This window comes from Folsomia candida, unplaced genomic scaffold (assembly GCF_002217175.1).
Source record: "Folsomia candida strain VU population unplaced genomic scaffold, ASM221717v1 Fcan01_Sc001, whole genome shotgun sequence".
NCBI classification, from domain to species: Eukaryota; Metazoa; Arthropoda; class Collembola; order Entomobryomorpha; family Isotomidae; genus Folsomia; species Folsomia candida.
Genome location: NW_019091193.1, coordinates 11,992,559 through 12,271,632, shown reverse-complemented (window position 1 = coordinate 12,271,632; position 279,074 = coordinate 11,992,559). Strand labels below are relative to the sequence as shown.

General features: G+C 37.0%; 34 protein-coding genes and 3 long non-coding RNA genes across 56 annotated transcripts; 21 read left to right on the top strand and 16 right to left on the bottom strand.

Annotated features, from left to right (window-relative positions):
• Positions 1 to 14,624: 14,624 nt before the first annotated feature.
• Positions 14,625 to 18,503, bottom strand: LOC118437625 (centrosomal protein of 76 kDa-like). Its single transcript, XM_035856817.1, has 11 exons — positions 18,349 to 18,503; positions 17,787 to 18,063; positions 17,498 to 17,707; positions 16,793 to 16,969; positions 16,452 to 16,698; positions 16,186 to 16,354; positions 15,951 to 16,107; positions 15,721 to 15,863; positions 15,422 to 15,619; positions 15,122 to 15,339; positions 14,625 to 14,852 (listed from the first exon to the last, which is right to left on the bottom strand). The coding sequence occupies exons 1-11, from the start codon at positions 18,409 to 18,411 to the stop codon at positions 14,717 to 14,719; spliced, it is 1,995 nt and encodes a 664-aa protein (XP_035712710.1). The 5' UTR covers positions 18,412 to 18,503; the 3' UTR covers positions 14,625 to 14,716.
• A 476-nt stretch (positions 18,504 to 18,979) lies between these two features.
• Positions 18,980 to 21,373, bottom strand: LOC118437592. Its single transcript, XM_035856772.1, has 6 exons — positions 21,246 to 21,373; positions 20,103 to 21,166; positions 19,828 to 20,014; positions 19,527 to 19,696; positions 19,098 to 19,426; positions 18,980 to 19,039 (listed from the first exon to the last, which is right to left on the bottom strand). Exons 1-6 carry the CDS (start codon positions 21,371 to 21,373, stop codon positions 18,980 to 18,982), a joined length of 1,938 nt encoding a protein of 645 aa, XP_035712665.1.
• Positions 21,374 to 21,920: 547 nt separating this feature from the next.
• LOC110863512 (DNA-directed RNA polymerase II subunit RPB3) lies at positions 21,921 to 23,468 on the top strand. Its single transcript, XM_022112847.2, has 6 exons — positions 21,921 to 22,133; positions 22,225 to 22,264; positions 22,346 to 22,477; positions 22,559 to 22,739; positions 22,857 to 23,063; positions 23,152 to 23,468. The coding sequence occupies exons 1-6, from the start codon at positions 22,048 to 22,050 to the stop codon at positions 23,328 to 23,330; spliced, it is 825 nt and encodes a 274-aa protein (XP_021968539.1). The 5' UTR covers positions 21,921 to 22,047; the 3' UTR covers positions 23,331 to 23,468.
• Positions 23,340 to 25,309, bottom strand: LOC110863511. Its single transcript, XM_022112845.2, has 7 exons — positions 25,051 to 25,309; positions 24,813 to 24,968; positions 24,558 to 24,737; positions 24,088 to 24,485; positions 23,950 to 24,016; positions 23,742 to 23,870; positions 23,340 to 23,665 (listed from the first exon to the last, which is right to left on the bottom strand). Exons 1-7 carry the CDS (start codon positions 25,100 to 25,102, stop codon positions 23,499 to 23,501), a joined length of 1,149 nt encoding a protein of 382 aa, XP_021968537.1. The 5' UTR covers positions 25,103 to 25,309; the 3' UTR covers positions 23,340 to 23,498.
• An 11,478-nt stretch (positions 25,310 to 36,787) lies between these two features.
• LOC110841635 (dnaJ homolog subfamily A member 2) lies at positions 36,788 to 39,444 on the top strand. The gene is made up of 8 exons (XM_022087319.2): positions 36,788 to 37,381; positions 37,462 to 37,528; positions 37,633 to 37,873; positions 37,976 to 38,056; positions 38,127 to 38,406; positions 38,512 to 38,710; positions 38,827 to 38,954; positions 39,029 to 39,444. The coding sequence occupies exons 1-8, from the start codon at positions 37,295 to 37,297 to the stop codon at positions 39,194 to 39,196; spliced, it is 1,251 nt and encodes a 416-aa protein (XP_021943011.1). The 5' UTR covers positions 36,788 to 37,294; the 3' UTR covers positions 39,197 to 39,444.
• Positions 39,445 to 39,649: 205 nt separating this feature from the next.
• Positions 39,650 to 49,122, top strand: LOC110842443 (DNA polymerase subunit gamma-1). Of its 3 annotated transcripts, none has more exons than XM_035844812.1 (22): positions 39,650 to 40,330; positions 40,407 to 40,549; positions 40,631 to 40,728; positions 40,824 to 40,927; positions 41,008 to 41,075; positions 41,267 to 41,393; positions 41,643 to 41,809; positions 41,915 to 42,097; positions 42,172 to 42,322; positions 42,405 to 42,646; positions 42,723 to 42,887; positions 42,962 to 43,055; positions 43,186 to 43,298; positions 43,428 to 43,560; positions 43,639 to 43,875; positions 45,826 to 46,029; positions 46,118 to 46,255; positions 46,344 to 46,502; positions 46,573 to 46,707; positions 46,779 to 46,895; positions 46,975 to 47,207; positions 48,677 to 49,122. In XM_035844812.1, exons 1-21 carry the CDS (start codon positions 39,863 to 39,865, stop codon positions 47,149 to 47,151), a joined length of 3,423 nt encoding a protein of 1,140 aa, XP_035700705.1. In that variant the 5' UTR covers positions 39,650 to 39,862; the 3' UTR covers positions 47,152 to 47,207; positions 48,677 to 49,122. The 3 variants fall into 3 exon arrangements, with proteins under 3 accessions (XP_035700705.1, XP_021943880.2, XP_035700700.1); XM_022088188.2 differs by having other exon boundaries at positions 41,005 to 41,075; XM_035844807.1 differs by having other exon boundaries at positions 41,005 to 41,075; positions 48,674 to 49,122.
• On the bottom strand, positions 47,200 to 49,750 carry LOC110847080 (fructose-2,6-bisphosphatase TIGAR). The gene is made up of 6 exons (XM_022093932.2): positions 49,616 to 49,750; positions 48,275 to 48,358; positions 48,103 to 48,181; positions 47,874 to 48,032; positions 47,659 to 47,799; positions 47,200 to 47,557 (listed from the first exon to the last, which is right to left on the bottom strand). The coding sequence occupies exons 2-6, from the start codon at positions 48,316 to 48,318 to the stop codon at positions 47,264 to 47,266; spliced, it is 717 nt and encodes a 238-aa protein (XP_021949624.1). The 5' UTR covers positions 48,319 to 48,358; positions 49,616 to 49,750; the 3' UTR covers positions 47,200 to 47,263.
• LOC110847089 (mpv17-like protein) lies at positions 48,429 to 49,455 on the bottom strand. The gene is made up of 4 exons (XM_022093942.2): positions 49,162 to 49,455; positions 49,034 to 49,069; positions 48,864 to 48,959; positions 48,429 to 48,780 (listed from the first exon to the last, which is right to left on the bottom strand). Exons 1-4 carry the CDS (start codon positions 49,417 to 49,419, stop codon positions 48,637 to 48,639), a joined length of 534 nt encoding a protein of 177 aa, XP_021949634.1. The 5' UTR covers positions 49,420 to 49,455; the 3' UTR covers positions 48,429 to 48,636.
• A 145-nt stretch (positions 49,751 to 49,895) lies between the features above and the next one.
• LOC110847070 (EGF domain-specific O-linked N-acetylglucosamine transferase) lies at positions 49,896 to 52,518 on the top strand. Its single transcript, XM_022093919.2, has 7 exons — positions 49,896 to 50,199; positions 50,322 to 50,534; positions 50,620 to 50,932; positions 51,029 to 51,309; positions 51,390 to 51,593; positions 51,696 to 51,829; positions 51,913 to 52,518. Exons 1-7 carry the CDS (start codon positions 50,038 to 50,040, stop codon positions 52,160 to 52,162), a joined length of 1,557 nt encoding a protein of 518 aa, XP_021949611.1. The 5' UTR covers positions 49,896 to 50,037; the 3' UTR covers positions 52,163 to 52,518.
• Positions 52,519 to 52,657: 139 nt separating this feature from the next.
• LOC110850855 (transmembrane protein 11, mitochondrial) lies at positions 52,658 to 55,028 on the top strand. Its single transcript, XM_022098446.2, has 4 exons — positions 52,658 to 52,900; positions 53,131 to 53,392; positions 53,480 to 53,686; positions 53,763 to 55,028. The coding sequence occupies exons 2-4, from the start codon at positions 53,315 to 53,317 to the stop codon at positions 54,258 to 54,260; spliced, it is 783 nt and encodes a 260-aa protein (XP_021954138.1). The 5' UTR covers positions 52,658 to 52,900; positions 53,131 to 53,314; the 3' UTR covers positions 54,261 to 55,028.
• Positions 55,029 to 55,098: 70 nt separating this feature from the next.
• LOC110850892 (PRELI domain containing protein 3A) lies at positions 55,099 to 57,069 on the bottom strand. 3 transcript variants are annotated; one of them, XM_022098495.2, is made up of 6 exons: positions 56,743 to 57,069; positions 56,279 to 56,396; positions 56,025 to 56,202; positions 55,833 to 55,919; positions 55,570 to 55,743; positions 55,099 to 55,494 (listed from the first exon to the last, which is right to left on the bottom strand). In XM_022098495.2, the coding sequence occupies exons 2-6, from the start codon at positions 56,308 to 56,310 to the stop codon at positions 55,243 to 55,245; spliced, it is 723 nt and encodes a 240-aa protein (XP_021954187.1). In that variant the 5' UTR covers positions 56,311 to 56,396; positions 56,743 to 57,069; the 3' UTR covers positions 55,099 to 55,242. The 3 variants fall into 3 exon arrangements, with proteins under 3 accessions (XP_021954187.1, XP_021954203.1, XP_021954195.1); XM_022098511.2 differs by lacking the exon at positions 56,743 to 57,069 and adding an exon at positions 56,549 to 56,735; XM_022098503.2 differs by lacking the exon at positions 56,743 to 57,069 and adding an exon at positions 56,553 to 56,735.
• Positions 57,070 to 57,586: 517 nt separating this feature from the next.
• Positions 57,587 to 64,166, top strand: LOC110863067 (ATP-dependent DNA helicase Q4). 3 transcript variants are annotated; one of them, XM_022112297.2, is made up of 15 exons: positions 57,587 to 57,740; positions 57,850 to 58,106; positions 58,182 to 59,965; positions 60,093 to 60,307; positions 60,394 to 60,684; positions 60,775 to 61,010; positions 61,102 to 61,362; positions 61,557 to 61,850; positions 61,933 to 62,062; positions 62,173 to 62,351; positions 62,444 to 62,809; positions 62,888 to 63,065; positions 63,187 to 63,373; positions 63,462 to 63,591; positions 63,681 to 64,166. In XM_022112297.2, exons 2-15 carry the CDS (start codon positions 57,960 to 57,962, stop codon positions 63,915 to 63,917), a joined length of 4,635 nt encoding a protein of 1,544 aa, XP_021967989.1. In that variant the 5' UTR covers positions 57,587 to 57,740; positions 57,850 to 57,959; the 3' UTR covers positions 63,918 to 64,166. The 3 variants fall into 3 exon arrangements, with proteins under 3 accessions (XP_021967989.1, XP_021967988.1, XP_021967987.1); XM_022112296.2 differs by having other exon boundaries at positions 57,596 to 57,777; XM_022112295.2 differs by having other exon boundaries at positions 57,596 to 58,106.
• Positions 64,167 to 64,615: 449 nt separating this feature from the next.
• LOC110857275 (mitochondrial ornithine transporter 1) lies at positions 64,616 to 66,824 on the top strand. Its single transcript, XM_022105900.2, has 8 exons — positions 64,616 to 65,249; positions 65,323 to 65,375; positions 65,463 to 65,589; positions 65,650 to 65,714; positions 65,802 to 65,975; positions 66,116 to 66,317; positions 66,405 to 66,527; positions 66,655 to 66,824. The coding sequence occupies exons 1-8, from the start codon at positions 65,132 to 65,134 to the stop codon at positions 66,771 to 66,773; spliced, it is 981 nt and encodes a 326-aa protein (XP_021961592.1). The 5' UTR covers positions 64,616 to 65,131; the 3' UTR covers positions 66,774 to 66,824.
• Positions 66,825 to 66,946: 122 nt separating this feature from the next.
• Positions 66,947 to 69,420, top strand: LOC110863235 (selenocysteine lyase). Its single transcript, XM_022112491.2, has 6 exons — positions 66,947 to 67,485; positions 67,566 to 67,719; positions 67,810 to 68,102; positions 68,551 to 68,778; positions 68,848 to 69,019; positions 69,099 to 69,420. The coding sequence occupies exons 1-6, from the start codon at positions 67,258 to 67,260 to the stop codon at positions 69,230 to 69,232; spliced, it is 1,209 nt and encodes a 402-aa protein (XP_021968183.1). The 5' UTR covers positions 66,947 to 67,257; the 3' UTR covers positions 69,233 to 69,420.
• A 112-nt stretch (positions 69,421 to 69,532) lies between these two features.
• LOC110863533 (trafficking protein particle complex subunit 8) lies at positions 69,533 to 74,010 on the top strand. Its single transcript, XM_022112871.2, has 11 exons — positions 69,533 to 70,258; positions 70,327 to 70,843; positions 70,924 to 71,077; positions 71,169 to 71,450; positions 71,543 to 71,631; positions 71,725 to 71,994; positions 72,099 to 72,161; positions 72,249 to 72,391; positions 72,462 to 72,811; positions 72,913 to 73,358; positions 73,466 to 74,010. Exons 1-11 carry the CDS (start codon positions 70,051 to 70,053, stop codon positions 73,710 to 73,712), a joined length of 2,769 nt encoding a protein of 922 aa, XP_021968563.1. The 5' UTR covers positions 69,533 to 70,050; the 3' UTR covers positions 73,713 to 74,010.
• Positions 74,011 to 74,509: 499 nt separating this feature from the next.
• LOC110852149 (casein kinase II subunit alpha) lies at positions 74,510 to 78,505 on the top strand. Its single transcript, XM_022100141.2, has 12 exons — positions 74,510 to 75,075; positions 75,731 to 76,059; positions 76,154 to 76,218; positions 76,302 to 76,422; positions 76,502 to 76,640; positions 76,737 to 76,884; positions 76,965 to 77,011; positions 77,101 to 77,220; positions 77,307 to 77,389; positions 77,525 to 77,673; positions 77,750 to 77,844; positions 77,914 to 78,505. Exons 2-11 carry the CDS (start codon positions 75,965 to 75,967, stop codon positions 77,824 to 77,826), a joined length of 1,044 nt encoding a protein of 347 aa, XP_021955833.1. The 5' UTR covers positions 74,510 to 75,075; positions 75,731 to 75,964; the 3' UTR covers positions 77,827 to 77,844; positions 77,914 to 78,505.
• Positions 78,506 to 79,017: 512 nt separating this feature from the next.
• On the bottom strand, positions 79,018 to 81,411 carry LOC118437420. The gene is made up of 3 exons (XR_004836100.1): positions 79,643 to 81,411; positions 79,404 to 79,479; positions 79,018 to 79,336 (listed from the first exon to the last, which is right to left on the bottom strand). It is a non-coding gene; the product is annotated as an uncharacterized LOC118437420 (long non-coding RNA).
• A 761-nt stretch (positions 81,412 to 82,172) lies between these two features.
• LOC110850549 (transcription factor sem-2) lies at positions 82,173 to 90,546 on the top strand. Its single transcript, XM_022097985.2, has 7 exons — positions 82,173 to 82,829; positions 85,948 to 86,011; positions 86,111 to 86,202; positions 86,304 to 86,958; positions 87,060 to 87,338; positions 87,538 to 87,624; positions 87,776 to 90,546. Exons 1-7 carry the CDS (start codon positions 82,707 to 82,709, stop codon positions 87,808 to 87,810), a joined length of 1,335 nt encoding a protein of 444 aa, XP_021953677.1. The 5' UTR covers positions 82,173 to 82,706; the 3' UTR covers positions 87,811 to 90,546.
• Positions 90,547 to 91,883: 1,337 nt separating this feature from the next.
• LOC118434073 lies at positions 91,884 to 97,684 on the top strand. Of its 4 annotated transcripts, XM_035846821.1 has the most exons (4): positions 91,884 to 93,638; positions 93,755 to 94,005; positions 94,091 to 94,865; positions 96,682 to 97,684. In XM_035846821.1, the coding sequence occupies exons 1-3, from the start codon at positions 93,499 to 93,501 to the stop codon at positions 94,861 to 94,863; spliced, it is 1,164 nt and encodes a 387-aa protein (XP_035702714.1). In that variant the 5' UTR covers positions 91,884 to 93,498; the 3' UTR covers positions 94,864 to 94,865; positions 96,682 to 97,684. The 4 variants fall into 3 exon arrangements, with proteins under 4 accessions (XP_035702714.1, XP_035702712.1, XP_035702713.1 ...); XM_035846819.1 differs by having other exon boundaries at positions 94,091 to 97,684; XM_035846818.1 differs by having other exon boundaries at positions 93,755 to 97,684.
• A 195-nt stretch (positions 97,685 to 97,879) lies between these two features.
• Positions 97,880 to 107,063, top strand: LOC118435676. The gene is made up of 2 exons (XR_004834959.1): positions 97,880 to 104,262; positions 106,154 to 107,063. It is a non-coding gene; the product is annotated as an uncharacterized LOC118435676 (long non-coding RNA).
• Positions 107,064 to 110,764: 3,701 nt separating this feature from the next.
• On the top strand, positions 110,765 to 111,993 carry LOC110862377 (gamma-glutamylcyclotransferase). The gene is made up of 3 exons (XM_022111576.2): positions 110,765 to 111,101; positions 111,400 to 111,533; positions 111,627 to 111,993. Exons 1-3 carry the CDS (start codon positions 110,994 to 110,996, stop codon positions 111,910 to 111,912), a joined length of 528 nt encoding a protein of 175 aa, XP_021967268.1. The 5' UTR covers positions 110,765 to 110,993; the 3' UTR covers positions 111,913 to 111,993.
• On the bottom strand, positions 111,994 to 115,723 carry LOC110862366 (leucine--tRNA ligase). The gene is made up of 10 exons (XM_022111565.2): positions 115,347 to 115,723; positions 114,964 to 115,200; positions 114,644 to 114,886; positions 113,925 to 114,563; positions 113,462 to 113,834; positions 113,201 to 113,371; positions 112,941 to 113,126; positions 112,639 to 112,874; positions 112,413 to 112,568; positions 111,994 to 112,337 (listed from the first exon to the last, which is right to left on the bottom strand). The coding sequence occupies exons 1-10, from the start codon at positions 115,455 to 115,457 to the stop codon at positions 112,008 to 112,010; spliced, it is 2,682 nt and encodes an 893-aa protein (XP_021967257.1). The 5' UTR covers positions 115,458 to 115,723; the 3' UTR covers positions 111,994 to 112,007.
• A 137-nt stretch (positions 115,724 to 115,860) lies between these two features.
• LOC110863047 (39S ribosomal protein L13, mitochondrial) lies at positions 115,861 to 116,804 on the bottom strand. The gene is made up of 3 exons (XM_022112260.2): positions 116,637 to 116,804; positions 116,278 to 116,556; positions 115,861 to 116,204 (listed from the first exon to the last, which is right to left on the bottom strand). Exons 1-3 carry the CDS (start codon positions 116,658 to 116,660, stop codon positions 115,971 to 115,973), a joined length of 537 nt encoding a protein of 178 aa, XP_021967952.1. The 5' UTR covers positions 116,661 to 116,804; the 3' UTR covers positions 115,861 to 115,970.
• A 1,215-nt stretch (positions 116,805 to 118,019) lies between these two features.
• LOC110842431 (oxytocin receptor) lies at positions 118,020 to 122,691 on the top strand. The gene is made up of 10 exons (XM_035846473.1): positions 118,020 to 118,253; positions 118,710 to 118,980; positions 119,054 to 119,108; positions 119,177 to 119,199; positions 119,309 to 119,397; positions 119,479 to 119,636; positions 119,956 to 120,237; positions 121,056 to 121,197; positions 121,627 to 121,733; positions 121,812 to 122,691. Exons 2-10 carry the CDS (start codon positions 118,733 to 118,735, stop codon positions 122,013 to 122,015), a joined length of 1,308 nt encoding a protein of 435 aa, XP_035702366.1. The 5' UTR covers positions 118,020 to 118,253; positions 118,710 to 118,732; the 3' UTR covers positions 122,016 to 122,691.
• Positions 122,692 to 131,624: 8,933 nt separating this feature from the next.
• LOC110842421 lies at positions 131,625 to 135,369 on the bottom strand. Its single transcript, XM_022088169.1, has 4 exons — positions 132,519 to 135,369; positions 132,382 to 132,456; positions 131,848 to 132,206; positions 131,625 to 131,753 (listed from the first exon to the last, which is right to left on the bottom strand). The coding sequence occupies exons 1-4, from the start codon at positions 135,367 to 135,369 to the stop codon at positions 131,625 to 131,627; spliced, it is 3,414 nt and encodes a 1,137-aa protein (XP_021943861.1).
• An 8,759-nt stretch (positions 135,370 to 144,128) lies between these two features.
• LOC110859780 (sodium-independent sulfate anion transporter) lies at positions 144,129 to 162,576 on the top strand. 2 transcript variants are annotated; one of them, XM_022108771.2, is made up of 17 exons: positions 144,129 to 144,576; positions 144,663 to 144,799; positions 144,867 to 144,876; positions 144,942 to 145,014; positions 145,079 to 145,114; positions 145,652 to 145,738; positions 145,801 to 145,839; positions 145,898 to 146,079; positions 146,171 to 146,460; positions 146,530 to 146,557; positions 146,813 to 146,898; positions 161,122 to 161,192; positions 161,280 to 161,435; positions 161,513 to 161,658; positions 161,764 to 161,899; positions 162,040 to 162,255; positions 162,340 to 162,576. In XM_022108771.2, exons 1-17 carry the CDS (start codon positions 144,373 to 144,375, stop codon positions 162,471 to 162,473), a joined length of 2,031 nt encoding a protein of 676 aa, XP_021964463.1. In that variant the 5' UTR covers positions 144,129 to 144,372; the 3' UTR covers positions 162,474 to 162,576. The 2 variants fall into 2 exon arrangements, with proteins under 2 accessions (XP_021964463.1, XP_035715824.1); XM_035859931.1 differs by having other exon boundaries at positions 144,130 to 144,576; positions 162,315 to 162,481.
• A 1,391-nt stretch (positions 162,577 to 163,967) lies between these two features.
• On the top strand, positions 163,968 to 177,670 carry LOC110863513 (low-density lipoprotein receptor-related protein 2). Its single transcript, XM_022112848.2, has 11 exons — positions 163,968 to 164,939; positions 165,040 to 165,232; positions 168,343 to 168,474; positions 168,804 to 168,955; positions 169,739 to 169,757; positions 170,937 to 171,250; positions 175,362 to 175,383; positions 175,474 to 175,515; positions 175,578 to 175,742; positions 176,524 to 176,823; positions 176,916 to 177,670. Exons 1-11 carry the CDS (start codon positions 164,937 to 164,939, stop codon positions 176,936 to 176,938), a joined length of 1,365 nt encoding a protein of 454 aa, XP_021968540.2. The 5' UTR covers positions 163,968 to 164,936; the 3' UTR covers positions 176,939 to 177,670.
• A 1,196-nt stretch (positions 177,671 to 178,866) lies between these two features.
• Positions 178,867 to 192,811, top strand: LOC110850483 (5-hydroxytryptamine receptor 2B). 2 transcript variants are annotated; one of them, XM_022097926.2, is made up of 10 exons: positions 178,867 to 181,853; positions 181,996 to 182,066; positions 182,127 to 182,218; positions 182,283 to 182,493; positions 182,571 to 182,876; positions 184,627 to 185,253; positions 185,499 to 185,553; positions 189,972 to 190,016; positions 190,076 to 190,547; positions 190,614 to 192,811. In XM_022097926.2, the coding sequence occupies exons 1-9, from the start codon at positions 181,544 to 181,546 to the stop codon at positions 190,507 to 190,509; spliced, it is 2,151 nt and encodes a 716-aa protein (XP_021953618.1). In that variant the 5' UTR covers positions 178,867 to 181,543; the 3' UTR covers positions 190,510 to 190,547; positions 190,614 to 192,811. The 2 variants fall into 2 exon arrangements, with proteins under 2 accessions (XP_021953618.1, XP_021953613.1); XM_022097921.2 differs by having other exon boundaries at positions 178,868 to 181,853; positions 190,076 to 192,811.
• LOC110850504 lies at positions 182,961 to 184,477 on the bottom strand. Its single transcript, XM_022097944.2, has 6 exons — positions 184,289 to 184,477; positions 184,018 to 184,228; positions 183,734 to 183,937; positions 183,488 to 183,667; positions 183,264 to 183,422; positions 182,961 to 183,198 (listed from the first exon to the last, which is right to left on the bottom strand). Exons 1-6 carry the CDS (start codon positions 184,392 to 184,394, stop codon positions 183,111 to 183,113), a joined length of 948 nt encoding a protein of 315 aa, XP_021953636.1. The 5' UTR covers positions 184,395 to 184,477; the 3' UTR covers positions 182,961 to 183,110.
• Positions 188,307 to 189,202, bottom strand: LOC118434123. Its single transcript, XR_004833786.1, has 2 exons — positions 188,855 to 189,202; positions 188,307 to 188,788 (listed from the first exon to the last, which is right to left on the bottom strand). It is a non-coding gene; the product is annotated as an uncharacterized LOC118434123 (long non-coding RNA).
• Positions 192,812 to 196,951: 4,140 nt separating the features above from the next.
• LOC110842092 lies at positions 196,952 to 214,713 on the top strand. Of its 2 annotated transcripts, none has more exons than XM_022087806.2 (7): positions 196,952 to 198,263; positions 203,259 to 203,385; positions 204,409 to 204,542; positions 211,716 to 211,893; positions 212,239 to 212,371; positions 213,291 to 213,470; positions 213,705 to 214,713. In XM_022087806.2, exons 2-7 carry the CDS (start codon positions 203,304 to 203,306, stop codon positions 214,366 to 214,368), a joined length of 1,371 nt encoding a protein of 456 aa, XP_021943498.1. In that variant the 5' UTR covers positions 196,952 to 198,263; positions 203,259 to 203,303; the 3' UTR covers positions 214,369 to 214,713. The 2 variants fall into 2 exon arrangements, with proteins under 2 accessions (XP_021943498.1, XP_035711625.1); XM_035855732.1 differs by lacking the exon at positions 196,952 to 198,263 and adding an exon at positions 202,973 to 203,194.
• Positions 214,714 to 214,717: 4 nt separating this feature from the next.
• LOC110842413 (probable histone-lysine N-methyltransferase CG1716) lies at positions 214,718 to 221,521 on the bottom strand. The gene is made up of 16 exons (XM_022088157.2): positions 221,098 to 221,521; positions 220,445 to 221,012; positions 219,663 to 220,341; positions 219,435 to 219,563; positions 219,220 to 219,353; positions 219,050 to 219,117; positions 218,852 to 218,949; positions 218,522 to 218,768; positions 218,169 to 218,435; positions 217,553 to 218,082; positions 217,233 to 217,465; positions 216,467 to 216,553; positions 216,238 to 216,396; positions 215,880 to 216,166; positions 215,134 to 215,805; positions 214,718 to 215,063 (listed from the first exon to the last, which is right to left on the bottom strand). Exons 1-16 carry the CDS (start codon positions 221,245 to 221,247, stop codon positions 214,896 to 214,898), a joined length of 4,476 nt encoding a protein of 1,491 aa, XP_021943849.1. The 5' UTR covers positions 221,248 to 221,521; the 3' UTR covers positions 214,718 to 214,895.
• A 138-nt stretch (positions 221,522 to 221,659) lies between these two features.
• Positions 221,660 to 227,827, bottom strand: LOC110842091 (protein fem-1 homolog A). 3 transcript variants are annotated; one of them, XM_022087805.2, is made up of 20 exons: positions 227,631 to 227,827; positions 225,852 to 226,106; positions 225,674 to 225,759; positions 225,389 to 225,466; positions 225,165 to 225,325; positions 225,070 to 225,082; positions 224,910 to 224,987; positions 224,736 to 224,787; positions 224,579 to 224,656; positions 224,336 to 224,430; positions 224,034 to 224,267; positions 223,803 to 223,953; positions 223,637 to 223,730; positions 223,539 to 223,571; positions 223,285 to 223,463; positions 223,079 to 223,160; positions 222,921 to 222,990; positions 222,729 to 222,778; positions 222,522 to 222,650; positions 221,660 to 222,451 (listed from the first exon to the last, which is right to left on the bottom strand). In XM_022087805.2, the coding sequence occupies exons 2-20, from the start codon at positions 225,980 to 225,982 to the stop codon at positions 222,155 to 222,157; spliced, it is 2,091 nt and encodes a 696-aa protein (XP_021943497.1). In that variant the 5' UTR covers positions 225,983 to 226,106; positions 227,631 to 227,827; the 3' UTR covers positions 221,660 to 222,154. The 3 variants fall into 3 exon arrangements, with proteins under 3 accessions (XP_021943497.1, XP_021943494.1, XP_021943495.1); XM_022087802.2 differs by lacking the exon at positions 227,631 to 227,827 and adding an exon at positions 226,566 to 226,820; XM_022087803.2 differs by lacking the exon at positions 227,631 to 227,827 and adding an exon at positions 226,428 to 226,558.
• A 181-nt stretch (positions 227,828 to 228,008) lies between these two features.
• On the bottom strand, positions 228,009 to 231,272 carry LOC110861103 (SET domain-containing protein SmydA-8). 2 transcript variants are annotated; one of them, XM_022110226.2, is made up of 13 exons: positions 231,046 to 231,272; positions 230,856 to 230,977; positions 230,670 to 230,779; positions 230,462 to 230,596; positions 230,231 to 230,333; positions 229,939 to 229,975; positions 229,688 to 229,878; positions 229,530 to 229,601; positions 229,271 to 229,408; positions 228,991 to 229,184; positions 228,750 to 228,909; positions 228,529 to 228,655; positions 228,009 to 228,453 (listed from the first exon to the last, which is right to left on the bottom strand). In XM_022110226.2, exons 2-13 carry the CDS (start codon positions 230,880 to 230,882, stop codon positions 228,227 to 228,229), a joined length of 1,521 nt encoding a protein of 506 aa, XP_021965918.1. In that variant the 5' UTR covers positions 230,883 to 230,977; positions 231,046 to 231,272; the 3' UTR covers positions 228,009 to 228,226. The 2 variants fall into 2 exon arrangements, with proteins under 2 accessions (XP_021965918.1, XP_021965910.1); XM_022110218.2 differs by having other exon boundaries at positions 230,856 to 231,272.
• A 643-nt stretch (positions 231,273 to 231,915) lies between these two features.
• LOC110853381 (transcription elongation factor, mitochondrial) lies at positions 231,916 to 234,195 on the top strand. Of its 5 annotated transcripts, XM_035855746.1 has the most exons (6): positions 232,230 to 232,756; positions 232,838 to 232,931; positions 233,053 to 233,253; positions 233,324 to 233,540; positions 233,635 to 233,851; positions 233,962 to 234,195. In XM_035855746.1, the coding sequence occupies exons 3-6, from the start codon at positions 233,141 to 233,143 to the stop codon at positions 234,159 to 234,161; spliced, it is 747 nt and encodes a 248-aa protein (XP_035711639.1). In that variant the 5' UTR covers positions 232,230 to 232,756; positions 232,838 to 232,931; positions 233,053 to 233,140; the 3' UTR covers positions 234,162 to 234,195. The 5 variants fall into 5 exon arrangements, 3 of the variants coding, with proteins under 3 accessions (XP_035711639.1, XP_021957344.1, XP_021957338.1); XR_004835843.1 differs by having other exon boundaries at positions 231,916 to 232,756; positions 232,838 to 233,253; positions 233,324 to 233,545; positions 233,962 to 234,185; XR_004835842.1 differs by having other exon boundaries at positions 232,045 to 232,756; positions 232,838 to 233,253; positions 233,324 to 233,545; positions 233,638 to 233,851; positions 233,962 to 234,185.
• LOC110853370 (soluble calcium-activated nucleotidase 1) lies at positions 234,083 to 237,216 on the bottom strand. The gene is made up of 12 exons (XM_022101635.2): positions 236,484 to 237,216; positions 236,267 to 236,419; positions 236,139 to 236,179; positions 235,978 to 236,070; positions 235,685 to 235,873; positions 235,556 to 235,592; positions 235,370 to 235,450; positions 235,186 to 235,289; positions 235,080 to 235,098; positions 234,848 to 235,005; positions 234,731 to 234,774; positions 234,083 to 234,646 (listed from the first exon to the last, which is right to left on the bottom strand). Exons 1-12 carry the CDS (start codon positions 236,656 to 236,658, stop codon positions 234,478 to 234,480), a joined length of 1,263 nt encoding a protein of 420 aa, XP_021957327.1. The 5' UTR covers positions 236,659 to 237,216; the 3' UTR covers positions 234,083 to 234,477.
• Positions 237,217 to 251,786: 14,570 nt separating this feature from the next.
• LOC110854277 (sex-determining region Y protein) lies at positions 251,787 to 276,970 on the top strand. Its single transcript, XM_022102707.2, has 9 exons — positions 251,787 to 253,340; positions 253,463 to 253,482; positions 253,553 to 253,631; positions 273,732 to 273,768; positions 273,864 to 273,912; positions 274,092 to 274,299; positions 274,662 to 274,754; positions 274,818 to 274,870; positions 275,065 to 276,970. Exons 1-9 carry the CDS (start codon positions 252,998 to 253,000, stop codon positions 275,830 to 275,832), a joined length of 1,650 nt encoding a protein of 549 aa, XP_021958399.1. The 5' UTR covers positions 251,787 to 252,997; the 3' UTR covers positions 275,833 to 276,970.
• The last annotated feature ends 2,104 nt before the right edge of the window (positions 276,971 to 279,074 follow it).

Genomic DNA, 279,074 nt, shown 5'->3' with positions numbered 1-279,074 from the left:
ACATTTTTTTCATGCTAAAAACTATTACCAACAAAGAAAGGCTAATTGTAAACTTAAAACTAAATCCAATTTTATCATTTGCCGTGCCCTCCAACCAATATTCATTCTCCGCACTAATGTCGTGTCTCAAGTTACAATATCTGCGACGATGCAGATGAGAATGACAGTTTGAAAATGAAAAAGACTGTGTGTGTGTGCAGTACGTGTATAAAGGCTGCAGAATAAATTCCCTTCACTACCGAGGCTCAATTTTCCACTTTACTCTTGTAAAACAGCAATATCATTCTAAATTATTGAATAAGTGGGGAGCGTACACATAGAAAAAGAACGAAAGCAATTGTTACGAGATTCACAAATTTGAATAAAGTCGTGTATTAAATGTGTCTTGCACGATACCTGTTGTCAATTATGTGATGCTATGTTTCTTGCAAATGACTGGAAGCACTTAAGTGACGTGAAATTGTGTTGCTTGATTGGCGATTCACTTTCCACATATGAAAATTTGAGAATATTATTCAAAATTCAACAACAAAGTTGTCTCACACTAATCTCTTTCTCTACAAATAGAACAATGTTATTTATAAGTACTCGGGTTGTCAGACACTACAGGTTCCAAGGGTATAAATAAATTCTCATTACTAAAACAAACATCACTCGCATTAATTGTCGTAGAATGAATGCCGTTATGTGCAACTGAAAAGTAGTGGATTCATTGTCCATTTCTTGTGCATGCTTCTGGCAACCTTTTTAATGTCTTAAAAGAAAATTACTCGAAACAATAAACTGTTTGTAAATAACACGAAATAAACTGTGCGACATGTGGTCGATTGGTTATACCTCGAAAAACTAAAACAACCAACAGAGTGTGGTGAACTTTTGTTATTTTCTGCAAGCAAACTTGTCTCTATGCACTGGCAATATGTATATTCAAATATGCAATTGTCCATGCAAACCTTTCGCAGACTCGAATACAACAAACTATATTGTTTTAGCTTTCTTTTAGCCGTATGCAGTGTATGCTTGTTGGTACTCGTCTGAATTCAAAGAGTTGAACCTGCGGGTCCATGCCATGCCACAACATTGTCCATCCATCCACTCTCCAAGAAAAAAGAGATCACTATTATAAAGGTATAAAAGTGGTCAAGGAAAGGAGGAAGATGAGCTCACTTGAAGCATGCATGTACATATGCGTACATACAACAATCGGAGGGTAGTTAGTTGGAGGAGAGCATATGCACGTATGGACAGAGGGGAAGGTGCGGGGAATGGAATTGTTGAGCACAATTGTTCCACACTCTCTGCATGCATGCTTGTACACGTCCCCAACCAACCACCTTGCTTTCGAATTGGAGATGCGATGATGGAGCACACGGCCCAAAGAAGAAGATCTTCAACTTGGAGAAGATGAAGCAGCAAGGATTATTAAAAGACAATCGGCTCTTGTGCGTAATAGTGAACTGCTTCATCCACTCTCCGGTCTGGAAGGCGCCTTATTGCGCCTCTGGCATGAGAATGGAGGATCCTGACCCTTTGTTCCCCCCTCGCACACCCCCCTCACCTCACCTCCATCTGGGCTCGTGCCCTTCGGAACCTTTATTATTATTATTCCCTTTCTCACAGCCGTTTCATTCCCCAGGCACAGGTTCCATGGACTTACTGCTGGTGAGGACTGCAGCACAAGTCAACTTCTCAGTCCCTTCTTCTTGGTCGCAACAGGTTGCAGGGTCGGTTGGACGAATTATTGAGTTACCATCAGCCTTCAAATGTTTAAGGATCCGACGTGCATAGAGGAAAGGAAGAAAAAAAGGACGTGTGTTAATGTACTTACTGCACTATGTACCACCACAAAGGGAAGGGTTACATACGCGTATGTAGCAATAAATGTTCCTTCGCTTTATACATAATTTTTTTAGACCAGGAACGAGTTTTAGATTTCGACTCAATTTGACCACCCTAACTTTTCTTTAATTGTGCAATATTTTAGTTTTAAACACCACTTTATTCGCTAGGGACTAAAATGTAGGGAACCTGAAATTGATTGGACAAACTTGATCATTACATTCGGTACTGCTTTTTTTAGCTGAAACATGCTTAGCTTGTGCTAGTAGTAATTATGAAACAAAAAATGGAATGGCATCGCTGGTAATGGGATCAGTACAATAAATGCAGTACTCATTTGAAGGTTAATTAACAATTCACATATATGCCTTGGAAGCTTAGCATTTCAAAGTACTTACTACTTTGAGTCAGGTTTCACAACAGCATTGAAGAAGATAGAGATCAGTTCCTCATCATGCTTGTATTATTGAGCTAATGCATAAGAATCCTTTGAATGCAGTACATCGTCATGTGGCATGATGGAGGTCAAGTCAAGGGAGCCTCAATCATCTTAAAGTGAGCTACATACATACATTTGCTCGAATATGTTGTGGAAGATGTGGAAGCAAGAACAACGACAGCAGGTGCAAATAATGCACAACACATTAATTTCCACCGATAGACTGAAAAAATCCAGAGCAGGTGGGCCGATCACTAAAGTGTTGTTGGTCGACCAGCCATAGGCACGTTTTATTTATTTATTTGTATATGTACCTAGGTAAAGATCCCTGCGTGAAAAGTTCACAAAATCTTATGACTAAATATTATGTATGTATTTATTATGAATAGAGCCACGCAAAAATGAAACAGAATTTATAAAACGATAAGCATTATGTATTTTCGCAGAAAAGCAGAGTGGAGATATAATTAATAGAGGTCTGATTTCAGACACAAGGAAATAATAATGGTGACATATTTTACTTGTTCAGAAAGGTTTTGAGAATCTGATCCATGTGAAAAACAAACATTGCTGACGGAGTGGAAGGAGATTTTTGTAAGGAAGGACATATCTGATAATAACATTGGAATCAATTTTAGACATCCGTTTTTAATATATTGCTGTCATCTCAATCTCCGTTCGCCTATCGTTGAGGATCACTTAATATTCCATTCCCATTGAGCTATTATTGATTCATCTTTCCAATTCAGTTCATTTTGTCATATCCATTTTAAAATTCAGAGCAATCTACATATGCTTAGACTCTGCTGCTGCCTTGGAAAAGATGAAGAAGGTGGCTTTTTCTTTTCTCAAACCATGTTCATACATATGTGTGCACATGAGTGTTGTGTTTGGTTCATATGAAAATGTTTGGACGGGTGGGTGGTGACGAGAGGATGGGAAAAATGTATATAACAATTACAGTGGTTCTCACTACGACGTCATTTCGTGGTAAAATGCACCTAAAGCACAAACATCTTCTATCCATTCAATTTCCAAATCAATTCATTTCATTTCATAAAACTCCGGCGCCAGTCGACAGAACGAAGAAGAAGAGTACGACAGTTTCATCTGTGCATAAAAAGAAAACACTCAGAGAAGGAAGTTCTCTTGACAGCAGTGAAATATGCCTTCCATTAGAATGAGGCAATAAAAGCCAGGGTAGAAAGAAAATTTATGTTGATAAAATTCCATTTTTTATACTGATAAATTCATATTTCCCAGTGGCTGGGAAAGAAGTTTTTCTCCTACTTTGCTAACTATACAATCACACCAAGGAGAAAGAAAACTCGAGGTTCAATCAGAAACTTTGTCACGATTATTTCTTATTTCATTATTATTTATTTCATAACAGAACTCCAAACTAAATCATGTTTAACGTAACGGAGAATATTTGAATTTCGATATGTCGACGTTGTTTTCACCGGATTGGAATACTTTGCATGCCATTTTTTTAAACATAACATCTGCATATTTACACGCCTGTGATCTTAGTCAGTTAATATATGGCATATGTACATACGTATGTATACATCTCCCAGTTGTTGCTATCGTCATTCCCTTCGTATAAGTATTCTATGAATAAGTGTAATAAGTACATTATTATATTCGTTTGTATATTCTGTGAAACTTTGCCTGGTCTAAATTCAACATTGTATTCCAATTTCACCTCATTGCTTTTTTATATGGTCAGAGGAAAGCAAAGAATAATAACAAAAAAGTTACAAGTTGTCCTTTTGACAACCTCACTTTTCTACCTTTTCCCTTCTGCATACCTTCCCCAGCACAACTGACAAAGACTGAGACTTATCCAATCTAACTGAATCGAGGTCGGTTACATATATTGGCACCCGATATGAAGAGGAGATACATCAAAATAATTCAATAATTTATCATGGTAGAAACAAATTAAACTGTACAAAATAATGTGTCAATATTCGTACCGATGTACATACGTGCTTGATACGACAATGCTTACATTTTTTTAATGCATAAAGTTATTCCAGGGCTACGGGTCTGCTGCTGCTGCGAGGATAATAAAACAAAGGGACAAATGTACGGATTGCATAACTTGGGAGTAATGAGCAAAGTGGAATTCAATGAAAATCGGATTCGAGTGTGATGTAGGGCTTGTAAAAATACAGGAGAAGGAAGAGTAACAATAAGGGAGAGCATGAGTTGGAAAGGAGAGAAAAGTTTCCCAACTCGTACAAAGCCTTCATTATGCAATATAAATCACTTTCGACACAGAACTTAGTAATTCAATGCGATGCGATGCAAGTAGGATTTGTTATAAATTTTCGATTGTGGAAAATTTATGGGATTTTCTTTTTCTGTTCTGCACATAATTTCCATCCTTTAGTCCGCACATCTATAGGAAGAATAAGTTTGGAAGAAGGTATGTATGTGTGTGCCAGGGTACAATCAACCATATTTTACACATGTATTTGGTTCACCTTCTGCAACCTTCTTCAAGAAGAAGGGCCTTGTTGTGATGCTGCTGCTGCTCTTGTTTATTCCTCACAAGTCTCTGGATGTGGTTACAGACCGAGTATGCCAGACCAATTTTACTAACATCGTCCCAACGTTTTTAATGCATTAACAAAACACTTTCTGCATTGTCTTTGTTTTCCTCCGTATACATGCCTTCCTTTTGTCCTATCGTTGATCAATAATTCAAAAGAGAAAGGTGCTTTATTTATGTTCTCTCCTTTCCTCTCCATTCCTTCCAGAAGGAGAGGAAATTATTTGTATTTCTTTTTTATTTACACTTCCAATAACAAGACATTTTTTTATATTAATTATGATGGAGAGTTAAATTGAAATAACAAATAACGATATGACAAGGTGTATAGTTGCAATGCTGGTGTATATTTGTGTAAAACCATGCAATCCAGTCTGATGATAGATAGACGCAGTAACGACTGAATACAATAACATTTTCAACGAAGGACACAAATTCCAAAGTATGTGCACAAATAAGTTTTATAATTTAAACATTTTTGATACTTTGCTTCCCTATGTCCATGGTTGAGTTGATCACATAACGCTTCACTTGAATGAAGTAAGGCGGTCATACATACCTACATTTAACCTTCTCAGGTCGTCTCAATAAGCTAAAATTAATCTCAAGGTGGGGTAATGAGAGGGTCAGAGTTTCTCAAGTTAGCAAAAATACTAATCTTAAATTGAATAATGTTCCAAACAATGCGCCAAAATATGTCGGCAAATATTTAATAAAAATTCATTTTAATTAGAAAAAGTTTATTCGAGCAACACGAGATTTATGTGATATTACAAAGCGACACCTCAACTGAAATTTATTTGCCCTAGTTCGTGCTAAAACAGAAATCTATTAGCTGAGGCATAAAAAGTAAGCTTTCCATCAGTTTATATGTGTTTACCTTGAATTAATTCAGATCATAAGATAACCAAAATATAAACACAAGAATTCCTGTTATAAATCAGGACCCATGTAGATATGCATATTTTCAGCACATAATATTTTATACATGCATGTATTTAAAGATTAAGCAATTATCATGGATCAACAATTCAACACCACTTTCAATGTACGAATTGTTGTACTATCCCATTCTTAAATATATTATTGTAAATTCACTTTCACACTTGTTGATAGATAGATTTGAGAATTGCTGAATAGTAAAAAGTTCACTATTATTACTGCTCCGCTGTATCATTGTATCCATTTCGGAGGTGTTATTTCGAATAATGATTAATTGGGTTGAATGCAAAACAGTAACGACATTACCATCTTCTTAACTTAAATCAAAGTGCCAAAGCTTTTAATTTTGATGAGTAATACTTAGTAATGAAATCTGTTAATGCGAAATTTGCTGCGTATTCGTAGTATATTTAGAGTGTAGGTGGTAAATATTTAAAGATTTGTCAAGCACTTAATGATCGTCTTCCTGAATTTCGCGGATGAATGATTTGTGTTACAAATAATACAGTATGTTCTTTTAGTATTGAAATTAGTAGTGCAGTCAGTTTCCAACTTACTTACTTTCTGGGCTGATGGTTGTGTGGTTTTATCCATTTGAATTCGAGGTGGGAAGCGTTGCATAATAATGACAGAAACCGTTTCAAAGTTTGGCTTTTGCCCTTTACGCGATTATGAAATGGATTCACCCCAACCAACCAACTTTCCTTTTTCATGTGAATTATAGAGGCGTATAAACTGCTAAAAAATAGTGGTTACACCGCATTGATTTAAATTCAGGATATACTCATCGGTGTGCATGGCTCTGAAAAATTGATTAATTTTATGCACAACAGTAAATAGAGCTTGAAAGTACATACACTTTATATGCGTAAGTGTAATTACGATGCGATTTTGATGGTTTATGCTCGAAACACATTTTATAAGTTTGCTATTCAGATCGCTGAGATCGAAGCTGACAAAATAAAAAAGTACAGAACGTTGCATGTTATATGTGCAACGTGTCATTTCGTTCATTTCGTTAATCAAATATTGTAAAAATTGCGTAATAAAGATGCATTCACACTCCTGTCAACTCAAAGTGTGTATGTATAAGTAAATATATGTATATGCAAATGGCTCTATTGTAAATTTGGTGACAGATTTATTTACAATGTAATTTTGAGTGTGACTGCAAAGGCCAGTTCACCCTTCTGCCAGTGTAGATTATGCACATTGTATTGAGTGTCGAATTTTTGTCGGATATATGTATCAGTCCAAATATTAATAGACAGGCTCTTTAATAAAGGGTCTTTATTACAAACACGTTTTCTGCAGATGGTACCTTAAAGGCAATAGAAAGAAACCAAAGACGTTTACGGGCAAACCTATATATTGCACCTATGTACACACATAAAAAAGCATGAATATTAAATCAATGCAGGATATATAGATATGTGCATTCGTTAAAATAATCAGGTTTCCAAATGTGCACAAAATGGCAATTCAAGGTTAAAAATGTTAAACTTCTTGTATGAATTTATTTCGTCTCTGATTAATTAATACCAAATGTTAATGACAAGCATTTAAATATTCGGGATTCGAACCACAGTTGACAGTTTGACCCATCCTACAAACTTCAGATTCAGCAATTCAAAATGACTTCTAAAGAATCATTCAACTTTCCATATGTAATTTTAGTTTTCAAAATTGTTCGTACGACATTGGTCAATACAAAATAAATCGCCCACCCAAACTAGAAGAATAAGATTGTGTCTAGAGAATTTAATTTTTCAGGCCAAAAACCTCTGATTGGACATCCGCTTGCTTGTTTGACTGTACATGCAAATTGGCTCATGAGGATATGAAATCCTTCGTAAGCTATTTCCCAATGGACATTGGATTGGTGAGCAGTATACAGACTACATCTTCCTGGACTTAATCCGGTTTAAGGCCAAGAATTGTTTATTTACGAGTTGTTGGCCGAATTCTTACAAATGTTTTGCAATACGTGGCGTCTCACCTTCTATAATAAATAAATGCCTTGTTTCGTTTTCTTGTCTTAAACAAGCCCAAATACATTTTTTCGCAGGAATGGGCAGACAGGCTTTCAATTATTAGCGGGATTTGTAGAGTAATAAAATTGTCCAGAGATTTCAATTGTTGTGGCTTTGTGATGCTATTCCACTGGGGTAACATATTTATTCTACGTCTTTTCAGAAGCTATATACATAATACATCAAATCTGCTCCCTTCATGCACACATATGTAAAATTCTAAAGCATTGCAATTGAAAATATACAAGACGTAGTCAAAGACCGCGATTTTATTTTATTTTCCAACTAAACAATTCTTTTATCATCAATTCATTTTCATGAAACAGTTGAACGTGTATGCATGACATTATTTAACCGCATAATGTCACTGTGGTGCCACCAATAAGAATATGTCATTGCTAAGTCCACGCAAAGATAGAGTTTAGCTATTTTCAGCCTGAGCTAGTAAAAAAGTGATATGGCTTCACGTGAAACAAGATCTCATTCCATGGGATCTCGGAAACAGAAGAAGAAAGACAAGTCAACACGAACACCACGAGTTTCATTTTTGACTTTAGTCTTTGTATGGAAAAAAGTCTGTTGAGTGAATAAATGAAAAGCAACATGAGGAAAGAGAGAGAGAGAGAGAGAGTATCACAAAAATGTTTTAAAGTTACTGAGAAAAATCCATAAAATTTAATAATAAAACTGAAAGAGTTTCTTCAGTTTTATCTGCATATCTTATAAAAGTCCAGGAATATTTTTATTCCTCGATTCCATCCATGCATATCTTCTAAACCAATGCGCAGAGAGATACTTCCAAAATTCTTAACATTACTTTTTATTGTAATAAGTTTTTTTAAATAGCAAAAAGTTCCTTAATTATAATTGTCTCAAACTATGAGAGTATAAAGTGTAGTATCTTTGAGGAGAATAATATGCTAAGACTACTCCAGATACTTTTCTCGCTTGGATGAAAGTGGTTCCTTGCTTGCCCAAAGAGTTTGCTTACATATATTCTCAAACTAAACAGACCGGACCCAGGAGAAAAAAACCTCCCAAAGTCGAAAGGATAATACACACATAAAGAAAATACATTTTATACAGCTTTATAATTTCCTCCCAACATTAATGAATCCACAAAATACAAGATACAAAATAAAATGGCTTATTTTCCCGCACAAAACACCTTTTTCTCTCTCCCTAATCAATTTTGACTGGCTTCTTTTTTTATTTTATTCGGAGAGAAATGTGTCCAAGTGACTGGTGGTGGGACGGTTGACACAGAAAATGCGTATTAAAATTCAGCATTATGTTTCCATTTACTTCCGAATTCACTTTACTGAAAATACACTCAAAGTCTCAAGTCAACTCGACTCCTCTCTCTCTCTCTCTTTCCTTTGCTACCTACTTTATTTACCTTTTTACGACATAGTCCATTACTTGTTTTCTTGTTAATAAAATAAAATTTTCAGAGTGACAGTAATTCTGGTCGCATTGAGAAATACGGGAGTGGTTTCTGATAAAAATTTAATAATTTCATATACTCCACTAACAAGTCGTTCATATAGTGTTGGAATAATCGTTCAACTTGTTGGGAGGAAAGGATGAGAAAAATGAAATTTTATTCTGAAATTATGACGGCAAAACGACGCTCTGTCACACTCTTTTGCCAAGAGCTAATGTTAATGTAATCGTATATACCATCAAAACAGGCTCATTTTTTCTAGAGAGAAGAGACCACCAGCAGCATAGTCATTATATGAGGAGGACAATTTGGTTTAGTTGAGGTGCACTGTATCATGTTTATAGAGATGTTTAAAAGCAAAATGTCGAGCTTGTCCTCCTGCCGACTGGTACGTATTAGACTAAAGAAAAAAGAAGTGTGCTTACTTATAAAGACTTGTTCGCAGAGTATACTTTCTCCCCAACAACGAGCAAAGTAAACTACACCAACAGGGTTTACATTACAACACTCATCCTCGGAAGAGGAGGGTGTTTAAAGTCGGGGCAGCGTGTATCTATCTGTTCCTATTTTTTCAAGCAAGCAGACACAATTAGCGTAAAAGTAGCCACAATTCATGTCCTTTAGTCCATGGGGATTCATCCCCAGTTAGATGCTCTTGCATTGTAGGACAATTATTTTACATGGTTCTCCTCCTCCTCCTCTTCCTTCCACTCTATTTTTTCTCCTCTTTTTAAAAAAATATCATTTTCCATAAAATGAGACGCCTTTCTGTATCTCCACGAAAGGGAATATTTTATACCACAAAATGCCGCTTTTAATAGGCTTCCGTATACCATAATTTTTGTCCTTCTCTTTACATTAGCAAGAAAAACAATTTTTACTCAACTCTATTCATGTAAAACCGAGCATGGATGGATGGATGGATGGAACAAAAGATCCAAGAGAAAGAATCACTTGGGTGGCATCGTCGTGTAGTGTGCACGTTGAGGAAAAAAAGTTCAATCTACTCCTTTCTCATTCATTACGTAATGTGTATTCAAGAAGAATGAATATTGAAAACAAATTAGATTTCAGAGGGAAAGTTTATCAAATCAACTTTATCTCATTTATATAAAAAACAAGAGAGAGAGAGAGAGATAAATACAACTTCAACTACCATTATGAAATGAAGCTCATGCACTCTGTTGTTCTGAACTCATTACATGTTCCATTGGAATTGGACAGGTCTTTTATGACTTGAGCGAACTACGTATATATAAATACACACGTACTAAAAGGTAGCTGGGTTTCTGTCAAATTAAAAATATAGAGACACTAGAAATATCAATATTGTGTTGTGCTAAAGCCAACTCCTGTCTGACTTTTGTTTGATAGATGAGCCCTATTCGAACACCTACTCATGCATTTTCCATGACTCATTGGCAACTGTGTGTGTGTGTGTGTACGACTGGGGCAGTGTTTGTTGGTGGTATTTAAGAATTCAATTTATTTTCTATTCAATCTAATATTCCGTCGGAATTGTTGAGGTCTCACGACGAAATAATGTAGCATAACAACACGCCCTGACTTTTTCAAACACAACGGGAGGCATTTCATGGATAGATAGGTGGTGGTCAAACAGAGAGAGGTGCACAACAAGACGGCCGAATAACAACAGGCGGCTTCTGCTTACAACTTGGTAAAGTAGTAATAAGGATCGAGAGCTGTTTTCTCTCCGTATCAGATAAACATCACTGCTTGCTCCTGCTGCTGAGGTGGGTGGTGTATGAGTCGCCGTAAGTGAATGAATATGAGAGAAAGCGGAGAAAGATTCAGAATGAGACAAGCCAGACACATGCATAGCCAAGTAGCGGTGAGAGCTCAACTGCTAAATAATCAAAGTAGTCAAGTGAGGGGAGGACCTGCCTGCCTACATCCTTTGCTTCCTATATCACCAGCCTGGCCAGGGAGAGAGGAGAACACAAAGAAGTAAAAAAAAGTCTTAAGTCATGAGAAATGGAAAAACTAAACTAAACTAACTTACATACATATATTCTAAATCAAGGAATATTATATTGATGCGGAGGGAGAGAGAGAGAGAAAATAGGGAAATGAAAACAGGGCAAATTTTTTGTGTGGACTCCCATAAAACGTTTGAAGAATAATAAAAAAGAGTAACTCATTCGTACGAGAGGTCGGAGGAGAGAGGAAGAAGGGACATAAAGAGGAGAGAAGGAAAACAAAAGCAAACAGAAAGAAATATTTTGTGAAGCATAAGAAATGAGATGCGAGAATAAAGGTGAATTTTACGACAAAACTTACTAAAAGCAATTTCTGCTCGAAATCTCCATTGCATACATATTGCTCTCATCCGAGAGAGACCAAGCAGGCTGTAGGAGCAGAGTGAAACTAGTTAGTAAGTCACCACCAGCACAAAAACCACCCACCGACCTAAGTGGTGGTCGTCTTTTAGGTCTTTTACCATGGGGAGAAAGCGCTCTCTGATTTTTCACTATCAGTTATTTACCATTTCAATCCTTGGGATTTTTACCAGACCGCAACAATGTATTTACTGCCCATCGTATTACTCGTCTGGTTTTGGGGCTATGATATATAAGACAACCTGAAAAATGTAACAATCAAGGAAAAATAATAATTTCCATCGTTCGTTGAAAATATGTAAATAAACTATGTAATTAGCAGGCCATTCCAAGTAAATATGTGGCCAGCGGAAAAGTAGCCATTCATTTGCAAATATTATTCCTTTCCGTTATTGTAAACCAATATTTAGATAGCTTATATTGTGGATGGTTCCCATAAATTTTGGAATGCATGAAACGCTCCTATTATTATTTATTGTAAATTGGATGGAAATTGAATGCTGATTCTCAGATTATAATTTGCACCAATTGAAGTATTGCACATAAGAAGATTGAATTATTATTAATGTTCTGCTTGTTACAGTAATGAAATAAAACACATCTCATTATGTTCAGGTTGTATACTGTCCCATTATTCCCAAACAAAACTTTGTATTTACTTTATACACATTTTTACAATGGATAATCAATCAAATCAAACTGAACATTTAAATAATGGCTTCCTTGTGTAGATGAATTGGTAGCGTTGTACACATAATGAGTGATTGAATGGCTTCTAATCATATAATGGTAATGGTAGTGTACAGCAAACAGTAAAAAGAAGCCATCCATCCATGTTTGTTGGTATATCTATGTATGTATAAGTACACATAGCATATCTTTAATTTACTTTATGATGTAAGGATGCAACGGTAACAAAGGCGCAATTTAAGAAAAAAGTCTTATATAATTCCAACACTAACGAATTGATAGGCAAGCTGAAGAGAGATCCCCTCGGGTGTGAGGTGGCCTGGAGGAAGATGCATAAAAAAGTTCAAAACCAAAGTCATCAAGCCAATTACATTACATTTACTTAAATCTTCTCCTCCTCATTATAAATTCTTTATAGTTAACAATGCAATGAAATAAATTGCCTGAAGCAGCCTACTTTTGTACATCAAAATTATACCGAATTTCTTCAACTTAAGCCCCGGACAGAATAAAATATTTTGTTTCAACATTTAATAACATGCTCAGGGATTAAACTCTGACTATGCTACAAATGCATAATGCTGCGTTGCTTAAATGCAACAAGACCAAGTTCATAAATCTTCATTGTCGGAGTTCTATAGAGTTCTTCCACCTATGGATATAGCAGTTTAATATTAAATTACAAGTGTCAATCAATCCTCTGGTCATTAAACAGGAGGACAAAAGTGCAATGTGAGAGCTCAGATATTTTTGCATGGAGTCAAGCGAATGTCGTTTTTTTACCAATACATGCATACACGAAAACCAAGAACATTAATTCCGATAATTTATTATTCATGGTGTACATAAAATGCATGACCAGATCAGATCTCATATTTATGTGTGTATGTACATACCTAAAGATGTGTAGATTTGTTGGAATAAAAAAATCAAAAATCTCATATTAGTTTCAAAATTTTTATATTCTCAGCGAAGATGAAAACCACAATTTTAGCCTGATGTAGGGGCTCATGGAATTGTCACATCTGACCAGCCCTTACAATTAGATGATTTCAAAGATGAGCATGATTGGTTGACCGATGAGGGTAATTTATGTGAATGGGATAAACGGCACCTACTATAAATCTTTGTAAATGCATGAAATTTAGTATGAAGGTGCAAGTGCACATAAGCCAAGGGTACATATGAGCATGACGTTATAGCATATTTTTATGACTACTTATAAGTCTATGGTGATCCAAGATGTTTTTAAGTCGAATGGTTATAATTTTGTATGGCGAATATATGGGAAATTGCTCATTGCATTAAACATGTCACTTTGGAATTGCCAGAGATATCCACGCACTTTTAAATATTTTAAATAAGAGACGAAGAAATGGTTTATATCTGCTCTATCAATATAGGTTTTGGCATTGTACTGAATGTATAGTCCAGCAATCTGCACCATTCACCATTATACTTTTTTAGCAACGTGCGATGACATTCCTATAAATTTATGTTAATGTTAATATTTTATGCAAAGAAAGGATCTGTACAAAGCTGATTTTACGCGATAATAATAACCACACAAAGCTTTATTTTGGTCCCTTGATTTATAAAATTAATATTACAAATTGTTCTCACTTACCTAAAATATTTTTTAACAATTACTATTTTGTTGTTACAAATTAATCAGTTGTTTTGCGTAAATCCTTTGAGGCAGGCCATCTGCGAAACACACTTTGGAAGGCACTGTTTAAGGCAAATTGTTTACAACACTCTTAATTGTTTCCACTACTATTTAACATAATTTGAACATCATTGACTCACAAACAGCATATAAGTAAAATATAGTGTTTCCTGTTATTTCTTCACACTACTAGCGCAGTTATATTTTATTGCGATGGATAATTGTTACAAAATTCTATAAAATTACAAAGAGCGACATGAATAATTATAGACACATTCAAAAAGCCGTGGTTTTACAAAAACCGAAATGTTATTCAATGCAAAATAAGATGAGATGAAAAGTTGGGTTTTTGTGGCTGACTGACTCGCGCTGTTTCCCATCGTCTGCAATGTGTGAATTGTGAGTCACGGCCCCATGCTCAGTTTTTTTAAATATAAGAGAAAGTCACCTTTCTCCAACATTTTAATTTTACATGCTTTTTTAACCAGTTTTTTAGGACCAGTTCGTTTAAGCGAATTTAAGAAAGTATTAAATCATGCTAAACTCATAATACTTATAGAAAGAGAAGTTCATATATTTCATACAATAATTAAAATTATCGAATAGAAGAAGTACACACATAAATAGACGACCATTAACAATGTTTGGAAATGGAATGATAATTGTATTTGCAAAAATAATACTCCAAGCATAAAATATTTTTCATTTTATACTAATCCTGTTTTATCATAATTTTAAACTGCTAGAAATCTACAACCAATCATAATTCGTATTGAGACAACATTTTCTGGATATGGAAAAACTGACACTCTGATCATGTGTTGCACATCTTCCCCACGACAGTAGACTACTTCCTGACATTGCAGATCGCTGAAAAAGAAAGGAGCACAGGATTATTAGCAAGTGTGAATCGGAGACTAGCCTAATGTTACATGTATTCCATTCGTCTCACTAAACCCCTTTTTGAGATTTATTAGCTAAAGTTCCGTTATTACTGCAATAACGGAATGCAATTAGCTACTTTAGCTAATTATTTACGACAATATTGTCAAAATTGCAGATTTACCGACAATATTATTCTAAAACATAGGCTCTATTAAATTACGAAATAAATGTACATAATCAAAAATGTGTCTCACCCCATGCAACTATTAAACAGATTCTTGGCCGTGGTTGACCGAGAATGACAATGAAATCCTTTAAAGTTATAACCAGCAGGTAGAGATTTCATTATTACGTCTTCAAAGAAATTATTAAAGTTTGAACCACCAGTAGACCCTTGTAATTCATAGGTTGCCAATTGCTGCCCCATTAATTTAGACGTGATTGCATCCCACCGGGTAGATAGTTCTTGTTGCTAAAAAATTTGCAGGAGTAGAATTACGTGGACGATAGCCTATTATGTTGTGCAATAATGATATTAATTAAATTATACATACCATTCTGGCTTCCTGAATCAATTCTTGTATCCCTAACTCCAGACGTGCTGTTATCAGTTCGCAATCCACACGTGCGGGGAGCAAAACGAACCGGTGCTGAGATTGATATGGGAATTTTGCAATCCTTTTCGGGGACATTGATTTCCATTTGGCAGGATTTAAAATGTTCCAATCCACCAAGGACACCGAGTCAGCAGACTATAAATATGAGTTCGGTTTGATAAATTGTTGACAATTTGTGTTGTGAGTAAATATGTACAATCATTATCTTATGCTATACACATCGTAAGATATAGTACCTGAATGTTACAATGGAAAGATTCATTGTTTAACAAGCATCCAATATGACTGAATTTTTGCTGCATGCATGATTTTGAAACATTTAATTTAGTTTCATTATCATTTTCCGAATTGGTTAACGTTACGGGGGTGAAACGTTTGGCTATATGAATGTGCATAAGGGATATTATTTTGATTTGTTTATAATGAACAGAATTCTTTAAATATTTTAAAGTGCTTAACATCATACAGGTTTTTGGGTCCCAAAACAATGGGTTGAAGGAATTGTCAAGTGTCACTACCCAAGAGATTGGATTTGCATTCTTTTCCGACCCCAAAGCAACAAACGCGTTCAGTCCAAATCCTAATAACAGGCTGCAAAGTAGGATACTCAAGTCTTCAGAAGTCTAAAAATACCAATGACGCATATTATTTTCTGAATTAAAATAAACATGTTGCAACATTAAGATAGTATATTGGTGTACCCCACACTTCGAAGCGATTGTCAGTTCTAAGCTTTGCAGATTTCGGATTGAGTCATTGTTGCTTGAATTTTGCAAATTTGTAAGCAAGGACACAAACCAGGCTGCGTGGAATGGGGTGAGAAATACCCTATCGGCGTTGTAGGGAAATTGTAAGAATGTTGAGATAGGTCTGTAATAAATTATTTGGTTTATTACGACGAATTGGCGATAACTGACGATGACAACCCATCGTACATATCTATGTATGTATGTGCCACCAAACTCACCGTGATGCTAATCTCTCGTCAAATGCCGACAATTTGACATGACGAAAAATATGACCTGGCCGTATGCTGAGGAAATCATTCATCCACTGCTTTGAAAACGTTACAAAATTTCGAACCGACTCTTCATGAATCCCTCTCTCCAATTGTAACTGTGTCATCATTGTCTTTTCCAAAATTTGTTCCGATGGACATGGAAGTATGGTAATTCTCATATTCAGAAGGCCAACAGGTACATTATTTTCCGAACCTTTCATACAACAGTGGACATTGTCATGGTATGGAATACGTAGGAAGAGGCATATCAAATGCATTTATTTCTGTTATGCAGCATAATGACTCACCAACTCCAAACAACTCAAGACTGAAAGACTCAAAGCCGTTATCAGTGAGAAGAACTGAACGCCAATCATGCACATTGAAGGAAATGATGACACCTCCTGAGATGGGACGATTCTGGTCTTCACGAATAATCAGTATTCGTAAAGGTTCCTTAACTGTCAAGAGTTGGCCCACCCCGCCTGCAAAGCAATTTGATTAAAGCAATCGTCCATAAAAAATTGATCCAAATCTGCCCCCAGACCAAGACATATCTACATATTAAGTATATACATGTGTATGTAGCAAAATGTAATTTAGTTCTAATTATTATTTATTAATTAAGAATAATAATTTCTCAATAACAAAAACTCATTCCTATATCTTTCAAATTGGAAAGAAACGCTATCTTATTTTTGTCGCTTGTCAAATAGAGCCGTAAATCTGATTGCTCGTCAAAACAAACAAATTTGCATCTGTATATTCTATTGGGAAACGAGCGACCACCTAATCTTGTGAAGAACGAATGTGTGTACGTATGTATATTATTCATGTCTCGTGCTGGTGCACATGGCCACCTATTGTGCATCTCTAATTACAATTTATTTATTTCTCACGAATTTTGGAAATTGATATTTTGTATAACAGTATGATATTTTGTAGGAAATATGGCCTGAATATTATCACAATTACTTTAATAAGCATGCATCTTGACGAGAAAAGAAACTTACTTTCAAATTGACCAACATCGATGATAAATTCCTCTTGAAAACTTGGATTACTTCGACAGTCCACAGGCTTAGTTTTGAATCTTTGAGATTTGAAGAACAGGTGAAGAACAAATCTTTTAGATTTGCAGGTGGTTGAATTTTTCTCGTGAGATAAATGATCCAGAAAGGCTTTTCCTCCCAGTGTTTCAACTTTTAAATAATATCGCTTTCCTAAAACACATATTCAGGAACTCTTGACATAAAATGCGTGAAATCAAATAAATTTGACGCGTCTATTTCAAACACCTGCCTCTATCATCATCTGCATAATTATTTCCGAATTCATCATCATCAACTCTCCGATTTTCTAACGACTCATTTTCATCAATGGTGCCTAATTTGTCAAACTGACTTCTCGTTAATTCAGATTTTGCTGGTAGTTCATTATTGAAAGTTTCTAGCACTGAGCTCATCAATCCTCGACTGTAGACTTCTTGTAGGACTTCCCCCGGGTCGATATTCCTTGGGTCGTCTTTAGATGAACAAATGTTGTCAACCATTCTCTTGATCACTAGATTCATCCCACTCTGACACAAATAAAATAATATAGACAATACTTGGTTATGAGAAAAAAGTGAAATATTTGCATGAACAAGTGTGAGCAAGTCGCAAACAGCGAAGATCACAGATCACACTATGAGGAGAGGAATTCGTCTCAATTTTGTGTGGCAACAAGTGAGATCATGGTGAGCCCAACAACTTGTGCGTAAAAATCGTTTGAGATTTTTGGTTTTTGATACTTAATTCCACATTTTATAGAGTTCGGGAGAAATACCCCTCTATGAAAGAATATTACGTATATTTTACAGTACCTGTTTTAATTTGTCCTGAACTTTTTTGCGGAGTTCATCGGAAATTTCGTTGACAGCACTCATTTTATTGTATGAAATATGAAACAATGCACACTCTACCTCTACATATGCAGTTTTGGATATGAACTTGTGTGCAAGTTCTTAAATGGAATAAATTGAAAATTAAGGCACAGTACGAAGAGATCAGTTGCTGTTCGCAGTGAATGGGCAACAATGGATCGATGAATTATCGACCAGTGCTTGGAATGTTTTGTTGTGACAATCACTAAAAATATGAGTACTGAACCCACCGTATACTGAACTATGTACATCTCGCTGCTCCAGCAACCAAGTTGAAGCTGAGGGGATTTAATAAATTATGCAATAATGATCACTTAATTATTATTAATTATTACTACTAAATTATTTATTAAATTAAATTTTGTATAAATGCTCATTTGTATAAGGACTTCCACTTTAACGAGACTAGTTTAAATAATATTACTCGTTCTACTATATCAATGGATATCTACACTAACTCTATGATGCAATGCATGGTAGCCATATTTTATTTATTCGAGACTTTGTTTTGGTAGCTGGAAAGTAGTAGACTTTGCAGAGAAAGTTGAATCGTAATGGATGGTTCGTGTTGTTATCTTAGGAAAACCGGTAACTTGAGATCTGATTTTGTTCCAACGTCTCTTTTGTTTAACTACAATTTTGTGTCGTTTAAAAATTTCGATTAATAAAACTGCAGAGGACAGACATACTCCAAGACCAAGAATAAAGAAACCACCGTATAGATTTGCCAATTTCATGGGTTTGGGGCCAGTGTCATCGTTGTTCTGGTAGTTTGCATTGAGATTGAAAGTATCATCGGTTTCATTGGACGCTTGTGCAAAGGCTCGTGACACTTTTGCAAATGCCACTTGGTAATCGTAAAGATACTTGTCGGCCAAACCCATTTCGTGAATTCTATAACTCATTTCATCAAAATTCCGTTTCAGTGGGGAATGTTTTGCTACAGACCATGCCGATCCGACAGGAGGGGTCACAAAGTCAGAAACATGAAATTGTGTCTTAAGTTTCCAGTATCGCACTTTAATAAACAGGGAATTTTTACAATTTTGATTACTTTGCATACTGTTCATAATCTCTCTGACTATCAAGTCAATAATCCTTCTCCATTAAAAACTTACCTTCAATCATGAATTCTATGTACGCTTTGTATATGATGCAGGTAAACTTGGTGTGAAATGTTTTATCCAAACAAGAATATTTGTCGGTATAGATTTCCATCCTTTCTCCAATATTGCGTATGTACGCTAGAGGTGATTGTGTTATAAAGAGCAGAGCAATTCCTCCAAGCCTATCATTATTGATAGCAATAAGTAATGTGGTTATACAACTTGATTATAATTTGATTATCGCTAAATTCAAATTAAGCGACTAGAAATCAAGGCATATTATTTGTTTAAAATATCAATATTTCTCACTTACGATTTCATTCCCCAAGTATAATCGCTAATTGCAAGTTCTTGGAAAGAACTCGGTGGGGTTTCAATAGTTGGAGATATCAGAAAAGAAAACAGTTTTGAACGATAGGCGCAAGTAATAATTATGGCAAACATCATCCAAAAAGTTGCAATAAGTCTGGATGGCATTGTGTTATAGTCGATTGGAACGCCTGTAGAAGCAATTTAATGCGATTTGCTTTCACTTTAGGGATATCTTTAACTTGGGATTACTAGGCATAGGTTTGTTTGAGAGCTTACTTTGTTCCAAAAGTGATCCTACGGTCATATAGAATGCCAGAAATCCTGTCATAATTTCTGACTTAATTTGTTGCCACAAAAGTAATTTTGATTTCCATTTTTTTCGTGCAGGAACTTCCACAATCAGAGATCGGTTGTGCAGAAATTGATACACGCACAGTGTTAGCAATGTCGTTCCAATGAGTGCTAACCATGTGGATGTTTTAAAGGGGTAGAAAATTGATTGCCATTCCAAAAACGGAATAGGTTTTGTAGAGACCAGAACCAGAAATGCGTAAAAAACGGACACTGTGAAATCAGCAACATCTCGTCGCTCGTAAGCCACGGCCACAGTGAGACCAATATCGGCTCTACCATACAGAATTTCTCCCATGACGCCATTCCATGTCCCATTGGGTAGCCTGGACCCAGTTGATCCTCCCGGAACTGGGTACAAGTAGCAGGTGAAGTTGTATTTCCCCGCAATCCCGTAAAGGATGTGCTTCTGCTGACCCTGAATGTCGTTAATGTTTGGATTGGTTTTCGATGGGGTTATCAGAACTAGTGGCGGTGCTGGTGGAGCTGTGACCCTAAGGGTGTGACCTTGAAAGTTTTTGGTTACATCAGGGAAAATGTCACTTATTGCCACTATCTCGCTTGCCATTCTATACACTGCATTTTTCGTGGTGACAACGGCAGATTCCCCATTATTGCAGTAATAACAAAAGTGGTGAAAAGTCAATCCAATATTTTGTGATAAGTTTTCATCCAATTCAAAGAAATCCAGAGGGACAATATCCGGCCAGGCTCGATGTGGATAGCTTTTTAGTCTCGGGTCAAGCAGGAACTTTCTGACCTCTTCGAAACGGAGATACTCGTTGACAAAAATGTACGAGTCCTTTGCCCGTCTTTGTGACTCCGACGCCAAGAATATTTCGAGGATTCCACCATTGTTCTCGTCCCTTCCGTCCAGATGAACTTCATAAACTATGCATTGCTTGCCAAACTTGACGAGAGGGCTATGCTCGTGCGTGTATAATTGTTGAGTAGTGCTAGGGGACGCTAATTGCATGGCTGGTATTTGCCTAATTAATTAATTATGTATACATGTGTAATTGATAACTGCTAGTGAAATAAAACGACTCTAAAATCAACGTTTATTACCAGTTAAATGAAACATCCCTTGGAGTTTCTGGGTGAATCTGAATCCCATAACAATCAGAAAAGTGTAAATTGACAATCTTCTTAATAAATTCTGACAACTCGACATGCTTTCGAAGGTTTGTATTCATATTACATGCCGAATAGTCTCGAGAATTACAAATTGTAGCCGATATAATTTCTCCACAAAATAGTTTGAAAAAATACAGCACAAATACTTTACAATTATGTGTAAACTTCATTGTGGAATATCCTTTGTTACATTTCCGTAGACAACGGTATATGCGACAAAGAGATAAACGATAGGAATGAAGATTCACATTCAGGTGTCTATTTTATACCTTTCCAAATATGCAAGTATGTCGCGTGTACATAATTACTTGATTTTTAGATGAGGTGCATGTCAACGTCGCCGGGTATACATATCTATTTATAATAACTCGGTTATCAGTTACAATGTCCACCGAAAAATGCTGGAGACAATCAAATTCATAAAACATGAGTCTTGAGTGTCATGTCGCATGAATGTCGTTATTTGTATTACATCGGTGGTTAAATATAAGCATCTATTATCATTTTACCATGTTTTTTCTATTCTTTCTGGCGTTTCTTGGAAAATTGATTCATAGCCCAATACATACATAGGCGAGGCCTGTGCAGATGTCATAGAAAATCCAGCAGCGCGAGCTTGGCTTGTGCGGCGTAAAGGAGAATAAACGAATGTTGCATAAATTTTAATCGTAAAATTAAAAATTATTACAAGTTAAAATTTGACCCTCCAAAATAATTGGGCAGAACGTGAAATATGCCTTACGCTAATCAGCCGTCGGTCTTCATTCGGGAGTTAACCCAGGAAAATGTCAAATTCCACATTGAAGATACTGATCTCAGGTAAATTTCAAATTTAGCCAGGTAATTCGTAAGATAAAACCTGTGCACCTTTGAACATTGAAGGAGGTTAATATTATTTCATTGTTTTTAGTGTGGCGAACAGCATTCGCCGAGTTATGATTGCAGAAACGGTAAGGCACAAAAAAATTGACACGCTGGTTTACGTTCTGTTCTTAAAATATTTATGTATGGTTTGAACTTGTAATTTTTAGCCCACAATGGCAATTGATTGGGTTCAATTTGAGGCTAACTCTACAGTGTTGAGTGACGAATTTATTGCGCATCGAATTGGAATGATTCCATTGACCTCGGATGAAGTAATTGAAAATATGAGATATTCCAGGGTAAGTTATAATAAAGATAATTTCTAGAAATTATTTAATCAACTAATAATAGAATGACTAATAATCACGAGTGTATTACAGGAGTGTGACTGTGAAGATTTTTGTGTTCAGTGCAGCGTTGAGTTTGAATTGGATGTTAAATGTCAGGATGACCAGACACGTCACGTCACTTCCGCCGATTTAAAAACATCAGATCCACGAGTCGTTCCTATAACTTCAAAAGGGAGGGACGAGGAAGCTTCCGAATATGAGCAACAAGAAGGTATATTATTTTTATTGCAATATCTCGGGTTAATTCGTGTAACAAGTTTCATTTACACACCTAGGCCTTTAACAAGCTCCATTGACATGTACATGTATTTAAATGTGTAAATTACAGATATTCTGATTATAAAATTGCGGAAGGGACAAGAGCTTAAGTTGAAAGCTTATGCAAAGAAAGGGTTCGGCAAGGAACATGCCAAATGGAATCCTACAGCTGGAGTTTCATTTGAATACGACCCAGACAACGCACTCCGTCATACTTTGTATCCTAAGCCGGAAGAATGGCCCAAAAGTGAATACACGGAACTTGATGATGATAACCGTAAGCTAACTCTATAAAGTGCTTGTAATCCATAAAAGTTAAGAAATTCAAATAATATTTTTAATACTATTTTGTCAACTATGCTCAGATGAAGCTCCTTACAGTTGGGAGGCAAAGGCGAACAAATTCTTCTATAATGTCGAGGCTAGCGGAGCACTCAAGCCAGATAACATTGTTTTGATGGGGATTTCAGCTTTAAAAAAAAAGTTGTCGGATTTACAAACACAACTATCCACGGAAATGCACGGGGATATAATAGCCCACTAGTTTCTTATCTGTATCAAGTTTCTTTTAAATCTTTATTACAAAAATAACAAATTTGACGCTGGTTGGTATATATTTATGTCAGTTAAAGACAGAATAAATATTCTTAATTTTTATAGTTTAATAAAAACTTAAGTAAAAGTTAAATTTCATTCCAAATTATTATTCTTTTCATGATTCTTGATCCTTTTCATTATCTTGATGCTTTTGAGAAACAGGATTAAAATAGCGATTTCCAAACTTTTTACAGTCATTTTCCGTACAAACCCATACCCCGCGACGACATGAACAAATGTTGCAGTCCTTACTTTTGACGTCTTCCTCTGTCTGACATGACTCTGTATTTGGATGTTACAATATTATAATTTATGTTCGTAATACACGTTAGGAAATATCAATGTTTTTTGTCATTACCTTGGACAGTTTCAGGTTTTGGTGGAGCCGGAGTTGACGGACAAGTGAAATCTGAACAAGCCCAAGAATTCATGTGGCAAACGCATTGATTACATCCGATTGGTTTCGCTTCTCCTTCCATGCAATCCTCTATAAAGAAAATATCTTAATTCTGTTTTTTTTATCGTACATATATGTACCTCAAGTGAGAAAAGTTTAATTATCTAACCATCAATATTGGCATGTTCTTTAAGGGTCCCGACTGAGTTCAGAAATGTGTCCCCACTATAGCTTGCCTTTTTTTATAAAATAAAATACATGAGGGAAAATATTCACTTTATACATAGTTTCTTTAAATATGTTTTACTTTTTCTCGCAGTGTAAGTGCAATGCAGGACATTTTTGTGCATGCCCATTTTCCTATAGCACATACACATTGGTTGCAATCGACGGGTTTGGTTCTGCCGTCAATGCACTGGGAACTATCGACTTCGGAAATTATAAAAGTCGTAGTGGAATTTGCAGTTGATCCAGTTTCAAGATCCGTAGAATTTCCGACCTGTTGTACTTTTTGGGCAGCCGCAGCGGCATCCCCTTTAACAGAATGGTACTTGATAATGGCCCCCTTCCGCTTAGAGCTTCCCTTTTCAGTGGGTGGAAGTGGTCGCTCTGGTTCATTACATGCTCGTTTTGAGCAGAAATATTTTCCATCGCTGCAGACGCACGTGTTGCAAACCACTTTCATAACATCCCCCTCGGAACAGTCTGAATTGAAGATCCATTAAAGTTAAGTATTGGATATTCGGTGTACTTCGAAATAATTAGCTTTTACGTTACCATCAATGTCATCCATGTCGTCCCCGTACAAATCAGACTTTGGCATGGACTCTACATCAGGACTGCCCTTGATCCCAAAGGGCGAAATAGTTGTCCCATCGAGTTCATCGACATCAGGTTTCGGCTGCTCAAATGCAATGTGCGGAGCATTTTTTTGTTGTAACCGTTGCAAATCCTCATCTAGCATAGTCATGCATTATATGATTTGCAAGTTAAGTTAGCACAAATGTACTCAGTTAAGTGTTTCATAAGTACCCTTGACCACTGGAGTATCCAATCGAACTGGTTCTACTTCGTCAAATTCCAGAGATTCAGAATCAGTCACCCTTGGCTGGTCCTTGTAGAACTTCATCACCCCTTTCAGAGTTCGGGACGGGTCGTTGTGCAAGTTATCCTTTGATACGAATCGTCCTACCAATACATTGATGACAATCTTTTTATACCTTTATAATAAAGCATAATTTGTGGTTCAGAATTATTACAAATTATTTACCATATGCAAATGTTACGACGTTAACGATCAAAACTAATGCAATAAACTTCATATTGATTCGGAGCACTGTGAAACCCCACAAATAACAAATTAAAAAGGGCTGTTCCTTGTTACTCCCCCACTGTTGAGACGAAGCCTTCTAATCTGTTATGCAAAAGTATATATTGCAACAAGGCACTTGACCCTCGGTAGATGTAAACTACGAAATAGTGGTACATCCGCAGTTACCAGTTTTTCTGCATTCTAGGCGTCTCAGCACTGTTGTTGGATTCATTCAACTATTCGGTTATTTGATTCGACGACTTAAAGTTAAACCTGTTTCAAATGAACTACTTGAAAATCATCTTGATTGGACGAGGTATGATTTATTTACCATTATGCATCCTAAGATAAAAAATTGTGCCGTTGTTTTGTTAAATTGGCCTTCATGCTTAAAAATTACAACAAAATAGGTCTGAAATGCTTCTCGGACAAATCGGGCTATATTTGTCTCATTGTCCCATTTTGCCTCGTCAAGGAATCGTCTCACTTTGTTCTCTACTTTACATTTGCATCATTAATAATGTCACTTTCTGAGATGTGCTGCAAGTTAGCCGTGGCCGAGATGCAATTTAGCCGTAGCCGTGGCCGATGCAAGTTAGCCGTGGCCGTGGCCGAGATGCAAGACAGTCGTGGCCGAGCCGAACAATCTCACATCACCCCAAAAATTTGACTTTGCCCAAAAAATTTCATTTTACCCCAAAAATTTCACTTTACCCCAAAAATTTCATTTTACCCCAAAAATTTCATTTTACCCCAAAAATTTCACTTTACCCCAAAAATTTCACTTTACCCCAAAAATTTCATTTTACCCCAAAAATTTCACTTTACCCCAAAAATTTCATTTTACCCCAAAAATTTCATTTTACCCCAAAAATTTCATTTTACCCCAAAAATTTCATTTTACCCCCAAAATTACATTTTGACCCAAAAAATGAATTTACGTATGGCTGGATAATTAACAAGTTTGTTGTTACCAAGTAAAAACAAGTCATTGAAAACCAAGTTATACATTCAGGTTCATTTCCGATATGCCATCCCAACTAAATTACCAAATGATTTTTTTAATTGAATAAATTAAATGCGTATATAAACTTATTTTCAACAGGTTTATAAAAGTATTTAATGATATGATTTATGTAATAACCTAATTTATTAAAAAAAATATCTTCGGAAAACAACTGGAGGAAAGGATGCAAAGTGCATCAATAGTGCAGATTAGCAGAGATACAGAGCATTAAAATTTTTATAAAAAGTTTTCAAAATCATAGGGTTGCCATCCGATCGGATAGGATAGGATAGGATAAAAATTATTTTTATCCGATCGGATAAGTCCATTGTTCGGATAATCCGAGTCGGATAATTTCAGAAATATTATGTTAAAAACCTACTCCATGCAACTTTGCGGGGCCTTTTAAGATAGCATTAATACCACCTTGGTAGTTAATGGCAACACATTTGGATGGGAAAGACCCCCACCGGCCAACTACTTGGCCGATCATGTCCATCTCCGAACTCATCCTTACTTTTGACCCGAAGATGAAGTGTACAAAATTTTAAGTCGATAGCTTTTGTTTAAAGAGAGTTATCGTGCGCACAGACGGACGCACAGACGGACGGACAGACAGACATCTGGGTAAATCTATAAGGCCATCTTAAAAGGCCTAAAACATGTTTTTTAGAAATATTATATTATGTCGGATATCCTACGGATATCGGATAGGATAATCAAAGTAATTAGCAAAATAAATACAAAAATTTTAAATAATGCCAACAATTGTCGGGAATTCAATCTTTGCTCTCTTAAAATTATGGTGCACCGACCACTGAACTAATAAGGGAACTGTGGGAATTAGAAATGATACATATGTATGTATTTGACAGATGTCTTTCTGTAAGTCTCCACTTTTCTTTATTAGTTTGAATATGTATGATATGCAGTATGTAATCAGTTCAATTTATCACAATGTCAATATTCAAATTAAGTACTTTAAAGCATTCACAGAGCTAGATTGATTCTCTAAGCAATGGGAAAATAACCTTATATATTACCACAAAGGGAACCGTTTTGTGGCTGGCATGGTATAACCGAATAGCAAGAAATTTTTCTCGAAATTGTGGAAATAAATTTTTACCAGAGTTTGGAAACAATTATTATCGTTGCAGCAGAGCCAAATATAATTTGGGTATAATATGTTACCCTCCTTGCGAGTGTGAATTATCTATTCACTGCCGAATGCCTTAAAAATTTCGCATTAGTTATCTTTTAACCACAAATTCCATTCAAACATAATTTTTCAATAAGGCCGGCGACGACTTATCCACCTACCACGACCACAATGTCAATAACCTTCTATTTTCCACCTGATTCATTTTCATTGTTTTACTAAGAGAATGAAATTCTAATAATTTTACATCTACTAACTTTACTAAGATTTGCCTGGAATTACTTAAATATATTCAAGGATTTAAATGAAATACAATTGTAGGTGGAATACATATTTACTTTACTCTCGCACATACAACGTGTCCAAATTACACTTAACTCGTCATTTTTAAATTATCCGATATCCATCGGATATCCGACGGACAACATCGGATAATCCGAGTCGGATAATTTGAAAAAATTATCCTATCCGACGGATATCCGAATCGTATTGTTCCTTATCCTATCCGACAATATCTGATACTATCCGATCGGATAGGATAATCTCGGATAAAAACGGCAACCCTACAAAATCATGCAAAAAGGTTCCGCTCCAATTCAAAATTTTTGGAACTCAATTGCTTTCTCGGTTTAGAATTGAACGTGGACAACAAACAATTACTTCATACTTCTACATTTTCCTCTAAACTTCTTTCTGTTTTGACTCTATGAGTAAATTAGGAGTATTAAACTCTGAAATTTCATGCACAAATTGTTGTTCAATCGATTCTATTCAATGTCTACACTGAACTAAATTTCGTGTTTTACTCCAGTTAGCAGAATTTGGTGAATGAACTGAGATGCAAGAATACACTCGATATTTTAAAGTATTAAAAACGGTGGCAACTTGCAGGGAGAAACTTGTAAAACAGATCAAGAAAAGAACTAGAAGTGTTGCTGCTATGATAAAATGTGGGAAATGTTACAATTTGATTCAATTTTGATGATTTGGAAAATGTATTTCCAATTGTTAAGATCGCCAATCACAAAAATCTGCTACATTGTATTTTCTTCTTCAGATTTCGCATTAAATTCCACCAAAAGACTGCACCTACTTCCAAGCTGATTATTTTTATTATTATTATATTGAACGTTTCCGAAAGCTTAGATTATTTGGATTTAGTCAGCGCCAGAATTTCTCAATTGGTCGCAGTTGAGAAACATTTGATGGGTTTTCATTCTTTGGTACAAATTCAATTTTTTGTAGGTACTCCGTGACCTATTTGGCTAATGGGACGTTGCGAGGTCAGGTCAAAACAAAACTTTATCCTTTCATGATATTTGCTAACACAAAAAATACGAGGTGGTCGCTCTATTTCGTGCGTTGTTAAATTAACCAACGAATTCCAATCCCCCTTGAATGCATGATTTAAGATAAACATCTCGGTTGATAGTGCCTTCCAAAATGACTGGATCTGAAACATAACCAGTGCTAGAGATGCATTGCCAAATTAAATAGTTTTGGGGGAATTTGTCCTAGGAATATTTTTAACCAACAGAAGGTCTATATTAAATAATAAAGTAGATGGCTGGACAGGCACCAATGGTGTCACTGATTGGTTATTTTAAGTGTCCCATAACGTCTGACAGTGTACTATTCTTGGAAATAACTAGAAAATCGCTTTAAGTTCCTACCACTACTCTTTCGAGTGTGGGTGGTCATGTCCAAAAATGCAAATTGTGACGGATTTACACATTTTGTGAGAATATTTCGATTATGACTATAATCTTAATTTTCCTCATGTTTGGGGTGTGGTCCAGTGGGGCTCCATTCCGCTTTTCTGCCAAAAGTTCATGTACATTACAAGATATTTAAAATTTAATAAAATCCCATTTCTTCAGAACGTCGGACATGCCAGCGTATACATTACTACGTAATTGTTGTTTTCCAAATTATTTAAAATGGAATTATTTCGATTTGGCTCCACAGTTTTAAGCATGAAACGAAGTAATGTTAAATAAACCGTTACAACGAATGTAACCAAAGGGTAAAAGAAGTGTGTTATCCGTCATACAGAACACCGTACTTTGCATGCTCTCTCAAAATCTGTTAAAATTTGCATGTCTGATGTGTTTTCAACAATTCTGACAAATGTATCAAATTTAACTGTTGATGACCTTTCTGTTGCGTACAAAGTCACCTTTCTTGACCTATTAGGTCAAAATGGAGGTCACCATTGAATTCGTGGTTTTAGATCAAACTGATGTATGTGTCAAATCAAATTTAACAGTTTATGACCAAGGCATAGTTTCAAGGCATAGTTTTCTTGCTTTTTATCAAATATTATATCTCGATTGATAAGTCCAAAAATATCCAGGATATTTTATCCTTTCATAATTCCGTCATAACGACGAACGATGCTACTAATAATTGTCGCATAAACTGGATTGAACACCGTCTTCTCATACACCTTTTCGCACACCTCCAGGTTTTTGTCGATGGCCAATTCATCAAAATGAGTTCATTGAAATCGTCTTATTTGCGTCTGGAAGTCACATGAAAGACCCCAGGTTGTCTACATTTGCTTCGCCATCGATTCAACGGTTTCATAATTTACCTTTAATTCGATCAGCTCAGATCTGCATATATTTAAAACCTTTGGCGCAAAACGCAAAATTTTGATCTTTGGACGCCAATAACTTTGCACTGGAGCGTCTTACGTAGGAAAAATTTATACGATTTCGGATCAGCTCGTAAAGATCTATCGAATGCAATAGTTTTCAAAGCCGCACCCACTCATGTGGGGAAAACTTCTCCCTCAGGGGGTGTTGTCCCCCTGAGATGATACAGTGTGTATTATTAGTCCTCAATCTACCTAATAGGCATAAATACTTCAAAAAAATTCGTTAAAAAATTTATGCCAAATCCGACCATAAGGCCACCGCATTGTGAACTGCATGCACCACTTATTTAACAAGTCTATATAGAAGTATCTAATACACAGTCTGGTATTTTGTCTCCATTCGATGGAAGTGATATACATACATACATACATGTATGTATAAGCACAACTAGAGTCCCTACCCGCTCCGTTTGCCTCAGTTTCTTGCAGATTGACTCGTCGAACGGGTACAAATAGTACAATTAATTGGGTATATAGTATTGGTGTCTCTGTGACTCAATTGATTGTTTTTTTGTTTGCCGACCTGAAGGGCGTAGGTTCGAAACCTTATATAAAATATTTTTGCACCATAAATCCGTATTTATATTTCTAGTTGCAAGGTAAAATTACTAAAAAGTTATAATACTTGTAAATTTGTAGAATAATATTGCATCCAAATACGGATTTATGGTGCAAAAATATTTTATATAAGGTTTCGAACCTACGCCCTTCAGGTCGGCAAACAAAAAAACAATCAATTGAGCCACAGAGACACCAATACTATATACCCAATTAATTGTACTATTTGTACCCGTTCGACGAGTCAATCTGCAAGAAACTGAGGCAAACGGAGCTGGTAGGGACTCTACAAGCGAAATCGCTTGTTCTCTCCAATGGGGAGGATTTGCCATGTAAACATGAAATTTTCATAAATATGTGTGCAGGTGAGACCTCTGTTATGTGAAGTGGGGAAGTAGTAGCTCCTCTATCGCTCGAATCTCAAAATTCTCAAGTCCAAATGCTCACTTGCCATCACAATTAATTAATTGCTCATTAAAAAGTGATAAAAATAATCCCACACGTAAACTAAATTGTTCCGGGTCATCGTTGTAATTAAGTAAGTAAGTAGGTAATTTGTTAATTTGGCTATTTTCGTGATTTTATTGATTTTGTACATTTTAAATTGATTATTATGTTTATTATGAATGTGTGAGAGGAGAGGAAAGTCGGGGTGCATCCATCCACTGCGGTGTATTTTTATCGTTTCAAAATTTAGTTTAAAGTATCTTCCAATTAATAAATAAAAATTCGTTTGTTTGGTCCGTAGTGGATGGATGCACCTCGCAAAGCAAGTTGGACCCGGCCAGTTTGACAAAAGACAGGCCCCGTTCAAGGCAATGCGGCGCCCGAGGCAAAAAGATAATGGGGCCTCACGTGGTCGCAAATTCGTAATTTTGTCTTCTTATTAAATCGTAATCTTATTAAATCCTACATAAATTTGCCTTTTGCTCTAATTGAATTTCTAGAAATCCGAAATTTAGAAATGAATTTAATAATTTTTTTTAATATCTTAAAAAATTGAATACCTTTTCACCAATTTTTTATACGTTTGTTTTCATGATAAATTATAAAGCTCCACTAAGTTGTTTTAATCTAGTGTATACGGGGCCCACCCGCGCCCCCCAAAAATTAACTAGGGTAGGAATACGCACTGGTTAGACCAGCTAAGACAAATTTTAATCGATGCACTGGAACTTAAGTTAGTATAAATATTTCAGTTATTTTTACCTACAAATTCTTAAACCATTTAGTAAGCACTATAAATTTTTAAAATAACACAATTGTAACTAAAGTTTTAAATAGTTCGAACTATAGTTAGTATCTGACTTTACTCCGAAGTTGAGTAAATAAATTTAAGAAATTCAAAATGACATCCAAATTATTTCGAAGGTCTTGGATCATGGTCGACGTCAAAGACCGCCCTTGTGTTGTACCAAGTTGCAAGCCGATCGATAGGAAGGGGTTGATGTCATGGCATCAGTAAGCCTATTTCTAAAATTACACTTTAATTAAAAAATATAATCAGTAAGTAAGCATTGCTTCAATATTTTTAGCTTCTCCACAATGGCTATGCATAAGCAAATGCGTGATCAGTGGATCAGCATAGTTCGAAATCTACGAAATGATCAGACGTGGGAGCCTATTCGTAGTTCCGCGATTTGTAGCCGTCACTTCCGACAGGACGAATTTCGTTGGTGTAATAGAGGACGTATGCTCGTTGGACAAGCAATTCCAACTCTTCATGATGGTGCACTGAGTAAGTAACTCTGCTAGTACTTTATCATTGCTTTCGATCATCCTCTAATAATAATTTGTTTTACTAGCAGCTGATCCAAGTTCTCAAATGCAGTTGGAAGATATTCCAGAAGTTTCCGTGGAGGTCGCACCGTCCACACCATTGCACCGTTCTCAGCATATTGGTGATCTCACTTGCCCGTCATGTGCCGTCTCCATTTCTGTGATTCGAATCGATGGGGGTCTTCAAGGAAATTTTGGTACCGCTCAACTTCAACCTGCCGGAACTAGGACAACTACTGCTAGTAAGTCCAGAAAACGTCTTTTCTCGGAAAGAAATGATGTCGGCACGGACACAGCACATGCATCTTTCCACACCTCGTCTTCATATATACCTGTCACACCTACGTCAAGGCGGGCTGTTCGAAACGAACATAGTTATAGTGCATCTCCCAGACAGGCCGCAGATCAGTTAAAAACTGTAAAAAAAGAACTAGCAGAGCTTAAAATTAGATACCGTAATTTACAGCTTAAGCTTGAACGACGAGATCGCGCCCAGTCCACTTGTAAAGATACTTTAGAAAGTTTTAAAGTGCTAAACGCTAGACAGATTGATTCTTTGCATGATAGATTTCCTAAGCTGCTACAAAGTATCGTAGACAATGAAAAGCAGGCTTTAAGTATTAAGGGAAAAAACGGAATGAAGTATGAGGAGGAAATAAAAAAGTTTGCCGCCACTCTTCATTTCTATTCTCCTAAAGCTTATCGTTTCATGCGTGAATACATCACTTTGCCACACCCTTCTACAATTAATTCTTGGATGAAATCTTCTGACTGTAGCCCTGGCTTTAATTTAGATGTTATCTCTCGGTTAGGCGAAGCTAGAGTTGTTGATAGGAAAAACGTCATGACAGATGTTGTAATGATTATAGATGAAATGGCCATCAAAAAGGGATTATGTTGGGACCCAGTCCAGCATTGTTATGTCGGTTATGTTGATCACGGAACTTCTGACGTTGAAGCATCTGATGATATTCCAGTGGCTAGCAATGTTTTAGTATGTATGATTGCAGGGATATCAGGTGGTTGGAAGTGTCCGATTGGATACATTTATACAGACAAAGTTAGCGATGAGATTCAGAACGGGTTCCTCAATAAGGCTTTTGTTCTACTTGTGAAGGAAAATTTTAATGTGTGGGCACTAATTTCTGATGGTTGTTCTTCTAATGTTTCACTCTTTAAAAGTTATGGAATCACTGACAGAATGATACAACGGGCTTGTCTTAATTTGAGTTGCACTTTTCCGAATCCCGCCAATCCTACCAAAGTTGTTTATGCAATGTATGACGTTGTTCACATGATGAAACTTTGGCGAAATTTGCTATCCCATTCATATAAGAAAAGTGGTCACGTGTCACTGAAGGATGGCCGCTGCGTATCATGGGGCTTTGTTGAGGCGTTGTACGAGCGTCAAACTGATGAGAAAATTAGAGCTGCCAATAAACTTGGTCGTAGCCATGTAGATTTTGTAAACCACAAAATGAACGTTAAATTGGCTGTCCAGAGTCTTAGCAAGTCTGTAGCCGATGCTATTTCATTCTGTAGGAAGTTGGATTTACAAGCATTTAGAGGGTCTGAAGGTACTACATTTTTCATTGAATTGTTAGACAAGACTTTCGATGTTTTAAATTCTAGAAGTTGCGCTCAGAAAGGAGACAAGTCACCACTTAATTTGTCTACCATCGATCATATGACTTCCATTCTAAATGATTTCTGTAGAACTGTCGTAGAAATGACGTACATAGAAGTTAGAGAGTATAAAACTACAGGAAAACGTACCAAAGTCGAGAAGAGATTGATAGAGAGTGATCGAAAGCGGGCCGCTCTAGGAATGGTGCTATCCATAAAATCTGTCATTTCGATTAGCAAGGCTCTTCTTGTCAGAGATTTGGATCCTTTTAAATACGTCTTGACATATAGATTCTGCCAGGATCCATTGGAACTTTTTTTTAACACTGTGCGAGGAAGATTAGGTAGGAATAATAACCCTACTGTGGTTGAGTTTAAAAATATAATGAAATCCATCTGGCATCAGAATCTCTTGAAATCCACTAACACCGGAAATTGCATTGCGCAAATTACTGACGGCCAAGTTCCAGGAGGTCTTCTACCTCTTAGACGGGTGAGGAAATTGAAAGAATTGGATATGAAAGACATAGAAGAGCTCGATGTAATAGATTTCAGCGCACTTTCTGAGCCATTCTATTCTGATTTCTACAAAAATTGTTTAGCATATATTAGCGGTAATGTGGTTAGAGTAGTTGGCACGAAGCTAAAATGCGAGACTTGTACTCAATCCCTTCTGAATACTGATACTGATCTTCTTCCTGTCCACTTAGCGAAGCTGATTGAAACCAAAGATCGCGGGGGTTTGTTCACTCCTTGCTATTCAGTTTACCGTATTGTGGAAATGACAGATGCTTGTTTTCGGCAAGTGTGTAAAGCTACCGATGGGCTCATCAATATTTCGAATCTTGACAAAAGAATTTCTATGTTGGTAACTTCTCGGTGCTTAGGAACAACAATTTTTCCGCACATGACACATCATTCAGTTGATTTCGATCCACTAACTGAAGCTAGCCATCTGTCTGACTTGATTTCTCGAATCTCAATGCATTTTTTAAAGATACGCTTGTTCGACCATGGGAAACGGTATCAAAAGATGCGAGCCCTTACAACTTCAACACGTCATAAATGTACTAAAGTTACAATTTTCAAAGGGTTCTAGAAATATTAGCTATAATAATAACATGATTAGTTAACGCACTAGATTTGTTTAGTTTTAGAAATATTTAGTCGTAAATCCCCTAGTGTTGTATATCTGTTTCTACTTAATTATAGCTCTCTAAAATAGTTAACTAGATACTTTATTTATTTTAAATATGCATAATTTTGTAAAAGCTGTCAAAGTGTGAACGTTTGAGTTTTTTCAAAAATTCTAATAAATTGAGTAAATACACTACTAAGTGCTGACTGTGGAAGAAGTTGTGTAAAATTATTTGTACATGCAATTTTCTTTAGCATGGCGGTTCCAGTCTGGAAAATTAGAATAGCATGGGAGATGTACAACTTATTTGGCCCAAATCTCATCGATAATGTTGTTAGAATATACGAAAAATGTTATTAGCAAAATATCCATTTGAATAAATTCAAATATTCATTATTTTTATCCAGGTTTTAACTCCTTGGCAGAAACGGTACGTGTTGGATAGGGTGCCTATACACCATCCTTATGGGATCCGCGAACGATTTGGGCGGAGACCTGTAAATTTGATTTTCGCAGGTCTTTGCCAAAGGGACCTCTATCTCCGCATGGGGAAGATTAAAGCATTTTTAAGGTTGTATGGAATTGAAGCGGACTTTTTTCATAAAACAATAAATAAAGTTTGATATCTAATCACCTTTCTTAATGTTATTACTAAATTTATTATTATTTAATTATTTTTTATCATAATCACGTTTTACCCGAAAGCCTGCTTAATGAGTTTGTTCCCTGGTCGCCTTAATCAAGTTGTAAGTTGCAACTACTTAAATAGCCGCTAAGCTGGTCTTAACCAAAGTGAGTCTAACCCACATAGTGAATCCGGCCCCAGTTGACGTGGAATTCCTCCACCTTGCTTGCTTGACAAAGACGGCTAGTAGTTCATCTCTTATATACTAATCTAAGGTTCTCTCTGCAAGTCAAAAGTTCGCGTGATTCGAAATTTTTGGGTTAAGTGACGTTTTTAATGGGAAAACATGATTTTGGGGGTAAAATGAATTATTTTGTTGTAAAATGAAATTTTTTTGAGGAAAAAATTTTTGGGGTAAAATGAAATTTTCGGGGCAAAATGACATTTTGGGGGGAAAATAAAATTTTGGCGTAAAGTGAAATTTTTGGGGTAAAATGAAATTTTTGGGGTAAAGTGAATTTTTTGGGGTAAAATGAAATTTTTGGGGTAAAGTGAATTTTTTGGGGCAAAATGAAATTTTTGGGGTAAAGTGAATTTTTTGGGGCAAAATGAAATTTTTGGGGTAAAATGAAATTTTTGGGGCTAAGTTAAATTTTTGAGGTAAAATAACATTTTTGGGGTAAAATGAAATTTTGGGGGTAAAGTGAAATTTTTGGGGCAAAGTGAAATTTTTGGGGGTAAAATGAAATTTTTGGGGCTAAGTTAAATTTTTGAGGTAAAATAACATTTTTGGGGTAAAATGAAATTTTGGGGGTAAAATGAAATTTTTGGGGTAAAGTGAAATTTTTGGGGCAAAGTGAAATTTTTGGGGTAAAATGAAATTTTTGGGGTAAAATGAAATTTTTGGGGTGATGTGAGATTGTTCGGCTCGGCCACGGCCACGGGTCTTGCATCTCGGCCACGGCCACGGCTAACTTGCATCGGCCACGGCTACGGCTAAATTGCATCTCGGCCACGGCTAACTTGCAGCACATCTTTCTGAGCTGGCCTTGCTGCACCCTCTGTGGTGAGAAGGTCGCAATCGTTACTCTGGCTCAAATGAAATCGGCGCATTGGACTTGGTGGATTCCTCCTTTTCATGGATTGCCAATCGCTCCTTGCACTCTTCATCATCAGGCAAGCAAGTCATCCTCAGTTCTCCGTCAATTCACAATTAACTTCCTCACTCTCAAAATCAATTTGTGCATTATTCCCATTTAACCATCGTCGTTAAAGGTCAACGTCTGACATCCCACCAAATCAGAACGACGCCAAGCATGCTCTTCAAATAAGCACATTCAAAATTGTTTCAAGAACACACAAGTCACATCTTCTATCGCTATATCACATATTATGCCATTTTCATAATTATTAATTATTCAGGAGACGCTATTCTAATTTCAACTCAGCTCACGAATTATATTGTTATTTTTTGCTGTGATAAATCCGTTAGTCGGGGTCAGTCGAGTACTTGAAGATATTGATATTGTGTGTGATTTCGGTCGAACAAATCGTGTCGTTTGTCGAGAACAAAGAAACTTGAAGGTCACAACGATTGTGAACAGGAAAATCGACAAGCAAAGGACGAATTTTAACACTTGTTTGAAATAATGGCTGCCAGAGGAAGTGGCGTTGATTCGCAATTATACGAGACATTGGGAGTGTCTAGGACAGCTTCAGATTCAGAAATTAAAAGGGTAAATTCATTAGTAAATTATGGAACTTTTGTTTATGCAGATTTTGATAAATTAGTACTTACTCCTGTGTTCTTTTAAAGGCGTATCATCGGCTTGCCAAGGAGTTTCATCCTGACAAGAACCCCAGAGCAGGAGATAAGTTCAAAGGTAGGTAGGAATGATTAAGTTTGATTACGTACATATGAGGTTTTCCGAACGTATACAATGACAAATTGATATAGTGGTGTTGATAAGAAAATTTTACCTTGTAGAGATATCCTACGCGTATGATGTATTGTCTGATCCAAAAAAGAAAGAGGTCTATGATCGATATGGATTAAGGGGGTTGCAAGAAGGTGGAGGCCATGATGGAGACCACTTTGGTGGTGGCGGATTTCCCGGAGATTTCTTTTCAGACTTATTCGGCGGAGGCGGTGGGCCTAGCATGTTTTTTGGAGGAGGTGCCCACGGTCATCGTCAAAGGAAATCCGAAGATTCAATGAAACCTCTCAAGTCAGTTTACTAAACTATAAAATGACATATCTGCATCTCGATAATTCTTGTTGTAGGTAGTCAGTCTGTATTATTCGAGATTGTATATAATTTTGTCCATAGGGTGACATTGGAAGACCTATACCTTGGAAAATCACACACCATGAAACATGAACGGAAAGCTGTGTGTAAAGATTGCAGCGGGTAAGTGTAAATGTTAATAAATGTATATTGTTGATCGTGACTGACGAATAGACACTTTTTTAAAATACAGACTTGGAACTTTAAATGCGAAAAGTTCGAAACCTTGTGCGGATTGTCGAGGTAGTGGCATGAAAATGCAATATAGACAACTTGGGCCGGGACTAGTTCAACAAATTCATTCTACATGCAACAAGTGCGGCGGACAGGGTACAGTGATTCCAGACAAAGATCGTTGCAAAAAATGCGTTGGTACGAAAATCATGCAAGAAGTAAAGGACATTGAGGTTCATGTCGACAAAGGCATGTCTCACGGAACAAAGATAGTTGTCCGGGGTGAAGGTGATGAAGAAGTATGTCGTGTTGAACCCTTGTCTTGTTCTTATGAACATTGTACCTTAAGTTAATTACGGCCAAGTATTAATACCTTGAAATTGAAACTTTTTTTCACATTTCAGCCTGGTGTCACACCTGGTGATTTAATATATGTCCTACAACAAGAAGCACATGATTTGTTTGAACGAAATGGCGATAATTTGGTTATGACACGGAATATATCGCTGACAGAATCGCTTTGCGGTTTCCAGTTTTCTATTCGCCACCTAGATGGACGTGACTTAGTCATTTCGAGAACACCAGGACATGTTGTAGCTACAGGCAAGTTTTTTTGTCATTCTAAAGAATTAGATCACTATTATCGATTATAATTATTATTTAGCCCAAGTTATATACTTTGGCCCAACAGGTTTATAAATTACTATTTCTTCTTACAGAAACTATGCAAATTGTTCTTGGCGAGGGAATGCCTCATTATAAACGGCCATTCGACAAAGGAAATTTGTTGATAAAGTTCAAGGTTGATTTTCCATCATCCCACTTCACTGACGAAAAATCGCTAAAAGTACGCCATGATTTTGTATATTTATTTTCTGATCAAATTTGATAAATTAATGTTCGAATTTGTTGTATGAACAGGTTTTGGAGACAATCTTGCCTTCTCGCCCCCCGTTTATTAGGCCAGATGGGGACAATGTTGAAGATGTCGATCTTTGCGATTATGAACCTGGGACTGGAGGAGCGCAAGATAGTGATGACGATGAAGATGACCCACGAGGGCAGCGCATAGGTTGTGCTCATCAATAATATTAATATTTAATAGCCTCAATTCATTTTTACCCGTACTTTCGTTTCATACTTCTTTAACAATAATTGATGCTGCTATATACTGATAGTATTTTATGGATTTTGTACACTAAAGTTCATGGTGCACTTTGCACAAATACGAATCCAAATTATCCATATGTAAAAAGTAAGCCATTTATGCGACACTGTAATTTGTACTAATGTTTACGAAAATAAATGGAGAACCACTAATGTGAGAACGACATCCAAATTATTGAATTTTGATTGCAAACGGAATGTAGTACTATTAAAACTGACCAGGTTTTCAAACACCTGTTTTTACTTATCACGGATAACTTATCCGGAATAAGTTATAATCGCGTGAAAGCACAATTTCGGTGGCTGATTTAATTTTTCATCGAGTGACTTCAAATGCAGTATACACAAGCACCAGGTTAAAATCCAACCCGCGAATTAAATCCGCACATGTTCGGCTTCGACAATTTTATTTTAGTCACTTCTTTTCACTCTCCACCCGAAATTTTCGCATGGGTGAGATTAGTAAAAAAAATTAGTTTCATACGAATTACAAGTTAAGTTCTACATGGAACATAAAAAAATTATTACATTGTGTTTTTGTTACAAACAGTACTATAAGTGAGCACCACGACTTAATTAGCAATCAAAATGCTACGTTGTTGCGGCTGTCGGCGGTTGCAGAGATTATCAATGTATCCGGTTGGGCGAATAAATGCTTCAAAAGATTCACGTGAATTTTTCTCTACAACAATCAGCCCTGATTTGGAACAAATCAATGAAAAGAATCAGAATGGCAATGTGCACGTCAACCCATGCAAAATTCAAATGATTTCCGACCAGCTCTTTGACCAAGTATTTATTGATCGTTATCGTCAGAAGGTGTACTCGGAAGACTTGGTGGAGAAGTGCAGGCGACATTTGGAAGCACACAATCTCTGGGGGCAGAATGTAGATATTGCGGAACCAATCAAGTTTCACCTTCCAGAATTAGAGGGCAATGATATTAACCATCACTTTCAAAACATTGCAAGACAACAGACGTTCCGATATAAAAATTTGCTTGACAAACTTGTTAAAACTGAAATTCCAGCACTTCCAACTAAATGGGTGTTCGATGTATGTTGATATTCCTACTAAATTCATGAATCTGTCCATCTAATGTCCCGTAATAATAGCGGCTGGTTCATTTTAGGTTGGATGGACCAAGTATCACAAGGATGGGCGAACTGAAAGTGTTCCATTTCCTGTAGAAAATGCAATGGTTTTCGACGTAGAAGTCTGCATGTCACATGGACAAGTTCCAACATTGGCATGTGCGTTGACAACAGACGGCTGGCAAGTTATCAAAATATATTTTACAAGCATTTTCCCTCCTTTCACTGGCATTATTTATTTTATTTTGTTTTATGAATTAAGGTATTCCTGGTGCTCATCCTCGCTTTTTACGGGAATTAGCCGCAATCCCTCGTCGAGGCACAAACTTGATGAACTGATACCGCTGGAAACCCTAAATGGTACGTTTCATATTTTTAATTTGCTCCTTGACCGAAATTAACTAAGTTTTTCATATAATGCTATATAAATTTTCTTAATAATTATTGAATTAAAGGGGAAATGAAACCACCACAATCACGAGATTGGGTCGAGAAAATAGTCATTGGTCATAATGTCAGCTACGATAGAGCAAGGATTAAAGAACAATATTTTTTAGAGGTAAATAAGCTTGCACTGCATACATGCATGATTATGTCTTATGAAACCGGTAGATTTATCTTTTATTTTTATATCAGAAGACAAAACTAAGGTTTATGGACACAATGTCTCTGCATATTGCTGTCAGTGGGATTACGAGTTTTCAAAGGTAAAACTAAATATTTTTGTTCTATAATATCTTTGTAATTAACAGACAACATACAAAGTGAAGATTTGATATGGCCAACTTATTCGACCAACAGTGTTTGGTCTTCTTTGAATCTCTTTACTAATATTTTACAGAAGTTGCACCTTTCTTGAAGTTGTATCAATTTCAAAAAAACATGATTATAATTAAAGGGCCCTGAAAATGAGTATGAAAAGTCGAATGAAACGTGAGGGGACAAAATCGGCTCCTGGAATCGATACTTCTGCCTTAGATTGGGACGAACTTAGCTCATTAAATAATTTGTCGGATGTGCACAATGTAAGCATATAATGTTATTTACCAATTGAGAAAATTCATAAACATTATATTACGGTGCGCCACATGACATGGGAATGGGAGGCCATGGACCTATGGCCTCCCATGTCTTCCATACGGGAATTAAGCAAAACCACCGTAAAAATGTTGACTGAATGGTGACACGTTACGGTGACACGTTACCTTAATACTGAAGTCTGATATGGATGTTTATATTCTATATGTATTTCTGATATACTTCTTGGCAATTAGCTTTACTGCAAGGGCGAAGTTATAAACAAAGACGAGAGGAATATTTTTGTCAAAGGAACCCTGCAGGATGTCCGGGATAATTTCCAAAGTCTGGCCCTGTATTGCGCCAAAGATGTTCGAGCCACTCATGAAATATTGCAGCATCTTCTCCCCTCTTTTTATGAACGGTATTTACCAAAGAACATGCAAGCACACATTAATAATCCTTATTGATTTACGAATAAATGAATAAAATGTGAAATGCAATTGTATAATATATTCGTGATGTATAGGTTTCCACATCCCGTAACGTTATGCGGTATGTTGGAGATGGGAACAACATATTTACCAATCAATCAAAATTGGGTTTCATACATGAACAGTTCGGAGGAAGTGTTTAAACAGTCAGAAAATGAAGTCAAGTCAATTTTAGTGCAGAAAGCAAACGACGCTTTGAAGCTTTTAGAAAACGAAAGGTGATTTCAAACTTGTTTGTTTAGAAGAATTGGTATTGATAAGTTCTGTTTTGTCACTTCTTGTTCCCGTGTAGATATAAAACAGATCCATGGCTTTGGGACTTAGACTGGAAGATATCAAAAAAACGATCCAGTAAGAAAGCATCTGTGGAGACGGATAAAAATACCCAATCGTTGCAGGATACACACGAGTACCCAGCTTGGTATAAGAAATTATTGTACAAGGTTTGCTAATATAGTTCTTTGTAAATATTGTTCAAACTTTAGATATATTATTTAGCTTATTATTACATGTGTCCTTAAAAAGCCTGGAGATCCTGACTATCAACCCGGACCTTCTAAAATCAGCTCATCTATGCAAATAGTTCCAAAATTATTAAAACTAACTTGGTTTGGATTTCCATTACACCATTCAAAAACTGGGAAATGGGGATTTCTTGTAAAAAAGTCTAAAGAAGCGAGGCAAGATATACAGCAATCCTTGTCAGAATTTGATGAAGATGAAAACGATGACAATGAAAATGAGAATGCAACAAAATTTCCATTTAGGTAAAATTTGTAATTGCATGGATGCTTCGTTTTGTTGTATTGGAATTATTGTTACTAATTATATTGTTTGGAGCAGAAATTGGGAAGAGATTTATGACGCCAGCAAAGCAAAATTAGTGAACCGAATAGGAGGCAGTCCATCCACAGACTTGTCCATTGCAAAAGAAGAATTAAATCATAAATCTGAGGAACTAACTCAAGACTTGTCGGATTTCCTTAAAGGCTTAAAAACGGTTACTGGGTATGTATGCATGCTTTTAGTTATTAAGGATTTAAGGATTTTGTCCAAGAATTTTTTGACCTTATCTCTTGTAGTCGAACGTTTATGCAAAACTATCCAACGGATCCGAACCTTGGACAACGAAATTCGCCTCATCCCGATTGTGAATTTATACCACTTCCTCACAAGGTCGGTCACTTTTAACGTGTGTCTTTGTACTTGTATAGCTAGCAAAAGCACAGCACTTACAGCAACGTGATTCATGAAACTTATTATTCTGCTTCTCTGATTGAAAAAAGTATTGTATGGAATATAATAGAATGGGGTCAACTACAAGGTAGGAAACCCACTTGGCAAGGATTTTTTGAGCAAAATTGAAGAAGGAATTTTAAGTTGTCAAAATGGCCAAGATGTGGCTGACAAAGTTGTAAAGTGAGTGATATATCGTATTTATTCATTTGTAGATAGACATATGTAGATATGATTGTTGTTATCATACATTCACACAACATTTATAGCTGGGTTTATTTTTAAAATTATAATTTGCGATTATCTTATTAGAATCAGCAAACAATCGTCGTATTGGAGAAACAACAGAGATAGAATATTCGGACAAATGACAGTGTGGTACGATAATCAGGCGGAAGGTACTTCGAGTAACAAGCAATCTGAAATGGGAGCTATAGTTCCACAGGTGGGGTCTTAAAAATTGATATGAAATACTTGCTAGTTACTAGATTAACCAAAACTTAGCTTGAATGTGTGTTTCAAGGTTGTTGTTGCTGGAACGTTAACAAGGAGGGCTGTCGAACCGACATGGATGACAGCGTCTAACGCGTATGAAGATAGAATAGGATCAGAGCTTAAAAGTATGGTGCAGGCCCCACCCTCGTATAATTTTGTTGGTGCAGATGTTGACTCTCAAGAACTTTGGATTGCTTCCGTCATTGGAGATGCGCATTTTGCAACTATGCATGGTTGTACCGCTTTGGGCTGGATGACCTTACAAGTAAAAACCTACTCCAAGCAACTTCGCGGGGCCTTTTAAGACGGCATTATTACATAAAAGCCAGACTCTAATGAACGATTGGCATATAATTTTTAGCCCGAACTAGGGCTTATGTAATCGACCTGTCCGTCTGTCTGTCTTTCCATAACTCTCGAAGGAGTAGGCTGATTTTTACCAAATTTGATACAGACATGCATCTGGGCAACGACCGAGTTCGAAGATGGGTATTAGTGTTTCTCACGGGTCGGGTTCTTGCAAATCCGAAACCCGAACCCGATACTACTGATCCGAAACTTGAGGGCAACCCGAACCCGAAGAACCCGAAACCCGTTTGCAAGGATCCGAACCCGAACTGGCGGATCAAATCCGAAACCCGAACCCGAAAAACCGAATATATTTTAACTTTAAGGGGTGACTGGCTTTTTAGCCTAAAGGTTTCAAACAAACAATACTTCTGTAAATATGACCGAGGAATTATAATTAAGCACATTTCTGCATAAGTACATTTTAAAATGTGAATCTTAATTCCTCGACCATAATAATGCAATCTCAAAAAATCGACCATGGATAATGGCTTTCCGTGACATTCAGAAATTTTTAAATCAGTTGAAAACTGAAAATGATTTTCAGTTTCAAGTTTCCAATATTAAAGTAAGCTCAAGCTAACTATTTAGCAAATTTTTGATAAAAAAATATATTTTATTTCAATATTCAAACCATAACACTAATTGAAGACACTTGTGAAAAGAAGTTACGACAATTAAAAATTTGAATTATTTAATGAATTACTGCAGCATAACCGTCGTAGCAAGTGTGGTTAACACTTTATTTTCTTTTTTAATGTTTTCGTATTCGTTGTGGCAAAAAGTTCTTGTTGGTTCGGGTTTCGGGTTCTTAGTCGGAACCCGAACCCGACCCGAACCCGAAATTTTGGGCTCACATTTCTCGGACCCGAACCCGAACCCGAAAGTTTCGGGTTCTGAAATTTCGTATCCGAAGCAGGACCCAAACCCGATCCGAACCCGAAACCCGAAGTAAGAACCCGAACCCGTGAGAAACACTCGATCAAAAAACATTTAGACCAATGAGTGGTACCCTGGACACGACTATCACCTCGAAAGTATCCCTTGTTAGCTAACTTTTAATTTCAAGTTCTTTGATGAGAAGCCACTAATTGTAAGTATTACCGTGCCGGATTTCATGTTTTTAACGCAATTTCTAAAAATAGATATGGATCACCTCTCTCCCAAATTTCACTTCGATATGACGATTTTGAAAAATCAGTATGGGTCACCCCATAGGGTCCATCAAGATTAAAATTGTTCCAACCTAAATTCAGTTTTTTCTGTTACAATCCACTAGCAACCTTTGTTCCAAATTTCAACTACGTACTACAAATTTTAGAAATCCGTCGGGTCACCCTATCGGGTCTCCCAGGTTTAAAATTTCTGAAACTCCATTCCAATTTAAACGCTTTGAGGTCAGTCGCAATCTTCATACTAAAATTACTTATAATTATTACTATAGATATTTCTCAAGCTACAAATATTTTACTTACACTTAAATAATTTAACCTGCTCTAAAGGTTCTTGGTAGTTAAGGGCAACGCATTTGGATGGAAATGACCCCCACCGGCCAATTACTTGACCGATCATGCCCATCTCCGAACTCATCCTTACTTTTGACCCGAAGATGAAGTGTGCAAAATTTCAAGTCGATAGCTTTTGTTTAAAGAGAGTTATCGTGCGCACAGACGGACGCACAGACGGACGGACAGACAGACATCTTGGTAAATCTATAAGGCCATCTTAAAAGGCCTAAAACACATCAAAAAATAGCATTTCAATTCTTTATATGTACAGCGTTGTGATGGATGACTTTAAAAGTTATTCTACTCTAGAGTTTTTCCGTGTTCCAATATTGTAAAATATTCCTTTCTTGTTTTCCTAGGGCACAAAAAACTCTGGAACAGACATGCATTCAAAAACTGCATCCGTAAGCGGAATTAGTCGAGAACATGCCAAAGTCTTAAATTATGCAAGAATTTATGGTGCGGGAGTAAAATTTGCAGAGAGGCTGTTGCTACAGTTTAATAGGACCATGTCCCCAAACGACGCTAGGCAAAAAGCAAAACTGATGTTCAAAATGACAAAGGTTTTATTTCATTACTGGATTCCATAACTGGTACATTATAAATACAGATACATTGAGACTTACAGACTTTCGTTTTATTTTGTTCCAGGGTGACAGAAAATATCTGCTTAATCACGAGGGTCAGCAGCTTGCCAGCCAATCGGAAGAATTTGAGCACCGTTGCATGGATCCTATGACTAAGCCTGAGCTTGTACGAATTATGTCGTTTCACCACTTTCCGTACAGAGTAAGTTGCAGATAAATACTGATTAAACTACGCCACATTTACTTCCACTACTTTTCGCTGTAAATGTTTTAATATGATTATTATGCAGGAATACATGTCACTAGTCGATAAACTTGTTTGGGATAATGGTACAGAGTCATTCATGTTCAACAGACTGGAAGAGATAGCACAAGAGGAAAATCCTCAGACTCCAGTTCTTGGGGGCTTAATCAGTCGTTCACTGATTCCATCGGTGGTTCATGACGATGTAATTTGTTTAATAACAATTTGATTTTGCATTATTAGTTATTAGTAATACGATACTACGAAATTTATAGTATATGACTAGCCGAGTGAACTGGGTGGTACAAAGCTCTGCAGTGGATTACCTTCATCTCATGTTAACATGCATGGGATGGCTGATAAAAAAATTCAATTTGAATGCAAGATTTTCTATCAGTGTTCACGATGAGGTAAACGATTAATAATGACTTTCAAGCTTTAATTTAATAAATACATATATTATCAATATTTTTCTCTTTAGGTTCGGTATTTAGTACATTCAGACGACAAATATAAATTGGCACTGGCTCTTCAAATTACAAATCTGCTAACCCGATCATTCTGCTCACATCGTTTGGGAATATACGACCTCCCTCAGGTATAAGTCACGTTCGACAAAAACATTATTATTGAAGTGCTAACGATTGATATAAAAACATCATTGTCATTTGCTTCAGTCGGTGGCATTCTTTAGCTGTGTTGATATAGACACAGTTCTTCGGAAAGAGGTTACCCATGACTGCAAAACCCCTTCTAATCCACAAGGACTAGCAAAAATGTACAACATACCAGAAGGGGAAGCATTAGATATTCGGAAAACTCTAGAATTTACCAACGGAAGTTTGGTTCGATGAAAAATGATGATAATGTATGATAGACAACTACGCCGACAACGACAAGTCTTAAATTGGTAAGACATCTTATCTTTATTTCAGTTAACTGTTAGTTAATCGTTAGTTATTAGCATCATTCTGGTAAATGCTTGGTATCATTTACATCTCTGAACAAAATTTTATAACGTTTCGTTTCTTCTTGCTCATCATTAGTGTCAGTCGTTGTCACACGATTGACGGAAAATATTGATATCGCCGTATTCTTGTGAATTGTTATGGCTTTAGAAGGATCAAAGTTTTCCAAATTATACTTGGCTTCGTGTGTGTGAAGGTGTTTCAAAAAGTACTGAATCCATCCCCCGTGACTAACGACGAGAATTTGGGTCTCGTTTTCTGCTCCTGGCTCATCAGCAAGTTTGCAGATATCCTGAAAAAAAGTATTCAAAATATCATTTCATCACATAGCATTGTATGACGTAAATGCAATATGTTAGCGGAAATGATAACCAATACTGATGAGTGGCTTACGTCGAAAAAAGATGCTGCACGCTGAGCTACTTCTACTGATGTTTCAGCTCCTTCTGGAGTATAGTTATGAATCTGGACGTTGTGCTTTTTCGCTTCTTCAAGAAGATTTTTTGCAGGGGACCCTTCTGCTGATCCAAAGCACTGATTTTGAGAATGTTAAAATTCGTTATTAATTTCCAACAAACAAAATACCTATTTTGTAAATCTTTGCTTACCCGTTCCCGCAGACGGACATCTTTCTGAATTTCCGAATCCTCGTTTCCTGAATGCTTCAAAACGAGTTGGGCTGTGTGATGGGCCCTTGATAAGTCACTGCTGTATACCTTGGTGAATGTTTGATTCAAGGTTTTCATTCTCATTCCCAACAATTCCGCCTGAATGTGTTTAGAATTTTAAATTTTTGAAATTGCTTTTTCCTTTAATTGATTGTGCTTAAGATTTTACCTGTCGAACTCCAACAGAAGAAAGAGGAACGTCCGTTTGCCCTTGAAGCAATCTTTGTACATTGAGTGTTGTTTCACCACTGTGTCAAAAATATGCAGCATTCATATTTCATAGTCAATAGTAAACAAGTAAATCGTTAATTGACTGTAGTTAAATTTAAATAGTGTATTACTGTCGAACGAGTGTCACAATAAAAGATGGCATCCTGAAAACCATGAATCGATGCTCCGGAAATTGTCCTGACTCAGTCGGTTATCTAATTAGAATAAATTATTTTTTGATTTTTATGATCTTCAATATTAATCACAAATGATTTAGCCTAGTTATTGAAAACTAGCCATTTTGTCCTAGTTTTGGTTTTATTACTAAAATTTGGTCATTTTACAATTCTTTCTTAGCACAATTTCATAGTATTCTTATGCCTGCAATAGTGAGTCAAAAGTGAGGGCATCATGGCGATGGTATACGAATTGAATTTTAACGTACTACAAATGTTAAAGCTATATATCAATATCACGATGGTTGAATTTGCAACTAAACCGGCCCATTTTTATGTTTCATGTATGACAAGAAGATTGTCCAGAAGAAGCTCGCAACGCCCGTAACTGAAACTCGATTACGCTGAGGGACGTAGGCGAAGTTTATCGTTTGTACTGCCGGCCAGAATAAAAGTCCCGTCTACGTTAAAACAGGAAAATTATATTTGCGACCTGCTCCTTGAATTCCCCAAATTGTGTGTTTATTCCTTTTGATCGTGCTACCTTATATGTTTGGACAAATTTACTCTTCAACTCGTCCACAGCACCGTCCCAAGTCTTTCCTTCTAATAGACTCATCCCAATGTAAAACGAAGAGATCTATTTGCAAGAACCAACGAACAATGAATGACGTCCATAACTTTATTATTAGATAATTTTTGTAATATACTTACAGCAAATGGGCTGTACATGAATTGTTCACAAGCAACCTGTGTCAAGGAACCAAAAAAATGTGCTTAGTGCTTATCTAGATTTGTAACCATTTGTGTAAACGATAGGAACATTGCAAAAAAGTGTATACCTTCTTAACTGCGATTTTTAAAGATTGACCTGGGAACATATAAGACGATATCTTTACCCACAAGTACAACGTTGGTGCGACATAGAGGGTCCCAAACACACAAAATCGTGCAGACTCTGAAATGTTCGTCTCTTCACGACCTTGGATGAATTGTTGGCAAATATTTGACGACGGCCAGAGCACAGCGTACGTCATCATTCCTCTTAACACTGGATGTTTCTTTGAAAATGTTGAAATTCTACGTAACACCACAGCCATGATACCCTTAATCTATTGATAAATCTTAATTGATCCCCTAATTTTGAGACTAGTCAGAAACTAATGTGTTCGAGAGATGATATACTTGTCATTTCGTAAAACTATATTCTCGCCTACGTCGACGTCTTAAAGCAGTATTTACCTAAGCAACCTAATGGTTTGAGACTAGAGAAGGTTGACCTTTCGAAAATCTTACCCTTAGCTCTTTCCTACAGTGTGAATGATGTAATTTGTCGGAGTAGAAATATTGTTAAAATTGTTAAAATAGTTGTTTTTTTAGTTGGAGATGATGTGAATATGAATATGCCATGTGTGAATCACACAAATGTGATGGTGTGAGAATGTTACGAGAATCCCAAATTGAGATTCTCATCTCAACCCTCACCCTTCTTGAGAATGTAAATGTATGCAAAATGTTTTTTGGTTGTCCACTATGCACTACACGTGGGCGGCTAACTTTTGTTGACATTGACCCTGACTTAAAATTTTTAAGCGAACGTAGAAAAGTTTTTAATATTCATTTTATATTTAACATTTTGATTTTGACGTTATTTAATATTCCTAACTGCTGGATAAGCAATACATAGACCTAGAACGTGCATAATAAATTGCTGTGATATGATGAATTACGCAAATATTGGATTATTATTCATTATTATATTATGTGGACAATCAGTGGGAATTAATCTAGATTTACCAGGAGAGTTTCTCCCTTACTATTTCAATGCTTTTCCAGACGTTGCTAAAGAATGTAGTGAAGATCCACAGTGTCCTTATAAAGTAAGGATATAATTTCAATTTTCAACATCTATGCTTTTCTAATATTTTCTATAAATAATTCATCATCATTGTAACTATTATGTACGTCCACGATAAAATATATTAATCAAATTTTTTTGCAGATGCACCTTGAAAAAAATGTGTGTTGGGGTTATCAAGATAACTGCGATTCCAAAAAAATGCACAAATACTCGCATCCAATTTGCGATGGTCACCATAAAGGTTGGGTCAAAACTAAGGAGGAGCAAATTGAAACTTTCTTCCAGCAGGCTGATTTTGGTTATATTAGAAAGTTCAGAAATTCCATGCAGACGATTTGTGAGCCTGATTCCTTTGTATGTCTTTAAAAACTATTGTATCATATAAGGAAATTGTTCTTTGTATGTAATATTTAATTACTTGTTTTTTTTCTTTATCTAGGAGGACTCTTCCTTAGAATGCTCAGAATACTTGACATTCTGCAAAGCTAGAAATATTATGGTAGATTTCAGAAGACTGATCAATAGAACTCAACCCGTAATGTATGACATGGATGTTTTGACAACAGGAGAGATTGGGGGAAAATGTAAACTTGATAAGTCAATTTTAAACTCACAAATCGAAAATCTCAGTGCACTCCAAAATTGGGGACCCGAACTTCGACATTTTACAGAACTCGAAGCTCGTCCATTTGATGCTAAAATTTGTGATCACATTGTAAAGACCCCGACGTTTATAATGAAAATTGATGCAAGTATGTGTTTTAATTTAAATCCTTCTTATTTCAACTTTTAATTTGGGTTATATTGGAATGGTCTTACTAACGCTAGTGTTTTCTTTGTCATTTCAGCTGTGAATATGTACCACCATTTTTGTGACTTTTTTAATTTATACGCTTCGCTCTTTGTTAACCAGACAGAAAACAATCCTGAAATGTTTACAAAAAACGTGCAAATCTTAATATGGCGAACGTACAAGTACTCGTCTAGTTTTGAGGCTACGTTTCGAGCATTCACCTCACGTCCAATCTTTGATTTGAATGATTTTAAAGGAAAAAGAGTGTGCTTTGAGAATGCAGTATTTCCACTGCTGCCTAGAATGATATTTGGTCTATTTTATAATACTCCATTGGTACGTTGACGTTGATATTAGTTTAATTAAATGCATATATATGATAATTCATTTTTTTAAATATCAATACAATTCCTTAGATTTGGGGATGTCACAATAGCGGACTATTTCACTCTTTCTCAAAATTTATCCTTCACCGGTTACGAATTAATTTCAAACCCAAATTGGATCTCAAGAAAATAAAGGTTACATACATTAGCAGACTCACTCGTCATAGGAGAGTATTGAACGAGGATGAAATTCTTGATGAGTTGCGAAAAAATGACTCCCTCGTCATCAACAAAGTTTGTCTTTCTTGAACATATTAATAGTGTCACTTCAAGCACTGAAGTCATTTATATTAAGTTTGCATTTATTTTAATTCATCTCTGTTCCTATTGAATTAGGTAGAATTTACTTGGAAAACTAATTTTGTGGAGCAATTAAGCCTGATTCAAGACACGGATATATTAATTGGGATGCATGGGGCAGGGTTAACTCATATGATGTTTCTTCCTGACTGGGCAGCTATATTTGAAGTGTACGCTTTTAAATATTCACCAAAAAATTATCATATTTTGAGATTTTGATATTTTATTGTTGTATTTGTCCTTACATAAATAGGTATAATTGTGGGGATGAGCATTGCTATGCTGATTTGGCTCGTCTTCGTGGACTGAAATATATTACATGGAAAAACCTAGACTTACTTCAAGAGGAGACTGACACAACTTCAGACGTTGAATATGGACCAGGACATGAAAAACATAGGAACTATTTCTTTGATACTCAAGAATTTATCCGTTTAGTACATGATGCAGTGGACCATTTGAAACACTACTCACGAAGGGAATTCAACCACGACGAACTATAATTATTCCTCTATGTGCTTTTCAATGCTACAATATTGATGTGATCATTCAATACTACTTACCTACGCTACGCTTGTGGTCAAAGACGTCCAACGTACTTATTATATTATGAATACTCATAAGATGATTACACGCAACACACAATATATCATCTCATCTCAGATACATCTTGAAGTTTGGATTCGGGGCCTGCGATTTTGTTGCATGCGTTTGTCAACTGTTAGACATCCTCTCGTACTAATTATTTGACAAGTATAGCCCTAATAATTCTAGACTGGACTTTGAATATTAATATATTATTTACAAATTTGATAAGAAAATTACATAACGAAAATAAAAGAATAAAAATATTCATAAACTTTTGTGGTTAAACAAAGACTCAAGGGGTGGTAGCAAAAGTTGTGAGATTGCCCCGAACTATTTCTTTCTTACTTCAACCCTATAGAACTTTGTACTCTTGGATTTTTTGCAAGACCTGATCGTGTTGTCTTTCTTCTACAAAGTCCTTGCGGTTTCCTTTCTCCTCTCACTGGTCAAAATTAAATCAATTATTTATTTGCTCCTGTTTCAATACTTTTAACTTTCAAAATCGTTCACTGTTTTCTAATTACCAATTTCACAATTAGCATTTGTTATCACTGCCGTTACCGTTGTTACTTTTTAAAACAATCAGTTTTAATAAAGCTAGACATTCTAGCCTAGAAGCAACACCCATAAAACACCAGTCGCCAATTGCAAAGGTATCGGAACCTTAATCAATATAATTGGTCTTATTTAAGGAATATTCGATGAGGCCTATTTCTGTGTAATGTAGGTAATACTTATTCGATGGTTGATACTGATTTCTTTAATTGCCTCGGTTTCTAAAGAATTGCATTTTTTTATGTCTATTATTTACATGATTATAAGTTATTCAAAAACCTCAATACACAATGAGGGTATTCATATAATATAACTTACAATCCAACAGTTTTTAATTTCAGAGTTAAAATACAGCATCCACAAATTCGTCCACCAGAATCAAGGGGACGAATTGTTCGACTTATTGAATCTGCGGTTTCAAGACATCCGTCAAAATAGGGCATCCGGCCGAGAAACTAAATAGGCGACCAAAACCTAAAACATTCCAAAAGCTGAGTAAAAAGGCACCTCGAATGGCAAGCGTTGTGGAAGGTTTGGAAACTGGATCAAGTTCGGCTGGATCGGAGGACGCACCTGCTACTCCTGTTCAAGTAAGTTGGGCTCTGATAATGAGGATGAAAATATGGGCTATATGAATAAATGATAATGATTATTGACAACATTCTATAATTGGACAGGCACGAGAAATGGATGAAAAGAACCGACAACGACGTTCGGTGGTCATCATACGGGAAGTATACGATTCGGAGAATGCCAATGAAATTTTTGAGCAACAACTGGAACAAGCTTTGGTCAATTCAGTGGACACTATCATCATTGAACCATACAAGTTAGGCGACGAAACTTCTAGATGGATTGCAGTTGGAAATTGTCTTCATAAGTCTGTAAGTTTGTTGGTTTGTTCTATGAGCATAATACATCGTATGGGAACATATAAACAAATTAATTATTTTTGTACAGGCTGTGTTAGCTGGCTTCGGATCTATATTATCTGCTTTTGTGTGGCCGGACAAAGCGTTCGTGTTTGTCCCAGCGACAATACTTTCCTCCCTTTGCACTGGCTTGTATTCAATTAGTTGGCAGTTTGATCCCTGTTGCAAGTACCAAGTGGAGAATAGTGGAAATCACCTAGAGCAGCTCGCTTTAGGAGGTTTGAATTCAGCGTCCCCAGTCGTCTTGGTCCGAAGAGATGACACCCGAAGAAAAATTCTGCACACTGCCGTAACAGCCGCATGCATTAGTCAAACCATGCTTAGACTCTACTTTCCATACTTGAACACATGGTTTGGAAGAAATTCAAGTGGAATGGGATCCGGAAATCAAATTGCACCATCAATAGCTACAAATCGATTAGTTATTTCTGAATTACGTGAGTTTCAACAGCCGATAGCACATACACTTAATAATAGTGCTCAGTTTATGAGTAACCTCTTTGGAGGAGGCCTTAATCTTCTGTAATTTGTTAATTCTCGTATCTATAAAGAACGAATACTGATAATGTTGTACCTTGATTATTATTACAGAATTGAATATCTGAAATGTGAAATAAGGTGGCATACACAAATTGACAAGTTCACTTAATAATACGAGAATAGAAAGACTTGTTAGAAGTATATAGTAGACGCTGTATGAAAACCGAAAAATATATCCGATATATATATAACATTGTACTATTAATATTACGCATGTTAAGGCAAAGTCTAGTTTTCTGTTAGTAAAAAAATGTCGCAAATAATATGCGCCTTTTAACAAATTCTGAAGTGGATATAAACTATATCTGGTTGGAGGCATACCCTATCGTTCAAAATTCTTATCCCATTCTTTCGAAATATAACCAAATGAATCCACCTGATTCTGATTTATCTCAGCAGAATCAAAGACAGATTTTTAAATTTTGCTTTGTTTCTACTTGCTGTCTGCTGGGGTGTGATGTGTACTATCTTTTGTAGATTTTATGATTGAAAGTCTTTAATTCATCAAGTAATTAATGTGATGAGTTTGAGTGTCTGTTTGCTATATATATTGTTAGATGAATATATGGAAAACGTGATCTTTTGCATATAATGTTTTATTAAATGAAAATATAATGCCTTGTCAAAATAATAAAGCCCGTAAAAGACTATATATATGCAATCTGACACCGGACACGAAATGAATGAAACATTTGCCAGCAAATCTTTAACTATGCGACACTCAAACCCAAAAATAAACGACTGATCTAATTTAGCATTTAACTGTTTCATTTAATATCTGACTCGGATTTCATAATGCTATAAATAAAATAAAATAAAACATCTTTTGTGAAAAAATATTCACCGTTTCAAGCAAAATTTTTGATGTATTATTTTTTGTTTTAATTTTGGACAATATGATGTCTGATTCTGTTACAGATTATAGGTAGGTCAAGTTAATTGAATTGATACACTACGGGTGATACATGTTAAAACTTGGGCAGTGGCATTGATGGAGGAGTCTGAGGGGCTGAAGTTGGCAAAAAGTCATCAAGAGATTTCTTTGCAGCAGTAGACAAATCATCCATGGATTTTTTTGCTGTATGCGCAATGTCGTCAATTGATCTTTTAGTACTATTGATAAATTCATCTGTACTCTTTATAGCACTAACAGTCGAAGTAGACAAGTCTTTAATCTCATCGTTGATTTTTTGAATAACCCATTCTATTGCTAGTCTTCCCTAGAGTAATAAAAAAACAATTAATGTATGAACATTTGTCCTACTAGTAGAACATGCAATTTTTTCTTCACTTACCTTTGTTGCATTGGAACTAATTGTACTGGTTAGTAAAGACTCCATATAACTACTAAGAGGTACACCTTGAACTAGAACAACAGCTTCCTGTCGTAATAGTGTATGACTTGAATTTTCTGGATGCGGCGAGTACACCAATTGTTCATCTACTGCGATAAAGTTACCAAAGGTAATCTGAAAAGCAATTTATAAGATCATGTCTATTCATAAGTATTCGCGCATGATGATAAATGTTTCACTTCTGAACAATTATCTTTGCTTACATTTCTAGACTTCAGCACCATTGTCTGTTTTCTAGGGTCAACAGAACTATGTTCGTTTGCATACATAACATGAGGCGATCCCACGATCTACAAAATATGTTATTAATAATTTAACTCTTAATACCCTATTAAGTTTTATCTCAAAGGATTATTATAATTAAGTATTTAATTCGTTTCGAAACTCAAACGTACCGACTGAACCCATACAGGAATACCCCACCGATTGGTTCCGCTGCTAAGAAGTCTCTGCGTGTGCATAACCCCCTGATCGTCTATTCTACGGTCCAAAACATCAATTGCAGTTACAGATGGGTTCATAGGATTGGGGTACTTTCTCCAGGCTGCTTGAACGACTTTGTCCCATGGATGACTGCAAGATTAAACAATCAACATTTTTTGAATTGCCCCGTAAATTGACTAGTTCCAATCCGTAAATTGTTAATTACCTGAAGGTGTGTTCTGATGTCCAAAATTTCATTTTTGACTATGTAGTTCAGTAGTTCTTATATTTTCGAAATATACTGTCAAGTTTTGTATCAGCGTTGTCGAATTGGAATGTGAAATCTGAAATTTAAGGGAAAAATCAGGTAATACAAATTATATAAATCAATAAGTGTGGTGTAAATTTTTTTTACACTAATTTGGCAGCATTTGTAACTAATTTTAAGGATTATTAAAGCTGTTATTTCGAGGTCAAAACCTAATGAATCTGGTACCTGCCTTTACTAAATATAGCTACTACGGACCGCAATAATTACGATTAATAGTTAAGGTTCTCAAATTAGTTAATTCCAGAATGTCGGATCATGCCATGCCTCTTTCACTTTTTGGCTCTAATTCAATTAATTAACTCTAACTAAAGTCAGAAATAAGTTGGTTAGTGAGTTGAAGGTCGACCAAAGGATCTCACCTGCTCGTGTGCTAGTCGTGCAAATCTCGAGTGAACCAACTGGCTGAAGTGATGATGATGCAATGCAACTGAATCTCTTTACAACGATAATTTAGCTCCTGCCCTTTTACGCTTTCAACTTGAAAGTTTCAACGCCGCCACCACCGACTACCGCTTATCCACGGATAAGCTATTCATACACCGATCCCTGCTGACTTTTACTCGCACATGACATGCACTGGCACCGGAGAAAAGTCTAGGTGTACAATATGACTTGTTATCTATGGCAATAATGTACCACTTCTGACGTCACATAATAACCTCACTTTCATATCGTGTGCCAATTGCCAGCCATATATAAGCGATCTTGTATTTCTCTTCCATGTTTGCCAGCCAGCAGTGGAAAAAACCCCATTCCGCCTTAATACCATCCAGAAACTACGTCAAGGAAGATAAGACATTCTTCCATAATTGATGTTAATAAAGTTATCAAACGCAATAAAAGTATTCGCAAATGATAAATTCGTGATTTAATTAAATTGTCGCATTCTTGGGCATTGAAACATGACACTTTCACCACATTCGTTTTGTGCATCTCAAAAAACTGAACTTTGGACCTCACTCGCCCACCATCCCATCATCATGCCTGCGATCGAAATTAGTGCGCAGAGAGTGGTCGTCGTCGGGAGAATTGAACGTAACACGTTCGGGCGACGGTGCGCACAAATACTTTTTGAGCGTGGGGCGAAGGTGGCCTGCGATGAGGAGGACGGAGTGAGGTGAGATGGCCGAAGGATGGAGGGAAATGGACCCGCGAATCTCTTCTCCTTCAAACAAGCTGAATAACACAAACGAAAAACCATACAAATTGTAACAGTAACAGTAACTCGACAAAGTCAACACACACGATCAGTTGTTTTTACAAAATTAGTGATTTAAAGAACAATGATCAGTGGTGTCTGGAAGTTTAGATCATCTGTTCATCTCTGATCTTACTTCTGTCGGAAAAGTTTGCCAAAGTACAACTTAAAATGGTTACATTTTATTTTCCATTAAGTACGAAGTGCTTAATTAAAGGGAATAAATAATGATTAATGAATATTTAACTTATTTTTGCAATTTTTGTAGCAATGAATGGATTTCTTCCGTACAGTGTAGAGTGATTATTCATTTGTGATTACTGAATCATCAAAATTACAAACTGGGGTATTAATTTATCATCAAGAGCAATTAGCAACATGGAGAATGGCGCAGTGGTATCGTCGTCGATCAACAAAGCAAAACTCAAGCGTGAGAAACTTATGAAAAATGCCCAACATTATAAAAATGTTTTGAGAACTTGGGAGGCAGCAGTTTCGAAAGCGGAAGGGAGGATACCTGGAAAGGTTTGTACAATTAATGATAACAATATTACTACGTACTTGATAATCTTGTATAAAAGCTTGTACTTATTTCCCTAGAATGACTTGAAAACAGCACCAGAAAGCGTCCAGAAAGCGTACAAAGAATTTTACAAACTAAAAAGATATTTGGAAGGAAGTTCCTCTTCAACAAGTCGGAAATTTTTAGATAATAGCATCTCTGGTAGTAAAGGACCCAGTCCTAGCAAAATATTTTTCGGTCGAAATATTGGACGTGTTGGCAATTCTCCAATAAAATCTCCAACATCGAAACCAAGCAAATCCAAAAAATCAGGAATTTTAAAAACTCCAAGTTCCCACCCATCAAAAAATTCTGCAGGATGCAGTTTCAATGTTTTTAAGGAAAAAATGTCATTTGCTGTTAACTTCTTAGGAAAGAAATCCCCAGCAAAAATGGTACGAAAAGAAGTCTTTGATTCTGATGCTGGTGAATTGGTGGCTAGAAAAGTTCTTATTCCCAATCGCTTCAGTAACACTTTGAGAAGCAGTTCTAATTGTCAAGATGAGAGCAGTAATATTGGTCAGCAGAGCGGTATCCCTTCCGACATGGAACAAGACCACAACCACCATAGTATGATAAAAGAAAGTTCATTTTTAGATGAAGCGGACCACATTGCTCCCTCGGCAGCATTAGACGTCGTCTCAAAAAATCTTGCAAATGATAACGAGTGTAATGAATCTAGTCATACGATAGGAAAAAGAAATTCTGTCAGCGCAATCTGGCATTCGTTTAGTCCCAAATCGAAGAACCTCAATGCTACTAAACATGTGGATTCCCAATGGCTGAGACGATGTAGAAATGTTTCGCAAATGTCCGATGACGACCAACAAAACAGTAATAATGATTTTAGAGAAAATGAATCAAAGGAGTGCGAAAGTGATGATGACGATAAGCAGGATTCTGATAAATGTGAAATCTCTGATGCCGCCTCCTCTCAACAATTGTTTGCTCGAAGTTTCGAAGATTTCCTCATGTCTGCAGCGTCATCGCCTGAGGAAAAGGAAGCACCAATTTTACCACCTACCAACATAAATACTATTACTCCTGCCACTAATGATAATTGTTATAATAATAACCAAATTACTTTACAACCAGACGAAGAAATGTTTGATAGTGGACTAGGAATGTCGTCTAGCTTTCTCTTCAGTGCTCAAGAAATTATGGACGTCATTACTAATGAAGTATTACCTGAAACTACTACTCTTCCAACCGACAAGGACAATATTCACAATGAAAATGCATGTTCTCCTTCAGAAAATAATTTTCAGACGATTGATATGTCAGTAATTGGGAACTTTATTAGTGCCAACCCATTTGCAAGTGCAATTTCTCCATGTAGTCCCAGGGCTAGTGCAATTTCTGCAGATAAGACTGAAAGTGAGAATTTAAGAAAACGGAAAGCACTCTTTTCACCAAGCCCAAAAAAGTTATCCCCCAAAAAGAAGTTCTTCAAAAGTAGTAGAATCAAAGCAAAGTATGGAATTCAATCGTATAAACCTCCGACCCCTTCAAAGAAGAAAAATGCCACCAATGCTGCGGCTGCTCTTAAAAATAACAATATTACCAAGCATGCAGATAAGTATAAAGAAAGCACAATAACTTTGGGCCTTGTCGATATTACTAGCACCAAGACGTCATCTGCAAAGTCTAATCAAGTCGAGGACAGTGAAACTCCAACAACATCAGTGGAACCTACGTCATCAAAAAATTTAGACAAAGTAGAATACTTTGATGAGGCAGCTCAAGATGCATATGCATCTGGGCGACAAAATCGCAATACTAAAAGGAGAAAGTTATCTAGCGGAGTGCCAAGCCTTGCCACGTAAGCAAGTTTAAGTTACAATTTTAATTTTGTTGTATGTAGTCACTAATCACACCATATAGCCAATCATCTGTAGTATTTGAACTAATGTTGAATGTTAAACCAATCTTATTTATTAACTTTTCAGTCGTATTAGACGCTCGAAGCCGAATGAAAATTTTGTCAAGATTGACATTACCAAAAAAGTGTTTGTTAGAGGACACAAGAAAATATCAGGGTCGAAAGTTAAACGTAACGACTGGAAAATGAAAAAAGCTGCCTCGTCCAAGGAGGACAAACTCAAAAGCCTGGTATGTCGTAAATGTGGTGAATCTGGACATTTTAGAAAGTTTTGCATGAAAGGTGAGTTGACAAAGTTTGGTTTTTACATATAAACTGTTTTAAGTAATTACTACCATTGTTACATGCATATGCTCCTCAATTTGCAGATATTATCCCAGTTGAAGAACCTCAATATATTGACGACAGCCCGTTTCCGAGTTTACAAGAAGCAGCTTTGATGGTCAAAACCAATGGTGGAATTATTCCAGTAAACCATGTGAACATTTATAGCAATAGTAAGGTACAGGATACTTCGCAAGAGCTCGTTGAATTATCCCCGACAGTCCATGACATTTCACCAATAACACTTTCACTTGACGAAGATCAACCAATATCACATAGTTGTGCCAATAAACCGATTCTTCCGTATTTTGCTTCGGAGCATGACTTGACTCAAGGTTTAAAATTAATCCTTCCTTAAAGTTCCTTATAGTGAAATTATAATGCACATTAATCAGTTCAGCCATTTTTATTCTATTATGTATCAGACGTAGAGGACGAAATATTAAATGACACAATTCGCAAGTTCGGCTACGAGAATTTTCGTCCTAGGCAAAAGGAGGCCGTGTCAAGGATTCTCAAAGGACTCTCTACCTTGTGCGTCTTATCGACTGGATCTGGGAAGAGTCTTTGCTACCAATTACCAGCTTTTCTTTATGCGGAAAAAAATCCTGGTGCCCTTGCAATATGCGTTTCCCCTTTGGTTTCACTAATGGAAGATCAGGTACATTATTATATATATAGATGCATTAAAAATATTCATCTCAAGGGCAACATTTGAAAATAGTATGCATTTTTTTTACACATTTTCATAGGTCCAGGGAATTCCTCCCTTTCTCCATGCGGCGTTTTTACACAGTAATATGATATCTAGTCACAAGGAAAAAGTATTAGAAAAAATTCGTTCGAAAAAACTACACATATTGCTTGTATCTCCCGAAGCTGTGTGCGGTGGTCTTTTTGGAATTTTGAGAGGAAATGATTTGCCGCAAATAAGCTTTGCCTGTATCGACGAAGTTCATTGTGTTTCCCAGTGGTCACATAATTTTAGACCTTGCTACCTGCAACTCGCAAAGGTAATTCACATTGTCCCTTCATTTTTTTACGAATGATATTATACATACCATCATATAATATATATGTAAGGTTTTTGTATTGGGAGGGGATCTTAGTTTGGAAAGTGAAGTTACAATCCTCCTCCCCAAAATAAACCTTGTTCCTTAGTTATCAAACTAACAATAAGTTTATTAATTTCTACTTTGTTTAATAGATTTTACGGGAAAAACTACACGTTCGTACAATCCTAGGATTGACAGCAACTGCAACCGAACATACCGCAAACAGCATTTGCCAAACTTTACAAATTGATCCGTCTATGACAATTCGTGGAGAAATTATTCCTGTCAATTTGCATCTTAGTGCTTCTCGAGATTCATATCGGGACGAAGCCTTGCTTACATTGCTACAAGGGGAAAGATTTTCGACATGCGAGTCAATTATAATTTACTGCACGCGGAGAGATGAATGTCAGCGCATTTCAGCTCTTATTCGAACAAGCATTCAGGTACATTAAAAATATCGGAAACTTTCTTTAAATTATCAGTGCGATTAAATAATCAGCTTAAAATCAATCAAAAATTTCGCAGGACCCAAATAGTAAGAATGCTGGTGTATCCAAGATAAATTCCCGTCAACGTGTGTCAACTACATGCGAAGCATATCACGCTGGAATGAGCGCAGGAAAACGACGACTTGTTCAGCAGCAATTCATGTCAGGTGTGACAAAAATTTCCAATTGTCTCAATAAATAATCTCGGGCTCAATTAAATTACTTTTAAAAATGAACCCTAGGTTTATCGATTAAATATTTTTGTATATGGTTGCAGGAAATATTAGAATTGTAGTTGCAACGGTAGCATTTGGAATGGGTATCGACAAATCTAATATTCGAGCCGTTATTCACTATAACATGCCAAAAACATTCGAGTCGTACGTTCAGGAAATTGGTCGAGCTGGCAGAGACGGTGAACCAGCTCACTGCCACCTATTCTTGGATAATGTAAAGGTGAGATTATAGTGTAGCAAACAAACTTAACATAATATAATGGATCGATGTATGCCTTACCTTGCTGTTATTAATGCTGTCGGATTAATTAGGGTCGAGATCTCAACGAACTGAAGCGGCATGTGTACAGCAATTCTATTGACCGAGCAACACTGAGAAAACTGTTACGTAAAATATTCCAGTCTTGCAAGTGCGGCCGTATTGCTGATTTTTCACACAAGGGATCAACTTCGCATAAAAACACTCCAAAGGGACGGTGTCCTGGCCATGAAGTGTCGTTCAGCATAGAGGAAACTGTACATGAACTTGATTTACCTCAAGAAAATATTTCAACAATTTTGTGTTATCTGGAACTGGATTACTCGAGGAAATGGATTGAGATGCTTCCCCACACTTATCAAACTTGTAAAATTCACTCTTATGGGGGTGCATCTCTTCTAAAGTCTTCAGCTTTAAAAGTTAGTAAATTTCTATTAACAACAAATTAGAAGAATGAGAGATGGAGTTGATGTATGTTTTACCTTTCTTGTATTTAGTGTCCACCATTAGCTGCGGCTATTGCTTTGAAAAAAGAGAGCAAAAAATTCAAAGACGCTGATGTATATTTAGAATTTGATGTTATTGAAGTATCGGCAACGCTTGGATGGAATAGTGGCGCTGTCAAAAAAGAGTTGAAGAACCTAGAATGGACATCTACAAGTTGTGGGGCCGATGGTACACATACATACATAAAGTTATATACATGTCAATAGATTGTGGTATTAGGAGCGTATGTGCTCGTATTTAGTGTATATGCTGTCATTTTTAAAATAAGCACAATAACTGTTTCCCATAGGTAACACCAAGTTTAGGAAGTCTGGAATTCTTGTGGAATTCTGCAATTTGGCCTTTCATGTAAATGCTCCTGGAGACTTGACAGACGAGGAAGCTGATTCTGTGTTGGATTATCTGCACAATCACAACCAAGAACAAGAAAAAACACAGTTATATCAGCTGCATAAGGTTTATCAAGCACTAATGGGGTAAATAATTTATATTCCTGTGTTGACATGAATTAAATATTAATCACAATAGCTCGTCTTTTATTTTACTTTTAAAATGTTATTATAGAATTTCCAACAGCACTGTGGAAAATATTTGCGAAAAATCGGACGAAGAGAAGAGCAACTTGCTCAAAAAGTTCATTCACACCTACTTTTTGCAGAAAACACCGGGAGTACCACCGGAATGGAAGAATGAGGTATTGCAGTTGGAAATATCAATTATTTTTCAAAAAGGAATGACAGTTTTGTTTATTCGTGAATCATATGTTTATACTTGACTATGAAGGTAACCTATCCCGAACATCAAGAGCAGGAAGTACGAAGCAATATTATAAATCTACTGGCTAGTGTGAAAGATGCTCAATTTACGGGAAGGTCAGTGGCCAGAATATTTCAAGGAATTCCAAGTCCCTGTTTTCCAGTAGAAGATTGGGCGAGGAATAGATCATTTTGGAGAAAGCATATTGAGTATGACTTTCATTATTTATGTAAAATCGCAAGCCAGGAAATTCTTCGATTTTAATCTGTATTATTATTATTTTTTAATTCACATTTTGATTAGAGTTATTGCATAAGCGCATGTTGTGGATTGATTTTCATTATTTAAATGTTTGATCAAATTTTTAATATTCTCAAATTGGAACTTGTACGTTGAATGTAATTTATATATTTTTTAAGTGAGTTTTATTAAACGCATGTCGATAATACAGTTATATGTGTATACGTGGTTCAATAAAACCCATGTTGTTCTACTTATATTTAACCAACTAAACTTTATTTTGTCATCATTTTAATTGCATTCACCAGTTGCTTACGTCACGTCTTAAAGCTGAGGAGAATGAGACAGTTTCATGAAATTACTTAATCACTGACTGACAACAACTGTCAGAGAGAATGTAACAACTTTTCTCTTATCAATGCTTTACAAATCATGTGAATGAGTCAAAAAGTAAATGAAAGATAAAAACTTACAAATATTGGACTTTCATGTCGATGAATACATATTATATGTACTACGTACATGCATGTATGTATGTATTTACACACAACATATATAAATAGAAGCATTGCTACATAAATACATAATGCATACAAGCTACTACAAACTTCAGGCCTTCTTGTGGATACTGACTGACCCAATGCAAGATTTTAGTTTTCACGTTTCGTTAATGAATAAACGACATTATTTGCATAATCTCCGGCATACTAATTTACAAGTCAGTTAAAGTTGATGGTGAAGTTTTGTAGCAGTTCTTGCTCCGACATCTCCAAGGTTGGCTGAGAAGTTGGATTTTTGCAGCTTAGCTTATTAGAGTCGTTGCATTTGGCAAATAACACCACGTGCAGATTTGCTTTGCCTTCACAAAATAAGCAGGTGTTTAAATTCAACTAAAAGGAAACAAAGTCTAAAACCTTGTACCGTACTAAATTGAAATTTTGTGAATGAAACGAATAATCTATAAATTGTGAGCAAATAATAAGTAGTTACAAAATTTACGTGATAAACTAAAATAAGTATTTAGCAAGTTTAAATGTATAAATAGTTAATTGTGATAGGACATCCTATTCTGCAGAGAACTGAGAGGCAAGTTGAGATTGAAGTGTGAAACAAAGTAAAGCTTTATGTTGATTACAAAACGAGGTGATTATATATTCGTGTTGTGGAGACGATATATGTAATTTTCCAAGGATTTAGTAGTCCATTCTTAAGCCAAGTGGTCAAGATCATCCACGGTCATGGATGAACACAAACCGAGGAGCATAATTAGTAGGATGAGTTTTGTTTTGGCTTCAATGAATTCCAATTCAAATAGTGGAAAAGATGCTTTGATTGATTTAATTGGCGGAACTGCAGGTAGCCCTGATTTACATGACCTCATTGATTAATTGGTTATTTACATTTTTATTAATGTCAAATCTGGCTGCAGGGGGAACGGCGTGTGTTTATGTTGGTCAGCCGTTGGACACGGTGAAAGTCAAGGTTTGATATGCACAAAATACAAAGACCTGTATGACCTTGAACTAATTTAATTAGTACTTTGTCAAAAGTTTTCATGTAAACTTGCAGATGCAAACTTTCCCTACGATTTATTCCAAAGGAATGGTTTACTGTTTGATGGACACCTTTCGTAAAGATGGTATTCGCCGGGGACTTTATGCAGGAACCTTGCCGGCATTGGCAGCTAATATTTCCGGTACCTAATTCACAAAATATTTGTGGTTTTAAAGCATTCATAATGTAATGCATCCTGTAGAAAATGCTGTTCTATTTGCGGCATATGGAATATGTCAAAAATTGGTAGCTTTCGTAACTGGTCAGGTAGGTGTGCAATAAAATCTCACAAAATGATGATATTCATCCCAGAATAATCATGCCACGCACGTGTTGACTCTTGTTGATACGTAGAAAGTTTCCGAAATGGGGCCACTTCAAAACGCATGTTCAGGATTTTGTGCCGGATTCTTTTCGTCATTGACCTTGTGTCCTACAGAACTAGTTAAATGTCGTCTTCAAGCTATGAGGGAAATGTCCACAATTTCTGCTGGGGCTGGCAATGGAAGTGTTGGAGCTAAGGTGCATGTAAGTTAAATCTGCCAATCGAAAAATGCATATGAAATAAAGGATATATTCTTGCTTCGTATCTTGTACTGTACAAGTTTTACAGTAACTTAATAATTATATTAATTATATAATGAACGATTAGTCCATTGATTTTTTAGATAGGGCCGTGGGGATTATGCAGACAAATTTTCAGAGATGAAGGGTTTAAAGGGTTTTTTCATGGACTGACCTCAACATTTGCACGAGAAATGCCTGGTTACTTTTGTTTCTTTGGAGGATATGAAGTCAGCAGATATCTGCTGACTCCTGAAGGAAAAACCAAGGAGGAAATTGGACCATTGAGGACCGTTCTATGCGGAGGTATAAAGTCACATATAATTAATGACACAATATGCTTGTATGAAATTACTTTACTTTACCAATCCAATCTACACATCAATTATGTAGGTATTGGAGGTGTAATTCTTTGGACAGCTATTTTTCCAACTGACGTTGTGAAATCAAGAATTCAGATAAATAAACTTAATATAACACTTTTGGCCTGTATGAGAGATATTTACCAGAAAGAAGGTATGAACTATGAGATTTGTGGATCATAAAAATTCATATTTATATTTATGAAGCTGTACATTTATGATAATTTTAATTTTATACCCATTTAAACTATCGCTTTGTATAAACTAAATTGTGTAAACAGGGATCATGGCCCTTTACACTGGACTTGGACCCACAGTGATTCGGACTTTTCCAGCAACAGGAGCCCTATTTTTAGCCTACGAGTACACAAAGAAGGCACTTCATGAATTGTTTGATTAAATAATGTGATGTCCTTGTAAATAATACAATTCAATTCATTACTTTCCTAAATTCTCAAGTATGCGAAGACATCATTATTTTGCCATTCATCATTTGCATATCTCACATATAACTCATTTCTTGACATGTATCTTCAATTCATAAGACAGTGGATGGATGCGCGGGTGCAAAATCCTGCTGTTTTTTTTGCTGGATAAGTATGTTGTTGTAAAAAGTATATTTTTGCAATTCTTAATATTTCTTATCTTATTATACATACTTTGTTGAATCTTCAGTGATTCTACATAGCAGACCAGATTATATATTGCAATTACCATTCCCTACTTATTTACGATTGCACTAATATAATCAAGCAATCAATCTTAGCATTTATCCAAGTAGCATACACCACGCAAAGCCGATATCTGACTGAAGTCCTATATCTCCCATCCATCATCAATTTTCACTTCTCGTGTACAGATACAACTTACTACTTACTGAGACCATGGAGGGCATTGGGAAGGCTTATCTGGACTACAACGCCACCACCCCGCTAGACCCCTTGGTTATTGGGGTCATCACGGAGTCGCTAAAGTGCGAGTGGGGGAATCCCAGTTCCGCACACTCACTGGGGAAACTTGCATCCGACAGGATCGGGCGGAGCAGGGAGCAAGTTGCGGCCATGATCAACGCTCATGCAAATGACATCGTTTTCATGTCCGGAGGAACAGAGGTGATTTTTTGTAAAAGTTACTTATATTTTCAGAATTATTTCAGGGTCGCTTAAATTATTCTACGTGCATGAAATGTCAGGCAAACATTGTCGCATTACAATCTGGACTGAATTCCATAACTAAGCCAAATTCCAAGGAATGCAATATTGTCCTACCTCATGTCATCACTTCTAACGTGGAGCATGATTCAGTCAAAAATTATCTCTCTGTTCAGCAAGATTGTGGAAAAATCGGTAAGAGTGGCGATGGGGATGCTCCCATTTTTTACTAATTAATTGTGAATGTATTTATAAATTTTTCTTTTCCATATGCAATAAACTCAGATCTTTCATTCGCCCAAGTGGATAAAGCTTCCGGTCAACTTAGACCAGAATCCGTGTTGAGCCTGGTGAACAATCGGACGTGCTTGATATCAGTAATGCATGCGAATAATGAAACCGGCGTTTTGATGCCTATCATGGAAATTGGGCAGGCTTTGAAAGCGTTAAATGTTTCTCGGAGTCAAAATAATCTGCCTAAAATTTACTTTCATACGGATTCAGCACAGTCTCTGGGAAAAGTGAAAGTTGACGTTAAGCAATTAGAAGTCGACTATTTGACCATTGTTGGACACAAGGTATTAGGTGTATCAGAGCTCGGCGGATATCATGGATATTGGAGGTTTGGAGGTTGGAGGGTGAGAATTTTTCATGGATATTGGAGGGTGGAGGTTGGAGGACGAGAATTTGAGATGGATATTGGAGGGTGGAGGTTGGAGGGCGAGAATTTGGCCTGGATATTGGAGGTTGGAGGTTGGAGGGCGAGGTTTTGGCCCGGATATCGGACATTTGGAGGTTGGAGGGCAAGAATTTAACATGTTCAACCTCCATGGATATTGGAGGTTTGGAGGTTGGAGGGCGAGATTTTGGCCCGGATATGAATATATATCCGGATATTTGGAGGTTTTCGCCCGATATCCGCCGAGCTCTGAGGTGTATTATATAAATAAATATCTAGCAGAAAATGACTAACGATTAGTAAATATAATTTCGTGAGTTAATGCTAATGTTAATGGCTCTCATTAGTTTTATGGTCCACGCATCGGTGCTCTATTTGTAAAAGACCTACTCACCCAGACGCCTTTAGTTCCTCTACTGCAAGGCGGAGGGCAAGAACGTGGCTTTCGGTCCGGAACTGAAAATACTCCAATGATTGCAGGCCTGGGTCAAGCAGCCGAGTTGGTGGTTCAAAATCTTGACAAGTACATGGAACACATGACGAGATGTCGTAACGCCTTGATTTCAAACTTAAAGGTGTGCATGAAAACAAAGGCTTTGACATCCTGTGGTTCATATGACACGGTACCAATTTCCGAATTTCAGGACCAAATTCATGACATCCGAATAAATTTTGTGGTTGACCCCCGACTTCCAAATACTGTCAGCCTCCAGGTCCCTCAAAACGTGACTGCTCAGAAGGTCTTAGAAAATTGTAATGGTAAAATATTTGCCAGTTTGGGAGCTGCTTGTCATTCAAACAGCCAAAAACCATCGAGTAAGCATAAATTAAATATTCCCGTTAATACTAATCTACTATGCATAATACTTCATTTTGATCATTTATTCATTTGCAGGCATTTTGATGGCGTCAGGACTTTCACCAGAAGAGGCTGGTAGAACAATCAGAATAAGCATAGGCCGAACCACACCCGACAGCGAGATTGAATTTGCAGTTAAAGTCCTCACTGAAGCCTGCAAGAGAGCTTGAATTTAATCTCTGTTTTCAAAATTTGAAAATAATCTCAACCAAAATTCCAAAATCTCAATAATATGAATATGAATACAAGAATTCCAACTTTAGTACGTACATTATACCTACCGAAGAAATATGTGCATGCTACTGTATATAGTATATATTTTCTTGGCAATAAAATTATCAAAAATTGTTCAAAATGATGTGTGAGTAGTGTGAGTCTCATCATTTTAATCGTCATCATCTCATCATTAGAAGTGGAGAAAGTAGGAGATACTTTCTTCTTGGTGAGACTGACTGATTGCGCGTGTGGCTCAAATTTGACAATTCCAACCTGAAAAATAAAACGGAAAAGGAGAAACATAAACACTTTCTGGACTTTCCATCGTACAAATATATAAAATTATGTCACTTTCTCCTATTTCCTAAATTGTCTTCGTTTGTTAGTAGTACTAAATCGAGCTCATTCTACACGCCCTGTAGTAAGACAGACTAGTTCTTTACTTATAGGCATAGTTAAAGAGGAAGGAAGTGGAAACGGAACATCGTCAAATGAATGAAGTGATATTAATCTGATTAATAAATATTGACACGACACGATACACTTATTAATGTAGATTTAATGAGACGTACATAATTTAGTTTACATGTGAATCTTACTGTAGGAGCGAATTGGACAATTTTAAGTAATCTGAAGCGAGAAAAACAAGTTCTGTTTGGTAGTGATCAAATCGAGTGAAATGGGTTATGCGAGTGCAACTAAAGGTCAATAATCAATCAAGGAAATGTGATCATACTCACACGTCATAGGCACCCAGGGGATTTCTAATAAAATGCAAACAAAAATCGTGAGCAGTCCTCAGTCCCCCGTTGCAGGGGTTGGGAGTGGAAAGATTCCGGTGGGGGCGACAGAATTTGTCTTGTCGACGTATAATCCTCGAGTCGCCGTGTTCAGCACATCTGCCGCCTCTGCAATTGCTGCAAAAAATAATCTGACCGTACCACAATTGATCGCACCCTTTACTCGAGTTCAAACAGATGGTAAACCAACGTGAATTATTTTGTATGTATATTTCGTAGAATGTAATCAATCCCAATTTTTTAAACAGCTTCGTGGCATGAACCTTTAACGGGACAGCTTATTGTCCCAAGGGGACTCCGTTTTACTCCTGTTGACCTTGCGATCAAGAAACGACTTGATATGGACAGTCAACGTAATAAGAAATTTTTGCAAGATACTGTGGGACACTATCTACCGTCTTTGGTGGAAACAGAAGATACAAAATTTCACCCGAGAATTACAAAGAGTGGGAAGGGGAGTGCCGTGGGATATAATGTCGAGGCCCCACGAACTGTACCTTGGTTCAACGCCTGGAGAGAACAATTTCTGAAACTGCATTCCGAAACTCAGAGTTCGCAGTATGACTTTTTGCACCATTGCATGGCGTGTATTTTAGTAATGTCGTCAACTGATGGACAAACCGGAGAAGAGCTTACAGAAACGGTGGCCAAGTTGAGCAAAGCACAACAACAACATCAAACCACTTGGTCAAATAGCTGGGCGTTCCCATCGGTCTTAAAGTTTTACCTGATTTTACACGAGACATCCCAATGTGATCAAGACAGGTTCAAATTCTAATTAACAAATACTTGGTGCAAAATAAATTAAAGTTATTTAATTGGTTTTTTAAATAAATAATTTGCAGGGCAAACACAATGTACCAAAACCTTAGAACTACATATGGAGGAAACTTTAGCTTTATGGTGCAAATTTCGGGTGTTATTAGCGATTCTAATGCAAACGAGACCAATGACAATTCGGATATATGGAGTAGATACGTAGATCAGGAATCCGACAATGTATGTAGCACAAAATATTTTCTTGGTTTCTACATAATAAAATGTTGTATATTCACTAGGCTATTTTATGATATAATTTGTTTTTCTCTAGAATGTTAATGATGACTTTCATGGAGAGACCAGTCAAGATGATTTAGATGTCGTATTTCACTCAGATTTGATTCATCCACTAAGTCCGGACGCTGAAAAAATTGTTAGCACTAGTCTTGCAAATGGAAAGATTCTCCCCAATAACACTTCACCAATTCCTCTCGTGCGTGGTCAGCATCTGTCTCCAGAAGATATTGACAATATACAGAATGCTATGAACGAGTTTGTTGCCAAAGCCTTATTGCCATATATTGATCGACAAAGTAGACTTTTACACGAATCTGTAAGTTTGTGTATAATATAAAATTATTGAATCGCAGCAATTACCGATATAATTACTATTATTGCTTTACTGTATGTTTTGTCTTTGTAAAGATTGTCAATAGGAGAGGAATGAGCAAATCGTTTTTTAGTGCGACCAAAAGACTATTTGGAGGGTCAGCTAAAACTCCTTCTTCCATAGTGTAAGGAATTCAAAATCACTTTACATATTTTGTAGCTAGCCTATAGCTATGTGAAAACTCATTAAAAGTAATTAATACCATGCTATAAAATAGTTACACGAATGAATCGTTGGAAATGATGAGTCGGAAGCTTGCGGATGTCTATTTTTTGTTTGGCCATTACGCTGGAGCCTATCAGCTGTATCATCAATTAAAAAAAGATTTCTTGGGAGACTCGGCTTGGGTATATTATGCCTCATCTCTCGAAATGGCTGCGGTTTCCCATTTCATGATGTCACAAGCCGAACCGCCTTTAGCAATGGCAAGATCATTTCCTGTTCACTACATTACTGACGCCATTACGTACTACATTGACAATTGTCGGTAAGTAGTGTTAATCAGTGACGGGGTAAATAAATGATGATGATATAATCTCTGATTTAAATAGGCTCATATAATGCATAATAAAATTTTACCCAATGATCTAGAATGGCTGACTCGGCTATCAAGTGTGCCCTTATAAGCTGTGAGTGTCTTAAACATATGGATAGGTAATAAATGTTTACATGACATGTTTATCCACAAATAACAGTACGAGACATTAATTTCTTGACATTTTAAATATGTAAATATTATAGCCACTCTGAAGCTGCTGCGGTTTATATAAGAATGACATCTGAAGACTGTGACTTGAAGTCGGCCCTCATGCTAGAACAAGCTGCGCATGCCTTTTTAAATGTTAACTATATTAGGAAATATGCTCTTCATTGCGTTTTGGCAGGTACTTGAAGTTGGTGTATTTTCTCGGCTAATCTGTTCTGTACCAAAATTTAATTTAGCGTTTTGTACAGGTCATCGATATTTCAAAGCCGGCTTGAAAATGCATTCGCTAAAATGTTACTTTCAAGCTGACCAGATCTATACAGGAAGAGGGTGGCGATATGCTGAAAACCATGTTCATTTTACTATTGTTCGCCATCATAGTTCTCTGCATCTTACTTCAGACATTTCCAAGTACCAAAAACCTCTAGTAACCCCACCGTTGCAATCAACAATACAAACAACCAACAATCAAATTACCAACAATATAAAGGCCCTTCCTCCTCCTGTACTTCATTGTCTGAAATTGGAATATTCCACTTTAAAATTGCTCAATGGAACCGAATTTATCAGCCTTATAAGGGCCCAAAATCTCACTCCGGTAAGGAAACGAGTTGTTACGTACATATGCCATGAATTGCATATTATGCACTAAATTAATTCAGGGAACTTGAATAACAACCTTTTATTTTGCATTGACAGGATGGTCACGTTACAATTAACAAACTGGATTATCTTAATGAAAGCCTCAAAATTAAGCAAGTAAATTCCACACCGGTTACCAGCAACTCTACTGTGTTATCAAATGACAGTGTTATTAAGCTTGTTCCAATGGAATCGAGGAATATAGTCTTGAAAACCCAGATAGAGCAGCTTGATCATAGCATGAATAACATCTCCTTACAAATACACTGGGAATTTAGTAAACCAGGAGTCGCAATCGTTTATGGTCAAAGTAAACTAGCGGTGGAAGATCTTCCTAGGATATTAAGTTTACAAGAGAATGCATTTATATTTGAACTTAATCATGAAAGCAGATGTGAAAACGACTTTAATGTGAATCCTTGTTTTTTGTACGGGATTGAACTTTTTGTGCACGCCAGAGTTGGTGGTAAATTCTCGTTCAAGATGGAAACAAATTCGTCACAGTACGTATTTAATTTATAAATTATGATTTGTAATTTTATCACTTCGTGACTTGTAATTAATTTTGCAATGCACAAAAATATTCATGCGTAACAATATTGTGTTTCAGATCCAGCATTGGTCCAGGGGTGAAAGCTTCTGGGGACGAATTGTTTTTTGTTGGACAAACAAAATGGACATTAGATGTTGTACCATTGAAGACCTACACCTTGAAATATACTGTTGCGATAATGCAGCCTGGCGTTTTCAACATTGCTCCAGCTATCATAATTTCAAGTCCAACTGGTTTGGACGAAGCCCCTCCGCCCAAATACATTTTGCATAGTCCGTTAATTGTTACTCACCGCTCGTCTTAACTAGTAGTGGGCGCCGTTAGTGTATGTTTTATTGTGATCAAGATGAAAGACAGACTATTTCGAAAATTTTTAAAAACACATCGTTATTATCACATACATCAATGTTAATGGTATCTTGTAATATTCGTATTGTATTGTATGTAGCGTTCAATACTGGAATGAGTCACATACTATGTAACCTAAATATATCATGTACACTGCAATATAATGCGCCCTGACTTCAAATCAGACAATTTTAGTAAAAAGGTACGCATATGTGGAACGTATTTCGCTGAATAAAAAAGCATTATATATTAAACATCCTGCCCTGTAGCCCATCATATTCAGCTGAAAACCATCTTATCATGTCCTGATAGACTGAGGATGAGTGTAGTAGGGCATAATAAATAATAATGATTGATTTAATGATTTCAACATTCACCTGAAAATCAAACCAAACTCTGGAATAGATGAACAAACTGAACAAAGTGATGATGAGACACCCGGCATGTCATTGGTGCGTCCACATACTGTTCGTGTTGGTGGACTCATAGGCATGGTCAAGTAATAGATGAAATGTCCCCAAAAAATTCCACTTCTCCCTGACGAGTGGGGTTATCCGTGGGGGGTTTGTGTATGTTCCCAGGGTGGTGAAAGCAGAAGAGTGCAGCTCAAGTTGGGAAGAGGGCAGTTGTGCGGTAGGAAAGACGGTGGCTCCTGGGTGAGTGTCCATTTTTTCCATACCGCGTATGCATATATATAGCAAGCCGTGTGAAGCCACGCAAACCAACAACGGTGAACTAACTTGATCTATCCAATCCATAAGCAAAATTCTCTTTCGCCGACAAGGCGGACTCTTGCTCGCTGCTGCTGCTACACTGCAATTTATGATTCAGCGTTCATCATCATCTTCTTTTTCGTCACCTTACCACCAACAACGGCAGGACACGAGGCTTATCCATCCAGGTAGGAACACACCCCCCGCCCGCCCGCAGCCAGCCAACCACTTCCTTCTCCTCTACGGCGGCGGCGACGACGACGACAACCACAAGACGATCGTCTTTTGTTCTGCTAGTTGTTTGTTGGTTCTTCACTGATGGTAGTGTGTAGTAGTATAAGAGACAATTGTCATCATCAAGAACAACACCTTATTCAACAAGAATTCAAGGTTGGAAGCAAGACAAGTGCAGTAATATTGTGTAATTTGGGCGTTATCGTTAACCAAACAGGGACATTGGGATAAGGCCTGTGACCGGGGAATACTTGTAAAAACAGTTTGTCAATATTAGATGTGCTACGGATACTAATAATCGTTTTAAAAGTTCGTCTGCAAACAGCATTTTTTAAAAAGAAGGTCCCTCGTTTACTTTGTAATTAATTAAACGTGAGTTTATTTTCTTCTTTACGATTCCTTTGGGAAATGTGGAATGATGGGGTGGCCTAGGCATTTATTGTGTTTTGTATCGTACAACTTGTACGATTTGCGAACGTTACATAATTATCTAACAATAATCAAAGGACAGCAGTAACAGATCCCATATTCCGAGTACAATAACACACTTTCTGCGTCTTATTGACGTATTATAACCCCCTGTTGTAATACTTGTTTTGGGATACACGAATGTCTACGTCAAACTTCTCTTTAACTATTTTTAATATGTTGACGGTCTTTGGATCACGTTCCTGGTTTTCTAAAATAGATCGGAACGCTAAGTTTGTCCAGAACTGGATATTTCAGTCTCATTCACCGGTGGGTGAGACTGAAATATCCAGTATTTATTACTGCTCATGTGAACCGACTATGGTTCACTTTCTTTTTAGACCGAGTGATGTTACAAAGTAATGGTTGCTACAGCCATATAAAGATTTCTGAATACATTTTTGATAAAGAAAAATTTGAGGATCTAGGAAGGAAAAGTACGTAGCGACTTGCTTAGATTCGCTCCACTTTCTCTGAATCCAAATTATTGATTTCATAATAATAATAAATACAACTTGCACATACAGTTTAATTGAAACGTAACTTATCATAATTTCAGATTTTGGTGTCGTCGTGATTGTCATATAAATTAGCTAGAATCTAAGAGGGAATTAAGAGAAGACTGTTGTCCAAGTACAAAGTATCAGTCGTCCTCCTTGCTGCCGGAGTTTCGGGCTGTCGCTGGAGGTCAGGACATATCCTATTTCGCCACCACCGTCGTCCCCCGTCGCCGCTATTGCTGCAAAACGCAGATAATTTTTATCGTGGAGTATTTTTCCAACTCAATAATAAGATGCCTCTTCCAAGCCGTGCCCGTGTATATCCGGACGTAAATTCCCATAAACCTAGAGACTACTGGGACTATGAGTCCTATGATGTAAAATGGGGGTATGATATAAATAAGTCATGTTAATATATGTTTTCCCACTACCAATGCATTGAGTTGATTATTCAATTGGAGTATAATTTCTCCTCTTTACAGACAACAAGACGACTATCAATTAGTTAGAAAACTAGGGCGCGGTAAATACAGCGAAGTTTTTGAAGGTAAGCAAAAACAAATTATAAAGCGAGCGAGATTACTCAAAGTATGATAACGTAAATACATATAACTTTCGTATATTTTGAAGCTGTCAACATTACTAACAACGACAAGTGTGTTGTAAAAATTCTGAAACCAGTTAAAAAAAAGAAAATTAAAAGAGAAATCAAAATTTTGGAAAACCTTCGCGGTGGAACCAACATCATCACGTTAGCTTTATTTTATTTATTTTTATTAAAATGAGTTTAAATAAAATGTTAAATGAAAATGCTTTAAATGTTTAATTAGACTAGAAGCTGTTGTGAAAGACCCTGTCTCCCGAACGCCTGCCCTGATATTCGAACATGTTAACAATACTGACTTCAAGCAGCTTTATCAAACTCTTACTGATATGGACATCAGATATTATTTGTACGAGTTGTTGAGGGTGCGTGCGACACACACCAGCTAACTAGACGGATATTGCATATATGTTATATTTTTTCATGATGGTTAAAATTGAATTCCATGTGTAATTAATTAGGCATTGGACTATTGTCACAGTATGGGAATTATGCATCGTGACGTGAAGCCACATAATGTCATGATTGACCATGAAAATCGGAAACTTCGACTAATTGACTGGGGACTAGCCGAGTTTTATCATCCAGGACAGGAATACAATGTTAGAGGTAATTGAAATGAGTAAATTATTCAACTCTACTAATACGTAAATAAAGATGTTCCAATATTGTTATATTTTCTGTTTTAGTTGCATCGCGGTATTTTAAGGGTCCGGAGCTTCTCGTAGACTACCAGGTACACAAATTATTTAAGACTTAAGCTAGGATACTATAACTTATCGTTGGAAAGAAGGAGGAATAATTATTATTTGCTTTTTATTCTAGATGTATGACTACTCGCTGGATATGTGGTCTCTGGGATGTATGCTTGCCAGTATGATTTTCCGGAAGGAACCTTTTTTCCACGGTCATGATAACTACGATCAACTTGTGCGTATTGCCAAGGTCAGTGTAGTACCCTTATGAATTGTTTGTCGAGGCAAACTGTATGAATCATTGTTGAATTTCTTGCTCATTTTCTCTTCCTTCAGGTTCTAGGAACAGAAGAATTGTATGAATACTTAGACAAGTATCAAATTGATTTAGATCCTCGTTTTAACGACATACTAGGAAGGTAAATGCAATTTCGTATCTATTTGACTTGATAATAATATTAAACCGGCAGTGTGCCACCTTCCTGTCTTCTCCAGTGCTCTATCTAACTAATTTATATTATTATTTTACTAATAAGAAGTAATACTTCTTGCAGACATTCCCGTAAACGTTGGGAGAGATTTGTTCACAGTGAAAATCAACATTTGGTCACCCAAGAAGCACTGGATTTCCTTGACAAACTTTTACGTTATGATCATAAAGAACGACTAACGGCTCGCGAAGCAATGGATCATCCTTATTTCTGTAAACAGAGTTAACGAAACAATCGTTGAATGATTATACTTATGTAAATGACTCAAATGTAATTTGTCAAATACAGATCCGATTGTAAAGGAGCAAGGTTCCAATTTACCTCAAGCATCTCACAATCAAAACTTTGTGATTGGTGACCACTAAGTCATGCTTTACCGCAAGGTACTCAATCAATATATACATATAATAGCATAGCTTGTGCAAAGATTGAATGCATGTGTTTTTTTGTAGCCGACTTCTTCACTGAAGTTTTGGAATTAAACATTAAACCACCAGCTAAACCTAAAGTGACACCTTCGGAGACGAACTAAAAATTTAATACCTATTTGTTGTATTGCAGTTGTACAGAGTGAAAATGAAACGATGAAAGAATGCTATTATAAACAGCTCAGAATTCGAATGTATGCTAAGCAATACAAAATACGGAAAATATTTCAGAAAGCTATTAAGGGGGAGCATTTTGAGTTTAATTTTCATATTTTGCAATTCAGTTCAGAGGATCTAAAAAAAGTTCTTCTAGTTGAACAGGAGCGATTGTGATTTTACAGATAAAAGTTATTATAGAGACGCGAAGAACGTACATTTGTTATTTAAACATACATTATAAGCGAGCGAACGATAACATCCTTCTTGAATTAATACAGCCAAAAAAAGTTCCACATATGTTCCATATTCTGTGTCCATATACTGTTATTTTGTAAGACGACCAAACATTATTTTGAAATCGAAGGGCCTTAGATTAGATTAGGTTTGAAATTGTTACTTACTAGGCGTAAACTGTCAACTGTGTGACTGATCAAATTATACAATACTTTACAAACTATTTATTGATAACATCTTGGCAAATTTGCATATCATTATATCATTGATTGTTCCGTTTTGCTATTTATTTTAAGTTACAAAAATTTCATCATGATGAAACCTAATATTTTTTCGTGATGTGGAGAAAATTAGAGAGAAAGCCGCCACCCGACCCACGGGATAAAATAATGGCTTTATCTTGCTCATATTAACGGTTTAACCTACCATCCAGGGTTTATGCACGATTTGCTTATTTTTTTCGGGATTTCTTTCCGATAACAAAAGCTGTTAGTCCTTCATAACAACAATAAGCAGATATAGAGCAGAGGTACGTACGATATCCTTTTATAAAGAGTTCCACTACCTACTTAAAATTCTGTTCATGAATTTATCCATACAAAGTAGTCCAGGACGAACCCCTCGTGTAAGTGTTAAGCAACAACTACATGCTAACAAGGCGCACAGCACCCAACCAATATAGACTTATCTACACTTCTTATATATGTACGTATGCATCGTGGAGAAAACGAATAAGGGAAGGCTACGTTCAAAGAGCCCAAATCATTGTTTTCCACGGCACAGTTTAAATCCAAGAGCAAGGGTCGGAGGAAGGGTCTCTTGCCTATGGACGACGGAGAAATTTGATGGGAAGGTGAGGAAGGAAGGAGCTGAAGGGAAACCTGCATATAATTGTACTTCCACTTTCATTCCGTTGCATCCCTTTGTACATGCATAGCACTCCAGAGCACATTCGGATCTTCATCTTTTCCAGTCCCCTCTTCTTCCTCCGAGAAGAAGCAAATCTGTGTCATGATGATGATGATACCGTACATCCCTCAAACATCATGTCGGTCTGATCATCAAAATCCAGAGATTTTAGAGACTATTACTAGTCAAGCCTATGCAAGATTTTGCTTTACCTTTTACCAGCTAATATCTTGACAAGAAAATAGTCCCCCAGTCCAATATCAGTATTGCAAATTACTCCTGCAAGAACTGAAAAGAAAGTTATTCTTTTTTGAACCCTTGGGAAAGATTTCACAGTAAGCACAGGCCTTTATGAGCATACAAAAAGTATCTTTGTTTTCTAGAGATATATATGTATGTACATGTCTATTTAGATTTGTACTTAGATTTAGATGCTATATGGTCTTCTTACATATATCCATGTAACATAACTCTTGGAAAACGCTTGCTCGTTGTGCAATATTACATTGTAAAGTTGTATTCGGTTGAAGGGCACAGTTTCCTTTTCACCATTATGGCACGCCATCACCAGTATCACAAGCAGAATGTAGTGGCTGAAGGGTCAGAATGTTCGGTTCGACATGGACTCTCCTGGATCCGAACGGAATAATTCCTTCATCAAATGTGTATTATATTACTCTGTGTCATATAATAATACATAATGTGGTCTCGTGCAATTATACATATCTATCTAAGGAATACTAAGGATTCGGTGGCTTTTAGAGCTCACAGTGAACAGCATAGCATACAGCATTACAGTACGTAACGTGCATGCAAGCCAAGGAAGAAGGTGGGTTTGGCAATAAAGCAGTCGTCGTGGAGAGAGGGCCAGGTGTTAATCGGGAACAAAAAGTGGAAAAATTGCCATGTAGCAGCATCCGCTCTTCTTCCTTCAGCTGCTTTTCATGAGATCCTGGGCAACTTTATGATATGACTCAAATAATAGTGGCCAAGCTCAACTTTATAACTCGGCTCTGCCATTGTCAGCAGTAAGAAATGTTCAGCTTATTTAGGACAAGCTGCTTCCCAAAAGGTGGAAATTCATTAAATATGCAAGCTTAATAAATAAGGACGCTTGATTTGATATGAAAAGACACGGTGCACGGACTTTGCTCGTGCCAAGTCCTACCAAATGCTTTCTGTCCTATTGATGGCATGCACGGTACAACTTTTTAAGGCAAGGACTTTTATAAAAGTTAGTTCCGTGGGTGGAGGGTGGTAAGGGTCACAATTTAAATATAGTATTGCAAAAGGTCTGTACTGTCTTTGTCAGTTGGTTGTACGGTCAAGGTGCTGTATAAAACGGATGTGCTTAAGTTGAGTAAAGTGAATTAGTGGGTGGGGTTCGGGTTGTATGGATAAGAAATCGTTCGAGTAAAGTTTTTCATAATGGAAGCTCAAAACGTTTATACTGAATAGTGAATCATCATTAAAACTTTGGTAACATTAAAAGCGCTTTTGAGCAGATATCAAGTTTTAGGTTTGCATCTGCTCTCAATTCACTCATCACCATCATCGTATCGGTTTTCTAGATGCATTCGCTAGATTACGGTACAAGTTTGTCTGGCACTTGGCAGATTGTGAATTTCTTTTTAAACGCACACGCTGATGCAGACACGGTATGGAAATTTCTTATTCAGGTCGGTGGTGGTAATTACTGATAAGACGATTGCTGGCTGGCTGGTCTTAATTTCAACTTTTTTGACACGGGCGTCATGTCCATCGGTCTGTCAGAATCTGCATCTGTTGTACTATTGTGCTGGGAGGCAGCAGCGGTGCGCGTGGTTGTACTTATGGTGACTCAAATACAATAAATTAATAACAAGTACTTGTATTATCCACAAGCAGCTGACCTTATGTCGTTGGTTATTACGTCCTAGCGAGGGAGTTGACCTGACGAAATGGCGCATAATTAATTGCATGATTATTTCATGAACCGAGCCTTCATGAATAGGACCCCATTTTACAAGCTGCAGCTCAATCGTGTTCGCCAATTTTGCAATGTATCACATCTGCCCCTTTATGCTTTGTAGATCCATGTGGATTTAATTATTGAAATCCTATAACGTGTTCGTCACAACTCTTATTTTACACGTTGTCGTGTCGTCCTGTTATTTTGGTTGCATAGACATTTGACGGTTCCAGCATATTTATTACTATTGGATTTCATGAGTAATTTAATTGCACCAAACATTTTATAAAATTAATAATTACATCCATTTTCTTCTTGACCTGCATTTATTTAGTGGAGGTCTGCTTATACAGAATTCCCTCTTGGTTTCATGTAAATATATTTATATTTGACTCTCTCTTTGCTCTATAGCGTGCCTCTTTGGACCAAATTTCTTTTTCAGTCTAATTGCAAGTTATACACGTTAGTCGCCGTCAAGGTTCAAATTCGCGGAGCTCATTGCGAAAATCGTCTGGTATATTTTCACTGGAATCAATTTTGTCGTGGTTATTATATTTTTGTGTGTTATGCTCTCCGTCGGTCGTCGTCTCTTTGACGAGGTTTCGCCGTTCTCGAAATGAGACGCTTCTCATCGAGAGAAGACTTGACTTGAGTAGTTAATTACAATAATTATGAGTGATGTCATGAGTGTAAAGAGTCAACAGAGAGAGAGGTGAATCTGTATCACAGATAAAAGGTTTTCCAATTTTTTGCATACTACTCCTGCAAACCTCGTCATCGTCGTGAATGAAGCTGCCAAAAATAATTGCAGAATATCGAATATCATGTTAATTGTTGATCGCCCAAGTCGCGGCGACGACTGATTAATAAAAATGCATAGGAAATCAGTGATTCACTAAATGGTGGCCTCTTCACTTTTGCTCGTAGGCAACTTCAACTCCACAAATAATGACTCCACGAAGAGCTAACTCCACCACCGCGACGAGAAGCGATGAGTATGGCAAGAAAATCTACACATCATATGCGTTGCGAGAACTGGAAGCAGTCTTCAGGTGCCGAGCAAAAGGGAAGGTTCCACGCTCCTCGACCTCCGTTTCACATTTATTTTATTCAGTCTCAACTTTTTTTTTTACTTTTCCTATTTCATTGCTACTTTACATTTCCCATCCTCTCAGCACAGCCCAATAACACTCATGTAATTATCGTTAATTTGAATACACACATATTCCGTCCGTCAAAAAACTAATGCACAGCTGAACGATAGCTAATATTTTTTCCTGTATTGCTTCGCAAAAATCGTGAAAATAGGGATTGTACTGTTATTCAAATTGCTACTATTTTGCAAAACGCAAAACCGTTCCATGTTTTGTTTTGCTACCTGTGGAGCAACATTAGTCGGTGCTTTGGAAGAATTTATCAGTATTCAATCCTGATTGTTCATTCATTATTCGCGTTCTGGAAAGGTCAAGACAGAAACTTGTGAACCTGTGGGTTAAATCGGAGATCAGTCAAATGGTTCCAGAGGAGTAAGGTAGAGAACTTTTTACAGAAAAGAAGTAGAAAAATGGTGATTCCGAATTCCACTTCGGCCAGCAACGTTATGATGTTGTCACCGGACAAACTCGTCGTATTTGGATCGCAGGGTATCTCCAAAGCTTCTCCCACCCCGTATTCGGATGCTACACAGGTGAGGTCAAATTGTATAGTTTGTAATACTAGTATTGACATTCTTTGGAAACGGGGATTAAATTTGACTAAGGCATATGTACTTTGATAATTGCAATAATTGGGTTGGATTAGACTTTAGAGATGTTTCTGCAACTATCCGTTCCAATATCTAGGTTGCGAGTTTGCGACTTGCGAGTGAAGTGAATGCCCGGAGAAGTGTTTCAATGGCGATGTTAACTTTGTTGGCAATTTATATTTTCTGTGGAAGCATATATGTGATATGTACGTACATAAAACCAGCCAGTATGCAACATTCGTATATACTGTACGACTGTACTGGATATGTGTGTGACTGAGAATTGCGAAAATACGTCGGGACAGATGACATCCTGGATTATATCTTTGCTTTACTGCTACCCCTCTTACATATAATAACATAATTGAACTATATAATCATATCAACCACATACATACATACTTGGTAGTATCCTGAAGCCAATACAAATTTGCTCATGTACATGACTACTATGCGCATTACGTATGGAAACGCAAAGTACGAAGAAGTAGGTAAATAACAAATGCATTTTGTTAAAGAATTATTTGTACACCTTCAAAAAAATCCTCGTGTCTCATCTCAGACAGATGAAACACCAAGATGTAAGTAAGAACTGATGGCAGTCAGCGCACACACAGTGGTCAAGGAGTTCATGGTAAACTTGTGGCGTCCGTAGACACAAATCGTATAAATATGCGTGCACAATTCACTTCCAGCTTGTAAATTGCTTGCATATTTTCCACAGCAGACAGTACAAATAGGGATGCTGTACGAACTCAAAATCTCAATCCAGATTTAGTCATTTGGCATTTAGCTCAAGCTCAATGATTTGGTGAGTGAGCAAAAAAGTTTATGAAAAGCGCATTGTTTGTTGTATTAGTGACTGATCACCACTACTCCATCCAAATAAATGCATCCAAACAAGGTATTATATTACTGTGTGGATATTAATAATACTAAAGTCTGCAATGATTAGAGAGAGAGAGAGACTCGTGAAAACCAGAAAAAATTGGCAGTAATAATAATAAGGATATATGGCAAAAAATGAAAAAATAAGCGTACATAAAGAGCTAAATGTATTATACGATTCCACATACATCGACTTGCATGTTGATCATGTCATACGTAAAAATACGGCTTAAAGCAGGATACAGAGCCCACTATTACTGCATCAGATCATCATAACCAACCACCACACATCTCTAATAACCAACCAACATTTACAATGTTTTTAATCTCTGCGTCTCTTTCCTCGCTCCTGCCAACGATTGAGGATAATAAGACATAAGAGAAGACATTCTTTGCTTTGCTATAACTTTGTAGCTAACTCACTTGCAGATAATGTGCACGGCCTTGACTGACTTCGCGCCAAAATGAGCACTAAACACTAAATTTATGCAGTGTACATCGTTTTTCAAGGTTCACTTTTTTATTTATGCACAAGCGATGATGAGTGAGGGTGGAATTGGATAAAAAATGAGCACTATATAGTGTCGTTAATGGAATATGCATGCATGCACGCCAGAACTCTCGTCATTCATGTGTCGACGAAGCCGTCGTAGGTACGTCGGTACATGCATACAATGAACCCTGGTTTAACCTCTAATTTTACTAAGCACATATACTTTTGCCTGTGTCACTTTGTATACTTGCTAAAAAAATCATGGATGATGGAAATTGAATTCTGCACACCTAGTTCTAATCTATAAAAGTTTTCTTGGTTTACGTTGACGACGACCCACTAATAAAACACCCACATGCATACATGCACCATCGTTGAGGACATCATGTCCTAAGAATCAAGTACAAGTATTAAACTTTTTCGGATGACCGTGAGCCAGACTCTTTAACCAAATTTCCATCACGTTTCGTCCATGATACCTTTGAAATCATGCCTAAACTTATGATTGCTACATATTTAGCTGGTGACGTCTTGTGCGAAGACATTTCTGTCTAGAGGTTAAATCTGGTTGAATTTTATTTATAAGTGAACTAAACTAAAGGCGGGAATCGCGTTTAGCAGTTTGTGTGTTTTTTCCTGCTCAAACGTTGCTCAAACTGCTTTAACAAGTCTATAATAACTCGTTCTTCATTGTCGTTCAATACCCATCCGCTCACACATGAATTGCTTACATTGGATATGTATGTATGCGTTTTACGTCTTGAACACACATCTTTCTTTCGTGTACTTTGGATATATGTACAACACGCGTTCTCGTCTCGTCGTGCTGCTTAACATGGAGCAATGATAATACGAGGATAAGAGTCAGCAACAGCATATGGTCTTCACACACAAGAATCCAAACCAACTAAAACTCTACCACAAACTGAACAGATGCGAACTTTATGTTTTTTGGCATTTGCCAGTATTTGCTTCCCATCCTTACTTTACATAAGAGGGTACTCTATCAATTGTCGAACCGAGACTTATTTACAAAGTTTCTTTGCTGGATGATTCAGTATTAAAAGATTTGGACTACTTGATAGATAGCTTTGTCGGTAGTATATGACTCGCCAAATTTGCTAATATATTTAAGTAAACTGTTGTTGGGAGTTGTCATTTCTTGGTTGTGCAGAGAATGCTAATTCATTGTGGGCATTCGTCAAAATCTCACGGTATAATGAATGCTGTATATATATACATATACGATACTTGGCTACGTATTATTATGGCAAGATTGTAGGATGGCTGGCATGAGTTGGAAAAATGTCCATGAGATCAAAGTAGTACCACCACCACCATTCATACCTTTCATATGTATATTGGCCAAGTAGAGTTAGTGAAGCTTTTTACCTCCTAAGATTTTTTGCTAAGTTCAGGGTAAAACAAATGAACTTGGTTTAATCCATTATGCTCACGATTTTCTCGTGATGTTTGATCTGAAAATATATTGCAAAAATTTTGTTGCAAATATGCATAAAATGAAATAGATGTATAGGATAAATTGTGGAATTATTGAATGCAATGATAACTAATCATTCGCACACCTACATATGTACTAAAGTATGTAGCAAATGCTTGGCTCACCTACATAAATCAATATCATAGATATGTAAACGGTGATTTCTTTAAAATTTTCAGACAAAGAAACATCCACCGAACCACATCAAACGGCCAATGAATGCTTTTATGGTGTGGTCAAGAGGTACACACTTAAAGATGTTAATTAAGTTTGTAAAATGCGATATTAGATATATCAATAACTTGTAGATTTTTAATTACTGCCATTTTTGACATTTTGCAGAGATGCGACGTGAAATTTGCGAGAAGAGTCCTGACATTCACAATGCCGAGATCTCCAAACGCTTGGGGCGAGAATGGAAGATGCTGTTGGAGGTAAGTCGTCACACCCCCTCCGAACCGTCGTACGGTGTACCTCACCAAAGTAGCATTTAACAGATGGGTGGGAAGCTTTATGCAATATATATATTTAACAGTCAGAGAGGAAGGCATACATAGATGAAGCAGAACGGCTTAGAGTTTTACACGCTCAAGAATACCCGGACTACAAATACAGACCGAAAAAGAGGAGCAAAAGTGGATCAGAAAGCGCTTGTTCCTCACCTGCCCAGTCCCCAGCAAAGTCTCCAAGAAAAGTCTCTCGAATATGCATAGACTCCCGAGATGTTACCACTCCAAGGAAAAAAGCTGCACGCTCCAAGTCATTCGCTGCTTGCCAATCTCCAGGAATTTCAAGTACCTTTGAGACACCCAAAAAACAAACCGTCTCTCACATGAATGCATTTAGTCGCACATCCAGCATCTCCTCTCCTGGATCTCCCCCCTTGAACCGAATTCACATAGTCACGTCTACCATTAAGACTCCTCCTCCAGAGTCTTTCAATGTTCACTTCAAAATTGACAAACAGTTTAAAGATTCGGTTCACAAGCAAGTTGGGAGTGCTATTGCTCATTTGACTCCGCCATTGGCCTTGGCAAAAGTACCCGAATCTCCATCGTCTCCTGACTCCCCAGAAAGCGCATCCATGTACGAAGAGGATTCGGTTTCTTCGAGTAGTGGGGGTCATCATTCCTCAAAGGCTCCAAAACCGACAGGAACTTGTGACACTTCCAGGAGGAGTCTCCAATCAGGTTAGTAATTAAGCAAACATACAATCGTGTGCCTTTCGAATACGCAGATATAAAAATATTAAATTAAGACTGCTATTAATATTGTTTGTGATTCTTCACAGTTCTCGACGCAATTCCAAGTGGCCCAGGTGTACAAACATTATCCTATCTCCCCACAACATCTTTTGCGGAAAGTTGTCCAACAAGTTTCACCAATTATTATCCTACGGTATCGGAGGAGCCATGCAAACTGGAGCCAGGCTCACCACCCCCAACCCAGATACAACTTGACCTATATAATCCCCCGAACGAAGAAGCAGCCTTGCTTGACGATTTCTTGGACATGCATTTCAAATTTGAATCACATCAAGAGACATCAGAAACGATCGAGGTGTCCGAAGGTATGAGAAATCAGATTCTTGTTATTCATGCTAATATCGCATTATTTTATGCATGTTCTATGCTTTCACAAATTGAAATCTTAATTTTGCTGGGCACAAGTGAAATATTCACATATTTGGTGTAACAAGTCCATAATGCATTATAATGTGTAGTTGTATTTCACATTAACCCAAGAAATTTCCGTTTTCTCTATTAAAGATCCGATGGACCCTTGGAGAAGCGTTTGGGACAATAATATCCCCACTTCAGGACTTGATTTCAACTTTGACACTGTTGGCGTCAACGGTAATCAGAGTGACTCACTCATTAACATGTAGTAGTAATAGTAATATAAGGGCTGATTTTAAATTTCTATCTGTCACTACCAATGTACCAAAATTGGAAAGTCCTGTCCTTAATTTGATATTTATCTATATTTTATATAAATCTATTATAGCCTGCAGCAATACAGGCCGTCTCATATGGCACTGAATCGAGGACCAACTCTGTTCTGTTCATCGAATGTAACAGGCTTGTAAATTATAATATATGTTTCATTTCTCTAAAATTCGACCAAAGTTCGATAAAAATGTGTCCGTCAGACATTCAAATGTGATTATTACAAATTTTGACTGATTGCTCCAAATATCCGGTGAATTTGTTACATTTCAAAATTTGGTATAATATTTGCACACATTCGTATTACTTGTTGGCAAACTATCACATTGCATCAAGTATTTCATTATCTTTTTATATATTTGCGAAAACATAAATGTTTGCCTCATAAGTCGCCAGCATTTATTTGCTGAAAACGCAAAATCATGATGAGTTTGTTGAACGATTCGATCAGTTGTTTGTACTTTATTTTGTTCAACCTGTGTAATGTTTTACAAGTCATTCACATTTTGTGTCACCTTGGTTGGATTCAGAATTTATTGTTGAATCAGCAGAATGTTTTTCCATGCCGCTTCGGTTGAACTGTGGTGTGTGGAGGCAAACCTCTGCTGCATCTCACCAATTCATCATCCATTCACATAACAGCCAGGTGCAAAGTATTATCCACAAAACTAATTGAAAGCTATGCTAATACAGTCTGTCCACGTGAATGCTTCTTCTAATATATAGTAATATTCACTCTGATTCACCATATATGAATATGATGCCATGCTTATGTAAAGGCACTAGTGAGTGATTCATAGACGGCCATGCACATATTTTATGGTTTTGCACTATATATGTAATTACACATAACTTTTTTAAAAAAGAAAAAAAACCCTTGTAATTTTATGTAATGAAGTTGTTGGTCAAACAAAGGTACCTTCCAAATTGTAGCTAAACCTGTAAAAATATAAAACATACAAATATATGAGTCAAGTCTTTTTTACCACTTTAGTACTTTAGTTTTGATTGTCTATTAGTATGCAATGTCAGTCGGTAGGGAACTTGCAGATAATTGAGATATTGAGGTACAACAGAAGGAGTTCGGAATCCCATTTCATAATATTATACTTAATTTATATCAATTACCGCAACCTCACAAATAATTATTATAACAAAGTACTAAATACACATATACTAATAATATTATAAATATCTACAATTATCAGATTTCGCTTGTTAATAATTATCAAAAAGTTGTGATGCTGAGGATGAGCGAGTAAATATGCGTAAACCCACGGACCAATATAAATGAGCGTATTACATATTTCCTTGCTAAAACCTTTTTTTATTTTCCGTCTCAACGAGAGGTTAGAGTGAAAAATAGTTGGCAGGGCTCATATTCTAATTTGAGGAAGGCATGGGAGTTGATTGAGGAGACGAAACAGGAAGAGTGTGAAATTGGAATTGATATATGTATTAAGCATTTGAGTGAGTAGAGTTTTGTATGTGTCTGCATGTATTATGTACATGCTGTTCACCTTGAAGTTTGGAAGCTAATTAGAGGTAACTCCTTGCGAGATAGATAGATATTGTTTGCTTTACTTGCTCCTATGTAAATGTGAGATATGAATCCGCAAACCATTATTAATTTATGCCATCATCCCGGCTTCCTGATTGTTTTATATACACATTATATACACATATTGCATATTTAGCTGTTATATTTTCTCCAGAGATTTTGAATGCATAAATTGAAATTATATTGTTAAATAGTTGCATATGTATCTAAAGTTTCATTTCATACTTGCGTGGATATAGTTATTTAGTTATTGAAGATGTGGGTGTCGGATTTGGTGTCTTATTATTATGAACACCACCAACACTGGTAGACATAACGCATTTATTACCACTTGTGGAATTGTTCACGATCGTTTGTCTAAGACAAGAGTAACTTCTTGGTATTAGAAACTTTCATGCTTTCCCAAGCTATGGTGTATCATAGTAGTTTTAAGGTTTTATAAATTGCAATGTACGTTACGTTTTACATTTTTATACACTTTTACATTTGTTGTTGGTCAGTTGGTCAATATAAATATACATATTTACGTTCTGCTCTTTTCTGAAAGGCCTCCATAAGTTTACTTCTTGTACACATTGGTACGCAATTTTATTTATATAGTTGTTAATCTTGTTGGGTAGTTAATATTTACATACTTGGATAAACTATTCCTGGCAACGTTATAAAATGCCTATACGCTTATTCTACAAATTAATATAGAAAATATAATCTTATTGTGTTAAATTGTAATAAATTTAAGTACGGTGCTCCGTAATGACATGCAAGACTTCCACAAAAGTTGCCTTTCGTAGCCCTTTACTAATTAATTGGCCTAACTCTTGTATAATATGAAATTGCTTTCCCATACAAAAAACATACATAAAATGTATTACATTTTTTCTAAGTCATGAGGAATGTTACAATTTCATATTGTCATAATCGACTTCGCAACTACAAGAAATGTACACACATAATAAATAAATATATATGGGCACAATACTTTATGGAGTCACCGGCGACTACCAACACACAAACACAGAATACTGTACAACCTCCTCTTCGAAACGAATATCGAACCGCATTGCAGTACAGAAACAAAAACAGTAACAGTATATATATAACTGATTAATTAGCCACGTTGGAGAATGTACCGATTTGTACACCTGGAACCATTTACGCTTTGTATCTTTTCATAGATTTTATTTAAATTACTCCGTGTGCATTCTGTGGTCGTGTGTTATTATTGGTACTTTTGAAAATAAATTATTTTATACTCAAAGTAAAAGTAATCAACAACATTATCTTGTTATTTTTTTTCACGCGTTTCAGCCACTTGGACTACTTATGTACATATATTTGCATGCGTTGCGTACAATGAGATACGATAAGTTTATCATGTTATATTTTTCATACATACGTATATTTTGTGAGCATTTAAACATGACTTCAAGACGGCATTCAGCATGCTTAAACTACTGTCGTTGTTGATTGTCATTATGTTTCATTAATTTGTAATGAAGGGCTCATAACATAACAATACTTACATATGATTAGATCATGAACTTGTTATTTCCTGACGGGTCAAATGGGCGATACGGTTTCATCGACAATGTGATCCATTTGGCAATAGACGATATTTTAATTTATTTTAATGGACCTGGCTGGGACTTTTGGCACCGCACCACTTTAATCACCATGTCCATTCTACAACAATAATGGTGCATTTAGAAAGAGCAAGCTTGCATAAACCTGACCTACTAAAGGGTGAACGTGGGTGAAATAAACAAAGCACTGCAGAGGAGAGTCTGGCCTTCGTTTTTACGAGGCAGGAATCTATCCATAAAGAAAACTGTGAGAAGAACAACCCTTCATACCGTGAAATATTGGTGCAAAACAGGCTACACACATATCAGCTTTACAGCATGAGTATTTATATGTATATGCAATGTACATACGTATATATGTATGTCCACAAACTTTTAGTATTGCATTTACGACACTTTTAATTGAATAGACGAGAGGAGATGCAACATGTCATAAAAAATTGTTTTTCATCCACAGATTCAAAAGTCGTTAAAAGGCACGTACCGCACACCACCGCGTCGTTTTCTATTTTAGCATGCTTCACTTATCTCCTGTTTACATCCTATTTTCGCAATTCGAATAATGCGTGGGTGAAAATGAATGTTTTTCAAGTCGGATGTGCTTCTACATACATAAATATTAAGGGCAGAAACAACGGACGAATCCCTTCTCAGTCCGTATATTCTCACAGATAAGCCCCATGTATTTGTTAATTTTGAAAACTTTGTCATATGGTACAGTCTTTTAAAAATGGTGACGGAGGAAGCATTAGTTGGATATGTCATCAGTTGTCTAGTATTCGTTATTAACACGTTTACGTTTGTTCCGAATTGTACAAAAATTTGAATTTTAGCCTGTCACTCATGTATTTACTTGATCCAACTAACACCATGTGATGCTGTGAGATTACAATAATTGGGTCTTCGGGTTCAGGAATAATGGTGCACTACAGCTATGAAAGTATGGCATTGTAATGTGCAGTACAGTTAGAATTATTTGTTGCAGTTTACTGTGGAAGTTCCATTTTCCATGATTTTTACAATAGTATGAATGGACAGTTACTTCCTGATTTCTAGCGACTGATTCCGTGGTAAATCTGAATGTGTAATACATTTACCGAAAGGAATAGAATAACCACAACCTTACATTTTAGATGTGAATGCGCTTATGCTACTTGTATTAAACCAATTCATATATTTTCAACTTTAGTGTGTTAATGATAAACGGAGTTTTTATGTTTTCTAGTCCGCCAGACAATGCAATTTGTTGTTGTGTTGTTAGTTGGGGGGATCAGATTATACTTCCTGTTTGTCTGCTAACGTCTGGCCTCTTTAAATAAGTATGTGTATATTAACCTCCCCCTATTACCTCGTCCGGAATTGTTTTGCAAGCGTCGTGCCACCCAAATGCCTGCGATTTAACAAGTGGACAACAACAGAACATCTGAAATTTATCGGCCCGCATGAATTTTACTACCGAGAAAGTTTTGCAAGTTTTTGAAATGTACAGTTCATCCTCATTGTTAAACGTGGTCCTTAATAACTCGGGTTCCAAACAGGATGTAAACAAGAATGTAAAATAAGTGTTAGGTTTTGGTTTATAGCATCATGAAGATCACAGAGTAATGGCACTATATATACGTAACAGCGCATATAATTTGTTTACGAAAAAATAAGCCCATTTTGTGCCTCTCTCATGCGCCTTTTTGTGGAAATTACATATTACATATAGGTTATTTAGTGACGAAAACGGCCAGGGCCAGAAAAACGGTCATGCTGATTCTCCTGTCACTTCAGGATATGGAGAATGCCGTCTTCATCATGCAATCCCACCAAGATGTGTATTAAATATATCTGGATGCTTATTGCCCTTTTTATAAATGAAACAATGCGATTTATTTTTTGCCAAGCTATGATTTACCAAATCCGGGCAAATAAGCCCTAGCCGAAGATGTGATTTGTGGTTTACTTACCCTCAGCTCCGGCTTTCAGGGACTTTTGAAGCACCTCTCGCCATCAGCCCTGACTGCGTTTTTGCCCAATTTCTCCAGCTTATTTATTATAGAATATAACCAAGTACCGGTGGTACATATAACCAACCTTCCCTTGATTTCTTTCGCCCCATCCGATCCAAGTTAGTTAGCTACATCTCATCCCACGGCCTATATCTCATATTATAATGAGTGAGCTCATCATACATGCATTTGTATATGCTCAAATCATCACACTTTGGAGGATGCTGGATAATTGTACAAGGCAAGAAGGCCTGTTTTTGTTCAACATTCCACATGCAGACTGGGCTCCGTTTCGCTAAGCCCCATCCTCTGTTGCGCTCCTCAGTAGCCCACCCATGGGAAAAAATTCCTTACGAGAGAAACCTGATGAGATGCTGAATCACATAATATGCTGTGTTGAAATAAAAAAGAGAACCAAGGGGAAGCCAAATAGCCCTTCATCGTCCATCCACATCAGAACGAGACTTGAGTCCACACGAATATATAGCATTAGACCATAACCTGTAATTTTACGTCACACCATCGCCCTCCGAGGTCACTGAGGAGGGATGATGGTTGACAAGTAGTATGTAAGTTCACCGGCAGGGAAAGGCGTATTTTGAAGCAAAAAGCATAGAACAAAGTAAAAAAAACTCCTTCTTCCATGCACACGCGCGCCACCACCAACCCTCAGTGTTGGTTCATACGCGGCAGAGGAAGGCAGCTCACGTTTTCGCTCTCTCCATCCAAAATGGCTTCCAGTAAAGAAGAAAATTCGGAAATTATAGGAAATTCACAAAAACGGTAAGATATTTGTGTTTATTTTTCCTCCGCCGCGTCGCGCAAACGCTAGGTTTTTCGATTAGTGAAAATTTTATTAATGCGCTGCATTAATTTATATTGTTTGATTAATTAAATAGAAAAATTGGAGAGGAAGATTCTCCAGAGAAAAAGAAACCAAAAAATGAAAAAATTGGCCTAAGATCACTGTCGCAGACAGTGCATCAAAATTCCGAAAATATTTCTAAGCTCGTTGAGTTTTTTGAAAACATGATTGGCCAGTCGCAGGCGCAGCCTCGACAAAATAATACCTGCCACGTAGTGGATGTTGGTAATGAGGATGATCCAATAACAGATCTTTTTACCTCAATTGTTGATAAATCGCCAAATGGTGAGTACAAAATGAAATGAATTTCATTATTTAAAAATTGGGAATATTCTAAACATTGAAAAAATTATGATTTAAATCATAATAGATGAATCTGCTGATCAAAATATTGAGATTGAAAATCCAATTGTTGAAGAAATATTGAATTCAAATCAGTCGGAGGATGAATATGGCCCTCCTTTAGGATTGAAAGTAGCAGCAGCATTCAAACGATTAATTGCTCAGCCAGCTTCAAAAGAACACATTGATCAAAACAAGATCAAATTAAAGATCCCAGAAAACATTAAAGAAATGAGGGCACCCAAAGTCAATTGTGAAATTTGGACTCAACTTCCTAAAAAAGCTCAAGTTATTGATGCATCACAACAATTTGTTCAACAATTTGTTTCAAGAGGTTTAGTAACCCAGTCACATCTTGCTGAAATTTTAGCAAAAAATTCAGATAAGATTCCCAATGATTTATTGAAAAGTTTACTTTCTTGTTCAATGGAAGCCGCAACAGAATTTGATATGGCTTTTAGAGAAATTAGCCTCAGGCGACGACAACAAATTAAACCCTTTTTGTCAATCGAAAGTGCTGGAATTTGTGGATCTTCAGTTCCGGTCACCGAAAACTTATTCGGAAATAATTTAGAAAAAGATTTGATTGCTGTCCGAACATCGGCCAAAATTGTGAAGAATTTGACCCCCATCTATCGTGGAGGTGCTCGTGGAACTTATGCAAGAGGTTCATGTAATCGAGGGTGGTTATCTAATGCTGGTACTAGCCATAATTTAAACTTCCGGGCGCCTCTCCTCTCGAGGGGAGGCAGACGACCATTCAACCGAGGAAGATACAACAATTACCGCCCGCAGAATTAAATGTGAGTAAATTATCAGGTAGATTAAGATTATATTATGATAAATGGGCGAATTTGACTGACGACCCTGTTATTCTTGAAATTGTTCGGGGTTACAAACTACCTTTTAAGAATTTACCAGAGCCACAAATTAATTGTAAGGTTCAAGAATTTAATCCGGAAGAAAGGCTAATTATTATCGATGAATTGGACCGCCTAATGAAAAGGGGGGCAATATCTCTATCTTAAGAGGAAAGTGATCAATTTGTATCTCCAATCTTTACTGTCCCTAAACCTGATGGAAAAAGACGATTCATCTTGAATCTTAAGAAACTGAATAGCTATTTACACTGTCCACATTTTAAAATGGAAGATTACCGAAGCGTATTGAATATTATGAGATTAAACATGTTTATGGCCACAATAGATTTACAGGATGCGTATTTCCACGTTCCTGTTCATGACAGTTGTAAAAAATATTTAAAATTCCGTTTCAATGGTATACTTTATCACTTTAATTGTATTCCATTTGGTTGTTGTACTTGCCCATTATTATTCACAAAACTCTTGAAACCAGTTTTCGAGAAACTTAGAACATTAGGCTATCAATCCGTGAGATATTTGGACGATTTTTTGTTATTTGGTCAAACATTTGAATTATGCAGCGAGAATGTTCAGGCCACCCAAAATTTACTCAAAAGTTTGGGGTTTACCGTAAATTATCAAAAATCGGAATTACTTCCAAGTAAAGTAATTAAATATTTAGGATTTATTTTTAATTCCTTAGAAATGACCATTCAATTAACTCCGAACAAGCGTTCTTTAATTTTTGAATTTGCACAAAAATGTTTGTTATCTAAATCTCTAATTATAAGAGAGGCAGCTAAATTGCAAGGATATTTAATTTCAGCGTGTCCTGCAGTACAATATGGATTATTGTATACTCGGAAATTAGCTTCCGATATTCAATTCTCTTTAGAATCAAATAATGATAATTATCAAAATCGTATGACTTTGTCTCAAGAAGCAGTTTCGGATATTCACTGGTGGCAATCAGTAATACATAAAGCTGAGGTTTCCATAAAAGAGGACAGTTTTAAAAAAGTGATTCACACTGATGCGTCACCTTTTGGGTGGGGCTGTTTTTGTGACAATGACGTTTCTCACGGCACTTGGTCAAAATCTGAAGAGTTATTACATATTAATGCGTTGGAACTGTTAGCAATTGAGCGAGCACTGACTATATTTGCAAACGATGAAGGAAATTGTAATATTTTGTTAAAAGTTGACAGTCAAGTTGCAATCTCGTATATAAACTGTTATGGTGGTTGCCGCTCGGAATTGTTGCATGCAATTGCTAAAAGAATCTGGCTATTTTGCGAGAAGAAAGATATTTTTATTAAAGCTACATATTTAGAAAGTAAGAAAAATGTAGAAGCTGATTTTGCTTCTCGTATTGAAGTAGTTAATTCGGATTGGATGCTAAAAAGTGTCATTTTATCGCAATTTGTAATTCATTTGGCGAGCCAGCTTTAGATTTATTTGCGTCAAAGAACACAAATCAGTGTTCGAGATTTTATTCGTATTCTCCTGATCGGAACTCGGAAGGGGTTGATGCATTTACGTTTAAATGGTCAGAATCCTTGTTATATGCGTTTCCCCCATTTTGTCTAATTTCACGTGTCCTGAAAAAGATTTGCAATGATAAATGTAGATGCATTGTGGTGGTGCCACTTTGGAAAAGTCAGGTTTGGTATCCAGAATTTGAGAGGCTGCGTCAGTCAAATTCGCTTATATTTGGACCTGAAAAAGATTTGCTAACTTCACCTTTTTCGAATAGGCACCACCCTCTTCACTCCAGCCTCAAATTAGTAGCAGCAATATTGCAAGACGTTCATTCATAAACAGTGGCCTTAGTTCAGATGTTTGCGAACTTTTACTTTCATCCTGTGCGTCATCCAGTTGGAAACAATACGAATCGTACTTGAAACGATGGGAAAATTTTTGTAATAATTATGGTTCAGACATATTCCATTCTAATTTACAATCGATTCTGAAATTTTTGACCGCTTTGTATAAGGAAGGCGTAGGCTATAGCGGTATTAACACAGCAAGATCAGCTCTGTCTTTAATTATAGCCCCCATTGACGGTGTTGACGTTGGTAAACACCCTCTTGTAATTCGATTACTAAAAGCTGTTAGCAAATTACGGCCACCGAAACCTAGATATGATAATGTGTGGGATGTAAATTTAGTTTTGGATATGTTCACTTCATGGCCGTTAAATTCAGAGCTGCCTATATTTAGGTTAACCATAAAATTGGTAGCGTTACTCGCATTGGTCACGGGACAAAGGGTACAAACCCTGTCGTTAATTAATATAAATAATATCATAAGGTCAAGTAATGTTCAGATTCTTATTCCTGAAATTATTAAAACTTCTGGGGTTGCGAAGAAGCAACCGTGCTTGTTATTGGTCCCTTATAAAGTTAATGATAAGTTATGTGTTGTTAAATGCTTAGATGAATACTTAAATCGTACTGCTAGTTATCGTAATTCTGATGAATTATTAATTAGTGTAGTTTTACCATATAAGCCTGTTACAAGCCAGACTATTAGTAGATGGCTAAAAGAATGTTTGTCATTAGCTGGTATTGATGTTTCTATTTTTAAGGCTCACAGTTTCCGTCACGCTAGCACAAGTAAGGCGGTAGCAAAGGGGGTCAGCTTAGATGTCGTTTTTTCTAGAGCTGGTTGGTCTGATAAATCTAAAACATTTGCAAAGTTCTACAATAAGCCATTAGATTTACGAGGTGAATTTTCGAATGCTGTATTATCATAATTAAGAGTTACAAATAAATTCGTATATGTTTTTGTACTTATCTATGTATATATATTTTTCACTCGTCAAAGTTTCTTTGAACGGCTACTTGTCAACCATCATCCCTCCTCAGTGACCTCGGAGGGCGATGGTGTGACGTAAAATTGACGATTAATCGAGACTTACCTGTAAGGTGAGAAATTGATCGTAATTTTACGATCACCAGAGCCCGAACGAGGTCACTCCCGACCCTCCCTCCCGGTACTTTGACTCGTGGCGTTGGGGGTATTTCTTTGAACTCACTGAGGGTTGGTGGTGGCGCGCGTGTGCATGGAAGAAGGAGTTTTTTACTTTGTTCTATGCTTTTTGCTTCAAAATACGCCTTTCCCTGCCGGTGAACTTACATACTACTTGTCAACCATCATCCCTCCTCAGTGACCTCGGAGGGCGATGGTGATCGTAAAATTACGATCAATTTCTCACCTTACAGGTAAGTCTCGATTAATCGTCAATAACATAACATCCAGGCCAACCCTATCCTCCCTAAGCAACGTTATCCTATCCTCCCTTTCTATCTATAGCTGCATTACGTATTATTATTATTATATGTCCATGCACCTCCACACGGGATTGTTAACAATTGTTCTTCTTCCAGCTTTAATATTCATGATGTGCATATAAAAATCTCTTGAGCATGAAGACCAAAGTTGAGCTGGTCCTGCTGTTACATCCAATCCAACCAACAACCTCCCAACCACGTCTTATTTTATTGTGGTGTTCCATTCTTCTTTTACTGCTCAACACTGTGCTCCAGCCAACAATACTGTTGATGAATTTTAGGACAAAAAACGACCATAATCAACCACTTTACATGAATCATCTAATGGACGAATAAGAAGACGGGAGATCATGATTCCTGATGCTCTCCTTGATTGCTCCACCAACCCACATTCCCTCTCAGAATTTCCAGCTTGGAGCTATTTCACATCATTTCTACCCACTTTTTGCCTGCCTGGCACCTTTTCTTATGAATGACCAACCGGATGAAATCAATCTAACCACCTCAGTTCAAGCTCACTCGCATTATGTATGGCAGCTAATCCATCGAAGCACAGTCGGCATAAAACTGTACGCTAACTAACTAACTACTCTCTATCTTGGAATTCCTGATTATAAATTACACATGAAATTTAGATGCCTACATATATGCTACCAACAAATACTACTCCATGTACATTATTACGTACTAGCCACACTGTGAGCCATTTCATTGCAAAAATTCCATTTGCTTTATCGCAAATGCATATTTCTACTCCGTTCCCAGATATTTTCAGCGAAATAGATATTCAGACACCTTTGCTTCCACGAATCGTTGTTCACAAGCCATATATTTTCGGAATTGTTAAAATTGATTACGGTAAGAATGGGTGTGTTTGAGCTGTTCATCATGAAGGAGAATAGACTATACAGAACTTGAATGTGGAGTATGAAGCTGAAATATGACATGCGAAGAAGAAATGTGAAGTGAAAGCATTATTTGAGTCCTTCATGGTCCCGGCCAGCATATAGTAAATAAACTTTGCAGCAGTTGGGTCTTGGTCGTCGTTCGTCCCTTGCTGCTGCTTGGTTAGTGAGATAGGGCAAAGAATAATAAGAATCACTTTGAAGTCTCCCCAAGAGCAACAATGGAGCTGAATGAAGGGTAGAGAGAGCACAATAAATTTTACGAGGAGGATGGGGATGAAACGGATAATGTTTGACCCTTGCCTGCCTGCCTGCCTGCTACACCCGTATAATGTACCCTTGAATAGTTCAATGTCTTGACAATGAAACGAAAGTCGTCCTTTTAAATTTAATCCGTTTTCACAATGCTTCAATGAAGCTAAAGTTTGTAAATCAGCATGAGCCGTCGTTATTCCAAACTATTTTACTATTCACTCTTCAAATTTAACAGGGTGTTTAAAAATTACCATTAAATACAATACAATTTATTTTCAGCAAGAGTTAAACGTCAAGTTGACAGTAGGGATAGTGCCAGAAAAACTGTGTTCTTCGCAGTTTACATGCATATTATCGCTCATCTATTAGCTATTATGCGAGTGTTGCTGGTAATCAAAAATAATGGAATGCTACACATATTTATATGCATACAGCGGAGGTTGATGTAAATATACATTAATTGATTAATTTTGCGAATCATATAATCAACGTCAGTGGTTTTTGCATCATAGGTAGAAGTTTGATGAACTATACGAGAAAGAGGGCGACATTTAATTTGTATTTATTTGTACTTTCGTGTAGATAAATATGTATGTATGTATGTAGGTATGCACACTTACAACTTCTGTATAAATATTTATACATACATAGATGTCTGATCCAGCTTATTTGGTATTTGTTAAACAAAAACTAAAGTTCAATCAAATTCAAACTGTTGATTAAATAGACACGCATATTCGTCTTGTCTAATTGTCTTTTTAATACAAGGAAACATGTTTATCTGAGAATTGAAATGAACTGAATTATTAGCTAGTATGCAGATATCAAATTTAAGATACTGGATGAATTGAATTACTGGTTTGAAGTAGGAAATTGTGGTCCGGCTTTTTATGCATGAGACTATGATACTGCATACATATTTACGTAGATGGATGTACATATATAATATGTACTACCTCCAAATGCGCATTAGAAGGAAGTGCCTAAGAGCGTGAGACAATTTAAATCTGTTCAACAAATGTCATTCATTTCGGTTGAACGTAATGTTAAACGTACAATGCCTGCCAATAATACACCAATAATATATTTAGTGGTGTCTTGTTGCGCTATATAACTAACTCATCAGAGCATTTTGTTTCACATCCAAGGTTTTTGATAAGTCTTTTGTGTGTTATGCATAACATTGTACTTTTTGCTCATCCTCAATGCTAAAAGGATATTATGTGTGTGCATAAGTACATATGCACGTATTGACGATATTAATGAACAAACTGGCAACCACATCTGCACAGAATGATAAATTATGTCCTTGTTTCTGACTGTTTGTGAAAATCAATGCATGCTCAATTTAAATGCTTTCCGGTTTTATGTGAGCCGAGAGTGTATGTATATTCGCTTCTGAAAATAGTCAGCAAGAAATCTCTCAAAAAAGGTCTGAAACCCCGTGTGCGATGCACCAAGTCCCTTTTCACTATGTTTTTTTAATGGAAGTGTAAAGTAAGTGAAATTTAAGACTCCTCGGGGAACTGGTGGCAGTGAAACTCCTGATGAGACTGGTGGTTCCAAGAAAATTCTCTGCTGGTATTGCATTTAAAAAAATCTTTTTGTGGGAGGCAAAGAATAAAGAAAGTCTGTTGCGCTTACCCTAATTCTTTGTACATGCGTACATACATAGGCCTTTAGTATATGCCTCCATAAAAATCAGTAGGTTTGGATGGTAATTGGGTTTCAGTTTCTTTAACGATTGTAAATATCCTCATTATAAGCAGTTCTTTAAATTTACCCCATTTCAAATATCAGCTAAAGGCATTACCTTCAGCTTCAATAGTCCAACTGCTTGCCTGAAACTTGAGTGGTTTGTCGCCCTTTTAGATACTAAATGGTACTTTCACAACATCCAGCTCAAGAAATTCTGTTGGAGAGTATGGTTGACCTCATATATACCGCACCGATTTCTGCCTATATCCCTCAACAAGAAAGAACTGTCAGGTTGTTGTCATTTAGCAATCTGTTCTGTTGGAATAAATGAGTGTGACCCAACCTCATTTTCCTTATTCTCAGCTCAAAGTGCCGTGCTTTGAAGCAATTGTCGGACAGAATGGATTTTCAGGAATTTTGTCAGAGAACACTAGATCGATGGTGGTATTATAATAATAATAACTCATGGCCGAGTGCAAAAACCTTGTATTTGGTACAACATTTGAGACACCGTATTCATATTTCATCTATGTATGTTTATTCATTCTTAAAGTTAAGAGATTTCTAAAGTAGTTTTAATTTTAATCTTAAAATTTTAACCTTAAGGTATTCAGTGCATAAGCATTATTTACGAAGGGTCCATCCTTTTCCTTTCACAACTCAGGATTAGAGTTATTAACATCCGTTTTTTCAACGACCAATATGTCCAACGGGGTGCACTAGCCATGATAGTTGCGTACTGTTTAATTATTTCGCATGAACTCTAGGAAATTACCATGAACTGATCCAGTGCAGTACAGCAGAATGATAATTGTAGTGTGGATGGATTCACGATAAACACGCAGTTTTTGAGTTTTCAGTGCAATAAGTACCTCACTTGGATGGACTTCGTGTCGTGGGTTATTTAACCAAAGTGACGTTTCTACATCAATTTCCAAATATATTCGCGATAAAAATATGATGATTTCTATGAGTAATTTTAAAAACCAGTATGGGTCACCCCCTCTTGCCGTTTATAGCCCAAGCCAGCGCTCATGGAATTATATGTCCGTACAAAATAAAATTGGTATATTTATATGAATAAAGACATGTTCTATCCACTATTTGACGGTTTGTTTAAATAGGTTTTTGATCAAGTCGAGTTGAGATCTAGCAGCTATCAATGAATAATTGCCTCATAATAATCAGAGTTTCCCTCTCATAATATGAATAATCAGTATCATTCATATGTACATATGTATTGTTGTATGCGTATATTAAGAATTAAAAATATTAATGCTGACAGACATTAGTCAATTGTTGAAAATAATTCAGATTCAAGTAAAAAACACTAAGAATAGCAATAATAAGGTTCAACCTTGAGATGAACGTCGCAAAGTACTTTTTCTTTTAACGAATTGTTTTTAATTTTGAGTTCATTGAGGAACAAAAATTTGGAGTGGTTTATCTTAGTATGATATCCGTAGGAGATAATAACATTTTTCAACCAACCAACCAACCAACGTCAACACCACGGTTTATGTGACCGTTGACCGTACATTGTAATAAGATAACGTACACACGGGTTACAAAGAGTTCAACATTTCAAAACAGTTCTTACATACGTACTAAAATACATAATGGGCGATTAATTTAATACTATCTCACATTTACAATTACTCAGTTTCTATTATTATCGCTCGGTTCAATACTCATGTATAGCTTAAAAACATAGCACGATCGTGGTGCTGCTGGTGGCTTTAATGCACATATACTTATTTATGTGACTGCGTGGAGGAAGGCGAGGAGTTTCTATTTTACGACTTAAAATGTGAATCACCAAACATTACGTTTTCATAGACTTGTTATTATACAAGAATTATCATGTCAGTTATTTACTGCTTGCGACGTATTGAAATAGTGAATCCGTGGTCAATAAGCAAGTGAATTGAACAATATATTTTACTGATTGCAACTTTTTGATAACAGTTTTGGGGCCCCATAACGTCATATGTTATGTCTAAAACAATTAAATGGGACAGTTAATGAGGCTGAAATTAGTAAATTAGAGCACGAATCCCATGCTATAAAGCAGTAGCTTTAGCCACTAATGACAATAATCTTAAACATGAATAAATTAGCACTTAATTCCTATTTCATGAGGGCCTTGTGACTTGCAGCACTGCGAATCATGAAAAACGCTGCTTTGCCTCGATCAAGATCAAGGACAATCATTTGCATACGTTGAGCATACTTAAAATATTGTTGTGTCTGTTCTTTACGCTTGATCTGCTTCACTTTTATAAAACAATCGACGTATGTACATGCATGCATACAGATGTGTATAACGAACACGCATTCTAATAGTGCAAGTTCAATATCTATCTAGCATTGAACACGGCTAATAATAATGTTGTGCATACGTATGTATGTACATGCATACATTTATCTAAATACATAATATAGATTGTATGTACATCTAGTACTCTGTACATTGACTATTTTCGATGATTGCTTCTGCAGAACCCAGTATTAATCCAGATCAGTTATGTGCGATAAAAAAGTGAACGACGAATGCAAAAATATTTATTATTCAATCATAATAAACCTATGTACATTTTTGGGTTAATACAAAATTATAACAGCCAATGCACTGCAAACTTAATTTGTAATTGTCACCTCAGTCGTTGTTCACAATCATCGTACTCTTATCATCTGAGAAAAATGATGGATTTTGAGACTGTACCATCAGGAAAATACAATGTACATATTCTTTTATTATTTCCGCAGTATCTGCAACATTTGTATTGCAAAGAAGCAAAACTGACGGATGAATTATAAGTTTGCATTTAACAGCCAGCATGAACCAGTGTGCTCATCTATTTCTACTGTGACTACAATTAAATTTATTACCTTCGTTTCCATCACATATTTACTGCAAGTCTCTGGTAGTGAGTTGCACATCATCATCAGGAATAGGAATTCAATTATGGTTTACTAATATACACACATGCATATTGGGAAGATAGAAGGTCAGCATCATAATTCACTTGTCTTCCCTCATCATTTAATACTTTAACAAAGTATAAAACATTAATGAATCAAGATTTGAAGATCAAGGATAATGTAATTGTTGGGTCAACCACACCACGGATTTGAAACATTTGAAACAACCTCTGCGCCATTGGGTCAACTTAATTATCAGTAAGTACACAATCAATATAAATTCGCAGCTTTTCTTTCATAGTGAAGATACATCATACATAGATCATTAGTAATTATATAAGTCAAGCAGTTGAGTCATTAAGAATTATATTTTTAGTATTGAAGTGTTTGCATGCCATGCTTTTTTATGTCAATTCTTCTACAGACAGATTCATAACTAATGACACCTGACAGATGGACTCCCCTTCACCGAATGATTTCCAACCTACCAGTTGGGAGCCCTTGGCACATTCCCTAAAAACCTTAAAGACTTTGGAAAATTTAAAGATGAGAAAGATTTAAAGGTAGAGACGTCGAAATAGCATCATCATCGTCCCTATTCTTAAATGTGCGTCTTGTTAAGATTTGTTGGCTTGGCAGGTTCGGCACGACAGAGAATTAAACCGTTACAACGAATGTAACTAAGGGGTGAAACCAGTAGGGTGTCATACTGTCATGCATCAAACATCATGACACATTTTTATGGTTTTTCCCGTCGAAAATTCTTTAAAATTGACGTCTAAATTGTCCTAAACATATGTGACCTTTGATCTCGTCCACACGGTAACTGGGTCACCGCAGGTCAAAATATCATATTCAGTTGGATAGCTTTTTTGAAAATACTATCCATTTGACTCGTTGCATGATGTCGTTGTAATTAATGAAAATCATGATGTGTGACCTTGTGACCCATATCATCCATTTTCTTGACCTAAATAAGTTAGGTTTCAAGTTTGCGTTCACGAATTATCGGACCAACAGACGGACATATGTAGCGATGTTATAAAGGGGTTTAGCCCCTTAATAATGGAACTACTAACACAATTCAAACTAAATCTGTGAAGATGAATAGATAGATGCACCTCGGGGATAGATATACAAAAGGCTGGAAGTAAACTGGACCCTTTTTGTGCCCTTATCTCTGCCAAGCTATCACAAACTTACTGTATATTGTAGACTTGTGTTGTTATTATTATTGGAAAGCTGTAGGATATTGAATTCACCGGCGTTGCCTATGCTATATCGTCAACTGTGTGGTGGGTACTTTTAGTTTTCTTGCACCGTTGCATTTCCTATTATCCACGGGCAAGCAAGTATTCGTGCGTTCTTTCTCTTACTTGAACACAAACGTGTTCCTCAAGAAGATCGGGAAAGGCGCAAACGAAAAGGTTGGATTCAAGTCATTCCTTGGGCGTCCTAGCTCATCCTCCGTAAATGGTGAGAACGTGAAGACGAGAAATTGTTGATGCATGTTCTTTCTTCAGAATTACTTGACCTAGTCCACTTGCTACAAAGCACAGAAAACATGCTGCAATGGATGCACACGTTCAAACTGGCCAGTTTGTTCCCAGTCAATAAGTGAATGATGTATGCCCACAGAGCTATTATTTTCTGGAAACAAGGGTTCAACGGAACCACACCCAGGGACTTGCAGCGTCAGTACTGTTGAGCTGCTCAGATGGGAAACACTTACGGTTTTGATACCAAATACTTGGGGACTTGGAACGGACGGATGCTCTCAGAATGAATTATTACTTGTGTTAATTGCAAAGCTCTCAAGGGTATGAGCTCTATTTATTCAACCATCTCACTTTAAAGCAGTGCGACAGAATGTAATTCTTTCACTACATAATTGTTTGCATATTTCGTTACATCACGGGTACAATAATAATATCTGCCATTTCTGACAACAAACTGCCAAAACTCGACTATGCAACACTATATACCATTCTCTAAATACGTACATGATGCATCATTCGCTCATCATTACTTTGTGTAAAATGTAAACCATTTACTAATTACAACCTTTGCTTTCGAGTGTTGAAGTAGACAGACGGTTTGCTCACCTACTCGTAAAAACCAACTAAACTCTGATATTTTATAATTCCAGCAATTTGAGAAAGAATCCGACCTTGACTTTCCCCTCTCTTTAAGAGTATGTAACTTGAGGATTCTTCATTTCATGGGATTCTTCTTTGACCATTTGAGATGGAGGATGCCGGAGAAGAGCAGGGAACAAGTAATAATAAAGAAGCAAGAAGACTTAACTGTGGTCCAACTAATAAAACAAGAATAAAAGAAGTGTTGTTGTGTGCCAAGTGCCAGAAGGAAGAGAGTCAGGCAACGGATGTGAGAAAAGGTGCAGCAGCAATAGCATAACATCGACCAAGAGGCAACACATTCATGAAGGAGCATTCCATTTAGCTTTTTAGGGGACAAGTTAATGAGTCAGAATTAAAGCAAACGAGTGAATGGTACTCTTTAATTTCAGTCAGTCAATTATTTATTTGACAATAAAACTTTGCTGTGAGAGAGCAAAGATTTGAATTTGCTGGAGACGAGATGCACTGAGAATAATCCCATATAATCCCATTATTATTATCATCTCTCTCTCTCTTTGAACCACCGCAGCGTCAGACAAGTCAGACTTCAAAGTGCGTGGTGGTTGTTACAAATATATACTTGCACGTTGTATGTGTATCATCAGTGATATTGATGAGGGTGAGACAGGATGTTGGAGCTCTTTGAATGTTTGCTTTTTGTAACCAACCATCCACCTTGAACCACTTTTTCCTTACTTCATCCCTTGATTATCAGCAGCAATTCAAAGTAATCAGATCCAGCAAAAACGTGAGGATTATGTATGTGCCTTGATAACTTTTAGAAACGAAAGATCTACTAGCCTCGAGGAATGGAGGATACAAGTCTTACCTGTATTTTTAGATGCGATTTTTGTAGGTTTGTATATGTATGTACATATATGTGTCTCAATTCAATAAAACACCCCAAACTTCTTGAAATGGTTCACATCACATCATTAATCTTTTGCATTCTTTGAGAATGAAATTGCACATTTTTCAGCAAACCATGACACATTACATTACATTTAGGCACACATCCTGGAAACTTTTGAGACTATGCTCTCAAGAATAATGAAACAAATCCTCTTGCTATTTGGGATCTTGTTGTTGTTATTGAGACCTATGTCTTCTAACAAACGTGCCGATTTGCCAATATGATGAGAACATCCACCACGACCCATATACAGATGCAGCTACGATTTTGTACAATCCACGAAACTATACTTTATATGGAAGCATTATCCATTCACTATGCATACAGTATCAGTCTATTTAATCTCGACTGATTGTGCTGTGTTTGATACATTGTCCAATTACAAAGATTGAGATTTGAAACGAAGTTGAGAACTAAAAGTATCTGGCAAAAAAGTCGTGACTCAGTTTATTCAAAAAAAAAAGGTTTTTTGTTCTTTTCATCCTCAACATCCAGCGGCGGTGGTTGTCGATTGTTGAAGAGAAGTAACAAGTATAGAGAGATGTTGTCATATACATACATAAGCTTGATGCTTAAGCCTCAGGTAACTTTCATTTGTGTATTAAGTAATTCAGCTCATCCAATGCAATAATTTATTTATCTCACTTTTGCTTGGCAGAGAATATTATATAGTCTTAGTATATCAATCTTAATGTATATTGTTATATGTGTATGTGCATACTTACGTATAGGGCAGACGCGCAGAGGTTTATTGGTATACTAGCGTATAGCCCGGCCAAGGCCAGGTTCTAGAGTTCCAGTGGGGGGTGTGCCCAAAGCAAAAAATCCGTCATACTATACTTTAAATAATTCCCAGTGGAGACTTTGTCATGCTACATACATACATCAGAGTGAGGGTTTGCCCAAGTCATACTGCATTTTAATTAACCTGGTCACAGTACAATTTAATTTCCCCCTGTGGGAGTAGTTGAATAGCTGATTACTTAAATTCCCGTCGCGTAGGAGTAACTGCATAGCTAACTGTTTAAATTCCCTCGCTTCACGCTCCCGTTAAGTTCCATAAACCCCGTTAACTTCTACAATTAACGCCAAGCTATTGACGGATTCGGATTCAGCGTCAAAAATACATTTGAATTGATATGCCACTCGCTGTGGGTGGAGTTTCTCAAACTAAAATAATTAATTAATAGTGTTTATCACGATCACTTATCATGATAACCACTATTGATGTATGTATGTATGTATGTCTCACTCACTGTACTTGTTCATGCATGTATTCATTCATGCACTTCATGCATGCATGCATCCAGTGGTGGCTTCGCTTTCTTCTTTGTCTCCTCTACGGGGTAACTTGGACTCGATCACAGAGTCAGGCAGGCAGCGACTTAACACTAACGCTTTATGGAAGTAGATCTCTCGTCACCTCAAGAAACGTGTAAGTAACTGCTTAGTGCTTATACCATTTTAACAGGAGTGTTTTTGTTGAAAAGCGTCAGATAAGATTGGGGTTGCATGTGGTCCACCTACAGGCCTCGTCTTGATCCTATTTCTTTTGCCACAAAGGTGTTGGTTCTAATGACGAGACTCTCAGGGGAGAAAGGTGTGGTGGCAGTACATGCAGCAAGTACGTAACAAGAAATGAACTACTGCTGCTGGAGATTTAGGAAATAATAAAATGTGCTTTTGTATAATGCTCAGACAATCCATAAAATACAAGTTGACGTTATATAGTCCTTGCGCAAAGGTAGTCAGTACAATATAACGACTGAGATTATGCATGAACTTTTTATATTATACTTATGTACTCCTGAACCTGTGTATATACTAGCAATGTCGCTTTGTTGCAAATTTATATTTGTGCAATCTTTACTTGACCAACTTACAACATTATCAAAATCATACTTCAAATATGAAAACCGTTTCATCAAATTTTGAATATTTGATTCCTTGTTAATCGCACTTATACTTTTTGACTGAATGATGCATAATATAGTCTGAATTTGGGGATTCGTAATTATTATTATGGATGACCTGAGTATCCCAACAACTTTGTCGTACTTAATTTAGGTGCCTGGTGGGAGGTAGTGTGTAGTTCAGTATGCTGGTTGATATATGTAAGAGTATGTAAATACATATGCATATAATTGTGAATGTGAATGATAAATATTAATAGAGTATCAAGAAGAAGACTACATTACTTTTAATGCAACGCGTCTGCCTCTCAGGAGGGGAGCTTGCGAGGTTGATAATAACAGATCTTGATGCCCTTTGGATATGTTATAGTGTCCCATGAGTGTACTAAAACCCTGAATTGGTTTGACTCCATGGCCACATTTACGCCCGCCACACCCACTCAAAAATGCCCAAAAAACGCTTTCACTCCAGTTTTCACTCACTCAAATCCACGCCAAAAATCCAATTTTACTCGGATTTTGAAATTTCTTTCACCAATATACTCCCAGATAGTTTCTTTCTTCAATCCAATATCAAACTCAATTTTTTCGAAATTTTTAGTATTTTTAAAATTTAAATTTCTGAATGAGCATTGTTGTAGCAATCAACAAGGCAAATTATGCCTGCGAAATAATAATCAGCAAAATTGAGTTTGATATTGGATTGAAGAAAGCAACTATCGGGGAGTATATTGGTGAAAGAAATTTCAAAATCCGAGTAAAATTGGATTTTTGGCGAGGATTTGAGTGAGTGAAAACTGGAGTGAAAGCGTTTTTTGGGCATTTTTGAGTGGGTGTGCCGGGCGTAAATGTGGCCATGGAGTCAAACCAATTCAGGGTTTTAGTACACTCATGGGTCCCTACCACATATCCAAAGGGCATCAAGATCTGTTATTATCAACCTCGCAAGCTCCCCTCCTCAGCTCACGACGATGATCATTTTCTCAACTCATTTGTCAGCTCCAGCCCGTGGCGATGTCCTTGGCCTTGTAGCTACACAATGCGTCCAACTATAACCATATTTCCGACACTGACACTGATTGCGATAATATGGTTTCAACCTATTCATCTTGCGACGTTGTGGTGTGGGTTAGGGTCCGTGTGATCATGATCCAGACTGATTTATAGTTTCCACGATTTTGGTAATTGGGACCTGGCAAAGAGAAGATGCGATATGGGAGATACGTACATAATAACTTCCGCAAATTGTACCACGAGCATAGTACATTAGATGTAGCATTTCGCATTAAAGCCATATATGGGATATAAATCAACTGGTGGAAGTGCATGCAACCAAGATAAGTACTTAGGATTAAGTAGTTCCGTGACATATGTACAAGTATATTCTATTTAGAAATAGTGAACAATTGCTTAATCTGAAATATCTATAAATGTATATGCCAAGAAACTTTTCTATAATGATATAGCAGTAAATACATAAATTACAAGAATTGTCTATGCAATTTGAATTATGTCGTTCGATTTAATGCTTAATGTCACAATTTAGTGGGAAATTGAGTTTTTAGTTAAATTTTTGCCGGATTGTTATACGTTATGAAAACTGGGAAGTATTCAAGCCATGAAACTTTAAATGCATATACTTATACATACATTAGCAATTGACTGAATTGCTTGACATGTAAATAGCTTTAGGATCAGCTAAATACAACCGGACAGGACTACACATACTCGCTTTACAAAACTGGGATCATCGGGTTATGTCGTTCGTACGCATGCATGGATTTGCAAACATGTGCTTTCTTCTTGTTTGACGCAATGTTTCAAGTTTTGTGCTCATCAGACAGAAACTGGAAAAATAGAGCTCCAACGGGTTTCTCAAATTAAAACTAGTTTAGTAAGTAGGTAATTTTTTTGTAAAACATTTCTCGTGTGCACGTACTGTATCCCTGTTGCCTCAAGTTGTCTGTTCCAATTTGATAACCATTTTTGTGAAAACGAAAAACTTGACATAAGTTAATCGACATGTCGAAAGCCACCTTTTTGTATTTTGCATACGGGAGTAATCTCTGGAGCAAGAGAATTCATGAGAACAATCGGACTGCCCTAATGAAGGCAATAGGGCTGCTAAAGGTAAGTTATTAAGACAACGTGATAATAACAGATATATTTAGTATATGACCTGAAAAACAATCTCTTGCTCCAGTTGGTATGAATTATTAATTCCTTATCTGTAATAATAACGAGTACCAGCTTTGGGCGGCCAAAGTCTTGCAAAATGTATAAAACCGTGCATATGGGCAAATTATTTGCATGTGCTACGCAGTACCATCTCCCTGGTTCCTATATATATGTTAAGCTATTGTGTGAAATTTTATGCTCTGTTGCACACCCCTACATACGTATTTTACTACCATTTTGCATTTTTTAGGACTACAAGTTGGAATTTGGTCATATGAGTCAGCGATGGAAGGGTGCATCTGCCAATATTTTGCCCCAACCAGGATCTAACGTTTACGGTATCTTGTGGGAAATCTGTTCGAGTGACCTACCCAATCTTGATAAGTAATAACTTGTAATACGTAAACCAAATAAAGTGCTATGAGCTTTGAGAAAAATTCAACATTATGTTTTGCAATTGCCTCTTTTTTGAAACAGTCAGGAAGGCGTTGCTGACAACATTTACGAGCGTGTAGAGTTGACGGTGGAGACCTTGGATGGACAACACGTTCCCTGCATGGCGTATAAACTTAGAAAGGACACTCGAGAGCAGTCCACCGTAGAACATGGGGATAAACTACTCCCATCTCTTCGCTACAAAAATGTAATTATTCAAGGAGCAAAAGAACATAATTTGCCAGAAGAGTATATTACGTACTTGGAAAACATTCCAGATAACGGATACAATGGTGTTGTCGATGTTAATATACCGCTTAATTTGTAATCTGCGCTACAGGCAATGTAAAAGAGCTAAAGACGCACAAGTGATCAGAATAAATATTTGTTTGTCTTTTACACATGCATATATTTGGTGTCTTTTTATATCTGTTTATTTCTACTCCTGTCAGAAACAATGGTAGTCCCGTTATAATTGTCAGGGTCAGTAGGAAGATTTTTTTCCTTAATTACTATTGTTGCACGGTAGCCAGGTTCAACATGAAATCGAACAATTTCAATATGTCCGGAGGAGACTAGTTTCTGTACTTCTGGGAGATCTAGAACGATTTGCAAAGCTGTAGTTGGATCCATCGAGTCCAAATAAGTTCGCTCAACTTTGGTGACAATTTCTTCTCCTTTGATTTTGCAAATCAGGTCCAAGTGATATCTAAAGTCTACTGATGGCCATGGTTGTTCCCAAACTTCATGATCCTATGAAAATGTTGTCCAAACTATTTGTAAACTTCTCTGTTTATTACTTATGTAATAATGAAATCTTGATCTTACAACATTAAACTCTGGTTCAGAAAATGTTGCTACGTCCCGAAAAGACTGCCAGAGTTGAGCAGCATATGCCGGCATTATCGGATACATGCAAATTATGCCTGTACCAAGGGCTCTTTCAAACTCAATGCTCTCTTTCATGTAGAGTTTCGGTACTTTCTATAAACATAAAAATTATACATTAGTAAATCAATATGTGAAATAATGATGTTTAAATATTTAACTTAACCCTTAACTGGCCCATCATTGCTTGCAGCTTACTAATGACCACACTGATCTGGCTGGTGTCAGAATAATCATGGTTTATTCCTTTCAAATAATAATTTCGCGTGTCGAAAATCTCTGCTTCTGATTTCTGCCAAACTTCTTCATCAATAAACGCAATTTCTCCAAAATCTTTTGAATCTACAAATTGCCGTAATAGCAACCACACTTTTTTTTGCCAATTTGTAAACGCTTCAATATCTAAAATCACAAATTTAAATTAAATTAATAATTTAATACATGATACGGCCTATATATGAGTCATACTGTTTGGGGGCCACTTTCTCGGAGATGTTGGAGCAGCCTCTGCCATTGTTAGCAGTCTAGTTGTATCGATTCCGTGTTCATTCAGAATATTGTCAGGATCAATTCCATTGTACTTTGATTTGGACATTTTTTCCCATTTAGTGAATACAGCTTCACCAGTTTTATTGGACGTGTACTTCTTCCCGTCTTTAAAACAAAGTAAAATGGTAATTGTAAGCTCCCTTGAAAATATAATATATTAGGTAGTAAGTTTTTCATACCTTGGACACATTCAGCTTTGGCTAGATATTTTCCAGAACCTTTAATAATGTAAGCTTCTCCAAGCACCATTCCAATGGGAATAAGTTTTTGAAATGGTTCCGTAACAGGGGAAAGCCCAATATGATGCAAAAACTGGGTTATAAATCTGGCATAATACAGATGTAGCGTAGCTGTAAATGATTTATAATAAAAACAGAACATTAACGTCTTCTATTTGTATTAAGTAATAAAACATAAATATAAGGTAAATATAGTTTTACCATGCTCTTTTCCACCAATATATGTGTGAACCGGTAACGAACGGACAGCTTTAGGGTCAAATATGCTATCGTCGTTTTTGGGGTCCAAAAACCGAAAAAAGTAAAATGAGGAATCCATAAAAGTGTCAAGAGTATCGGTTTCTAATTGAATATTGCAACTTCCACAATGCGTGCAAGAATCTAATACGCTAGATCTCGTCATAGGCAATTTATTTTCGTGAATCATTGAAGCTTGACCACAGTCAATACAATTAGCGGCAGGAATTGGAGTTCCCCAACTTCTTTGTCGAGACACCAACCAATCTCTAAGTTTCAAACTTGCAGGATAATACTGAAACTGCTGGGTTATTTCGCCTGGTTTTGTATCCTCCACCTGCGTAACACAAAGTTGAAGTCTCTTAGGTTTGCCAAGAATGCGAAGGAGAAGGTGCAAAAGGGTCAATATATTATTAATATCAAATACCGGCAATGAGCGTTGGAGATTCGCAATATTGTTCAAAAATATGTCCCCACCTTCCGCACTGAGCGGATACTCTATCGGACATAATGATTCATTGATTCGACAATCACATGATTCAGGAATCCACGGAGTGGCTTCTTGTGTAGCCGTGAAAACGGCAAGTGGTGTCCCAGTGAGTGGATTGTTAATCTTAAATTTCATTAATTTATAACCATCCGGATATTCTTTCGCAATTGAATTGACCTCTTTGAGAAGAAAGTGACTAGGTGACAAAATTACAAAAGTGGCTTTCTTGAGGGCTTCAAGGTCTGAGAACCAAAGCCTTAATGGTTCCTTGGTAGAGACTTTTGTAGAGTCATCTTCCTGTACATACTCTTTGATGTCAATCACACAATCAGTGAAGAATCCTTTGATTTCCCCAATCCAATGATCTTGTAATGCAACCACATCCCTCCATCCATGTTTCAAGTCCCCTGATGTCAGACCCTGAGATAATTTTTCAGCAAAGACAGCCGTCTTAATGAACCATTGATGCAGCAACTTTTTTTCCACTTTGGCTCCTGAACGCCACGACCGCATATTTGAATCAACTTGTTCTTCAGCCAACACGGTTTTATCCACCGGATCCCAGTATACGAACGCCTGACCAATTAAACCAAGCAACAATATTCATTACTATTAGAACAGTATATGTACTACTCAATATTAATCATTAATCATACTCGTTTTTTGTATGCCAATCCTTTCTCCCACAATTTGAGGAATATCCACTGTGTCCATTTGAAATAGGAAGGGTCACAAGTGGCAAATTCTCTTTCCCAGTCAAAACAGCAACCCATATCGATAATCTGAGTTTTCATATGATTAATGTTGTCTCGAGTCCACTTTTCGGCATCAATTCCATGGTCCCTTGCCGCATTTTCAGCTGGAAGACCATATGCATCCCATCCCATCGGATGGATCACCTATATTAGAGGTAAATAATGAAAATATGTTAAAAGATTTGGAAATAGTTTACACTTTTTTGCATTATCATGCATACCGTGTGCCCTTGCATTCTATGAAACCTAGCCAGTACATCGCTCAGTGTGTAAACTCGAACGTGCCCCAAATGAAGACGTCCTGAAGGGTACGGAAACATTGGCAAGACATAACGAAGCGAATGAGGATTTGGCTTATTGATTTCCTTCTTATTTTCTGCCTGACAATCAACCCCGTACACACGGCTGTGCCACTTTTTCTCAATGGACTTTTTAATTTCCGGGGTTAGTTCGTCATCCTGTTCACAAAATAATTAATAAATAAAATCGAAGGCACATAAATATATGTGGATGAGGGAAGGTTGAAAATAAAGATGCTACAAATTCATGAGCATCAGAATGAAACATTTACTTAAGATTATCATCGTAATTATTTTTAACTAACCAAGGAAAAGTTTTTCCATTTGCCAGAAATGACTCTGGAAGTTGTAAATAGTTTGATTCCCGTCAACTGGACCCATTTTCTATTAACCAAATTAATTTTCCAAACTTTCATGGCGAAACGCAATGTTTACTGTTTCAACAATCCTTCAAAACCATGCAAATTTACTGCATACAACTGATACCAGGCTATGTGTCCTTCGAAGTAAAAAGTAAATGTTTATTTTTTGGTAAACCTTTAAAATATTAATTGCACTATTGTGCAAATCTCCTTTTTTTCGTTTGCAAAACAATAATAATACAATTTCAAATTTCTCCAACTCTTGTCTCCTACCGATCGGTTCAGTTCCCACTCTCGATTTGGAAGTTGGAAGGCACAGTTGAGATTAGATTGTCATTATGTAATTAAGTCTTCCTAGTTTGGTTCATAAAAATCCACTAATGACAGTTCAATGATCGAACTCTTAATTTCCAGTGTTAATTATGAAGATACCGAATACCATAAAAATGTCACCAAATCGCCTTATAGAAAACACTTTATTGCATATTTGGCCAGGTGCAACTTTGTACAGACCAAACAATCAATCCTACAATATAACTAACTAAACGAATAATAATATAATTTGCATTATTTCAATACATAATCCTTTGGATATTCCCAGAGTTTAGGGAAATTGTCAATCTCTTCTTTTCCGTATTGATCAAGACGCTTGGGCACTTTCTGTATTGGTCTAATTTGGTTCGAAACGTTCTCCAATATCTGGGGAGAAACTTGTCCATCTTTAAAAATGTGTAGTCTCGCCATCCGTGGACGTCTTTGCAAATTATTCCCTAGCACTTTATAGACGGACTTCCAAAGAATCTAAACATGATGAGTAAACAAATTGTATTATCTTTTCCTTGAATGTAGTAGATTTTCATTAAATGAGACATACCATTGTCGGATCCTTTTGATGTAATTCATAAGCTTTCGTCCATGTTGCACCTCCTGGGTAACCCGTGTGGTGAAAATATACTCGGTAATACCAATCATCCCCTTTCATGGCTATGTCTTGACTATTAATAACGACGACATGATCGCCAGTGTCAGTTGATCCACCGAAAATTGGTTTGTGAGTTCCTTTTAAATAGTTTGCAATAGTGACACCCGACTTGAATGGATCTTGCCATTTAGCATCAAATAACCACCATTGTCTGCTAAATGTCAGCCATTGCTAAAAATATAAAAAAATATGTAATAAATTAAAACTCACCCAAGGAAAAGTGTCGAACTTGTAACAAACTAAAAACTTACCTGAACACGTTGGGCTGCAGACATTTTAAAACCTGAAGTAAATCACAAATGAGAAAAATGTTGACTTGTAGCTGGTACTAATTAAAAATTAAAACTAATACAAGTAGTATTTGTGTGTTGAGTTGAGTCTTGTGTGTACTATCCGGTCTACGGACATTGATCATAAATGAAAATCTGGTGCTCTGCCGACTGGGTTTCTTGAGACTGACTTTCTCCTCGGCCGTGCACGTGCAGCAGATGGCACAGCTTTCACACGCGAAATATAATTAATTTGCATTAGAAATCTATATGTCTCACTCTCATTGTTGCCTAAAGTGGCAGTGAATACACAGGATTTCATTGTTTAAATAAACATCCATCCTTGACGTCAGCGTCCCTGCATTCTACTTGCATGCCGAAATGAACATACAATTTACTTTCTGAATGTTATGCAAGCACTGTTTGACATTTCTTAGTTCAAACTTTGATTATTTCTTGAGACACAAACTATGTGCGTGGACTTTTGAGTACCAGTGTAAATAATCCAAGAGAGGTGAAGATAGAGCATATACAAGCTTACGGGTATTATTGCAAAAGTTTGAATGTCTTTCACCATGCACCTTCAAGTATGCCCGCATAGACGCATTAATGTATAATGGACTTCCACGCCACCAGCACCACTGTTGAAATTGAAACTTTCCATCGTAGCACTCTTATTTAGCTCCAGGTAAGGGACCATAGATGCGATTGTTATAAAATCCTCAAAAGTCTACCAACGTTTTTCTCGGTCATCAATAATTGTATAATATAGAGCTTTATATACACTACTGTCATAGATAAGAGAGATAGATAATAGGATATCAAGAAAGGCTGAAAGAAAGTTTTCCATGCTGATGTTGAAAATCTTGGAATATATAACAGTAAAGTTTTAGCCATAGCAGTTATTCAACATTTAATAACTTGCTTTCACCACTCTCATTCTCGACTGTCGGTTTCACCACATTCCATCGGGTTTTATACAACTTTGAATTCAAAGTTTTCAGAAAGTCTTATTTGAATTACATTTCCAATAATTGTGTTCATTTGATGAGTCTAATAAATCTATTTTATGACTATTATAAATTATTATGCATAATTTAAATAGTGTCACAATAATACGTATCTGTAATCGATGTTTAGCCACATCTTTTGTTTTGGTTTACAACACACGCAAAATCTTCTAAATTAGCTAATTATTTTCCAGTTCAAGAGTATCCTGTTCCAAGGTATTTGTTTTAAAAAATCAACTTTCACACGGGCTTCTTCAACGATTAACTACGTGCGAGAAGGAGAAAATAAGTTTGTATGCGTATGTACAATGAGTTATTTAGTGAGCCTGAAGACAAACTCTGTGTGAACCGAGGAAGGAAAATCTCGCATAAAATCCAGGCGAGTGATCTTCTAGTCCTCAGTTGCTCTTCACTTTCCGTCTCACTCATTCCTTGAGCAGCTTGAAGAGGAGGACGCCTTGCTTTCTTTCTTACTTCCGTTTCTGCTGACACAACCATTTACGAACTCAAAATCAGCAAAGTATATTTTTCCTTGTCGGATAAATTCATCCCTTTGGACAACTTTGGTAACTAGGATTACGCTGCAAAGGTATATGTGTGTCCTTCACAAGTGATTTATTGTATTGATGGTTGTGATACTTAATTCCTTGTAAACGAGCCTTTAGTACGTAATATAATAGGATTTCTTGTCACAGTTAGGACGTGTGGAAAAATAGGAAAACTTTATATCTTGTTCTATATATAGAAGCATAGGTAGTGGTATATATGCATCTTAAATAGCCTATCTTCTCCGCATTTGATATTACAATAATAACACATTGTGAGAATTTGTCTGAGAGATTAAACATAATCACTACTTACTACTTTGAAGGGAGAAAGGGTGGTCTGGCTAAAAATTTGAGTTTGTATGCTGATATTGATTTTAATAAGAGCACACAAGTTCACTTAATTCTGCAGATATAGCGTGAGACGCGTCTGTGAATCTGTGGTCTCGATTTATCTTGTTTATGTGTTATATGGTTTAAGAAGCCGAGTTTTTTATTAGAAAGTTCATCACCATTTGTGAGGATGAATCCAGACGATGAAGATTCCTTCGGGATGGAATTATCTCAAACCTCTAAAAGTGAAGGGAATTTCTCCATCAGCCTCAACACAAGCGAGACAATCTTTACAGGGAGGGACGAAAACCTGGCCAAAGTTGAGATCGCAACGCTATCTCTAATTCTCATTTTTTGCATTTTTGGGAATGGCTTGATGTTGATCGCTCTCCGAAAGATTCTGGAATATAGGCCGATGTCACCCATGTATTTCTTCATGTGCGCAACCTATTATTTTCCTGGGATAAAATATTTGTATAGCTTTTAAATGTCCATGTTACTAAATTTTTAGGTTAAATTTGAGTATTGCCGATCTATTCGTAGCTTTTGGCAATGTCTTACCACAGGTATGTATATATGTATCTTTATTACTGTGTCTTTCCCAATTAATAAAAATCTTATCTTAACATAACAGATAGCATGGGACGTAACCTTCAGGTATAGGGTATAGTTTCTTTTCTTATATGCGATATTTGTAGATCACTACTGCTTTCACTTTCGGTTATACGGAACCGTACATTAATTAACTAAAATTAAATTACTTCAGGTTCAAAGGGACCGATTTACTTTGCCGTCTGGTTAAGTTTCTTCAAGTCTTTGTTCTCTATTTGTCCACAAATGTAGTGACTTCGATGGGTAAGCCTGTGTATTTGCATATGAATAGGTTGGAGCTACCTTATATGTTGATATAATTCAAATCCGAATATTTTATTTCAGCGATTGATCGTTATCTGGTTGTCTGTCACCACAACATTTCTTTGGGTCGCTACTACCGCAATCTCTTTGGGCCTAAAATTCTCGTCATTTCATCCTACGTTATCTCATTTATTTTAGCCAGCCCCCAGGCGTTCATCTTTAGCATGAAGGATATTAAGGTATGACACCAACGCATCCATCTTTCCTCCTGCTTACTTTCCTTGCCCTAATGCACTCTTTGTTTCTGTCATGTTTTACTTCCCGTCGTCACATGCATAGTCTTTCATTTCTTGTACATCTGTATTTCTTTGTTGTTTTGTATTCTGAGTGTGTCGAAAGAGCCACCAAAGTGAATTCAATAAGTTGTAATGGTGTGTAAAGTTGCAAACTTTCTCTTAATGCTTTTGTTTTACGCCGGGATTCTCTCGTTTTACCTGCATGTTGATGTTACTTTGTCGTCTACTTTCATCATGGCTTTACTGACTTTGAATTGAACAGGAGACACCTGGTCAGGTCATTTTGGACTGCTGGGTGAAATTTGAGGAGCCCTGGGGAGCCAAGGCATACGTCACTTTTTTTGTCACGTTTGCATTTGCAATCCCAATGCTAATCATTTGCTTTAGTTACGGTTGTATATGTTTCAAAGTCATCCGCTACCGACTACCACAAGAATCAAAATCAGAAATACGGTCAACGGACAAGGACCAACCTCCAATGTCATCCACCTCGAACAAAAGCGAGATCGACACACAAATTACACTCGAGATGAGGAATAAAAAGGTCTTACTTTGTTTGATTCTTTAAATAAATCTAATAAATAAATAGGTTATTCAATAGATGAATTTTCCATATAGAAATTACATAATAAATATAATATTTCAGTTTTATTCCACTTGGCACTTTTAAGGGCAGCAAGACTCGACGCCAGAGAAAAACATTTTAGGTTTTTTTAACATTGTTCGCATTAAATTTCACTCTTATGATTGATTACTATCTCTCTGTTACTGTCATATGGAAAAGACTTTCTCCCTCCCTCCCAGTAGCTCACATCTAAAATAGAAACGAATTCATCTGAGGTCGAGGAGAAAATCTCGTCTTACTCCAATCTGTTATAAGTAGACAATTTCGAACGTCTGTCACATAAGTATGTGGACATGATGGGGCAATAGGACTGCTCTAATCTTAGAAAAGAGTCTTACAAATTTTTCATGGCAGAATTAGTTCGACCTGCCAACGTAAACCCTTGAAATTAACTAGTACTTATATTCAAGTAAATATGTATATGCTTAATTTCATACAATATTTATTAGCTATACATTTAATACGATCTAAACATAGTATTCGATTGAATTTTTATCTCAACATGACAGAAATCATAAACATTCATGCATAATAGTAGCAAAAAGATTTGGCGAAAGCGTCCTTCAAGACGCACAAACTCAATTTATGTGATAAACCGTGCCCGTATACACGTACATAGGAGTTTGACATGTGATGAGACAATTTAAGCACAATCACAATTAGAGTGGCGAATGTTCTGATAAAAGTAGTAAAAAATCATTGAATGGAATTATGTAATTGTGTGGTGAATGGCGCAGGTTCAAAGGAATGCTCTTCAACATCAAATAAGTCAAGCAAAGATCAAAACTTTGAAGCTTACCCTGGCAGTGGTCGTCTGTTTCTTTGTGTGCTGGTGTCCATTTTGCGTAACACAACTGGCGACGGTATACAGCTCGCAGAGTAAGTTAACCTCAGCCCATTTTCAATCCAATCTTCAGTTCGTATTTTCTTTAAGAATTGATGCAAGTTTATTCTTAAAGATGAAAAAATTACTGCATGAAAGGAGTTAATCTATGTATGTATTACATAACACACATGAGCGCATATACATGTAAAGTCTTAGCACAATAGCTGTGTTGACGTTGAAATGTTCAAGAAAGATGCGATATTTAATTGATGAATATGATCTGCAAAACGAGTGGTTAGTTTCGTTAATTCAATTAGGCCTCCAATGTTTGATTTGTAACACAGTCATGTCCTTTTGTCCAATGCAAATCAAAATAAAAATAAATGTTTGAAGAGGCAATGATGTTTCAATCTAAAAATGTCTTATTCGTCATCTAATTTTGTTGAGTACTAATGGTTTATAATTTTCTCTACAATTAACAGATGTTGGGCCAGCACATGTCATTTTGCTGCTGCTTGCTAGCCTAAATTCATGCACTAATCCAATCCTATATCTGGCCTTTAGCGAATCGCTATGCAACCAACTTCGGGTATTTAAATTTCAACAACTTGTTGTTTTCTATCAACCAATGTCATTTTTACATGCTTAGAGTCTTGTATTTATATAGATTTTCCTGGGACTCGGTTTGAAGAGGGGGTCGAATGAAGATAGTATTGGAGACGAGGCGAGACCAGCATCGCAAGAGGGGATTGATCTTCCAAAAATGAACTTAATTCAAGAGGTTCCGTTTCATACATCCCTTGGAAGAAATTCTTCTCCTTTCGGACACTGTGGTGATAATAAACCAGAAACGAAATCAGATTTACTTTGAAGAGAGAAACGCTTGAACACAAATTCTACTCGAAACGAAAGCGAGAAAAAGGAGCACGTCAATCTGACCATCAGAATGTGTAAAAGAAGCAGTCGATGAGACGGTGTCTCAATTTCCCAGAGTACTAAGAATTCAATTCATTCAACCAACTTGTCAAAACCCCAGTCTAAAACACATTTTACCTTATATTTAAGCACATTTCGTGCTTTGTTTGTTTGAACCACAGGTTTAACTATGTACATGCATGTATTACGAAGTCGCATTTCTTTTTACCAACACACCTTTGTAAATACTCGTATCATGTTCAAAGAGCTAAAAAACCTTCTCTACCAGAATGTTTATATTTGTTGTTTGATATTCTACACTAACACTATTAATTATGGCTAAAATGTAAGTGGATGGAAATGACGAGATATAAATAATGTAACACAGTATGTAATTAATTATGTCATTGTAAACGTTCAAGATTCAACTCACAAATGGACGAAATCATGCATCCGATATTGTTATATTACAAACCGAATTATTATGATATAATATACCTCTGTGCTCTAATTACTATAATTCAAAACCTTGATGTCCTTGTAAGTTCTATGCTTAAATTGTTGTAGTTTGAAGTTCTCATGTATAATCTGTGTATAAAAAATAATAAAACATTAATCATGCATAAACGTTACTTTTGTGAATGATTTTTGGCACATTGAATGCAATAAAAAACGATATTTCAATGGTAGTGCTGCATACAGAAGCATCGCTTTTCTGCCTTAAATTTATGTAAATTGGTCCATTAAAATACTCTTGAGTTTTGCTTTCTCCAGGGTGATCTAATAAGTAGTTACTCTATGTATGTACATAGATGATCTAGAAGCCATGATCATGGTGCGTGGGCGGTGTTTCAATTTCAGAACGGTTGGTTCTCACAGAGACATATGTACATACACACATATGTTTTACTATGCTATAGGCATTTCATAGCCGATAACGAAGAAATAATCTTCCTAATACATAATATTCGTCCTGTGACGCTGAGCTTTTTGTGTTCCGTGATCATTTTATGTGAAACTGAATTATGTTGCTGCATGAAATTGATATCTCACTTTGAAGTAGGATTAGTTGATCTTCTCATCTTATTACTCGTTCCAGTGTCAGTTCAATTACTCATAGTCGTGTGTGACCTCCGATAAAATTGAAATAAGCAATCTCAACAAGTATGAAATTTCTAGTATAGTAATTGGATTATTTTATGGATCTCTAGTTTCTGCATTCTTTTAAACTCTCACTTTCAATATCGTACATATATATCTACTTAACCTGAACAGGGTTCGGAAAACCCCGGGGTTTTTCTAGAAAAACCCAACCCCTCGGGTTTTTCCGGGGTTTTTGGGGTTTTTGTGGGTTTTTGGGTTTTTGTGGGTTTTTGTAGATTTTGGGGCAGGTTGAACCAAAATTCTTTAAATTATATATTAGATAAAAAGTAATTTAATATACGATTTTGACATGCAATTTTAAGAGTTATCATTGAGTTGGACTGTTAAATCGAAAATTCATATTTCGCATGCAAACTTGGAAATATGCAATAAAACTTGGAAATTCAAGTCGCACATGAAAATTCTCAAAATTTCATGATGAATCCGTCAATTTAATTAGCATTGATTTAAGTTGTAGTTTAAGGGAGTTTGTTTCAATCTGTCCTAAAATCTTACAAAAACCCCGGAAAAACCCACAAAAACCCACAAAAACCCGCAAAAACCCCATTAAGCATTAGGGTTTTTCCGGAGATTTGATACCCCAAAAACCCACAAAAACCCCAAAAACCCCAACCCACAAAAACCCGGGGTAGCGAACCCTGAACATGAATTCACTTGTATTATACAAGTGCATACAGGTTAAGTTATGGTACGCGATATACAAGTTATATATTGCATACCATACTAGAAAATTACTTTGCAAGCTCTGGATACGGCACTTGTGTATTTATTAGCATCTATCTACATTGTTTGATACTAATCAGTATATATATAAGTATGTAGTTTATAAATATTATCAAAGTTAATTGACACTAATCTGTGGGAATTTTTATTAGTCTCCTACGGTCAATTTCTATATGCCCCTCCTCGTCCCCTTTAGTCAATGTTGGTGGACCGGTTTACATGTAACACTGATATCAGAATAAAACAATTTGTAACCCTAAAGTCGATTTGTAGATAGCTTAAATCTTAGGATAATTTCTAATATTGTCATTCAAAAATTATAGCGCATCGAGACAATGAAACAAACAATTATTGGGTATAATAACCATTAGCAAGTTTACAAATAATTTATCAAAGTCAAGTGATAAGTTCCTTCTCAACCTCTGATTACTCAACCCGTCCTTTCCCTTATAATACTCGTTTCTTATCCAAAATAAACAACTCTTTAATTACACATACGCACTGCGTGTTTAAAAATCACTTGACAAAAACCCTACAATTTTTGCTCCGAGACAAGTCTCAACCTGACACCCATTCGCTTGATATTCGCTTGACTCCGCGCGCACAAAACGTTTTTGTATTCTACTGTAAGTTGCATCACTGCATCTATTCTCTACCACACTAACGAACGAGCGAGCAAAATAGACCTCTCTCTACATATTGATCCGGACATTATTTTTTCACTAAATTTCATAGAACTATTTACTGATTTCTTTGAAGTCGGACAATTCCAGCTTAACTAGTCTGATATAAAACAAATACTTCAACTATTTAACTAACATGCCTCCTAAAAAAGCCTCTTCGAAAAAGAAGGAACCATCAAAACCAAAAGATGGGCGTTTGCAGCCACGGATAACAACTTTCTTTCAGGCGTCTATTCCGGCTCCAATATCCCGACAGGTATTTTGTAATATATCTCTTCTACGTTGAACCGCCCAGTTATATAATACATCTAACATGAACTCATTGCTATTGCAGTCAAATGCTGCACACGATCATCGTATTGAGGTGAATCATTCTGGAACGAGTAGGTCACTTGAAACCATGGACATCCCAAGCGACGACCACGACGACCGACAGGAGAATCAGGAAGGTCCATCCACTTCCAAGATGTCGCGCCTGTCGACTTCTCCGAGACAAGCGCTTGGTAATTTAACAAATGCTCAACAACAAGAACAACTACAACCCCGACCCTTAAATGCTCGTGACTCCATTGCTCAAGACGATTTCCGAAATGCACAAAGTAATTAAAATTATATATCTCATACACACGTTGATTCATTTTCAAAAATAAACGGATTAATAAACTTTTCAATATATTTACAGATCTGCTGGCAATTTTGGAAATTATTATCAAGGGCGGCCCCACGAGCCGACCCTCAACTCTAATCTCACCTGCCCAGGAATCCCATCTGGCGAGCTTTGGCCTACTGCCAGCCAATGTCACGCAGGCCCACACATTTAGAGATTGGCTCCACGAATTCGAACGGGTATACGAGGAGGGGAGGCTCGCCATCCCGTTGGCTAAATTTAATTTCCAACAGCCTAATCCGACGGCAACTGAGGAGGAGGAGAAACATGCTGATCCCGGGATTCTGGATGATCTTATCAGAGGTAGAAATTCTTAATTAAATCATCAAGAAATCATTTTCCTAATCCATAAATTTCCTTCTTCATTCATACAGCACGATCAGCAGATCCCATCCTGGTCCAAATCATGGCCATTGCCTCCCACTACGCGGGCAACGACGACCACAAGGGACCAGTTTCATTGGGCGACCAACTAAAACTGGCCAACGCTGGGAGCACCATGCTCCCCACAACGGGCGAACACGTGGCGCTATTTCAATCCTGGGCAATGGACTGGATTACTGAGGGGAGACCAAACTCAACCCTCAACGACTACTTGTGGTTCAGGAGGGAGATGGTGGATTCAGCCACGTCAAGCGACATGCTTAGCGTCGAACAATTCCAAAGTACAGGTGGGATGCCTATTATACATTTCGTAACTTGATAGGATCACGTATGTATATATATATATATTCTCACACTCAGACCCAGCGTTGGAGGGAGCTAGGAATTCGTCTCCTTTGCCAGTCATCTCCTTTATGTCCATCAGTGCTGAGGAGAATTTGGGACAAAGCGATGAGATCGCAGAAAACTTCGATCCATTTTACCATGACAATGGTGACGATGACACATTCAATGAAGACCACTATGACAGTGGTGATGAGCAAGACCCAGAGAATGACGAGGAGGACAAAACTGCTCAATCTGTTGATGGCAAGCGAAACCACGAGGGATCCTGGACGGACGAGCAAGTGGAATCGTTTTTAGAGCTAACGAAAGAAATTCTTGTCAAGCAAAATATTTGGTCACAGGAAATCAAATCAGGCTTAATAATAAAGCTAAGCAAAAAGCGTAATATACAAATGACTTGTGATAAATCACTCAGTCCAGAGGATGTGCAGAAAATTCATAAGTTTGATCTGAATTTTGAACCTACAACAATGCGACATATTGTTTTTCTCTACAGCGCCTGTCTAGTTTGGCTCAAGACACTCCAACCAAGTCCATCAAAAACTGGATACAAGATATACAAAAATCAAACAAATTCATTCTTCGGGTATTTGGGCTACCGATACAATGGTTCATGCCCCGGAAAACCTACGATGAAACGTGTCGGTTATTTAAAAGCCCCGAAATCGACAATGGAACTTACAGAAGAAATTATAAACAAGTGGATTTGTAAGTACATCGGCATATATTTATTTTTATGTGACTAATTGGTATTATACAAAATAATAATAACTAATAATATTTCCAGTAAATATTCAACAAGAAACAGCTCCCTCCACATCTGCCCCCTCGAGAAATGGGGCACAATCCAGCAACACCACGTACCAACTCCCAAATGACATGAGATTCAAAGAACTTCGGAATTTGCAAGAAATTAAACCATCATCACCACCCTCCAAAACCACTCGACGATCCAGAAATCAGTGCATGATTGCACAACTCAAGATGTTGTTGAGATTCAAAGGAGAAGACAAGGACTTTAAGCATTCCCATATCATGCAAAAGTTCCACAATTCTGGATATTGCATGCCATTTGAATACGGAAATAAGAAGCATTCTGTCGACTTTGTCAAGGGATATCTTCGCTGCTGGACCACAAATGAAAAGATGGTGTACACCTGCCGTCAAAAAAAATGCCTTGCCACTATTTCCACGAATGCGGAACATTGTCATCGTCACAGCGGCAAGTTTTCAATACTCTTCATCCAACATAATCAGATTCGAAATTTGTTCGCATGGATCAATGGGGCAAACACTGTGAATACCAAGCCAGGCTCCTTCAACTTGAGACATGTCGGGACATATCAGTGTCAGGACTTTTAACGGCAAGAAAGTGTCAATAGCTCCTGACGAATGGGAAATAATTTCAAAGTTTTCAGCAAACAGCCATGATGAATGTCTACGAATTCAGCACACAGGGTTGTTTGTCACCTCTCTGCTGTTCTCACTCAAAAACAGTAGAACTGGTCAACTCAAAGATAAACTATGGTTATTCAATAGATGCTGTGAAATGACTCATCTTGACCTCGACACGGCAAATAAGCTTCTAAAACCCAACCACTGTGACATGTCCCTTGGCGATCCATCCCCCTTCAAAGACGCAGAATGGCTATTGGAGGATTTAGATAAAGAGGAATATACCCCAGACCGTGTTTCCACCGGACACTACATCGTGTACCTCCGATTTGGCTTTCCAGGGTACTTCTACGGAGGCAAGAATACCGTTAACGACTCTTTGCATCCCAACATAATCAGATTCGAAATTTGTTCGCATGGATCAATGGGGCAAACACTGTGAATACCAAGCCAGGCTCCTTCAACTTGAGGCATCACACGACAAGTGTTTACAGGACTTTCAAAGGGACTAAAGTGTCCCTAGATTGTGACGAATGGGAGATAATTTCCAAGTTTGCAACGACGAGCCATGAACAATGTCTAAAAATCCAGCACACGGGACTATTTGTCACCCTTCTGCTTTTCTCATTCAACAACAGTAGAACTAGTCAAACTCAAGAGAAACTCTGGTTGTTGAATAACCGCTCCGAAATGACTCATCTTGACCTCGACACGGCAAATAAGCTTCTAAAAGCCAACAACTGTCACGTGTCCCTTTGCGATCCATCCACCCTTAGAAATGCAGAGTGGTTCCAGGATGTAGATAAACAAGAATATACCCCAGACCGTGTTTCCACCGGACACTACATTGTATACCTCCGATTTGGCTCTCCAGGGTACCTTTACGCAGGCAAGAATACGGTTCAACACAAGTTGCACCCTACTTGTCCCTACCTTCGAAGTAGACACCACTCCTCCTACAAAGGCCTTCCCGTTTTTGTAATCCAAGGTTCCCCAGACGATATACCCGAACCCAAGGGGCGAAACAGTCGAGTAATGGCGTTGAACGAGTCTGTGCTTCAATCTGCAATCATGACGTGTGAACTGTTGAGGGCAGATATCAGTGGATTCCCTGTCAAAAGAGACTTTGTCGACTTTCAGCTGAGTCAAAACTGGAACCCAGAAGGTTTTGACCGGTTCAAGAGACAAATTGAGACGTTGTCAGGCCGTAAAGTAGTAATTAGTTACAATTTTCAGATTGACCAGCTGGAGCTAGTACATTTGAATTGTTTAGCTGGAATTAGACAAGGATTTCGTTTGATTTATTGATTTGTTTAATATTCTATTGATTGTATGTTAAAAGCTTTGACCTTTAACCCAGCTTAAGTAGACAATTAATTTTTTGAGAGTTACATAGAGCTACTATCAATTTGAGAGCATTAATTATGACTGTTTATTGCGAAATCTACCTGGTCTGGTATACGCAATTCAAAATAATCACATCCTCACAATTATTTACACTACACATATGTACACATGCTGCGAGATAAATGAAGATGTATATTTTATTCATTGCAGTATGAATTGAATTAACAGAGCAAATATTACTAGATTTTATCAGTATCATAATTATAACATAAATAAATTCTTGAAAAAACTTAGGTGAGGCTTGTTTAAAAGAGTAAAAAAGATGTTATCGTCGTGTACTAAAATAATATGCTAAATCAATATTAATCTCGCGATTTATAATGTTGGGTAAATAAAACAGAAAATTACATGTGTTTGGACTATTTGCCTATTCATCATATGCATTACATATGACGAATTCCCTCAGATGTGTCAATGCGTTGCGTACACCCTTGGAAGCGTATGGACAATGTCCCCAGCATCTTCCCGTGTAACGTGAACCTCTCCCTCCTCTATCCTACAATGTCTCCCATAGCTTCAGCGGCAACTAGCATACACTGTATGTAGAAATCTGATATAGTAACGCAATTATTGATTTCTCGGTATTAAAGTTGGATTATACAACTTGGATTGTACCAGCTCCTAAATTTTGTTATTTAGGTATTACTAAAATGTGTTGCTTATCAATACTAGTTTTAAACAGTTGTGTACGAATATCGTATAATTTTAATACCGGATTTCTAAGAATGTACCAAATTAATTTCTGGTTTTGGGGTGGACACATGGTGATGAATATGCATCAATATCATACTGTATATACGCATATTCTCCAGACACATGTATGTACCAAATTTTGTCGAAATCGGTCGACTTGTTCCAAAGTTATCGAAAGACAGACAGACAGACATGACAATTAAATTAGCCCTACTTCGGGATGCACAAATATGCTAATTGCACGGTGGGGCTCTACACTTGTTGGGCCGCGAGTCACTTTTGGAATGAAATGGTACACTATCAATAATTTTGTTTTGCAAAATTGTTACCGGCGGAGATACTATACAACTCTACCGCGTGGTAACACTATAGTAACAAATTGTCTTCTGAGGGTAAGAAATTGCCTCGGGAATCGGTGATATTTTTATTACCTGAGCGTTGATATTCGGGGCTGCGCAGGATTTAGCCTCTGTATATATGCTACCCTTCGGTGATGCATTATTACCCGAGCGGCAGAATTGCATAGTACCTCCGCCGGTAACAATATCGTCAAAAAATTATTGAGAGTATACTCTCCTTAACAGATACGGGATTAGTGTTCCCAGAATTCAAGATTCAACTGTTAAAATCCAGATATCCTTTACATTTCGACTTTATATCCACATTAGACAATTATGATAAACTGTTTTTGAATATTCAGCATCAACAACCCCACCTGGTCCAATTCCAGTTTAATCCATCATCCTCAGGATTGGTCGTTTCATGCGGCACATAAATTTGGTTATAAGCCATGGTTTCGGCTAAATATGTACAGATTAGATTAGCTGCCAATAAATTACCAAGCTACGATGTTTAATTATTCGAAAAACTGCATAAATCGAGGGGATTAAAATATTAAAATTTAATTACCGATGCAATGCTAAACCCGCAATGAAATTTTCACAGAATGTATTACATATATTAGCAACGATATTTTCAAATTTTGGAGAAAATCTAGTAGGTCGATCGTAGTGCCATAGTTGTGGTAATTCGATACAAATTCAGTAACTGAAATTTAAAAATTTAATTACTGGAGTCGTATGTAACTCGCGTACTTGAAATTTTTACACAATGCAATATATCGATTAACAATATTTTCAGGTTGTTGAGAAAATCGGGTAGGTCGACAGTAGTGACAATTCGATGAAAATTCAGTTCGAAAAATATAAAAATTTAATACGTTGTTTTTGTTCTTTTGCGCCTTTATTTTTACTCTTTCATTATTTTATGATATGAGCTGATTAATTTGGCAGTAACCCTGTTCAAAATTAACTAGATGCTCATTTACTTAATTTATATTTGCAACGTCATAAACCGTTATGATTTGTTATTAATTTGCAAAGAAAAAATACTGTATGTACACATCCAGTACAAAACAGACCGACGGTGATGCCAAAATTACCCAACCTACCCAAAAAATATTTTATTTATTCCTTGTTGTTCCACACGCCTCACTAAGATTTCCCGTTTTTTTGGGATGTATTTATTTAATCCTTGTTATTGGGGCAATAAATGTCGCATCAAAATATTTTTCAGAAACGAGGAATTTTATTGCAATTTAGGTAGTTTAATTAACGGCGGTTACAATTTCCCGAAACTTCAAAATACAAATTTGTTATCGTTTTTCTATTTTTTCCACCATAAGCTCAAATGTCGGGGCAACCTGAGACATTTGGCGCTATATGTGGAACATATAGTATGTTGTCAGGCACTCTTATGGGAAATGTCGGGGGCTCGTACAAAAAAACGGTTGGGCGTAAAGAGATGCCGTAAAGTGCATTAGATGCCTCTCGAAAAGTTTTAAAATGACTTTTTTCTAATTCATGGTATCTTGAACCATTTTCAAGAAATTCAATAAAAACCGATTTTTCGGTTTCGAAATCATAAATGTTTCGCTGAATGAATTGGGTGCATAACACAAAGTTGTATGTAATAGCAAATATGTTCATAACCGCATTATCTATAATATTTACTCGAAAATTTTTTCGAAATAATGCTAGGTACAGGCGGTAAGTTCAAATTTCCGAAAAATTTTGCAATTTCGGCTACCAATTTCTCCACTGAGCTACAGCCTAGACGATACATTTTGGTAACCTAAACTAAACGGGATCGTATTGGGGAAGGTCCCGGCTAGTGCCCTCGACTGATTGACTTTTTCGAAATAAGCCTTGGTTTTTAAGATATGGCGCGATTTCTAAAATTAAAATCCATAACTCATATTTGGTATGAAAAAATAGAAATTTTCAGCGGTTTTGCCGCATAGCTTGTTTGCATAAGCAAGCACGCACCCAATTTTTACAAGTTATACAAATAGGATATTCTACGATCCACTTCAACAAATCTTCAAATTCAGAATCCCGCATTCCAATTTTCATCAAGCGGAGCCGGTAAAGATCTTCGTCCTCATCACAAGGAGATGCATTTTTCTTAAGCGTTAGGATATTCTTCTCGTTTAAACCAATCATGCGTAGACCACCAGAAGACTTGAGACGGCTTAAGGCGACGTATGACATGGCCTTAGCAAACTGTCTTTTGGATAAATCAATGCTAGCGAAATGAATTGTTAGTCCTTGACACTTGTGAAAAACGAGAGCCCAGCAGAGAACAATGGCAAATGCTCTTCGTTTAATTAGAGTTTTCCGATTTCCTGGATTCAAATTTGTTGATAGTCTTGATAGATATGTATATATTTAGCATTTATTCAAGATGCAAGAAACCATACCAGGAAACTCGAAGGTCGAACATTCCACTCCTACAAATCCGTTGATATCTTTTTTACGCCCTCCCATATTCCCGTCAAATCAAACAATCCGGTAGGTCACCTGGCTGCAATGGCTCATCCCTAAGTGCAGTCCACTTTATTCCCACCACCGTTCCAACACTGCCATTGACTAAACCTGCAGTTAAGAATTAAATGCTCCACCAACTTATCATGAACATGCTGGTAAACAACAGTTACCATCAGATAAACTCCAATTTCGCCTTAGCATGATCCGACTTCCTATGCCAATTTCGATATTTGTTGGTATCCCAGCAGTCAGCCTTTCTTCCCTTGGAATCAATCGTTCAGGGCATGGCTCATCATAATGCAGTCCTGCAGCATATGTGTCCTTTGCTCGGATTGTATAAGTTTTCTTGTTAACTTTTGCCAATTCCTGCTTTAGAGCTTCTGTTCTTTCAGCGTTAAATTTGTTAACATCGGCCGTGTTTGGGAAGAGTGCAAGTGCGTCAGAAAACCGTGTAAACAGCTCAGAATCCTCTGCATCATTACAATCAAAAATTCGGGACTGCAGAAGACTTAAATCGTCTTTAGTGCACTGGCCAAATCTAAGTCGCTCCAAAAGTTCCAGGTACCGCGTATCACCCGTTTGACGATGATTTGTGTACAATTCGTAAAACTTAAAGAGCTTCCACAGATTTACCTCATGTAGGTAACTTGCAGGTGGTTTAAATATCCAGGAAGCATTGATTGGTCGGAACTGCATTAAATCTCCCAGCACAAGGACATTTAATCCACCAAAAGCCCCTTCGTTGTTTGTAATTTCGCAAAGACGTAAATGGATAGTACGTAAATTTTGGTATGAGACCATGGATATTTCATCGATTATCACCCACTTTACATGCTTTAAGGCTGCTCGTAACTCTTCAACTTGTTGACTTTTGAGTGGGGTGTATGCTGGAATAAATCCTCGTTGAACAGGAAGTTTGAAGGCTCTGTGAATTGTTGTCGCATTGATGTTAAGGGCGCTCATACCGGTGGGTGCTGCTTTCAGGAGGAGATTGTTCCCATTTAAGGAATAAGAAGCAATTAAAAATGCAATGGTGTCGATCAAATAACTTTTTCCTGTGCCCCCGGATCCAGAGATGAATCCCAAGAGCTGCTCATGTTCAATTTCATCTAGTGTACTCTTCACCTTGAGGAAAACTTCTTTCTGCTCCTCAGACAAAGTTCGGAAACGGTCACGCAAATTGCCTATATCATTCAATGGTTGAAATAGTTCTTGTGCGTCAGGCATGTTTTCTCCATCTTCTTCTAGATCGCATCCATAATTTTCTCCTTCGATCACAGGTGTAAGCGGGTCTTCAAAGTTTTGTATCCGGATCAAGGCTCTGTCAATTTCTTGCATCAGGTTAGGACGTAAAAAAGTCGCGTGAGACGAATTTCTGAATTGAGAACTCTTTTCTTTAAAGGCGTCAATTATTGTCGGAAATCCACTGGTGATCTCTTCCTCATTTGAAAATGGATAATACAGAAGCAGCAAGCAGTAGTAGTATTCGTCAGGTTGACTTAGAGCATCAAAATTAGGGTATTTAACAATAGCTGGTTTTTCTCTCACTTTCATTAATGTGCCATTGGTTAGACGGATATTTTGGGATGTAAATTGTTCACGTTTCACCTCATCGTCATCGTCTAGATCTTCTTCACTCGTATCTTTCTTAACAGCGGCATATGTAGCAGCAAACTCAAGCAAACAAATATCAGCTAATTCTCTAGGTCTTATACAGTATTTCTCGATTATGCTTAATCCCATCTTTACGTTTGCGTTCCCAATTGTTTCTTTTTGAATTAAATGGAGTCTTTTGCTTGGTAAATATGCTGGAACAAAAACGAATCCTCGTGAACTGTGTCTAAGTTTGAGGTGGCACAAACGATAGGCAGCTTCGGGTGCACTAACTTGTCTTCTGTTCATTATTTCCATAGCGATGTTTGTTGCCATTTGATAATAGGATGCCCTTGAGTTGGATTGCATTTGTTGGACAATTCTCTGGATTTCATCTTGAATATCGGTGGGCTCAGCTTTACTAATATATTTCGCAATGTAGTAGGCGATTACATTTGCATCTGTAACAAATTGTATGTCCATGTTGCACTTTAATATTTTCAAAAGAGTTGGGTGGTAGTTGTTAATGTAGGTTTCATGTTCATCTCGCTTCAGAACATAAAATCGGCCTTTGTTCCGGTTAATGTCGTCTTCGTCCAGGATTATTGTTTCTTTTGACACTTTCCTTAGAAAATCAAAACGACAGAACTGTGTACGCGGAAAGCATGTTTTTGTATGCTTATGCTGCTGATACTTGAGGACGAGAGATTTGAGTTCTTCATCATCTTCTGGAATTCTGCACGACATATTTGAATCGATAAGAATTTTGCCTTCAACTGAGCTGTAATTAGTTGGAGCGTCTTTGAGCCAAAGTAGCATGTGAAGATGAGCCGAGCCTCTATTTTGAAACTCTATTCGATAGCTGAAATCGTCAACTTCATGGCCAAAAATTTCTTTGCCGCATTTCCTAAGAAGAGTTATGAAATTGTTTATTCGATGGTTGAAGTGCCTCGCAGCTTGTACAGGATGACGATTTAACAGATCTGACTTTTTTTCATAACTAAAGATTTTCAACGTGCTCTTTATTTCTTCGTAATTTTTGGATTTTATTTGTTGGCGTAGCCGTGTGAGGATTTCATTGTCACCATTCCCACGCATCGCATCGGCAAACAGCAGCCCACAAAGAGAATCGGTCGAATTAAGATCATCTGAGGATACGGTTAGAAAAATGGTTGGTATTCCTCGCTGCGCAATCATTGCAATCAGGTCCCCCGTGTAACTTTTCCAGTAGGACGCACTCCCTCGAATAGCAGACATATAGAGATGAACATTGGTCAATCCAGGATATTCAGCTTGGTTTTCGCCATTTTGGTTGATTGTTTGCATTTGTCCACATATCGCTATTTTGTTTTTAACTTTAATCTCTTCCATCCTATTTAAGGCATAAAATAGATAGCTGTTCTCCCAGAATCGAGTATCATTTGACATAATTCTGGCTTGAAAGTAATCCAAGGCTGTAATATGAACAGGTCGGATAGTAGTCAATCCGCCGCGGCCTGTGTTTTACACGGAAATATGAATGGATCCTTCATTTGGGGTCCTAGTAGATTCTGAAAAACATAGTGGGTACCCTGGACTCAAACGACATTTCGTGAGTGTCCCTTGTCAGTGTAATATGACACAAAATTAGATACCCATGCAACAATTTATTCCAGGTCAATATACTCTGCAAGAATCAAATTTCAAACAAAGCAATTGCACTATGTCGGACAACCTATGTCGAGAAATACTTACTCATTTTCACACACAGGAAAATCAACACCAAGTTGACAACATGCCGATACAAAAGGTGTCCAGACATAGTTTGCACAAATTCAAAATTTAATTATGCGATGGTTTTTTTGTGGTGGAGATTTCTAACGTTTTTTATATGAAAGCCCATGTCTCAAACTATAGGTGAACATATCCGGTTGTGTGCACTCTGGGACATGAGGCAAGATCAAATTTGCCAGGGTGTCCTTTTTTAGTTTTCCAAACCAGTGTTCTTATAAAACGGCGTTGAACGAAAGATTTTTTTCTGCCGTCCTGATGCAAAAATCGTCTTTGCGACTATTATGAAGGGACTTAGCATGCTTTTCACTATATAAAACCAATTTTATCTCATGCTTATCTTTTAAGTCCGTATTGTAGTCTAAATTTAAATTTGCCCAAATGAAATGCGCTCTTTAACGCAACTCTTCCACTTTTAAGGCCCCCACATTTTACGACTTTGATGCTAAAAATCCCTAACGCTGTTTTTATCCAAGGAACGTATAGTATATTCAATTGTAAATACTTTTGACAAAATTTTGATAAGTGGTTACACCCCACGAAACGAGTTTTCATCAAACCCTATAAAATTGTTGGAAAAGTTCCCGTCGTTATCGGGGTCGAACTTCAGAAATAGTTTGACTGGCCAAAACGCATTTATTTTATTATTTTGTCACTTGTACCTTGTAGGGGAAATAGTTCTGCGACAGGGGACACAAAAAAGTTATCAAAATTTATTTTCAACAATATTTGACCATTAATTTTCCAAATTAGTTTACGCGTTTTTCAAGATTCCGCGTCAGCTGATTAGCTCGGGTCCTTCTCCAAAACTGGTTACCCAAAATGTTGACTGTTTCACTAAATATTACTTAGGGCACTTCCAGCTTTATCCTCTATCTTCATTTGACCCAGTGGGTCCGCTTTCAAGGTCAGCAGGTCAATTTTCCCGTGCAAGCTCCGATTGATCGCTTTTTGAGGCAAAATATTAGCGATGTTGGAGGGCCCACATAATTTAATTCATTACGGATTCTTTCATTATTAGATACAATAATTATCTGGGGTTATAACAATAGCAATTTTCGACCTCTGACCTCTTTGGTTATCAAGCCATATGAGCAATTAAGTTTGGAAAGTGTGGTTTTGGCACCTTCCCACTCTAGGGGCACTGGAGGGGGCATTTGTGAAGCTATCGCCCTAAAATTTTAAAGATATCTTTTTGAGAGTATTATCTTGTAGTCTACCAAAAATCAGGTCAAGATTCAACTCCTCGCCAGGGATATTTAATTGAGAATTTGTGCAAAATATGTCTAGACGCCTTTTGTATGTGACTACTAGTCAATTAATTTTTTACCAAGGTCTATAGAATCTAACTTGCAAATTTCTGAATAAATTTCCTCTCAAACTGATCATTTAAAACATCTTTTCCCGTATAATATGCGCTACTCATCCCAACTCCATATCTGTTTTCATTACATATGTACATTGAGCTTGAAAATGAGTGAACACAAAATGTCGATGTTTTGATATTGTACCTGCGCACAAAACGTTTTTTTCTGTGAGCGGGCTCCTTCCACCACTCCCAGCACTCTCTCCCACAGTCACGAGGGAGCAGAGCAGACCTCTCTCAATATATTTCTCCAGAAATTATAATTTTTTTTACGAAATTTCATAGAAATAATTAATTATTTGTTTGGAATTAGACAATATTGGCTCAAATAATTTGATATAAAGACAGGACTTGCACTATGCCTCCTAAAAAATCCAATTCGAAAAAAAGCAACAACCAAGACCTAAAATAACTAAAGATGGTCGTTTACTGCAAAAAATTACAAAGTTCTTCAAACCAACCCCTCCCGCTTCTACACAACCAGCTACAGTTTCACGACAGGTAACAACAATGTATGTGTACATTTTTTCAATTTATTCTAATCAATTCAGTAATAAATCTGAATTTAATTAATTCTGTTGCAGTCCTCGAATGCAGGACTTGATTCTGTTGAGGTGAATCAATCTGGGACGAGTAGGTCACTCGAAACCATGGACATCACAAGCGACGACCACGACCAGCAGGAATATCAGGGAGGTCCATCTACTTCCAAGCGATCGCGCTTCTCGACTCGTCCGAGACTAGCGCTTGGAAATTTGATAAATGCTCAACCAAAACCTCGTTTGTTCAATGCTCGTGACTCAATTGGCGACTTAACAACTGCACAGAGTAATTTAAGTTATAAAAAGATATATTTTCATAAATATACAAATTAATCAACTAATAGCGGATGTAGGAAATGCAAAGAGTAATGTAAATCTGATGCATATATCTGTATATGTGGATGCATTTTTATAAATAAACAAATTAAAGGTAAATTTGCAATATTTACAGAATTACTGGCAAGTTTAGAAGTAATTATAGAGGGCGACCCCACGAGTCGGCCCTCAACTCTAATCTCACCCGCCCAGGAATCCCATCTAGCGAAGTTTGGCCTGTTGCCAGTCAATGTCGCGCAGGCCAAGAAATTCAGAGACTGGCTGAACGAGTTCGAACGGGTATATGAGGAGCAGAGGTCCACCCGCCCATTGGCTAAATTTAATTTCCAACAGACTAATCCGATGGCTACCCAGGAGGTCGTGGAGGACGAGGGGAAACCTGCTGCTCCCGAGATTTCAGGTGAACTCATAAGAGGGGCTATTAAGCTTTACATCATGACGAAATAATAGTGAGGTTGAGCGAGAGTACATGATTGTAAAAAAATTATGGTAGTCTAGAATCACAATCTAGGATAGTATATTCTTGAGGTTGAGCTACAATATTTTGTGGGAGGATTATAATTATCATTCATTTCCGGCGGCAGATTTGAAATTCCTGTAAGCTGGGTATATGAGTACAATACAATGATACCCAGAGACGGAGATTTGTAACCCTGAGTTTGACTAGAGATCTAACTAATTTTGAATTTCCCACTGTGTTTACAATCGCAAAATACAATCATGTACTCTTGCGTAACCTCTCTAATGTTGCCAAATCATAAATGTATTAATTCCCTTATTCATTTATGCAGCACGTCGTGGAGATCCCATCCTGGTTCTAATCATGGCCATCGCCTCCCACCACGCGGGCAACGACGACCCCAAGGGACCAGTTTCATTGGGCGACCAACTAAAATTAGCCAACGCTGGGAGCACCATCATCCCCACAACGGGCGAACACGTGGCACTGTTTCAATCCTGGGCAACGGACTGGATTACTGAGGGGAGACCAAACTCAACCCTTAATGACTACTTGTGGTTCAGGAGGGAGATGGTGGATTCAGCCACGTCAAGCGACATGCTTAGCGTCGAACAATTCCAAAGTACAAATGGTGGGATGCCTATTATACATTTCGTAACTTGATGGGATCACGTATGTATATATATATATATATATTCTCACACTCAGACGCGGCGTTGGAGGGAGCTAGGAATTCGTCTCCTTTGCCAGTCATCTCCTTTATGTCCATCAGTGCTGAGGAGAATTTGGGACAAAGCGATGAGATCGCAGAAAACTTCGATCCATTTTACCATGACAATGGTGACGATGACACATTCAATGAAGACCACTATGACAGTGGTGATGAGCAAGACCCAGAGAATGACGAGGAGCATAAAACAGCTGAAGACATTGCTCAAACTGCTGATGACAGTCCGAAACATAAAGGTGTCTGGACCGACGAGCAAGTGGAATTGTTAACGAAAGAAATTCTTACCAGACAAAATACATGGTCACAGGAAATTAAGTCAGGCTTAATAATAAAGCTTAGCAATAAGAAGCATATCCAAAGGACGTGATAAATCACTAGCTCAACCTGACTTACAGAAATTTCAAAAGTTTAATCTGCATTTGGAACCAATAACGATACGACACGTCGTACTTCTCTATAACGCCAATGTGGACTGGATTTACTCACTCCTGTCAAGTCCAGAAAAACCTGGATGCAAGATATATCAAAATCGGACACACTCGTTCATTGGATATTTGGGGTACCGTAACAATAAGACCCGCTTCAACATGAAACGTGTCGAATATTTAAACATTCCCAAATCGAAGACCCAACTAACGGTAGTAATCGTAGACGAATGGTCATGTATGTAAATCAACATAAATTTTTTGCTTGGACTGATATAACTAATAATAAAGACCAATCATTATTTGCAGCACAAATCCAACACAAAACTACACCATCTACATCTGCCCCTGCGATAAATGTTCCACAATCCCGCAACGCCACGCATCAACTTCCAAATGACATGAGATTCAGAAAACTGTGGAATTTGCACGAAACGAAGCCCTTTTCACCACCCTGCAAACCTTTATCCAGACATCAGACCATGATTGTCCAACTCAAGAGAATGTTACGATTGACGGGGAAGACAAGGACTTTAAACAATCCGAAATCATGCAACAGTTCCTTGATTCTGGATACTTCATGATGTTTGAGTACGGAAATAAGAAGCTTTCTGTGGACTTTGTCAAAGGATATCTTCGCTGTTGGGGAACATGTCAAACCATGACATACAGTTGCTATCATAAAGAATGCCTCGCACCGAGTAACTCAAATTCGAGTACCACAAATGGGCAATATTGTGTTCGTCATAGCAATAAGTTTTCCGTACTCTTGATCAGAAACACTAAAACTCGAAACTTGTTCGCATGGATCAGCGGGACGAACACTGTGAGCATCAAACCAGGTTCCTTCAACTTAAGACTAGCCGGGACATTTCTGCATAGGACTTTCAACGGACGGAGAGTGACCCTAGATTCTGACGAATGGGAGATGATTTCCAAATTTTCGGCAACAAGTTATGACCAATGTCTAGGAATTAAGCAAACCGGGTTGTTTGTCACCTCACTGTTGTTCTCACTCAAAAATAGTAGAACTAGTCAAATTCAAGAAAGACTCTGGCTGTTCAACAAATTCCCCAAAGTGAGTCACCTCGACCTGGACATGGCAATCCAACTGCTGAAAGCCAACAAATGTGAAATCTCCCTTGGGGATCCATCCCCCCGGCGAAATGCCGAGTGGTTCCTGGGGGATGTAGATGAAAAATATACTCCAGACCGTGTCTCTACAGGTCACTACATTGTGTACCTCCGGTTTGGCTTACCAGGCTATCTATACGGAGGAAAGCATACCGTTATTGACAAGCAGCATCCCAAATGTCCCTATATCCCAAATAGGCACCACCGTTCCTACAAAGGACTTCCTGTCTTTGTAATCCAAGGTTCCTCAGAAGATAAACCAGAAGTCATGGCACGGAACAATCGGATTATGGAACTGAATGAGTCTGTGCTCCAATCGGCAATCATTACGTGTCAAATGTTGGGAGCTGACATAAGCGGATATCCAATAAAACGAGACTTTCTCATGTTCGACTTGCGTCAAAACTGGGATCAACAAGTTTTCGACCGGTTCAAGAGACAGATTGAGACTTTGTCAGGCCGTACAGTAGTAATTAACTACAATTTTGAAATAGATCAGTTGGATCTAGGGTGCTTGAATAATTTCGCTTGAATTGGGGAACGATTTTGTTTGATTTATTTGGTAAATTTTTTATTGTCTTTGTTTCTTCAAATGGTTTAATTAAACCTACGTTACTAATTTTTAGATAAATTCACGCAATTAGAATCTACTACATAACAGAGCATACCATACCGATATTAAACCTATGAGGCCATGACTCTAGAACCATCACCCTATCAAATGTCAAATTACTAGACCAATGTGTAGAAATTAATTTAATGCATAGGCATCTATTACAAGTATGTACATATAATCCAAATATTGGTCAATTTTTGTATTAAATAAACTAATGATTTCTTAAAAATTGTTGTTTTCTTTAGATTCTGCTTTAAATATTCTCCATTAAATAATTGACACCAAATAACACATGCATTTTCCATGTACATATGCGCATAGTATATGTATTCGCATTTTTACTCTCTTTCATCTAGCGCAAGAAGTTACTCAATCAACGCAAAGCTTAGTTTAAATAACTAGTAGTTATTAACTACGCATTCAACAATAAACTATCTATATTAGAAAGATCAATAGTTTGACTTATCATTTGTTTTTCAATTATTTCTAAATACATTGAAAATAAGGAGAATGTTTTAAAGATGAGTTGGAAGGAGAACATTTTGATGTGAAGTAAATTATCAAAAAAGTTGGGCAGGAGAGGCTTTCAAAGATAGAAATTTGCAAAGAGATGACCCAGTAGAGGAGGATTTGATTAATCAGTATGTATGAAATTACAATGTCTTAGATTTGCTGAACATGGATCGGATGAAGTTAATCTCAATAATCTCACCGTGGCACAAATTTATATAAGAAAGCAACTCTTCCCTTTGTCATTAAGCAGAGGACATCCACAGCGAAGTTACAAATACTTTTGTACAAGAGGGTCAATAAGCAAACCAATAAACCGAGATATGTATAATAAGCATATTTAAAAGTACAAATTGCATCCTAGATTTCGCGGACGAAAGAAAGTTAATTCAACCAACCCACAAATACTGAGTCCAGTGGGAAAAAAATTTAAATTCGTAATAGGGTAGACTTTTTAAAAGTACACATCAATCACTAAATAACACTAAAATACTACCCCAACCTACAAACACCGCATCCCGACCTCTTTAGATCGCAATCTAAACGTAACGATCACCATCTGCACCTATAAAACCAGCGAAACAGACAGATTAGCATAGGTATTTAATTTCAACCGATAACCCCCATTTCAACCGAAATTTCAACTGATAACCCCCAATAAATGCGGCATTTATAATTCCACCGCCTGAACGAAATATATAAAAATTAACGCAGTAAATTTGATATAAAAAACAACCTGCGACTTTCACCTTTTGAGATGCCTCATAAAAAGCTCATTCGAAAAAGAAGCAACCACCAAAACCCAAAAGCCAAAAGATGGTCGCTTGCTGCAACAAATTACTAAGTTTTTCAAATCCACTCCTCCCGCCTCTTCACATATTTTAGGTTTAAGGCATATACATATTCCGAGTGCTTTTTACATACAAATATTTGAAGAAATATTTCGAACATTTTTACCCCTACCCCCCGTTAAATCCATCATATGCTTCCTGCACAGCCCCTAATACATAGATAATATTCGTCATTGACGCTGAGCTTTTTGTGTTCCGTTATCCTTTCATAGGAAACTGAATTATGTTGCTGCATGAAATTTATAACTCACTTTGAACTTGGATTAGTTGATCTTCTCATCTTATTACTCACTCGTTCCAGTGTCAGTTCAATTACTCGTAGTCGTGTATGTACATCGAAGTGACCTCCGATAAAATTAAAATAAGCAATCTCAACAAGTATGAAATTTTACAAACCTGCAGTTTCTGCATTATTTTTAAATCTCACTTTCAATATCGTACATATCTACATATCTGTATGTACATACACGTATATTGTATGTAAATGTATAGCAGACTAGAAAATCGTTTTGCTAGTACCAATTTTGCCACGCAGTATAATATATTCAAAATTATATTAATTTACAGTGAATAATATCCATTTAGGTTACAGGCACGTTTTAACATGATGTTGCTCTATCACCTTCAATCCTTTTTAGCATTCACAAATGCAGTGCTAACGAAAGGATACAGCAAAATCTAGACATATCCAGAAATGTTTACATCCAAGTGGTTTTCATTAAGCATTTCAAGAAACTCTATACTTAGATTTTCAATTAATTTATTGTAAATCCAATTCATGCATAATGATTTAAATTATTTTCTTGGAATGCAACACTACTATAGTCTTCATGTTATGCAATCTTTGTAATGGGTATCAAATGTGTTTAATTTACATAAATGTAATAAGCCTAATCTATTTTTTATTATTTGCAATTAAACAGTAATACATTTAAATACTTAATGAAGTGCCATACTTTGGGACTCTACAGCCTCTAGACTAAAGGCTGTAGGTAGATTCGACTCCAGGATTATGCAAATGTGTTTGCTCATTGGAATGATTAGAAGGGGATGAATCATTTAGAACAATCACTTATCACATGTGGAAAACGACTTTGAACACAGAGACACAATGGGATATGCAATACGTCATTCAAAACTTAAATTCCTGGGTAGAAATTTGAGTAACTACACTATAAAGGATTGTGCATATAAATGTATATGTATATGGAAGAACCAAACAATATACATCTCTGTCGACAATGTATATCACTAAACTAACTGCTTATGCTTTTCAAGGTTTTACATTATCATAATAACAAAACAGTCATCTCATTAGATGCAAAATGCCAATTACTTTTGTCTTAGTTAAACTAATGTTGACTATGCAACATGCGTCAAATTAGCGTTATATATAGAATCCTTAACCGCTTAAACGATAATGTGAAAAATTGTGGAGACCCATCATCATACAATCGGCACAATGGAGGAACGAGACGAGAATACATTTAGTTTTCTAAAAGTAAAACCAAGTCATCAACAACGGTGACTGGAAATGATCTCCTTCTGTTAGTATTCTTGTGCATTCGTAGCTAACGTGCAAGCAGGGCAGGCGACAAACAGACAAGTGTCGACATTGTGCATTTTCCACTTCAACCTAATTGTCCGCCCTAATTGACCAACTTTCTTTTCTACCCACTTACGGAAACATCATGAAAACAGAACTGATTCATTCATACAGCACTGCTAGCCTTTCGGCACTGGCAAAATCTGACTCTTCTCTGAGTCTTAGTGCCGAATTTCATCCTGGAGGGTACTCCTCCAGTCCCCAACCACCTGAAACAAAGAGTTCGAATCTCGATTTGGCAAAAGCCGTGGCCAGAGAATGGTGGGTGAAAACTGCCCGACGGAAAACGGTACGACTGCAAAAGCTGAATAATGGCTTATGTGAAAGATGCCAGTGTATCCATGTATTGCAAATGAGCAAACTTAATAATTCCAGATTGAACGAAAGTTTCCCATGATACGTTGGCTCCCAAATTATTCGACCGACAAATTGGTGTCAGATATTGTTGCAGGGTTCACCGTAGGTCTTACCATTCTACCCCAGGGCTTAGCCTACGCTCAAGTGGCTGGCTTGTGAGTTTGATACTACTTGAAATTAGAATTTATCTATTGCATAGTGTACCATTTTTTATGTTTCCAGACCACCTCAGGTACAGTCCACTATTCAGTGAAGCAAGTCAAATAAATACTTGATTCGAGAAAATTTATGTTGCAGTATGGTCTTTATTCTGGTTTCGTTGGCTGTTTTGTCTACATTCTGCTTGGAGGAACGGCCGAGGTGACTATAGGTTTGTAAATACCTACTTTTTATAAAATTAAAGAATCCAATATTAATTTGAGTTCTTTTTAAAGGTCCCACCGCAATAATGAGCATCATAACTTATACATGTAAGTTACCTAATAATGAGGGATTTGTCAAGTTTATAAAGCTCGTGCTCGCAACGGGTCGGGTCCAGGCGGGACCCGGACCCAGTTTTAGAAACTGGCCTTAGGACCCGGTGCAAGGAGCCGACGGGTTTGGGTTTTTAAATTTATACAGACCTTGAAAAAACGGGGTTTGGACCGTCTCGAGCACTGCTATGTAACTACGTTTGGTTTGTAAGTTTACAAACGTTTGACGTGAGTTGAGTGCGTCTTAAAATTTCGCAAGGGCTTATGGAACCATCATGTCTGTCCGTTTTATGATTCTCGTCAAACTCATCCTATCGACTTGAAACTTGATATAGCATAGCATAGTATGTTATTCCATGTTTGATACACATTTACCATGAGGCAAAAGAGGAGCTAAGTTCGAACATGGGCGAAATCGATCAAGTGGTTGATAAGTGGGAGGGGTATTATAAAATTCTAAAATCGTCGTAGAAAGATGAAATTGAGCATTGAGGTTGAGAAATACTAAAATCTAGGCATAATCATTAATTTCAGATACACATGGAAAACCGCCGGCTTTCAGCGTCATACTATGTTTTATCACAGGCGTCGTCACGCTCCTCATGGGTGCTTTTCAACTCGGTTAGACAATTCAACTTTCTCCCATATTAATTCAGTCTTCAATAATTTCCTATTCTTGGCAGGTTTCATTGTTAATTTCATCTCTACTCCCGTAAATTCTGGTGCGAAGGTTAAAACAAATAATTTATGATAAATAAATAATACATTTTAATAATTCAGGATTTACAAGCGCGGCGGCGATCACAATTTGCTCGACGCAAATTAAAGGGTTGCTTGGGCTCAAATTTGCAGCAGAAGGATTTTTACCCACAATTAAAGGAGCGATTCAGCATATCTATGAAGTTCGGTTGTCCGATTCCATCCTCAGCTTGATTTGCATCATCTCTCTGCTTGTTTTAATGGTTGGTTGGTTGAGTTATTTTTTTATCTACCGTTACTAAAAATTCACATATATCCTGACTTTCTCCCTTGCGATTAATCTGAAAATTACAGAAGTTGCAACTCTTGCTTCGATTCGTGACCAATCGTATTCCCATTTTAAATCAACCATTGTGGTTTATCAGCACGGCAAGAAACGCCATAATTGTGATAGTTTGCACTGCTGTGGCAGCAGGTATTGGACCCAGTCAACCATTTTCAATTGTCGGCCACATTGTCCCAGGCCTCCCAGAATTTGCTTCGCCACCGTTTACCATTCAGGATCCTGCGACGAATGTAACATATTCATTTACCGACATACTTCAGGAGGAAGCTAGTGCTCTTGTCGTTCTCCCTCTTCTTAGGTAAATTAAAACCAAATACCAATCAAAACTTAACAATAAGTCACTTGATTACAAAAATATTGCACATAGCATCATGGAACATATAACGATTGCAAAGGTAAGCTCAGGTTTGTATTTACATAGATGCGTGTACATATGTATATGTACATAGAAAATAGAATGATTTAAATCAATTTGACACTTTGTCTCATGGGTTATTATTCACCCATGGTACATAACGAAGAAACTAATTGAAAGGGTAGTTAAAACTTTTGGTTATTACCCACTGCATATTCATGAATGGGTTTAAACTTCAAACAAAAGGTCCCATTATTATGGAAGGATATGTACAATTATTATTGCACAATGACAGGCGTTCGCTCGGCCCGAAAATCCTATTGATGCTTCTCAGGAGATGCTTTCCATTGGAATCTCGAACATAATTGGAAGTTTCTTTAGGTAATATGTAAATGATGTTTGGATCATTTTCTTTAGATATAAATATGCATATGTGCATGTTTGACCATGATAATTCTAAGTATGGAATGTCACGTTTCACACGATTAATCTTTAATGAACGGGAACCGATTAATTTTTCTATAGCTTTGGCTACGATTACAGAGGGCGGATATGAATTTACTTTCAACTTTTCATTTGATGAAAACCGAAAATCAAACTTTGTGGGCGATATTAAAAAAATACATACACGATATGAGGCGAAATTTTTTGCTCAAAGAAATCGGATCACAAAAAAAAATATTCAAAAAATACTAATTTTGTGAAAAGTCTTATTTTTATAATTTTTTCGTGCATACATACTTCTTAAATATTTTGGTGTTTTTGTCGTAAATACATATCCGCTCCCTTGATGAATTGTAATTTTCTAATATATCTAGGTAGTATTACTAACGTGCAACGACTAAACAGAATGACATTGTTAAGCTACGGCACCGCATTCTAGTTATTCTCTAGTGGTAAGAAAGTTTACCACCAGAGAAAATTGTCCGGCGGTGGCCCGAGAGGGGCCACCACCTTCACACCCACTCAATCACCTGGTCTATTGGGACCCGTTCATATATTATGTCAAGAAAGCAATTCTTCGACACCCACTTGACCTCCCTTTGTCAATAATTATCAACATTTGCTTGACCCCCCACTGGTGACATAAACTTCTCTTCATAATTGGGAAAGAGGTTCCTTCACAAATTCATTAATTTTTCTGCATATGTATGCATATCCTTGAATGGAAATTTTTAAAACCTCTCAAATTCTAACATGGCCTAAAAATGCATTTCGTGTATAGCATTACTCATCAATGCGAGATATATTTTCAGTGATTTAAAAAATTGCTCGTTGAGTCATAAAATTCTTTTTAGTTCATGGCGTCGATTTACCAAATTACGGTACCACGCTGCGGTGGCCTTATGGGGCACTTTCCAACAATTCCCCAGACCTCGTTCTGCATATATTTTTTCACATTCTTCCGTCCTGAGGGCTGGAAGGACCGTCAGTGAAATTTCGTTGGACCACACCCCCTGGCCCCGGTTGACCTTTGACATTAAAATTGGCTTAGGTTGTAGGTCTATGTGTGTGTAGCTTACCCTCCAAATTTGACAACATTTGGTCAACCATAACGCCGGGCGCAGTATGGCGACACTCAGGGTGCATAAATTTTTTTGTTGTCCGTGGTTTCTCCTAAGGGCCAACAACAACTTATATGGATATCAAGGTCCTGAATTTTACTTAGTTACGGGTCTACATATAGACCCGTAACTAAGTAAAATTCAGGACCTTGATGGATACTATCCCACATATTTTTGATCGTGTCGACATGGTTAATTACGCCAAAATTCAAAACCTACAGTACAGCTTTGCTTAGCCCGAGCCAGGGTGGGTGCAACTGACCAACCTACCAACTCAAACTCACCTCTTCTCATTTATTCACTTATCATCATCATCATGCTTACGATTGAAAGTATATGCTTCATATGGCGACACTTTGGTGACCGGTGTCCGTTTTATGAAAACCTTCTAGGATGGAATGCATGCAATCACGATCGATATAAGCAACAAAAAAAGCAAAAGCTTTTTACAAAACATGTAAGATTTTAAAATGTACTTTATATTACAAACATTTCAGCAAAAAAGCATTACAACATTTATGAAAGCATTGCAAAAAGCTTAAACGAGTGAAAAATTTTGAGATCCTAATTTCTTTGCCTAAGCACACGTGCAGAAATGCAATTAATCTTAGCCGCTTTGGTTTTCTTCTTCTTCATCATTACCTTCGCATACTTTCTTCGTTTTACATGATACCGATCAATGATTTCAAACGGCTTCAAATTTCCTGAATCCAAAACGCTTGAAACAAACCAAAACGTTATTGGGAAGCATTCTTCTTCCGATGCATTTTCGTTTGATGATGGCTCTAGCAAGTCGATCCATTTGACACCAAAAAATTTGCCGATCTTAATTGCTATCTCCGGAACTAGGCCTCCAGACGATTGTGGATTGGACTCTTTGACCTTGATCTCGTAATCGTCTTCTATTTTTCGGATCCAAAGGCCCCAGCAATGCACATTGGTGTATGGCTCTATTCCAACTTGTTGACCCAAGAATGCTACGACAGGAAGTCCTACATCATCATAATCATCATCAAGCGTTGAATTCCATTCATTCAATCATTTGTGTACCTCTCCGTGCAATGACCTCCGTCCGAATTTTTCTCATGGCTGAATTTACGGTTGCCGTTGTCCCCTCCGGATGAGTCTTGGTGCGTAAATCCATTATCCTTTGCCGGTTATTTTTGTAAATTACGAGCTTTTTGAAGAATGATCCATTGCTTGCCCGCAGGAAGTTCTCGCCCCCACTAGAATCTGGTCCTTGCAAACTCTTCTCAAGAAATTCTCTTTGATAAACGACTTCATCACTTCTTTCATGACACCAAGCCTTCTTCTTCTTGAAAGCTCGTTTCCTCGCCGCTTGGTCACCAAGTTTTAAATTCTTTGCCATACTGAGCAAATATCCATCCCCAACCCCCCGGGTCTTCATTTTCATCATATTAATTAGCAAAAGCGATGAGCAAAGCTATTAGCTAAGACGTTATCGAAAAAGCAAGCCGATTATCAAGAAATTATTATTTTACGAACAAAAGTTTCATTTCCAATCAATTTATTTTCTCTCCTGTTCCCAAAACTTGTTGTCATGCCTTTCAACTATAATTCTGAACAATTTTAGGGAACTACATATACTAATTTCATAGCGTTATACAAATTAGTAGCAACCTCCCCCCAGTGGGTGTGCCCTTTTAGCGCTTTCGTACTGCTTCAACGTACACAGTTCCTACTAATTTCATTGGATTTATATCATCCTGGACTGCCAATTACACAAGATAAATTAATTTTAACCACACCCCCAGTGGGTGTGCCCTTTCAGCGCTTTCGTACTGCTTCGACTTACATAGTTCCTACTAATTTCATTGGATTTATATCATCCTGGACTGCCAATTACACAAGATAAATTAATTTTAACCACAGTTTTTTTCCAGTTTTTTTCCGAATACGCATGAATCGATTTTTATGAAATTTTGGATTCAATACCACTACTTATAGTCGATTAACATATTTAAAGTCCAGTCATGCCAATGACCCACATCATGGTGCTTTAGTGATAACGCTTTAGTCATAACCTCGTGGGAGTAGTAACGGCTTACAAGCGAGACCCAACACCCATTTTAAATCCGAATACTCCTTATTTTCCCAATACGCATGAATCGATTTTTATGAAATTTTAAATTTAGATACGCTTAACCACCATGTATTTAGAAATTTCCAATTTTATTAAAGACATTCGCCACATATATTAATAGTTGAACTAAATAATTATAACAGGAGCAGGACTATACCCAAATAGCTAATTAACTTGTAATTAACAATATTTCCTTGGAAGATTGGCTGTTCGGCGACTACTGCGTCGTTGAACTTGATTTAACCCATCATTCACAGCTTCATCCTCTTTCTGACGAAAGGCGACATCAGGATTCACCTCAGGTTCAATCTTTCTGAACCCTATATACAGAATAATGTAAGTGTTGGTCATAATTACCATGCTCAACTCCTTACCGTTCAGTTGCGCAGTACATTTAAAACTATGTTCCATGCCGAGTCCATCATTCGGATCCACCACTAGCTTTTGAGATTCTATGCAACGTAAAACAAGTAAAACAACTCATATTATTTTATAATTCACTATCCCAAAAAATTATAAATACCTTCTGCCGTCGGTAAATCACACTACAAATATTTCCTATCAGTCACCCAAACCAACAATTTGATGAATATAAGGCTAACGAGAAGCTCGATTTTCTCTAAATTTTTATCGTAGACTATAATTAACCTTATGTTTAATATAAATAAATTTCAAAACGCGGGTGCTTCATATGTTTTTTGCTATAAATCTCTTAGTTTTGCTAATACATTCCGCATATTTGTGGTAATTTTTACATCAATCTAAATGTTTACTATGCTATCATCTGAGATAACATACTTTCTTAAATCGTTTCATAACATTAATAATCAAACGTAATTAATTTTAGTGCTGCGTCTTTCGAACCCTCTTACCAGAAGATTTCCGAATTCCACAATGTTCGGGAGACAAAGGCAACGTGGGTTTTTTAAACTTCACTTCATTCTGTACCACCCCACTCGTTGATCTATTGACAGAATCCGAACAGAAATCTAGCTCCATGACCATGTCCTGGTTTACTTGTTGAATTGATTCAGCAGCTTTAGGTAGATTCGTCTCACAGAGTAACTCATCAAGCACAGAAGCGTCGTTGTTGTTGCCAAATTGCTCAGGGTCGCTTCTACTTTCAGTATCCACATTTACACCATCATTCATATTCCCGCACAGCTTAAAGGTATTCTGTAGAATACTCGCCGGATACATATTCCTGATCAGCTCAACTGTTTTTGCTTCAGCAGCTCGTTGCTGGGATGCCTCTTCCGCTATCGAACACATTTCTAAATCCTCTACAAATGTTTAAAGTATACAAATTTAATCCAACTCTCTGTTTCAGTACACATTATTCTATAATTTAATTCACACACCAACAAGTTCGATCAATTCTGAATCTTCCTTTGCTGTCATAATCCTCTGATGTTGTTTCATTTCACCATCAAGCCGCCATTTTTCAATTTTTCGCTGGTTTCCTTTCTTAATTGACTTAGCCACGATCATGTTGACTAACTCCTTACACAGTTGCAGACGTTCTCGGTCCTCCTTCCTTGCAACAGCCGCCATCCGTTTTTTCTCAATTTCTTCTTCCGTATAGAAATCCATTTCTCTTAAACTTCAAGTGATTGACAGATTCCAGGCCCAATTTTATTCAACCAGATGCAAGATTTAGAACGTAGAAGAAGATTACAAATTTCAGATTTCACATTTGAATATACCAAACAATTACTAAATTATTATTTTTGGTAACTATAGCTGAAAAAATTAACTAGCCTCCAATTTTCATGGCAATTAATTTTACATAATAATAACTGAGCCAATATTACACCCAAAATAGTATAGTATTCGGATGAATATATGGCTAACGAGAAGCTCGATTTTCTCTAAATTTTTATCGTAGACTACTATTAACCTTATGTTTAATATAAATAAATTTCAAAAACGCGGGTGCATTGCGTATGGTATTTTTACCATATTAATGAACCACTACTCACTCCCAACAACACTTTTATGAATAAATGGTTCGGGATGTACACATGTTTGCCAGAACAAAGTTAAATGGTATTCCCATACACAAGCTTTTTATAAATAAGCACACATGTTCACCACAGTCCTATCCGTTTGTTTGCATACGGAATTCTTTGAATGCAAATAACACCTTTCGTACATCAGCTGAACCATTTATTACAAGCTTTTAACAAACATTACGAAACAGTTTATCAACTAGTTATCTAAGATTATTGTTAACAATGGAATCAGCAATGGAGTTTCTGTACATAGTCATATCTGCTTCACTAAAATTGAAATCTTGTCCTTTAGCCAAGTGATACACAAAAACGCACGCATATACACCGCAATCCCAACCGTTTTTCTGCATCCTTGCGTTCGGTAAAATAAACTTGCTATGCTTCCAGTTACTAAAATGCTGTCTTCTTTCAGCTCTATCCACATGCCTTAGGAAAGTCACAAGGGTCTGTTAAAATAATAATCAATTTCTTTAAAATACTTTCGTTAGCCTTATCAAATGAATTCCTTTGATTTTACCTCCAAATCTTGTTCGTCAGCAAAACTATTAAGCGAATCATAGAAAGTTACACACTGAGTGTCCCTATCTGCAACGATTACAGTCCAGTGACGATTTCTACATCTTGGGAAAATCATTAAATGGGAAGCTGTTTCTCTTCCCTACAATGTAGAAAACCCTTTTAATTATTATTCGATGATATGGTAGCTAAAATTTCACTTTCAAACTAACCCAAGATTCTTGCCTCCAAGATGCATCACTTCTTGACAGATGCTGAAGAAAGAATGACCCAAAGTTGGAGACAGTTTTCCAAGCCCCAACAGTTCTTTTCGCAGTGATTCGATTAATAAAGCAGTCAATTGCCTACAAGCATTGCAGAATTAGCAGACTGGATTGAATTGGATCAGTTAATTGATTTAAACCGGAACATTTACATAATCTGTAAGCCACCCCCGAGGATTTACGATGGAGTCCAAATCTTCCTGGTAAAAATTTATCCCTCCAACTCTCTGAATTAATGGATTATCCTGCATGCAAAGTAAAATATGGTCATGCATTGATAATCAATGTTAAAAACTATACCGAAATAAGTTGTACCGGTTGAGCAGTTAATATTGGAAATACGTTATTGACCGGTGACGACAAAGGAACCTATAACATTGAAAGTATAAAGCCAAGTATACGTCGAAAGACCTTCTATTTCATGATATTTACCTCAACAAGTTCCTTGGCGCAACCGGTGTTACTCAGTAGGACATCCTCATCAAATATGACTGGCCTTTGTCGTAATTCCTGCATTGCTCTCACTACCTTGTCGTCAGGTGCGGGAGGTTTTGGGGCAACAAACTCCCCGACAATGAAAAGGCCAGCCAAAGATGTACACCGGCTTAGCGCCACGTACAAGGCTCTCCGAGGAATACTCCTAACGCTGCCTCTTCCTTCATCAGTAGTATACTGAACGCTGACCACAATTTCTTGGAAAGTGGATCCTTGCGATTTATGTATGGTTATCGCTTCCGCTGGGATGAAGGGAAACTGGCATCGTATGACTTCTAGCTTCTTTCCAGGCCAGCTGTGGATCAGCCTCCGTTCAGGTTCAACTGGAACGCACGATTTGTAGATTCCTGTCTTAGCAAACTGATGTTTTTGCTGTTGTTTTTTTCCAACGTCCTTCTGGAACTCTATCCATAGCTTAATTGGTACTTTTGCTCCTTCTGTAGTAGTTCCATAGCCAATTTTCCTCAAAGTACCAATGGCCCCGTTAACCAATCCATCCGATGTATCACAATTAATTGTCATCATGTAACGAGCGGTCAGTTTTAACTTTAATTCATGCGGCAAGTTCTGTGTGTCTTTTAGTTTCTTCGTCTTAGCTTTGGCCCGGATAGCTGGGTGATCTTGTTTTTTGCCCTGACCTTGCACTCGATCATTTGCGTACGCAATGGCCCCTTCAGTCGGAAGTGTGTCGAGAACTTTATCATTGTAGCTGCTGACTTCCGAGTTGCTGTATTTGAGATTAATCGCGGACTTTGGTGGGGTTAGACCGTTTTCTTTGATTTGACGAGATTTAAAAAGTTTGATATCCTCCTCTGTACATTCCCCCACAGCTAGACGATTTAGAGCCTCGGCAAAAGGGATGTCATCCTTTTGTCTCATGCACTCCGTCAGCTCGAAAAGACGGAACTTCGGCCAGAGGTGGTTTCCTCCCAGGACGTGGCTACCCTTGGTGGGTTCATCAAAAATCCACTTAGCCATGACTGGCTCCATCTGGTTAAAGTCCCCGACAACCACGATAGATTTTCCGCCAAAATCCTTGTCTGACTTGAAAATTTGACGCAATCTCTCGTCTATTTGAAATAGATGCTCCATACTAGTCATAGATATCTCATCGATGATAATGAGGTCAAGCTCTTCAAATTGTTTGGCCATCCTGTTTCTCGTACTATCGGAAAGACGTCCCATGGCCTTATCGGGCTGGTTGAAGGGGAGACCGAAGGCTTGGTGGTTCGTGAAACCTTGGATGTTGAAAGCTGCTACTCCGGTGCTAGCTGTGAGCAGCACCTTCAGACGACTAGGATCCTTTCCAACCTCTTTAAGACCCTGCCTTATTAATGTTTGCGATATTGCGTTGATCAGCATGGATTTCCCAACTCCTGCACCACCTGACACGAATTCGTGGACACGTTCTTTCTTCTCAGTCACTTTCTTTATTATGTGGTTGTGGTACTTTCTTTGTTTAGTGTTGAGACTCGTAATCAATTTGTTGTAGTCTTCAGCTTCCATAATATTTGGCATTTTCAGATTTTCCACCTTGCTTTCTGCTACTCCCACCTCCATTCCAAAATCTGCTTGGACGTCAGGATCGTGCATAACTTCGTATTCATCATCAATTATAACAGGTTCCTGATCCTCGTCATTCTGTACTTGAATCATTTCTTCTTCCATGGAAGACATGTCAAGGCGGCTGTCAAAATGGGCCTTAAGGGTTTCTATTTGCTCAAGACTATTGATATATTCAGCCTTCCAGTTTGTGTCCATGATATGGATGGATTCGTTGCGCCATGGCTTGTATAGCATCAGGTGCTCGCGGTAATAGTCATCCTCATCTGCTACTTTCCCAAAATTTCGGAATCGGATAACGCGAGCCTTATTCCTCTTCCGGATATAGCCACTACGGTTGTTTAGTTGATATACCGTTTCAAGGTTCTCTTCGTCCTCTTCGATCTCTTCATCGTCGTCCACGTTTTCCTCTTCCTGAGGCTTCTTAGCACGCCGTGGATTTTTCTTCGAGAAAGTCCAGTACGCCGCAAATTCCGCTAGAGTACAACCCTCTAATGGTCAAGGAGGCTTTGCACGTTTACATCGGTTGAGTCTGGTGGAAGATCTTGGAGTTCAGCAGCAGATTTGGTGATGACGACACGATCGGATGGTCTTGAGGTATTTATGTACACCGAATCCCTGCTGCATCGAGAGAGCGCCATCCCTAAATTTCCATACGCAGCCTCTTGTGCTGAAACTTCACTTTTGTTCAGGAACACGTTACCGAACTTCCGGAGTTTCTCCTTAACTGAAAGATTCCCCGACTTGACTTCCTCGACGACTTCACTTAGAAGCTTGGACATACCACGACATGATTTGCTAACATACGCTGCACAATATTTACAGCAAGCATACGGATCAAGAATAAACTGAATGTCCATGTTTGCTTGCCATGCTTGCGCTAACTCCGTGTGGTACGCGTTGAAGAAAACATATTTGATGGATCTCTTGAGAAAAACCGTGGGCCTATTGATTCCGCTTCGTATAGCCATTATGTATTGAGGTTCGTCGAGTCCAACGTAACTGAGGAAGTCGCCGAAAGCCAGGTCAATATCGGACTTGAATAAAAATTCAGCCTGCTGTTTGATGACGTCCAAGTCACGAGAAGCTTTGGACTTCATGGACGGGCAGAAATCCGTAGGGAAAGGGACAAGAATGGTAGTGGATCTCATAGGTGGGTAAGGCATCCCGAATCGGCATTTCAACGTTCCCTTGAATTTCATCTGGCAGCAAGAAGTATGTCTATGGCTTTGGTGGATTACTCCTTCAACTTCGGACGTGCAAGTGATGTACTTGTCTATAAAGGATGTGCAGAGTTCGACAGATTCCGGGTCTTCCTCATCAAATTTTGGAGCATCCTTCAACCAGAACAATCCGTGCATGTGAGGACTTCCCCGGTGTTGAAATTCGATCCGCGTGAAATAGTCAGTGACGGGATGGTCCTTAAAGATTCCGGATTTACTCAGAACTAGATATTTCCGGCATTGTTTCAACTTATAGTCGAAATATTGGCTACAAGTGATTGGATCTTTTCTGATCAACTCCGCCTTTGATTCCAATGTCATTTCCTCTGCTTCTTCTTCCGAGATTGTAGTGGAATCAAGGACTTGCTTGAGGATCACAATGAGCTCTTTCCACTTCACTTCGGCAGCTGAGAGAGTAATGAAAAGCGTCGGAATTCCTAGTTGGCGAATCATGGCCATGAGCGTTTTTTGTTTGTCTTGCCAATAAGCTGGAGACGACCTTGTATTCTTTCGTAGTTTGTAACCGTCATCTTGCTTGACCAATCCGTTTACATACTCTTCGTTTAAAAGGTTCCCAGCTGTCTCTGAACCTTTTCGCTTCCGCAAGCATAGAGAAACTTGATTTGCTATTTGAAAAGTTTGACTGAGCTTGTACGAATATAGCAACTTAGAGGGAATGGCACACCGACGATCCTTGTTTCTTGCGTCTGATTTGGCAATGTCCGTATGGGTTATTCCTGGAATCTTGAATACTCGCTTCTCTCCACCATAGATTGAAGGAAAAGACAAAGCCTCGGCATTTAGATCCATCAGTAAGGATATTGGCCTTTGTCCTTCTCCTGGAGCGAATCGTATGGCTTCAATGTTCTCAATTGCATCAAAATCAATGAGCAGAGTCTCTTGACCACCAGGATTCAGTTCTTCGTTCGGATGTCGATTGTCAACAGGCTCAGGTCGTAAATCTTCCTGTTGTTCTTCAACAATAAACTGGACGTCTTCGGTTCCCATTCTGGAGAGCCAGTCCTCGGACAGAACAATCCCCTCTTCTTGGTAAAGTGACGTCTGAGCAAGATACCGAGCTGCATCGTAAATTTTCTTGGGGCGAACAGTCTCATAAAGGTATGGGCTTTTGTACTCCATTCTCCTCATCAGCATTAATTGAATCACCGAGGCCTCGTTGAACTGCCTGGGTAGAATATTGACAGTCTCGTTGATAGGGTTTACGACGTTGACGACATTCCCTTTTAGTCCACACTGGCGGTCAACTCCCAGTTTCTGTATCATCATGAAAGGAATGCGACCCGCTACAAGTCGTTCCTCCAGTGTTGTCATTCCTATATAGTATTTTTAATTAGTTTTACTCACTAAAGAAAATAATACAATGTTTATACCTTTCAAGACTTCAGGGATTTCGGGAAATTCAAACCCATTAGAGAAACATAATTTTGGGACTCTTCCAGCGTTTACGTGAGTAGAACAGGTGGAACAGAGTCGCTGGTCTTTGTGATCCGAAGGCCGCAAAACTTGATCCAGGAAGGATTGGTGGAACTTCTTTAACAGCTTTGGTCGATCAAGTTTTCTGGTGGAAGTATTGAAGAACAGGCCGTCACAGCAGACACAAGGAACTGTAGGGCCGTGCTTGATCGCTTTTCGAAATTCCTCGTCTCCGTCTGCATTTAGCCTCTGATATTGCCTTGCTTCAGTATCTCGACTTCAATATTAATACTATTATGACATCAAGCTTAGATGTATTAAATAGTTTTAGAATTTTAGGAATACCTCTGCTCTATTTTACGACTGTTGGGATCTAATCGAATCTTCCTGCGTGCTTCAGCATCCGCCAGTCGCTCAGCTGCCCGTCTCTCCTCGTCAAGTCGAATTTGTTTACGGGCTTCTGAATCTGCTATTCGCTCAGCTGCCCGGTGTTCCTCATCAAGACGAATTTTTTTACGAGCCTCCGTGTTTAACAGCTGCTCAGCTGCCTGCCGTTCCCCATCAAGACGGATTTTCCTACGAGCCTCCGTGTTTAACAGCTGCTCAGCTGCCCGGTGTTCCTCGTCAAGACGGATTTTCCTACGAGCCTCCGTGTTTAACAGCTGCTCAGCTGCCCGGCGTTCCTCGTCAAGACGGATTTTTCTACGAGCCTCCGTGTCAATTAGCCTTTCTGATGCACGAACTTCCTCATTCAGTCTTGAGTTGTTCCGCCGCTTGGTATCATTCATTCTCTTTTGATCCTGGGACTGCTTCTTGAGCTTAGGCATTTTGTATTATATATCTTCTGTAACTGCAACAAAATGTTCTTCAACTGGAATACGTACTGGACGGAATTCAACAGGAACTACTGACGTGAGCAACAGGAACAAGCAACAGGAGTATCTTTAACCACTGGAACCGAGTCCGTATCTTCAATAACCGGAACAAGAATCTTCTGCAACTAGTTGTCACTTGTATTAAACTTGGCTTTGTTGAAAATTCTCAAGGATTACAAAAATGCAAGACAAGTTTGTCGGGTTTTCAAATTTTCCATTTGATAATTTGGCAAATATTTTTTTTTGGATCTTGTTATTTTTATACACAATTGTTGCTATTAAGTAACTAGGTGACTAAATACTATAATACAAGGACAAGAAGTCAAATTTTGAGTTTTAAGAAAATTGAATTTACATTTTACTTGTTGCAGTCAAAATCACAATATGTACTACATCGGTTCAATTGGAAGCAAATAATTTAGCTTGAAAATAAATTATTTACAATCTGGTATTGGTATGGGTCGACCGACAACGGTGTTAGAAAATTGTCGTAGGAGGATGAAAATTTGCGTGAATATGATCTTAGCCCCCATAAAGTCGAATCCAAACTCGAAATTAAATTCAAAACTTTCTCCTGGCTCGGGCTAAGCAAAGCTGTACTAGAGGCATTGGCATGGCTGATTAGACGATTTTTTTAAATCGCTATGGGTAGCCCATACGGTCCCTCCACCTGAATTTTTTTTCCAATTTAACTTCGTATTCTTTCATTAGAAGACATTACCAATCTTTATGCCAAAATTCAGCTTAATTGAGTGATTTTGCAAAATCAGTATGGGTCACCCCACCGGGTTCCTCTGGGTCAAAATTTTCAAAATTGTACATCATAAACTCCCATTATAAGCTGCTATCGACTTCCATACCAAATTTCAGCTTAATTGGACGATTTTGAAAAATCAGTTTGAGTGACCCCATAGGGTCCCTCCAGATAAAAATTTTCGCAAATTCACTTCATATCTTTTCATTAGAAGCCATTAGTTACATATTTACCAAATTTCAGCTTTCTACAACAATTTTGAAAATTTGATGCATAATAACCCCACCACCCATATGGCCCCCACCGGCCAACCACTTGACCGATTCGGCTCATCTTCGAACTTGATTTGTCTTTTGGGTAGATATAGATGTGGTAAAAATTTCAAGTCGATCGGTTGAGTTTGAAGAGAGTTATCGCGAAGACAGACGGACGGACGGACAGACAGACAGACATAACGGGTACATAAGCCCTGGCTCGGGCTAAAAACTAATAACTTCGAATGGGGCAAGAGTAGATCTAAGATTTTTCAGGGGATGAATCTCGAGAATGCGTGTCATCCCCCAAACCGCTAAGCTCTATCGATCCACGTAGCGAAGTTATAAGGCGTTGAAAAGGGCCGAAAATGGGGTTTTTCAAGTGTCGCCATACTGCGCCCGGCGTTGTGGTTGACCAAATGCTTTCAAATTTGGAGGGTAAGCTACACACACATAGACCTACAACCTAAGCCAATTTTAATGTCAAAGGTCAACCGGGGAACCATTTCGCCCCCAGGGGGTGTGGCCCAACGAAATTTCACTGACGGTCCTTCCAGCCCTCAGGACGGAAGAATATGCAAAAATATAGGTATGCAGAACCAGGTCTGGGGAATTGTTGGAAAGTGCCCCATAAGGCCACCGCAGCGTGCCTCCCTCCATAAAATGTTACGTAATATATGAACGGGCCCTTGTGTCATCTCTTGGGGTGGCGAAAATCGTCCTCCAATGTGGTAGGACGATAATATAGTGGTGATAGTCATGAACTGGCTAAAATTCGTCCATCGAAGTAGAAAAGGTGACCGAGTGGCGAAAAATCGTGCGAAATAATATTGGTGGTTGTGGCGAAAAAACTCAGAAATAATTTTGGTGGTGGAACTGGTGGAAGACGAAAGCCGGTCAAAATTATGAATGGGTGCACTCGCGCAGGATTTAGTACCGTAAATTTAGGATGTGATCAATAATTTTGCCATAAAAGCGATAATGGGGGGTGAACGGTACCATCTACAGCTTTGCTTGTACTACAACTTTTGAAAGATGAATAGTTTGCCTACAATGTTAAGTGGTCACATTTTGTAATTTTGCCTCTATTAAATTATCTAGAATGCAAACTCACATAAAAATTTTACTGTAATTTAAACTAAATAGTAATTGAACAAAGGCAAAATTACAAAATGTGACCACATAATATTGTAGGCAAGCTATTCAGCTTTCAAAAGTTATATCACAAGCAAACCTGTAGGTGGTACCGTTCACCCCCCATTATCACTTTTATGAAAATGAATTAGCATTGCGAGCATACGAGGAAAATCCTGCCGTGAGGTGTTGGGTAAAATGCGGTGCCGTAGCTTAAACAAAAATTCATGAATTTTTTCTCCCCTTTGGTTGCTGGACCTAAAAACTTATATTAAAAAATTATGAAATGTAAACTAACGTTGTCGACAATATCTTTGTAGATAATCTTTAAATTAATACACTAAATCCATAACGTACCAAAGTTGAGGCAATTGCAACAAGCCAAATATATGTCATGCACTATTTCCAGTTCCATGCCCATTACCGGAAGTTTTTCAAGAACCACAGTGAATGCGATGTCAGGTGCAAAAAGTCCTCTAGGCAAGAATTTATAACATCTTTCACACATGCTGACATATTTGCGCAGGAGACAACATTTGCAATTGCAGTTATTTTATACTTCTTTAGGAGGGCTTGTGACAGGAGCGATGGTTATTTTGGCCCTTCGGTTTCTGACTCCTTATTTCTACTATATACCAAAGGCTAGTCTGGCTGCAGTTATCGTTTGTGCGGTGATATTCATGGTCGACTTGGATGTGATTAAACCTATGTGGAGAAGCAAAAGTGAGCAGATTTAGACAAATTGATGTATGCAACTGATTGTAGAACTATGAAAAATGTCTGAAAAACATTGCTGTCAGAAATGGAATTTGTTCCCTGGAGTTTGACTTTCATCGTTTCTCTGTTCGTGGGTTTGGAGTGGGGAATGATGACTGGATTCATCATTAGCGTTGTATATCTTTTATATTACGCCGCCAAACCTGGTGTTAAAGTCAAGAAAGGATATGTAAGGTCACACTTTATTACATTACTTTATTACTGTACAGCTCGTCCTGTTTTCTGATTTTTAAAGAAGGAATACACTTTTACATTTTTGATACTAATTTTGCAGACGAGCTGCGGAAACGAGTTTCTTCTTGTGGAGCTTGATCGCTCGATTACTTTTCCATCGCTAGAATATATAAAATATGTAATATCCAAATCAAGCATATCGTGGGGAAAGAATAAGCTTCCTATGGTGGTGGATTGTGAGTTGATATATTTGTTACATGTTATAGTAACATAAATATTCAGATTACTAAATGATGTACATGTTGAATGAGCATACATTCTGATTATGCTTGATATGACTTAATATTGCAGTTTCTGAATATACATTCAATTTTAGGTAACCATGTCCAATTTCTGGACTATACGGCTGCCAACGGTTTGAAAGATGTAGTACAACAATTTAAGAAACGGCGTCAGCCAATAGTGATGTATAAAATGAAATCAAGTATAATTCGAACCCTGGTTGGTGCGATGCCAGCCCCGGAGAATCTGGAATCAGATGACGCAGGATTCAGAATTTGCAGAAGCGAGTCTGAACTGGAGCAATTCATCGGTAATTCTTAGAATGAAATATAAAGAAACCGCAGTTAAGCCTAAATTTTATATGTACAGATGCCATAACGTGTTCCATTTCCAGATGAAGTGTCCCAGGCTATTTCAAGGACAGAGGTTTTAGAACAAAAAGAAGTAGGTACAGAAGATGTCACGGTGGATGTCCATACTCCTCTCCCACACCACAGAAATAAATATAATTCTTTCCCTTTAAACTAATTAATAGTCAGGAAACCTACAAAGTTTAATAATTTTTGAATTTGTATAAAATGTAAACTACACAATAATAAACTGAGTTACTATTTATTAAGACCATAATAAATATCATAAATTAATGTCTTGCGCAATAAGTACATATTTAGGTATAAATGTAAACATATAGACAGGTTACCGGCTTTATAAATAAGCATAAGTATGTACATAACATCATATAATAAGCAATGCAAATCTACCATTCAAAATTGAAAGGAAAAAATATGCAATCACAAATAACGGAGTAATATTACCTCTAAGAAAAAAAACTCAGTAAGCATTATTATCAATAACAATGGCTCATCTACTTCATCCTAGACATAAGTTCCAATGATAACAGAATCAAGGCTACGGAAGAACATAATTATAGGAAGAACGTAATTACATTTCCGCTCCGTGTACATATAAACAGCATCTTTACTTTATTATGATAAACTGTTACTGTTAATGCGATCACATTTTCGGTACTAATAATTAGCGCTTTCATATTGTGCCTATTCATTAATGTATCCCGTTTATTCTTGCACAGAGTTCAATAGAAACACCAATGAAAGAATTTGTAACAATGCTTTGTTATTTTTTGTCGGTAATTATACGCCCAAGGATCCAAAGACGAAAACTTAACTTTAGAAAAATTGCGGAATCTCATACAAAGGAAGATGGCTATAATCCGTTCTTCTTATAACAAAAATAATGTTTGTTTGTTTAGCATGATTTATTTAATCCAAAAGAAAGTTAAGAAGAATATACTTATACCAGTCAGACCCCATTGCACATGGGAAATTGCCTGATCATATAATAAATAATTATAATAATAATGTAATGTAAGAAGTAATGACGGATAAGATAACTCTTATAAAAAAGTAGTAGTGAAATGTATTTATCGTCATGTAAGTTTTTGAGTTATGTACACAGGTATGTTTGTTGGTGTTGTTCATGGAGTTTATGTTTAAGCTTCAAAAAAACAACTACTGGCATTGGTATTAAGATAGGATTGGGATACATATGTAAGTATACGCCTTCACTTCTATGTGGCCTCTACTTTGTAGTAAGCTTACTTTTCTATTTAACTTCAGCTCGAGAATTTATTAAAGTGCAATTAAAATTATTCTGGCGAGGTTGATGTTTAATCATCAGTACAGGAATAGGAAATGACAATAAATTGAGATGCGCTTAGGAATACTTAATGATTTTTTAATGATGGAATTAAGAGTCAAATGTTAATGCTAAAACGGTACTCATTCAGGCTCAACTACAGAACATACCAACAATACGCATTATGTAATACATATAAGAATAATTTGGGTTTGACAGGAATGGCAATTGAAGCAACGCAAGGCAAGCAGAGGAGGGTGACTTGTATGCACGTAATTGAACAACAACAGTAAAATTCAAGAATTACACCCTCAGCTCATATGTATGTAAGTTTGTGGACAAGAAGGTGAAAAATTCTCACGTGAAAACAAGATTAGTCGACAACATGGCATACGACACCGTTAAATAGATGTATTTCCCACTTTAATTCGATTAGTTCCTTTTAACTGTACTGAGGACAACCCGTCGCCATTCCGCTGATCAGAACTCAACAATGTTTTACCCCGTGTTTTCAGTTGCAATGCGTCGGTGTCGGTATATATGTAGCTATTGGGGTGGTGATAAAATCTCAAAAGTGAAGTGAGGCTAAACTTGACGAAACGATTTGATATCGAACATGGGTCAGAAACCATCATTAGTTATTCTTCTCAATTTGCTCACGACTACGAAAGTATGCAAATGTTATTTTGCAAGCGTCGTCGCGTCTTCTCATTCGCACCATTGACTGATATTTACTTTGGGCCATTCCTTTGAATTCTTATAATGAATTTTAATATTTAATACCAGTTCTCAGTAATCAAGGTTTAGAAAACAAAGCCATAATTTTATTCATCTATTCTGCATACACTGAAGACACTGAGGACCGCAGTAGCAGAAAAGAATTTAATTTGTACACCGTGAAATTAACCCTTCGGTTACGTTATCTTGATTGCTTGTTGAAGAAAGTCTGGTTATATACATATGCATACCGATAAAATAACAAGTGGGAATTAACTCGTAAGTTGTTCAGTGGAGTAAAAGTATTACATAAATTGTCTAAAAACACTTTCAGAAATGTAAGCAATGAATTAGTGCTCTAATTAAGTTAAATACGTCTCTGACTTATTTTCCTATTTTAATCCTAAATGCTCGCATGCATGTGTGTGTGGTGTATAATATTTAGGTATTTTTGCTGAAGCGAGAGTATAAATAATTTGATTCGTCCAAGAATGCATATTTTCCATTAACGATGAACACAAGTCCATCGCCTGTACAAAATTAAAGTTTTCAGCATACTTACATATGTGTTCCGTATTGTGAAGAGTTATTGAATTCAATATAAAACGGAAAGGCATCATGGTAAGACTACATGTTTATAATTATATGAGAGACATATTTTTCATGAACTTTTCATCGTTGGAATGAACCACAGAGTGAAAGTTAAATTGTTTGTATCCAGATTCTTTGGAGAAAGGAAATTGTGTTCGCTCTGATGCAGCTCTTTATCTACAAATCCCACTCGGCCGGTCTTCATGAAATTTGCGGTCGTAGCTCAGAATGCAGCACCGAGTTTTCCCATTGCGATGAAAATATTAGAAAGTGTGTGTGTCGACCCCACACCGTGGAACACAACTCGACAACATGCTTACCCGGTATGATGACCCTGCATTTTGTACTGTAGTGTGGGACACAATTTGTATTGTGCCTTCAAGTAGCAAGAACAAACCCCTATTGTTCAACAATTTTGTAGCCAGAATTATAAATATATACCACGAGTCACTGGCCTCCTTTGCAATTTATTTAGTAACTCAAATGTGAACGCATCAAGGTCTTGGTTAAATCTCATCTTGGTAACTTTATCAAGTAGTATAAATCGTTAGTTCATGTATGTATGCATGCACGATTGCTTGACATTTAGTATCTAGGTAACGTTAGTCTCCCTTAACGGTTGCGACAATGGTTGAGTTACAAATAAAATAATTAATTTTAAAAATAGTTGTTTCTTCTCGATGGTCGAAAAAAACAACTCTTTGACCTTTAATAACTTTTGAATGGACAGACGTAGAGATTTAATTCTGCAAGATGAAATCATCGTAATTTTTAGCTTGATTTTTTATGCTAAAAATCTCGAAGCTACTATTTCAAATAGTAAACTTGAAATCTCCAGTGGGCAGCCTTTATGAGCCCGAGTCAGGCTCTGCGGTTATCGTTCAAATCCACCATTTGGCTGGTGGAGTGTCATATTTTTGAAAGATCTGTATGGATTAAGCCCTATGGTCTACCCGTAGGGCACAATTTAAAAATTTCAACTTCCTACGACAAATTTGGGACTTTTCTATGACATTTAATATTTTTTTTTGTCAACCTTAACCACTTAAGAGACCCCCACCGACCAAACCGATCATGTCTATCTTCGACCTTATTTTTGACCCGAAGATGAACTTCGCAAAATTTCAGGGCGCTAGCTTGTGTCTAAAGAGAGGTATCGAGCGCACAGACAGACATCTTGACAAATCCATAAGCCCGTCTGAAAAGGCCTAAAAATTAGGTTTCCCATTGTAATAATATTAATCACCCATGACATATTTTCAACAGCTTTTATTTTTTGAAACCTACAGCACAGACTTCATTTAGCTCGAGTCAGGGATTCTGTCCCTGACTCGGTGAGTCCGAGCTCACTTCTATTTTTTTCGAAACCGACATAATAATATTACCAACCTCCGTGGTAAGGATAGTTAAATGCTTGTTAGATATTTTCTATTATTTGGCATTTAACTTCATATTCTTTCATGAGTAGCTATTAAGTATCACCGTGTCGGATTTAATATTTTTAAAGCTATTTCTAAAAATCGGTGTGGGTCACCCGTCACCCCATAGGGTCGCTTCAGATAAAAATTTTCCAAATTTCATTTCATATTCTTCCAATAAGACCCATAAGCAACCTCTCTGCCAAATTTCAACTCGATATAACGATTTTGAAAAATCGGTCACCCCATACATAGGGTCTCTCAAGATGAAAATTGTTCTCACTTGAAATCATTTTTATCTATTAGAAGTCATTAGCTACCTCTGTACCAAATTTCAGCTTTCTACGACAATTTCGAAATTTTATCCCAACTACTTACATGACCCCCACCGGTCTACCACTTGACCGATTTCGCCCATCTTCGATCCCGTTTCCTAACTTTGTCCAATATATACACGGTAAAAATTTTAAGTCAATCGGTTCAGCCATTTTTTACTAATGGGTTTACGGACGGACGGACAGACATGACGGTTCCATAAGCCCAGATTCGGGCTAATAAAAATGAAAATTTATTTCGTAACTCGACCATTTGTCGTAACCTTATAGACTGATAAAGTGTCAAATAATCTTGGTATGCATGCATGTATTATTCTTAGTGAGGCAAATACCTAACGACGAAAAAATTACTAAGTATGCAGTTAATATCGTTAAAAAAAGTAACATTTTACGATATCTCAGCCATTTCTCAACCGATTTGGATGAAATTTTGCACAGATCATTTTGAGACAATTTAAAAAAGTTTATGGATTCGACTTAGCGAATTTTTGATTTTCAGCCGACTTATTATCAAAAATGTACCCTTAGAAACACATTTATATTTATAGTTAATTACTGGCATATCTCAGCGAAAATCCAATTGCACAAATTTTTGTGCAAATTTTAAGGGTAGAATGATCCAAATTGGTTGATAAATGACAAAGTTTTTCCTATGAGAGGTGCAAAAAACTGGATGAATAAAATAGCAACACTATTGACAACAAAACATCCAAAAAACTATTAATTACAAGTATTAAATAAACAAAGTCCCAAAAAGATGGAAATCTTGGTGAGGCAAATTCTCTTCCGGAAAATATATTTAATATCTGTAGTTGTACCAAGCCTCACTAAGATTCCCATCTTTTTGGGACCGTTGCTTGTATGTTTATATGAAGGTAGACACAAAATTGCCATTGGGAGTTTTATTTTTTTGGTGAAACATTGAAATCTTGCAGACTGTTTAGTTTGCAGCAACAATCCATTTCATGCATTCCATAATTCCATTTCATGCATAGATATGAAATGCTGTATTGCTGTTATCGTCTTAATTCAGTTCATATTTATTTATTTATCTATATGTACATATGTAGGTGTACATACATGTCAAATCGCCAAGGTTTGAAATGATTATGTAATAGTTACATTAGCGGAAGTGATACTAATTTCACCTAGAATTCTGGATTTGACACGTGTAACATGTTCAGCTTATTGAACTATAAAATTCTAAGAATTGTCTATTTAGGAAATGTAATTCTGTACTGGTAAATATTGGACGCATTGTACATATATTATTCACATGTAGGAACCCTCTTTAACAACTCTTTTATGTCCAATTCTACTCACTTATTACCAATCATGAAAACAATTTATACGGTCACACCATTAATACCACAAAAGAAAAAGAAAGCACAAAGTCTGGTTGGGTAGTCATGCATGCATTTTGCATAATATGCAACCAGACAGCAATAAATTTGAGGTGATCATGGCAGCTCTGGTACAAAAGGGGCTTCTCGCCATAATGAGATAAGTGTATTTGAGTGGGTTTCCAAGCTCTAATCCCATCTCATTTTTGTGATGAGGATTTGGGATGAAGAGCAGCCTCGAACGTGCCCTAAGTGGCAGGAAAATGAGGAGAAAGTGCGATGATGATGATAATCATGCCACCACACGAGTAAAATTTGTCTTTTCCAAAATGTACAGGAACTTTGTTGGGATTTGAGTGCAAAACAGACGCGCAGTGTTCCGTAAAAGTATCCACAAGCGGATGTGTAAACGGTGTCTGCACTTGTGGAGATGGTCATTCGCCATACCGACGTCACACATGTCTTCCCCGTAAGAACCTTTGCAAATTTAAATCTAAAGATATTGAGTACATGCATATGTCAATAAATACCACAAAGAGCATTTCTGGATGCCTGTGTTGGTGACACACATGCCTTTTGTCCAAGCACTGGGATAATCTACCATTGTTTAATAATCGATCAAACAAATCCGCAGTTTAAACGGAAATGCATGAAATTTCATGCAAAGTGACACGATGACAATAACTCAATAGCTGTGATGGCTTAGCAAAGTCTATGCACAGACACTATGGACAAATATAATGCCCAATAAAGGAAGAAACAATGGTGCCTCCATAAAGTTGTTTATTACATTTGCAGCTGCAAAATTCGGCGAAATTTGTTTTGATCATGACCAGTGTGCCCTCGCGGATTCGGGAGCCGTGTGCAAATTCGTTGTACCTCGAGTTTTCGGGAGATGCCAATGTCAGTCCGGGATGAAACTGGATGCTTCCGGAACTAACAATGCGATGGTGTGAAGTGTAACCCTCCGATTTGGCTGAAATTTTGAAATTAGGTGGTCCATGTCAATACAACTAACGTTTCTTCAGCCAGTTTGTGCGATGGTTGGAGTTACTCAAAATATTTGAGGTCAAAGTTGAAAAAACGGCTAACTTTTTTCAGGCGGAGTGAGAAAACTCCACTTCCATTCTCTTCCCCTCGCATTGATTTTATTCAGGTTTCTCACTCACACATACGCCTTCATACACAAGCATAAGTAGTGATGCAAAATAACAAAAATAAAACATTATTATTACCGCTTAAATAGGAATTAACAGGCCTTATACTCGCGAAATTTAATTCATAATTGAATAAGTGAGCTTTTTACTTCTTTGTATTAAAAATTCAGACAAACATTAATTTATAAATTCATCAACGGGAAATAAACATGGAAAAACTTACTTTCCATTTCGAAAGCGTTGGTTATTCTGATTTCCAATTCATTTGAAAACAAAGACCAAGACGCATGTGCAATGAATAATTAATGTTTTTCTATCATAAATTAAATTAACATTGATGAAATCTATAATTTTTCGGAGTTAAAATCAATGCGAGGGGAAGAGAATGGAAGTGGAGTTTTCTCACTCCGCCTGAAAAAAGTTAGCCGTTTTTTCAACTTTGACCTCAAATATTTTGAGTAACTCCAACCATCGCACAAACTGGCTGAAGAAACGTTAGTTGTATTGACATGGACCACCTAATTTCAAAATTTCAGCCAAATCGGAGGGTTACACTTCACACCATCGCATTGTAAGTGTGTGCCAAGAGGGACAAGTACGTGATTTTAATTTGTTATTACATTTTAGTGTGAAATGTATTTTACAGCCCGATTAAAATTAATTTAAATCATAATGCTTAAATCCTACAATAATTCCATGTTTCAGTATGTAAATTGTGAGTAAAACGAGAAAAATGTGCCAAATAGTTAATTTGGTCAAAATTCATCGCTTCATTCATGTGTATGCATTAAGTATTAGGCAGAGAATGACATTTTGGTCTACCTCATTGGCGAGTGGGCGTAGCATATCGAAACCAGTAATCTGTGATTCAACGAATTTTGAGCGAAATCACCGAATAACTGAATGCGAATTCGTAGCAAATCTTGATTCAAATCTCTGATTATTACATACGCCCACTGGATACAGGGTCGAATATGTGGAATATTCGAACTCGTGATGCATATACTTCGATAGTTAGATAGTATCACTCCTGGCTCAATTAGTTCAATTTGGACGGAACAAATGTTTTTACGTTTCTCAATATGTTCATGGGATGGCTGGCTATGAGAGGCATTTAATTACTGATACTACTCTCTTCCAAGTTTATGCAAGTGTAGGCAGAGGAGAAAGAGGAGCTCTGTGAGAAAGACCGATTCATTTCTTCTTCTAATTGAATTAAAACTTTCTTTGCGTATGCTCCATTTGTCATGTTGGCGAAAGTAAATGTCACAGGTAATAAAATGAAGGATGATTTTAAAAAGGAGCTGTTGGTCATGATTAATGAATGGGTTAGTGCAAATGTGCGAGAACCACGATGGGAGAGACTCGCTTGAAACAAAGCTCATTTATTGTGCTGGATAAGAGCCGTGTAGATTACTTTGTGATCTTATCGTTATTAACACGGCCAAAAAGCTCTCTTAAGAATTCCAAGAAACCAGCAAAAAACAAGCACAAATAATGTGGCATATGGAGCATAAACCTTGTTTATGGCAGACAAGAATCTCTCATGGGCTGAAAAGGAACGCCCGCAATTTTTCCTCCTGAATGTAGAACAAACCAGGACACCGTATAACAAGCAAGGCTTGGCATGAATAAGCTTGAATTATTTTAGTGCGAGAAATTAGAATCAGAAGAAAGAGGGGTAGAATGGAAGTAGTTAAAAATTGAATAGGTTGAGAAAACTTTGCAATTACAGCACTATAAACCTGTAAACTATTTTCGCCATTATTTTCAGAAGTTGGACACCACTGTAAAGTGGACTCGGATTGTACATTCGAGAATGCATATTGTCAACGGAAATTGGACGGAAGCGCAGTATGTGCATGTGAAGTATCGTTCTCACCTTCTTCTGACGGGACACGGTGTCTACACACATACCGAGGGATACTTTCTCCTACCACATTAGGATACCCTTGTCACGCTAACCTTCAATGTCAGTTAGCTGACCCCAACTCACTATGCATTCTAGGAATTTGTGACTGTTCGTCCCAGAATAGTACAAAAAAGTGCAACGCGGTTCATACCGGATGTCACCCAAGCACGTTTCAAGTATGTATGAAATCAAGTCACATGCTTTCATAAAGAATGTAGAACTTTTCCTTTCGGGTTTATCTTTGCGTAGTGTCACTGCTTTGAGACATCATCATTCCTCATTAAAAATCTGTCTACTTAAAATTATTTCGCTTAGTAACTTTCGCTCGCTTGAACAATTTTGTTACTTATTTTCTTAATCAACACACTTTCATGTTCACAACAATAGAAATCAAGAATCAAAGATGGGATAAACAAGTTGTTTTGATCAAACCTAGAGAAAAATATTCTTCTACATCCTTCTATATGATTTTAGCATTAGTTTTATGGCATAGTAGAAGGTACAATATTTTGATATTTTCAAAATCCAAACCTTTACGAAATTAAGAATAACATGAAATCATGTCATTTTCTACGAGAAAATCAAAGTTAATTACCTCCGTAGTGCATAAGTACCGACTCGACTATGGTAGAATAGCAAGAAGAAAGTCAACAAGAATAATGACATGTTGATCAAGATGTTGTTCGTTAGTTGGACTAGAAAGTAAAACAAGATTGTCTGTTATTACCTGATTTCCTTATTTTGTATGCTAGAATAAATTTATTAACACGATAAATATTACCGTTGAAAGTTCTCATTAGTTTGAAGAATAGAAGAGTACATCACTTTCATGGAATACTACTTGTTATTAGTATTTAGATCACAAGAAAATAATGTAAACAAGTAACAGTTCCAATCCCTTTTACAAGTACTTATATGTAGGGTTGCCGCGGGTAGCAAAAATGCTACCCGTTACCCGACCCGCTAGCCGCAGCACAACTACCCGTACCCGTGGGGGTACCCGTTACCCGTTATGAAAATTGAGTTAAAACCTAACCAGCCTTTGGATTCAAAACTGAACTGGAGACTGCATTGCGATACGAAGGCGCGGAAAGCCACCGTGTCTCTAATGCAATGCAGACGGGCTATGGGCCCTACCTGGGGTCTTGGTCCAAAAGCAAGTCTTTGGATTTACAAGGCGGTGGTTCGGCCGGCCATGGAGTATGCTGCGATGGTCTGGCTGCCCGCGACCAATAAAAAATTCTGCGATCGGCTTCGGAGGGTACAGGGGCTTGCACTCCGCATGGTCACTGGTGCTCTTCCGACTACTCCGACTGCGGCCTTAGAAACCCTACTTGGTGTCCTTCCAATTCACCTAAGACTTCAGGAAGTGGCTCTTCAATCTTATTTAAGATTAAGGGTCCGTGGTAAATGGTTGAACTGGGTTGGATACGGTCGTGGTTTGAAGAAAATCACTCACATTGAGATGTGCTGTAGCCTGGCTCAGAATATTCCTGAGTTGGGCTTTCCTTATGACTATAAATCTGTTAAACCTCCCGAGGCTCGTAATTTTAAAATACGGGTCGCTTCTCGGGAGGAATGGCTAGATATGTACGACAACTACTTGGATCTACCTGGGCTCCTCTGTTTTACGGATGGGTCTAGGGGTAAGGGGGGATCCGGTGCAGCCTTCATAATTGGTGAAGGTGGTAACTTCATGGATGGGGCTAGTGGCGCTACACCTCTGGGTAAATATGCTACGGTCTTCCAGGCTGAACAGATTGGGGTTCTTTCGGCGTGTAACTACATGTCAGAAAATCCTAGTCTACACAAGGAAGTGAATATCTTTGTTGGCAATCGCAGTGTCCTTGATTCTCTTCTTAGTGAGCGGCTGGTTTCCTCCCTCACGGTTGAGCTTCATAGCGCGCTGCAGCAATTGAGCATTCACAAAGACATTACCTTACATTGGATCCCTTCCCATTGGGGTATATGGGGTAATGAAGACGTGGATAAGCTGGCTAAAGAGGCTGCTAGTATAACAACATGCGGTCCAGAGCCAGTTATCCCTGTCAACTCAGCAATTGGAAAATTTGCAATAAAACAATGGGCTCAGAATGATCATCGGGTCTATTGGTCCAACTTACTTAATTGTAAGTTCTCAAAGTTGGCCCTGCCAATACCTTACGAGGGTCTAAGTGGGAAATCACTTGGGCCCACTAGGGATGGTATGAGGCTAACAACTTTTGCCATCACAGGACACTGTAATTTGAATGGGCATCTGTATAAGATAGGTCTAGTTGAATCTTCCATCTGCGAAGAGTGCGGGGAAGGGGACGAGACAATGGCTCATATACTTACAGACTGTCCCGCTTACAGTGCCCTGAGATTTAGGACCTTCCTTCGTTCTACCTTAAGGGTGGAGGAAGTATGGGAGTATCCTCTCAAAGACGTGCTGGCCTTTTTAAGGTCTGGCAGATTCGCCAGCTTTGTAGCTGGGGAATCGAGAGAGGCTCCGACACAATAATCGCATGCGAGTGCAGTGAGGTGTCTGCAATAGGTCCAACTGGTGACCTGCGCAGCTGGATGTCTACCCCTATGGGTAGGAATCCTCCTCACATAATACATATACCATACATATAACCAGCCTTAAGAATAAATTCAATTTAATTAATTATTGATTAATTATTGGCTCATTTGGGTTGATATGTAGTTACTGCTATGCAAGTAACGCATGCCATACTTTGATATGGGAATGCCACTAGTTTTTTCTGAAACTAAACCTTTTGGCTTACAATGGAACGTTTTTCAAACTACATCGGGATTTCTTAGCGAATTATATCAAAAATATTAAGCCAAAAATTAGGAATTATCAATGATCTTTCCCTTGAATAGCCCGTTTAAAGAAAACTATTGGGGGCAGAGTTCAAAGTCCACCATGGTTTCCGTCCAGTGGAGGAAAAAGATGCAGAACATTTACTTAGAAATTTAGCTTTGCCGTGTATATTTTTCTTCAAAGTGGACATTCAACGCAAAGTATCACGCGATTCCTAATTTTTGGCTTGACTTTTTAATATACTCGCTGGACAATCTTGGTGTAGCTTGAAAAAAGGTTCAATCTAAATACAGTTTGATTTTTTGAAATTTTGATATATGTAAATGAAGTTTTCATTACAAAATTGTTTACAAATAACATTATTGCTTTCAATCCGATTCAGGTTTTTCACCTGAATTACAAATTAAAATATAAATTTGTACAGTACAAATTAAAATCTTATCAGTCTTAGTCTTACACACAAATACAAGTCAAATTATTACTCATATTTTAGAGCAGTCAAATTATGTTTGAGAAACAATAATTTTTCCGCATTTTCGGGATGTGAAAAGTATTTGAGATTGCCGTAGGCTTCTGTTGGTTCCGAAAAGACACGCTCGCTATAAACTCTAGCTGCTGTAAAATGACATTTTGAAATGGATAAATAATAAATTGACGCTTTTGTTGGGAAATGGGCTAACTTGTTGCTAACTTTCTTTGTGAACTGATTTATGTCGAAAATTAAATAAAAACAGAACTACCCGTTACCCGTGCGGGTAGCTCTCGCTACCCGCAGATAACGGGTACCCGCAAGAATCGTGCGGGTATGCGGGTAACGGGTACCCGACCCGTTACCCGCGGCAACCCTACTTATATGTATACTGCATACATATGCATGCAGTATGCCATTCAAACTAATTATATGTACCAGCTACACAGTTATCTTGCACATTATCCTTTGCGAACTAATAAATGCAGCAAATCAACATCATCAATTAGACTGAACGAAGTAGTTTATATTTGAGACTTCGTTACTACATAAGTATGATTGACGTTTTAATTATTTATTGATGAAGTTGTTGTCACAAAATGAAGGTAGTCAAAGTAAACACGACTGTATTAATTCAATATTTGCATTATGAGCTGACTACAAATCTCATTCTACATACTGAAACTACAAATATGTATCCAAGTCTATGGGAAATACAAATGTACATTCAGAATATTCATTTTTTGCTGTAAATTATAAAATTGTATTCGCAGAGAATGGGTTTATATGTTCCATAACTTCATTTGGAAAAATCTAAACGACCATAAGTGCCCCTATCATACATAGGGAAATACATATGTTCATTCATATGTATACGTATGTACATACTCGTACATGCATACTTATTTAACCTTTCGCATTTGAAGTGACACTGATTATTTAAAAAATAGAAAATCTGTACAAATGATTGATTAATACAAGTAATACTTGTCTTTGTGCATTGCAGTGCGTGGGGCAAGGAAAATGTGGTAATTACACTAGTCACTATATAATGACTAGCATAATGTATATATGTATATGCACATAAACTAATATATCTTATTGTTTGAGAATTATAGTTTCTTGGTATTTTGTTTGCGATGGAAAAATTGACTGTCCAGGTATTGTTTTTATTTGCTTCAAGGGTTTGATAAGGAACCTTCACATGCATTTACTTTTTCAGATGGGTCGGACGAAATCTGCAACGTATCGGAACAATGCCCAAAACAGACTTTTCAGTGCAAAACCAATAGTGATGGATTGGAGAAAGATAAAAATGAAACTATGTTGCAGAACAACCGTACCAAATGTATTTCTCGTTCAAAGCTATGTGATGGAGTCGCAGATTGTAAGTGATGTTATTGTACAGTTATCAAAACTACATATGCAAGAGTCCTCTAAAGTTAGCCAAATTCTATGGAAGGCAACCGATATTTCCAACAAACGGAGTCTAGAAACATGAAATCATAATGTGTTATAAAAATGCTCAATTTAAAATGTTATCCCATTGTGAGGCTACATAAAAATACCGTCCTCAGACCCAACAAAAATTCTGACAAGCTCGAGTATCGATTTAATCAAATGCATTTTATAAATGTCTCAACTTTTACACTGCTATTTTAAACGTGATAACGTTTAATACTTTTGCGGAATACGCATAGTCTACGAGGTAACTTTGCTAAATTCAAAATATAAAATGCTATTTTTTGGATTATAATTAAACGTAAATGTGAGATTATAATGAAATCTCTAAAGCCCAATGCAATTTTCTCACTTCCATTGAACCGAAAAATCTAAAGGTATTTTCATCTGAAGTGAATGAAAATTGTTGATGGCGTGAAATTTAGTTTTATCTTCCATAGCACAACTCGGCCAAAAGATATACACGTGAAAATAGGGTATCAGTTTCGGAAACTATTTATGGAAACTTTCTGTGACAATCCAATTACATGATGCAGAAAACTTAGCTTATATAGGAAATTGAGACTTGCTGTACAAACTTTGATGGCTTTAGCTCCTAGCCTTATCGGATAAGAATTGTATAATAATTTTAAAAGTTTTAAATTTATGAGAAATATAAGAACTTCTTTGGCTACGAATTTTTACCGTTTATCTTTTCGTGCATTCAGGTGACGAGGGGGAAGATGAAGAAGGTTGTTCCGGGAGAGAAAGGTGCCCTCAAGGCACTTTCCAGTGTGCCACGACCAAGGAATGTCTGCCAGAGCATCATTTCTGCAATTCTATTGCAGATTGCAAAGACCTTTCTGATGAAAATGAACAAAAATGCAAATTAGAATTTCATCCATTCATTCATCCCGAATTTTGCCCATTTCGATGTTCCAATGGTCTTTGTCGATCTTCTGCTATCGTCTGTAGCGGGGTTAATGGTTGTGGAGACTTTTCAGATGAAAAAGCGTGCTCAGTATGCAGTAAGAGAAAAATGCACTTTTTCGTCTCGACACAAAACTTTTTAAACGGTAATCGATACTTTTCCTTAATGTATTGTTAATTACTCCTTTAGGATGTCCAAGACGAACGACATGACAAAAAAATGGAAACGAGTAGCACCAGTTAATCCATCCATCCTTGGACTTTCCGATCCCATGCCCAGGTTGGGAATTTATTGAGGATGGATTCATCATGACGTACTCGAGTGTTTACTGGGATTTAGCAATTGTGCATTTATGTATGTATTTATGTATGTAGCAATTGAAGTCAAGTTCAATTTATATTTTGATAAAAATATACATTTACTCTATCGTATTTATTTAGTATTTCATAGTTATTTTTACGCTATTCTGTAATGAAAGCCCGAGCTTGCCGTACAATGGAAACCTGTGATTTTGTCGCTATGTAATGCTCCTCCATCATTAGTAATAGGATTGATGGATAGTATGCCATTACTTTGAATAAATTGATTTATATGTGTTTCTAGTAAATGAACAGTAACACAAGGATTCACAATTTCCGTTACCAGGAAATTACTTTGCAGCTGAGTAAGTGAGTTTATTTGTAAATACAACATAATTGATATTTGTGTACGCACATATGAACAAATCAATGGCAAAAAGAACAAAAAGTCGCTGATCTAATACAAAGATGTGCGTTGTATTCTGGTTCTGGAACTGACAAATGACTATTTTGTTCATTGCCGACAAATCTCCTTCAAATTCGATTTTCACAATAAAAAGCAGTTGCTTTTGCCAATTTTTGTTAAACTATTTGAAACATTTGGCTGATACGTGGTTTTTAAATGATCATGAAATATCTAATTTATCCAATTCGAGAGACAAAGTTTTATTTTGCATACTTTCGCCAAATGTACATGTATTCACATAAATAAATAAATATATCACAACACGACCTAATTACAATCATAATCATATAAATCTCACAAAAACTGGAATAGCTAAGCTCAAAATGTTGGCTAAAAACTTGAAAATATGGACAAGAAATACTTCTGAATATGTACATAGCTCAAGGTAGTGTTTCAAATAATTAGATGGAAATCCCAGTATAGAAGCTGAATCAAAATAAAAAGTACTCATTGTGATTGTTCCAATTTATGCTCAGCAATCATGTATTTGTAATTGAATTGTGAGAACAGCAAATCCTTTTCACTTATAAAGTAATGATTGCAACATATTTACTAATATCTCTCACAGTCAGGATTTTTACGTTTGAAAGTGATTTATCTAAACGATGATCATAATGAATCTACTAATCATGAGAACCGCAGTGCTTTCCTGAGTCCCAAGTTAGTAAGTACTTATGGCTAAGAGTATGTAATATTATGTGTGTTCATCAATTATTAATTTAACATGGTCGATTTCAGGAAGACACAGCAAAAACGGTTGTTCTCGTCTGGGTGAGTGTGAGTGAGGTCAGATTGCGCTTGGTGAAATTATAGCGAGGTAAATCTCAAGGAGAACAACTTTTTCGGGTCATGCTGGAAGATTACACGTATTCGCTCATTAGTTTGCACTTAATTCTTTATACTGATATCTCAATGATATAGGATTTAAACGAGTCGTAAAATTCTAAAGAAAAAATCAGTTTTTCATTATACATGTTTAGACAGACGAGGAGTTATTCTTGTGCCCAGACACCGGGTCACCATTTTTATGTATTTATGCCATTACTATTATGTTTTGAACATGTACATACATAAATAAGTGCATGTAATGGCAACAAGCATTTAGGCAAATCTGTAATAATCACAAAGTCGGTACCAGCGACCACAAGAGTTCACACAAAAGCAGAGTTTATGTATCTCAGGGAAACATGGTAGCCGTGTAGACGAGGCACTGTCATGAATAATGATGACCCAGGCGTTGAGTATGATCAAAGTTTTTTGTGTTGATTCTGGTCATGGTTCTCATACACTGGACTCACATAATGTGCGAATTCGAATGTATGTGGTTTACGAAGAATAAAGAGATGAAAGCAGATTAATAATACCAAGCCAGCTTCAGTTTTGCTTGAGAGTTCGAATAAATACCTCTCCAAGGAGTCATTTGAGTAAATCACAGTAATTTTATTCCCTCATTGATCACGAGAACCCAAGAAAATGCTGCTCTCGTTCAAGCAAATTAGAGTTATTATTATTATGGAGAAGCTCGGCTGACTTTCAACGCTGAGCGGAGCCAGACGAGATTCGAGCTGATTCGAATCGCAAAAAGTACAAAAAAATCAAGACTTGGTGTAGTTGCACTTAAGTTCCGTGGGATTGTAAAGTTACATGAAAACCATAATATTTTATACTGTACATAAAGCAAACCAACCACACATTTTCTGAAACATTTTTATCATTTACTACTTACTTCTCAATACAAACTAATTTTACTGGTGTTTTTTACATGGACAAACTAAAGCCTAAGCGTAAAAATTTTGTTTTGAACATAAAACAGTTGTGGTGTAAAGGTGCGGATAGATGAAAGGCGTAACGACCTTCATCGTATAAATAATTCCAGTAAATAATTAACAATTCAAATACGTCGTTGAAGTGTAGGAGTGCATAAAATACCCAAAATATTACCAATACGAACAGATGTGGCTAATTAATTATGAATTATAAATTATAGACAATAATAATAAATCTCCACCCAGTAGCATCATATAGTTACCTTCGTCATTATTGACCACATAATAAATTATCCTGAAAAATAGGTTTGACTTTAGTCCAACTTGGGTTCGATTTCGATTTTAGACAGCATATGAAAAGCCTTGCTTTGCATACAAAGTAACTTACATCAGTCAACCTGAAACTTCTTTTCAGTGCTAAAATACTTGCGTCAGTTCTTTCGGCAAGCAATTTCATCAAGATCTTTCAATTAATCCTTTCATCATCATAAAATATATCACCCACATTCTACAAACTTTGACGACTCTACGACTGGGAGCTAGTTTAAATCAACAAAGTTTTATATACCTCCCTACATATACATGCATAAGTGCATACATACACATGTACCTATACATATGCTTTCTGCATAGCAGTTAAATTATCCTTGAGATTGACGCCAGGTTCTGCCTGTGGTTTTATTACAACTTTCAATCAGGATTAAGTAAGCTCAAGGAATTCGATTTGTGTATACGCAGCGATTTAGTCTTTCAATAAAATGAAGTCAGTGAGAATTCAGCAGTAGATATTCTTTAAGATTGCTTGTATTGTGCTACATACATTTTTTTAAGAAAAGGGAATTTGTTATCCACAAAGATACAGAGTTCAATCCATTTAAGGCAAATTTTAAACTTGATCAGGTGGGTTTTCAACTGTGTCAATCTTCTCATCCACAACAAAACTGTCAGTGAAGAAGGGTGTAATTTTTACCACGGAGCTGGAAACATTGAGCATCACAGTGCAGCATGACCAACAACACGATTTTGTCGTTCGTGGACGAGACCATGTTATTCTTGTGTTGGGAAAGTTCTCAAATGCGCAACATCCAGGGAGAAAGCTTTCACCGTAAGAACTCCTATGGCCACTGACTCGAGCTGATCGGGGCAATGCAAGCATAGAAGTTTTCCCTTCTCATCAGCACAGCTCAGTTGATGGCTGACGCTAGAGAGAAGAAAGTGAAACACTTTGGATCTGAAATCGCATTTTATGTGCGTTTCGTCGTCTCATCATTCGCCTCCTCAATCGTCCAGCTCACTGTTTGTGTCTATGTATGTGCTGGTGGAAAATCTGAGAAAACCTTTCTTTGACAGTCTGACTGCTTGTCTAATCCACGCCTACAAAGTATTTCTTTAACTGGTTCAAAATGTCACAGAATCGAGGTCGAAAACCAAAATACACATGTAAAAAGTGCTAAACTAAAGTTGTGCAGTCGTATTCTGTTTAAGCAATAGTATAAAAAAAGTGACTGGAACTGGAACTAAGACGTATTTAATAACTAAACTTTAAGATTCATAAGCACTCGACACATGCACACGTATACATATACACATACATACAAGCTATGACATGCCTGTCATACTCATCCTTGACATTATCGTGGGTCATGTAGCCTCACGTTTACAACGACGTTTGTGAATAAGTGTAGGCAAGATAAGATATAAATAAATACATACATACAGATATTTAGCAAAACATAGTGCTCAGTAGTTCCATGAAACATTAATATAATGTCCTAAAATGAATCTTGTGGAACAGAAATTGGCATTTTAAGAATCTGGATGTTTCCCTGAATGTATTCCAATGAATTTAAATGATACCAACTAAGCGCTGTTTTGGTTGAAAACGTTGTCCTCTTTATCAAAGTTATTGAAACTTAGCTTGGCAGCGGAAACCGTAAATAAGCAGAGTGAGTGAGTTACCGGGATCCAGCTATAATGCAGATTGAGATCATTGGAACATTTCTGTCACACTATGCGCAAGTATCTGAGCTGCTCTCAACAAACATTTACGAGCGTTTTCACATTAAGTCTGTAAAGTCTGTGGGTGGTGGTGCTCATTTTCTGGTTATTTCTATTTACAAATGAAGACATACATACGTACATAAGTGGGCTCAGATAAGACTTTGAGGAAACTGCGTGCGTTTTCTGTCTGCCACGACGAGGATAACTTTGAGTTAAGGATAACAATTACTAATGCAACGCTAATTGAGCCACACATACACACAGAGAGACGCAAAAGCAACTACGATGGAAGTCCATAACAGATCTTCATTGTTTGATACGGCTGAATTAGCCAATGTTCACAATAAATTTGATTACTTCGATCTCGCCTCTCCATTACACGAGGACAACTTTAGCCTAACTCCAAATCTCTCTTTGGTGAACACTACGCTTACACCCGCATCTCCGAGAGACGAGTTTCTCGCGAAAATTGAGCAATCTGTTCTCGCCATAATTTTCATTCTCACCATCGTCGGGAATTTTCTCGTTTTGATGGGAATCTATTTTAGAAAGCAAAAGATGACACGAATGTATTATTTCATCGCCCATTTAGCAAGTAATTATGGCAAAATAAAACCATTTTTAAGCAAAAAGTTAATTTTGTGATGTTTAGACTAGAGTCCAATTTCAAATCGAAGCTGTATACTTAAATTCAGCAGAAGATACTAAAGATATTAAAAATTTTGCTATCTTCGCAGTTGCAGACCTGACCACGGCGTTCTTTCAAGTTTTGACGCAATTAGCGTGGGAGGTGACATATCGTTTTCAGGTAAGGAGAATAGTTGTATCTGATAATGATCATCAATAATTATTGATGATAAATTAAAAGGGGGGGCCGTTTTGGTGCAAGTTCGTCAAATACATGCAAATCCTTGGGCCATATTCAAGTTCGTATATCCTGGTCATGACTGCCCTTGACAGGTACTTTTTTACTACTCATTGTCCTTTCAAAATAAATATACTGATATGCATGCATGATGAAAAGGTATCAAGCTATATGCTTCCCGTTGAGTAACTGTTCGTGGACAGCTCGAAGATCTAAACTGATGTTGGGGTCTGCATGGTTCCTCTCTTTCGCCTGTTGTCTACCCCAGCTCTACATTTTCTCATACCAAGAAATCTCTGAGAATGTGTACGATTGCTGGGCCACCTTTCACCCAGGATGGGGCGAAAAGGCTTATATTACGTGGTACACTGTAAGTAACTCTACTATATTCCTTTCTCCCAGGTTTTTGGCATCAGCCAGTAAGATATTCTTTTAATAATTCCATAGGTTTCCGTCTTCATTATCCCCCTCATAATTCTGATATTTGCTTACTCATGCATTACAAGAGTCATTTGGCTCAACTTTACCATGAAGAATAATGCTTTCATTCAAGAACAGCGAATGAGCAGCAGAACCAGGGAAGATTCTGATGAGGTAGATGAACATCAGTTTGACCAAAGCATTGAAGAGAACGACAGCGTTTTCCATGAAAATTGTAAAAATTCAGAGAAAACACAGAATGACAGAAAATTGTTAGCCGCCAAAGCTGGAGGAGTAATCGGCGGTAACTCCCAAAGGCCTAAAAATCTTGAGGTATGTTGTATGACATGTTGTATGATTTTATGAAATATTTGAGATACACAAAAAGAACAACACACTGATAATTTTAGTTTTTAATTTCTTCTATTAACCGCATAAAATATGACACATTTTTTAACAAAAGGCTATCTATAAGATGCTTTGCACCACCTAATGTTACATTAATCAATAATCACAACTATCTGGAGATCGATAAAGCTAAGTTATCTTTTAAACAGGTAAGTTAATTTATGACTGATTAGGTTGGTTTCGAATATCAAGTAAAGCAGGTCGTTTTGATGACGAAGGCATATCATCGAGTTCTCGTAATGACAACCTGTGAATGACAATATATTTACATTAGTTGACAAATCAGCATACAAATATTTAAGTAATCATCACCTTTTAGCTGACATATCTCGAATAGGGGTCTTCTTTTCAGTTTTCCTTCGATCTTCACAACCTTTTTTGACATGTTGTTTCATGTACCATTGAGTTGCAAACTTTTTGTTACACAAATCACAACCATAACGTTTGACACCATCATGCTTATCCTCATGACTAAAAAATTATTTCATCATTATATATTTGTTGTACTTATAATGCAAAAATTTATACTATTTTACTCTTTCAAATCCCGAGCATAAATTGTAACAAAAACACAATCCTTTCGTGGACAGTATAGTCTTCGGCGAGTCGATTTTGCCACGTAAGGAGGGATTTTTCCTACTACTTTCTTTTTAGTAGACATAGGCAGAGGAATTTCTTCATTTTTTACAAGTTTCCTTACTTTTTCAATTTCATTCCTGTTGACAATTAATTTTTGGATTAACTAAAACTATCATCAACAATATGCTGTGGCGAATACTCACATTATTATACGGTCCAGCTTATCACGAGTACCATTAGCTTCGATGAATATTTCACCGTTTTCTGGCCTGAGGGAACCTTTGTCGTCTCCTTTCAACCGTCTAGCACGATGACGGATTTGTATCCCTGTGAAAGCATCTGCCGAATACAAACCCACCCGGAAAATATTTTCTATCTCCGCAGTACAACCCTTGGTAATGTTGTCCCTATTTGAATTATATAAATATTAATTGATTACTGAATGCTTAATTATGAACATATACGTAGATTATTATAACAAACTTACTCATATGAACAACCGTTTGCTAGTAATCTCTTTTTCGGCCCTGGAGCTTGTGCAGTTTTTCTTCTTCGTTGACATATTTTCACATTTCGGTTCGTATCTTCATCGCTTCTCAAAGCAGTGTATCCAGCTCTCTCTAGTGAGAAATCTCTCTTCACTTTATTAGAGTCAGTCCATATTTGATAAAACAATTGGTGAATTTCATACACATCACCTACACACAAAGATAATAATTATTATTTTAATTACGACTCTTAAAGTTAACAATACTTACGTTCAAGAAACTCTGTTGTCCGAGTTGTAGCCAAATTTGTTGAAGGATCTAGGTAAAACACCTCACCTCCGACTACATCCTGCAAATTTAAACGATTTCCGTTCATCTTGAATTATTATTTAGATAATGGACACAGAGGATAATCTTTAGTGCCAGTCAGCCACGAGCAAAACAACAAATTTTACCATTCCCGCATATTACTTATGGTTTGGGGTATGATAAAATACAATAGTATATACTGGTCCTGATAGCTCTGGAATGCTCTTTTAGTTATTTGTTAAGATGAAAACATATGGAGAATGTCGTATTAATATATTTTTAAATCTTGATTTCTTGAGGTTTCTTGGCATCATAGTAAATCTGGATCTAGCACAACCAAAACGTCAACGTCCCCCATTCTGGGTTCACCCGACAACGACTCACAAGGGAAAGAGGTTCAGAATTCTTCATCTCAAAATACTGAGACTGGGGGGCAAAGTACAGCGAACAACTGGAATCCGTCTGGCGTTCCACATGAGAGTCATCCCCATTCAATGGTTCACTTCCAACAGACGACACCTCCTGATTCTGCTGACATGTCCTTAGCACAGCAGATGACGAGTTCCAACTCATCGGGCTCTAGTACCACGATTACAAAGAAAAAGCGCCACACATGGCGAAGTGTATCAATGTCGTCCACAACAGAGTCCGTATTCAGCAGTAAGAAAGGTCGCAAGAAGCAAGTTGTGAATGGGGCTTCCAACCAACAGAATTCATCTTTACTACCTCCTCCAAATGTGAAAGGTCATCAGAAAGTGATCAAGAATCCGTCGCGAACGTACTCAGTGCGGTCTTCAGCGTTGAGCAACATGAGCCAGCCTCGCACGCACTCGGTACGTGCCATAAGCCGGGCGAAAATCAAGACAATTAAACTGACCATTACTGTCATTTGCTGCTATATAGTTTGCTCTACTCCATTTATGGCCGTACGTGAAATAAGAACCTTCTTTTTTAACTTTCAATTAATTTTGCTTTTAACCCGGGGACTCTCGAACTCTAGTGAAAAGTCTTCAAAAGTCTGATGACAAAACAAATACTGAAATTTATTTTCTTAGGAATGGATAAAATAGATTTTTAGCGAGAAGAGTGGATGAACATAACGTTTTATTGTTTGTTATCACTTAGTAAATGAAACTCATGCTATCAAACTCAATGATAACTTGTTTTTCAGGCGCTTCTCTGGTCTGCATTTGATCCTTATGCGAAAGAACACCCCTTCTTCTATGGTAAGACAAATAAGTAATACAGTAATTGACAGACTTTCTATATATAATCCAACAATGGTTATAAGTAAGTTTTGATAAGCCATAAGCTGCCAGCGGGCCAAGCCAATAAGCCATATAATATACACACAAAAGCAAAACAGGTCTTGTCGTCTATGAAATTAAAAATATATCAAAGACTACAGAGGAGGGACTGGTTTTTAGTAATACTCCTTTCTGAGGAGCTTAGGCTTTTCACTGATGACTGAGCGTTTCGGCTGTTCTTTCAATGTTCTGATCATTTTGACCTGTCCTCACTTACCTTTCCATTCACTTAATTCTTCTCATATTTCAGAGCTGGGGTGTGGCTTGAAAAAGGATAAGTTCCAGGCGACAGACATTATTACATAAAACTTGATAAAATATCGTGGGCCCTGCCCCTTACTCGAGCGGAGTATCTCACTACTATTTATAATACAATGCGGGACCTAATTGAGGATGAGTGCATGTGGTTAGAAAGCTAGAATTTTCCATTGTGTCACCACTGTCACTGACAAGGGACACTCACGACCTGTCGTTTGAGTCCAGGGTACCCACCATGTTTTTTAGATTCTACTAGGACCCCAGATAAAGGATTCATTCATATTTCCGTGTAAAACTCATATTTGGCGCCATGGCGTGGCGCCAAACTTAAAAATTTGCATTTTCGCCCAATTTCAAACCCCCATAACTTTTGCAGTTTATGTCGGATTTTCAAAATTTTATGCTTAAAATGATCACAAAAGTCGAAATTTTTGAGAAAAAAATAAAAATAAAAAATTTCTAATTTTTGGAATGTTTTTAGCATTTTTTCGACGAGCCCCTATTTTTAAGAAAATAACGAAATTTTGCGAAAAGTTAAAAGTAATAATTTTGGAAAAAATTTCATGGGATAAGAAAGTTGAACTCCTTGTCATGATTTTGCCAAATATTTTGAAAATCCATCCAGGATTTTAAAAGTTATGGCGGTTTCAAAAATAAAAACATTCAAATTTGGCGAATTTGGCGCCACGGCACGACGCCAAATATGAGTTTTACACGGAAATATGAATGAATCCTTCATCTGGGGTCCAAGTAGATTCTAAAAAACATAGTGGGTACCCTGGACTCAAACGACAGGTCGTGAGTGTCCCTTGTGAGACTAATTTGTTCTTGATGTGAAACCTATGCTAAATATTTAAATTAAGTTAACTGCCTCTCATCACTAAAAATTCAAGCCATTATTCACACGTTTAAAATTAAAAAAATTAATGGAGCATATGTATGATAGTGCGTCATATAAAATGCAGCACTAACAAAGCCGGCAGTCAACTGATTATAGATTACAACAAAAGAACGTATGTGGCTAAATTTATAATTTCTTATAGAATTGACAAAAATTACAAAATAATTAAATATTTAGAGAGAGTCTTCCTTTTCACATTGTTCCAAAACCCACTGAGAATTTTCCATTGTGAAGGATGTTACTTTGAGTGTATACTCCATTGCTTAATATATTTAAGCACCTGGTTCATTTGGTTCACTTTTTCATACAACGTACCTACGTACGTACGTATATACATAAATGCTCTATAGTTGTGATGAATTATGACAAACTGATCTTCTTTCTTTGTTTCCTACACTTCTCAACTCCGCCGTTCTACTTCTTGTGATATATTTCAGTTGTAATTTTTGGCCAGGGAAGTTGTGAGCGGAGGAAGGATGAGATGAGAGAGAGGCCGGAGAGATCGAGTGACTAACGAATTTTCCAAGTTTACTTTTACTCAACATTGCTTGAGTTTACTCTGTCTCATGATTTATGGCAAAAATATCGCTTGAGTGAGGCGACATCGCATCAACTATTACATACACTGCTCCCATTTAGTCTCTAATGATAAATGAAAGAATCGAGCCAGATCGTGTACTTCATTTTAACAGAAATTCACTCTCGAGGCGAACAAGTGAAAGCCTATCATCATCGCAAATAATACTTTGTTTCACGACAGGCTCCATTTTCATAACACGTCGGTTTGACCAGCACTTTCCCTCTTCATATGAAAGCACCCTCACTTTCCTGAAAGAATTGTTGTCATGAGGTTGACAAACCATAATCCATGGAGGTGGTCCAAAGCCTCGTTCATTTAGGTGCATTAAAAAACCGTCCGACGCAACGGTGGCTACATATATATGTACATAACATGCTTCCCTTTATTACTTTCTTTATCAAACAAATATAAACACTGCGGCAACACGTTTTCAGGATCGTGATACTTGACTGAAAAGTTTGCTGTTACTTTAAAATTAATTTGCCTTTGTTATTTAATACGTTGTACGCCTTTTTATGTGATAATATACATACCTATTTCTGCAAATATTAGCGATTTATGATATGCGCATATGAAATGGTTTTCGTTATTAAATTCAACGCTCATCAAGATATAAGTTAGATTGAAATGTATACTGGAGTTTGTTGCACTGGCATATTTTACTCAAACCCCATTATCAGTTTATTTTTGTCAAATATATATGATATATGATGCTTTGATATACATCACTCGCTTAATGCGGTATACAGACACACTCGATATATGACCCAACTGATTAATTGCTTCGCAGTGTCAGTCTAATTCCAACATGACATATATGCATACATACATTACATTTTATGTAATAGCATAATGGAGACTTCCTTATTATTAAAAGAAACACTAGACCCTCGTCATAAGACTATTCGTATAGTCTGTCTCAAAATGAAGAGATAGTTTTGGAAAATTCTACTATTTCTTAATAGCTTGGTCCTGGGGCCCAAAGTTTTATTATAATATAGCTCAGGTATTGCTACAAGTTCATGCCAAGTTTCATTGAGATTTGACTTAAATCAAGAAATTTATATGCAATCTTACAAAATTAGTCAAAATCGACTGTCTCAAAAGTAAGAGATATGAAATTTAAACATTTTATAAGTTAATTTTAAGGGAGCCAGTACCCTTGAAACTTATTCTAGTATTTGGTAAAACCTTTCTTAGCTAGAATTAACGCGAATATTCGTCGCTTCATTGAGTTATTGAAGTGCTGAAGGGTCTCCAGCAGGATATTTGCCCATCCGCCATGCATCATTTGCTCCAATCCCTTTTTGGTTCGAAATTGACGCCCACCCGACGCGAAGAAGTTGGCCCAAAAATTCTTCATGGGATTTAGGTCAGGACTGCTAGCCGGCTAAGCCAAGTTCCCGGCATTTTTCCTGGCAAAGAAGTCCATGATTAAACGGGAAGTATGAATTTGGGCGTTGTGATTCTGAATATCCCACCTTATCCGCAAAATTCTGGGTCCATAGCTGACCAGATTTGACTGGCGTTATCCCTGATAACCTTGTGAATCTGTTCTGGGTGTACTCGTGCTATTCCGGTCTTTCCACGATATCCAAAACCTCCCACAATATTACCAAATTTTCCCTTAAAAATTACAAATTCAATTTAAATTTGTGGTTCATATTTTTGGACAAATATTTTTATGCAGAATATTTTTTTAGTCCCATGCATAACCTACATTCTTGTCTAAAAAATACCCCATACCAAAATATGTGTTAACAAATGTGCACCATATTTAAATTAAGTTTGTAATTTTTAAGGGGTAATTTTGTAATAATATGGGAGGATTTGGATATCATGGAAAGACCGAAATAGCACCGATTACACACAGAATAGGTTCACGAGGTTATCAGAGAGTACGCCAGTCAAATCTAGTCAGTTAGGGACCCAGAATTTTGCGGATAAGGTGGGATATTCGGAATCACAACGCCCAAATTCATACTTCCCGTTTAATCATGGACTTCTTTGCCAGGAAAAATGCCGGGAACTTGGCTTAGCCGGCTAGCAGTCCTGACCTAAATCCCATGAAGAATTTTTGGGCCAACTTCTCGCGTCGGGTGGGCGTCAATTTCGAACCAAAAAGGAATTGGAGCAAATGATGCATGGCGGATGGGAAAATATCCCGCTGGAGACCCTTCAGCACTTCAATGACTCCATGAAGCGATGAATATTCGCGTCAATTTTAGCTAGGAAAGGTTTTACCGAATACTAGAATAAGTTTTAAAGGTAGTTAGCCCCTTCAAATTAACTTATAAACTAATTAAATTTCATAAAAATGCCCTATCTCTTACTTTTGAGACAGTCGAATTTGACTAATTTTTTAAGATTGCAGATAAAGTTCTTGATTTAAGTCAAATGTAAATGAAACTCGGCATGAACTTGTAGCAATACCTGAGCTATAATATAATAAAACTTTGGGCTCCAGGGCCAAGCTATTAAGAAATAGTAGAATTTTATAAAACTATCTCTTCATTTTGAGACAGAGCGTAAAGTAGTAATGTTTTTTCCAACCTACATAAGAAACTAAATGCTTTTTTGTATTTTGTTTAATTTCAGGACCAACCTTTACTATATTGACTTTGTTAGCGTCCTTAAATAGCTGTAAGTGTTGTGTCAACGATTCCTTGAGCCGAAAATAATTATCATCTTACTGTTTTTAGGCGCCAATGCCTTCATAGTTCTCTTCTTCAATCCCAACTTGATTCAAAGTTTTGTGAAGGGTACGTTTGGTCGTGTATGTCACCACTTTGGTCAACACCCCTCATCACTTATTGGCTCCCAAAGAAAACAAGTCTTCAACAATAGGAAACCCGGTACCGCCAACCTGAGCCAAAGACCAAACACATCTGTCACCGGACTTTCTCCCCTCATGAACCGCTCTTCTCCTCCCAAAGAATACGGAAACAATCGATTCAATGGTGGTCAAGATGGGATGGAGTTGATTCCATCAGCAACGGAAGAAGCAGGAAACGTCGAAAAAGTCGTCGCTGTTGTCCCATTGAGATCGTCCATGTCCTCACGAAATGGAAATAATTATCCTCGGGGCGGAGATAGTGAAGCTGCTCCCGTTGAGACGTCCTTTATTGGCATCTAAATGACCAAACTTCTCAATGTGGTCAAAAGGGTCACAGAGTGAGTACGAGTGTGTATCTAACTGCACTTGCTGCTTTTCTCAGCTCGGGTATTCCATTGAACCAGATAATGTCTCAAGCTGAGGAGAAAGTGGGATGAAACCGATTTGTTTGATTAACTCGGGGATAGCAGCCACTGCGAATTCTGGAGAATGTGTCAATTTCCATGTCCTAGTTTCTGTTGTGGGTGGGCAGCTGGCGACCAGTCGTGAGTTTGTTAATCAGTAAATATGTCATGAATTGATTGTTCTCTTGCGTGTTCTCCAACAGCGTTTGCACACAGGCTTTTTGTTATAATTTGTTCATCACCTCTGAGAGTAAATGTTTTACAAGCTACGACCAGAAAGGTCTTTTTTCACCACTCTAATAATTTTTTATACAAACACAATCGTCTTCATCATGCACCTTCATGGAGGATTTGTTTTAAGGTTAAACCCTTCATTCATTGATTTTGTGTCCCTGTAGGCCTATAAACAAGCATTTAGCCGTAATTGTCTTTTTATTCAACAACAGAAAACCTGTCACGACATGAGCCCTGAGATAAAACCATGAAATATCTGTTTGCATTCTTGAAGAATTATTTATTTATGTGTATATATGTATGTATACATACATAGCTCCTCACTTGCTCCGATATCCCCTTCAACTCATATTTATTAGAAAGGAGCAGACTTTCTAATGCACGGTTGAAGAGCCCTTGGCATTTGTGCAATTCGTGTTTTAGTGGTTGTGAAAAATTTATATTATACGTAGATAAATCTAATTATACATAATGGACCATGTGTTGTGTACACACTTAAAATGACTGAAAGGCTTAAAAGATATGAAGATGACGTTGGCTTGACAAGAGTTTTTGCATATTTTATGAGTCGACGCTTAAAACTTACTCCCATTTCCCAGGCTGAGAATTCTCCAAATCCTGGTCGTGCTAAATTCCAATGTCAAGGCTCCTTCCTTAGTTTCGCATGTGGTAAAGAGATGCATGGGTCATTTCACTTACGTTTCAATGCCAACTTGCAGTATTTGAAAATTATTCATCGGGTAAAACCATGTAATTACGGTAATGTAATGTGAAATGCCGCATGCAAATGATTTCAATGATATAGAGCTGTGTTATACATGTATTTGTGGTTTGCATGGCTAATTTCGGCATAGACGTTGGCAGAAGAGTTGTGTATAAATCCCCTTTTTCCAGCACATGTTTGTGGTTGTAATCAGTTTCCTTTCTCTCGCACCCACAAACCAACTGGGCTCCTTTCTCCTAAGCTTTCCTCGAGTTGATCACTCGCTCGCATTATCAACCACTGGAAAGGTTGGCGAGGACATCAAGTTTATTTATGACCCGTACTATACAATTAATAGGAGCAGAAATGGAACCTATGTACGCAGCGCCACAGCAGTAGTCAGCACTCTATAATATCGCCTATGATGATGACGGCCAACTTTCATGGCCAGCATAATTTTCCAGAAATCCTCAAAACCAAATTTGTCCCCACGTTTTTATCATCTTCCAATAACTCCTGGCTGAATTTGCACTCTCAATCCTAAAGAGTTTATTTCTTCACGTACACATAATTTATTTTACTACCTCAAGTTTTATTTACATTCCTGAACAGTATCACTAGGTTAATCTTTTAAGCAGTTTCATTTAAATATGTAAATGTTGTGCGACCTTATTTTATTGTGCAAGCTAAATATTTGGTGCTTTTAAATCAAAGTTACGGTGGTTCATTCACTATGGTATGAATGAAATACATACATATTTTATATAAACTTTTACATATATAAAAGGAATCTAAATTCGCTGAAAATGTGATAAACTATAAATTTATATAACAATACTCACTCAGTCATTTATGTAACAGTCTGTGAAACTCTTGCTATTAATCTTATATGTATTACACGATTTATCACTAGAAGAGAGAAGCGTACTTGATATTTGTTCTGTAAATGATAACACTACTCTATATTGGATATATGCGACGAGAGATTATGAAATTACGGTATTAAAAATTATGGCGCTCTTAATCAAATCAATGTGTGAAACTTTAGTTGTTTGTACATGTTTGTGAAGGAGTAGGGTTAGATACAATTCAAAACCAAATATTTATAAGTACTTGTACTGTGAAAGTGCTACAAAGTATTGTAGGTACACCTACCTCGGATAAATTTAAATACTGTTAAAAACTATTTAAAATTTATAAGTTAATTTATGTGATTTATAACTACATCCAAATTAGAATAAATTATAAACGGGTTATTTAATTCCAAAGTACTATCACCATTATTTCAGCGTTATGCAAACTCGTTGTTGTATAACGTGCTCAGCAATGGTATCACTCGTGGTATTGCTGCGTTCATAAAATGAAGAATGAGTACACGATATAGAAAATTATGTACGAGAAATCGAATAGGGTCTCATTTTTGAATATTGAGTAGTTTATTTCGTAAGGAGAGTCTATTTTAGGACATTATTATTGTCCCTTGCTGTTGTAATATCGTTCATCAAAGTACCAATGCATAGAAGGCTATTTGGAGAGCAGCTAAGTGATGGCCTAGAGCATCTGGTATTTCTGCTCAACATGAAGTTCCATAAGGACAGAACTCGATACGCGTAACGAAAGAGAAAGTTTCAACTTTCCACGACACTGATCGTAGTGCACATACATATGTACATACGTAGAAATGTATAGAGAAATTTGAGACAGCACAACCCCAAACACCGATTTCATCTGAATTTTGGGTTCGCCTCAACTTTCCCCAACATTTGCACGGAAAATTCTGCAGAACTCGCTGAGCTCAAAGCAATAATTCGTGGTCATATAATGACGAAATGATGAGTTTCGCAGGAACCTAGCGCTGAATGTGGGGAACAAATTACGTAAAAAATCTAGTGAGATTTTAAAAGCAAATTCAGCTGCAACTAGGGGAAAATTTTTAGTAAGGTCACATGATATAGGTTGATATGCATTTACTCTTCACACGGACACCAGCACACATTACATACAAAAATTACCCAATTATAAAAAAAACTTACTGTAGCTTTCACTAATGACCAAGAAACACTATGTACCATGAGTCATCCACTCAAAATTACGTTTGTACATACATATGTATCATTTATTACTAATTTTAGCCTCTTTTCTGTTAATAAGAGTTTTAATTTATCTATACAAGCTCATTTGAACTCAGCTTTAAAAAACTTTATCATGACTTCGAAGCATACTTCTCAGTCGCATATTTATGACAAAAATGCATAAGTAATGTGCGCTTTCTAAAATATGGAATGTTTATTCTGACCCAAACAATGGTACCTTTCCATTTTCCTGCATTAATCGTTATATTTAGCAGGAAATCAACTATTACGAACTATTATGAACACAAATGGTAAAATTAAATGCCCTTTTGAATTAAAATTTCATAAAGTAGTACGTACTACCACGTAGTATTTTTTAGTATCTTTATAGTTTATGACGGTAATGAATTGTGTACCCCTAACAGAAATGTTACAAGTGACAAAGTAAGAATCCGCATGCCTGACAAGCAAGATAGGTGTCTCACATAGAGAAAAGGAATTACGGTTACATGTTTTTATAGGTATAAACATATGTATGTATATTCATAAGCACAAGCTTTCACAGCTCGGAGTATGGTGTCTCAGATAAGCGAATAAAATTGCCATGATTTTTATATAAGCACAAATGTGCTCCCTCAATTCTCAACTTTGGATGTTGTATGTATGTACATACTGCTCCGTTCAGGTAAAAGTTGCTTTCCCCATGGCAAAACCTGAGCACTACTTACACTGCGTGGGAAGTCGAGGAAATCCCTTCGAGTGAAAGGTACCAAACTTTTTTGGGGTTAATAATAGAAAGTCAGAGTTATGTGACTCTTATACTTAATTCTCATGTGCATGCCTATTCCATTGAATTTCACTTATGCTTAATTTTACGATAAATTTATTACCTTCTCAAATTGAAACTGAAGTCGGATGACTACAGGAATACAAAAATTTCGATAAAATCGATTTCCGCATAGATTTGATAGAAGAGATACACTATTACTTTTCATCACATTTGAGCATGCGACATATTTTTTTAACCATGGACTTCGTCATTTGAATTTTTCACGCATACATGAATAGGAAGTGGCCATTGATTGTGATATTCACAAGAAATGTATTTGCTTACGCAGACAGGTTCATCATTGAGTGATTGATGATAGTAAAAACGAGGCTGCTGTATTGAACTCTTCTTTGAATTATCCGATTCCAATATGTACGAGCCACTTCCTCCCCTCCAATTCTACCCAATATTTTTAGGTGTAATTTTACACTATAATGTTAATGATGTAAATCAATGTTCCTGTACTATAATTCAAACATTTTCACTCGTAGCAGTCGTAGCTCATTGCAACTGATGAAATTGGAAAATGGCCAATAAAACTATATGTAAGGAACTTTACAGGTTCAGAATTACATAAATATCTGTTTGATTGACAACAATGACACTTAAGCGAATGATGTATTGATGTTGGTGACATGCATTGATAAATGATGTACACTGCTTAATGAACCAACTATTAATGTGTGAAGTACCGCTTTATTGTCACTTTAGTGACAACCGCGGTTTCTAGACATAGACATATACACATGTAGCTTCGATCGATAAATCAGATGCAGTTTTTTGCAAAATTGAGATACGGGTAGCCATATAGATATACTTGGATAGCAATCCGTAAAATATATCCGTCCGTATGCTAAGGAAATCATCATGTCCATTCCTTAGACTTACATATACATGCAGTTATCCGACACGATGGAATTTGATAAATGAAGAAGAATATTTCATGATCTGTAATCCTTTTGATTCAGCATTTCCAATATTCGCATTTGATCTTGCTCATAAATCATCAAAATATTCTGGCGGATAAAAAGATGGCTTTTTATACGTATAGAACAGTCTACAAGGTGGTTTTTACGAAAAAAATTCTAGACACTCGAGACACTGCTTGCGACACGCAATCCCACCAACTACGGTATTCAAGATTCTTAGCAGCATTTTCTTTTAAAATCCAAACTGCCAAAGGTCGTACATATGTGCTCATCAACGTTTAAATCCGTTCTCACATTACATTACCAACACTTGCAGATCAGCTACAGTTTGTTGGTATTTAACAGCAATGTTCACGCAACAAATAAAGTAATCCATGTAACTACTCGATGAATGGAATGCAAATCGGAAGCTTGGTTTAGACAAGTAGGAAGAAGATGAAGAGAAAAGAGGAATTTAATTACATCTTGACAAAACTCATCATCCTCATGCTCAACAACCAAACATGACTAATGACCCTATGGTGAAGACTTTGTAAACTAGTGTTTAAAAAATAGCAAAACTTGTTTTCCACTACATACGCAATGTTAATACGTATCTAACAATGCAAAAGTGAGAAAATATAAAAATGACCCATCGTAAATCAAGAAACAACTTGGATTTGCTCACAAGTAACTTCTTGAGACTAGTCGTCTTCCTTTATTTAATCCGGTAGCAAATTCTTTGCCAATTCTTGATTTGAGATCATGGAGAGACGACACAGGACTGCACGACCGGATGGAGGACTCGAGAGTTGGTTTCATTTCAATCAACATAGAATTTCTTCACTCTAAAAGTGGATCCATCCGGACATAAATCAAATTTCCCTACAGAATTTTTTTGCCAAGTTTACATATTTAGATGCTTCAAAAATTTTGAGTTCATCTAATGTTCATGTGCATAAGCATTATTTAAAAATTGTTTGCCATAATTTCGACGCAGTTGTGCAATTTTATTTCTTGACCAAGCTTTTTTCTCTTGATCATATGTACACCGGCACAATCGTCTACATAAGCCGTCCTTTTTGCTTCTTGTGCTTTTTTTCCATTTTTTTTGCCGGTGCACTTTCCACAATTCAACATTATTAACATATATATTGAGGAACGGACACACCAAGCCGCTCCAAGAGGAAGTAGTCGAGTGGATGATGATGATGGGGCCCGGCCGGTCTTCTCCATCGCCATCTGATAAGTGTGTGGAGGAAGTGTGGTTCTCATGCATGCGATGAATTTGCAATACGGAATGTGGGAAAATGAGGTGAATATATCCATGAACTTAATGCTCCTCGTCTTCTCTCTTTTTTTGAGCATTAAATACAACCACGCATACAATGCAAATCCCTCTGCATGCTAGGTGAAGATGAGTTTGAATTGAAACAAGAAGTGCAAAAAAACTCCTTCACTCACAACTTCATCCTCAATGTTTTCACACACAATGGAAGACAAAAGGCGAACTTGGTGTGTATTGAACCGGAGCGCAGATACAAAGAAGAATGAGCAAAGTTACAAACTTTTATAAGTGGAGCTTGTGGAATACATTCAGAGGCTGCTGTTGTTGATCAACGCCGTTGCATTGCATGAAATCAACCCTCGTACCACTTACTTCGCAACTTCACTACCATTGAATAAGCAAGAATTTGATCTGGTCCTCCTCTGCAGTCGACGAAGTAATCGTCCAAGTATTTGTAATTGCTGAGGTACTGCCAGAAGAGAAGTCGACTTGAAGCATCCCCTCACCCCCACAGGTAGAAGTGGTTCGCATGCAAGTAACACTTGGGTAGAAGGTGTATCTATGAGTAGAAATTGAATCGGCAAACAAACAACGTGCTTGTTGGGCGACTCTTAAGTCTTATTCAAGAAACATCATTTTTCTATGAAAAGTGTACGTATGTACTTTTATGTGCATGTCGCATGAAGCACTCGGTCAAGACGGACGAATCATTCTTCCGTCGTCACTCAGATTAAAATAAGATATAGAATCTGCCAGTAGTCGTGTAAGTCTTGTGTTAATGTGCAAGACGCTGAGGTGCTGTTGTCAGTTGTGGTGTGTGTGTTCCCATGCTCCGTATATTGCATGGTTATTACTTGCTTAATTTCATGAGCAAGACTTGTTATTGTGCAGTGCAAGAAGTGGATATAAAACTGAAAAGAGTGGGTAGCAAAGCTGTTATTAGATTTCTCGGATGAAAGTAAAATGCACCTGCCTGCTTGGGAAGGAACAACAACAAAAACACTTGGGAAAGTTTCTATTAAGATTTCGTCCGGAAATCTGATGTAAAGTGGCGTACGTGGTGAAAAAGCAGAAGATTTTGCCATTTATGGAATTTACAGAGGCAATAAAAAGGAGCGTTTGTGGTTCAGAAAATTCTAAATCCAAATAGATTTGAAATCCAGTCAAGACCCGTTTCGGGTGGAAAGTGAGGATAGACTCAAGCAGAGAAGAGGACAAGAGCTGTCATCGTCAAAATCGGACTTATTTCTGTCGTTTTATCTTCACTCCGAAGCTTTACCACTCCCGAGTTATGAAGTGAATCCTTGCCTTTTACTTCCAAGATGTCCATGTAAAAATGTGTTGCGGGCTCCCAAATGTTATGACCCATGTCATACTCATTTAAAAAAAGATCCCGTCGCTTTGTGATCCATATTTCAGTTTGCTCGTATGCGATGGCTCTGTTCTAAAACTCTGAATCGAAACGGTGCAGACTACCTCCAATATTTTTAGGGTCTGTTAACTGCTTCAAAAAAATTCGACAAAAGGAGCGCAGACATTGCCATAACTTTTCCAGAAGACACTCTCAGTCGCTGCTCATTGATTTCTCCTCTTCCTCTGGAAAAGGATTTATTCGCGTAAGTTCGCCGATCTATATTACACATTTGAGACTATGATGCTTACATTCGCTCGCTCATATATATATACATATATGACTGTATATATTCATGTATATTTCTCAGTAAAAACTATTTCCTCCTTCAGTTTTTCTTCGAAATATACTGAATTTTGAACAAAGTGAAGGGCGATGATTCCCATTTTACGACAAGATTTTCCTTAGCGTAACCGTTTGAAAATGTTGTTGTAAAAACTCTAGGTTTCCTCCTAACTGGTACGAAAATGGGTTGTTGCTTGTATTTTTTCCCTCCAGGATAAAATGGTTCTAAGTTGCCAAATTTGTCACTCTCGTGACAAGGGTTGAACGTTGGTGACATTTACTGTCGGAACGATGTTGTTCCATAGTTTTTACTGTTATAGCTTATACATACATACCGTGTAGGTTAGACGTGTAACTTGCATAACAATAAAGAACTATGACAAGTGATGTAGCCGCACGCGGCAACATAGTCAATTCATGTCGACTGGGGTAATCAATATGATGGTTGTCATATTCGAGAAAGGAACTGTCACAAGTTGTCAAGAGATTTGTCACCTGACTTATCAGAGCTTTGATTTCTATCCCTTCCGTCCGTTTCCATTGCGTGAGAAATCTCACTTAGGTTGTCATTCGAGGGAAAGTGAACGAACATAGTGCACATTTCCATCCAGATATTCCGTAGTGCGGAATCCGTACTGATTTTCTTATACCCCTCAGTCTCGCACATAAATATGTGGCTGGCTGTGCTTACTGATAACAAGCAATTGCTGATAAGACTAAAAATGTTTTATTACCATCATTATACAACCATAAATATGGATACGATCAACTAATTCAATGCTGGGAGCCGTAAGTATTTAGTTCTCAATGATGCCAATCATATTTACATTCGACGCCTCTCTGTCGATATAACATTATCAGATTGAGACGAAATTACCAGTCAGAATATGATGATAGCACTTGCACTTGAGATTGGGAATGTAATGAAGTGAGCAGAAACATAACACGCACATTTGCAATTTTATTTTCAACGTGCGACTTTTACATACGTGCTCTGGACTGAAAGTATGAGCCGGATGTGCTTGCTTGAGTTTATTGTCCTGCTCATGTCCAGGGTTGTCGGGAAAATACTTCTCACAAATATTTTCGAAATCCGGTATTATTCTATTTCTTCAGAGTAATTTACAATTAAAATTTGAGGACATACTAAATATTACTATAATGAATTCCCATATATATATTTGAACTACTTTTTTATGACCACGTAAGTCAAGAGGGTACTAACAATTATAAGTACTGCAAATGCATCTACGTGTTTATTACTGCGAAAACGAATTTATAGTTTATTATCAGACGAATTTAAAGACCACCCAATCTTTGTTCATTATGCAAAGATTTATCTCTGGTTGCAGTGTCCTTCGCATCATCTTTCACAAAATGGGAGGAATTGTGGAAAAAGGGAAATGTCATGTTTTGCATCTTGCTTTTGTACAACAATGAACAGGGGATTGAGTTCACTATACAAGGCGACTGTCTTGCTGTGTTTTGTGTTGTGGCGAAGCCAAGTAGAACAGAAACGAGTTTTAGTTTTGTTAATATGACACAAATCTACATCAGTGTCCCCAATACGTACCAACGCCAGACCGCATCACACACGTTCGCCCATTTGATAAACTGCATGCGAAAGAATAAGGAGCGTTGGTTTGATTTTCTCATGGATATGACTGACGGAAATTTCAAAAGTGACAATTTTGTACATTGGATTTATCTTTTCAGCATTATTTAACCTAACCACTTTTTTCATCCCATTGCACAAACAATCAAACCACAATACATACATAAACTAAATCTAAATTATTTGTCGGCTGCTTTATTATTTCGTACATGTATTTACTCTGTTATGGTATGAATACAATTCCCAGTTTTGTTACCGCAGAATAATTTCAAAATCCGCAATGAAGATGAATATAGAATAATCAATCAGACTCAGATTGATATTCCATAGTCAAAAATGGACAGAAATACAAATATCGACTACGTAATTGAATCTATAAAAATTATTTCATTTAACTCACTCAGTAAATTGTATGAAAGGAGTGACATATTTCATGCAAAACTAGATGCGCACAAATTATTCAATTGCATGAGAGATGTACATACAGATATAAACTCCAGATTTGGAAAGTATTCTTCCTCTTAGAATGAATTATGATTGAGAAATAAATTTCCATCGATTTTTAAATTTGAATCCCGACTGGGAGAATGGCTCCAGGGGATGAATACACATACATACCTGGCCAAGAGCCAAACTTAAACGAGGCATGAAAGTGAAGCACTGTTTCACTATAAAAGCAATTCTACAAAACTATTACGGTCGTATGCTAAGAACGTTGGCACCTCCGTGTTGCTTTTCCTTATTACAATCAGATTGAGCAGAAAAATGTTGGCAGAAAAGCCACCCCGCTGTTGTGATGGCTCATTAGTTTCAGACTGAAACTTTCAGTGATAAATGATATTTCCAAACAGAGGCACATCGGAAAAGCCCAAATTTTGAAAGCGTTGAGGTTTTTGCAAAGTTGTGGGATGTCTTCTATTATCGGTATCCCAAAGGAGAATGACTGAATGATTGGAAATTATACTTTGTCTACCGCACTCTCAACTTCACCGATACATAAAATATTATATGGACGAATATCGATCGTGACTTGCAGCCTTTCCAATTTTATTTGAAACAAAATTACAGATAAGCTTAAATTATTCGCCTAGAAATCAGTGAAAACAATAGAATATAACAATAACCAACAAAAGCCTACAATTTTAAGCTTAAGAAAGTAATTCTGAGCAAACTATCTACTCTTCTTCAGTGATTTATTCATAATCTGTATAGCGCCACGAAGATGGTATGTACATACTTTTTTTACCTTGAGGCGTAATAACCCAGCATTGGGGTGTCTCATTGAAATAAATCAATCAATCAATCATAAATATCAGAGAAGATAATATTGTCTAAAGTTGTAGGACGCGTCATTAGGTCCACTGGAAAATCTTAGTTCCCATTGGGCACATTTTAAGATTGAAATACATTTTTCGTCAAGTGTTGTTTTCAGTTGACTTGGACAATCTCCTCTGTCGTAGATACCTCTGAATTTCTTTCAGTGATATATTTTTTTCTTCTTTGCTTTAAAGTATAACCACAAATCCAAATATATGAGTACGTCGCACACCGAAAATCCATGATGTGCAAGGCAGATTTCATGTAGTGAATAATAGTGATGATGAATGAAGAAAGAAACAAAGGATGTTCCCCTTTTGTGTAAAAAAGCTTTTACAAGATCAGGACTGAGATTGAATAAATCAGTAGAAAATTCGAGCAAATAATAGCAAAATGTTCTATTTCGTCCATTTCTTTTATGCCATCTAATCGCAGCTGACGCTGGCAGAGATTTGTACCACAAGCCTCTTGACATGGTTAGATAGATGAATGATAACGAATATTTAAAGTAGCAGGATTTTGGATTACTGCACTTTTGAAAATAGTTGATTTTAATTTTTTTTACTCTAAGAATGCATTTTTTACATAAACTCGTATATGACAATTAATAGCATGACGATGAGCCATCAAATATGCATAAGCTTGCCATATATGTATAATATAGTTAATGCATGGAATATATGATTGTAATGTTGCCTCAAGTTTTTTGCACATTTGAATAAAACAGTGGCACGAATGGCACGATATTGACATTTCAGGTAGAATTAGGATTAGAACAGCTATTAATTAGCTGGTACACGGAAATTTTTAACATTTTTAGCTGTAATTAAGGGCAACTTAGATTGCCGACGTAATTAAGGAAATCATACGGTTGGTAGAGATCGTTTCCACACTCTTACATACATACAATACAAGCAACAATGCGATTCGTAGCATATACACGAAATGTTTATAAGAATAGCTTGGAACTTTATGAAATGACTAAAATCTGTAATTACTTATCCGAAATGCTCTTAATAACCAGTCTCTTAAATATACAGGATAGTGGTAAGTCGTGCATGAGCATACACTAATTGTTCATATCAGATCCTCTGACCTGATTACTGGAAGGTACTAGGATTACTTGAAGGTTTTAAGAGGCCTGAAATTAACAACGATTTATATATGTTCAGGATTCCTTAGTTTTCTTCATAAATGAAACAAGCCATACTTCATGCAAACTCCAACTAAACTGTGTATGCATATGTTTCATGTATTCTTCTTGAAGCTATCGACCATAGGTCAACCGAGAATTAAATTTAGGAGATCGAATACTGCAAAAATTAGAGGTAATCATAATAATTGACTTCGGAAGTCGCTGGAGAAATCACCCATGCATATTATTATATTTGTAATAGTCTTCTGTATAAATATTCGTCTAAATAAATTGTACATACACGAGTCGTCTTTATTGGAGTCTACAATCATAAAATGACGTAGGGAAACAATGTTATTATGCTCCAAATAGTTCCTGTATCTAACTGCATGGGCGGTCAAGTACATACCAACTTATGTAGTGTGTATACATATATATGTATGTATGTATGTCGGCATTATTATGCCAATACAAATAGGCCTTGGTATCAGTAAACCAGTTGAGATTTCCCACAAGAGTTAAATTGCATTCCTCAAAATAGATCTCTCGACTTCAGGAAGGAAGCGAAGATACTGATTTTCATTTTCGTTTTCAAAGGAAATCTTGGTTTCTTCGAAATTCATCGAGGTTTAAATTGCGACGGACGTTTTTGTTATTGTTTATTGGCTGGATTTAAACGGAAATGGGATCAAGCCATGTCATCGGGCAAACACAATTAATTGTTGTTTGCAACATTTTGCATTTCTCTATATCGTTCATTTCCTTCCTGTCTATCGTGATTTATGTATATTGTACATCAATATTATACTGTGACATTGTGATTTACCGAACTTTCTTCCTTGCTACAGTGCCACTGGACCCAGGCGTAGAATATATCTCAACATTTGGACGTGATGGTGAAAAAGTGCCCAGTTTCCCTTCTGCTGAGATGGCTTGCAGTACCACTTGTGATAGAAGCATGTATAGCAGTGTCAAGTAAGAAACTTTGTATAAATATTACGAATTAGAAAAGAGGTTGATTAGTTAATGAAACTATTTTATGCAGATCGAATGTACACATTTTCTCAAGTAGCTTCTAGCATAAAGTTGAATTACATATGTAAAGTTGATGTCATTGTACGTATTAATTTATGTCACACTTGCAACGTGCATCTATTTGCGAGAACACATTTATGGAAACGGTAAGGGGAATGCATATGTAGGAGGTGCATAAAAGGACGAGTAAAAGGTAGCCTGTCAGCAAAAAATAATTTATCTTCCATTGTGGTCCACGCTTCTCCGACAGTGAAAGTGGGCGAACTAGAGAAAAGGTCTCATTTTTTCGTATCATTTATTCTGCGGTAGTTACATATTATTATTATATATTCTCTGTACCTTCAACTGCATTGTGGATCAAACGTGAGAATCTTTGGCTTCAGACTCAAAGAAACCGTGCCATTATATAATATCAGAATTTATGACAGGACGCCAGGTTGTTTGTGATTCTCACATTTTTAAGCTGGTCGCATCACCAAGCACAGAATTCATTAATGCGCAATGTAGAATTATGTATCTCAACAGGAGAAACCAGACGTATTTTCCATGTTTAGAGAAATTTAATATAAAACTATGAGAAACATTGGTACATATGTTTCAGCCTTTGAGCAGCTTTTGAGCAAGGCGACGAAAATCTCAAGAGCTTTTATGTACATATGCATATGCATTCATGAATATTATTTCTCTGGTACGAGATATGTACATTATGTACATGTAATCGGCTTAAGGTTGTTGAAAGCCTAATAAGTATTATACCACGTATTTATGCCACTTTAGGCAGATTACCCCAAACTGTTAATGCTTATCATACTCATCACCCTATCCAAAGTAGAATAGGTAGTCTACATACAAAAGTTGTATGCATTATCCATAAAGCATTGTTTTGTGACAAATATGACCCACTGATGCGTACCCAATAAATTCTAATAGATTCAAACTAATCTGCGTGCATATATTATATAGTCGACAATTTCGAGGGACATGCCGGATTTCGTATGGCGTCGTTGCGTTGGACTACAAATTTGAAAACCCCAGCAACATTTCGAGTCAAATACTGTGAGCTACATCCGTGGGGATTGCATCGTTGCCGCTACCAGGTACTACATTTCTCTTGGCTTCGTTATTATTAAATATTACGGATTCAAATGCTTAGACAAAATAAAAACATTTTTATAAAGCGTTAATTCATCCTCAAAAACATGAGGCGGATTTAACTTAAACTTTTAAAATCTTGAAATAATGATCGAATATTACAGCTAGTTTTGACCTGTATTTTAGAATCTCCACTGTTAATGACCTTTGCTAGGTGTGTGTAACCTCTATTTGAGTCTCACAATTAAGACTGATAAATTTATAAGCTGATATTCAACAGTCCTATTGCGACGAATGTTTAATTAGAACCCTGTAGCCAATTTCATACGTAAAGTGCAATGTACTGTAAAATATTACAAAGGAAGTAAGCGCATACAACTGGAAAATATATGAAGTGATTAGTGAACGAAGGTGACCCTCGTCATCAAAAACTCATACATAAACATAATAATCAAAAGGAGGTCCTCATCCTCAAAATCGCTTCCGAGTTCATTACCATGCATCTGCTCATTACAACATATTTACACTACACATTTGACACTTTTGGTCCGTGCTCACTCAACGACGACTTTGGAGCTGGATTATCAGTAATGAGCTTCATATGAAACCGCAAAGTTTAGCTGCGCTTTACAAGAGATGACATCATGTAAAAATGAGTCCCATATTCGGCAAATATACATTTTGCCATGTTTACTTTACAAATGTCCGGTGAGTTAAATGCACCAGATTCTAGAGTGCAGATAATCTTGTTGACAACCTACTTGTAGATAATGATGTAGATATCTCTGAAAGTAGTCCTTGTTATATGATGACAAAGCAAATTGGATTTCGCCAATCATCATCAGCGTCTGTTTCTTTTCAGCGAAAAGGGTGACAGGTGTTTCAAATATCGAAGATTTTAGCCATCTTCAACATTCGGGCAGTGTTTTTGATGGAAGTAGAGCCGAGTGAGTTTGTATTTATGGTGGTTGCATAGTGTAATTGTACAATATTGGATATGACTCTAAGATTAAGTGAAAAAACAGATGAGAATATTTCAAGTGTTAAATTTTATTCAAGCGTCGCACCTGGCTCGCAATTAAAAAGTTATTGCATGCGGACTTACATGCATACTTCTCACAATCTTTAAGAAGTTCTTAGTAATCACTGCAGTAATCACTTTGTCTGATGATCATCTTGCTATTGCATCGTTCTCTCTAATAATGCAGCTTTATGCTTGGTAAAAATTGGCGATGAGTATCAAGACACAATAAATAAGAGATAAGAGATAAGAGATAAGAGCGAATAAAAATGCCAACATAAATTAATTTAACATTTTACCAGTCAACAAGTTGTATCAGGAAAATATTTGCAATAACAAATTCTTATTTCCCAGTGTTGATCTCACCAATACGTCCATATTGATTTGAGCAAAGTCAAAGCGTCCAAACTTGTGCATGTAAATATTATTTTATGAATTCGTAATTTTGATGTGTTCATGTTCGATCGCATGTAGTAGAAAAGAAAAAATATACAATAGGCCAAAATGTTTTTTTGACATTGTATCTTGTTTAGTGATTGATCATTGTGTAAAATAAAATATGTAAAATTGATTAATTATCTATTAATACGTGGTCACCAGACCTTGGATAATTTGTCCATGGCCGTTAACTTGTCTTACTTTGTTTCAAGCTTAGAACTTGACTCTTACCTCAATCGATTATGCTCATCATAACCAGAAATGCAAAAAAAACATGGCTCATTTTTGTGATGGAGTAGGAAAAACTATTCCTTGATTGAATCAAAGTTGATTCATCACGTCATCGTGTCATGTCGATGCTCAGTATGCAAATCCTGCTTAATTTGTATTGATATCTACAACTTACATACTGTGCATATGAATGCAGTGGTTACAGCAAGGTATTCCAGGTACGAAGTTATCTATACGTAAAAGACAGCATACTTCTGTTTGGGATGAGTACAATCGGATGAAAGATGAAATCATTCGTCCATGATATTACCGGGATCTAACATCATCACCAACAGAATTTGCACATGTAGGAGACAATTAACACAATAGATTCAAGTATCGGAGTCGTTCCATACATGTGTGCGTGTTTCCAAAGTATTAGTGTCAGTATGATGTGCTCAAAAATCCAGCATTATGTAAGATTAGCATTCTAGCTCTGAGAGGTGATGGAGTGGATGAAGATTTAGATACTCATGTGCAAACCGCAAAAAATTAACAATCAAATTATATTGTTAGGCGTCTCAATTTATGCAGATGACTCAATATTCACCACATGCTATTTATAATTATGATTACGTGCCATTGTTAAGAGAACGTATGAATTCTGGGATGTAATACATGATGATAGGCCGCTGGATTGATGAGTACGTGACTAACATCGGTCACCTAACAATGTCGAAAGCATATCGGATTCCGGCGCATCAGCTTTCAAGATATTCGATACGAGTAATTTATCTAAGTATGCAAAAGGTCCGCCTAACCCACAAAGTATCTCTGGTCAACATATAAATGACTACATAACGGAGAATGACAACGCAATTACTCAAAAATATTTTATGCACAAGTTTAACTTTCACAGCACCAAATTGCTCACAGTGGATGATGGTGAAGTAGACATTTTTCAAATACAATTTACTGCAAATAATCACGAAAATCTTTTTCCCTACTGTTGACTGTATTGATGAATTGACGGACTGGTGCGTGTTTTTTTATATTCATGTGGCGATGTAGTGATGCACTGACGCAAAGCAACAGCAGCTCATCAATAATCATAAACCAAGGATAAGCCAGTGGCCGTAGTCCAGAAGAGTGAAAGGCAAACTAGGTGGAGCAATGCGAGACATGAAAATAGATTCGGAGTAGCGTCGGATTAACACAAAAGCTAGAACAAGCGATGTGGATTAACAGTAATAAATCAAAGCCTACAAAACTGTATTCACCTTCCTAATTTCCACATCAATCTTTTCATTCCATGCTCCTACCATGAACTTGAAACATTTATCATTGTGGTCTACGTGTGAAACTTATTCTTATTCTTAGTTTGGTACTAAAAGTATGCCCATTGCAGACCATTTCGAATATTCAGCCCCACTAACAACCACACCCGACCAAGACGACCCCCACTGAACAACCACTTGACCGAGTTGCCCTGCACAAGCTCTGGGAAACCAGGTAGACGGAGGCTCAAGACGTGTACATAAACCTGACTCTTGCTAATTACTAAAATTCATCAATACTGATAAGCGTTGACTTACTGGATTTTATACTTATGGAGTGTGATGTCATGCATGACTACCTTTTTATGTCGAATGTCAGCTATTTGACGGGATAATGAATGGACTGCCGGGTTGTCAAAGTTCAGTATAGTAAAATCCATTGTTGAGCTGACTGAGTGCTAAAATTAAGGCTAAAATTACCCATGCAAAAATTTATGCCAGTTCAATACAATCTGCAACAGCCCAATTTCAAAGTAAGTAACTGCCCTATCTCGGACAACCTAGGCAGTGAAGGACTTACTCATAGTAGTAGCACAATACAGAGGGATTACAGAAGACCTAAATTGAATTTTTTGGCGTAACTCTTCGTTGTCTGTTGTTGTGAAAAATGCCAACTTTATTTTCGATCCCAGGACTAAAGCTTGTGGTCAACCAAGTCTCGCTTCAACTTTTAAATCCCAAAATGTCAAACTTCAAACTACAAACAATTTATCATGGAATAACGTGGATGTCTAATGGTTAAGATCCATGGCCATGTGAGTCAGTTGCTCGGTGCCATCGGAGTTGATATTTTGGACAAAAGCGGTTTCAACGCAATAGGTTTTTTGGGGTTCGTTTTGGTTTGGAGAAGAGTGCAATAATCAACATGAATTGCTTGCTTCCTCAACATCCCTTCCTGTCTCATGTCTGAATGAAATCCAAGTCTTCATCTTCTTATTTTAATAGTCGAGCATTTTATGGCATCTTGTTTTTGTTCGCAAGATTCTCACACAAATATGACACGGCCGTGCGCTTGCTTTCGCTCTTTTAGTCGTAAAGTACAAAAGTCGAGATATAATTTAGTTTAAGCGTGAGGAAAAGGTCATTGAAATGAGAGGCAGAATACAAACACGATAAGATTCCGCTATTGAAAACAACAAAAGATTAATAACTACCGTTGCCTTACAAGAAGAATAATTGCAAAGGAAAAATCAAAATTACAAATTTGTATGCCAATTATACTACATAGCGATCATTTGTTGCAGATGAGATTGCAAAATGGGTGTTTGCATAACCCGATACACTTCTTGAAAGTTTTTTATCTTGACAAAAATACTACCGAATTTTTATTCAAAAAGTTCAATAACCATGATTAATGTGAACTTTCAATGAAGATTTTTAGCCCTATGAACTTAAAAATGGTTTCCATATCCTGCCTATGAATACGTGCATTTTGATTCTACAATAGAGCTAAAACTTAACAATAGATTTATATATGCCCTCCGCCGCCTCCCCGCAAACGTCGTGGACGAGAGGAATTTCCGCATCATCCGAGCTATGCAACTCTCGATGCAAAAGATTTATCTTCCCAAGGAAGAGTGGTTAACTTTCGAACAGGTGCGTTTGAGATGTCACCTTTTTTTATGTGAAATAAGCTACAGAATTTATAATTTGATGTTGAATAATATTTCCAAACCATGTTGTTCTGACAATTTGTAGGACGATTACTACCTTAAGCCATACTTGGAGGAAGTAGAGAGGGAATTTAAGGAAAGAGAAGAATGGCGAAAAACGTAGAGGAAATATATATTCACCGCATTTCTTGAAATATTATCAATACAATGAGAATACGTTCGAAATCCGTAGCAAATGTTATGTAATCAAAATCTGTTTATAGTATATAGATGTAAACTATTATTAATCCCTATAAAAGAATTTCTGAGATGATGAGATGATAAATGATTGGTTTTTGCTGCTCGATTGATTTTAAATTAAAACGCCGTGTCCTCTAGTCCAGTTCAACAGTAATAAATAAACCTCTACGTGTACAAAATTGTTCATGTTTTTAATGAGCTACTTGGTTTTGACATAATGTATCTTTGCATTTTCTGCACCTGAAATTTTATATGTAGAATTCAAAAAATATCATATCGAATTCAAAAACGAGCAAAATTGGTTAATACAAGGAGACCAATGGGAGTAATTGACACAGGGGTTGTGGTATTCTAAAATCTGAAGTACTTTCAAAATGGGAATTAAAATTTTGTACGATAGTTCCTATGAAATATTTGACTTCTAATGAAATTTATGAGATAAAATTTCCAACCCGAGGGATTTTATATGAAACCTGTAGATCGTTGAAACATGTGGTTTAATTCATATGATGCCATTCATATGATATCTAATGAATTGCACATTCGCTGGTCCGGGCTCTTTAAGTTAAACTAATGATTCATTTTTAATTTGATCTGCTCCATTTTCTAGATCCGAACTAGACATATGCATGTATATATCCATAATTAATTGACCGATTCCCTTGAGCGATCCCATTTACATTATACAGCAAAGTATAACTACAGATCACGAACGTGCATTCACACCGAAGATGGAGGCAGTAAACAAGAGCAAGTGGTATTGCGGTTTATGGAATTCGACCAAATTGTGAATTCCAATGTTCCATTGTTCTTGATCCGCACGATTGCCAAACGATCGTATACAACAATGTTGTCAGCTCATTCGACGAGCATTTGGGAACTACACGGAAGAAGAAAGAGGATTCACCAAAAGGCGCACACATTACATACTTATACGTATTCAAGTGGTTTCGACGATGCAAGAACCAATGAAACTCCCCAATTTTTCGCTTGGATGAACTCGTTCTTACTGGGCAGTCAAAAAGTTTTACTGGTTGAGTTGGATATGAAAATAGAACTTGATTCCGTATAGTAAAATTATCTGTGCATGTGTACATATAAATATATGCCCCACAACGTATATCAGTGAATCGAAAGCTATCAGCGTGTTCTTGCAACCGAATAAAAATTTAACCCTTTAGCTCAATTTAAGTCGGAACTTTTTAGGACACGTACTAACCTTAAATAATGCATTAGACGAGGAAACTTAAGGTGCGAGAGAACAGAAATTCTCTAGGTTATGTAGGTACCATAAAATGCAGACCTCATTTAATTCCTGGGCCCCACACATTCCCAGTTCTTTACGGCTCGAGAATGCTAACCTTTGTAAAGGGCAGAGATCTTATTGAAATCTGCATTTTGATGCGGATTGTATAAGGATGTAGGTTTTATTTCAAGAAACATCCAGAAGCCAAGCCTAAAGCGATTTAATTCATCGCTCGCGTTATACAAAGTTGGGTCCTTCCTTACACATTTTTGTTCTAATGACTCCATTTCCATATAAAGAGCTGCCATTAAGGTTCAGTAGTTGCAGTTTGGAGATAAATAGGACAGATGCAGTCTATTCCCCAAATTGAAATATCTAGAGATACTTGAAATTTAGAAGCTGCAAACTTTGACGCTTCGCCATAATAAATTGAAATTCTGCGAAAGTTTATAAAAGGTCGCATTTATTTTGGCATGTGAGAAAAAACTACTGTCAACTGTTGCTGGACGAGTTCTATTTTATGTAATATTTACCACGTGCGTCACGTACTAGTTAAGTATGTAGTTCCAGTGTGGTTGTTTTTAGTCCGAACTCTTAAGTGCTTGTCTGTCTTATCTTCAGTCCGTCGGTATTTCGACAACTCGGGAACGGATTACCCGCATGTATTTGCCAGAAAATTTAATTTAATAATTAAAGTAAAATTCGTCCGAGTGGGGGGTACAACAAGTATAATTGGTTGCAAAGTTTACATTTTACCAATTTAATAAGAAAATTTTGTCCCGTGGAACAAAATTTATATATCTATACATGTACTTATGTTAAACTGAGGACTGATATTTTGGACAAAATGGAAATTAAATTTAGTGCCAGCAATCAAAGAATCTTATGAAAAAAACATAAGTAAAATCCCAAATATTGATATTCCACTAAATGCCTGTTCGGACTAAAACTAAAGCTGGGAGAAAAGAAATTTGCTCTTTTCCAGAAAAAAAAATCAGGTCATGAAGAACTTGAGACAAATACAATCTCAAGGCTTAGAAATTAAAAAACGCTTTCCTTCTTGTTGTTTGCAGACAGTTGATGAAATGGCAGCCCGGACTGGAAGGGAAACTAGTCAAGGCGAAAAAACCATTTCATTTGACATTGGGGGTTTAAGGATGTCGACGAACTACTCATTTCAAGTGCTACCACAAGATCTGGGACAAAAGTTTGTGGCTCGACCATCTCAAATTTCGTTGCAAACTAAAGGATGTAAGTTCAATTCCGGTGATTATTTTGTGCAATCCCAATTCAATTTTCCAAGATGTGACCCAACAAGTCATCATCATTGTATTCTGCGATGAAAGCAGAAATAATTAATAATGTTCTGGCCGGATTATCAGCGAGTCTCTCTCGATCCAACTTTTGCTATAAAGAAGAAGAAAGGAGAGATTTGAGTAAATGCAATGACTTGGCAGAGTCAAGAACAACTGGGCAGAATTGGAATTAATTCCGGAAGTTTGAAGCCAATTTAATGTCCCATTGACAATGTTGGGTGGTAGTGGTTTGATTTGTAAAAGCCTTCCTGCAATTAAACCAGTTCCTCTTGTCTTGCAGTTTCAGCAAAAGCAACAAAGTGTCTTGCAGATTCCAGCGAAGTTGCCGTCGAGACTGGACCTTTTTTCGGTGGCAGAATTTCCATAGAAGACTCGACAACTCCGGGATGCTACGTCAAGGGCAATCCGCAGAGGTATCTTTATTTACTGGTTCCAGATACGCTCATTTACCACCACCAACAACCTACACCCTGATAGAGAGACAGAAAACAACTTAGATCCATTACGAACATCTGTGCAGAGAGGAAGCTAATGTGATCTGCTTTCTCCTGCCAAGAGAACTCTCTTCTTGAGAGAGAGTGAAATCATGTATTACTCTAAAACCACATCTCCATGCAATAAGTAACTGGCTAGGCAGCACAAGTTTTAAATGGTGGTCCTTTATTCCCTACCCTTTTCAAACGTGTGGTAAACATTATCATGATATATACTCTTCTGGTCCTTGAGTAACCGTCCTGCCCCGGCGATTGCTATTACATAAATCTTGTAAACCCTTGTCCTTCTAAAATCCCTCACAAGTTGTAAACCAGACGCCGCCGCCGCAATGTTACTTGTTCGCTTGGGTCCTATACTCAATCTGAACAGAGACACCTTTTCCCTTGAAATGTGTGTCCAGGTAGAACGGAGCCTATGTACATATAGGTTTGTTCTCCCAAGCAAGCAATTTTTCAATTAGAAAGCACTTTATCACGACATGCGGCTAGCTTTGCCAAGAGACGCCGACTTTCATTGCTTACCATACATTTCAGGACTGTCGCGAGTGAATCGGTTCCTAGTTTGTTGCAGTCACTGGATTTCCTGAGAGGTCGAAAATATCTGGCTCCGAAATGATCATATATAAAAGATCCCAAAGATTTGCGGAGATTGAGACAAATCAATAAGAGAAAGCTTCTTTAGTATTCCATCTAAATTGCATGTGACCATCTCTCAATGCCATCCTCACTCATCCTCAGCCCCATTCATTCATCACACCCACTGCTGCTGCGTGACTGTTGTGTAGTTCCTGATAATAACAAGAAAAAACATAATGAAAATACATTATAATTATTACAGCCCGCAAACAAAGTACACGTTGCGAATTCGACACAAGGAGTGTGGGAGTACGGTGGTGGATGGATCAAAAGTAACCAGCGTGATCATGGTTCAAGAAAACATCCCGATTTTGACACACAGCAGCCGTCGGTTCGTAGTGCTCTGCTCGATTTCTCCGGATTCTTTCACCGTGTCTGCGGGGTGAGTTGTACTTTCTCCTTCAGATTCTGGACTGTAGCTACTTGCATGCTTGTAATAAATGTGGGGCCATGTGAGAAAAATGAGACTTTCTTCGATTTGAACGTGTTCTACCCAATGCAAAAAATTAATTACATGTGATACAAGCAATAATAGCAATAGCACTTCCCTCAAAGGCAAAGATCAATACCCATATATATGTGGATATATATAACATGCTGTTTGCTGTATTCTTAGAGTGTCGCTGCCTCGGGAAACTAGCGTGGCTAAATCTTTGGACTTTAATCGACTGATAAGAATAGCCCCAAGAGTCAACAACGCATTGCAGGGTGGGCGAGGAGGTGGGGAGTTGTTGGGAGAATTGGACCATCACAATCAGCATCAAGATGAAGAGTCAGCACCACTGCATATTCAGGACGAGTATCACAACTCCATACCAACAAACAATCTGCAAGATGGGTCCCAGTCTCAGTACCACGTATCGCATCTTTATGCGGAGAAAGATTCCAACGGTGCGGAGGCGAGGGGCCTGGCCGTAAAACTTCATCGTGGAACTTGGGAAACATTTCTCGTCTTTGCAATGGTAGGTGCGGCAATAGTGGCAAGTCTGGCTTCAGTTCTATGGTTCATAAGGTCGTATCGGAACATCAACTCTGCACACGAGGAAACCATTCGAAGAATAACTGCCGACGATTCTTCCTCTGATGCCAACTCGTCAATTTCATATGATGGTTCATCATCATCCCTTTCCAACGTGAGCTACTCTGATACACGTTCAGAAGCGGATGTAGAACTGGATTTCGAATTCTCGGAAGATATCAACAAACCTACGCCCATCGACGAAACCATTCAAGATGTTACCTTAAATATTTCCTCGCAAAACTCTTCCTCCTATGCTTGAAATGTACGAATTCAGTTGCGTGCATACTGTACAACATACGCTGTAAAATATTACTTCGGGAATGTTAAAACGTTGGTCTTATTCATTTAAGTATATGTAGAATTGTATTCGCAGGGAATGCATAACCATGCATGTATAATATTGCATGGCTAACCTAACCGAACGTTGGTTTATTATGTACATATGTACCCTTCTTCGCTAGCAATAAATAAAAAAACGTGTTACATTTGTAAACCCATATTGATCAGAAAGTTGTTACAGGTGACAGTATTGTAGTGATGTGATAAGTATTATTTTGTTTTCTACGTATGCAATAATGTGCGATAATAAAATTTTAAAAAATCATGTCCTGATTGTTAAAATATTTTATTTTCAGCTTCCTGTCACAAGTCAAGAAAATATTACATTTATAATTTTAAAAAAGATCTATGTACATACATATATGGATAACATTGACACAATAAGTCCAACAAGAAGAAAAAAACTTAAAATTGGTTATTTCTTTCGTCACTATAACTAGATCAACTTTATTTTTGACTACTATCCTCTGGGGACGGAATGTAGTTCGAGTTTCCAAACCTTCCCATGAACTTTTTAACATACTCTTTTGTCTTTTGTTTTACTCCGTCAGTAACTTCAAGAGGTTTGTTTCCCCGAGAGTGTTTTAATTCTTTGAGTAAGATGGCATGCGTCATCTGCAACATCAGAATAAAAACGAACGATAAATCAAGTAATCTGTTATCGAATCATAATAATTCAACCAACCTTTCGAGCTAGATGCTTAAAATCTTCGGTTGATACGATTCTTCCCGTTTTACAGTCTGGCTTTTTGTAAGGGTTCAAGTGTGTAACAACAACATTTGCAATTTGACTACGAAACTGTTCTTTACTTTTGTCAGACGCAATCTTTTTATATGCCATCGTTTTTTGCTTTCGCTCATGCTTAGAGCTTCGTTCCTTTTTGACACCAACAACCGGTGGGGCAGATGATGAAGATGGCGTGGAGGGAGTAGAAACACGATCTAAAATGGGATCAAGTCCTGGAATCATAATCATATTGTCTTCTGGTGCAGTTGGCGATCCGTAATTATCGTCAACAATGGATGCCAAAGAAATATCCAATTCTGTTTCAATTGGAGAAGACGAGGCATGAATATCATCTGAGTCATCGTCGTCATCGCCTGAGATTGAAAGGGACAACTCGGCATTCGAAGGGATTGTAAGCTTTGGGGAAGGGGTTTTGATCATTTCATCGCTCGACTCCAAGTTTTCAGCATTGTCTTCTAGTCCCACAGAATTGTTGTCGTCATCATCTTCAGTTTGATATGATTTCTGAGCGTCCTCCACAGCTTTTTGTCGTTTTTCTTCCAAAACTTCAAGTTTCCTTGCTCGGATAACAGCTTTGCTTATGGTCGATTTATCATCCTCTGTTCTAGGCTAGATTTCAAAATATTATTATCAAAAACTTGACCCATGCTATATTTACGGGTTTTTACGATTTTCATACTTACACTTATAATTCTTTCTTGTACTAAACCAGCATTTTTTCGCCTTTTTGCACGCTCATGCAATCTAGTCCTTAATGTGGAGACAGATTTGCTTGGTGGTGGTGTATGTTTTACATTATCAGAAGTGTCTTCCTCCTCCTCCTCTATTGCTTCAGAGTCTGACGATTCACTTGATTCTATCATAATTCTTTGACAGTCTTCGGCTGTTGGAGGGGTCCATTGAGCCTGTTGAACTTTATGGTGGTAGTAATAACAGCGTCCTTCATCGTCTACTGCCATTTTCCATCCATCTTAAAAGACATTCCTACGTTATATACCGCAAAATGCTTAATGATATATATGACCGATGGGATAACCTTACCTGGCAAAGATGCTGGTGGTAGTGGAGGAGGAGGTGGCAAACCTTCTGGCCATGGGGGGAAAACATATTCGGATTCTGCCGGTTCTGGGGGCACTTGAATAGTTTCTTTGGCCTTTGCAGCATTCAACATTTGTTGAATTCCAGGTGGGAGGCCTGGATCTATGTATGATTAAATCAAGAGTAAAATGGGATTACATTGACACTTTAATAAGTAGCATTAATGTTATACCATGTGGGATGATCCGCAGCCATTGTATACTACTAGGGTCGAGATAATAGTGACCACTAATATCCACCACAGGTGTAGTACTCGGGTCTGAATAAAAAAGAGTATATTAAAATATTCAAAATGGACAGGGGTGGACACGATACTTTGGTCGTATAAATTCACATTCTTCTATTAGAAGCCATTCACAACTTCTGTACCATATTTCAGCTATTGATTATTTATAAGATAATTTTTCTGAATTTGGTTACGTTGGTCTCAAATTTTTTCGTCCACCCACAGTAAAGTTGCGTAGATTTTAAAATTGCATATGCTTCAATGGACGAAGCGTCATATTGACCCATGCTATTTAATATACTGCTGCTGCTGCTGAGAGAGTTGTTCAATCAGTTTATGTATGAAATTTGGGAAATTGAATGATTTTCACGTCAACATAAAATATTTAAAACACCTTATGCGATTCGGCTAATGTAAATCGGCGATGGATTACAATCATGCATATCATGTAGTACGCAACGTATGTATATATCTACGCATGATTATATGGTATATTACTAATTGACAAAACATAAAGTAAAAATTTAACAAACTCTGGGTACTACAAGTATCTTGTATCTTGTCAACTATCTTCAGATACTTTTCTGCCAGGCATATCTAGATTGTCTAAAACAAGATAAAAGTACCTTGTCCACCCTAGTTTTTGAAAATGGATATGCAAGGTTTGCATAACTGCTTATCGGTTTAATAATTATAATAACAATGTACTAACCTAATCCCAGGGCATTGCAGCGATGCTGGTGCATAATAATCATTTCATCCTGCATCCGTCGCTGTCTCATATCTTCTTCTTCTTGAGCCACTTTCTGAGCAAACAATTTACGCTTTTGTTCTTTAGACAAATGGGGATATAGATCCTTAATTCTCGGTTGACCACGGTAAAGGGACTCTGTTGTAGGAAGTCGTCGATCTCTCCCATTTCTATTCGTGCCCCATTTGGATCGACTAAACCAAAAAGCAAAATAAATAAAATCATGAAAATCAAGTTATGAGATGGATAATACTACATTTTAAACAACAATTGAGACTAACCCTTGATCATATGAGTAGCTGCTGATAGAATCCGTAGTAGGAAGAGGAGATGAACCCTTGTCAGCTTCGCGTTCATGTTCTTTCATTTGTTCAACTCGCTCTTTTTTGGGAATTCTAAAAACTTCTTTGAGATATGCCCAAGATGTTATCAATGTCTGAGCAATATTTTGAAAACTCCAAATATTATACTTTTCTTCATATTTTGCGTCTTCTTCCATTGGTTTCACTCCACAATCTTCAGCAGGATTTTTATAGATCTCATCCACTTCCATTTTATCTGGCTCTTCTTTGAGTGCAACTGGCAGTATAGTTTCATTTTCGATAGACGAGTTAGAAGTATCAGGTAAGGTAGTAGTTAAATCAGTTGCCGAATCTGTCGGTTGCTGATTCTGTACGTCTGGGGGAACTGGCGCAATTTCAACAAGCGTCCTGTTGGGAGTATTAGACCACGTGTCCATAAGTGACAAAATTTTGCTGTCCAGCAGCATAGTCTTGTTAGGAATTGATAAAGATGCCAATGTTTTCAAGAACTATAAAAAGCAAATATTTGTTTGACACGGAAACTCAAAATAACATTTATGCAAGAAACAAAATAGTTCGAAACTAGAGAATTTACCAGAAGATGATATTCTTCACTTTTAATGACTTGGGTTGAGATATTTTCGACCGGTAAAGGAAGGTTGATCATCCAGTTATACATTAGTTTCAAACCTCTATAATCCAAAAATAATCTACGGCATGCCGGATCTCCATTAATTAGTATGTTCAGAATACGTTCCCTGTCATCCCATTTTTCAGCCCTAACCATCAATCGACTTAAGGTAAGAGTATGGGTTCGGTTTTTCAGTCCACTTCTTTCTAATTGGCTCAACTCTTCCTCCAACTAAACAAAACAATACATTTCGAATTAAGGTAAATTATATGTCATAAAAATATAGTCATTCATATGAATGTTAGAAAATTAATTACGGCAGCATCTTCCAAAATTCGAATTCTAGCATCTTTTCTTTGCTTGCGTTCAGCTGCAAGTTGAGCTCGTCTCTTCTTTTTCTCTGCCTTTTCAATTTCAAGTGCTTCGGTGTCTTCATCTGGACTCCGTACCTCAGCCTCAGCCACATCAGTTTCCTTATCATCATACTCCGCGTCGTCATCATCCTCTTCTCCAATCCAACCTCTACAACTTTGAGTTCCACAATAGCATCGCTGCGCTTTTTTACTATAATCATTAAAAAAATTCAGTGTTGCTTGAGTTGGATGTACACCTACTTTCTGAATCTTAACATATGAAATTTTCCTTACCCATAGCGCTGAAACTGATAATCGAATACAATTTCTTCACCTGGTTTTAAATCCCGCAACGTAAAAAATCCTATTCGTAGCTCTCCATTCACAGTCCACTGGAAAAACAATGCAACAAAGCAATTACCAAGTAATTCACTATTCACTTATTTAAACCCACGGCATGCTTATATTTAATAAATAAAATCAAAAGCCAACCTTTTGTGTTTCACAATTTGGTTCACAGCTGTGGTTTATAAATCTCGAACAATTTCCTTTCAATGTTGCTAAAATATAAAAGTGGCATGGGAAATTTATATTAAAATGATTGTTGTTCCCACCAGCTAGTTGGTTAAAATTAATTATGGCATTTCCACCATACAACTAACCATCTATAATGGAATCTGCTTTTAACGCCATGAAATAAAAATGTTCCTGGTTCCCTTTGGCATATTCTTTTGTACGACTCTCAAATTGAAATGGATCCAAAACTTCTCCTACATATTCGATTACAAACCCACCTCTAAACCAATTATAAGGAAGTTTGTTAATTAATGATTATCGCAATTTTTCTGTTGCAGTTGTCAAATAAGGCTAAACGTACTCTGGGATTAGCTGAAGAGTTCGAAGTCCATGACCCTTTTTCTCCGTTTTGAACACTTCTAAGGTTGCATATTGTTTACGCTGAAACTTTTTATTCATGCAGCTCTCTCCGGTTGGACATCTCGGACCGCTGTCATCAAACCCATTATTTTTATTTAAAGCCAAACAAATACAAAGTACACAAATTAATGACAAATAGTAACTAACAAAGTGAGACAAAAAAACGTACCATTCCACCATCAATAATCGATTTAAGCAGTCCTCTATACACCCATGTTCTCCACGCTCAATGTCTTCTGTAGTCAGAAAACAGTCGCATACCATTCCTTTACTTTCTTTACTAATCTTCCTTTCTTTACGAAATATACTATCCTCGATCCCTTGAAATTTTTTGAGTTTGTCGACCAATTCAACATCATATTTATTGTATGTCAAATGTCCTTGTTTCTTTATAAGATCTCGTGATGGCACAAACTCATCCTCGATTGGTCCGGATGATTCTTTGTCAGCATCATTGGTGGTGACACTACTATTCAACTGTAGTGACTCCATGGATAGAGATTTCATAGACTCTGCATCAGCTGAATAACGCCATCGAGACTTGACTTTGAACGGCTTTGAGTTTTGTCCGTCGTCCAATTTTGCAGCAGGTAAACCCAAGGTGGATGGAAGACCGAAAGACGAAATCCCCGAAGAAATTGAGTCATTTGGAGATACGCCACCGTCGAATGCACTAGACACTCCATGGTACGAGTTTGAATCTTCATCATTTAGATTTGGGAGACTTTTACTTAAAGTCGAATCGATAGATGATGCTGACGAAAACACGACTTCCCTCCTTCTTCCACGCCCTTTTTGTCCTTCGAGAGATTTTATTCTTGAACTACGTCTAACCCTACCGCTGTCATCTAAATGGAAAGTCACAAAAATTTATATATACATAATAACATTCCATAATACACAAAAATAGTATGCACTAATTCACTCTGTCAATTATAAATACATACGTACCGTCAGGGATGAAAAAATCATCCGTGATTTCGGACACAATTTCGGACACGGGTTTAATATCAGAACTCGCGGCAGGTAAATAGCTAGTAGAACCTTCCGCAGAAAAATCTAAACCCGGTATAAATCCAGGTTGATATGATTCTTCTTTAAAAGTAAAAATCCTGGCCAAATCTTCTGTTTCCTTGTTCAAACCGCCTTCCTGAATCGGTTTATGGTCGAGACTTTGTTCAGCGACATCCATCCTTTCAAAATATGGCTCCTCCTTAATAAGTATCGTATTGTCTGCAGATGAGGAAGAAGACAGAGCCAGTCCTTTCACGGTATGTTCAATCTGATCGACAGAGTCCTCCTGTAAGACTTGGCTTTCACTCTGATTACTGCTTTTTCCTCTTCCACGTCCCCGTCCGCCTCGTTTTCCACGCCCACCGCGCCCCCTTCCTCGCCCTCGCTTCCCTCTTCCTCCTCCTCCCACCACCGGTTGCGGTGTCGGAATTTCTTGTGGTAAATTTTCATAGCCCTGACTCCAGTCCACTCCAGCCTGATCTTTTGACTCACTTTCCGGACCATCCTACATAATAAGTATTCGCCGATAAGCATGTGTATACAATAGAGTAGAAGTGGAACGCTTAACGAATTAAATTAATACTAATTACCACAACTGAGCGATTATTATCTTCGACGGGTGGACGTTTTTCTTTCAATCTGGCCGATCGTTTTTGAGCCAGTTGATACATTTCGTCTGCAATATCAGGACTTGGACATCGTGTTGGTTTACGACCTGGGGCAAATTCTCCCGTCTCCATTTTCAACAAATTTGCAGGACTTGGATTTGATTGTTTTGTTGAAAATATGAACGAATACGAATGGTGAAGAAATACAAACAATTTGCACTGGGTACAATGAGAGAAACAAACCCCTCATTAATCTAAATGTGTTGGAACGAAGTAAATTAAAATATGCATTGCAATCCAGACCAATTTTTAGAAAAAATGAAATTTGTATTGAATTTTAAAAATTTAGTGAATAGTAAATTGTAGCCGTCTTGTTTTTACCAACATAACACAAGAGTTTTGAGTGCATTCCGCTTGTCGCAGCTCTTGCTCATTGCCCCTGACGATCTGGCCAAAGAAAAGCGAAAGGATTTTTGCATTTATTTTGCATACTACATTAAAATGTAGTAAAATTACTAAAAAATATCGAGTAAATTTTCCTACGTATGTGAGTGACATCTTAAAAATTTATTCTTGTCATTGCTTATACATTTCTAGAACAAACACAATACAAACACAATATAAGTAGGTCGTCGTTTGGTACAACAATTACGATACATTTCATGCAATTCGACCTCTTTTTACTTTTGTTAGTAAATCACAATAATAAAACGATTTATTCGCAACAACAATATTATTTAAAATATGACAGGGTTCAAATCTCACTATAAGATTCTTGAAACATAAAACTTAAAAATTACGATTTAAAGAAATAATAAAAAGTATAAAAGTAAGAGACTAGCACTTGCAATTCAACAAGCTCAACGACATGCAATCATCTCACCATAAGCGCAGGTGCACAAATCATATCAGAACAATGACTGGTGCGATGGTGCTTGAGATGGATTAATAAAAATTACACTTATTACACTTATGTATATATTTAATTGTTCTTTTTTCAATACGAATGGCTTCAGTCTTCTTTTACATTCAAAACTTGTTACCGTTGGTTAGGACGGTTTGACTTGCTTCTTGGACTATGAGATCTTGCATCGTCAGGCACCATAGGTGTAGGTCGGTGAATTTCTACGTAGTGCATCAATTCTCTTGGTAAATCTTCTGGTTTGAATGCAATATTATATTTGCAAATAGATTGGGCAGATAGACATTTTAATGAGATGTGCTCCAAGGCTGAAAACCCAATGCCGGACCGAGATTGTAGGATAGCTAAGGGATTTTGGTTGCTATTGTCCAATTGGTCGACATGCGAGCCACTCGATAGTAAAAGGTCAACCAGCTGCGAAACATAGATATTTATCAGACAACATATAACAAACATTATGCGCATAATGTGTAACATAAAATACTTTAAGATCAAAATCATCATTTGAGACCACCAAGTGGAGGGCTAGAGCACGATTATCATTCACCGAGTTGGCATCAGCACCACAAGAGATTAGAAAACGAGCAACATCGAGTGACGGGAAAACGTACACCTATAGTTGAATCGAAAATATGTTGTGCAATTAAATTCATTCCAGAAATGCACATATAAACACCAATAAATAGAATACCTGATGGTCGTCCACAAAGAAATGGCTGCGAACAATGTTTGTACGACTAACTGCAAGAATAATTATTCGTCATAGTAAGAAACATTTTTATGAAGAAAAGGGTATCAAATACGACGATGAACAAATTCCTTGGACAAACTTCTTCCTACTAAGAAATATGTAATGTCAATAAAAAGAAGGCGTAAAACTTACCAGCCATATGAAGCAACGTATCCCCGGTGCTACACATTCGAAGATTGTGTTTCAACAGCATATGCGTCGCCTAAGATTATAGGAAAGTGTTTGCATTTATTTATATACATACATACTTTTGAATATTATTCCATGCATATTACTTAAAAGAATAATACCTTTCGTAAATATATGGTCTGCTCTGGAGTTTTGGGGGCTTTGAGAAGAAGATAAAGCAAATGTGTACAGCATCGGAGGCATCTAAAATTGAGTTAATATTTAAGATTTCAAAGTAATTGTATATAACATACGTACTAAATAACTACATATGTGTGCAAGATCCTGGTAGATACAGTTATGTGGGTACCATGTATAGTAGATATACCTGTCGTAACTTTCTTGTTGTCGTTTGTAAACTGGCCTGATTCTGACAATTTCAGAACAAGTTGGCAATTGTTCAATGAGGAGTTCAAACGTGCCGATCAGGTCAGAAACTTGAAGTGGGTGCGTAGGTGACTTTCGATCGACTTCACTATTCCGATCCAAGTCCAGGTACAAACGTATCTGTGTTATCAAATTTAAGAATTACATACTTAAATCAATAATCAATTAAATACACCGTCTGCGTAAAGACCTTACCAGTGCCAAAGCAGTAAAACAGGTATCACCGTACTGAAATAGAAATATATAATTTAAGTTTAGAGAATTGAGGTAATTACATTATTAAATTAACTCACCAAGAGTGAATCTTTTACTATGCGTAATTGCAAAGCATAACGCCAAAGTCGAATGCAGACCAAGTAATGTGAGGAGTCAGCGTACGCAGCTCCACTGTGTAAACAAAGCAGCTTGATTTAGTATCGTCGATTGGAATTTCTGGTATTTAATTAAAATGATACTCACCGATACATTATTCGAAATATCACATCCTTATGGCCTGCCCCTAGTATCCGCTCAGCAATTAACAAGCTGTTAATTCTCATTTGATCCAAGTCCGTTGCAATATTTTCAAGGTCTTCACGAGATTTGAATTCAAATATTTCAACATCTTTTGCTGTATTTTAAAGAAAATAATAATTATCAAAAACTATTCATGTCGCATACAATACTTGCACTGCGATTTGTGTCAAATACCTTCATTATCCACGATTTTCGCATACAACGGTGAATAACCAAGCTGAGGTTTAGGTAATTGAGGCTCGTAGTCGCAACGAATTGATATTGCCTTCCTCCAAAAGTACAAAGCCATTTGTATATCATGCAATTCGTCGAGAAAAGTGGATCCCATCAACTCGTGCATTTCTGCACGTCTTTCCCTCGTGTATTGGGGTATAAAATCCAGAAGAAAATTAAAGATGGATGTTGCTCCTTAAAGACAATTTTGTATGTTAGTATTACTAAAGCCTCCATAATTACTATTACATAGATAAACCTACCTTTAAGACAAGCTGTTTGAAGAGCATCATCTCCATACCGATTTTTGATAAAGGGACAGGCCCCATTAGCAAGAAGAAGTTTTGTAGTATCAAACCTGTATGTACATAATAAAGGAACTGGTAAATTTCTCTTGTTAGATAGGTGCCCATTTTTAGGTGTCCACATCAATTACGATATCATCAAGCTAAATTCAATCTTAATTTCATGTTTCATCAAAGTAAATTAAGGACAAATCAACTTGCCTATGCTCTTGGATAGCGTAGTGAAGTGCGGTCTTCAGTTGAATATCCTGAGCATTTACATTAGCTCCATGGGCGACCCTATGAAGAAGGATTTGTTGCATAAATAGGCATAACCTGATTAAATGTCATGTAACATCATTTCTTATGTATCACTTACAAGTACTCACACAACGGTGCACTTTGAACCGAGTTGATCAATGCTGTACCACCTTTAATAGTTACAAAATTGAAGATATACTACTACATTGACATTTATCTATATTTATTTATCATTTATCTACATTTATCTTCGTATTATTTAGTATTAGAGGTAAAGTTAACAAACACTCACCATTAAAATTTGGAATGCTTATATCTGCACCAGCGTGTTCTACTAAATATTGCACAATCTCAAAATGCGTCATGAAACCTGGAAAATCACAATACTTGTAGTTATATAGGCTCCAATTTTATTTACTTTGCTTAAAAAAATTTAAATATATATTGCTCACATGCACTCCGAACCTGAAAACAATGCAAAATTAGAAATTAAAAGTTTTGCATGCTAAAATAATATAAACCCAATTGAACTGCAAGATTTACTTACAGGGGTTGAACCTGTGTCGCTGATGCTATTCACGTTTGCACCAAATTTCGTTAAAATTTTAATTATGGGCAGCTTTCCACAAACTGACGCACACCAAAGGGGGGTGACACAATGTGAAGTTTTATCGTCCGCTACTTCGTAAATTCCTTTTTGTTCAACTTCTGTAAATTATGATTATGAGTGTAAAAATGCTTGACCACATATAATTAGAATGATTTTTTAACCTGCTCCACAAGTTTCTAACAAGTACTCAACAATCTCCAAGTTTCCTTTTTTGCAGGCGATGAAAAGTGGAGAGCAACCTATTTGGGAAACAAATTTTTAGCAAATCTTATTTAAAAAGAAATTTGGAGTTCACATCAATTATTTTGTTGTTGCATGCTTCCACTAAGCATTATTTTGGAATTACTATTTGCTATTCAAGTGCTCATTAAAATAGGATATTTTGGGCTAATCGAAGCGTGATTGCTGATGGTATAACAAAATAAATTAAATGAATAAAGACTTGCCGTCCTGTTTTCCTACAACGGACACTACTTCCTTGCGCTCCAACTTATCCAAGCGGTCCAAACAGCTTCGCAGGCTGTAGCTTAGCCTGATAAATTAATAAGACAAGTTCAACTGTAAAATTTGTCTTATCAAAGATGTGTTAAATTAGTGTGTCTTCAATGTTATGTTACTACTTACCTCGCGCCGGGTGCCGCCGCCCTCACCTCATTATGCAAGTCCTCACTTATAGATTCCTTCGACCTAATCTTGGAACTGGAACCTCCCTGCGACGACGACGACTTCCCCAACGCCCACATCGTTTTAAACATTTCCACCCTCCTTGTAGTTTGGAAATAGCAGAGTACTTGACAAATTGGTACGTGGCTTGGTGAAAATGAGCTGCACCACCCACACCTACGTAATATCCACGCTCTTAATTAACCAGGAGGAAACCTTTTGGGTACAAAAAGAACGACGAGAATAAAATAAAAATATAATCCATAATTACTTTAACATGTAATGTTTTATATTATTAGTTAGGGCTGAATTTGCTAAAAAAATTAACTCGTGGTTGCAGCTTGCCACATGAAATGTGGCAAAAATGGCAAAGAAATTCAAATAGGAAAGACAATAATGATGATCGAATTTACGATGCTGTGTGATTCACACACTCTGAATGTTGATGTTATACGATTAAATTAAACTGCTGGTGTATACATTATACTTGTGGTTTATTAACTACACACAACTTGTTGAAATATAAAAATAACTAACTTTTTGCACAATTAGTTTCGTCTTGAACGTTTTGTTATTAACAACTTATAGGAAGATGCAGCTGTTTCCTCGAGAGGAGATTTGCATATTGCATGTGACCATCTTTTTATGTAACGGCTTGTGCTTTGTATAACATACCTGTTGTTTTCCTTTCGCAGATGGTAGTGATCAGGAAATAAATTGGGCCAAGATCAAGTAAGCAGTCAGTTAAATAGTTAGATACAGCACAGCTACATGCGATCAGATAATGCGGAGAGTTGCTGCTTCCTCAACAATGTAATGAGCAGTGTTGCCCTTGCAAAGTGCTCAGGTTTAATGATGGCAAAATAAGTTTGAGACATAATGTAAGGAACTCGGTCTAAATAGGAACTACCAAATATTATGTCCACCAACCAAATAAAGACGACGGAGACCCAATGAACCAAAATAGGATAAAACCTCTATGCAAATAGATAGTCTCAAAATGTCTTTGTTCAGGTCAGACAATAATGTACCCAATAATACGATTAACTTGGAGCTTATATGACTGTAACATACTTTCAGTGAGGACAATAAACATATATTTTCTCTTAAATATGTTGGTAGTAGTTTGACTTATGTGTGTGTGACTCACAATTGTGAGACAGTCTCATCGTCAGTGAGACTGATGACAATCCCAATTCTCAACGCTAAAAATGGTTTACTTTGTAGTAATTTTCCACTGTAAACCATTTCTACTGCATTTGCGCTTTCCCAAATTGTCCATAAATAAAATTACATGGACCATCCATGAGCTCAACAACTATTGAAACCGAGTAAAATAAGTACGTCCATCATTATCTTTAGAACTGTATTTTTCTGTACCTTCATTGTTGGGAAATTGAGACGTGAAGATGAAATGCCAAGCTACTAATCAATTAAGAAGCTGTATATACCATAGTTATTTCAATATTTGATAGGAGGTTGGGCGAGGTACTTTAATGTGAGGCGTTACTTAACTTGTAATTTTAATGCAGCATAGGCAATAATAATCCGTTATTTTTAATTAATTTTTAAACTAAGATTCTCATTTTAAATCCCTTATTTCACTATTTTTCTAACTTTGGTGCTGTATATCTATATGCAATTGTTCTTCCCAAAAAAAGTACAGTATAAACCCCTGACCTTGACTTACTTTATGTGTCTCTGTCTACCAATATTTAAGCTAACCGAACCTATGCTTACCTTTCCTGACTTCTTTTTGTTCTTGTGTATTCTCAACTCCACAAAGTGTCAATTTGTTTGTTAAATCCCAGGTATTTAATGCTGCGAATTTGAAGGAAACGAAACACACTACGTGTGACGACAGAACAGCACAGAAAACGGAGTTGTTGGATCATTAGCCATTATAAATTGATGTCGTTTGGTCTATCGCATGCAAAGAACTTGGGTCGGACAATTCCCGGATCCCGACCGAAGAACCGAATAACACGTCAAGGCTAGATCCGGAAAAACTGAGTAACGCTGATTAAACAAACCGAATCCGGGAACCATACATTTATATAAGACTTAATGAGTTTTAAATGAAACTACCAATTTGCCAATTTTGCATATTCTTTTAGCTTCAATGCGAAATATATTGTAGCAAACTTTGATTTTATTTAATGCATAATTATCATAAGCAACCAAATGTGGAACATTCATATGCATTTTGTACAACTTATAATTCATGGGAAAATGTATATACTTATCTAAGGAGCTCTTCTCGTGTTCAAGTCATGAGGTTTCCAGGTTTAATGTATGTATTGATATATAAGTTGAAGGATGCTTTGCATTAAATGCTATCTCAATGTGCTTATCCATTTGGTTAAATTTACAAGTGTTTCTTCTTTGGCAGCTTGAGAAATCTCATACTCAATTGACTCAGGATGACACATTTCTAAAATAGAGATACATTCTTGCAAATTCTTCAGAGTCAGTTGTAATTTTCGACGTAAAATGGATCCCTTGCATCGAAGTCTGCGAGCCTTGATCACTTCTGCCGCTTGAAGCTCATATAACACCAGGCCTACATATATATATGAATTGCATGTTATGAAATGGTTTAGTATTTTCCTTGATATCTCATAATCCCACCCGATACCTCTGGTAACCGTGTACCCAGGCGTAACAATGTCCAGAATTTTCATGACTTCTCGACACAATTCCAACTTCCTGTCCAAATCTTCTTCCGTCAATGATTCCAACGGAGTTCCCTCTCTTCCATAAGCCTATAAGACGTTGAGGTCAACCAATTAATATTGCGATCAATTATCCAAAATTTGTTTAATTGATTACGATCAGATGGTATGCAATGCGCACTACCTGACACAAGTTGAACTTTACATCAAATGGTATGTAATGGGTAGGATGGAACAAAGCTTTACAGTTTTGCAAAAACTTTTCACAATTCGGTATTTCTTGAACCCTATCCAAAACTTCTTTCCATATCAGCAATTGAGATTCAATTGCTGCAGTCGGAATTCTAAAGTAAATATATACTTCAACATGTATTTACAAATATATGCATATTCATTTGGGCAATTTGCATGGTAATGTTTTTTACTTGGATCCACAGGATTGGCACACCCAGTTTTGACAGTATTCCACAGCACCAATGTTTATGACATCTCCGACTTTACAAATTTGACAGATCAAAGTACCCAGATTGGAGCCAAGCTCTCTGGGATCATTGCATCGTTTGCATGAACATTCGAAGAATTTTGTCTCCGACATCATGAGACGACGTTGAGCGGTTGCCTACTCCCAAAAATGTACTGTTTGTTCAGGCTAACGATGAGTGATTGCATAATTAATTTTCATGGTGGTATTCTACATAGTCGTACCTCCAGCGAGAATGCATAACAAATCGTTAACGGCTCTCCCGGCGGTATATCTACAGCAGCTCGAAGTTCAAGTATCCCACTGTATGGATTTTCGAATCGAGTGGTATTTGGTAAGCATGAATGGGCCATCATTGCTGCCTGGAAGAATTAAATAGTATGCAAATTGTGAGTACATAAATAACTACATATAAAACATGTGCACTATCGTGTAATATTTAGTTCGTGTTATTGAATTACTGGTAAATTCGTAAATTATTACTTTTGGATAAATACCACGATAAGAGACCTTGTCTCCAAGCTCAAATGCATTCACCTCCAATATTCCACAAACCTACATATGATACAATGTCATCATTATTTTTACATGTTATGTAGTTTGAAACTGAGATTTTCAATTATTCAAAGTGTTTTTTTTACAGTATGGACTTCTTCAGGCGTAAAATATTCTCTTAATTCCCAGTCTCTCAGGATGACATCCACAACATTGATAACGTTTTCTCTCCACAAGGGAAGATTTTTACGAATCTCGTTGTGAGCCTCCAACTGCATCAATACCTTCCATTTTTCAGGGTTCTGATATTTGAGCATAAGTCCTCGAAGCACGGTCACTGATCCAAATCATACTCAGCTAACTCAAGTTCAACCAAATCATTAATCCAAAATCTAACCTGATCCAAAGTCGCTGTTTCCAAATCGTGTTGGAGCCTAAAAATAAGTTCATTTTGACTAAAACGAAATGCCGTAATGTTGCTGAATCAGCTTGACATTAATGATCATCATTCATAATCATAGCATCAGTATATGATTTTTTTAAAACTAGATATTACAAACACAACTACATACACAACTTGTTCGTATGTACACATGTACGTAAATACGTACATACGTACCGATATATTTGGATAAGCAATTTTTTAAAAAGGCAATAAATTAAAATTGGACTGATTTGAAGATCCATACCTTTACATGTTTTTGTACAAAGAACTTGCACTCGTCCCTATGAAAAGCCGTATCAGCACACGCATCTGAGCAAATTGGCCATGAGCAGAGAGGACACGATTTCCTGATATTGCATTTCCGCACATGTGTAAGCAATAAATATGAAATGTATGTATATGCACCATCAAATCCATTATCGAAAAACTTTAAAATTTTAATATATGTATTTTTTTTGTCAAATGAGATCCACACCTGTCCTGCGGACTTTCAAAATTGGAATGACAGCCTACGCAGCATACATCACCGGACCTTTGTGGGCCTGCGATTAAAAACTTTTCAGACAGGATAATTGTTCCTTTTTTTATTTCCACCCTGGATTGCAAGAACCTATGAAGAACATAGGATTGATTTCAAAGAATCGTTCAGCTAACTAATGAGTTACTGAAAACAGATTACTTGCCTCCCATAAATTGGAGAAACTTCGCAGGTAAACAGGTCCGACTCGTACTCGCCCGTCGAAGATTGTCCTAGGTCAGACTTATCCTCAGAATTGGTAGGCTCCGATTTGGCCTTTGCATGATTCGTCGAAAATCAAATAGATTAATGTGATAACCACAAGCTAGGCACTGCTGGGTGTGATATGTACCTTGCTTGAGCGTTTCTTCCTTCCCATTTAGATGCTTGATGATGATTTGTGAAATGCCGAATACCAAATTTACATGCAAATTTACCACGGGTTATTTCAGGTATGGTTTCAAGATAGCGTCTCTATTTATAAAAGTGATGGCTACTTAACGTGCACAACAATTATTCTTATTTAAAAACAAAAACATTACTTTATTATGAATTTAACCCGCAGTGAAATAGCACAAACAGTGATGTGATTTTGATATGTGTTGACGTGGTGCAATGGCTAGTTCTTCTTGATTCTGATGTTCAAATCTTGGTTGCTGATGGATGAAAGGTTTCAAGTTGTATTTTGAATGGATTTTACAATACTTGCCAAAAATAAACCGAGAAAGACCAACAACGCGGCGGGTGGATGGCGTTTCTATTATGGTGAAACACTGACATCCCCGTGTAATGATAAGTCAAGCACACACGAAAAATAGAATTCGGTTGGAGTTGCATCTCCGTTGACTCAAATCCCTGTCATTTCGGATCAGTGTTGAGAAAACACATACTACGGACTTATAGGTACATGCGTACGTATGTAGAAATGAAATGACTACAATAATAATAGCATTTGTGTTAACGACGACGACGCGATTCACATCGCAGATGTTCTTGCTTCATCTGTTGTTCCGGGGTTTCACTTATATTGCATTAACTTGTCACATTTCTGGCCTTAATTTATGATTACAGTTGTCTCTCTCAAAGGAGGAATTGTTTTACAGGAGTTCATTTAGGAGGAAATGTGCAATTAGCGAAAACAACTTTCACAAACAGTTCATTTATCAAACCCACCACCTCTGCGTACATATTTATTTGTATCTCTCTAGTCTCCTCTCAACCGTGCAATAAAAATAATAGAAAAGTATATTTTAAATAGTATTTATTTCCGTTCCAGGGCATTGCATAAAACAAACTTTAAATACATCTTCAAGACTTATAAAAAATTGTCTGTATTTTCAAGTTAGACTAGGTGCCAAAAATTTCATGATGTTTCAAGAGACGAAAGCATTTCGGATTTACACAACAAACAAAGTATGCAATGTGGAACAGTGAATTATCTCGTATATTTTTAGTTGGAATTTGGCAAATCAAAATATAAATCTGATGAGCCTAATGATTACATCAAGGAAGTGGAAAGAGATTTGGTATATATATGAAGCCCTGCCTGGATTAATGAGACTCCTCAACAAGAATCTTAATTTCAAATAGGATAAATTGCGAATTGACGAGACGTATATTCTATACATACATGTCTTGCCTAATCAAACTTTTGGAATGAAGTAACCCGACGTACTGCTATTTTTTGCGACACCGTACTTCTCTTAAATTGTTGTGATCTAATTTTAACAGGTCATTATTCGCAGTCTTTAATCTGATCGTAGTCAAATGTGAGGTCTTCAATGGATTTTTGCGTATGCTTCCCTGGTATATGATCCTCATCTTATCTGGCTAGATAGAATCCTCATAAGCGTTATATTAAGCATCTGAATCCTCATAGGACACCAGGTTAACCTGGTTAAAAATTTAGAGTATTTTAATTTAGGGACCGTTGTGTGACCCATACGAATATTTTTTTATGTCGTCGGATCGAGCTGAAATTTGTTGCATAGGCTGCTAATTGCCACTGGTCAAAGAATATGGATTTAAACTTGAACAAACAATTCAAGGTCACTTTTTGCATTTTTTATAAATACCACCTTGTCGATGTGGCGAATCGCCACATTGAATCGCCACTGGCGATAGATTAGTTCGTTTTCAACATTTTTCTACCATGCAAGTGTCATCGGAGTTCAATTCTTAATGATTGTCAATTTCTTTATTTTTACTGACAACTGAGGCTTCCCTTTATGTCCTCCATGTCCTTTATGACAGGTACTCGAATAATGTTCTTAAAAATAATCTTTTGCTAAATATCTATATGATTATGAAAGTAATGAGATTATTGGGTGCCAGGGGTCAGATGAGATCAATACAAAAAGATGATGCAAATCTGGAAAGGAAACGAGCAGTGAACAACACAAACACAAGTCCTTCTTGCTCAGAAAGTGTAAATCGAATAGATCAATATTTAATTGTGAAATTACGTAGTTATTTGTATTTTTTGCGAGTTACTTGTAATAAATTGAAGTTAATAAACCACAAATTAGTAAACAAGGTTGAATTTTTAGTGCTGGTGAAAGCTCCTGTCGAAAATTATTAGTTTATAATTGGACTCCCGAATTGCATATTCCCTGCTGGTTCATTTCCGCCGAGACGATGTGGGCACTGAGAAGGTCGTTGTCATCACACGGAAGTTCCAACTCCAGCATCAAGTCGAAGGTGTCTGAGGTCTTGCCTAATGAGGTGAAGGCGGTGACACCCGGCACGAGGTAATTAATACAACGTATGTGTGCATTAATCTAGTGTTTCTTTGTAATTGATGAATAATGTTCTGAAAAGACCGAGTCCAGCCATAAGGAATCCCATGCTTCCTATTCCTTCGGCGGAAATGATTAAAAAGGCGTCTGTGGTTGTGAGTATCATTTTTAACGCAAGTCAGATCTCGTTCTCTTGCATTGAGAGAAATCCAAAAGATCAAACATTTGCACTCAAGGAGTTGCAGTTCCACCCACTCGTTTTAAGAAGTAAGCAACATTTCCTGTCATCCATGAGTGAGGTGAGGTGAGGGGATTTATATAATGACACCAAATACAGTATTTGAAATACTTTTATCGACTTTAAAAAATTAAATAATTGTGAAAATTTCTAAGCAGATGGTGACTTTGTCTAAGAAGATACCACGGTCGGATTTGTGCATGATTGAAGAGTACCCAACTACCGCAGCGAATCCTCACATGTTTGCTTATGTACTTCAGATTACTCAACTGAGGTCATTTTTGCTAGGAAGCTTAACCTCGCGCATGGACCTTTCACAAATTGTGGCAATCAAGACGGTGGCAGTGGCTCGCTTATTCAACACTGTTGTTGGTATGTAAAGGAGTATGTCTGTTCAATAGATTTACAGACTTACCAGTTATACCAAAGAAATATGAACTGTATCAATATTTATGTAAACTTTAACTCATTATCATATGTAGGAAATGAGAGGGTGTCTGGACAGCATCTAGTTGACAACATAATCACATGGAAGCCACTCCCATCCTTTATTGTTCCACAAAAATTGAAAGATGAGTATGAAAATTATTCGGCAATAAGTAAGGAAGGATTGGCGAACGCTATTTTATTAAATTTAGCTTATTGGAGATTGACCAAACAATTTACAGATTCTATTACATAAAATTCAATAAACTATTAAACAAAATAATTAAAAATTTGCAAACCATTCATACTTTTTAACAAATTTTAACTAGAAATGCACTGGTTCATCAATTTGTTATTGCAATTATATTATTGCTATCCGACCGAGTTTTTTAGTCTTTAATGTATTTACTTTTTAAGCTGTAAGTACGCAAAGGAGCACTTGTTTCGAACGATATATTATTTATATATTAATGGAAAATGCAGTGAATACAGTGATAGGAGACAATTAATACAACGAGATATCACAGTACATTCGTCGTTGACAAGATTTCTCATAACCGTTCAACCCTTGTTTAAATAAATTCGATTCCTTCATATTTATGATCACCCACTTTAGTTTCAGGGAGAAGTATATTTCCCTCCATGTCGAACACCATTATATACGTTGCTGTCTTCCCTTCTATCTCTTCAGACTTTAACGCTACCACCAATGCGTCGTCAGTACCAGGAATCCACTTGAAGCTGTATATAATATTGATCATTAATAAAATCTTGAAGTATTATAATAAGCAATGCAAGCTATTCATGTTACCAAAAATACCTTACCTAGAAAATCCATGAGTTGGAATAATTTCACCCACAGTTGCGACCTATATAGTATATACAGCACTTGTATTAAATCTTAACTGCTAAATGCAATACATATTATTCAATTCCAATTACCTTTACATTACTGAAATCTTCGTCTGCATAAACCATCATATTTGTACCCTTGCGCTCATCCGTCTTATCGTTGTATTTCTCATTGCTTGCTCTCCGAGGTAAAAACATCCACTTTTTCATTACACTACTCCACCCAGCAGATTCATGAACAACATAGCCTTGTTGGTTACATGAAACAAAACAGCAAATTAATGATTTGATGTTCAAATTTCTAAATCTAAAAGGTACCTACCAGGAAAATGTATACCCATCTGTTGAAAAATACAGTGAGACAAAGTTCTATTATTGAAATCACTCACTCAGGTTTCATAGGTAAACAAGATCACGGAAGATAGTACCTCGGATGAAATCTTTTGATAATTCGGCCTCCAATTTAAGTGGCTAACTTCACCTGAAGCCGATATCTTTTTAACAAATTGTGGATTGTAGTTGACATATTCGCCTAATTTACATAAATCATGGCGTGTAAATGGATTAGTGCGTAATCATGGTGTGTATATAATGGTGTAAAACGATGGTCACCTTCAGGTGTGGTCCAATCCTTTCCTAATCCACCGACATATAAATGCTCATCTTTCACCGTGGCCCACTCACATTTGAATCCTGAATTAATTAATATACCAAGAATTAATTCCAAATATATATGTAGCGGTACAAATGATTTACTTGTTTTAATCAAATAATAATTTTTGACTGAATATCTTCTACCTTTAGGAGATGTTCCATTTCCATCTGCCAATATTACCTTTTGGGACATGAATTTTGTCAGTTAATTATTATTATGGATTCAACATAATAGGATTCACATATAATGAATGAGAATTATCTACTGCTTACCCACGGGATCGGTTGAACGTCTGTTGCTGTATCGCTAAACGGTACCTCGAATATGACGCCTGTCCGGTCGTCGCAAGTGTATAATTTTCCATTAAATGCTACAAGTTCAGATAATTCCATCCCCCTGCTGTCCAAGCTTAAGCCTGATTTAATAGTGTGCGGTTCTCCACTGTCCCACTCTACAGAAACCTATGTAATATAAATTAATAATACAATGTAATATATATAATAACTTCGGGTTATTGCAAGGACCTACGTATAAAGAAATGCAAAAAAAAAACATTCAGAAATACCTTTGACAATTTTGGAGAGTGTGCATTAAGCTGAAGGAATAAGTACCCTCTTCGAAAATAAGAAACCCATTTACCTCCACCCGTTTTCGAGTCCTACATATGCACAAAATATTAACCTTTCGTAGGATGTGTGCATATAGAGAGTAAATTAATTGTCTTACTACGTCCAAATCGGAAATGATGCCAATATTGTAACGAAGTCCTGCATACATAAACAAAGAAACGAAACATCAAATATTACCTCAAGATATTGAATATACTTAAACCTTAAACCGAAAGGTTAACTTACCTTTCTCTGTTGAAACTGGCTTCGTCAATGGATATGCGTCATTGTATTGACTTTTAGTGATTTTAGTACCGAATAGGATTGATGCCTTTTTGCCTCCAACATCGCCGTTCGAAATGACATTGCTAAATTTTCTATCCGTACTTGAATCTATACCTGTTAGAAGTTGACAAAAATGAGTTAGTTGAGACCTCTCAAAAGTTTTTAAAAGGAGACTTACTATTAGTATTACTGTTGTTTGTCCCTCCCCCAGTAGGTAACATAATATACAAGACACATACAATTGTGAAGACAAACACAAGAACGACATATTTTGTTTGAAATCGTAGAGTTGAATTTCCTAATCTGTACGCCGGAGGTGAAGTAATGGCTTGTCTCCATTCTTCCAAACTCATTGTTGTATAAATTATATATTATTTTCTAATAAATTACGACTTGATTCGAATCAAGGATTGGAGGAATTTATAGATCAAGTGAGCAGCGAGTGTCACGAAAGAAGAAAATTACTAGACCAATTTGCTATATTGTCAGCAGCTCCATATGTTGAATTAGCCATATTCTCTCATCCAATTAACCCAAGGCCTTATTTTCTGTTGCTAATTTCGGAAACTACTCTCATCAACGCCGATCAAAAGTTGGCCTTCCGACGTCGGCCAACGTCACCTTCTTCAATCTCGTTTCGTTACAATTCCATGATGATGACAGGTCGTGCAGAAAATTATATCCTACTTGTTTGTTAGATATCTAACATTGCACTTTAAACGTCAATTAGTTATTGTCAATTAATCCATTTGGAGAAAGAAGATTGTTGAAATCACCCGATAACTTTAAGTGATTGTTTTATTGACAACGTGTGGGCGCGGTGCCGTGGGTGGGACAATTGTGAAATTTTGACGAAAACTTCAACTAAAACAACAGACTTTCTAAAAAAATGTGTTGTACAAGTTTTAGGCGGACCGCTTGTAGAATCTGTTGGGGATGATGAGATGTTTTTACATGTATGCAACAATTCATTGGATGAGAATGAGAAAGTGAGACAATCTCACTTTGCTGGAAAAATTGCCCATTCTCAGATTTCAAAGTCTAAAATAGTAAGTAACAGCGTTAAGTAAAAAAGAGACCCTTGTATTGGATTGGGCCCTTCAAAACTACAGGAGATATAGTTTGATTTCAAGGGAAGAGATGGCAGGAAGGGTGCAACCCTTGAAAGATGTAAATGTGACATTTATACGGAAAATGATGAAACGATACAGTGTTTAGTTTTTAACTTCAATTTTATTTTCATAGTTCCATTTATTAGTCATTTATGTTTTGCGTAACCACATTTAGGATTTGTGAAACCTTAAATAAATGGCAGAATAAAATGTACACATATTTTTTCTGCATGCTGTTGTACTGCTCTAAAAGTATTATTCTCAACAAAAGAAGATTGCAATAAGGGTCGTATATCAATCAACTGGCGGATTCAAAATGTTTCAGTAACAAGGGTTTTGGACGTTAAATTGTGAAATAATTCTGATAATGTGACGGGTTTACAGGTACATTAGATCAACAGCAAGTTGTTGAGCAAGTCTCGAGTAGAACCTGATGAAAACTTGTTCCTTCCGAATCTCACACCCAAATCAATTCAATTTATGTACTCCAGCACCCCAAGGGCCCTTCTAGCTAGCCCTTCTAACCAGTTGATGCATCCAAGATAGCCGTGATAATGGGCTTTACATGTATCAACAACAAAACAAATCCTTCTCCGCATTTCAACAGCTTCACTTCTTCAAACAACATGATTTTGATCAAATTCATATCTCCCCTTCATTCAAATCTCTCAAAACATGAGATTTACTTTACACGCTTCCTCCATATTTTATTGCCTTGTTGTTAGAATCATCAAATTCAGAGAGAAATCAACGCTGTTTTTTTCTCAGAAAACTGGGAAAAGTAACTCTTCCTATCAAGAACAACCAGCTAACTGAAAAATCTACCTACCACGAGTCCATAATACGTAGTAGTTCTTCCTATTCTGACCACAACATGAAAGATGTATTTACTGGCAGCTTTTCTCGTAAAAGTTCAAACACCAAAACTGACTGTGTTTCTGACAATTTGAGTGATTTAACGTCCATTCGGATAAATTCTAAAGTTTTTTCCTCCATTTTCCCAACATTTCTCATGCTCATCTTCCTCATCAACTCATTCACTCTTCCATTTCTTCTTGGGGTGTGCTATCGTGGGGGGCTGCATTCTTTTTTGTGTAACTTACCCGAGCAAGTATATGTAAATGGAGACACTAATCACTACACACCTAATGAATCTAAATCTTGACGACCAGTCTTTAATCAATTTCTTTATAGTCACTCTTATACATAATCAGGCGGCATTCATTAATAGCGTGCCACGGTTTATGCAGATTTCGAGAATATATCTGCCTATGTGCATACAGTAAAATTGGAAACTTGGCATGAAGCGATCCAAGCGAGATGATCGATTTTGTGATACATAGCTCGACCTCTCAGTCATTCTTGGTTGCTATATTTCTTACCTGGCTTCAATCATTCAACTTTTTAAGCGATTTAATTTGACAGCATCAATTACCTACATTTGTGGGAGAGTCAGCCAGAGTGGGTGACACAGCAAAATTTTGAGCAGACTGGCTGCGTCATTAGCCATAGCAAAGAGATAAGTTGACGGGCATCCAAAGGCCAACTCAGCCGAAATTTTATACTGACTTGTCTAATGAAGCTAAATGAAGCTTTGTTGCACTATCGATTTCACCCCTTTCACAATCAAAGCAGTAATAAATGGCATCAGTCACAGGGTGCAGAATGCGGTACCTGTTCATACTTATTTATATATTTAGATTATATATAAATCAGCTCCAACAACGCCAGACCATGTAGTCTCGCAATCATTGTGAGAATGTAAGTACGTATGGATTTCAAAAATGCATGCATATTAAATATTTCTCTCTGGAAAGCAGCACAAATTTATTTTATGCACCATTTTATTGAAAATAGATACTTTTATAACGAAATAACATCAATGTTAAATAAATACATTACAATCTTATAGCATTGGGAATTTCGTAAATAGTAATAAACTAAACATATTTACTAAACATCCGCCAAACAAAATTTTCTAGATCTACCTGCACCACTGAGAAAAGCGTGGACATAGGTCATAATTATTTATGGTTGTGGAGGTTGACATTTGAGGAAATATCATATTCATTGTATTTGTACTCCCTAACAATTCACGTACTTGTACATACTCTGACTGATGATAGAACAAAGATCAGTAATAAATCTGGATGACTTTAATTCGACATTTTGAGGAGAACAGGAGGGGACAGAGATGGAGAGCTGGCTGAGTATTCTGTTTCCATTTGAGCCTCAATTAATCCATGTCCTGGTAGTTAGATGAGCCTGACAGAAGCATCGAAAGCAAATCCACCCACACGTGAAAACTTGGACACTATCTGACATCTCAAGTCACGGAACCAACGGAATCATTTCGTCTTCGTGATTTACCAGATTGAACCCTTCAAAGCAACAAAATACGTTTCTGTGTATTCCAACCCCAAGTTTTAGTCCGATATGGTGTTCTTATTCTCTCTGTCGCATATGCCAATTCATCAAGTTTCCATCATTTTCTATTATTTTTGACCCAACTTGTCAGCATTGTACCTTTGTAGATCCATTGCGTCTGCACATCATTTCATAGTATGATTTTTTCTACATATTGCTTACGAAAGTACTGTTGTTGACTGTACATTTTCATGTAAGCTATCTTGCGTGACAATAAATCTTTGTGAACACCGCACATTGAGTGATTCGTGCATATTCTAAATATACGCTTTGTGTAATCAATATATTACTTACGAAAGTAGCAAGTATATCAAAAAGTCCATATATATTTAGAATTTCACAGAACGCATTACAATAATAACTTTTAAATCTCATGTCACCCAGTCGCAGACTCGCAGGGCTGTGTTGCCAGCATTATAAGGGTAAAGTGAAAAAAAAGAAAGATTTTCACTAGTAATAAATCCATCAATTAGTGTGTCAGTCAGTTCCCACTCTACGAAAATGTCTCGCATCTCAAGCAAGTGAGGTAGACTTGAATGTGTGCTTTGAGGATTAAAAATCTTGGAGTGTTCTGACAAGCGACAATCTGTCAAAGGTGCCAAGAGCATCATCATTTATCTGAAGGCAGGCGGTCGGACGGTTGCTTTTCAGTTTTTCCTATTCCGAACAAAGATGCACTTGATGATGAGAAATCTGAATGATTAGTTTAAGCATAAGGTAATTTTTGGATAGAAGAAAATTACTTCCTTCAAGCTAAAAGTACTGGCTGCTTTACACATGCAAATACATACATAATATACATTGACACCAAAAACAGCTACTGTTGGTGTGATTATATATGTATATGTAGGTATATACATCAATATATACACTATTTGCACACAGGTATACTTGTATTCTCAACAAGAAAAGCAGGAACTGTGCGTGCATGTTTCATTTTCAATTTCATCCAATATACTATTTTTAAAATGCTATTATAAAAATGTTATTTTATATAGAGCGTACTCACGTCAACCTTCGCATATCTCGCATATCTCGCAAATTGAGCATAGCAACATAACTTGCGAAGTTTTGCGAGATATGCGAGATTTCGCAAAAATTTTGCTGGAAAACCATGGGATTTTTTTCGCAAATTTACCCAGCAAATGGGCATGTTCTTATTTCGCAAAATTACTTCGCAAACTCATCCTCACCATCGCCAGCAAGAGAAATTAAAGAAATCCATGGAAACAATACCAAAATAGGTATTTTTCAATAGATTTGCGAGATTAGAGAGATTTGCGAACTCATATTTTGCGAATCCCCTCACGACAGAAATATTTTGATCTTCGCAAGTTTGCTAAATGAGTTGCGATGCGAAATAAGAAGTTGTCGTGAGTACGCCCATAGTTTTCTAAGAACAATTTAATTTTGCAATTTGATAAAATCTGTTTCCAATTACGTTTGTGGAGGAAGGGTGGAAATTTTGTAGTGTAAAATAACACTGTTACACGAAATGTTTATGCTCGTGATGGATGATTTGTGCATGGCTAGAAGGATATGGATTGGTTCATAGTAATTTAGTCGCGGTCAATTAGCAGTGAATAGCAAGCGAGTGTTTAAAACCTCATTTACGAAATATCTTAATTAGAAATAGGGCCCGTGGCAGAAATTTATAACATTCTTTCTCAAACTCTATTGTTGGCAAGCCCAACTCCTCAGTCGACGAGTCGTCCACTCTTCGTCAACGTCTATCATTACACTTCTATTTTAAATTCACATACAGATGAAAAATATTTGAAATACTTTGGACACTTGGACGATGTAAATATCTAAATGGTGGACTCGCCATCATAAAAATTCAGCAAGGACTTGCATCAATTACACCACGTCAAAGTGAACCATACTCTTCAATATGTTGCACAATGATCTTTATTCAGCCTCTTTCCAACCCTATAACCACCTTAACTAACAAACAAGCTATTTAAAATATGGATGAATGTCTATTCAGAAACGCTAAATAGTAAGCAAGTAGTTAGCAAATTCTTCAGCTGAACAACTGAGAGATGCGTAGTCTCAAAATTATAAAAGTTATTGTCCTCTCCACCGAATCGTCTTGTAAGTGTTTCATTTTTCACAATAAACTGTATTGTTCAACATAGCGATGTAGCCATTAGAAAGGGCAATACTGCACAAATGTACGCAGTGGATATATGCCAGCTCGTTGATTTTATAGGAAGCACTCTTCCGGAGGGCTTTCTAGCGTGGCTTCGTTATGTGCAAGAATGACTGGAAAGAATCCGTCACTGCTGAGGTGCGAGCCATATGAGACCAGTCTCCGAAGGGGGCACAGAGGGCCACTACTCGTGACCTACCGTGACACAGCAACATTATCCATCATCTGCGCCTATATACATGGCTTTCTGCCATTACAAATTCATATTTGAGCCTCTGCTTTAATACCGCTGGTGTTACTTTGATGATGTAAAAGAACAACTTCCTTTGATTTTCAAATGAGATATGTTTGTGCCCAAGTAACGTGTGCGTTATTTTTTTGTACCCCAATACATTGGTTTGATGAGGGAGAGCCTCAGCAAGATGTTGGGCTGCAGGTCATGTCGCCATGTCTGACTTGCAACTAATAACTCGTTTTTTTCAATTCTCCCAATCACTCCTGATTTCATTGACATCTGATTGAAAAATTCTCCAATGTTGTTCACTGCGTGTGTCGTTATAATCAACAAATCTTGAGTCATGCTAAAAGGCCAACTCATTTTAAAATGTCACAGAAGAATTAATGTTGTAATGTTTTCGAGTGTGCGTAAAATAAAAGTTTTAGGTTGGCTGAAATATACAATATACATACATTTATATATCTATCCATTTTGCAGAAAGATGGATTTCTATCTTCTTATCCTTCCCGTATCGACCTTCTGCTATTTAATGTTCACAGTTTCGAATGACTCCAGATTAAAAAAATGTGTTTGTCATTATTAATCGGACCAATTCACAAGGAAGGCTTTCGCTCAAAGAACACAATGACTATATAAGTACAATAATGGCATTGGAATGAAGTGGTTGGTTACGGTTGGAATTTGTAACAAATGCATCAATTGTATGCAACTTTATTTAAAAGTGTCATTTTCCTTTTGCCAAAATTTATAATAAATGCATGCCTATATAAGTAGTTAGAAAGGCGTCATACTTAATAGCGTAGTAAAAACATCACGCATCATGAAAAATATTAATATCACGACAGTTTGTACACCAAATAATAATAATGATAATGGTGATGAAGAATTAACCTAACCTAACCATCAATTCGAAAATATTAGAGTATGTAATTCAATATGTTGATGGGCATTGGTGATAAAAATGAATAAACGATTCAATTTTCAATGGACCATTACATTTCATCTACAACACTACGTATACAGCTTGTAGAAAAATGCATGTACTTTCAACGTTGCATTTCACATTAAATTAATTGATTCTCTTATGCACATGCCTAACTGAATACGTCTACCTGTGCATATGCAATAACGAAATCAGTGTACATCAATGAACCATCGTCTCATCCAGAATTTTAAAGGCAACGAAGAAAAACGTTCCACAGCTCATTTAATTCTATCAGAAATTGGATGAGAAAAGCAACCATAAGGAAATTGCAATTAAGTGAATTCATGATTCATGAGGCACTGAAAGCAATTAGATCATCTACTTATACATACAACTTGATCATCTAACCTCCGACCTCACCACATTCCAATCACTCAAAGTTTATACGTTTATACGTACGAATTTTTCTGGTCTCTCTCCTCATCTCAGCAGCAGGCGATGGTTGTTGCCTTTAAGATTCTTCCGATATCGAGCTAAAAATTAAAATCCTGTCCAAGGATCCTATCTTAGAAGTCCATCCGCTCGTTGGGAAAGATGAAGTTTCACGTTTTCAGTTTCACTGCGCTGATTCTGCCAACCTCTGCGCAACCACAAGGTATTCCATATCGTGGGTAATAATAATGTGTATCAAGTAACAGTGGATATTATTGCCTCCTCGTTCACGTCGTCCATCGATCTTTGCACAGCAGCGTCGTTGCTTACCCAGTTCGTGAATTACATTCATCAACTTACGGTCGATGCAATAATTGATAGCAGCCCAATTAGATTTTGGAAGTGGAAGCATGCGCTACCAGAAAAACTTTGAAAGATTTGACCACACCTTTTATGCAAGTCAGATTTTACATCACTCTTCTCCATCACTTTGCATCTACCTCACGATACACTATTTTCGTGCTGGGGTTAAGTAGTTTCGCGCACTGCTTGACGACATAGATAATTATTACTACCAGAGCACAAGCCAGCGACTCAATTCTGCTTGCGACGGGGCACATGCATATGGATAAGTATCGGATCTGATCAGTTCTATTGATTAGCTTCTGGTGATTTGATTGACTGTGCCCAGTGAAGTTGAATTTACCAATAAGTCGCTTAATCAAGTGACATAATGGGCTCCTCCCAATAATGGCTCATTGGTTGGTTGGTTAAGTTGGAAGAAAATCAATAAAAAGCAGCCAGACGTCGATAGACAACTTTCTGCTACTCTCCAAACAAATATTCTGTGCACGAGTAGAACGTATTTATTTTGCAGTACTTCTGAAGAAAATTAGTGCAAAGTATTTATTTATGTTGGGCACACGCTTGTACATACATATATGCATAAGTTAATGCATAAACTGAATTTATCAGCATAGCTTTTGAAGGGCACAAGATAATAACGATGGCATGTCCGTTTGTTGTACAGCAATGAGATAAGAAAAGAAAAAATGCTAATTAATAGTTCGACAATGAGAAGAAGTTAAATGAACTGAAAAGTTGACTCAAGGAGGAACAACTTGATCAAAATATATCGTCAAAATGTTACATTTGACAGGAAGGACAGAGTCATGTCGAATTTGAGACTAGGATTATTTCATGCTGGTGAAGGCATGCAGGAATTGATAAAAGTTAAAAGTCTACAAAGCGAGGTTTCTTCACCTCCCCCTGCCAATATTCGCCCATTGTTTTCATTCAAAGTATAACAATGCAATAAACAGAAGCATTTCTGATGCATTGCTAAACGTTTTATCAATTATCGTAATCTTGAGATAAAACTTGAGTTTATGATGCTAAATATCTGCTTACCTGGATTAATTGAGGGTATAATGAGGAATATCAGTATTTATGTGTAGGGTTATAAATCGAGTTGAAGTCTCTATTCAAATATATGCAGTAAATTATGTATGTTCCAAAAAGATATGTACATATACCAAAAGGTGGTATGCGATTATTAATTACATTCTACATATGTAGAAAGGGTTCATGAAAAATATTTGTAGGCAAAGTAGCTCTTGTGATTAACTAAAACTAAAATAAATTATTGAAAATTTAATTTATAACCATCTAGAGTTGGTACAATTACAAATACACGAAATGTCAATGTAACCAAAAATAATTTACGGGGTGAAAAGAGACACGGTGAATTCCTTTCCATTACAAGGCGACTTAATGAGATACAATCATTTCCCTGTTGGTGGTCAGTCCCTTCATCTTCACCTGGAATTCTAAATTGTCTCTTTATATGTCCGAGCAGCGTCTCAAACTGTAAAAGGTTCTTCACATGGAATGACAAATGCATAATACATCAGTTTCGCACCTTTTCGGTCAAAATTTTAGAACATTTTAAATAAAACTTACTATTCTACACTGTAGTGTAGCTATTCTCAAATATCTACGTAGCAGATTCGATCTGATGTAACTGATTAATTTGCGGAAGAAGGATGGATTTCTTCATTACCCATTGAAACTGGTAACAGAAAAAGCAAAATCAGTCGATTTTTTTTATACATGCTTCGGCTCATTTGAACACTGTCGGACGCTGACTATCAATTAATCCTTAATTGCTCTCTTTCTGATTCTGATTACTTCTCTATTCACTCGTCTCAATGAATCAATAGCCAATTAGCCGCTAATGTTGTCTTTCTTATCGAGAGATCCGATACGGTTGAAATACACTGTCGTCGTCTAATGCCGCGGTTTTTTCCTACAGCATATTATGCTCACGACATTATTGCTCTTTTTCTTAATAGGATGATACCTAAATACTACATGTGTAAAATTTTTATTATCTCTGCTGCATGAGGATATAAATTACCAAAATATTACTATGTTTGACGACAAGTTGATTGATATTTTGGCAAATGCATTCTATACCCAGTTGCAAATAACAGGTTCATCATTGCATGAATATCAGATACAACTTTACGATTGAATCAAAAGTTCTCACGATATGAAACTGAAATTGTGGATTTCGTGTTATTAGTAGCGTTTAAAATAATTTATAATGCACCGTCGTCGTGTTGTTCATTAGCATATACATTTACAGCCGCAGCTACAACAACTACATACACTTCCCAGGGATACCGAGTCTGCACAGCATATTGATGAGGACTCATCTCTGCTGAAGCCAATAATCATATGCAATTGTTGTTGGTTGGCTATTTCCGTCCGCCGCAGTATCCAATAACTTACTTGTGATGAGCCTTTCGTCCACTCCATCTCAATATCACCTTCACATTCGGAGTCCCGCAGTCATACTTCCTTCCTTCAATCAATTTTTCAGTACAGACATTTTAATGCAAAGACATGTATCCACTTTCCAAAGACACCTGTACCAGACCTAAAAAAGACACTATGCAGTTTCATTATGATAACTTATCATGCTGAATCTAAAGGGACCAAAAAAAGCCACCTCAGTTTTTTTTTCACGGCAGCTGGACACGAGGGGTAAGCTTACTTTAAGAAGATGGAATGGAGAAGATGAAGTTTGTGAATTTGCCATTAGTTTTCACCTGCCTCGACTCACATAACTGACCCCTTCGGAGTGAGTGAGAAAATGAATGGAATGACAGGAAACTTGTTGCGAGTATATAAATATGTATGTACTTTACAATGAAATACTTTTAGCCGAGCACTTTTTTCCTGATCCGTAGTTCCATTTGTGTTTCCTTCTTCAACGGAAACGGTTGATCTGGCAGCAAGTGTTTCGTTTAAAAAATATCATGAGAAACACCGTCCGTCCCCTATCACAAAGCTAACCCTATGCCTTAATTTCTCTCATTTTCGTTTTAAATAATATTGAGGGTATTCATTATTTCTTCGTATCCATCGTATCGTAAAATAGTTTACGAAGAAAAAACAAGGGGTTAGGTTTAGTAAAAATCGTAAGCGTAGTAACGTGATTTTCGATGACAAAATCTTACGAAGCTTAAGTGGTGTTTATGCTTCACGTCATCGTCACGTCCTCCTTCAAATCCGATTTTTTGATTGGCTGAACGAAATTATCACTACGACAATTAAAAATTTTAACCAATCAAAAAATCGAATTTGGAGGAGGACGTGACGTTGACGTGAAGCATAAACGCACCTTTACAAAATCTCGTAAGCGTCGTAAGTTATTTTACGATACGAAGAATACTAAGGATACGAAGAAATAATGAATACCCTCATTATTATCTATATAATCCGGCTAATAAATTTTTGTCAATTTTCTTGCGCATGCTAATTTTTATTTCTACAAAAATTGTATGCAAAATAGTTTTTTGTTCCCAAAATCTTGTTCATGTCGATTAATATAGATATCTAACGGTCAAAATCTGGCTGTTTAGTTGGTGACAACGAAATTGACTGCAAATATATAAAATGTAATAGATTAAGACGAATCGCATCTTTAAATTAATTGCGACAAAAAATGTATGAATATCATGGATCAACCAAAGATAACCAAGTAAGGAACAAAAAAAGGATTTCTAACGGTTCAACTCTCTTCCGCCGCATACACCATGTGCAAAAGTAATTTTTACACTTTGCTCATTTCACACGTTGAAGTATCCTCGTATTTCCGTTAATTTCACTCAACTTGTCCATTTAATTAAGCTAAAATCCTCATTTTCTGCTTCATTTATATTTCTTGCTTTTGCAATAATGGATGATATGCAATGGTTAAGGGAAATGTTACAAACATAGCTCAAGGTGCAGCTTTTTGCATATCTAAATACATGCATATATTAATTTATGTTTACAGTATTATGCTCTCTACTTTCTTTAAGTTTTCCACAACGTTGAGGTCCTTAGTCTTGCATACGCTTACCATGCAGTAGTAGCAAATAAATAAAAGTAAATAAATAGCAATTGTATGTGTATACATACACATGTGGTATGAAAATGTTAATTAATTAATTCCAACCCTTATTGATGCTTAACAAAGCTTGGAAGGCAAAAGTTGTCTCGTCATAATTTAAATTTACACTACGATCCTTATAATCAGCTTGATATTATAATGTTATAATAAAACCAGGTTATCATATCCGAGATCAATTACAACTTGTTTTCTGTCAGTTATCTTTATTAGCATCAAATGTTTTAACGGAAAGTGCGAACGTGTGGAGAGATTGTTTATGTCTTTTTTTTCTAAACGGGAGTTACTACGGTTCAAAATTGATGTTCTAGGAAACTGGACCATTGCCTTAGTAGGGTCAGTTCTGGCGAATTATTATTACTGTTGAATTTCTATATAACATTTTATTATACTAAAGTGTGTGACATAAAGTTTGAAAGTGTGCTTCCTGTTTATAAGTAAAATCGCTTTTTGAAATTGGTCAGTTTTTTAAATCGTTCAGTGCAATAAATCCGAGATGCCTACGAAACGAGGATGCATACGCAAAAAAGAGCATCAAAATCCTTACCAGCATATCATATCGGATTATTATCGACAGATTATTGACTGCCTCAATTTACTTCTACAGCACGCCTGACCCACTTTCATCCAATAAAATTAAGTAAGTACTTACTATTATTATTATTATGATTATTATTACGGAGACTTGAACATTGCCGTTCCTGATATACATATACCTAACCTACATACGTACATATATACACTTATTGGACACAATTTCTTTTTACCTCTGTCACATCATCGATCGATGCAGCAATTGAAATTGTACCAAATCGCATAATAATTATTAATTGTGATGAATCTATGGACATTCAAACTGCGGCGTAATACTTAATTGAGTTGCTGAGGAATGTTTTGTTGGATACGCGAGTCTGATGAATATCACATCATCCCCCACGCCAGTAATACGTATAGCTCAATAATCATCTGGTCATCAATATGTCCACCACTATAAAATTCCAACAGGCCACTGCATCACCAATGAAATGGACATACACACTGCCATTAATTCGATGAAGAAGTGCATAAGCTGTTATACACCGTCTTTAATCCTAGTCCCAGCATGGATCGTTAATAAGGTACACTCGACTAACCACTAAAAAGTAACAAAACCAAGTCGCCTTTCATATTAAAAGTTTGACTCATCGTCGGAGGCTGCTTTGGATACTAATAATACCTTCTCAATTGCCTCCAATAAAGAAGCTGAATGAGGTGGACCAGCAGCAAGCGTCTTCTTCTCGATGTCGGTCTTCACATTATCTTGATATCACGAAAACTTTTTTCAAAGAGAAAATTGAAAATTCAATGCACACACTTCTGGTTGGTACATTATTACAATCATATACGTACACATCCATAAGTACGTACATACGTATATGTACATATGCATAGAGAGAGGAGACTGGCTGAGATTTTGGTGAGACTTGAGACTAGCTTCTGCTATGTAGTCTGCACAAATAATACGGAATAGAATTTTGCTTTGTCGTCATACACCTCATCATATCGAACCACCCCTGCATAACAATCGCATCTTTTTCATGTGAATTCCTTACCAACTAACTACCTTATGGGTTGTATTATTCCGCATCTCACAGAAATAGAAAAAAAATAATCCTAGGTCTGAGTATCATTCTACCCTCTACAATCCATGTAAAGTCAACAAGTAGTCATGTTTCAAGTATTCAATTCCTGCCAGTGAAGGAAACGTTTAGAAGGAAAGACGGTTTGTGCGTTTTGCAAAAAAAAAAGTATGCGAAAAGGGTTTATCCTCGCTGCTGTAGCGTTGGTGCAAGAGGAGAGACGGCAGTTTTTCTGGTGAAGGAGCCTTTGCTAATAAAAGTTGGTGGTTATTTACGATGATCACATTTGTTAAATGCGTGATTCTGGGGAAGTTGCGAACACGAGCCAAAGGATTTTACGAGATGTGAAATCCGATTTTGAAACCACAAAGATGGTGGAAAATCATGTTCTCGGATTGTTATGATCTTTTGATTACCAATGCACCATTAACTCAATCTACCTACTTGCTCTTTTATGAATGTGCAAATAAATTTGGTACATGTTTTGGGTAAGGCCAACACGAATGATCTACAATCTACGGTATTACTATTTATTATTATTATCGTGAAATAGTTTACAATATTGGATAAACCAGCACAGAGAAGGAAAAGAGAGGGAGAGGAGGAGAGACCCAGTTAAGAGTTGTTGATGTCGATAAAATTTATGAAAAGCCAATGGACTTGTTTGTTGGATTGAAATTGGAATGCGAGCATTAATTCTGTGATGCGCAGTCTATGGCTTCACCCAAAACTAAATATTTAATTTTGTAGGTGCAATAACACAGATTCCAATTTCCAAGGCACATATTGGCATATTTATTTGCTAAATCAGCAGAAATTTGCATCCACTTCATGAGAATGAGTCGTTTACCTGGAACTGTTTGATGAAATGGAAATGCCTGATCATAAGACAGTTTCATTAGACAGATATCATTTCCCGTTCGGTGGCTACAAGTTTTGGTACCAATGGTGATGGTGTTCTTTACTTTTATACACATATTTATGGCCAATAACACCAAAGCAATCTAGTTTACCTAATCTCCACTTTTGGATTTAATCAGCCTCGTAGATGACGACGCGGTGGTCGTGGCATGAGCGCATAGCCGAGGATAAGCAAATTCACACCTGACTAGCAATTGTACCAATTGTACACTGCGCACGACGGTAAGCGTATTTCTACATAAAAGTATATACACTACATACTTACACATATACGCATATGCATGCATGGTGACAGTTACATACATCCACAATAAACTCTGTCCGTTTACATAGCACATAAACACATGATGATTGATTTAACGGATTTGAGGCTGAATTTTACACATTATTGCTCTTCTGAATGCCTCAAGTGGTGTTCTTATTAATCAAGTTGGTCTGCTTGACTTTGATCTACATTTCCATCATCAGCACCACCCATCAAGTGGGTGATAATGGGAATGTGTGTTTTTTAGGTTTTGATATCAAAGGGCATTATAAATTTGTGCGGTTATAGTAGTTTGCTTGCTTTTTAAATGCTTACAACATTTAATGTTCATTAACCTCAAAGTTTTATCAATGATAACTTATCTATATCGCTCGTCTGGCCACTTGTGGATATCAGAAATCGATGTTGAAGTGTTGGTTTGGCACGTAACAAAAATTTTAAACGGTGGTTGTACATATCTCGTCTCCGTCATCAGCCTCCGTGCAGACATCATCGGCACTACCTGGACACGTGAAAGGTGCTGAGAGGGAGAGAGAGAAGAGATACTGCTTGGTTTCTACTGGGAAAATAACCCGTGTTAATAAGTACACAGCGATATTTATTGGGATTGTCACTGTTGGTTTATGCATATCAAGTGCCTTCGAGATAGGTAATTCGTTATAATATTTTTGATAAAGTTGACGTTGGTGTGCACATGACATCAGCAAATATGTCTAGTCGACATATTTTAATCAACTCGAAACTTCAACTGAATTATATTTCCATTCGAAATATGCTTAATTTCCAAAAATGTCAATTAATCCAAATTTTAGGAATATGTAGCGATTAAACTTGGACCACCCTTTTCTCGAAAGAAGGGAGAACCTACTCAAGTACATGCATACACACTAAATACATAAGGCAAGTGAACATATGTGGTTTTACAAGTCTCCGTTACGGCGAGTGGGACTTGATAATTAAGGCACAAAAGTGTGCTATTGTAAGAAAGGTGCATCTCGCATTTTCGTCTCTCAACTCATCCTCAGCACATCCAGCACGGAATTGAAAAGTTGAGGGAATCGTGTTCCCAAACTGCATGAATCCCACAGGGTAAGAAGAGCAGCAGCAAAGCAAGTGATGTAACAAAGCATCATGCTCGTACGTTTTTAACGCAACAAACAGGCAACAATAATCTGACTCTGTGTGCATGAAGGCTGAAGTGGTCGTGGTGTGGCAAGTAAGTAACCATTTCAGAGTCTCAGTCTCACTCTGCCACTCGACGCAACGCAAGTCCATCATTAAGTCTCAAAATTGAATTGCCCCGTCGTTGCAGTAATCGGCCCTACGTTTCATCATCACAATACGCACGTTGAGTAGAATTCATAAGGTTTGAGATTTCTGCAACTTTTTGATTGTCATTAGTACCGTGGTCGCATAAATAAAACATTGGATAAATATTTTGGAAGATTGTGTGTCGGCAGCAAAAAGTAAGTGAGACAGGAAATAAAGTTGCGACCAGCAAAATGTAAACAAATTAGCTGACCTTCTTCAAAATCGGTGCCTACCTTGTCCACACGTAGAGACAAGCATTGAGGGGATACTTAGTGGGGCATGGAGCAGTGACCAGTGTCTTTAGCATAGCCGCAGTGTAAAAGTAGTGCTGGGGGGTCAATATACAGACGGTCAGCCTGGCGCATGCATGTGGGTGGATGAACGTTCAAATTATTTGAAAACAATTACTCGACAAATGTTTGGAGTTACCTCCTCCCTCCAATAAAGAGGTTAATTACTTGGTGTCAAACAAATAATCTTAAAGCGACTTACTATAGTATACCTCCTCCCATTGCGGAAACAGTGGACGTCGCTCCATTCCGTGTCAACCAACATTTGTTGATGTGTTTATATTCTCATTTTCAAAAAAGTGTGACAGGTGTTTCAAGCCGTTGATGCCTTGGTCTTGCCGTCCCTCCTGACACTTTGCTACTGAACAACGACCAAAGTACTGGACCATGTGCTCTTCTCCTCTCTCCAATTTCACATGAGCCTTACTTATTAGTCTATTAAACTGCGAATACCGGAAATACTTGTAATCGGAACAATAACTTGATCCCTTATTTTACATCTTAACTGGAGTCCATCGTTCTCGAGAATCGGAACATGGAGGAGAATTTCGGATTTAGCCTTCCCCCGGGCGGAGCTGCTTCTTCTGAGCACCGAAGCCCAAGCCTGAATCGCGGAGGAGGCGGAAGTGTCCCGAATAATAATAATACTAATGGAGGGGGCATGCCGCCATCGTTCCAATCGTACCACCATCACCACCACCCTCACAATGTTTTTCAACAAGTTTCACATCCGGGCATGCCCTCCATGGCCCAGATAGAAGAATGGCACAGTCATAATCACCACAATCTGGCCATGCAGCAAAACATTTTGGCCAACCATCTCAATATGAACGGCAATGGGGGGCTGGAAAAACCTAAAAAAGAGCAAAGGATTCGAAGTAGGTTTGTCAAGTAATTCTGGCATACATACATAAAAGTCCAAATGCATCCTCCATCTTTATACATAAGTTTCTGTTCTCAGGAATCGCATTTTTATGCATATTTATTATTATTTTTTCAGGACCAATGAACGCTTTCATGGTGAGATTTCTTGTTAATTACTTAAAAATATGAGTAGTAGTAGTATATTGCGATTGTTACATTTTTGCAGGTTTGGGCTAAAGTCGAGAGGAAACGGTTAGCAGATGAAAATCCAGACTTGCACAATGCAGATTTAAGTAAAATGTTGGGTGAGTTTTTTATGCGCAGTTTATATTGATAAGTATTTTCATATTTTCATCTCATCCCTGTCAACTACTAGACTTCCAAAAGTCTGTTTCCCATTTGATTGCAAATTGCTGTCATATCATGTTGCAATGTTGCAAGCCCCGTTATCCCTGCACAAAAATTGTCTGAAAAACTTGTGAACCAAGTACTCAATTCTGCTCATAAAACTGGGTCTTTAAACTAATAAATGGCATGGTCCCAATTCCAAGTAGCTGCTCCATAATTAATAGGCGGATGAAGCATAAAATGGTAATCAAACGACCATTAGAACGGACGGCGTAAGTTGGGGATATATAATTTGGGCTGTGAATTTAATAATAACCCAGTTGATCATTTTCTAATTTTAATCTTGATGCGTATTCTTGAATTCGTCCTGGCTGTAAAGAAACAATATGGTGAGGATGGTGGTGATACATACTTGTGGTCTGGTGGAAGTGGTGCATTTTTCGATGTGCATATAGCACCCACCCGACGACGACGACAACGACGACGACGACGTTATGAAATTTTACTGACTGCTACTGCTAATAATACGTACGTACGTGGACCGGTTTACTAATAACTGCATGAATAAATATGCATGCATCGTCATATCTCGATACCCACCAAGCAATTCACCTAAGAATAACCAATAACTGTATAATATGCTTTTCTGAAGTGAGGCAGTAATAGTGCTTTATAGAGAGTATCGTTAATTATTTTTCTTAATTTGCCATTGTTTAAAGTAAAAGCAAGGCCACTGACTCACATTTAATTGCTTTTATTTACATACATTCCAGTCCCACTTCCAGTTTGACTCGGCTACTTATTACTCGACTTATTTAAACATTTGACGAGAAAGTTCTTTCAATAACCTTGTCTCGAGTTTGACTTTTGAAACCGAAATGCGAGTCTTATCTCACATTTTTAACACTAACAAAAGTGTTATTACATACGAGCTCATAAAAATGCTCCTTTACTTTATTGGCTTGATCTTGAGCTGATGTCGTCAATAAATTACAGATTTAATTGGCCCAATAAAATTTTCATATATGTCAATACCTAACAATTATTACTATTATCGCTGTATACTATCATCATTTGAAACTCTAATGAAATTGTCCAGAGTAATTACTCTAAGCATGCACGCTCACTAAATTGATAAAAAAAGTATCATTCCGTATACCTATCAAAGTGAAGGAAACTGCATCCGATTGAAAAATTTACACGTATTTAAGAACGATGTGTACATATCTATATGTGTATGAAAGTTAATTGTTGAACCGTTGCTTATAAAGTCAACTGCTCTGCTAACTTTATGCGTTTTTCTATGAATTTTGCACATGTAGATATGAATTAACTATGTGCAATGTACACCGTCAACGGTAGCAAATTCCCATCTCCTGTTTTCGTACTTTTCAATGTTGAGTGAAGAAGTATGTGGTAATGGGAATTGCACGGCAGAGTAATTGTCTAGACAAGTGTAAGTCAACGTAAAGCAGGGATTTTTTTGGATTGAAAAGGATTGAGAGGAACTATATAAACCCGTTAACGCAAGTAAACGAGCAAGTTCACTTTACGCAGCTTCCGTTGTCGGAGAATATTCTGTCTCAAAATGAGCATCCTCATGGTACACAAATATTTAGTATTTAGTAACAAGAAGTACGTATTTGTACGTAGTAGGCATATTGGTGCGATTACTTCTTTGTTGTTGTGTTTGTTCATGGATGGGCCGTGGAGCTTTTATTTTACGATTCCTTAAGTGGTTGTAATATATCGTCTTGAGCTGAAGTTTTCGTCATTTGATTAAAGCTCCTGCACAAAAGCATCTTTTCTCCTTCTTGAGATAACAAATATTTTCATTAAATCTCATTAACCCGTTTGTCGGTCCTCTTCTCAAGTACCCACACCAACAACCTCCAAGTCTGCCTCTTGCATACATACATCACACTACATGACTTTTATCATTCCAATGATCAAAATCAGCTTGAATCATTTCCCTCCTGCTCACGGCAAGTAAAAGAGAATTCATAAGTAAAGGCTCATGAGATTTTGAGGAGATTATATCTCTGCAACAGCGCCTTTAACTACCATTTCTCGTCGCATTCGGCAGCATTCTTATGATTTTTTCACCCAGTTTTTGTCAACACCCCGAATTCTGCTTATGCAGTTTAATTTAATGAAGGTGTTGGTGTTGGATTAGATTAACGAGGAGCATCTGAATCTCATACTCATTTAATTTGAGTAGCCGACCAAGATCAGATACAACAAGGGAGACTTATTTTATTGCACTCATGCCAGTAGCACTTTTCAGTTCATTTGTCTCTGGAAATGCCTCTCGGTCTGTTGCTACTTCTACAAAGTCGTGGCTCTTAAACCTGCTCTGCAGTTTTTCTCTTGACTCTGAATCCGGTTGTTGATAGGCCCAGTAAAGTAAAGTGACTTGCAAGAACACGGACACAAATTACAAAAAAAACATTATGGTCACCACGCCACCGAGCAAAATGACTATTCTGATCCCACATGTCACCCGTCATTGGTCTTGAAAGCTGTGCATCACGAGAAAAGAATTAGTTTACTTGCTCAAGATATAGGTATGTGGCAACGCAGTTGACAGAATGAAAGGTCGATGATTCCTTACACACCGTGGGTGAGATAAATAAATATAGTACAACCAGTCTACCAAAACACTATTGGACACTGGGAACAAAATTAACTCGGATATTTATATGCGATATTCTCGTATAGCAATTATTAGTGGCACTTACGTACCAAACGAGAAACGAGTCTGGTAGACGGTAAACTTCTCCGAACACGACATGCCAGGTTAGGTTACACAAACAAGTTCAGTGTTATTTTATTGCAAAACTCAGGTACAAGACTGGTGTGGAATGAAATGCAATCAGTAATATGTGTTATTTGATAAGCGATAAAAATACGCACATTTGCACCCCATTAAAAAAGTAATGCTTCCGATGCATTCCGTTGTAACAGGGTCGTTAGTTTACATATGTACACGAAGAAAGAACTTTTCTGCCTTTCATTGATTTCTGTCCTGACATTCGAATCTTTTATTGCAATATTTTCACATTTCCTAACCAAGAATATGGCAAGATGTTGTGTCCATTTAGACATAACAAATAGGTATTAAAATGCAGCTTGTCCTTTTACAAAGAGTTGATGCAATGGTAGATGACCGACTTTGTTGAGCGTCTCAGTTTCCCCAATGGCTAGAATATTGGACCTCCTGATAAGACTTACTTTCGTTTCGTTCTGCAGGCTGTACGACACACATACTCCGAAAGCATTTGGAGTTATTATGCACGCAATGTGCGATTTTGATTCAAGTGCATAAATCATGGATAGTTGATAACCATCCGCTTGGCTGGTGAAGAGTGACGGAGAGTCGGCGTAAAGGAGGTACGAGGTCTAGGTTACATGAATCGACCTCAGCACAGTCCTGCCTGAGCGGTGACCACCTTTATTATTACACACACACATGGGTTGCCATATATATACGCACCTTGTGTATGCATTTATCTTTATAAAGTTAAAAAAATATGCAGTCAATATAACACGAAACAACAAAGTCAGGCCTAAGTAATTGTAAACATCTCCCCCATTAACGTCACAGCAGTTGTTGCTCCAAGAGGAATTACCCTAAATTCGCCACATGCACTGCACTTGGCCCATTTAGATTGCTATTACCACAAACAACACACCAGGTTGCTTGTTAAAAATTGGAATGACGACGAGCAGAGGTCCTTTTGACCCCAGAAGTCTTCCCAAATCCAAAAAAGAAACCTGAGGCGTACAACAAGAACGACAAGTGCACGCAAAACTCTTTATGTGTAAAAGCAACAGGTGGAATTCGAGAGAGGTTTGGTTGAAATTCGCAAAAAAAAAACAGCAATTTTAATTAGATGAGGTCCACTGCTTCTGACAGTTCCTTTACCAAGTGACAAGCGAGCGACTATGTGTGTACGTATAACCAATGATGCAAACTTCGTGGCCGTTTTATTTTTAGTTTAGTTGTTTAAGGAGGACATACAGTCGAGCAATTGGCTCTACATGTATTACTAAAACGTATTTAGATGATTATAGTGAATCCCATCTGCAAAAATTAATTCTCACTTAAAACATGACATAACTTTGGTACTTGTTAAGCGTGGAAAGATCCGCGTGCTTGTCCAATTCCTTGAGGAAATACACATTTTACATGGTCTTGATATAAATTGTGGAAATCAACAGATTTCCGTACTTTGTGATCTAGTCCCACTGCGCCGTGCCCTGTCGCTGCTATTACTCGTCGTAAAGTGGTCCTCATTGCCACCAAAAACTCGTGAATGAATCACAATGGCAATGATAATAAGTGATGGCCGGCTGTTAGTTTTTTGAATGACTAACACACACCTAACTACACACCGGCGTCGGCGGACACTCACTTATTAACTTGCCACTTGTTGCTCTTACCTTCTTTAACAAACCTAATTTGCTGGACCATAAAATGAACCTTCAAAGCAATTCAATTTCCTTACAACTGACTGTCACATTTTGCTTAACGTCTTTTTAACCCAAACATCACTTCAATTTCAAATGGTTTAATACGAGGATAATTTTTGGGGTGTTGGTTGATCTATTGATATGTGCACCTCATGGACAAGATAAATATGTAATAAATACGTTTACAAATTACGTACTCATTTAGTGTGGAAGAGTTTGACTAAATGATACTGCGTGTATCGCTTGATTTAGAAACATTTTCCACACCCATTGGACGATCGGCGACATGACATTCTTCCCTTTGTCATTGCCACCGTCTTGATTGTGAAGGGCAAGGTGTGCCTCTTGACCGTGCTGCACATTTAGGAAATATGTATTTTGACAATTTCGTCGTCTCAATGCTGTGACATTTTGACTCTGTGAAATAGCTCTGAAAACGAATTTATTTATGGGCGGTGTGTCATTTCAATATACACATTCAGCAATTTGTCCTCAGTTAGCGAAAGTTAATTGTCACAAGTTGACCCACATGTGCGGTGCAGAATGTCATGATCTATGTACTGCACGACGCGTTACGGCTGAACCTAACGCACTCATCCGACGACGAGCCACACACATTAGAAAACTACTTTATAAACGATCTTTAACAAATACATCCGTTCCTGGTTGCAGCGACTTGAGAGCACTAGAACCAAGGTACATATGTACTTATTTATGTATCTGCATCGCAGTCGTCGAACGAAACGGTGAGTTGAGTTGATGTCACCTTTTCGATTTTCAAGTTGACTTCCTTTGCCCCACAATCTGATTATCGTGGCACACGATCTTGTGCAAGAAATACCACAAGCACTACAAATTTCTAATTTTATCTCCTGCTTTAATTTACTTTATTAATGCAATAGTACAATATCATTACACACTCGTATCCAAAGTCAACGCAGGTGTACGTGAGAATGTGGATCGTTAAATCGTCATACTTGAACGACATTTTTATTCATTCCCATTTCCTTTAATCTTAATTTTATACAATCATCTTGGAATAAATGAGGTTGAAAATTGTCAAGATTGTGCCTCAATGCCCAGAAAAAAATGTCCATGAACAGACATGCGATGTAATACATACACATATGTATTCAGAGCTAGTAGAGGACAGTGAGGGTACCAATTTCTGTATAAGTACGTATTAATAAATGGTAAAGCTGTACATACATATTTTTCTATTAGTCCATCAGAGTTACGAAAAATTTAGAAATGTTGTATTTTTACGTATTTTTATCTAGCTGTCTGGTTGTTGAGAAATTCTCACAAGTTTTCACAAATCTTTTCTATCCTGTTATTTGTAGTTTTGTGTGTGTGTGCTGGAAACGATGTCTTTCGCATAGCGTATTCTGTTTGTTGTTTAGTAGAGGAGATAATTGAATGTTGGGTTAAAAGGAGACAGTTAGTGACAGTGGTTGGAAGCGTAGTAATTAGTGTTGGGAGTTGAGAGACGGTCTGTTGAGTAATCTAAGTGAAAGTGGGGTGGGTGGGAGGGTGGGTGGTTGAAGATGTCAAATGATGGGACATCAAAGAATCGGAAATGAACAGACACTAGCGTGCGACGAAGCTTGACCGTCTGAGAATAAAAGAGAAGAGCGGAGCTGAAACTGTGGTGCTCTGCGTTATGTTATTATTATTTTTATGATGATGGGTTACAGGCAAATATGATGGCTCACGAATTATTTTTCCTCACTGCTTAACCATCCGTTTATAAGAAACGACGAATATTAATTTGTCATTTGCTTCACAGAATATGTTGTTTTTGGATCTTAAAAAATTTGCCTAGACTCTTCTTCATCAAATGCGGTCAACAGTTTTTTAAGGAGCCGTTAACCACTACCATCCAATTTTAAGACTTATTTGCATCTTCAACGTTTTGTAATTTATTCCGTTTCCGTTTTGAGCAAAAGGAAACGAACCATCGTCTCCTCGCCCTTCGCCACTGCTGCTGTTGTTATGTACATATTTACTTGCATATGCTTTTATATATATAAATGATCATTATTATTATTATTATACCCGACAAGCAGCATCTGGTTGCATAAATATAGATTCGAAAAACACTTAGTTTATTGTAAATGAGGTGGTGAGATATATGCGCACAGTATTAATATGTGCTTTACTGTGGTAAGCTGCTCCCCGGTCTGGTCGAGTGGCCTGATGAATATAATTTGTTTTTCTTTAGATTTGGTAAAGTACTTGAAAATGAGGAAGGGCGTTAAAATGTTGTAAGTCTTAAATAATGAGGAGTTTCCAAGAAAAAGTACGAGTGCTACGTTTTTTGATGATTCCTAATTGCATTACAAATATCGTATTTTCATGCGCCATGTAACTTGCTTCCATGCAGTACCCACGAATAAATGTGCGTAAAGGTTCCATCCAGAAAAACGTCTCCCAATCATCTCAAACACTGATGATCAAACCTTTGGGTTTAGGAGGTAGAAAGGGTCAGCGGCAATGGAGTGAAACTGGAACTAATGTCATCACTTCCACAATGTGTCTCACCAGCAGGTTCCTTAAGCCGTGATTTATGAATGAGTGAGACCCCGTAAATCAAATCTCCTTACACTTTAGGCGTATGTTACTCGTATTCTTTCCATGGCTGAATTGAATCTCTTATCTCGCTGTCTTATTAGGCACTGCAATGCCCAGGTTATTAATATTATTAAAATCTCGATCCGACCGAACCTATGTATATCCGATACGTGTACCATAGGCGACTATCTGTACAAGTGGTTATACATCTCATTACAAGTGACACTCCTCATTCGTTTGGCTCATTGTTTCTGAAAATGCACACTTATGTACATAAGTAAATATGTGTGTAGTGAACTAACACTCGTAGCCTGTAGCAGAAATGGCTACAGTTTAAGATTAGTAGAGGTGTGGCGAAAATAACTTTGATTTTAAATTTGTTCCCGGTATGCAATTAAAAATTCAACTCATTAATGAATATTGTTGGGTAATTGGAAAGGTGTCACACGCTTAAATTTCTTACATGGTCTTCTTACTCATTAAAGTGGTGAATGACTCTCGTTTGCAACTTGGGATTGCTTTGCAAAACGAATAGTATTAAGTCCATGCAGCCTGAAAAATAATATCACTACGCCATCCTACATGGAAATTATGCATAGATTTACTCCCATCTTTACATATGATACTTCAGACTTGACAATCATTATCAACTGAGGTACTGCTTGGGTAATGAGATGATATGTCGGAGAAGTGATCCGTCGTTGATGTGAACCTCAAGAACAATTAAAGAACGCTTGTAATCCCTGAAAGAGGATTAATGTTAATTTGGTTTAATTAAAAGCTTTACGGATTTGGCTAGGTTAGTGCGTTACTTAAATAGTTAAATGCGCCCAACACGCAAAAGACACTGAGCTGGACTTGACAACTTTCATTAATTGCTTAAGAAGGCTGAAACACACCATGCTCCTTACTTCACATTTCTCTAAATGGCTGAACTTTTAATTTGTGGTTCGTCGTTATTAAGTGCATACATCGTACGATGGGACCGGTGTATTTAAGGTGAATTAAAGCCAGTAAAGGATAAGCAAGCAAGCTTGTTCGTTGTGGAGACATGAACAGTTGACATTATTTCACATCATTGTTGTCACTCTAATTAAAACAGGTAATTAAATGAGAAAGATAGGGGAATATTTCAGTGGCTTGCGTGCGGGCACTTGTGAAGGAAAAATTTTGTGAGCTTATAAACGTAGGATGTTCATAAAAATCACGCAACCTACAAATCCAAGAAAGACATTCAACAACTCCTGACCAGCTGCTGTAACGAAGAGGTAGCAGCAGCAGCAGCGGCGTCGCCGTCGTCGTCGTCGTCAGTTAAGTCGGCTCTCCTCCGGTCGGACACCAAATGAGCTTGTTGCTGAAATTTTAAGATCAAAATCAAATTGATAGCGCATTTAGGTAGGAGATACCACTGCTGTGAAATGAAAATTGTCCATTTCCTTTCTTGTTCCATGAGATGATTCATAGAATTCTGGCTGTTTAAGAAAATGGTAAACTGACTGTGAGACTCACTCGGCATTTGATAGTTTGCATGTCGAGTCTCTGCCACTAATTACTGTCAACTTATAAATAATATAATAAAATTTCAACTTTCAACTGCTAAATTTCAGTATGAAATCGGATTTACTCACTCGTAGGAACATGTCTCATTATTTACAGCTACTTTTCATTACAGCGAATAAAAGTTTAACCCCGTATTAAGTATTTTGATGCGATATTTCTTGTTAAAGTTTGTATTAAAAATTTTCTAATTTTACAAGCTCTTCACTTCTAAAATCCTATTACATTTGATACGGAAACCATATATAACTAGAGTGATTTATTTTCAATTGAAATTCTACACGTGAGGCATATTGAATGGACAACATCCGCATAAAAAATGAGATGCTCGTCGTGATCACTAAATAAATCCATCCAAAAATAGAGTTTCCTTCGCGTTAGAAAGTTTGCACATAACCTGTACGAGAACGCTACCTTTGCAGATTCGTTACTATGTAGTACTCCTCCTTTGTCCACCAGGCAAAGATTTTGATTTTTGACCCACACGACTACCTTCAATGGGTGGCTGCTGCTGCTACCAATGCAAGTTTTGAAATCTCATTTTATTCATCAGCACATGCATACAAAAGCGATCCTACTATTCTTATGCGGCTGAATTTATCTGACCAATATTAACAATACGAGATCCTCCAACGTATTACTTGGATGATTCGATTCAAGATATTGAGCTGACACCCCAGACTACAGAGAAATGAATGGATAGAGAAAAAATATTATGGGAAGATGAAAGAGTCCCAATTTAAATTGGTCGGACTATTACGAATGCTAGATAGGTAAGCAGGATGGCAAATAGAATGAAAATAGCATTTTCCGTCATGTGATTTGCTACAAGTTGGTGATAGTGATAGCCCGAATAGGCGTCAATTGCCAATTCTCACAAATCACTGTTAGTTAGACTAGCCTTTCAGTGACAATGACACTGATTGATTCTCAATCGCCTCCTCCTTCACTTAACACCACCATTGCTGCAAGTCGTGATTTCCACGTATTTTCACGTATCCATCTCCGTGCGCCAATGAAGATTTCTTGTTACGGTTCATTGCATTTTTCATCAGCCCCTTAATGAGCGTCTGGTTATTACAAAAAAGTTCTATTTAAGTACTAATTTTACAACAACAGTAGAGGTGTACCGACACTCCTCTTGACTTTGTATTCCGTGGACTGCCGGTATCCGTCCGTTTCATCAAAGGAAATGTTTTGGCCGTGACTTGGCCTAAATGAAATGAGATGGAATGCCATAAAATCAATCTTAATTAAGGAAATCTGACTCATACTTTATATTGCATACATATGTATGTACATTTCAGTACATACCGGTCAATGTGGAACTTTTATTCTTACGGGTTCGAGTAGAGCACATTTGAGATAAGCCATTTAATTTTAGCGATTTCGGTGAATATTACACATACAATGATATACTATCTTATACTATCTTGTACTTATAAAGATCGCAATTACTATATATTATGCTACACATGTGTAGCGAAAATTGTACAAATTGGCATGCATAAATGCAACTTTGCTAATTTTTAACACAATTAGATACATACCGCATACGTGTTTAGGTATGTACGTACATATTTGTACATACCGAATTTTATATCTATTTCATGGTATGGGCGGATGGGTGATAAATAGCTGCATAGGTCAAAGGTCATCGCAAGTTATCTCACAATCACCTTTCACAAATATCGCTTGCAGACAGAGTAGTTTCGATTCGTATCTAATTTCTTTGAGCAAGAACCGCAACATTACGAGCTTATGAAAAAAGTCTTCCAGTTGCAGATATGCATAGATGACTTCATTCGGTGAGGTTGACGAGTGTCAAGATGAGAACCTTGAACCAACAACTGAGCAAAATTTTATGTGGGATGCGAAATGCGGGACCTTAAAAATAATTAAGTGTAGCATTGCGAAGCGTTTTTAATTAAAACTGGTCTTAATTGTCTGAGCAAGAAGGAACATGAGAATCATGGAGAGAAAAGTTTGAGAACAGAATTATCGCGTGCAAATATATTTACCATGTGGTTCCAACAAGGAAATAATAATAGATTACGAATGCGTAAATAACTGCTTGGCAAAATGAGCACTTGCTAAAACCAAAAGTGGGCATTCGGAGCACGTTTAGCGCAAAATGTGGGATTGTTTTTTTAGATTCCTTTAGCATAACTCACCATTGGTTGCTCGCATGTATGAGAATTTGACAAAATGTCACTACTGCGGTTGGATATGATATTTGATGAGCACGAAACCCCACAAAAGATAACGCTTGATTAATGTCCACCTTATTAGAGGATAATTATTATTAAAATGAGAAATCCCAAGCAATTTCAGAAAAACACAACTGATACATCCTGTTCAAGGTTGTTTTGATTCCTTGTCAGTGTAACCGGAAATCTTTAAATTGAATACATGTTGAATACATGTTGAAGGCTCCTCGTCATGAAAATCCGTGCTTGTTTTCTGCTCATAATTTTCTTCTTAATTTTATAGCTATGAGACATGAACTCGGACAGGAGACGGATACATGTAACACGACAAGTGCCTTGTGTTTCGATGCTTTTTGAAATGTTGAAGCAGCGAAGCGACAAGAGACCCACACATATAAATAATATTACATGTGCATCATTCTACTCAATATTTTGTAGTTATTAATAAGTTTTATTTCTTGACTTCAATCTGGAGGCAGAATATTTATATTTAAACAAATAAATGGACATACTTTAGTCTATAACAAAGCTACTATCAATTTCTGTAAAACATAAATAGATCTACCTGTTTCACGAGCTTTCAAAATTTGTAATTATTTTTTACATGAGAATTTAGGATATGCACACACACATCAGCAGTTTAGCCAAAATCAAGCCAAGATAAACTGATAAGACGTGCAACCTCGACACAATTGACGTTTACTTACTTTTGATGCCGATCGTGCATTGATATCCTGAATTCCATATTATTATACAGACAATTTGGCTCCTGAATTTACAAAGTTGTCCCAATTTTAAATTTTGTAGTAGCATACATGCACATGTGCTTTATCTAGCAAGATACTAGACAAATTATTTATTGTCTGCTCTTTCATTATTTATAAATTTTGCTACTACATTTATTGACATTTTATCATTTTCTTACAGCAATTACAGCTTTTAATACTTTAATGATTTATTAACAGGCTTCATTCTTACGATTTATGCATATTTATTACTTAGGGTTAGACTCACACGTTATGTGTAAGTCTATTTTGTAATGGGGATTCTGTTTGTTTTCATAATCTTTTCTGGACAACAAGTCAGCCTGCCACTTTTCACTTGCGCTCATTGATGTTTTCACTACTTATCAGTACTGGACTTTGAAAACTGGTTTGCGCAGACTAACACTTTGTTTGCTTTGAAGATTAACTGGCTGGCTGGTAAACAAGGGCGGGTTGAATGGAAAACAAGCGCCCCCCGAATCACACCAAACAGATTGATCAATGAATGAGGTCATTTTTAAGCATATTTACATACGTATGTATATACAAATATGATATGAAGGTACGTATGCACAAGATATTTTACCCCCGAAAAATTTGCAATAACAAACACAGGCTGAAGAGCATGCATAAATAACAATGCAAATCAATCTCGATAATGTATCAGTCTCATCGTAATACAACCCCAATTACCATAAAGGTCAAAACTTGCTTACCGACTTGTTTTATCAGTTTTGGACCCATGACATGTTCGTTTCGTTTTTTTCGTACACTTGTTCAACGTAAGAATATCGTTTTCAATATGTCAAATACATGTCGCAAAGTATCTTTTTTTAAATTATAACGATTCCTCCAAGACTTAACTTGGATAAGGCAAGAATTTTTAAAAGTATTTTATGTACATTATGTTATGTGTCTACGTCTGTCATATTCTGAAGGTAATCAGTAATAAAAAAAGCATGCTCCAAAGAACCAGAAACCATCACAAGATGTAAGGATGTACAAATAGGGAATGGGCAGCTTCAGTTGTAAAAGCAAAATTTCAGAGGGCACAGTTAAGCTTAGTGGCGTAATTAAAATGGCCCACCAGAGTCATGATCATATAATGGAGCCCTCATAAATTTTTGTTTTATGAACCTTTTGGTGGCAGAAAATCATAAAGTAGTCTTGCGCAGTGAAGTATGTATCAAGCACAAATAACCGATCTTGCTCATCCTCTTAAATTGGCTTGCTTTTATGTGGCAGGTAATTTGGCTGCATTTTAAGAGTTTAAGGGTCTCTCCCACTGTCTACTTGTCTTCTTTACGTTCTAATTACCACACGGATTTTCATAAAGAGCCGTATTTTTAGCTACCAGCAAAAATATGAATTTATTAAATAATAATTTTCATTTTTCTGTGAGCATTGATATCAACAATATTTTGATCAGATAATAAATTGTTTTGTCAAAGAGAACGAAAGCAATAAGTGCTCAGTCCGTGTGTTGGATTTTCTGTGTAGCAATTTTGAATGGCGTGTCATTTATGACTTTTCTTTACGAGGATTATCCTTAATGTTGGCATAAAAGATGGGGTAAAGGCCACCCTGTAGAATACCGCACCGACGGGTACTTGTAAATACACGGAGAGAAAGAGAGAGAGGGTATCTCTTACAGCGAACTACATACAAATTTAAATGCTCATGCTCAACAATCCATGTTCTCCTATTAAATATTACTTACACAACAAGTGACTAAACATCCATTAGAATTAAGTGCTCAGGTTGATAATTTGAGTTCCTGCGGTCCACTGGCTCGAATTATTCCAGTATATGGACCATTTGTTTTTATCAAAGGCTGTACCAGCAAAATGCGTTAAAATTATTTTACCCATCGTATTCATAACTTATTTTCAAGTTATTTTCAAATCGGTCATATTTATAAAGCATTGTGTATTGGAAATTAATTTGAGAAAATGTTGGATAAATGCATTATAAAAAATAAACGAATGTGCCGAGCAACTAGCACAATGATACATGTGTTACAAAGGTAATGATGACGAATGTCAAATTGAGAATTGATAGGAAACTATGTTGCATGTCATGTATAATATGTGCACCTGAGTCGCAGTAGTAGTCGTCATAGGCAAATAATCAAAGTTTAACCGACATAATATGTATTCCGCATGTGAACAATCTTGCAAAATAAATTTGGAGAGAGTACAAATTCGAGGGACACCTACCTGTTGACAAGTTAAATGTGTGTATGCCGATGTGCATACTGAGCCTTCACCGTTTCTTCAAAAAGGCTGAATCACTAGGTGTGGCATACATTTTCTCTGAGGATGGGAATTAGCATTTTTTAAACGTGTAATAATTTGTGAAAATTTCATACCAAAACTTGGGGGCTATTGAATCACCTTTTATTGGCAAGCACTAATGACACATTTATCATTTCTTGCCAGAAAGATTCTCACTAGACGAAATTAAAATTGAGCTGATGTCATCGTAATTGGCTGTTTACTACTCTTACATTTGAAATAATTTGTGTGAGGTGAATTCTGTATGTGACGAGAGAAAGAAAGAGACAAGGACTCAATTGGACTGGAGGGATACTCTATAATCTGTTGCCATTAAGGGGAACCCCACCTAGAAAACTCTCTGCCTACGATCTTCCCATCTCATCGTAACTGATGTGTCGTTAATACTTCCATATAAAAGCATGACCAACAGCTATCCAAATGTTGCAATCACACTCTCATCTCTCATACAACACCAAGAAATTTAATAGATCATTCATCTCACACCACCACCACCACCACCACAAATAAACATCACTCACTCTCATGTGAAGTGAAACATAATCTCTTGGATGACTTCAAACTTTTATGTCTTGATGCTTCAAATCTAGACTGACTTTTTTTGGTCCGATGTGAGAGCGTCATCATCATCCGGACGTCAATTCCTAATCGAATGTATGTAGGCCTCACTCTATCTTTTTCTACGCAATCCCCTATTTTGGAAATATAAATTGTTTCGTGAGTTCAGATTAATAAATATGTTGCAGCAATGGTAGTTCGTCATGAATATTTTCAAGCAATATTATACCTAGTTTAGTAGCCGGGAGTTATTTTGCAAGCTGTGCTATGCTTTAATAGTTTCTGTTTGAGAAACTCTGTAATAGTCTGTAACAGATTTCACGAGAAAATAGTAATCAAGAAAGGTCGTTTGAGTGTAGCTGGTAAAGGAAGCAACTTTGATAAATTGCCATATTGACTTGATCCTGCAAGTAAAAACGTAAATATGTACATATGTATGTACTACGACCAAAACTCTGAAATCATCAACGATCTTTCTCCATAATTTCATCACTTCATTTTACAAATTATCTCTGAAGGAAAGCTTTAACCGGATAGACAACAGAAGATGAAATGTGTTGATTAACGGATTTTGAAATTGGAGGAATTCCTTCGCATCGTGGTTCTCAAATTTGTCAAAGAAAGAACATGTTCAAGGGGTCACGCATTCGGTATTTGTTATTACTTCCTTGTTGTTTTTCCTCCTACCCACTGCTCATCTATGTATGATTATGCAAAAAATCCTGAGAAATGGAAAATATAATTGAACATTCCGTGTAAGGCGCATGCATGGATGTTTGTGAATAAAAGCTCTTTGAAAATTTACGAAATAATTCAAAAAATATATCTGTACAATTTTTTACAAGCACAGAATTCGGTGATTACCTCCCTACTTACTGACAAGATTTTGTTTTGAGATACATCGGGTTTCTTACGTCAAACAAACTGCACTTAATTTCATTACATTGTGTACAAAAAATTTTACAATAAATAATGTTTTTGTATGGAATGCACACAACTTTACTAAAAGTGACAATTTGAAGCCGCCGTTCTTACACCACAAAGCCTCCGGTTGTCTGTTGGATGGCAGGCTCGAAATGTGTTTGAAAGATTTACTGTTGAGGTCGCAGTGCCATAATAAAAACACGAAATACATTAATTAGATTTCAAACGAGGCGATATTAAAATGCTTCGTGGTCGGTGGTACAAAGTAAGTTCCCACCCCGAGTTTTTAACCAATTTGGTAAGTGTTCAAGTGTGGATTTGTGGAATCCATCAGAAAGTATTTCGTTCGTTCGTTCGTAGTAGCTGCAGTGTTACAGTCAACAAGCAAAGTCAATAAGCATGTTTCACTCTATATTCGCAGACGGATGTGGTAGTAATAAGTCTCAACAATCAACAGTGTTTCTAGAGACAGCGAGAACCACGCTGCATGGGTTCGAATTTAGGAAAGATTCATATACTTATTACATAAGTATTTACGTGGCGTTTCTCATCTTGGCTGGCCATACATTTTCCCGTCTCCTCTTGCCTCATCCTAAGGTAGCCCATTTGTTTGCCAAGATTACTTCTTATCTTCAAGGCTTTGAGTTGACCGAGTACGTGAGAAAGAAAAGTGTCTTGTTCCATGCACTTCCATTTGGGATGAAATTATTATATTGACTCACCTCCGAGTTGCGTCCCGCTGCCAATGAGTTTGTTTTATCATCGGAAAATTCTTCTTTCTCACTTATACTGCAAGATAATAATGCAGTCTGTGCATGTATAGCACATTCGTAGCTGGTGTGTTTGGTAGGTGGGAGCATTTATGTATCCGTAGTAATCCGTACACTATGGTGCATGGCGATGGGAGCAAGATTTGGATTTAGTTAATTGCTTGGCAGCCTGCCTGCCTCGCTGTAAAGAGAATCTCTTTTGGCTGGAAACTGTGATACAAATTGACACCACCACGTAACAATATTATGATGCTGGTCATTATTCCATTAAAGTATTGAGAACAGTGTGCGAGACCCTGGGTGTTGCGTTGGTGGTGGGGTTAAAAAATCCTGGCTAACCGCATTAGTTAGTTATTAGTGGCAGCAGCAGTGGTGGAAACCCTGCGAAGGGGAAGGGGACAACTGCTGAGAAGTAATTAAAACTCATAGAGAGACGCAGAGTAAATGGGCGACGCAGTGCAAGCCCAACACCAACAACGCCGCAATCAGTGTGCACTGCACTCATTAGTCATTGGCTTTTTTACACGGTTGAATAATTAGCCAAGCGAAGAAAGATGGGCGTAACTAATGGAGTGGACTAAGCGCCGCAGCAGGACGAAAGCTCGAAATGTTCTTGACTCTGCCCGCCTTTGTCGATCTTCCTCCTTTGATAAGAACTCATATTTATCCTTCATCTTACACATTTCCCACCTCAACTCACACGTCCCGAACAAGTTTTAAACACATTTGATCGCATCATCTTCACCAGATACGCGCACTCTCGAATTTCATATGTACGTGTATCTATCTAGATGTGTACATGAAAACCCTTGCTGTGACCATCTTTTAAACGGCGTGGGCTATGTTGTGCCAACAAATACATAAGTTGCAATCTCTTTTGGAGAGAAAATATTACGGGAAATTATTGAAACGTTGCTTATTAAATTTATTTAGGTACATACACCAGAATATATACAAAAGTTTACACAATCTAATTATTTTTCCGTTGAAAGAAGATGACAGATTTCTGGGTTAATTGAACTTTCAAGACGGGATCAGCGTTAAGAAACCAATATTTTATTCCAACAGCAACAAATTGATGGTTCTTTCAAACAATTTACTAAACTTTTGATTTCAAGATTAAATCGATTGTTAGATCGGCGCTTGTGATTTCATTGATGAGATCAACACTTGTTTTAGTCATGATCTTCTTGGTCATCATGATTCATGACAAAATCTTAACTCACTTTATTTCTCATACATACTCTTTCTCAGCAAGCAATGTGCCAACATGTTTGAAATTTTTTAATGTGAGGTCGGGCAACATATGAGAATAATGGTTCATAAAACAAAATTTATGTAACAATCTTTATGTTTCTTGCTGCATGTTTCGGCATGAAGAGTATCCATTTTTAGGCTCCTCACTTACTCAATTTGATGATCATTTCGCCATTGATATTCTGTAGCAGCGCTTGATTGAGTGCATGTTAAATGTTAAGTAAGGGTGAAAATTAAATATTTATTTGAAGTCACGACAATGGGAGATGAACATGCACGCAGGCGAGATGAGAGGGGATTTCAGAGGCAAAGCAAAAAGTCTTTAACAGAAAGCGGACAGGAGAGCGAGAGACGAGAGATAGTGCCAACTAATAAATGGATGGAGGTACAAATTGTTGGATGGTAAACAGATCCACCACCTTCGACATGCATGCATAACACGTCGCAGCAATTTATTTGCAATTCAGCCAGCAGTGAAGAGGACGAGGGACGATTGTAGCAGTAGGATGGATTTCTTTTAGGTGGAAGAAGATGTAGCGATATAGACTCAAACTCCTTTCATGTGCTGCTAACATTTTATAGTCTTCTGCGTCCTCGTCTTCTTGGTCGTGCAAATCAAACATCTCTTCGTCTTTTTCTGCTTGTGCTGGTGATGTGAAAAGTACACAAAAAGTATAGCTTATCTCCATTAACGGCCAGCGCAGCAGTGTGATTATGCATACTCTGCCATTTGTCTAGATTATGCCACGAAGATGTAAAAGAATTTTTTATGGCTGGCAGTCTCCGACAGCAGGCTATGAATTTGTTTTATAGTGTGGTTTGCTCTTTTGCTGTCCTCTCAAAGGTTTTGCTCCACGTAGCTTCACTCGCTCGCAGAGGGATTTGAGCAACATTATGACCGAAACTCTGTTTCACATCAAGCTGGGCATGAGGAAGATGCGGCTATACAATGTTTTAGTACTTTATCTCATCTCTCAACTTTCTTGGCAAATCAACTCTGAGACATTCCTTCGTTTTTCTAGAATGGGAGATGCTCTTCTGCAGAGATGAGGGAGGAGTGGCTTATTTACTATTTGCACCAATTACTGATCCTCAACACTTTTTGCAGCTCTGACTTGTTATACAATTTTATCCGCTTTATGTTCTATTTAAGAGGTTTTACCAAATTGTTAACAAATTACAACGGATCATCATCATCATCACCACCATCGCATGCAGAGGAGCGCAGCAGTTTGGTTGAAACATGTCAACTATAAGGTTTCCTAAGTAGGAAAATTCACAGTTTGAGTGGAATATGTGTGCCCGTGTAGAAATGGTGGTGGGGATAATGAGGAATATGAAATAAATTTGGTCCACCTTTTCTCTGAAAGCAGAGAAAAGTTATGGCATGTGCATATCCAACAAGTGTCGGACTCTGGCCGAGACTAACCAGAAGACATGTTGTTACATACTTTACCAGATTTATTCACACAAGGCATGCAGATTATGAAATATGATTATTTCTGCACATGTCTGCAGGGACAGCGACAGACAAAACTGATTAATTTGGTCGACCCGAGTTATTCTTTTCCTTACTTACCAAAGTAACTAACAGTTCGTGTTCGAATCCGTTGCTTACTGATGAAGTGCAATTTGTTTCGCTTAGACAAACTCTTGCGCTTGATTAAGTTATGAATAATACAAAATATGTCATGATTTTGGGGGTGAAAAACCTCAGAGTCCTATTTCAATCAGAGTCTGTGGAAGGAGAAACTGTGTGTACGGATGATGTGCATGCAAATACTTTGAACTCTAAAATGATATGGAAAAAACAATTTTGTTAATGCGAACACGCAACGATGATTAAGATTCAAGTGAATGGTCAGAGCTTAATATTAGTGAATACGCCTTAACCAAATCAAATTTGTGTATATGCATGTAGTTGCTTTATCTGTGCACAAGTGCTTAAGTGCTTAAGCACGTGTTGGCTTGTCTAATCCACGCGTTGATACACACCTTTGGATGAGATTGTGACAGCTTCTACATATGCGATCATCCCAAAAAGTGCTGGAATGGACAACAGCTCGTATCATATTTTAACAGATTATTGACGACTGGGGAATTTTGGATATTTAACTATTTATCAATTGCCAAAAGTTATCGCACCATGATAACATCCAGATTGGTTTTCAGAAACTGTCCACCTATGACACCCAGAAAAAAGTACATTTATTTATGATAAAATATTGAGCAAAAGCAGGTATATGTAGATTCGTCGTATTTTGAAAGACGGTCTCAAACTGCCCGGAGGATTTTGAATGAGTAATGATCTAATCTCGCATGATTGACAGCCTGAAGCTTGGAATTATTATCTTGGTGGACAATTACCCGCACCGTGTGATTAATGGATCCTATACATAGATCACATAGAATTACCTAGACATTTGCAATGTTGAAGCCTGGCGCTATACACGCGGATACATAAGTTAGATGCATATGTTCCTAATGAAATTCAAGTTTCAAACATGATTCACTGAATGTGATAAGTCTCAAGGGAAAGAATGTGCAGTAGGTGCACTTGATGGTGGCATGCGACGTACGACGACGACTCTGTTTTATTCAGAAGCTTGCTCAAGATTAATCATTATCTTAATATACAACTAATTTACATGACTCTGTTGTTATTTGCAGGAAAAAAATGGAAAACTGGAATGACACCAAATGATAGGTACGCATTTGATTTTTTATTAACTCATTACATTAATACTGCAGTACTACTTCTGCACAGTTATTAACAAACAAATGATGTGTTTAATTTTTTAGGCGCCCATTTGTCGAGGAGGCTGAACGTCTTCGGGTTTTACATATGCAGGTATTGTACTAGTTTAATTTATTCATGTGCAATTGTGACAAATTGTCCTTAAGTCTTTACATCTGGAGAGTAATTCTACTGTATAACTTGAAGATATTGCAATTTATATAAGATTTCCGTTTAATTAACTCAACATGAAACTTGAAGTCTCTAAAATGACCCATACTGTGTATTTTTAGACTCACCCCAATTACAAGTATCGGCCTCGCAGACGGAAGCAGACCAAGCGTGGTGGTCGCAGGACGAATGAAATTTTGTTGCCGTCCAACAATGGAGAAGACGTGTACAATGCTCAGTTTGGTGCATTCCACACTCCTGAAGCATCGCCCAACGCCAGTCCTGACCCTGATTCTGGAAATAAGGATTTCCGAAAGGGGTTGCCACAAGGTAATTCCACTTGTTCTTCAAAAATTGAGCTACGAAATCATAACTGGTTTAGTGAATACATGACTTACTACAAAGTTGTATGCAAAACTAGGTGGTTTGCAGTAATTGCACTTTTGTTTACTTGCAATATTTATGTACGTACTTATGTATCATCAGAAAGTAAACAACAATGCTACTTTGTGTCGCTTTTATAAGATGCAGTTGCACTTTTGCATTCCATTGTCTCAGTTTTTCATCCCTACATAAATATGTTGTATCACACACAATGTGCATTCTGTTGTTCATCTGATTGAATGTAACAATACATACGCACAACAACGCACCTGCATTTTAATGATTGCTTTCCATTGTTCTTTCTGCAGGCACTGGGACAACGCTGCTCCAGCAAACCCTCTTGGACTCTCCCGTTGACCATCACAACATTTCGCAACATCAAACATCGCAATCTCATTATGGTGAGCAGCACATTGAGAAAATTTCAATCGTTCATGAAATAAAGTTTAAAAAAAATATTTCAGACGGAGAAAAAATTCTTCCCACACCTGAGATGTCCCCACTAGAAAATAACCAGGTAAGGTAGCAGATCAACCTTAACAAAAGTATGATTTCAAATCCGTACTATATCTAATTTGCATAGTCGCAAATTTGAAATGTGCATGATTTTTTTAACTTTCTGCCTTTTTGTCAGTCTGATAATTTCGTGACATGCACATATGCAGAATTTTACTAGATCTGTATGACAATCTGTTGTATGAACATGTTTAGGAGTCCCAGAGGTTAGAAAATTCTGACAAAGAAGGGCAACTCTCTGACGAAGCTAGGGGGGCAAAAACAAGCCCAGTCATGCAACTCGTGAAATTTACAAACAAGTTGAACCCACCGAGAACTCCACCCTTTGCCCAGTTTTCTTCAGGCATTCATAACGGAGTTCAAGTCATTAACAATCACCCAAATCTGCAAATACACCACCAACACCAACAAATCCAATCCCATCATCATCATCAACATATTGCAAACCAGATCCAGCAGCAGCAGCAGCAGCATGAGCAGTATGTTCAACATCATCATCACGGGCGACAAATGGAATTCTACGACCCGATGCCCGGTCATTCTCCAGGTTTGTACAACTCGTCCCCACAATATGGGGACCATCACTACCAGCACTGGTTAGCTCAACAGGAGTCGGAGGAAATGTTGCAACGGGGGTCGTATCACTTGGAGCACGCGCCGCCACCAGGGTCAAGTAACTACTACGATTACGTCCCATCTCCCAATCCGGGCGTAAGTTATCATGGCATGGATGCCAATCACAACTCGTTTTATGGGTACAGCATGAAAATTGAACCTCAGGATAGTCTCATGTCCTCCCCATACGATCATCACAACAACAGTCCCGGAAGTACAATAAGCAACACGGGTTCCAGCTCTGCTACAGGGTCTTCCAACGGGGGTGCGGCTAGTGCTCCCCACGATTACGAGTCCTCTAGTCTCATCTACAAGGCACTCTCGGAAGCCTGTAACGGAACAAATTAGTAATACTGTAATTACCCATCGATTCACGCATCCTAGTTATTTTTTTCAAAAACATTGAATGCAACAGTGTAAAGTGTTATAGTGCAGATAATATGTACATATTTTTATTAATTACATAGCGTGACATGCAGTGTCCATATCTGAATTGTTATCTCCACGCAGTCGCCTCCTTCCTTCATCAAGCACATTTTTTTGTGGAATTGTCACTCTTGTCTTGTGGTTTATCCTATATCGACGAAACCAAACAAGTTGGGATCAATTTGTGCAGTGTCACGTTCATGATAAATTCAAGATCGATTTAATTTTTTCGTTACCATTTGTACAGTTCATTCATTATTGGTGACAGTGTATGCATATATTATGATTACATATGATTATTTAGGATAAGTTTGAAAAGGCAGTCAATCAATGGACCGAAAAAATACTGAATCCTTCAAGCTGATTCACGTGTATTGTTGTGTAGGAAGTTCATGAAAGTACCAAATTGATTTCTGCAAATGCAACTCATATCTAGATTACATACAGCTAAATACACATGTATCAAGTAAAAAATATAAAAAATAATACAAATAAATTATTTAGGTATTCATATTTAAGGGGTTATTAGCTTATACTATAATTTTCTAAGAACCGTTCCACACACAAAATATCGTCTCTCATTCCACTGATTGGGACACAAAATTCGACAAAAATTCATCTTTATCATCATATAGCAAGATTTCTTAACAATTTTATGTTTAGTTAATACGGGTTATCTATATCTCTATCTTTTGTTCAAGTATTTTCAATATCATCTTAAACGATAGTCTCGAAAAATATTTTCGCTATGAATCCTGATTTATTTGGGCAAGTCATCAAAGCTGATGTTAGAATGTTTTCGTAGTTAATTATTCACCTCTTCCTAACTAGTGTCCCAGATAATTTAATTAATTTAACGCAACATATATTTTGAATATATTTAGGATCCTATGACATAAAAATTAAGTGTAGCAAATGCTGAACATATTTACCAACCTATTTAACTTCGCGTATATTTAACTGCGCGTAATAAACATACAATCGAATCAACAAATTTGTAAACGCATGAGTTAAAATAATCGAATAAAATTAAAATTTTCTAAATCTTCTTGATAATACCGATATCATTTTATTTTGGTTGAAATAATTGAACTTATTTGTCTCTATATACTTCATATGAATGCGTATATACGTGCATACATGTTTATTTATTAACCTTGCCTCGCTGGCAGTCGTGATGGAACATTAGATTAAAACATTTATTTGTACGTACGTACATGTAGCAATGCACTTTTTGAAACGGAAACCAAATTCGCACTGGGAATTAAACCTCTCGTCCAAAAAATAAAAAGGACAAAGTTCCGTTATTATTATTACTGACAGACAAAACGTGGTTTGAAGACATGGTGGAAATGTGAACTTGCATGTAATACCAACCAACACATACGCAAACTGAATTAAGCCAACAACCACTCGTTTACTATACGACGAGTTACTGGTTTCAAAATTCCCATGCAACTAATATCCGGACGGAATGTGTATCGTCAATTCATCAGTTGGTCATCACGTCTTGGCACTGATGTTCAGAAAGGAAATGATATGTTTGCATGCATCCTTCGACAATTTGTTTACTGCGACTTGAAAGCTGTAATTACCTCGCTAATTTTTTCGGCGTTCTTCTACCAGCCATATCTTGACGACGATATTCAATACTTCAATTTAATACTCATCACTGACGGTACATATTTATACGTATCTTCACATTGTGTTACATTAAGGATGCCAAGCATTCTCAGGAAACGAAAAACAAGGTAATTCGTACTGAAACGAACTGGTTTGTGTGAGCAGAATATAATATCCTTAATTTTATTAACTAACTTATTTGCCAACTTTTTTTTATAATAACTACCCTACTTTTACATACATTAGTTTTTGCAGTCTTATCATTTTTGATGCCGTAAATAGTTATAAGTAAGAGTATGCATGCTGTAAACGACAATCCTGGGGCAATGCTACAATAAATACCAAGTGTTACTATATACTTTTATATCGTTTTAATGATTTGCAGGATTCAAAGCTCATTAAAAATGAAGATATCAAACTAATCATTAACAATATCCTGAGTGCTGATCAGGCATGTATTTACTAAGCGCGTATGATAGCGAGTTCTTTGCATAGGATCTAAAATTATCTAACAAATAAAGAAAATATATGCGCATATCATAATTAAATCTATTTTGAAAACTATTGTTAACACAATTTGCTATATTCATTCAATAAATAGCACGTACAAAGGTAAGTACGTGTGTGTTTTTATGCAGATGCGGAATGATAAGTAGCTCGCTAATACCTACACACTTACACTTATTAAGATTTTTTTAAACATAAGAATCTGAGTCGTGATTAACCAAATTCAAGCAGATAAGACTTGGTGTAAATAAGCAGAACAAAGTAAAACTGCGGCTCTCAGAAGTGTCAAATCAATAAAAACTACATGTAGCAGTTCTATTCTGTTCATGCTAGAAGAACAATTAGCCAGTAATTAATTGGCGATGAGGTAAACCAAAAAATTAAAGTACTTATTTTGTGCTCACCACCCAGAGCTTTTAGGAATAGCTTTGCCTTTATCCTTTTTTGTCAAATGAGTTTCAAACCTAATTCTCAAGCACAAGTACCCAATTCACTAATGAAGGCTCGTACAACTATGGAGTGCACACTGCGCTGGGAAGGTTGCCGAGAATTGGAAATTAAAAAGTAAATATTATTTACTGGCGTGTGTTTGATGCTGATAAATATTTTGCCAATGTGAGCCACGCTCCTCACACAAATAACCTCATGCATAAATTGAGGTAACTCTTGATTACGTTTCATTAACTAAACATGTTTAAATCCTTTTATGGTGTTGGGCGATTCGAAGATGTTTATGTCGCCTGGTGAAATTGGGAGTCGATTAAAGTTTGTCTGGGCAAGAGTGCATTCAATCACAGGTGAACTCAAGAAACAAGTGCCCCACAAAAACTAAACACTTTCAATGAATATTGATTAGATTTGAACGGATTAGAAATTACAGTATTGCTCAATTCTATTTCTTACCAACTGACAACGCCAACGTTAGATATGAAACTTGGATGAGGTTGACAGGCATTTGTCAATCTTCTTGCAGAAGGTTCTCTTCAGCTAAGGATCGACCAACCAGTAGTAAATGTACGCGTTGTGCTATATGT

Excerpts from the sequence above, each read along its gene's own strand:
- LOC118437625 (XM_035856817.1), bottom strand. The coding sequence starts at position 18,411 with ATGAGTGCTGTCAACGAAATTTCCGATGAACTCCGCAAAAAAGTTCAG. Across the intron at positions 17,708-17,786 it reads TTATGCAGATGATGATAGAG|GAAAGCGATATTATTTAAAA; the intron begins GCAGGTGTTTGA and ends TATGTGTTTTAG. Across the intron at positions 15,620-15,720 it reads CTTTCCATTGTAACATTCAG|TCTGCTGACTCGGTGTCCTT; the intron begins GTACTATATCTT and ends TCATATTTATAG.
- LOC118437592 (XM_035856772.1), bottom strand. The coding sequence starts at position 21,373 with ATGAATACAAACCTTCGAAAGCATGTCGAGTTGTCAGAATTTATTAAG. Across the intron at positions 21,167-21,245 it reads AGGGATGTTTCATTTAACTG|GCAAATACCAGCCATGCAAT; the intron begins GTAATAAACGTT and ends TTAATTAATTAG. Across the intron at positions 19,427-19,526 it reads CATAGAATTCATGATTGAAG|TGCGATACTGGAAACTTAAG; the intron begins GTAAGTTTTTAA and ends TGTTTATTAAAG.
- LOC110863512 (XM_022112847.2), top strand. The coding sequence starts at position 22,048 with ATGCCTTACGCTAATCAGCCGTCGGTCTTCATTCGGGAGTTAACCCAG. Across the intron at positions 22,134-22,224 it reads ATTGAAGATACTGATCTCAG|TGTGGCGAACAGCATTCGCC; the intron begins GTAAATTTCAAA and ends CATTGTTTTTAG. Across the intron at positions 22,740-22,856 it reads CGAATATGAGCAACAAGAAG|ATATTCTGATTATAAAATTG; the intron begins GTATATTATTTT and ends TGTAAATTACAG.
- LOC110863511 (XM_022112845.2), bottom strand. The coding sequence starts at position 25,102 with ATGAAGTTTATTGCATTAGTTTTGATCGTTAACGTCGTAACATTTGCA. Across the intron at positions 24,017-24,087 it reads CACTTACACTGCGAGAAAAA|GCAAGCTATAGTGGGGACAC; the intron begins GTAAAACATATT and ends TTATAAAAAAAG. Across the intron at positions 23,871-23,949 it reads AGAACATGCCAATATTGATG|AGGATTGCATGGAAGGAGAA; the intron begins GTTAGATAATTA and ends TTTTCTTTATAG.
- LOC110841635 (XM_022087319.2), top strand. The coding sequence starts at position 37,295 with ATGGCTGCCAGAGGAAGTGGCGTTGATTCGCAATTATACGAGACATTG. Across the intron at positions 38,407-38,511 it reads GGGGTGAAGGTGATGAAGAA|CCTGGTGTCACACCTGGTGA; the intron begins GTATGTCGTGTT and ends TTCACATTTCAG. Across the intron at positions 38,711-38,826 it reads AGGACATGTTGTAGCTACAG|AAACTATGCAAATTGTTCTT; the intron begins GCAAGTTTTTTT and ends TTCTTCTTACAG.
- LOC110842443 (XM_022088188.2), top strand. The coding sequence starts at position 39,863 with ATGCTACGTTGTTGCGGCTGTCGGCGGTTGCAGAGATTATCAATGTAT. Across the intron at positions 40,928-41,004 it reads AAGAACAATATTTTTTAGAG|AAGACAAAACTAAGGTTTAT; the intron begins GTAAATAAGCTT and ends TTTTTATATCAG. Across the intron at positions 46,896-46,974 it reads GAATATACGACCTCCCTCAG|TCGGTGGCATTCTTTAGCTG; the intron begins GTATAAGTCACG and ends CATTTGCTTCAG.
- LOC110847080 (XM_022093932.2), bottom strand. The coding sequence starts at position 48,318 with ATGGTTTTCAGGATGCCATCTTTTATTGTGACACTCGTTCGACA. Across the intron at positions 48,033-48,102 it reads CTTCTGTTGGAGTTCGACAG|GCGGAATTGTTGGGAATGAG; the intron begins GTAAAATCTTAA and ends AAACACATTCAG. Across the intron at positions 47,800-47,873 it reads ATGTCCGTCTGCGGGAACGG|TGCTTTGGATCAGCAGAAGG; the intron begins GTAAGCAAAGAT and ends TCTCAAAATCAG.
- LOC110847089 (XM_022093942.2), bottom strand. The coding sequence starts at position 49,419 with ATGGCTGTGGTGTTACGTAGAATTTCAACATTTTCAAAGAAACATCCA. Across the intron at positions 49,070-49,161 it reads TAAAAATCGCAGTTAAGAAG|GTTGCTTGTGAACAATTCAT; the intron begins GTATACACTTTT and ends TCCTTGACACAG. Across the intron at positions 48,960-49,033 it reads TCATGTACAGCCCATTTGCT|ATCTCTTCGTTTTACATTGG; the intron begins GTAAGTATATTA and ends TCTTGCAAATAG.
- LOC110847070 (XM_022093919.2), top strand. The coding sequence starts at position 50,038 with ATGATGAATTACGCAAATATTGGATTATTATTCATTATTATATTATGT. Across the intron at positions 50,933-51,028 it reads TATAATGAAAATTGATGCAA|CTGTGAATATGTACCACCAT; the intron begins GTATGTGTTTTA and ends TTGTCATTTCAG. Across the intron at positions 51,594-51,695 it reads ACTCCCTCGTCATCAACAAA|GTAGAATTTACTTGGAAAAC; the intron begins GTTTGTCTTTCT and ends CTATTGAATTAG.
- LOC110850855 (XM_022098446.2), top strand. The coding sequence starts at position 53,315 with ATGGCAAGCGTTGTGGAAGGTTTGGAAACTGGATCAAGTTCGGCTGGA. Across the intron at positions 53,393-53,479 it reads CACCTGCTACTCCTGTTCAA|GCACGAGAAATGGATGAAAA; the intron begins GTAAGTTGGGCT and ends ATAATTGGACAG. Across the intron at positions 53,687-53,762 it reads GAAATTGTCTTCATAAGTCT|GCTGTGTTAGCTGGCTTCGG; the intron begins GTAAGTTTGTTG and ends ATTTTTGTACAG.
- LOC110850892 (XM_022098495.2), bottom strand. The coding sequence starts at position 56,310 with ATGAAATTTTGGACATCAGAACACACCTTCAG. Across the intron at positions 56,203-56,278 it reads ACATCAGAACACACCTTCAG|TCATCCATGGGACAAAGTCG; the intron begins GTAATTAACAAT and ends TTAATCTTGCAG. Across the intron at positions 55,744-55,832 it reads TGGTGCTGAAGTCTAGAAAT|ATTACCTTTGGTAACTTTAT; the intron begins GTAAGCAAAGAT and ends ATTGCTTTTCAG.
- LOC110863067 (XM_022112297.2), top strand. The coding sequence starts at position 57,960 with ATGGAGAATGGCGCAGTGGTATCGTCGTCGATCAACAAAGCAAAACTC. Across the intron at positions 60,685-60,774 it reads GGAGCATGACTTGACTCAAG|ACGTAGAGGACGAAATATTA; the intron begins GTTTAAAATTAA and ends ATTATGTATCAG. Across the intron at positions 63,592-63,680 it reads CACCGGAATGGAAGAATGAG|GTAACCTATCCCGAACATCA; the intron begins GTATTGCAGTTG and ends TTGACTATGAAG.
- LOC110857275 (XM_022105900.2), top strand. The coding sequence starts at position 65,132 with ATGGATGAACACAAACCGAGGAGCATAATTAGTAGGATGAGTTTTGTT. Across the intron at positions 65,715-65,801 it reads TAGCTTTCGTAACTGGTCAG|AAAGTTTCCGAAATGGGGCC; the intron begins GTAGGTGTGCAA and ends GTTGATACGTAG. Across the intron at positions 66,528-66,654 it reads AGATATTTACCAGAAAGAAG|GGATCATGGCCCTTTACACT; the intron begins GTATGAACTATG and ends TTGTGTAAACAG.
- LOC110863235 (XM_022112491.2), top strand. The coding sequence starts at position 67,258 with ATGGAGGGCATTGGGAAGGCTTATCTGGACTACAACGCCACCACCCCG. Across the intron at positions 68,779-68,847 it reads CCTTGATTTCAAACTTAAAG|GACCAAATTCATGACATCCG; the intron begins GTGTGCATGAAA and ends TCCGAATTTCAG. Across the intron at positions 69,020-69,098 it reads AAACAGCCAAAAACCATCGA|GCATTTTGATGGCGTCAGGA; the intron begins GTAAGCATAAAT and ends ATTCATTTGCAG.
- LOC110863533 (XM_022112871.2), top strand. The coding sequence starts at position 70,051 with ATGCAAACAAAAATCGTGAGCAGTCCTCAGTCCCCCGTTGCAGGGGTT. Across the intron at positions 71,078-71,168 it reads TAGATCAGGAATCCGACAAT|AATGTTAATGATGACTTTCA; the intron begins GTATGTAGCACA and ends GTTTTTCTCTAG. Across the intron at positions 71,451-71,542 it reads GTAGACTTTTACACGAATCT|ATTGTCAATAGGAGAGGAAT; the intron begins GTAAGTTTGTGT and ends GTCTTTGTAAAG.
- LOC110852149 (XM_022100141.2), top strand. The coding sequence starts at position 75,965 with ATGCCTCTTCCAAGCCGTGCCCGTGTATATCCGGACGTAAATTCCCAT. Across the intron at positions 76,060-76,153 it reads TCCTATGATGTAAAATGGGG|ACAACAAGACGACTATCAAT; the intron begins GTATGATATAAA and ends TCCTCTTTACAG. Across the intron at positions 76,641-76,736 it reads ATTTGTACGAGTTGTTGAGG|GCATTGGACTATTGTCACAG; the intron begins GTGCGTGCGACA and ends GTAATTAATTAG.
- LOC110850549 (XM_022097985.2), top strand. The coding sequence starts at position 82,707 with ATGGTGATTCCGAATTCCACTTCGGCCAGCAACGTTATGATGTTGTCA. Across the intron at positions 82,830-85,947 it reads CGTATTCGGATGCTACACAG|ACAAAGAAACATCCACCGAA; the intron begins GTGAGGTCAAAT and ends TAAAATTTTCAG. Across the intron at positions 86,012-86,110 it reads TTTTATGGTGTGGTCAAGAG|AGATGCGACGTGAAATTTGC; the intron begins GTACACACTTAA and ends GACATTTTGCAG.
- LOC118434073 (XM_035846819.1), top strand. The coding sequence starts at position 95,208 with ATGGAAGATTACCGAAGCGTATTGAATATTATGAGATTAAACATGTTT.
- LOC110862377 (XM_022111576.2), top strand. The coding sequence starts at position 110,994 with ATGTCGAAAGCCACCTTTTTGTATTTTGCATACGGGAGTAATCTCTGG. Across the intron at positions 111,102-111,399 it reads AGGCAATAGGGCTGCTAAAG|GACTACAAGTTGGAATTTGG; the intron begins GTAAGTTATTAA and ends TGCATTTTTTAG. Across the intron at positions 111,534-111,626 it reads GACCTACCCAATCTTGATAA|TCAGGAAGGCGTTGCTGACA; the intron begins GTAATAACTTGT and ends TTTTTGAAACAG.
- LOC110862366 (XM_022111565.2), bottom strand. The coding sequence starts at position 115,457 with ATGAAAGTTTGGAAAATTAATTTGGTTAATAGAAAATGGGTCCAGTTG. Across the intron at positions 114,887-114,963 it reads ATAGAATGCAAGGGCACACG|GTGATCCATCCGATGGGATG; the intron begins GTATGCATGATA and ends CCTCTAATATAG. Across the intron at positions 113,127-113,200 it reads CAAAGCTGAATGTGTCCAAG|ACGGGAAGAAGTACACGTCC; the intron begins GTATGAAAAACT and ends TTTGTTTTAAAG.
- LOC110863047 (XM_022112260.2), bottom strand. The coding sequence starts at position 116,660 with ATGTCTGCAGCCCAACGTGTTCAG. Across the intron at positions 116,557-116,636 it reads CTGCAGCCCAACGTGTTCAG|CAATGGCTGACATTTAGCAG; the intron begins GTAAGTTTTTAG and ends TTATATTTTTAG. Across the intron at positions 116,205-116,277 it reads ATCAAAAGGATCCGACAATG|ATTCTTTGGAAGTCCGTCTA; the intron begins GTATGTCTCATT and ends CATCATGTTTAG.
- LOC110842431 (XM_035846473.1), top strand. The coding sequence starts at position 118,733 with ATGAATCCAGACGATGAAGATTCCTTCGGGATGGAATTATCTCAAACC. Across the intron at positions 119,200-119,308 it reads GCATGGGACGTAACCTTCAG|GTTCAAAGGGACCGATTTAC; the intron begins GTATAGGGTATA and ends AAATTACTTCAG. Across the intron at positions 121,198-121,626 it reads GACGGTATACAGCTCGCAGA|ATGTTGGGCCAGCACATGTC; the intron begins GTAAGTTAACCT and ends TACAATTAACAG.
- LOC110842421 (XM_022088169.1), bottom strand. The coding sequence starts at position 135,369 with ATGTCAAATGATACTCGATTCTGGGAGAACAGCTATCTATTTTATGCC. Across the intron at positions 132,457-132,518 it reads AAATTGGAGTTTATCTGATG|GTTTAGTCAATGGCAGTGTT; the intron begins GTAACTGTTGTT and ends TCTTAACTGCAG. Across the intron at positions 132,207-132,381 it reads GGATGAGCCATTGCAGCCAG|GAAATCGGAAAACTCTAATT; the intron begins GTGACCTACCGG and ends ATTTGAATCCAG.
- LOC110859780 (XM_022108771.2), top strand. The coding sequence starts at position 144,373 with ATGAAAACAGAACTGATTCATTCATACAGCACTGCTAGCCTTTCGGCA. Across the intron at positions 144,577-144,662 it reads AAACTGCCCGACGGAAAACG|ATTGAACGAAAGTTTCCCAT; the intron begins GTACGACTGCAA and ends TAATAATTCCAG. Across the intron at positions 145,840-145,897 it reads CTCTACTCCCGTAAATTCTG|GATTTACAAGCGCGGCGGCG; the intron begins GTGCGAAGGTTA and ends TTAATAATTCAG.
- LOC110863513 (XM_022112848.2), top strand. Across the intron at positions 165,233-168,342 it reads CTCGACAACATGCTTACCCG|GAACTTTGTTGGGATTTGAG; the intron begins GTATGATGACCC and ends CAAAATGTACAG. Across the intron at positions 175,516-175,577 it reads TGGAAAAATTGACTGTCCAG|ATGGGTCGGACGAAATCTGC; the intron begins GTATTGTTTTTA and ends TTACTTTTTCAG.
- LOC110850483 (XM_022097926.2), top strand. The coding sequence starts at position 181,544 with ATGGAAGTCCATAACAGATCTTCATTGTTTGATACGGCTGAATTAGCC. Across the intron at positions 182,067-182,126 it reads AGGTGACATATCGTTTTCAG|GGGGGGCCGTTTTGGTGCAA; the intron begins GTAAGGAGAATA and ends ATAAATTAAAAG. Across the intron at positions 182,877-184,626 it reads AAAGGCCTAAAAATCTTGAG|GTTTCTTGGCATCATAGTAA; the intron begins GTATGTTGTATG and ends TGATTTCTTGAG.
- LOC110850504 (XM_022097944.2), bottom strand. The coding sequence starts at position 184,394 with ATGAACGGAAATCGTTTAAATTTGCAGGATGTAGTCGGAGGTGAGGTG. Across the intron at positions 183,668-183,733 it reads AAGCTGGACCGTATAATAAT|GAATGAAATTGAAAAAGTAA; the intron begins GTGAGTATTCGC and ends AATTGTCAACAG. Across the intron at positions 183,199-183,263 it reads CGAGATATGTCAGCTAAAAG|GTTGTCATTACGAGAACTCG; the intron begins GTGATGATTACT and ends TGTCATTCACAG.
- LOC110842092 (XM_022087806.2), top strand. The coding sequence starts at position 203,304 with ATGGTGAAAAAGTGCCCAGTTTCCCTTCTGCTGAGATGGCTTGCAGTA. Across the intron at positions 203,386-204,408 it reads AGCATGTATAGCAGTGTCAA|TCGACAATTTCGAGGGACAT; the intron begins GTAAGAAACTTT and ends TATATTATATAG. Across the intron at positions 212,372-213,290 it reads GTCAAGGGCAATCCGCAGAG|CCCGCAAACAAAGTACACGT; the intron begins GTATCTTTATTT and ends TAATTATTACAG.
- LOC110842413 (XM_022088157.2), bottom strand. The coding sequence starts at position 221,247 with ATGGAGACGGGAGAATTTGCCCCAGGTCGTAAACCAACACGATGTCCA. Across the intron at positions 218,950-219,049 it reads CAAATTGTGAAACACAAAAG|TGGACTGTGAATGGAGAGCT; the intron begins GTTGGCTTTTGA and ends TTGTTTTTCCAG. Across the intron at positions 215,806-215,879 it reads TACAAGAAAGAATTATAAGT|CCTAGAACAGAGGATGATAA; the intron begins GTAAGTATGAAA and ends TTTGAAATCTAG.
- LOC110842091 (XM_022087805.2), bottom strand. The coding sequence starts at position 225,982 with ATGTTTAAAACGATGTGGGCGTTGGGGAAGTCGTCGTCGTCGCAGGGA. Across the intron at positions 224,268-224,335 it reads TCAAACAGCTTGTCTTAAAG|GAGCAACATCCATCTTTAAT; the intron begins GTAGGTTTATCT and ends ATTGTCTTTAAG. Across the intron at positions 222,651-222,728 it reads TCTTTGTGGACGACCATCAG|GTGTACGTTTTCCCGTCACT; the intron begins GTATTCTATTTA and ends ATTCAACTATAG.
- LOC110861103 (XM_022110218.2), bottom strand. The coding sequence starts at position 230,882 with ATGGGAAGGAAGAAACGCTCAAGCAAG. Across the intron at positions 230,334-230,461 it reads TTTGAAAGTCCGCAGGACAG|GAAATCGTGTCCTCTCTGCT; the intron begins GTGTGGATCTCA and ends ATGCAATATCAG. Across the intron at positions 228,910-228,990 it reads TGCCAATCCTGTGGATCCAA|AATTCCGACTGCAGCAATTG; the intron begins GTAAAAAACATT and ends TATTTACTTTAG.
- LOC110853381 (XM_035855746.1), top strand. The coding sequence starts at position 233,141 with ATGTGGGCACTGAGAAGGTCGTTGTCATCACACGGAAGTTCCAACTCC. Across the intron at positions 233,541-233,634 it reads TCCTGTCATCCATGAGTGAG|CAGATGGTGACTTTGTCTAA; the intron begins GTGAGGTGAGGG and ends AAAATTTCTAAG. Across the intron at positions 233,852-233,961 it reads CTTATTCAACACTGTTGTTG|GAAATGAGAGGGTGTCTGGA; the intron begins GTATGTAAAGGA and ends TATCATATGTAG.
- LOC110853370 (XM_022101635.2), bottom strand. The coding sequence starts at position 236,658 with ATGAGTTTGGAAGAATGGAGACAAGCCATTACTTCACCTCCGGCGTAC. Across the intron at positions 235,290-235,369 it reads GGATTGGACCACACCTGAAG|GCGAATATGTCAACTACAAT; the intron begins GTGACCATCGTT and ends TATGTAAATTAG. Across the intron at positions 234,775-234,847 it reads AAGATTTCAGTAATGTAAAG|GTCGCAACTGTGGGTGAAAT; the intron begins GTAATTGGAATT and ends TATACTATATAG.
- LOC110854277 (XM_022102707.2), top strand. The coding sequence starts at position 252,998 with ATGGAGGAGAATTTCGGATTTAGCCTTCCCCCGGGCGGAGCTGCTTCT. Across the intron at positions 253,632-273,731 it reads AGATTTAAGTAAAATGTTGG|GAAAAAAATGGAAAACTGGA; the intron begins GTGAGTTTTTTA and ends TGTTATTTGCAG. Across the intron at positions 274,871-275,064 it reads CCCCACTAGAAAATAACCAG|GAGTCCCAGAGGTTAGAAAA; the intron begins GTAAGGTAGCAG and ends GAACATGTTTAG.